This window comes from Ylistrum balloti, unplaced genomic scaffold, assembly GCF_031769215.1.
Source record: "Ylistrum balloti isolate Yb309-2 unplaced genomic scaffold, AGI_CSIRO_Ybal_v1 Utg369962, whole genome shotgun sequence".
Taxonomy (NCBI): domain Eukaryota; kingdom Metazoa; phylum Mollusca; class Bivalvia; order Pectinida; family Pectinidae; genus Ylistrum; species Ylistrum balloti.
In genome coordinates this window covers 232,438-476,230 of record NW_026782059.1, presented here as the reverse complement: position 1 = coordinate 476,230, position 243,793 = coordinate 232,438, and the positions used below count along the sequence as shown (strand labels likewise).

The following is a 243,793-nucleotide window of genomic DNA, read 5'->3' as shown; positions in this document are numbered from 1 at the left end:
ATACCCAATACTACTGAGGAACTGATAAAGAAAATCACAATTCTCAAGACAGAAATGACTGTAAATAAAAAGATGACGAGCTCTAGTCGAAGGAAGTTGATATCGGCACCTGATGATCGGGTATCGTCGAGGAATATCGGTATTCTTGGTATCTTGATGTTATGTATATCCGTGGTTGTCATCGTGCTTATGGACATGGCTCGGCTTGTCAGACATTTGACCTCCAATCCAAGGACAACGAAGAGTGATAAATATAAACAAACCAAGAAAATTTGAAACTTTGGAAAAAAATACCTGTATACCATTTGTTTAGATCTGGATTAAACGAGTGCGATTCTTTCATTTACAAAAACAAGAAAAAAGATATGCATCTTCGGTCCATTAAAACTCATTGTCATTATTGGTCGCTCAACAAAACAACCTTGCGTTTTATATGGCATATAAATGAAACTGTAGATAACGCTGGAAATAGATGAAGTGGTGTAAATATTTAAAAAAAGAACAGATATATCTGGCGAGTCGCTTAACTTAAAAAATGCGTAACTTTACGTAGCAAATTTCAGTGAATCTTTCCTTGTTTGATTTCGTCATCGGCATGCAAGGCGAATGTGTGTTTTGTAACAGTATATTCCATTTTACCTTACCCCAGCAGAGATAAAGAGGGCTTATGAAACTTCATTGATTGACAGGTTTTCCGTCTCTGTGACACCTCCCGTGTCCTGGTATCCACGTCTGGTGAAGAATGCTTCAATTGATTTGTGCAGTAATTACAGGTGATATATCAACCGAAACTGATCACGCCCACGTCCTATGTTTCATGGGCTACATCTAATCTACATTTTATGTGTTTTTTTTATCAAGTTAGTACATGTGCTTTGTGAAATTTTTACTGGTAAAATGTTGTACTGGAGTCCAGTCTAAAACGAACAAAATTTAAATGGCTGATAATTAAATGGATGCTTACATAAGTACAGACTATGCTTCAGTGGCTGGATGTGATTAACAGTGTTTTATTACAATGTCTTGTTCATCATGTGACAGATAAACGAATCTTCATTACTGTTTTAGATAGCATATCCTTGCTATAGTAACACAAAGAGCCATGCCCTTTTCACCAAATATGGACATGTTCTAGTTTATTCGCCCACAGGCATCCTCTTTCCACTTGTGTGCAGAAAATATCCTCTGACATTTTATCATTTTGGCGTGTTAACATGTAGAAAAGAGCCTATGGGAAATAAGACACGGTATAACGTTTGTGGACAATCCTAGGTACAATGTACGCACTACACATTAATAAATTATGTATTTATTCCTGTCTCATTTTACAGTGTTACCGTATAGTAGATTATTTTTAACATTTTAAATTCAAAGTAATGTGTTTTGTATATTGTGATCAGTGTAACTTTCCATTAGTTTTTGTATAAGCTAAAATGTAATCTTTTTATCGTTTAATGTCTCATTTTAAATTAGTGTGATATCATGTTACATTCCCATTTACATGAATAAATATTATTATCATCATCTGTGCGAGTTTATTTCATTGTAAACATCACCTTTAATTTCTGTATGATAATTAATGTGAAATTGTTTATAAGAGAGTATATATTTACGTGGAGTTTATATTTATCAAGCTTTGTTATGAATACTAAAATCATCGTAACATCCTGAAGAGAATGAGAATTAGGTAGGACCCTCCCTTAAGGGAATGAGGTAGGACCCTCCCTAAAAGGAATGAGGTAGGACCCTCCCTAAAAGGAATGAGGACTCTGCACATGGTAAAACCTACGACCATGGCAGTAGAGACAACACAAATGAACAGAAACAATACATCTACATATGCATGGATTCATCAAAGTGAGCCATTTCGCACGTGAAAATATGGCCTCTTTGCACGATCGGCAGTACTTGGTCGAAACTGGTCGAGGAGGCCCTTTACAGTTGTTACCAATGTCACAGTCGAGGAAAGTTTGTCCGTTCTGCGGTTAGGAGCACCGAGTTCAGTAAAAAAAAATGTGACTCTATGCCGCAAATTGTTCTACCATATTGCCGACTTGTGCTGGACATCACGGAAGTGACAAGGATTGTGCATATAGGCCCATCCTTTCATGATTTCCCAATATCGTTTTTTAGTGGTTATTTGGAGGTCTTAAGTGCCGGTGGCAAACATTGAAAATCTGTTGACTGTTGATCCTGTTTCCATCCATTAATATCAAGGAAGTTGTCTTCAACACACAGATATATTACCTTAACTTATATTTACTTGTTTACATACCAAGTTAATCGGGGCGCATTGTACATTTTTTTTCTGGATGGAATGGCAAGTGACAGCTGTATGTCGGTCTTGCTCTCGGGTTAACCGTTGACTACGCCTTATCGTAACGTAAACCGGAGATTACCGGAAGATACTAATAGCTCAGCTAGACACTTTTTGTTTGCACACGTGATGAAACGTCTTGGTGACCGAGACTATTTTTGTTCCTATGTCCGCCATGTTGCTTTCCACCCTTTGCGCAGTTTCACGTGTGAGTGATCATGGGTGACATTTTTCTTCTATAGATTACCCCTTTATAAAAAATTTAATTCAAATTTGAAAAATAACTCCTTGCTAAAATTGATATTGTCATTTTGAAGTGGACAATGTGGGGTGTCATACTTTTCAGAATAATATTTTTGCATTGTATTCGAGACTACAGGAAGTGAAATTTTCCTAGTGTTTACACATGGTCATGTTGCGTGGCGTCCCGAGTAGGAAGTTGCTGAAATGTAAGTAGTTTGTTACCTAGACAGTGTTGTTGATTTTAAGACATGTGCTCAGAAATAATTTTCTCCTATAAAGTTGTAGTGGTATGTTCTAATTAGTAGTATTTTTGCATTTTTTTGAGCTGGTAACCATGGTAATCACATGTCAGAAAGCTGATGAAATTTTTGATTTACACAAATTATATCTCTCTAATATTAATGTAATTGTTATGTAGTTTATAGATATATATACATGTAAGGATGTCTCCGATACATGATTTTCACTTAGTATAAAACATCTATTCAATATTACGTTGTTGATATTAATATGAGTAACTTATGCCGTTTCAGTCTGGTGACACTATAAAAGTGCCAGCGGCCCCGTCATTTACGGTTAATAGAAGTAAAGTACCCAACAATCGATATTATCAAAGGAGAAAGAAAAACATCCACAACAACATATATGTATTTATTAATAAATTTATTTATATTTCTTTTACAAGAAGATTTGTATAAAATATAATTTAAGTAAATGTACTACAATTCTCGTTGGTACCTGATATATACAAATATAAAGATGACAAAACGCTTTTATCCAAGATATGACATTGATAAAAACATTAACAAAAATATCTTATAATTCTAACTATCACGCAAAAAAATCGCTAAACAAAACAAAGAAAAGACGGTTTGATTTTCTAGACAATTACTTCCTTAATTTGTATACCGTGATTATACATGTGCAGTTCAGCAGAGCTCCACTATCTCAACGGTATTTACGGATAAGACTCCAAGGACAATTCCAGGATATACTAGTATGGAGATACCGAAGAGATAATTATTTCATTGTAAGTTAGGGTCGAAAGGTCGTAATAAGGGAGAGTTGAGATAAAAGGTTATGTGCGCCATTTTTTCCCCTCTCTATCCTTTAAAACATTTTAGGGACTGATAGCCAATCTATGGTGCTGACTTCTAGTTTAAGCATTTAGCAGAATTTTAAAACGGGCAACAAAATCAACAATGCTTAGTCAGCGCAGTTACCGTAGATACGCACAGCACTGATCTCTCGTGCATGGGTCATGACCTCTCACACGTATGATTAGAACATTTTTCATTGCAAAAATTACAACAGAAAAAGCAGAGCAAGATCAATTAATATTGTAAAGTTTTATCACAAATCAGAATAATTTGGCAATAAGGATGTAGTGAACAAAATACATACCATTAAAAATCAAACTTGTGTAGGACATATTTTGTCGGTTAACTTAGATCAGTTCCTGCAATTAAAACAAATATGTGCACATTTTAATGAAGCTATGTGTTTCAAGTCTTGCATGTCATCAAACCAATTCATATCTACGTTTATATTTAAGCGATTATCGACAATTTTTTAATTGAATGTGCATACAAAGTTTAAAAAAATAAAACTAACACGTTCATTTCGGCCGCTATAAGAACAGTAAAACTACCTTATCGGGCAGACTAATGCTTGAGGACGAATCTTGTTAAAACTAGAAAACTGAAACAGTTGACGTAAAATGGTGTGATATATCGCAAACGCAATACAGTTTATACAAAAAAAGTTAAAACAAAATTAAAAACAAAAATCTTACAATCAGATCAAACGAGGTAAATTTTACTAACTCTACAAAAAATATCAACACAGACGAAGGAAATCACTACTACACTAACAGTCAGTGTTCACTAGATGTCATTTGTTGTCTAAAACCTTAGATAAATGGGCAGAAGCTTTATCACTTTATCAGATTTTGGTGTGCTTCCCTAATGCCATTGTTAGAAATACACCATGTTATATTCCTTGACGGACGAAATTATAGCCTTTTATTTTTATTACAAAAATATTTTAACAACGAAACACACAGTTCAGGAAAACGGTATATTTAATATTTTAGACTATGGTCACCAGCCATGTTCAGGTCATGGCATAAACATTCACACTTTTTTTAATTTGGGATATTGATATTTCCCTTTCCATCCTCTGTCTCCCTCTCTTCTCCAACCGCCCCCCCCCCCCCCTCCTCTCTCTCTCTCTCTCGCTCTCTCTCTCTCTGTAATTTATTTTTCACTTCTGGTGTCACTCCTGACTCCTAGATCAGTTGCGATGACGTTTAATCCTGTATACGTAATTTCCAACGAATTCATTTAATCTTTCAGAAGAGTCACTCCGCTTGCGTTGGTTTATTGGGGGAAATTTCATAACGAGTTCCTAAGAGTATAAAATTATTTCAATAAATTACAGGTCATTCGAGGCTAATCTTCGTGCACGTGCTTCTAATATATCCATAACATTATGCTGCTGTTATGACACTGATAACACGATGATCTGACCCTGCGGTAGTGACTGAAAACAAGTGTCATTGCAGAAGGTAGTAAGGTAATGAGATCACGAGAAAAAAAATATAAAAAAAAAGTTCAGAGGAGTATAACAATAAATATTTCAAGTCGGTTGAACATTTCTTTTTTAGTTTGTTGGTGGAAATATATTCAAATATCTCCGAGCTACATACAGTATACGTGTATATTTTAACAAGTGATTAAGTCCAGCCAATAAAGAGTTAAAAAATACATTTACATTTTAGAAATCATTTGCGCACGTTTCTGTTGACAAGTTCGCAATGCTCGCCCACTTTAATAGTACTCTTGTTAGGATGATAAAGTTCCATCATTATCTGTCCAATTATCCTAATTGAACATGATTTAAAATCGATTTCGACAATTATTGAAAATAAAACCTCCATAGCACTCTCGATGAAAAAAATATCACAGAAAAAATTCATATGTAGAAAATATATGTAATTCTATTACTGAGGTAAGCTACTTAAAACGTTAAAAAAGAAAAGAACGAGATACCGGAAAGACTAGGTGATATATAATGAGTTGAAGTAATACAAGCTTCTATAGATAAATGCTTAAAGTAAAAGAAAACAAGTGAAAAAGTACTATACAATATGTCATAAACTGTTTTTAAAAAGTATTGAAATTGGTTAAAAAAATAGAAAATATGAAATGTATTTCTAAACAATTTTACACATGCATGAATATTAAAAGAGCTAATGTTATATATCAGAATGACTAGTACATACACCGGAAGATAAACGTCGAGGTTCAACTGAAATTGAAAAATATGTTTATGTATATACATATGTAACTGTTACAGAGACATGCTGAGGAATAATTTTAATTTCTACCTGAAGCAGAAGATTTCCATCATGCCTGCGACCATGAAACATTCTATCAACATCATATTAGCATATTGATCACGTATTTTCATGTTACTGTCAAACGAGGACAATAATACTTAAAACACCGTGTTCGTCGATATTGAGTAAATTTTTTGTTGAAACTTACAGCCAGCTCCTGTATCAAAAGAAAGAGACCAATCAGGGTTAAAAGCTAACTTTATCAAATATATTATCGGTTAATATCTGATAAAATCAGGAAAGCCATTTTATGGGACCAGGAAATGTTTAAAATTCTAACCCTAACTCTGTCACGCTAACTCTAAAAGAGATATTGTTTCTAGCGTATTTACAGCGTCCTTGAACTATACGGACTTGGGTAGATTGGTCACTGACTGTGTTATCTGTCGCCTTAACAGCTCTTCTTGTTTTTGTCCTCGAAAAATAGTACAGTAGGTTTTTTCAAGGACTTGAAACAGAGGTTGTTTACATGTACCACTTTGTGACAGGACGCGAGTAATTCAGTTTCTGCTTCAAACATGGGTTAGGTAATAAATCAAAGCTTTAATTGGACAGCGTACACCAGATATAGCTATCCTGTGACGTTCCGACATTTTAAAAACTTCGGATCTGCAAGCTGAAAGCCCTACATTTGGTTTCCGGTCATGAAATTTGTAAATAGTGATTTATTAATAGAAAGTCTAACTAATAAAAATGTCAATTTTCTATACACCTGGTTAAGTGTTAACATGAAGGAAACGACAATTAAGAATTAATCATATTGCCTTCTCGCAATAGAGGTGGTCGAACTTTCCTCGTTGTTGATCTTTCCCGATATGCTATCGAAGAACACCTACCAGACACATACATATCCAAGGCTAGTAAACACTTTAAAACCTCAATCTCTGGGAGAAAATTTTCATTGATTTTAGTTTCGAGCACAACTGTTCGTAACCAACGATATGAAATACCCGGATCAACTCGTCAATGGTTGCCAAGGGTCCTTTGAAGTCCTTCCAAAACAACATGGCGTTGTACACTCTTTCTTGTATCCTGTCTTTCCCGTGATATGTCTGTTCCAGTTCTGTGATCTTCGTATCCGGGAATCGGAACTTCTTCATCATGTATCGAATCTCATTCTTATCCAGGGAAGTCTTTATCTCCTCAAACATCTTCAACAGCAACAGTTCTGATAGGAAATCAGAAAATTGTAACATGAAAGCAATATATATATATCTAGATACTATGAATTGCACTTGTAAAAATAAAAAACAACAAAATACCAACATGGCAACATAAACATAATTCAATCTCATATTCCATAAAACTAGGGTAAAATATGAACAAAATAAAGATTTACACGGCGACTCCTGAAAAAGTACATTAAGACCATGTGTTCCGGAAGAGTAAGCGTCTTCTAGTTCATCGACGACATTATCATGTAACATGTTCAAGTCGAGAGATTTACGTAATACTTTGGCCAATATTAAAGATTTCTCAACCAAGTTCACTGTACATTGTCCACAAAATCATCACATTCAAACCCCTCGAAAATTTGGAAGGCTGAAATGACCTTAGCTGTTGATAGGATGTAAAATAAACCAAACCAAACTTGATAGGATTTTTGATCAAACATAACATACTTGTCGGCATGTGCGTTTAGAAAAGTCATGACTGTGACAACAAAGAAAATACCAACATGTTAACAGAATCTTCATTCAAACACAAATTCGATGAAACTAGAGCAAAATATGAACAACAGAAAGATTTACAAAGAGAACGTACAAGGAGAATAAAGTTTTACGGAATGGTAAGCGTCTTCCGCTTTATCAAGGACGGCTGCAATGTAAATCTTGCTCAATCTCATTCAGCATTGTAGCTAGACTTCAACGGAACCACTAGGTATACTCACGAGCATCAAACACGTCCAACTTGATACTACGAAATGGAACCTCTAGACATTATAAAGACTAACCAACAATTCTAACCTCATATCGCTCCATTTACCATTTACCATACCCGAATATCTTTGGCCGAAAACAACCAATTTGAAGGAAGGATAAAATTTCCGTGCAAACATAAAATTTGCGCTTCGTTGCACAAAGTGTAACTACATTTAGATTCAAATTGTTAATTACCCAAAGCGTCACCCACAAAGTGGAACAATCATTTTCATGTCATTTCTAAGTCAACAACAATGACGTCATAATGGCCACGGTTGGATGCTCTTCATTAATTTTTAATTGTATTTATTTCTGTTATGTATAGTCTACAGTCACATTGTCGTGCAAATGTAAATATAAATTCAGAACTAACCTTCACGCTCCATCGCTCGTCTGATGAATCGACCAATTGGCTGCATAACGCCACTAACACAAATATCCATCGGTGGCGTCTTTAGTGGGTTGTTGTAGAGGCGCAGGTCCTTTAATCCCGAAAGGTTGTCGAAATTTTCCGGAAGTGACGTCAGCGAATTATTATTCAAATGTAGCACTTTGAGATTTTTTAGTTCACAGAGAGCCTCAGGCAAAACACAAATGTCATTGTTGTCCGCTACGAAGGACTGGATGTTCTTCATGCCGTTGATGGTGTTCGGGAGTGTTCTCAGTGTGTTATTGGACACTATCAGATAGGAAAGTCCAGAAAACTCAACCTCATCCGGAAGTGAAGGAGTCGGATGTCCGTTCCTCTGGTCATATTTCAGACGTTCAAGATTTGGTATAGCAAACACTATTTTGGGAAATTGTAAGAACTGGTTATTTGAAATGTCCAAATCAGCGAGTTCATTCATTCCTTCAAATTCTTCAGGAATATCGTCAAGTAAGTTGTCAGAGAGATCCAAAACATGGAGGTTCTTGATGCCACAAAAATCAGGGTCTAGTGTGCGGATCTGATTATTGCTCAAGTTCAGAACACGCATTCGATCAAATCTCGAAACGTCTTTTGGTATAGCTTGTAGCTGATTGTGTCTCATGTCTAAAACCTCTAGACCTCTGAGTGAACACATCGATACGGGAAACTCTGTGAACGCATTTCTGCTAAGATTAATTTGTTTCATTTTACTCAAACTTCCAAAATCTTCTGGAAGTGCAGAGACTTTGTTACCATCAGAGAGAAATATTTCCATACCGTGAAGGGAACTGATAGCTGGAGGAAGAACCTCGAAAACATTGTCTGTTAGCACTAAAGAATGTAAGTGACGGAGATTCTCCAGCTCCACTGGGAGGTCGGAAATCTGGTTCTTCAGCAAGCTTAGAACTTCCAGATTCGAGCACCAGCAAAGATTCTCCGGAATTTCCTTGATGTAATTGTTCCCGACGTAAATTTCCTTGAGATTGTACAAGTTGGAGATATTATCAGGGATTTCCCGTATCTGGTTGTTTTCCAGACCCAACACCTCTATTAAATGTAGATCACATAGCTCGTCAGGAATGGCCTCGATCTGGTTATTGTTAAGTCCTAATATTGTAAGATTCTTGAGGTTGCCAATTTCCGGTTGTATCGCCTTTAATTTGTTGCCGCTCAGAGCAAGTTCCGTCAGGGTTTCCATCCAATATACCTGAATTGGAACAAACTCAAACTCATTATCGTCTAAAAGAAGTTGTTCTAGACATGCAAAGTTTTCCGTTTCTCTCGGTAAGTTTGTTATGTGGTTTCCTGATAATGCGAGTCTGCGCAGTTCCTCAATTTTACACACTTCCGCCGTGATAAAGTCGAGTATATTTCTCTCCAATGCAAGCACCTTTAGATTTTGACAGTGGCCGATCGTGTTGGGAAGTTCGGAAATCCTGTTTTCACTAAGAATTAGATACTCGAGCTGTTCCAGGTATCCAATTTGTGCTGGAATGCGCGTCAGTCTGTTTCCGCTGAATACCAGCTCGCGCATGTCAAGAAGACTTGCAATATCCGGTCGTATTTCAGTAACTTCGTTATTGGAGAAATCTAGCACACGAAGATGATATAGTAGATATATGCTATTAGAAATGACATCTATGTTATTGTTTGGCACTTCGAGAATCTCTAAATTTACTAGTCTCTCTATTTCGTCCGGGAGACTGGTTAAACCGTTGTCTCCGAGCATCAGATGTGTGAGTTTTTCGAAAGAAAATACTCCATCCGGAACGACCATCAACATCTGTTCATTCAGATCAATTGTCACGTTCTGTCCGTCATCAAATAAGTAGTCGTCTAGGTTTAGCGGTTCTGGTTCCGGTTCTTCATCAATTTCTGTCAATTCCTGCGAAGTTTCCCGAACGTCATTCGGAACATCATCGGAATTCTCCTGTGGAACGTTTTGGTCCTCTGGAGGTCCCACGGGATCCGCGGAACCGTCCATGTCTGTAAATGATTCAGAAATAACAATATAAAATGTAGTCGACACAGCATGAAATACTAAGTTCTTATTATAGTTTGTTTAGTTTCCGCTAGGTGTCACGTTGAGATACTTTCCGGCTAGAATTGGACAAAGACACAAAAATGGGCAGCACATTTCAATAGGAATTTTGAATTAAATGCAATATAGCAACATTAATATATTGAATTTACTCGTTCACATGTTTCGTCCTTCTACCACTACCAGTGATGCTATGGGCCTAAATCTAAAACGCAGTAGGCGCCTAAGGAACGCTAAAATTGACTAACAGTGTCTAACACCTGCTATTTCGAAGCTTGTACAAATGACACTCAAGTGAATATCACCTGAGAGAACTGGTCTTACGAGAGCTAAACCAATACCTTAAGAAACAACGGACCATATTTACTACTGTACTACTCAATATATCATAAATGAATTATGAAATCGATCTTTATTTAATTCATTTTCTTCCCTCATCGATTTTTCTGTCTTCAGATAAAACACCATCTTGTTTACTTCACTTATTCGCTGACACTTTTAAGTGGTAAATAATCACGTCTGACCACTGCCTAGTGTCCCTACTTAACTGCTTCCTTCGCCCGGAAACTTGTATTCAGGTAACTAGAAAATCGATACTGAAACCAATTTTAAATGTAACATACTGTTTGACGTATCTGTGATACTTGTGGTCTGTAGTTTGTATATCTGTCCCAAGATTCATCAATTCTCTTCGAAAATACCCCCAGGTCGTTATCCTAGATATACAATGCGGCAAAGTGGGCGTGTATAGAAACAGCACAACAGATCTATAGTTATAGATAAAAATTTATTTCTCTTTGAAATCTACCAATGGATAACCATCAGCTTTGGAGTATCATGGAGACAGGTGTGGTATTTGTTTACAGTTGTGAGCTAAAATTCAAATACACGTGATCTAATTGTCGTTTATTTATTTTCCCCATATGTTTCTCCTATTTTTCACCTTCAAAGTCATGAATATATCATAGCTTCTTGTATACGGTTCGTGAAACAGAACAACCCTGTTTATTTGGTCGGATATTTATATGCAGAGGTCACATATTTCTCTTCCGGTCGTCCTCCGAATTAGAGTTTATAGACAGTCTTTTTATCATTATTAAAAGCAAGACTTAATTACATAAATTATATAATATATAGTATAGATGTAAATATATCATTTATCTAAAAAAACTATACGATATACAGTTGATTTATACACAATTAATGGCTGAAAACTTTAAAGTTTTAAAAAATATTTCATTTGTTGAGCAAAGAACACAAAGACGCCTTTGCAAAGAAATACAAATTGCTTAAAAATATTGAAATGTCAGCTTTCTGAAAAGCACACAAACTTACATTATTACCACAAAAAGTGAGTGAAATAATTTGGCTTTATTTATCGTTGGTTCGCGAAGGTTAATAAGTATCAAGGGTTGTATATTTGTTGACCAAGATTTTACAAAGTGTATAGAATCCTATAACTGGTGGATGTTTAAAGGTATCAGATTATAGGATCAACGACGTAGAAGGTTAAGAAAACAGGGTCTAATAGAGTTTTCCATTACATGAGATTGTAAGCTTCGCGACAGGTTGACATGTTTTAAAGTAAAGATGAAAAGGACAAAATCAAACACAGGTAGCCATTTTGATGTACCATGTTCAATTTATGGTGTAAAGTCATTGTTGATATTATGACATCACGTTCGATTTCTGTGTGGCGCAAACAAGGAAAAGCTATCCATGGTATATAACACACCGACACACTGGATAACAGGCGGATCATGTGATATAATCTAGTATTGATTTATTCCTTTTATAAGTCAGACTGGAAATTAATTTTCGTTACATCCATCAAAAAAATCCGAAAAATAAATATATATGATATTCACAGATAATTGAAACGGTAATTTTTCAGAAACCTGTATAAGCAATGTTTTTGTGAGATAAATTCTCTGAGTTCATTATCAAAATAAGATCTCTGAAGGTGATTAATATTCATAATCTAGTCGTACAAATGTGACTGACGCTGTTACAATTTTATGTATAGAGTTAGGCAGGCTGTCAATTTATTCTATAGAAACATACACGGTCACGAGAAAGTATGCCACTGGCAGGTGACCGAGGACTCACCTTTGACATAAGACTTGAAAGCGACCTAACAGTCATTACATTCGTACATGATATTACGAACTGACATTGCTCAATTTAAATTATAATTGAAGCTGTTTGTTGCTAATTGAAATCAGTACAATTCATCATTTAAACGAAAATCACCTGTTTATTTTTTTTAAGTGTACTTCACATTAACGAGTAATTTCAATAAGACGTTTTTAATTTCCGTTATTATTTCTCGTGAGTTATTTATGACAATAAAGATGCTGCACTTTGATGCACTTGAAGTCATCAATAGTTTGAATACATATGCATGTGTATGGGCCGTGGGTTGGAAATTCGCGTCAAGTTCCTGTGGGACGGTAGTGAGCGATGGGTTATACTGCATGAAGAAACTAGAGTGTCCCGGGGAAACCCATTTAGTGGGGCATGTGACTCCGCGCGTCCGATCGAGGATTCAAACTCGATGCCTTGTTTAAAGGTGTTCCCTGTGATGTTCATTTTGTTTCCGACAACCCAAAGTATGGTCCTCATCATCAATAAATATATATATCTATAAATTTCATTTATTTTACAACAATTGCAAAAGAAATTATCAGTCTATATAAACCGCTCTTATTGACCCGGATAGAAGCGCGCTGGGGGTCTTTCTGTGGGAGGAAACCGGAGTACCCGAGGAAAACCCACGTGGTCAGGCAGGTGAACCCTATACCTTTTCACGTCGTTCTTGGAATCGAACCCAGGACCGCTAGGTGACTGAAGGCGAGTACGTTACTACTGCGCCACCCGATTACCAAATCAATCATGTAGTGTCAGAAATATTCTCGATCGTTTTTATTCCTGATATAATTTGAAATTATCAGTGATCTTCATATTTTAGTCAATTCAGTATTGATTAATTATAGTCCGGTTAAACAGTCTCGGTACAGCAGTAATGCTGGGACAGTGTTGAGGTATATATTATACCTATAATGGATCCTTCTCAGTATTTACATATTTGTTGACAATGTTAATGGCTTTCTGGCCACACAAACCACGGGCATTACATTCACAAACCATTGAAATATATATTGATCAAATCTAGATTTGTAAATGTAAACAAATTCCATAAAATATTTGCCGACATCAACAAAACTGATGTACTATTGTCTAGCGTTAAGGAACCAAGCATATTTGAAATTTAAAAACTTCATCGATATGGGTCAAGCATTCTTAGATTACATTATGATATTGTCATAATCATAATATAGAGCGTGTAAAGTTACATAAATTTGATGGGCAATTGTGTGTATTAATAAATGGCTTAGACTATATAATAGGGCGGGGGTTCACTTGTTCAAAGAATTGGTAGAAAACACACCATTCGCCACAAATATTCGTTTAACATATAGTTTAAAAATATATATAACAAAATTAAATGCTTTAGGTAGAAGGGAAAAATGAAATTTTCTTTTGAAAAAAAAAAGAAAAAAAGTAATTTTTCAAACATTGCATTTCAAATTTATATGTTATCAAGCTAACCGTTCTTTGAACAGGTGTATTATGTACGTGTCTTAGCCCAGGTGTGCTTGGGCATATCATTAATTAAACTAACTGAAAATGTTTTCATTGTATGAAATGATCAAATACCATATTTTAGACGATATCGACTTACTCAATTATATCTTTAATACAAATATAATGGCATATGTATTGACATGCTTTGTCTGTCCCTTACCTTGTATATACCATTAAGTACTTACAGAAATGAGGGGCCATGAATTTATTTGTCAAAGGGTTTAGATATTATTGTCATAGGTAAAATGGTCATGAGTGTATATAAATGAAACCCGTGTTTGAACTTATACATGTATACAAATACGTGCACTGACGGTTTAAAATATTAAAATAAAATCGAACCTGCCTTTCACTCTGAAAAAATCGCTTGCTGAATAACATATACGAGTCGGTGATTAGTATTCACATATACAACACTATAGCCGAACAAATAGATTCGTCTCCAGATTCATCCACAACCGTCTGCAAAATCTTGTACTGTGTCGTATTAACTATGCAGACAGCAATGAATAAAAATTATTTTGAATAGAGAGCTGAAAATGTTTTCAGACCTGGTAAGATTTTTACAACCCTCAGACACACTATACATCAAAAGTTTAACAACCCTCAGACACACTATACATCAATGATCTCAAGTTTGATTTATATTCGTCTAATCACATTGCATTATAATAATTTCTTGATCAAATTAGATTTTCAAAGGACCTCCTCGTTCATTTTAACAACGACAGTAAATCAAGGAAATGTGATCCGGCCTTGACCAATTGTCTATGGTTGTCTAAGTGTTAGTCTACACGTAGGAGAGAAAAGAAAATCAAAAGGACCAAAAGTACAAAAAGGTTATCAAATCTCCCTGCCAAATGTCACCATATATTTGTACCTCAGATCGTCTTTTTGACAGAGTTTGTGAAGATCTAGGTCCTTTGTTTGTCTTTTTTGTATGCTTTTTTAAATTGTGATATTTTTTATGTATCCAATGAAAACATGCTAACTTAAACATGACATATACAATAAAATGAAGTAAGTTCATTTCAATGTTTTGTCAACATACAGGTAGCGAGTTGAGGTAATATGCAGTTGTAGACCATGCCTGGATTTATAAATGCTATACATGCGTTAAAGAATCAGAGTGTTTTTTTTTTTAACAAATACATTATTTTCCACCTACAACACTATCTAACTGTTGGTTTGTTACATACAAGTACCCAGAATTCAGTCCAGACTTTGCCTTTCCTTATCTTGTCTTCTACCTTGACAACTCTGTGGCTCTGACACCATAACCGACCTATGATACCCAAATATTGTTTATTTTTTATTGCAGGTGAACATATACAGCGTGTGTTAAGCTTATATACTAAGATTGACAGACGGTATTGAATTTCATATGAAGTTAAATCACGATTTATTTTAGATTATAGATGTGTCAAGCTTAAGATTGACCAGTTAATGACAAAACAAATACGTGCCAGCGAAGCCAAGGTATTTTAACAGGATATGATTTTTATCTTTTCAGTCGATCGATATTTCATTTACATTCCATTTCAGTGTATACAAGATTTATGTGGCTACAGGAAAATTTGAGCTAATTGATGGCTTTAAATAATTCAATACTGATTTAACAACAAAATTCTTAAAAAGTTTGCATTAACGTCGGTTACTGGGGGGCAGGGGTGGGGATGCAGGTAATGTGACTGCAGTCACGGGGAATGATAGTTGAAAGCCTAGTGATGTGTATTGCACCACAAAAATTCCACTTTCGAAGGTGTAAAATGTGAATGGATCCTGGGATGAATATCTTAAGACCTGATTTCGTGCAATCGAATCGAATGGCTGTTTTCAGGAAAACGGATGCAGTGAAGCGGAGGAACAGGGGGAGTGTTGAATACTTTTTCGGCAAAGCGTGTCAAAGGATGAGGTATGGTATGAAGGAATGTGGTGATTATGTTTTCTTATAAACCGACCCAAATAAAGATATCACCGAGACGAAATGGGGGTGGGGGAAGGGAGTTTGGGGTTGGGCCAGGACGCTGCGAAGAGAGGGAGTAAGTTTTCGGTTTCCGGAGTTTGAGAGAAGGAGGAAGGGGTAAATGTTTTTCAGGAAAACTGTAATCCATATAAGATGTATATTTATACTTGGAATGTCAATCAGCCATTGTCAGTGTCGAGTAATTTTAAGCGAAATAACACTTACTGCTTATCGCAAACATGAACTTCAGTATTCAATAACAAACGATACAGCCACGTAAGTCTGTGCTTTTTTATGCGATTTTCAAATATAATCTACTATATTGATCACCGTACACAAAACAGACCCAATAAGCCAATGTTCGATGTATTAAGAATTGAAAAAAAAACATAAATATATGTATAATAAAAAGTAAATTAATAGGCCTAGTATTAGGCACCAGTTCCTCATGGTAGGCAGGTGCCCCTTTAATCTAATTAACGAAAAGTCTTATTTAGAAATATGACATTTCATATAGTAGTTCAGCATCGTGCAAATATGAAGTGATTAATCAAAATGCACTCCCTTAGCCGATGTATACGTGCCGATTATTCGTCTACCCCATGTGCACACACACACATACTATGTGTGTATAGTATGTATATATACATATTATATATATACAAATACATTTAATATACGTGTACAATGTTGACATCTGCACAAGTTCTAATAACAATTTAAACACACAAGAAAAGGGTATCAAAACCGATATTGCTACAGCAACATACCTGTCTCTTTCATTTATCTCTATTCAACACATAGATATCCAGATGAAGTTGGAATATAGCCGGCTAAGTCCTGTCTAATCACCGAGGACGCTTTGGGTTGCCAAGTGCGAATAACGAGATCGGCGATAAGTCTGCGTGAAGTAACGAGAAGTGGGAGTAATCACGCGCATGACCGGAACTGTAAAAAATATCAACATGGCAGCCACCTAGTTCGGCGAAACTGATGATGTTATGCTAAGAGACCTAGAAGAATAATGAATATTATTACTTTACACCTTAAAAGCTAATTTGCATGAAGTTGTGTTAATCAACATTGTAAGTAACCTTGAATTTTAGCCATATCACATTGGTAGTTTGGTTTGATTTCACACCGAATCAAGGAAGTGTTTGATAGTTCGATGTTCTTCAGGTCTGTTCGACCCCTCCCCCTTTGAGAGTGGTGTGATTGAATATAGCTTTGCATGACTTAAAATTCTAATATTTAGGTTTCTATGTCACTGACAGCTAAACATGTATGACCAACAAGTGTGGGTACTGCCTACGTGTCAATTTTCATGACATAGCTGTGAAAAGAAAGTATGTTTCACTTCCTAGAAAACAAACGAATTCATCTTTCAGTAAAAATAAAGACTACAAGGACACTCTGCAAAAAGAACATGTATTAAATTGAATGGAAACTATGACTCTTCTCTCAGGTAGGATTCGTCCTTTGCAGCACATTTCTGGCTTAGGCCTTAGGTCTTCTTAGACAGAGCCTGAGTACTCTTCCTGCTTTCTCTGATCAGCTTAGACGGTTCTCGGATTCATGAGACTGAATAGAGTGTCATACGACTGTATTCCGGTTAGCCTTTTGTGGCTGTAATGACAACCAATTGCAATGTAACTGTTATACACATTATGTCTTTGGTCTTAATTTATACATTGATTGTTTGAAGAGGCAACATGGATCATAATTTCATTCAAAGTTATCATTTTATTAAGATCTCCTTCTGAGGGATTTCATTGCTCCATGATGTTTATACTCTGTTATGACAAAGGTGGGTGTTTTCTTATTAATGTTATAACAACACAATCTACCTTATATTCAGATGATGCAGACACACACGTCAATATATAACAATAACAATAGTATAAGTTTATCAGATAAATATATATATATGGATATGAACAAGGAAATCCCTTGCTGGAGATATTATCACTGTAACACATGTATTATACAGCTTTATATTTTGTTTTTGTGATTTCGGTTTGTGTGACCTAGAATTGTGTTTACATATACACAAGGTTTATGTATCTATCTACTAAACATCAAATTGGTATACACAGATAAGATTATCTTGTTCTATTATAGCTGGTTGACATTTAGATGTTGAACTTTATATGTAATATTGTGGCTCTGACAGTTTTCTGGTAGATTCCTCTTTCTTTATTTCATTTATTTTTTTTTTAATTAATTATCTCCAGTAATAACCTGTAATAAGGAAACAGGATTTGTTATAGAAAATTAAATAGCATTTGTTTGAAAATCTACTAAATATAGCACTAGATATGGTACAATGAGTTTACTACCAGACAAAGATTTATTGGCATTGCTATAGGAACATAACCAAGCAATATTTTTTAACATTCTGGTCAGAATTTTGTAATATAAGTCTTAGTGCAATACTAAAAGTATTTATGAAAAGGGGAAAAGAGCCAACACCGTTATTGAATATAGGTACATTTCTTAGTTAATACAGTCACTGGAGAACGGATATCTAAAGATATGCATGGAGTCAACCAATCTTCCTGTTAACATATTAAGGATATCATAGAAGAGTGATCTCGACATTGACCAGCTTAACAAGATCTTGTTCAGCTGGTCACTGTTGAGATCACTCATCTATGATATCCTTATTACATTAAAAATATTTATGTTTCAATCAAATTTATACATTCTGAATATGTAGTGTCCAGTTTGAAGCAGTCCTGTGAAATTCGATTTTTGATGAATTGGAAATATTTTTTATGATATGTAATTAATTATGGTGTATTAATTATGTTTCAGACTTTGCCCAAGATGGGTTCCATGAAAGATAACAAGGATATAGCTTGCTATTTTATAACTAAGCACTCCTGGAAAGGGAAGTAAGTAGATCTCAGAAGACCGTTAAATCACTGTTGCTTATATTTCCTTTTTTAGCAGTGTAATAATATGTTTCTTCCTGATGATAAAATGTATATGTATATATATATATGTAACCCTGGTAAAATACTATATATATTTATGGTTTTCTTATCTCTTCACTGCAATGATGATATTAGTTTTTATCATGTTGACAAATTCCTATATTTCACAGGCAAAAATGGAGAAAAGATATATTCTGTCATATCAGTGAAATATATAAAGGATATCCAATGGGAAACGTTAAAATTTTCTTTCTATGACACATTCAAAAGAACAGCATTGTTAAAAGCCAATCCAAACATAAAGTAAAATCTGGTGTCCTAAAAAGACAGAACTGTACATTGTATGATCGCTCATGGAATTATATGTATTTCAAAGATTTTGATATCCTATATAAGCTACAGTACTTTAAGATTCCTATCATCTTTAAAAGGAGAAATTCTTTTGAATAGCACTATCATTAAATTTATGTTAAAAGAAGTCTATCATTAATAATGATCTATGACATTTTGTTTTCCAGATACAAGAGGATTTTCTCTGTTGGGACGCTTGGAATCACAACCTATAATCCCCAGACTTTGGAGGTCACAAACCAGGTCAGTCTCATTTTCAGATATGTTCTGTCTCTATATTTAAAGGTTTCTTATGCATAGACTTTTTCACATGTTCTTGTATTAAAAATAATACATTTTATTTAGTTAATGATAAATGGAAGTTTTTCCAAAGAATTTAGATGATGGAATTTGATCAAAAAGATAACAAGTCTCATCAGTTGCTAGGATTTTCGGATTGTTCTTTGTCAGAGATCTGTCCCTCCATTCTGTTATCAACTACTAACAGTTTGGCTGAAATTTCTCCAGACATCACTTGAGGGATCTTTCAGAGACACCACTGGAGGGAACTTTGTGCTTTCCACATTTTGAACTTATTTGGAAATTCAGATGTTGGTGCGAAGTTATTTTAGCTTTGGGAAGTTCAAGGTTTTTACAACTATTTGTCCTAAAGTACTGAAGAGATCTTCTTGAAATTTTTAGAAATTTCTCTATCTGTGCTTTGCCATAGTGTGTAGATTTTCATGAGAAAATATATTTTTCAGATTGTGGCAGTAATTTCAGGAACCAAATTAGTGTTTTCATCCAGAAAGATTTTCATATAACATAGTATAACTGTGGTCTTCTAGGTGCTTGAAGGGAACTTCTGTGTGTAGGATATGTTCTAGTTGTGATTGACACATTTGTTCATGTTCACATGTTCAGATTTTCAAGACTGCAGCAATAATCTATTTGAATTTTGTCGTTTGAAGTTTGAGAGACCTGCTCTGTGTATGTTCTGATTATAACTGTAGTTTGCGTGACTAAATACTGTAATCAAGATCGCCACCAGGTGTTTCTTGACATGTTAATTTCGATTGAAAGTATGCACATAATTAAGTTTACGAACCTCTATTAGCAGAACTACCTGAAACCTTCAGTAGACTAGCATTATGATGAAGTGTATTTTATAGTGGGCTTATGAGGAATTCATCAGCATTGCACCAAATGTGAGAGCTCCTACCAACAATGAGTTTATCATTACCATGAAGAAGGGTAAGAAGACAGACTCGATGAAATTTTCCACAGATCATCGACCAGATCTCCTTACTGAAGCACTGGTATGTAGATGATCTTCTTTCCTTTTCTATGTACTTTACATTGTATTCAGAACTAATTTCATCAACTCCATCTATAGAGGTTGAATGAAATGCTATGTGTGTTTTCTCTTCCCTGATCTTTTTAGAAAATTCTTCCCACCTGAAAGATGCTGTTAAAGACAATTTTTTTTAAAAAAATCATGAATTCTATCACCAATTCAGTTTATTGAAATCAGTTACATTAAGGGACTGAAAAATATTTCATTGTTATCATCTATGACGATATGTTATCAATCATTTGGTTCAAAATGTAAAAAAAAAAAGATAGATAACAAATGCCCAGGTTGTAGTACCTACCTGCAGTAAAGTTTCTGTTGTACATAAAAATTGATATTTAAAATAGTTTATTTTCATTTTATTCGCAGAAATTTAGGAACAAATTTGCAGAAGTCACAAAAACAACAAAGGTAAGCCACATATTCATGGTTATTTTGAAAATATCTTAATTATTAAATAAGATTGAATAAACAAAGAATTCATATTTTTATATTAATTTTTGGTTTAATAAAAACTGCTTTGCAGTATTCCTTTTGGTCAAAGTTTCTGAACAAGGAAAATAATATTACATTTCTATTGTATCTACATGCTAATCTAATTTTTTTTGACAGAGGTTCAATGCTTTCAAATGTCATTGGTCAGAAAACCGTGTCCCTGTGATTCTAGAGGTCAATCCAGGATCACTGGATCAAATTGACCCGTCCACCAACAAGATGCTGTGTTCTTACCTTTACAAAGACATGGAGGGTCTCACAAAGGTAACTTTCATTTCATAAGTCGTTAAAGACAATTTTCTAATGAGTATTGTTTGCAGAGATTTTTACTTTCTGATTCAGGTAATCATCAATTTTTAGCAGTTGTACATATAGAAGTGTAGCTACATTTTCTCTTAAATTTAAAGGGGCAAAAACATGTTTCAAAACATTGGATTAAAATGAACAAAGTCACTTTTGTAATTTACAATTTCAATTATTTTCGTTATTCAATTTGTTCTTTATTTATGTTAATTCTATGTGATTGATTTAAAGAAGAAATCATTGAAATGAACTAAGCTGATGATTTGAATTGAATTCTGTGTCACAGGTGACAGATTACCCAGGTGGAGTGGCAATCATTCATGGTGGATTTAGTCGGTTGGTGAGTACTCATTAGATTAGATTAATCAGTATATTTTCAAGCAAGTTTGACCAAGTCTGATACTGCAATGTTACAATTAAAATTTTACTTCAAAAAATGATGAACCTTGCCTTGTAAACTACATGTATCACTACCCCAATCCAAAAATCAAGTAAAATATTCCATGTCTGATTTATTGATTGATTGATTGATTGATTGATTCGTTTATTTTTTTTATTTATTTATTTATTGTCAATATGACTCTTAAAGAAGAAAAAATTCAATTGATGATTTTCATTCCAAACTTATAATTATTTTTAAAAAAAATATTTATGATTGGGCACATGAGCTAATAAACTACCATGACAAAAAGATAAGATATCTAGAGGCATACCTGGTTTTGAACTGCCTTTTGAAATTAGAGTTACTTCCCTTGTAGCACCTCTTTGCCCTGGAGCAGAAAGATGACCTAATTAAGCATGTGATGGAGTCAGCTGCTGCTTATGTTGGAATTGCTGTGAAACAGCGGCGAGAACCAATAACATTCCAACAATTCATCCTCAACAGGATGGGAAAACACAGGTAAGAAACAAAAACTGGTTATATAAGTATTCAGATGTTATTTATACTGTAGTATGTGCTTAGTATTGTCAGATTTCTTTTTTGTTGTGATTAGAATAAACTGGGGAGAGAAAAGATACACACTTACATGAAAATGTACGATTGAGAAAAGACATGATTTTATTTTACCTCACTACCCAGAAGTAAACTAAATTCTAATTTTCTGTCATTTACACATTCCCCTCTCATATATTTTTATGTTCCTGCCATTTGATGCCCGATTAATTGTCTGTTTGCTGGATGAAATCTACAATGTTTGCTGGATGAAATCTACAAGTATCAGCTAGATTTAAATGAATATTTATCAATTATCTTTTTGCCGAATTTTATATAAAAGTTGTTGCTTCTCAATTTCAAGCACTGATGAAGCATTGACGTCGTATGCAGAATTTATGGTGCAGAAGATTTCACCGCGTCACACTGACAATGTGAGGCGAACACTGTGTTTATCTGAGACATGTATGGTAGAGAGAGATCCAGCCACGTACAACGTGGTTACTTGTAAACCCCTCTGTGATGTAAGTACAGTCATCCCTTCACTGTCTCTGATCTTTCATAGTAATGTTGGCAAATTGTGAAATTATGATAAATGAGGGAAAAATGGTTTTCATTGATATTGTAAAATAAAAAGACATATTCTACTTTATGAAATAAATTTGATTCTTAAACATTTTTGATGGAAATTTATTGAAAGCAATACACCTTCCAACTCTAATATTGTCTATTTTTCAAAAGAAGTATTTAAAAAAAAAAGAAAAATAATATTTAAAAAACTAACCTGGTAAATACAAGCAGAAATATACCAGTAAGCCAGAGGTCCCGGGTTTGAATCCTAGCAGAGACAATGACCTCTGTTACAAAGTAGATATATCAGTTATTTGAGAGATTTTATTGTCATCTGATGAAGTGTTGAATATTTGAATATTCTACAATTTCTGTTGTGCTGAAATAGTAAGGAAAAATTTTGACCCCATGACTGATTCTGACTAACCTAACTAACCAGATAGTCAACCTTTTGTGTAGAAGTCTATCTCCTGTAGCGTGCTGGAACGGTTATCAAAACAAATATTTTGACCGCATGACTGATTCTGACTAACCTAACTGTAAACAGATAGTCAACCTTTAGTGTTGAACTGTATCTCCTGTAGGGTGCTGGAACGGTTATCAAAACAAAACTGATTCTGACTAACCTAGCTGTAAACAGATAGTCAACATTTAGTGTTGAAATGTATCTCCTTAGGGTGCTGGAACGGTTATTTTGACCGCATAACTGATTCTGACTAACCTAACTGTAAACAGATAGTCAACCTTTAGTGTTGAACTCTTTATCTCCATTAGAATGTCACAAATATTATACTGTACTCTATTTACATCGGATTACATGCTGTTCAATCATATGCTGCAATATACAACACTTAAATTTACATTTACTATTTCTTGGAAATCTCGCTCACTATAATACTTCAATCAAGATGGACTCTGTCAGATCACAGAAAGGTTAACATTGTTGACCCATACATAATATGCTGCTGACCTCTGGGTTTTACATAAAAATAGAAACAAAATCAGTCAGTGCTATAGGAGTTCATGTTTACACTTATAATCATCAAGATGAGGTGTTGATACAAAGATTTAAATGTAGGTAACAGACTTTTACTGTATACAACACTGGATTGTTTAATTGCTTTACACTATCAAAAAGTACCAACAGAAGTGTGGACAGGATATTAGGCTGCCTGTTAATTTCTCAATTTATTCAGTGTTAAGTTTTTCAAAATATTTTTCTCAAAGTCACAAATTTTTTTTGCATTTTTTTCCTCAGATTTTTGCAATAATTCGTGATAGTGAAAACCCACAAAAGTTTAGTATTGAATATGTAAAAGGTGCAATAAGGACATACCTCTCTACAGACAGGTAAGTGAAATGAGCACAGCTATCTAACTTTTAAGTCAAATGCCTGAGTCGCTAAGACAGGCACTTCATCACATTCAGACCAGATATATTTTTGGAATATAAAAAAATATATCTATATAAACACAATGGGGTTATCTGTATGCTAATTTTTATATGTTTAAAAAAGAAAAAACATTAGTTTAGTTCCTCATTTTAGCATGATTTCAGAAATCTAGGTTCAGATTTCTGATACACGTAACATACATGAAAATAATAGTTAGTGTGACACCATGTTAAAAAATGAGAAAATTTGTGGACAATATATCATTGTTATACTGTCACATGATTATCTTTATTGGCCAATCAAATGTTATGCCTTAGAAGAATTGATATTATATGTAAGAGTGATGGAATGTTGGATTCTTTAATAACAATTCAGTGTTAAATTTTCCATTCTTTTCTTTACAGAGATGCTTTGATAGCATCGTTACTGGATGGTGTGAGAGCATCCGGAAATCGTGATGTTTGCATCAAAATGAAATTCACACACAGAGGCTTTAGATTAGGTAGGTGGAATTCTGATCTACTGTTAAAGTGATACTGTAGTTGTACCTGAATTTTTTATAGTCCCTGTTCACTTAGTTTATAACTCAGCTGGTTTGAAGGACCAATGAGCTTATGTCATACCATAATGTCTGTCTTTCAACTTTTTCTACAAATTGCAACTAGTTTTGAACTACATTGCAGATTTTGAACAAATTTGGTCAGATGCATCCTTAGTGAAAGAAAAAAACTATGTTGTATATATGGTGGTTCTGAGCTCACCTGGTCCAAAGGACTGCTTAATCTGAATTGTGTTTTTTGTTTTATCCCTGTAACCATTACCATTACCAATTTCTTTTGCAGGCCCCTTTACTGTTCCTGTCGACGAAGAAGTAGAAAGTCAGCATTTGAAAATGATGATACAACCAGGTAACTATTTATATTTATGATTTTAAACAAAAGATGGGGTTGTATTATGTTATTTATTTATATTTTTAATTTCTTTTTTGCAGTTTTACTTGTACAAAAAGCCCATTTTTTCAGGTGTTCAGGCCCTGAAATATGATTTCATGATAATTTTTTGTGTTTTTTTCTCTGTATAAATTATTTATTGAATGTCAACCTGTTTAAAGATTACGATATCTCAAGTTAATTGGGAGAAATGTATCAGGAAGTTTTTTATAGTATCAATAGCAACAGCAGAAATATCAATCCAGCGGTTATATTTCTATCAGAATTGATATGTAAAATAAAAAAAAAAAAAGAATAGTCATATTTCTCTTACACACAATGTATAACTCTTTACTGTGGTAGAGGGACAACTTAATTCCACATCAGATAAAAAATGGTGATAAAATTGAAACACTTATTCTTTGGGGATACTGCTATCAGCCTAACATCTATGTACCCTATGTACCAGTGAAGTGTCTGATTTGGAACCAGAACCAGAATGAAGCAAACTTTTGAAATGAATCAGGTTTTTTTTTTTTTTGAATTTGTTTTTTAGAAAATTTTAGATTTTTAAATATTTATTTCAGTTTCTATGACATTTGATGAAGCTGTAGCCAGATTTAACAGTAATATATCCTATAGTGGACTACTTCATGCTGTTACACAAGATGTAAGTATATTAAATGTCACACCCGAGTCGAGATTTGTAATATCTATACACATAAAATTTGATAGAATTCTTAATACTTGATGGGTGGTATATTGTTGATACTCTATAGAAAATGATTTAGAAAATAATTTTGAATATTTAAATTTCAGGGCCTGTTTGCAGAGAACAAAGAAAAGCTAATTAATGGTGCCCTAGGGAGTCTGTTGGACCGAGAGGGAGATCAGAACTCAATTCCAGTAGCTTGTCTGGAAGCTCAATTCCATGCTCTTAGACGATTAGTCGCTTCAAAAGCTGGATTCCAGGCCTTCACAAACTTACCAAAGTAGGTCATAAACTTAACAAAGTAGGTCACAAACTTATCAAAATTGGTCACAAACTTACCAAAGTAGGTCACAAATTTACCAAAGTAGGTCATAAACTTACCAAAGTAGGTCACCAATTTACCAAAGTAGGTCACAAACTTACAAAAGTAGGTCACAGACTTACCAAAGTAGGTCACAAGTTTATACAAATAGGTCACAAGCTCACTGGTGCTGATAAAATAATTTACAGAAATAGTTTAAACTGCACATTTCTAAAGGCAGCTGACTTAGTCACAAATGTATATAAATAAAACATAAGTATACAGGTGTTAAAGCAAAATTCAAAGTTTACAAAAGGTATTGATTAAATTCAGTAAAGTATGATATTGTTTTAAAAGTAGGTTTCCGAGTTTTGGATATAGGTTACCGTGTGGTGTACATACACAATGATAACAAAGGTTATTTTAAGAATATGTCATAGTTTTACAAATGTCACAACAATATATGGAAAGGTACCTTTGTTAAATAGGTCTTGTTTTTGTATGAAGGGGTTAGGACTGTAACTTTGAAACAGTAAGTTTTAACACATTATGCTGTCAACTGATATCAGGGAACATGAAAGGACATTAAAAGGGTAAACGTTGCTGAAGCAGTAACCGTGTCCTGACTAAATTTGATTTGGTTTTTGTAATGGACAGGAGACATAAGAGATAATTTCACTATAACTGCGTTTTGTTGTAGAATGCGTGAGAGAGTTGGTTTGAAAGTGGTAAAAGCTTTAAAGCGGAAGGACTCCGGTGTGACACATGCAGCGGTGGACATGCTGTGTGCTCTGATGCAGGTATATAACCAACGTTTTAACCAGTATGCCATAAAAATATTGTAGCCTTCCTGTTAATCTCTGTTTTAGTAAATTGTACTTCTGAAATAAAACAGAAATGGAAAGTCAGAAAGGGAGATAACTCACTATGAGATAAAAATGATAATTATGATTTATTTTACCTGTTGTTTGTCCTTTATCTGTAATCAAAGCATTGGGTTGAAGTCATAGTTACATAGGATTTCATAGCTAATCATGTCTTCTGTGAATAGAAAGTTGATGTGAACAGTGGAACCCTTGGATTTTGAATTTTGTATTTTTTTGTAAGTGTAAATGTGATATCTTATGAAATTTCTTCAATATGTTAAACATCAATTCACCAAGAATTTGCCTTTTCCAGCCCATGCATGATGACTACGACCTACGACAAGAACAAATGAACAAGTACTCCCTTCTCTCGTCACAAAAGTTCCTGAAGACTCTGCTGGAGATGTTCAATGAAAATGTGGTATGATAAATTGTCTACATGTTTTACATCACAGATTTATTAGAGGAGTTTAGACATTTTTTATTAGGTCATCTGACTGTATGGGTCAGGTTAATCAAAAGCAATTGTGTTTCTTCTGCCGTTGTGCACTGTGCAAAAACTTTCCATTCAAATAACTTTTTCTCAATAACCAAAAGGCCATGGGTTATGGTATTGGGCCTGTAGCATGATGGGTTGAAGGGCTACCATGTTTTTAAATGTGAATGGCCTTGACCCACTTTGAAGCTCACAGGAGTCAGACATGTTGAAATCTTTAAATGACTTCTTCGTAAAAACCAAAAGGCCCATTATGCTGATATTGGGCCTGTATGAAGGACTTTCAACTTTGTCACCATGAATGACCTTGACCCATTTTCAAGGTCACAGGGGCCAAATATGGTAAAATCTTTAAACAGCTTTTTCTCAAAACCAAAAGGGCAAGGGTCTACATATTGGACCTGTAGCATGCTCTTCAAAAAGCAATATGTTTGGAGAAGTGGCAATGGTGTAGTGTATAAAGAATATGATTTCAAGTTTGCAGAAAATGTCTTTATGTACAAACCAATGTCTTCTTTGTAAGCTGTAGTGTAGATGAGCTAAAAATTTAAGGCCTATGTGGCCTCTTTCATACAAAGGTCTTTACAGTCAGATGACCCTTAAGGCTGATTGGCCTCTTGTTAAATGACCTGCAGTGAATAGGGTTGTGCATTCATAGTTTGTTGTGCCCATGGGCAAGACACTTCCTCAAATGGTTTGGAAAGTATAGGCAAGGCTTCCTGTATACTTTTAAGTGAGGTATACACCAGATGCTGAAATGATCTTTGCAGTTGATAGGGAAGTAAACCCAGCAAGCAAACTGGGTTTGCAGAAATTTTGTTTTTGCATTTTTTTTAAAAAGCAAAGGGAGGTTTTTATAAGCCAAAAATTTTGCATTGTTGTCATTCTGGTACATTTCATTAAATGTAAGAGGCAATCTGTTTTTTGACCTCAATGTTGATAACTGAATATGTCGAGCTAATGAGAGAAAGAATTATGTTCACAGATTCCAACCAAATTTCTGAATGCTTCAAAATTTTTCACATTTCATTCCTGGCACTGTACCTAAAAATTAAAAAGAAATGAAAAAGGATCAAAATTACTATTCCCTTAATTAATTATTATTATTATTATTATTAATTAACCTAATTGTGAAGTGTTTAAGCTGAACAGTTTCCTGGCCATTTCATATCAATCATTGATTACATGCTTAATCAAAAATAGATAAAACACAATTAACCTATGTAATTGTATAATTTAAAAAACATGATTTTCAGAAACAAAAGTTTAAAATGAGCTAGATCAAAATAGAGTTACTTCCTTTTGTTTTTAGGTGCACAACACTGCTGCATTGGTAATATCGGCCATGTTGGATTTCCTGACCTTTGCTCTCTGTGCACCATACAGTGAGACCACTGATGGTGGCCATTTTGATATGTTACTGGAAATGATTGCTGCAAATGGCCGCATTGTCTTCAAACTGTTCCAAGTACGATTATTTAAATGTCAAATGTAGCAAATTCCAGTCCCATTTATTCTTAAATGCTATTAGCAAATTACAATTTATGTTTCTCACAGAATGATAGGGATAGAAATATTGAATTTAAATGCAATTATAATGATTGAATAAATTGAGAATTAACATTAAATACATAAATATTTATTACAATTATTATCCATAAGTAAGCATTTGCTTAGTAATAAGTCTATCCACTCTGCTGTACATAAAAACTATTATATTGTCCAGTAATAAGACCACTTCCAGTGAAGTGATGAGTTGTCTCCCCTGGACTTAATTTGGGATATATATCATTAACAAATATCCTTATTGGTTGTGTTTTTGCAGCATCCCTCCATGGCTATTGTGAAGGGATCAGGACTTGTGATGAAAGCTATTATAGAGGTAAGAAACATCGAGTCATGTTGAATTTATGTCATACGGACTTGAAACCACAGATAAATGTTTGGTACTGGTCGAGTATGATATACTATTTGAGAAATCAGAAATCTCCAACAAGTTTTGGTGTCAATGATAGTCTATCCCAAACCACATGTAGTCAAACCTTTGTTATCTCAAACTCATATTACTCGAAGACCCCATTTAGTTTTAAGTGTTCTGCCATCCAGGTCTTTTACACAAAACATTAAAACTCATTTAAAATTGATAACTGTGATACCGTGAGGTTTTCCCATGGTCCCGATGACTTTGAGGTAATGAGGTTTAACTGTATTTACATTGTATTACAGGGCTTTGTTTATAATTCTTAAACATGTCTGCCTCAGTTTAATTCTTTATTCTAAATAGTCCTGTGTGTACTTATAGATTATTGAATTTTGTGTAAACATTACATGCACATAACACCCCCAATAGTTGTTTGTTTCAAGCTCATTACTAAAGCAAGATTATATTATTGTATTTTTGTAAACATTACATATATATCATATCCACAACAGCTGTTTGTTTCAAGTATATCAAGCAAAATATTTTCAAGAGATTGAAAATATTTCATTTTTGATGCAAAATTGAAGAAAAAACAACAAAAGAGTTACCAATTAAAGATGGCATGATATTGTTAACAGGAAGGAGATGCAGAAACGGCAGCCAAGATGCAGGAGTTAGCTTTGTCAGAGGGTGCCCTCCCTAAACACCTCCACACTGCCATGTTTACACAGAGTAATGACAGCAGAATGTTAACAAACAGGTACAGGATATTCCATTGATTATCAAAGGCACTTGAGAATCCAACTTAGATTTTTCACACTCTTTAACATTATAGAATCAATGTAGGTGAAAACATCTAAAGTCACATTCTTTACATAGGATATTTTCATTGTTTGGGTTTGTTACAAACCAGCTCTAACGGCTATTCCAGTAAATCATCTGCTTGTTCCCAGGACTCTACAACAAATCACTTTTACACGGTTCATTTCCCTGTCAATTACTACCAGAAGGCAAACTATCAGTGAAATTAAATTGGTAGGTCTTCATAATAAAGGATGAACTCGAAAAACAAATCACTTCTACACAGTTCATTTCCTTGTCAAAAATACTACCAAAAGGCAAATTATCAGTAAAATTAGATTAGTGGTACTTCTAAACAAAGTATAAAGTTCTAGGGTGGAATTGATGTTTTACTGTGATAGCCTGCTGAAAAATCAGAAAAAGATTTGATAAAATAATCAGTTAATAGATTGATAATTTTGTAATTATAAATTATTTATAAAAGTTGAAAAGAAAAACAATGGGTTGGTATACATTTTTTTTATGTTAAGAGACTTAATCGATGCACAAAATGTTGCACAATAAAACTGTGCCAATATCAAAAATACAAAAATGTAATTTTGTAGATGATCTTTGATCATTCTAATACTCATGAAGCCATATTGATTCCAAATGATCTTATCGTGAAATGAGTGTGAAAAAGGTGGTTTTGACTGCAGACTGGTAGACACAGTGTCAACACCTATTATCAATAGGTGCTTTGTTTCAAACTTGTAGATAAGAAATGAGATGGAATTCAATCTTTATCAGTCATTGGCAAAAAAAAAAGAAGAAAATTACAAACACTGAGTTAAAGGTGTAATGGAGTATTCATTTCAATATAATCTAATTTCAATCTCAATTTGTTGACAGACAGCTGAGTCGACATCTGGTAGGACTTTGGGTAACAGGTCACCCGACAGCTATGGGACTGTTGCGGCGCATCCTGGTAAGAAGTTGGGTCATATTCTGAATTATGTTCAAATTAATGCTTTTATACCAATACATTTTCATAAGTAAAATTCCAGACAAATTCAAATGGAATTTTTCAGCATTACAAAAAACCCCATAATTCAGAAGCTAAATTGTAGGATAATGGTAGGTGTTTGAGGTACAGGTATCAGTAAGAGGAGATAGTAAGAACAATGAATATCAATTTTATATTTATATGTACTGTGCAAAGAGGGAGAGTTTGTCAAATATTTAAACCAGCTCTAAATGCAAGTTGATATTTTGAAAAAAGTCTTTTACACATATTTGATTGATGACAAATGTAATGTCAGTATACTATGAATGATAGTGTTATCTCCCCTTCTCTTACGTATTATGTATGACGTCACAATGTATATATAGGTCAAGAAGGTTTGGATATTTGAGAATCTTAATTCTGAAGGTTGAAATTGTTTCAAATTCTGACTTCCAGCCCAGCGGCCTGTTGCTATTTTTAGACTCTGAAGATGAAGTACCAATGTCTGAGGAAGACAGAATCAACATCAGGGACAATGTCAAAATGGCACAGGTGAGGCATATGTGGTAACATACACAGTAACCGGTTTCTCTGTGTAGTGGTCAGTTTTTTCATCTGAAAGTTTTTCTGGTCCCCCTGCATTCAACCCTGTGACTGTATTGTGTTGAAAGACCATTGATAAATACCACAAATTAAATTATCAGCTTGTTGATCTAATGATCTAAGGCCAGAATTGTTTGTTTAGGAAATACAAAAGAAAAACAAGAAGAATCCACAGCTGCTGATGCTGGAAATGAAGATCGATGGTTTCCTTCAGCATTGGCGTTCAAGGATTGGCTTGGAAAAAACAAAACAGGTATTTTATCACAGAGCTCTCAATTTTTTTTTATAGTATCTTTGTTCATTAGAGAAAAGACAAATATTTTGTCATATCTCTGCCTGTATCAAATTTTTGAAAATGTCAATTCACTATCGAGGTTTCTCATCACTTGAGTCAATTTTTAGTTTAAACAAGACGATGTTCTGATGATTTCGTCTTTGTATCTGTCAATAATGACTAGATTTTGTTCAAGACATTGCATCAACTCCTGTTCTCATTTAATTTATGTTAAAATGTTAGCAACGAAATGAAAAAGTCATTTACATGTGTGCTTAGTATGTGCATCATTTTGTGGTTATTGAAAGCCTATTGTTGGTATAATGTTTGAAATTTCATTAATTCCAAATAATTTTATGTTGCAGCAAAATGATTTGAAGCCAGTGACCTTGAGAAAGCGTCGTCAACGCATTAAGAGCGAGGCGAACTGGGCGTTGTTTTATTATGGCTTCAACAAAGACCACGCTAAACCAAACCTCATCTGGAACTACAAGGTAAAGAAGTACCTATTGACTGTAATGGTGTCAGTGAAGTCCCACAGGCAGTAATCCTGGTCTGAAAAATTTTAATGAAAAATGTCTTAAATGTTTAGATTTTTCTAGTAAAATGAAGAAAACTATTTTCTGAAAATACAGAGAGAAAGTCTCTTGATGTTTGAGGAATCAACTTGCTGATGGAGAGGAATTTCTTTAATCTTGCAAGTTATTTTTCTATGTTTTTTTCATGTCCAGTTTTCAGCTTGGAGAAGAAATTCAAAAGTTTCCCTGTTCTTAACCTTAACTTTGTCTTTTTTTTTTATCTACATACCAAATCATGAAACTTATGTAAAACCTACCATTCAGCACTTACACAGAATTTCTTTGCTTGATCTAGACACGAGAAGAACTGAGAGAAGCCCTAGAAAACGAGATTCGTGCTTTCACAGTCGATAAGGAGCTTGGTACTAACTGTATCATTGGATGGAACCATCAAGAGTTTGAAGTATCTTATATCTGTCTGTCAGATGAAATCAAGATAGGTACAGTACATCAAAATGTGAAAGACAATACTTTTAGCTGGAAAATTATTTACACCAATCTTGTTTTGTAGATTTTCATGACAGTTTGCCATTGTACAAACTTTCTTTAAAAGATTGAGTCAGATTATACAGAGATTCACTAAGTGAATTGATGGTATGACTGTCAACAAAAAATAAAGATTTTTTTGGCTAATTAAACATTTGGAGTCAATCAAGGTCAACACCATATTTATCCTGCAATATACACAGGGGATTAGAACATTACCTCTCACTCAAACTAGGGGACAAGGTAATTTCAGGACAATAAGCCAGGGGGCCTGAACATTGCCTCTGACTCCTAGTAGGGGACAGGGTGATTACAGGACAATAAGCCAGGGGCCTGAACATTGCCTCTAACTCCTAGTAGGGGACAGGATGATTACAGGACAATAAGCCAAGGGCCTGAACATTGCCTCTAACTCCTAGTAGGGGACAGAGTGATTACAGGAGAATAAGCCAGGGGTCTGAACATTGCCTCTGACTCCTAGTAGGGGACAGGGTGATTACAGGAGAATAAGCCAGGGGCCTGAACATTGCCTCTGACTCCTAGTAGGGGACAGAGTGATTACAGGAGAATAAGCCAGGGGCCTGAACATTGCCTCTGACTCCTAGTAGGGGACAGAGTGATTACAGGACAATAAGCCAGGGGCCTGAACATTGCCTCTGACTCCTAGTAGGGGACAGAGTGATTACAGGAGAATAAGCCAGGGGCCTGAACATTGCCTCTGACTCCTAGTAGGGGACAGGGTGATTACAGGAGAATAAGCCTGGGGCCTGAACATTGCCTCTGACTCCTAGTAGGGGACAGGGTGATTACAGGACAATAAGCCAGGGGCCTGAACATTGCCTCTAACTCCTAGTAGAGGACAGGGTGATTACTGGACAATAAGCCCGGGGGCCTGAACATTGCCTCTGACTCCTAGTAGGGGACAGGGTGATTACAGGAGAATAAGCTAGGGGCCTGAACATTGCCTCTAACTCCTAGTAGGGGACAGAGTGATTACAGGAGAATAAGCCAGGGGCCTGAACATTGCCTCTGACTCAAAATAGGGGATGGGATTATCAAAATCAAGAGAAAAATTTCTTACAGGAGAAAATCCTCCAACAACCAACGTCCACTAAGGCCATGTGTATGTTGAAGTTCATCTATTAGATTCTGGAATATCTTGAGTAGATGCCCAGCTCCTGAAGCCTGGTTTTCAATCACTATACTCTTCTTTTCTCTACTGTGCTGATAACTGGTCATAAATATTGTCTTTAAAGTGAAGATTAAAGGAACTAATCTTTTATGTCCACTGAGTTTTGTTAATCACGATGTGTTGTATTGATGATACAGATAATTGTGTTTCGGTCTGAAGTTAGCGGTCAGTTTATAATGTTGTTTGTGTATCAGGTGACTACTATCTGCGACTTCTATTGGAGGAGGGAGAAGAGGAGACTGAGGAAACTAGTGCCATCAAAAAATCGTAAGTAATGACTAAAAAAAAAAGAAGTAAAAATTAAAAACACTCTTTCTCTTCCTCTCTCAAGGAGGGGAAGAGAGTTGCTGAAATTTTCTCTTTTTCTATCTGTCTCAAGGGAGGAAAAGAGCTGCTTATTTAAGATGAGCATATAATTGATTTGATTTTATTCCAGATATGAGTTCTTCAATGATCTCTACCACCGTTTCCTGTTAACACCAAAGACAGCCATGAAATGTATGTGTTTACAGGCCATGACAATCGTCTATAACAAATGTCATGAAGAAATTGGTGCTTTCAACGACACACGCTACATCGTCGGCATGCTTGAACGGGTACTTTTTCATTACACAATGTGTCTAGTTTAAAGATTTCAGGAGAAAATTATTTTAAGTTAGATGGAAAAACTTAGATACTGTAAAATATTATGATAGATGACAAATCAACTCTCACTAGTAAAGACAGAAAGATCAGGCTACGTAGAACCTGTCATTTAACACGTCACTATAGTGACTTAGGAATGTGAATGATTGGCTTGAATCATTAAGCGCTAATTTACACACATGAATGCAGTCTTGTTGTATTTATTTATGAATTAGTTGAACAGTAGGTAACCTATGCTCTGTTTCTCCATTCAGTGCACAGATAAGTTGGAAAGAGATCGTCTGATTCTGTTCCTCAACAAACTCATCTTACACCCAGTAAGTAAGAAAAATAAAATCTTGTTTACAATGGTTAAAACATCTTAAAGAAATATACAAATAGAAAACTTGTAGTTAATTATAATTACACTTTTATTTTATGTCCTGTTGATTCTAGTCTTTACTAGCATATCCTCATCACATGGTGGACTATTCAAATAATCCTACATTCATGGTCCGTCTGTAAACAATTTTTTTTTTTTGCCTATTTTCTTTTGAAGAGCTGGACGAGTCTTTCTTAAATTCATATGTAGGTTTCCATTGGTCCCTAGTTGAGAATGATAAGATTAACAAAATAGCTGATAGGTCTCTATGTAGGATTTTGGCTTTGAAAGTTTTTTAACACTATTATGTTAGAAATACTTCACAAATTTTAAATATAGGTTTTCCTTGATCCCTAGTTGTGCCAGCTTGATTTTAGGACTAATCAGGAAAAGAGAATGGCTGACAGGCAGCCATCTTAGATTTGATAAAAATTTTTCTTTTGAGTAAAATAAGTGTTTAATATACATGTAATTCTGGAAATTGAATGGCAATTCCCTCCTCCCCATGAACTGGATATGAAATATACATCCACTGTGAAACATGCACAATGAATAGTAAAATTTTGTTTAAATGAATAATTTTCTTTGTAATTATAGCGTAATGTGAAAGACATCCTGGATGCTAATGGTGTGAAGATCATGGTTGACCTGCTGACTATAGCCCATTTACATACAACACGGGCCACCGTCCCCTTACAAGTAGGTCACTGTAACCTAGTTTCATTTTCAATATGTAATGATATACACTTCCATTTAGTTGATTTAGTCTTGCTTTGAACCAATAAGGTGTGACTGTTTTAATTGATGATCACACTATTGTATTGTGTTTTTCATTGAGTTTAACTTAGTTGTTTATGAGTTTGTGATTTCTATAACAGCTGGTTATGAGTTTGTGAGTGCCATGACAGCTGTTTATGAGTTTTTTGAGTTGTATAACATCTGATAATGAGATTGTGATTTATATAACAGCTGATAATGAGTTTGTGATTTATATAACAGCTGATAATGAGTTTGTGATTTATATAACAGCTGATAATGAGTTTGTGAGTTCTGTTGTTGGGTTCTTTAGTTCCTGATAATGGGTTTTGTTTATTGTTTGGATTTGTAGACAAATGTGATAGAAGCCTCGCCTGATATGAATCGTGAAAGTGAAAAAGAGTGGTACTATGGTAACAAGGACAAGGAAAGGCTTGGACCCTACAGCTTTGAGGAGGTAAGTTTGCACAATCAGTACAAGAGAATATTTAAAAATCATTCTAACTGGGAACATCACGAAACCATTCCGACTGGGAACATCAAAACAATTCTGATTGAAAACATCTGGAAACCATTCTGATTGGGAACATCTCAAAACTGTTTTGACTTGGAACATCTCAAAACCATTCTGACTGGGAACATCTCAAGATCCATTCTGATTGGGAACTTCTCAAATTTTAAGCTTTTGAACTTGCAATTTTCTTATTTAAAGATGGACATGTTTTATTTTGCTTGAAATTATTTCTGTTTTGTAGATGAAATCATTATATGAAGAAGGTACAGTCCATGCAAAAACACGATGTTGGGCCCAAGGTATGGATGGATGGCGCCCTCTACAATCTGTTCCACAACTCAAATGGACTCTACTAGCCACTGGTCAAGCAGTGATGAATGAGAGTGACCTGGCCTGTCTCATACTCAATATGTTCATCAAGATGAGCGATTATTACCCTAGTCGGTGAGTAAACCCTCATTAACACTTTATGATGACGTAATTTTTATTCATTTCTTTTCCATGCATTTTTAAATCCTCTGAAAGATGTCAAATTTGAGGCACATTGCTGTGGCAGGTTTTGTTGTCTGAACAAGTTATGTAATGTCTTTTAACATATCAAACAGATCTTTTGAAAAATGCAAGTTAAGAATAAGTCATGATTAAGATATATTTTGATGTTTTCAGGGACCCTGAAGGTGCAATAGTACGACCACTGCCAAAAATCAAACGTATTCTATCAGATGCTGTCTGCCTCCCTCACATAGTCCAGGTACAGCTATTTCACAGATTTTGTGTGGAACATAAATTTATCCAAATGTGATATCCAAATCTTAAAATATAGAGTGGAAAAAATATTTTGAAGATATGCTATTTATCATGTGAGGTCTTGTCAGTGTGTCGGAGGAAAATAATAGTTAACAAAAGATGTAAATGTGGAAAAGGAAATGCTCTCTGATTTAACAATACTTCCTTTTGTCTGCAGTTGCTGTTGACCTTTGACCCTATCCTGGTAGAGAAGGTCGCGGTGCTACTGTACAGCATCATGCAGGACAACCCCAACATATCACGGCTCTACCTTACTGGTGTCTTCTTCTTCATTCTCATGTACACTGGCTCCAATGTCCTTCCAATAGCACGATTCATCAAATACACCCACCTCACACAGGCCTTCCGCTCCGACGAGGTAAGTATAGGTGATGTGCTCCAAGGTATTACAAGGTAGACATAATGCTCCAACAAGGTGTAACAGTGTAGACATATCTCTCCAACGAAGTATTACAGTGTAGACATATCTCTCCAACAAAGTATTACAGTGTAGACATATCTCTCCAACAAAGTATTACAGTGTAGACATAACTCTCCAACAAGGCATTACAGTGTAGACATATCTCTCCAACAAAGTATTACAGTGTAGACATAACTCTCCAACAAAGTATTACAGTGTAGACATAACTCTCCAACAAGGCATTATAGTGTAGACATATCTCTCCAACGAAGTATTACAGTGTAGACATATCTCTCCAACAAAGTATTACAGTGTAGACATATCTCTCCAACAAAGTATTACAGTGTAGATGAAATATATGCTCTCATGAGGTTAGTAAGTGTAGGTGTTATGCTATGACGAGTTGAGTAAGTGAGTAAGTGATGGTCTATAAAGAGTTGTGTAAGTGTAGGTGATATGCTTTTAACAAAGGGATAGGACCCTACTAAGACAAGAGAAGTAAAGACTTACCTTCGTCTTTGATTCTTAGATATGTGTCAAACTGTCTGATTCCCTGACATATCTTGTGAAGAAGAAAACAGTGGTTAGTCTGGTTTTAAAATTGTAGTACAGATAAGGAGAGTATGTATTACGTATGAATTTCTTTTTTTTGGTCAGGTAATCACTAGAAAAATTATAGAGTCTAATGCCTGTTTATTCTCAAGTGTGATTTCTCTTGTATTTAGTTCTCCAGTTCGGATATTATGATGCGGAGTGTGTTAGGTCACATACTGCCAGAAGCAATGGTATGCTACCTCGAAAATTATTCTCCAGAAAAATTTGCCAAAATCTTCCTAGGTGAATTTGACACCCCTGAGGCCATATGGAACAGTGAAATGAGGTATGGAGTTAATGTCAAACAACAAATCTACCCTCCTCAAATCTAATGTTTTATATATGCATCAAAAGATAAATAGATGATTTTCAAAATTTTTCACAGATTAGAAATTTCATTTTTAAACTTTGATTTTATTAAATGGATTTTGAAATCAGTATTAATTTTTTATTACAAAAGTTGGAAAAGGAAAATAAATCTAAGATTATTTCATCTAGCCTGCTTTATAATGGAAAATTGGATAAAACTGACGTATGTGTCATTTTATTGATTTTTAATTTTCAGACGACTGATGATTGAAAAGATAGCCTCCCACTTGGCGGACTTCTCACCTCGTCTCCAGAGTAACACTCGGTCACTGTATCAGTACTGCCCAATACCTCTAGTCAGCTACCCACAGTTAGAAAATGAGCTCTTCTGCAATATCTACTATCTCAAACACCTATGTGATACAGCACGCTTTCCAGACTGGCCAATCAAAGACCCTGTAAGTTTAATAGTATAAACTTAACATAACCTCCCAACCTCCTAACTTCATTGTTGGGGTATACTGGAATATATGATTGTCTTTCCATCCTTCTGTAGATGCCTTGATGCACGAAGCTACTCCTCTTAAACTGCTGAATTGATTTCAACAATACTTGCTTTCTATAATCCTGATTCATCGTAGATATGCATAATCTATATCAGGGTTAAGTTACCTCCCCTTTTTGGAAAGTTATGACATTTAGAAATGGGCAAGGTTGAGGGGTTGTGGGGTGGGTATGCATTGTCCCTTGGACAACAGTTCTAGATTAGACTGACTTGTCAAATTTGAGATCCTTCATTGACTGCTGTTTCTAAATATTCAAGGTATTGTTGTATGGCATTGCCACGGAGTAATCTTACCAAAGCCTGTTGTGTAGTACCAGCTCATGGACTGCCAGTGGTGTAGAAATATTGCAAATAATGCAGACAAATTGATGTTGCCTTTCTCTATAACAAGACATATATCAAACATAATATATATAAAGTATTGAGCTGCTTTTACTCGGCATTCAAAGGCAATAGGAACCTTTGTACTACAAAACCTTTCTAATCTGACAATCAAATATTCTGACATTTTTATTTATCCAGTATAACCTACCATCCTGTATCTAATGGATGTAAGAAATACAATACAAGTATTTTGTCACAGTTACACGTTTTACTAAAAATGTATGATTCTTGGGGTTTTTTTCTGTGACGACTTGCACTTTTTAAATTTTTTTTTCCAGCTTAAGTTTGACAGTGTTGTTGATTTTTGTTCTGTTCAACTTGATGTGGAATGACCTTGACCTTTTGTGTTTCAGGTGAAGCTGCTGAAAGACATTTTGGAGGCCTGGAAGAAGGAAGTAGAGAAGAAACCTCCCAGCATGTCACTAGATGAGGCATATGCTGTACTTAACCTCAAGAAAGGTGTAGGCGGGTAAGGGAGTCCAACATCACTGTATGTTTACATGGGCGGGTAGGGGAATATTTTCTTACATCACATTATGTTTATTTGGACAGGTAGGGAAATATTTTCCAATCTAAGTCTTTATTTATGTGAAGAGGAAACTAATTTCTTTCGCTATCCTTTGTTTAAGTGACACGGTTGAGGACTGTTCACATGTGCAGGTAGGGGGCTGATTACCCACATGACTCTGTATTTATGTGGGTAGGTAGGGAACTATTTTACTAAATCACAATATGTTTGTGTGGATGGGAAGTGGGCTACATCACTCTTTATATGTACAAGGAGGTGACTGTAATGAAGGGCTCAAAATTAACATCAAAGTATTTAAAGCTGATATTTTGTCAAACATTATGAAAAGCAGTAAGACTGCATATAAAATGTTGATAAATATTATAAATGTTCAGTAATTCTTTCATTCAAAAAGCATGATATTGTTATTCATTTCAGACATGAAGAGTCCACAATCAGGAAAGCATACTTCAAACTAGCCCAGAAATACCATCCTGACAAAAACCCAGAAGGACGGGTGAGTTAGGGTCTTTTTTGTTATTTTATCTGGTATCTGGTATATCAAGAATAGATGAAAACTAATAAGTTGTTCCATATGAAGACTGAAGATTATTTTAAGTATACAGATATCACTTATATATTTTCTCTGGTTCATGTTTCAATTTCTAATCTAGGAAATGTTCGAACAAGTGAACAAAGCGTATGAGTTCCTGTGCAGCAAGTCAAGACTGAAGGATGGCCCTGATCCCCAGAATATTGTTTTAATACTCCAGGCACAGTCCATTCTCTTTAGGAGGTATAAGGATGGTAAGTGACAGGTTAGAAGATACCATTATGTTGACAACAAAGGTTTTATATTCTTAAAAAGGAATACATTGATTAGACTATTCTGTAAATAAATACAGTGGACCCTCGATAATCATGACACATTTATTCCTGGCGTAGGAATATAAGTGAAGTCCATGGTAAAGTTAACCACGGTTCATGGTTACCATCATTATGGTGAAATGAAATAATCCCTCCCCCACTCCCTCAATGGTATAGTGGAGCAGCTTTTTGGTTTTTAATTGATGTTTCCCCCCCCCCCATGATAAAATGAAGCATTTGACTTTTTTCTTACTTATTAACTTTTTTCATCATTTTATTTCTCTAAACACCAATTTCCCCACCCAGACATATTTTTTGTTATGTGTGTATTTAGTTGAGAAATTTACAATAAAAAGTTCAAAGTTAATGTGCTGACTGGAAGAAACCTTTCAGTTTCAATGAAGAATATTAAATTTAGAAAGTGAATAATGTGATTCTTTGTTAGATCTGGAACCTTACAAGTATGCTGGATATCCGATGCTGATAAAAACCATTCGCATGGAAACAAGCGATGACTCCCTCTTCTCTAAGTCTGCCCCACTGTTGTCAGCAGCAACTGAGCTAGCATATCACACAGTTAAATGTTCAGCTCTCAACGCTGAGGAGCTTCGCAGAGAACACGGTATACAGGTATGTAATGCATTATTAGAATAGAGTGTACAAACCATTAAGAATAAAGAATATGTACAGGTACAAATAGTAAGTAGATGGAGAATACAGGTAAACAAAAGTTATTGAATAATAAACTTCAAGTACACTAAATGCTATTCTGTAGATAAATACAGTGGACCCTCATAACAAAGAATAGAATAAATAAAACAGGAGAGAACATAGGTTGTCTGCAGTTGTTGGAATTTCCTCTTCTTATACTTACAGTATGAACTGTTGGGCTAGTTTCCCTTTTCTCTTTATCATACACCTAGATTTCTTTGCCTTGAATTTCACTCTAGCCCATACAACAACCTCCTCCAATGCAGCCCGATCTTGCTTGGACACGGGTGTTAGTAGTCACTGTCTAAACATTTCTGAAAAGGAGGTATAAGGTAGCATACAACCTTAACTCAACTTTCTTTTAACAGGTGCTACAGGAGGCGTTTGCCAGATGTGTCAATGTTCTTAGTCTGTCCAGTAAACCAGAGGAGCTGGCTGTTCAAGTAAGTAATGGATATGTCAACAAGTGTCTTTATTTTTAGAAAAGATGGCATATGGAAGCTTTCTTTCAGAATATGGTAACCTCAGATTTTGGCTATAGTTAGTTACCAATAAGTTATTATGTGTATGACAAGTTTTATGCTCCTTCTAACAAATTTGGAGTAAGTTCTTAACTCTTCTCTCTGTCCATTCAATGCACACAATTGCATTACATTTCTTTGTGAGTGAGTGCACAAACTTAATTCTTAAACTCAAATAAACATGGACTTATCACTCAGTTTGTAATAAAATCATGTGTTGTTATCCCAATCATATTTACATATGATACATGCATGCTGTATTTCACTGTAAATAAGCACTCCTCTCCCCCCTTGTAAGATCATCAATGAGAAATTGAAAGGAGGTTTATATACAAACAGTCCCCAGCTTATTATTGTCTGCTATCTGTGTCTTCCTTTAGTTTGTCCTTGAATGAAAATAAGTACTATAGTGGTATTGTAATACTTGTAGGTATGTATTCATGTTGTCAAGTGCTACGCAGTAGCATCACAATTTGAAGGATGTCGGGAGAAAATCCAGGAGATTCCAGCCATTATCAAAGATATCTGTAGAATACTTTATTTTAAGGTAAGACCTATGTTAACAGAGCTAACCAAAAGATTGTTGGCTATTCCTAAGCCTATTATATTAAAATTTGACCTTTTTATATCTTTAAAACATTGCACAAACAAAGCAATTATCATAATTCAAGAATTCGTTGAAGATTATGTTTTTTGTTTTGAGTCGGTTCCAATGAGATCAAACTGTTTTGATGTTACCCTACTTTTAGAAAGTCAGTTCAGAGGTTTTCCTACATTGTTGATATTTTCTAGTTGCATCAAATCTGTTCAGTGCTTTGAAGAGTTTTCTAAATGTATATATTGAGTGTGTTTTTTTTTTGTGTGTATAGAACCTTCCTCAGCTGTGTTCTGTGATAGCACAGTGTATCAGTGCCTTTGCTGTGGACTTCTGGCTCCAAACCAACCTGTTTCAGTCAGGCATCTTATGGCATCTCCTATTGTACCTGTTCAATTATGATTACACTCTGGAGGAGGGAGGTGTAGAGAAGAGTGATGAATCCAATCAACAGGTAAGTTCTAGGGTATCTATTTCAGATTGGTAATATATATTAAATAGATATTATCTCTCAAATTGATAGAAAATCATGAGTGATGTTTCAATGTCTACACTGTCATCGTCATCAGACAAATGGCCATTTGCAGCGCATTGACACCGAGATACACAGTGTATGAGTGTATAAAATCAGAAGTCTTTTTGGATGTGGTAGTAGAGTTCCGATAGTAGTAAAAAGTCGAAAATCGCTCGACTACAACCAAAAATCAAGCGCTCAGCTAAGTCTTTGTAAGCTCGATTAATCGAGAAAAAAAATGGTTAACAACCTCCCGGTCCAGGACGGGGACGTACCAAACCAACATAGTGTATGGGGCCTAGTGTATCAGTACTAGAAGCAACCAGTATGTGGCATACGTTTTGTAGTTTTCATTCAGTATTTATAGTAAAAAAAACTGACGTGAATCTACACTAGTAAATTAAAATTTGGATTTCATTTGTTTTTAGAAAAGGAAAGTATATTCATAAATCAAGAAAACTTTAGATTTTAATTTCTAAACATAAGTATGAAAATATGGCGTAAGAGCATGTTGTCAAAATGAGCTGTACCAAAAGTAGTGAGGATAGATTCTATTCCGATTGATTGATTAATCGTTCATAGTACTCCTTCCGATAATCGATTGTAAATTTCCGTTCCGATTCCCATCACTAGGATGTGGTATAATTTTATGAACCCCAAGATGGAAAAAATGTGATGAGATAGTAAAACTTTAGTAACCAGACCAACTTTTAGGAGATAAAGTATTATTACCACGTTATATACATACAAAGGTCACCAATTTTACTTTTTTCATTACTTTATCTTTTGCTGTCATTCTTCAAACTAAATATTTTGTCACCAACTACTCTGGCCTTACATTTGATTTCTTCCTGTTTAATTGGTCTGAATAATTTACACAATCAAAAGAATCAATATGCTATACAAATATTTTCCATTGCTCTGAAATCAATTGTTGATATCCAACTCATCATGAATGACTTACCGATTAACAGGAGGTAGCTAACCAGCTTGCCCGTCTCTGTATTCGAGCTTGTTCTCGTCTCGGCGGATACCTGCCCGAGAGTACAGATCTCTCAACGCCAGAAAACGTCCCTGTCAAGAAATCACTATCTGCTCTGCTGACGCCATTTTTGGCACGCAAACTGGCCAATGAAAATCCGTCAGAGGTAAGTTTTCATTCAGTCTAACCTGTTTCTGTATTTACATTTATTTGCTCTGGTAAAGGAAACACAGAGATATTCAGTTCATACTTTTGTAAAGATTTATCATTGTCTTACAATATTTCATCCCATGTAAGTTAGGCAATAAAATAAGTGTCTGATTTGCTATGATAAAGAGAAAAAATCTACCTTTGTTTTCAGTGGTCAGTTATATAACTTTCAAATTTTTTATAAGTATTAGAAATTTAATCAATGGTCTTACTCCCTTAATTTACATGAATTATGAAATATTGAGGATTTGAGATTTAATTTCATATCTAGATGTTTTTTTATTTTGTAAAGCAAAGTACAAAACACAATTTTGACTGAAAAATTAAAAAAAAAAAAAAAGGATTTTGAAATATGCAGGTAAATAATACATTGATTTGAATGATGGATACATTGCACAGTGTGACTTAGGTACATGCTGGTTGGACAGACAAGTCAACACACAATAAAATTATAACATTATGGTGATTTTTCAGTTGTTGAAAATCCTGAACAGTAACACAGAGAATCCATATCTGATTTGGGACAATGCTACACGAGCTCAGCTGAACGAATACCTGACTGACCAGCAACAGAGAATTGTCAGAACAGTATGTACTGTGCTATTTACATTCTAATCACAACAGTAATGAAATTTTTTTTTTTTTTTTATTATTTCTACACAAATCTTCCTGAAAGATCAAATCGTTAAAGGTAACACTATTCAGGTCTCATTCGTAATTGAAAAATATTTGAAGTGGAAACTCCAGTCTTTTAATAGTTTGGAAAAAATGTTTGGGGAATACTTCGAGTGAGTTGTCAGCAAATAAAGAATGATTAATACATATATTTAGTTAATAGAGTGATACATTTGAGGTCAATATATATATTTAGTTAATAGAGTGATATGTTTGAGGTCAATATATATATTTAGTTAACAGAGTGATACGTTTGAGGTCAATATATATATTTAGTTAACAGAGTGACACGTTTGAGGTCAATATATATATTTAGTTAATAGAGTGACACGTTTGAGGTCAATATATATATTTAGTTAACAGAGTGACACGTTTGAGGTCAATATATATATTTAGTTAATAGAGTGACACGTTTGAGGTCAATATATATATTTAGTTAATAGAGTGACACATTTGAGGTCAGTATATATATATTTAGTTAATAGAGTGACACGTTTGAGGTTTTTATTTTACAGGGAGAAATTGATCCAGATTATGGATCTACTTTCGTTTTCGATATCCATGCCAAAGAATTAATTGTCGGAGAAATATTTGTGCGAATCTACAATGAGCAGCCAACCTTCCAGTTAGATGTAAGTTAGATAACTGTTCTTTACCATCGCTGTGACTTTCATCTGATGGTATAAAGTGTGTTAAACATTGGAATCCTATGGAGAGTTAATTAACACTGTCAGAGAAATTTTGAGATTCATTTGTGTGTAATTTTTCCCCCTATTACAATATAGGTATTAAATCTCAATGCATTCTTTCTGTTTTTGTCATTCTGACTATGTTAAAGAAGAAAAAAAAAATCTGTAAAGAAATTTGATTTTCTAAAAAAAAAACCAAGTGAACTTATTAAGTTTGAATGTAAGTAAAACTTTGCCCTGAAAATATGATTATTTCATTATCAAACTTTTGTTGTTGGTTTCAGAATCCAAAAGGGTTTACGATCGACCTTTTAGACTTTTTAGGATCCCAAGCACAGGTAAATAAAAAAATTGTAATGTTTTATTTCTTAATGTTAACATAATGTTTCTTACAATTACTGTGTTTATCAATACATACAATTACTGTATTTATCTTTATGTACAATAAATGTATTTATCTATACATACAATAACAATTTTTATCCATACATATAATTAATGTATTTATGTATATATATAATTAATGTATTTATATATATATATAATTAATGTATTGAATCTGTTGCAGTACTTACATTCCCTCATGATGCTCCAACAACAGAGCCAAAACTCTAGTCAGAACAAACAGAATGATCGCCTGTCACATGTAGAGATGGCATTAGAAGGTCTTCGTAACGTCATCAAAAATAATCCAGGTAGGTCATCAAAAATAATGTAGGTAGGTCATCAGAAATTATTTAGGTAGGTCATCAAAAATTATCTAGGTAGGTCATCAAAAATTATCTAGGTAAGACATTAAAAATAATCCAGGTGGGTCATCAAAAATTATCCAGGTAAGACATTAAAAATTTGAGTTTGTCATTACAAAAGTTAAGGTAGGCCTATAGTATGAAAAAGTTCATCTAGGTTAAAAAAACCTTTAAGGTTTGACATCCGGAATACTAAAGGAATGGTAAAAAAAAGTGATCAATGATTGTCATTGAAAGTTAATATTTGTCATAAAAAATACTTAAGGCATGATATTAAAAAATAATCCAAGTACCATGTCAAAAGTCTCTTGGTATATGTTTTAAATAAGTATTGTTGATTTCTCTTTCTTTTATGACAAATGATTCAGGTATCTGGAGGAAAGCCACATTGTTCTCAGACAATATGTTCTGTTATGCTATTATATGTAATATTTGGTTCTCTTGTTTGTACAGGTGTAGAAATCCAGTGTATAGGACATTTTAAACTCCTCTTTTGTCTCCTAAGACTTGATGATTGTGCCAAACTTCAACAGTTTGCTCTCGAGGTAAGTAAGAATAATAACTATTGGGTCATTAGTATGAAAATGAGGTACCTTTATGTTAGATAGTAACTTATCTTCTCTCCTGATGAAAACGAGGTATCGATTTTGTTAAATATAGGGTATCAAAGTTTAAACTGGGCCCTGATTTTACATATCAAAATCTTTTCTCCTGATGATAACTAGGTATAAGATGGATCTTGATAAACAGAAGTGCAGTGTACAAGAACCATAATTTTTTTTTGCATAATTTAGGAGTTATTGAAACTTTGTATATACTTTTGTCATATGAAGAGGATGTACGGTTTACAAAATTCAGGGTCTGCAACTTCTTAATTACAGAATTATTGACATTTGATGAAATTTTGTGTCCAATAAAGTCATTTTGGGGGAGCATTCATCAGTTTCTCTGATACTCATTTTTTCGTTGATTTAATGCAATGTGGAACAAATATTTTTCATAGGTTGTCAGCTGTGTGACTTCGAACCAAGAATGTGTCAATGATATCGCTGCCTCAGAAGTACTGTCCTATCTACTGCTGGCTATCCAGAGTCTACCCACATGTAAGTCTCCTGTGTTTGGTTGTTGTGACAGCTCTGGTCCAGGGTCGGAGTAGTTGTAAGGTCAAATGTCATCTGGTATGTCAAATAGCGTGTATTACATTGTTGAAATGAATGTCACAAGGGTTATGACTGCCTATTAATGTCACATTTACCTGATAAGGGAAGAAAGGAAGAGGGAGAGATGATAAATGTTTATGGGTGTCCATCTTTGTGGATGAAATACTAGATATTTATAAAGCTTAAGGTGAATCTTAGATCACATAGCTAGGGTAAATGTTAGACATTTTTTGTTTATCATGATAGGTCGACTACTGACACTGGAAAGTCTGTTTGCTCTAATGTCCAGTACAAAGATCGTTAAAGAAGCTCTAGGCAAGGGTAAGTATTAAATATGTGAGATTTAATAAATCACTTCCAGCAATGGTTCAACGTATGAAATGTTTGCTGCTATGATAACTCCTCTGTCAAACAAATGTAATTTGTTAAGAACTTATTAAAACAGATATCATTACTCAGTACTTCTCTTTGATTGAAGAAAAAAAAATCACATTTTTAACAACATGTGCCACTCACATCTCTCACACACCATATAATCAGCAAAGTTGATGATAGCGATGAAATAACACTAGTATGCCTGTTATAATGATTTTATCAGTAAAACTTCAGTTGCTTGAAGATTTCTTGTTATATATTTTCTACTGACGTTGACTTAATTTTTTATGTCTGAAATATATTTAAACCAAAGTTCAAGTCATGTTTACATATGTGTGTATATTCCATTATATCACAAAGCAACTTAGTAAAACAAATGAATATATTTTGGAATATGTTTAGCATAGAACTCTTTCGAATGAAAATGCGTAAATGAAAGCTGTATCATATATCCTTAAAATCCTTGAATAAAATTTGATAAAAATGATATGACTTACAGGTATACCAGTATACCTATTGGACCTGTTCTGTAATGCCACCAACCCAAACGTGCGAGAAAAGACCGCAGAGTTGATCGCTAAAATGCTGTCAGACAAATTAGTAGGACCAAAACTTCGGATCACCCTCGCCAAGTTCCTCCCTCCAATATTCATGGATGCCATGCGAGATTCACCAGAAGCAAGTGTGCATATGTTTGAAGGTAAACTTGTAAGACTCGTCATCTAATGTGGTCATGAAATTACTGTATTTTTACTCTGCGGCTGTTTGATGTGGGGCATATAGATTCTCAAATTTTTACCTCATTGTGTACCAACTAACTCCAAGTCATTACTCTTAGTCACTTCGTTTCTGTAGGGTTTTTTAGCCCACCATCTATTCAAATAGATGGTGGGTTATTCAAATCGCCCTGCGTCCGTGGTCCATCGTCCGTCCGTCCATAAACAATTCTTGTTACCGCTATTTCTGGAAAAGTACTGGATGGATCTTTCTCAAATTTCATATGCAGGTTCCCCTTGGTCCCTAGTTGTGCACTGTACCTTTTTTGGACTGATTCGAATACAAGATGGCTGACAGGTGGCCATCTTGGATTTTGGATGTAAAATATTGTTACATTTCTTGGAAAGTACTGGATGGATCTTTCCAAATTTCATATGCAGGTTCCCCTTGGTCCCTAGTTGTGCATTGTACCTTTTTTGGACTGATTTGAAATCAAGGTGGCCCACAGGCAGCCATCTTGGATGTCGACAGTAATACAGCACAAGCATATTGTCCATTATCCACCTGTAACTGACTGCTATCTAATAATACTTTGGGATCTTTTTCAAATGATATTTGCTAATAGGTGCTTAATAAAAATATCATGTGCCATCATTGAGTACATTCAATGAAGACCAGTTCATGAACATTTACAACACCTGTAACACACAAAAAAAAATAAACAAATCATCAAGAACTTACAACAGATCCTCAAATGGTGGGCGCCAAGATCCCTCTGGGATCTCTTGTTTTTTTTTTTACAGCAATACATTGGATGACTTCGCATTTTTGGGTTCTCAGGAAAAAATTACTTAGTAACTCTATACAGAAATTTGCAGACATTGATACTAACTTGAAGTTAGCAGGGCAATTAATGTCTTATGTATACTGTTTTGTTTGATCTTTTCCCTGAGAACTATAGTTATACACATATACATGACATTGATGGTAGGTTTAAAGTAATAAGACTGTGATCTGCCAGTAAGCCTGTGGCTTGTGATAAACCAACCCACATCTGAAGTTTGTAATTGTCTAATAATAATCTCATCTCCTTCTTTGAGTTTGAGACAATATCAGCCCCGCCCCTTTGAAACTTACAGGATACATATTATTTATTACGTCATTGTGTTAATAATTCTGATCCTTTTTTCTAGGTACACATGAGAATCCAGAGTTAATTTGGAATGATGATTCACGAGAGAAAGTGTCAGATGTAGTCCGGAAACTGAAGGACAGGTAATTTGTTACAATAAATGTTTTCTAGTAGAGAAATTTGTTCTGAAAGGTTTATTTAACTTTTACAACTTGGCATCATGAGTGATTTGACTAGTTTGTTGACAAGATAATATATAAGTGCTATTTGGAGATGTGTGGTCCATACAAAGTTTCCAAGCAAAAGTTTTTTTTTTAAAGAAACTGTCAAGAAATATTCAGTTATGATCAGGTTTGAGCAGTCCATTTGAAAATTGCGGTCTGTTTTGTTTACTAGCCATTACAAGGCACAGCGGGACAACCCTGACACCAGATGGAGTTTGAGAGAAGACTTTGCTGTCGTGTACACTGATGTAGAAGGGGAGTTAACTGTTGGAGGTGTGTTCCTTCGGATATTCATTTCCAATCCTGGCTGGGTCCTTCGGAAACCTAAAGAGTTCCTAACAGAGCTGATGGAGAAATGGACACAACTTGTCAACATGCAGGCTCCGGATGTAAGTACATGCACATGTTTCCACTACATGTAGCCAAAGTGTTACACATCCTTCTTTTTTGTTGACCTAAGTTAATGTTGACACTTTTAACTAATTCAGATGTGTGAATACAGTTTGTTTTAATAATTCAGAATTCTCTGGTTAAGGTCACAATTTAGCTGGAAATCATTTATTGTTGTTGATAATTAAGATAATATAAAAAAAATCTATTAAGATCACTTACACAGAGTTACTGTTTTTTAGAAAATGATTAACAAATTAGTGTCATCTCTCTGGATACATCATTTCATAATTCAGTCTGATCATACCTTATACAAAGGTTTAGTATGAGAAAAGCTTGTACCAGTTGTATATAAGACTGTTGATGGATAAGGGGCCAGGTGGTATGGTGGTAACACTCATTTCACCGAGGTGGTCAGGGTTCATTTGTCTGATCAGATGTGAGTAGGAGCATATGGTCACCTTCAGTTTCTTGACAAAGTAAGAATCCATGTCACAGTTTCACCGCGGACCTCCTTTATTGATTAATGTTGTTGATGTAGTTTGTTTAGCTGGATGTGCTATGTCTCACTTGTCTTGTTTGTAAAATTGAAAGCAGCTGGTGAAATAACTGACTAATTTATTGTAAATCTGTCATTACCTTTGTGTTTTTCCCAGGGCGAGGTACTAGAGACTGTAACGACAGCTGTGGTGTGTCTCTTCTCCTCTCAATCCTCACTGCTAGACCAGGTACCACAGCTTGGCTATATCCCAAAGGTGTTCCAGGCCATGTCTCACCGCAACAACGCCATACCAAAGGCCGCCATTCAAGTGGCACACCAACTAGCCAACAATGAGGTCAGTTTTTGCCCTTTGAACTACAGGGTTTGATTTGCCATGGCAAAGGTGTAGGCAGTCAAAAGTTTTGTTTTTTTTTGTTGTTGTCAGCATCAGCATCACACTCAACATTAATAGATTGCTTTCAGATAAGTTTTTTGAAAGTATTATAGCATGGGGGTAGGGGTGGGGAAAAGAAATTAGGGATGGATATTGAATAGAACATCAAAAATATCTATATTTGGTAAATATTGACATGAAATTTTATAAATAAATGAAGTTATATTTAACTTGTGAAACAGACTTTTTTCTCATTCAGGAAGATTACATTCAAGGAACTATTTGTGATTTTGTACACTATATCAGCCATCTTATAGGTCAATGTGAGGTCAGTTAGACATGGAATACTGCTGAATTCTTGTTAGGTTGATAATGATGTTAAAATATTATAATGAAACCTACATGGATCTTTCACAGCATTATTTAGTGATAAAAGTCTCTCTTTTACCCGGTAGATATGTATACGCAGCATGGCTCAGACGGAATGTATCGGCCCTATTAAGGTAGCTATGAAGGCACGTCGTGATCAGATCGCACTGGCAGCAGAAACTCTGGCTAAGTTGTTTGATAAAGGGGAGGAAGAACTTGTCTCGCAGGTAAAGATTAATTAAAAGTTAATTTGAAGTATTGATTATCAGCTCAGCTTTTTATTTTGGCTTTAGCTTTTGTTAAACATTTGCAACGTTATTAACTTCTAAATAAGTGTTATTTATAAGCTTATTCATGTCTAGCCTCCTTTTCATAGGTCCTGATTTTCAACCAAAATCATTTACAATGGACAATGTTATTTGTTAATTGTTATTTTACAGGATGTCAAGATAAACATATTTATTTATTTACAGGCTGTAAAAGCTGATATTGTCCCATTCCTTCTAAGATATATATGTATTTATTTATTTACAGGCTGTAAAAGCTGATTTTTGTCCCATTCCTTCTAAGATATATATATATGTATTTATTTATTTACAGGCTGTAAAAGCTGATTTTTGTCCCATTCCTTCTAAGATATATATATATGTATTTATTTATTTACAGGCTGTAAAAGCTGATTTTGTCCCATTCCTTCTAAGATATATATATGTATTTATTTATTTACAGGCAGTAAAAGCTGATTTTGTTCCTTTCCTTCTAAGATATATATGTATTTATTTATTTACAGGCTGTAAAAGCTGATATTGTCCCATTCCTTCTGAAGTTATTGGACGCTGGTCTAGAACTGCTAGATAATCCATCATCAACAAAGGCTCAGATTGTCAAAGCCCTCAAGGCCATGCAACGTAGTCTCATCTACGGGGAACAGGTAAGGTCATAACGATACCATATGTCAAGGTCATGCCAGAGATCAAGGTCATGTAAATGCCAAGATCACAGGACTGTTAGGAACTTAGTTGTCTGTTGAACATCTCTGGTGGTAAAAAATAGAATCCAATCAAAAATAAACTTTAAAAGAGTTCATTTAGGAATAGGTAGAGTTATGGCCCTTTGTTGAATTTTTGATGTTACAGTTTGTTGTGAGATCTTGCCTTGTCTCAGTTGTATCCACTGATTTGTTGATTATAAACTTAATTGTAGCCTTGAAAATATGGTGTGATATAGTATGCTATAATTATCTGTTTATAGATAACAGGGATTTTGGATAAGTCACCCATCTGGAAAGAATATCGGGACCAGAAACACGATCTCTTTATATCAGACACTCCAATCGCTGGCTACTTAACGGGTAAGTTGAGGTTTACATTTGCAGATGTAATCAGTGCTTTCCCCAATCAACAAAAAAGCAGGTGATGTGTTTGCTCTGTGTTTTATGTTTCATAGAAACAAAGAAGTGACCCATAATGTTGAGGCTTTTCCCCACTTACTACCACAATTTAGAGAAATTCCAAAATGTATACAGGAATTATTGGATAAAAAATCAACTTGTTCATCCTTCATTTCAATGCAGTGACTGGAAAGCACTGCTCTGATTGGTCGAAACTATGAAAGTTATATGATGATATGATGATAAAGACTGGCAAAAATGTTATATAGAATTTATCTAATAATGTAATTTTTCCACTAAGAAACAATTAGTGCTAGTCTAGAACTACAAGAGAGAGCTGTGGATTCCACTCTCTCAATTTCCATCTGTCATCAGTGAGTGTGTGTGTAACTCTTCAATGTGAAACTAAGTTGCCATTTATGATTAGTAAATGTTGCTTGCTGGTCCTTCTTAAGTGGCCAGAGTGCTGTATATATATATATAAAAATAAGGTCTGATTTACAGAGTTATTGCCCTTTGCTAATTGAAAATCACTGTGACTGTGGAATGTCTTGGTATTCTGTTTGACTTACATATGGGATATCAAAAACTAAGGCTCATATTTGTTCATAGTAAACTTACACCAACACTTTTTTCTCCAAGTTCTCAAAACATTCACCAACTCTGTGGCATTGTATGATATTAAGAGTTGACAGAACAAACGTCAGTGTTACAGAAGATTTTTTACATTAGTATTTAGTATATAAGTACTCAACATAGCATGCTTTACCCTTATCCCTAAAGTCTGAATTATATGTACAAGTACTCAACAGTTCAATATTCAATATCATCGTATGATATTCTGTTTGACCTCGATATGTAAACATCTCTCGAGATATAATCTAAACATAAAAATGCATGATCATAAGGGTGTCTTGCTGGAAATGATATCCATACTAAACAAAGTCTCTTTATTTCTCTTTTTCTTGTCAGAAATCACTAACACCAAAAAAGCATTTATGATGGAATTAAAATGAAAAAATTTAAATGAAACTTAACCACAGATTGTATTTTAAAATTATTTGATCAGTAATTAATTGATATTTTTGGATGATTTTATTTCTCGTAGATAAGGCCTCAGGTAAATAGCTATATTGCCTGCCATATTTGGGCCTAGTGTCTTGTCATCTGCATGTGAATGACCATATATGTATAACAGTATTAACCAGAATCAGACCCTGTCTTACCTTTTGACTCACTAACAGTTGACGTTTCATGTCAAGTTAATACTCTCTAACTATTAATGAATGTGTTGTGAATGCTTTTTATTACACCTTGTTACTTCCTGCTCAGTAAGTTAGGAAACATTTGGCAGATGGGATTATCATTTCTGTAAAAATATTTTCACTGTTAAGGAAAATTTTGGAGGATGGGATTATCTTTCTTGTTAAATATTTTTTACTGTTATAGAAAACTTTAGAGAATGAATTATCATTTCTGCCAAAACATTTCACTGCTACGGAAAACTTTTGAAAATGGAATTATCATTTCTGTAAGATATTTCTTTGTTATTCCCTATATATAAACACTACCTTTGTAAGTGCATTTATGTGGCAATAAATGCCATTTTGATACGTCTCATTCCACATCACAAGACTATTCATTGTAAGATTCACATGAGATGCCAACAGGAAAATGTTGACACTAACAATACAAATACTTCAACACCATACATACCTGTAATATAGCAGACAAAGTAATATACATAGCTGTAATATAGCAGACAAAGTAATATACATACCTGTAATATAGCAAAGTAATATACATACCTGTAATATAGCAGACCAAGTAATATACATACCTGTAATATAGCAGACAAAGTAATATACATACCTGTAATATAGCAGACAAAGTAATATACATACCTGTAATATAGCAAAGTAATATACATACCTGTAATATAGCAGACAAAGTAATATACATACCTGTAATATAGCAGACAAAGTAATATACATACCTGTAATATAGCAGACAAAGTAATATACATACCTGTAATATAGCAGACAAAGTAATATACATACCTGTAATATAGCAGACAAAGTAATATACATACCTGTAATATAGCAGACAAAGTAATATACATACCTGTAATATAGCAGACAAAGTAATATACATACCTGTAATATAGCAGACAAAGTAATATACATACCTGTAATATAGCAGACAAAGTAATATACATACCTGTAATATAGCAGACAAAGTAATATACATACCTGTAATATAGCAGACAAAGTAATATACATACCTGTAATATAGCAGACAAAGTAATATACATACCTGTAATATAGCAGACAAAGTAATATACATACCTGTAATATAGCAGACAAAGTAATATACATACCTGTAATATAGGAAACTAAGGTTTCTATTACTTTGAGTGTTTCTTTCTTAGGAGATCAAATTTAGTAAGGATATTACACTATAGTCACTAGTTTAAACAGATGTTCTCACCTCCTACTTTTGGTTTCTTTCCTGGGAGATCAAATTTAGTAAGGATATTACACTATAGTCACTAGTTATACAGATGTTCTCACCTCCTACTTTTGGTTGTTTTCTGTGTATTTTGGTACAAGTCTTTTCCATTGATTCACAGTATTTTGTCTAAAGACTAAATTATTAATTTTCACCAATCTGACTTCATAATTTTACAGCTTTGCTTTCAATGATATTATCATCTTCAAAAGATTAAAATTATTTTTAGTGCTTCCTTTTTTTTGACAACATTTTGTTCAATTTTCATCGTAATCTTGAAAATCTCATCTAATCTTTGAATGTATGTCTGATGAATCAGAATATGATTCAGGTTGAGGTCGTTTAATAATCTGGAATTCTGACTTGTAGTGCAAACAGTTCAATTCATTCAAGGAAGATATGTGTATAAATTATCATTCATTAAACAATAGGCAGGGAGTGTGTCATTTCTTATTGGATGTATTGCCCTCTGAGCAGCCAGGGCCATTTTGATGGAGGATTTCATTATAGTAGCTGGAGATTGTCTCATTGAAGGCTATGCTGAAGGCACATCATATTCAATCAAATGCATTTGGGTAAAGTGTTTTACCATGGGTTAGCACACAATTGTTGGTGATCTCAGTTTCCTGAGAATTACAAACAACTACAGTAGGGATCAGACCACACACCTCAGATCTTTACCTAAAAAACACAAATGTCCCCAGGTAGGGATCAAATCACACACCTCAGATCTTTTCCTGAGAAATACAAACTGCCCTAGGGAGGGATCAAAGCACCCATTTCAGATCTTCACCTAAGAAATACAAACTGCCCTAGGGAGGGATCAAAGCATACACAAAATTTTATACTCTTTCTCTGAAACTGAGAGTATGTAATATTTCATGGTTGGAAACTTAATTTTGCAGCGTTTTTGTTTCTTTCTTTAACACTAGGTGATATGTTATGTTAAACAACTGATACCTTTTGAGTTGATGTCAATGGTTTTATTACTTTCTTTGTGTCCTTAGGTCTGTAAATATAACAATCATTCTACCTCTGAGGCAAATGGTTCCTAGTTTCTGAATCAAACCTCCTAATACAGAGGAGTGAGTCACTATTCCTTGATACCTGACTGGACAGTGTCACTACCCGTTGCCAGGAAGCTTTGTTGGTCAAGTTGTCTACTTATTGGTGTAATTCTCTGACAAAAGATAGATAGAATCAAACCTCCTGATACAGAAGAGCGAGCCACTATTCCTCAATACCTGGCTAGACACTGTCACTACCCGTTGCCAGGAAGCTTTGTTGGTCAAGTTGTCTACTTATTGGTGTAATTCTCTGACAAAAGATAGATAGAATCAAACCTCCTGATACAGAAGAGCGAGCCACTATTCCTCAATACCTGGCTAGACACTGTCACTACCCGTTGCCAGGAAGCTTTGTTGGTCAAGTTGTCTACTTATTGGTGTAATTCTCTGACAAAAGATAGATAGAATCAAACCTCCTGATACAGAAGAGCGAGCCACTATTCCTCAATACCTGGCTAGACACTGTCACTACCCGTTGTCAGGAAGCTGAATTGTGTATAAACCTGTGATAAATCTACATACATGTCGCAAGTCCTGTACTCACAGAATATTGATGGGACTCCTAGAATTTCTAGAAATACTTAAATTCGACATTAGGGTACCCATTGTTTTATTGATAAAGTTGGGAAGGACATGAAAACAAATTGTAGTTTTATTGTTGTATCAATTTGTGTATATATCTATTGAAAAGTAGGTAGAAAGATTCTTATTATTAAATCTGTCATTATTACCTTTTTCTAAAGGGGATATAGTATCTACATTGGTTGTTATTTTATAAAAGATTTTGATCAAACTTGATGCAAAAAAATTTCAACACAATGCCAATGAGAGATTCAGGGTGTCAAGGTTACTTTTGCTTTTCATAAAAATCATGAAGCAATTCAGTGACAAATGACCTTGATTCTAAAGGGACTTCGATAAAAATTCATGCTTATGTCAAAAATGAGAATACCCTAGATGAGTTTGTTTTCCTAATATACATGATAAAATAGCAGAGGCATTCATGTCCTAGATATTTTCTTGTCTTTTTTTTCAAACTCAAATTGAATATTGAATTGTCTTTCTATTACATGAATCAATATAAAAGATATCATGTAGTTTGTTTGTCTATCAATGACCCAGGTTAGACAATTAAAACATAAATTTGAAAATTAATTCAAAATTATAGAATTGATTGTGATTTGATTTATATAAGTGCACTGGCTATGTGATCACACTTGGCTGTTGGTGATGTGCATGGATTTAGTTATATTCAGCATAAACAGTGGTGATGGTTACATTCTGTTTGCTGATGTCTTCTTTAAAATTCATTTGTGAATCCTCCCGGTGCCTGGGAACCTGTACAAGCATGCTGGCGGATTGCTACTTTAGATGCCAATATCAACCAGATGAAAATTTTGTAATTGTGCTTTGTACAGAAGCTAGTTATATGTTTCAGAACTATTCTGAAGTGAAATTATTATAGTACAAAAATTTAAATAAACATTTTCTCTATGCCTTTGAATTTTAATGTTGGTGTATATATTACCAATATCTACCCTTTACTCACTGTTGTGCCGTCATATCCCGTTACAAAACAGTTTCATATTTAACAAACCTCTCAACAAATTTGGTTCAGATTTACCCTGTAGTATCATTACGTCAAATTCTTTTCCTGATCAAATTAAGGTGGTCATCGGTCAAGGTCAAAGGTCACAGGTCACATTGGACACCGGCAAATCCATTGCATAATACAAAGCATAAAATAATGATGTTTATATTTCTTACAAACACCTCCTGACTAAGTGTTCTCTACTGGTTTTTTGGCTTAAATAAACTATCTGACTTTGATTAGAGATTGTCTCTAGAATTGATTTCTAAGTAAACGACTTATGTACAACAATGATACTGTCTTACTTTGTTGAAGGTCTTTACAGTTACAATTCCTTGAGTAAAATTGATCTTAGGAAAAAAATAGTCTTTAGCTTCCAATTTTTGCAGCTGATTGTGGTAATGTTCTGACTTAAATTAAATTTCTTGATATGAATAAAGACTACTATGAGTCTTTCATTCTAAATCTCTTCAAATGTAAATGTCAAGGTCACATAATATAATGAGAAAACTAGCTTCCAAAAATATAATATTATTTTTCTCTCTAGCCATCAAAACTTGAACAGAGTTTTCTTGCTTTTGAGTGCTTGCTTGGCATAGCTTTTACATTAATTATAATGAAACCATTAATCATAGGAAAATGGTTTTCACACCAAAGACTTGTATCAGGCTTTTTACCGAGAGCTTACTTACCAGAAGATTCTTGAGATACCCAGCAGAGATATCATTTTAGCTTGATCTAAAGGTATTTTTTATAATCACTGTAGGGCATGCAAGAAATATTCACTTGTTGAATACTTCAATAAAAGTCTAAGGCAAAAGCTTACTTTAAAATCATGTATTTAAACTTGTCCTGATGACGACCATCTAGTCGTCAAAACATATAGACAATTCCTTGTCTACAATTAAAACATGCTAGATGTTTAGGAGTCTTTATCGTTAGGTTTGTGATTGGATTGTATAATTTTCACATTTTTTTTCTGTCCAGATAATCCATGAATTATGAATTCATTATTATATTCCCCCCCACCCTTTAAAAAAAAAAAGTAGATTAACACATTGTTGCATTTCAGAATTTTGACACTGAAATGATTTTATTTATGCAATACATTCGACAAAATGTTTGATCAAAATAATAAAGAAGTGTGATTTTGCTTATTGCACTATTAGTTATAGCCATTTTCTATATAAGATTAAAAGTTATTTAATCCACACTATAAAATTCAAGAAAACCTTCTCTATAGTCTATTTTCTCTGTAAAATTTAGAGTTATTCAATCCACACTATAGAATTTAGGAAATATTTATATCTTTCTCTATAGTCTATTTTCTCTGTAAAATTTAGAGTTATTCAATCCACACTATAGAATTTAGGAAATATTTATATCTTTCTCTATAGTCTATTTTCTCTGTAAGATTTAGAGTTATTCAATCCACACTATAGAATTTAGGAAATATTTATATCTTTCTCTATAGTCTATTTTCTCTGTAAAATTTAGAGTTATTCAATCCACACTATAGAATTTAGGAAATATTTATATCTTTCTCTATAGTCAATTTTCTCTGTAAAATTTAGAGTTATTCAATCCACACTATAGAATTTAGGAAATATTTATATCTTTCTCTATAGTCAATTTTCTCTGTAAGATTTAGAGTTATTCAATCCACACTGTAGAATTTAGGAAATATTTATATCCTTCCTTTTATCCATCTCTGTTTTCTATAGTGTATATATACTATAAGTTGGGATCTTGTTCTTAAGCTTATTAGTATAGCTGTTCTTCTGAATGTTAATTATATGTAAGAAAGTGATATGTTTATCCCAGATATAGATTGGTTGATGTAGAATACTTCATGTCATCAATCTAGGTTTTAGGAATAAAGATTTGTTTATTCATCGTTTTGAAAAATGTTTGTTGTGAAACCATTTATATTAGATTAAATCTAGCTTTTATTGGCCTAAATGGAAGCAAACAAGTTATCTTTTTCTGGAAAGAAACAGAGTATCTGGACAAATATCCACATGGCCAGAGAGGTGACCCATGATGATTTTTCACATCAGATCAGAGAACTGAACCCCTGTTGACTCGCTGAAGGGGTCCATGCACCAACCTACATGATGGAATTGATTAAGATCGTAAATGGAAAATAATTTGGTATACTTGGAAATGGACGTTGATGCTGGTCTATCGCTAGTGTACATTGTTTTAAATTCAGTAATTATCGGTTTTATGGTTTGATAAGCTTTTCAAATTTTTTGCAAAATATGAAAAGAATTCTTTCAACATAAGCACAGTTAATGAACTTTGAAACTTATTCTGATGTTTATTTTCAGGTCCAGCTGGCCCAAATGTTGCTGGATACCTCACAGCAGGAACAAGAACCAACATGCCTGATGCCCCGCCTCCTTTAGAAGTACCAGATGATCATTGATTTTTTTCATCTGAAACAGATATTTCCATTGGCCATACTAGATCATGTGATACATTTTTCATCTCATTCAAATATCTGCAATATTTTGTGATAAGAACAATAATGTGAAAAAAAATCGTTATATATTTCACGAACTGTTAAGTTCATTTAGCAACATATTTATAATTTGACTCAAATGGTTATTATTTTATGAATATTCATGAATTAGTTTATTTTGGATGTAATGAATATTCATTATATTATCTGAAATGCAATGAATATTTATTAGTTTGTTAACCTTCTGAATAAGGAATTTTATTCATTGCCGAATTTTCTGAGATATCATGAATATTCATTACTAGTAATAACAATGTCTCCGTTGAAATATATTGATTTGTTAACTTTAGAGATCAAAAATGAATATTCATAATTTCAAAGTTTTAATCTCTTCAAAGTCATGTTTCAAATTAAATTGAAATATTGACTGTTCTCGTTAAAAGCAGTTATCCTGAAATAAGATTTTCACAGAACTTCATTCCTTTTTAAGGATGTTTTCTGATTTCTGTTTAATGTCACATATTTATATTACTTTGTATCACTTATTGTTTAACAGAGACAAAACATGATATTAACCAAAAAATGACATTAAGAGAAGTGGTATTAAGTGAAATATGTTACATTCTATTATTAGTGTGTGTATTTTATGTGATGTGATATTTCTGAAAACCAAACCACACAGGACTAGTCTAACAGTTCAGAGGTTTTGTTATTGAAGATGTGTTAAAATAAACGGTTAAGTTATAGGTTATTTGTTATGTTTAAAGTGAGCATTAGATTCGCAAATATAACATATGAAATGAAAGGGCAATACTGAAATTGCAAAAATTGACCAAAGTTGGTGATAGCATTGTAGTGTGTTTATCCACCAATAAGCCAATTTAGAGTTGGCATCAGTCAGACATTGATCTAACTCAAAGTCAGGAGATGGGCTAAATATAGGACATTGAAATAGTATTGGTTGAATATGCTACTGGAGAGCAAAACAAAGTGGTGGGCTTATTACCAGACATGGGCTTATTAGCGGATAAATATTGGTATGAGTATAAAAGTTGATAATATATGAGGTAGACAAAGTTAATTGTGTTAAATGTTATGGATGCAAATTTAGGTAAGTATGATTTTAATTCATTGAAATATTTTAAGTTTTTTGCTTGTTGTATGAATAGGTGTCTACTTAAAGCATTATGATCTTGTTTCTTCAGTAAGTTTGTACCATGTCATGAAAAAGAGCAACTGAAATCTCACCTTATTATATAACAATGACAATTCTTGTCAGGTTATTTGTTTGGTATTTGCTCAGCCGTTCTTTTTTTTTTTGTCATTTGTCTTCAGGGCTGTATTTAATGTGTGAAATAAATTTCATTTAATTGACAAATGGCCAAATACTCATCTGTCTGAACGAGTCGCCATCAAGGCATAGCTGTCCTTCTGCAATATATTTATTGAAACCTGCATCATTCTCAGAGTTCTGCTTTACCTTTTTTTGCATTTTCCTTTCTTTTTCATCATTAGTATACTAGTTTTAATTACTAAAACTTTCCTTGACTTAAATACAGTATAGGGAAGACATAGGGTTTTTGCCATCACATAAAATTGTTCATTCTCGCCCAAATTTTATCAAAAACATTTTTCCACTTTAAATTCAAACATAACCCACATTTTGTTTCACATTTTACCCCATTAACAAAATCATTTCCCTTGTGTAGAGTTGACTCTCACAATTATTGAATTAATGTGTCACACTTTTAACAGTGCTTCATTTCCTGTAAACTAGAAGCGGATGAGTGTTCATTTGACTGTGTGATTAAATTAATTATTTATTTTAATCGATTTCAGGTAAAATGCGTCATTTCATCGTTCATTTAAAATTTTAAAATCTGCTTGTTTGTATACCAATGAAAGGTATCTGCTTGTTTGTATACCTGTAATTCATTTCATAGTTTATGCAAATTTTGGGTTTGCATATGGCCTGTCGGTACAGACTTCATTAGCCTTCTCGTCCTACAACGTGCTATGAACATGATCTCTCAAACAATAGCAGGATATTATACGGTCGTAGAAATTCTATATGTCTGAATTTTTATGAAAATAGAAATATATATTCAGGAAGTTCTAATTTAATGGTAACAATGATATACTTGTACGATATTCTGGTAAATACAAAGGAAGGACAAGGCACATATATCTTGTTTGTCTATCATTTGTCTATATGGAAGGGTGGGGGGGGGATAAAATTCAGAATATAAGGATGGATCATCAGCTTAACAATCAATTTCTATCATTAATGTGATTATGGTCCCTATGTTATGATGATGTAGTGTACGTTCTGTACATCCTGTTTGTTAGATTTTCACTTTGAAACTTGTGAAGGTATCATACATTTTAAGGAGGTAAGGCACCTTCATAATATCCTCAATTTTTTAATTTGGGAATGCTGGGTTAAAGTTAGAATTAAATTTTCTATTATTTCTGTAATGCTTATAAAGCATTGTGATATATAGATATATTATGTACAATATATAAAATATTGTAGAAGATTTGTAAACAAAGTTATCTTTTCCTTAATTTTTGTTAGTGCTATTAGTCTACTGAATTCACTGGTCAGGACAGGTGCTATAACCAACAAAATGACCTCTGAGATAATTATTAAATCAACTTAAAAACCAACGTTTGTTCATGAACAAAAATCTAGATAATTCTTGTATGTCACTAGGGTATTTTCTGCAGAGTTGTACAGAGAATGTAAACAGAATATTTCCTCGAAAACCAGTAGTGAAGTGTGGATTTCATCGCATAGCTCATTAAATCGTAAACACTTGATGTTTATGTGTTTGTTACAATGTCTTATTATTGGTGTGATTGTTTACTTTATTGCTTGTTATGATAACCGTTGTTTACTGTGTTATGGAGGGAAACATTAACGTTTTGTCCTTTAAGTAGGACAGTGTGGAAGTGCTCCGTTTGCCAGTCTCGTTATCTTGTTAAATGGCAGTGTTGTATTTCTTCTTTCTCATTTTCGCGCCAGTTTTTTCAAATGTATTGAAAAAATTCAAGTGCTATTTCATCTCACTATTCTCATTTTCAATCACACATCACATTAACATATTCTACATCTCATAATATTCAAAAACATTATCATAGTACATAGCTAAACATTCATTAACATATCACATATCTCATTTACATATTGTACATCTCATAAGTATTCACAAACATGATCAAGTACATAGCTCAACATTCATAAACATCATTAACATATCACACATCTCATTAATATTCAGAAACCTCATTAACATGCACACATCTCATATCTAATTAACATATCACATTTCCCATTATTATTTACAAACCTCATCAACATATACATCTCATTAAGGTATAACTGGCCAGGTTAATTGGTGCAAATGGTGAAGATTGAATCATTTCGTTTTGCAATTTTGCTTATTTCCCTTAAAAATGAACAGATGTATTTACGTGAGAGTTGTCACTTGGTAAGAATTTTTATTGCCATTCAAATTAAAGACAAATTCTTTCAGAAATCAAATGTAAGACTTAAGAAATTATTAAGTAAAATATAAATGTATTTATCAAACATTGATTTTCTGAAGATGACTATGAATATGGAAAAAAAAATTTCCAATTGATATTGTTTGCATTGAAACCTGAAATACCTTTTTTATATTAGAGATTGGAATTATATCTACATAAATAAGAAACTATGCTACTTGGTATATAATACCTGTGTATTCAAATTTTCCAAGAGATATTTGGATTAACACTGTTTTACATTGGTTAAGTGTCAATGTGAATTTGAATATGTAACAAAAAGGACACAATTTTCATTAAGTCAACTTGAACTTGGTGTGAAATTCTTCTGTAAAAGAGATTACATAATTAGGTTGCCATACACTCTTAATCCACTAAGCTGTAAGATATTTGCTTTGTTGTACATTTTTTTCATGATATAGATATACCAACCAAATCATTATAATGAAAGTAATGCTTGATTTAAATTGAGAGGAGAGTACTTCTTACAATGTCCCGTAATTAATACTTGATTTAAATTGAGAAGAGAATACTTGTAACAGTGCTGAGTAAGTAATGCAGGATTTAAATTGAGACAAGAGTGCTTGTAATAATGTGGAGTAAAAGCTAAGTCTTCCTTATAAATAGACATCACTTGTTTATTTACATAAGAGAATTTTTGTTGTTTTAACAAACGATTGTTTATGAAATATGATAGGAATTTATCCTAATTTGTCTTTCTGTTCATTTCTCACTATTTAATGATGAAATTTGTTCACTAAGTATACATAACTTTTTAAGTACCAATGCTCTTTTTTTATTCAGATTTTTTCTGAATGGATAAATGACTGTATTTATCAGGATTTACGGAAGTCATGTGACTTTGTTTGTAAAAATGTGTTATTCTAGACGACTTTTATGCTGAAATTTATCTAAACCATTCTGAAAGTAACTTTATTAGTCTATAAATTCTAACATGATGCTTTACTGTTATTTATAAAGAAAACTGCCCAATATAACCTGTGTATTTAGACATTCTCTCTATACTGACCAATATGTTGCTTCTCACAGGTATGGATGAATCAAATTTCACAGAATAGATGATTCATAAGAATTTTCACATTAAATGGCTTCATTGATGATGATTTTCTGATCAAAAGTTTACCCAGTTAGGTTTTATTTCAGCTGCAATAAACATGTTCTTCCATCACTCTCTTTTAGGGCTATCAGTCGAGACTGGTGCATTGTGGGATTGGTACGTGTCGGTCATTTGTTTTTGCCATATTTCTTTATATATAAACATATTCTGTTGTATATATGTACAGAGAGGATATGATCAAAAGCTTAAAATGTCCAAATAAAATCACCAACAAGTGACTCGTTTGTTGACTTCATTGTTGATCTTCAATCCTTGTATTGATATAGCTGTTTATGTTGAACAGAAGTATATAAACAAGAGGGCTATGGGCCTTAACTGTCATCTGACATAAAATACAAGATTTCAAATTTTGAACTTGAGAAGAAGTCGGAAATGTGTTTTCAAGATGGCGGCCATGTTGGATTTCGGACCAACCCGAAATTAACAAACTTTGGTCAGGATCATGTCACGATCATTTTAGGTAAGTTTCAGCTCACTGAGACATGTAGAACTTGAGAAGAAGTTGAAAATGTTTACGAAGGACCAAGGACGACGCCGGACAAAAGGCGATAGCATTAGATCATGAGACCCTTCGGTCAAATGACCTAAAAAAAAGTAGTCCTGTGATGGTGAAACAAGGGAGGAGAAGGGATGGGGGGGGGGGGGGGGGGAGGTTTATAGTTTTCCTGTCCTACGTCTGTGGAAGGTTGTCAGCCTCTTTAGAGGCTTAATTCCAGGAAGGATTCTCATTAAACTTCATACAGGTATGATGCATAAACATCAAAATGCCTTTGGACATGTTGGGAGTTTTATGGTATTTGGGTCAAGGTCACTTACAGTGTTTAGGAAATCAATGTTGGCGCCCTAGTGCCTTCATTCCTAACATTCATTACATTGTAATGGTTTGTGGGGGCCGGTAAGGGATATACATTGCTTCAGCAATACATAACATTGTTTTCCAATAGCCCACCATCATCAGATATTAGGTTATTCAAATCGCTCTGCATCAGTGGTCCTTGGTCCATTTCCATCTGTCCATCATCAAATTTTGTTACCGCTATTTGTTGAGAATTATTGGGTGGATCTTTCTCAAATTGCATATGTAGGGTTCCCTTGGTCCCTAATTGTGCCCATGTGATTTTGGGACTGATCAGAAAAACAAACTGGCGGAAAGGTGGCCATCTTGGATTTTGACTTTGAAAGTTTGTTATCACTATTTCTTGAGAAGCACCGGGTGGATTTTTCTTAAATTTCATATGTTAGTTCCCCTTGGTCTCTAGTTGTGCCAATTTGATTTTGGGACCGATCTGAAAAACAAACTGGCCGACAGACGGACATCTAAGATTTTGACTTTGAAAGTTTATTGTGACTTTTTCTTGAGAACTACAGCACAGCTTTTCCTCAGTTTCTTAATTGTATGCTTTGCTTGATCCCTACTTGTGCCTGTTTGATTTTGGTACTGATCAGAAGAAACAAAATTACCTATAAGCGGCCATCTTGGATTTTGCCTTGTAAAGATTGTTATTGCTATTTCATAAGAAGTACGAAAAGAATATCTTTTAAATTTCATGTGTATGTTCCCTTTGATCTCCCTTTGTGACAGAAGAAACAATATGGCTTCCAGGCGTTCATTTTGGATTTGGCAGGTAAAGATTATCGCTAATTCTGCAAAGGAATGTTCAAATGTCTTATCATTAAGAGCAAAAATAGAGAAGAGAAATGAAAGGTTAAGATCCAACATTCAAAGAGCATATAAAGATTAAGCAATGGTGGGCACCAAGATCCCTCTGGTATCTCTTGTGTATTATATACAGTGCTAACATGTATCCGTAATTGATTTACTGAAGTCGAAGATGGTTCTCCACACAAATGATGACGAGAAATGTTGGAAAAACGTCATGTAACGTATTACCATTCTTCTTTGCTTGTCCTGCGTTAAGGTTTGATGTTTTCAGTATTAATGCTTATTTTGAAATCTGCTACACTCCATGTGACATTTTAGTCCGCCGTCGTTTAGGTCCGTCTGTCATCAGTATGTCGTCTAGGTCCATCTGTCGTCGTCAGTTTGTCGTCTAGGTCCGTCTGTCTTTGTCAGTTTGTCGTCTAGGTCCGTCTGTCGTCTAGGTCTGTTTATTGTCATCAGTCTGTCATTCAAAAATTCTTGTTGAAGCTATTAACTGAGAACCTGATTCTATAATTCCTGACTGTTTTTAGGAATATTCTATTCTGGGATTGATTCGAAAAACCAAAATGACCGACGGTTGACCATTGTGGATTTTGAAAGTTGATGTTTGTTATCCGATTTTTTTTTAAATACAACTCAATATATAATGTATAACTATTAAACTTCTTTTGAATGGTCCATTTGGTCAAGTAAGATGTTCAATTTTGGGACTGATCCGTAAAATAAAATGACCGCAGGCAACCATCTTGGATTATGACAGTTGAAGTTTCTTTTTCATGACAAATGTCATATGTAGACTATCGTAGTTGTTCATGCTCAATTTTGTGTCTGATCAGAAAAACAAAGTGGTCAGTAGATGATCGTTTAGGATTTGTTAACACGCATCTTTCTTGTGTTGAGAGTTTTCATTATCAGTCAGCTGTCGACATCTTACACAGAAATCTGTTTAATGGGAACAAGTCGCTGAATATCCGATCAATTATCTCATGTTCAGATCGTAATTTTGGGAAGCAGACATTTTGTTTTCAAGAAATGATAAGTATGGAATAAGACCATATGTTCCGGAACGGTAAGCACCTTCTCCTTCATCCATGTCATCCATCATGTAAATATTTGTCAATCCAATAATGTCACGATTTCAAATGAGAAAAGGTAAACAGGGACGACACCACCATTCCCTGATGAGGTCATATTGACAACCATCAAACTCACCGTCTTGTTTAACCTGTGCCCCTCGAGATGGAGGTAGCTAGCTGGTGTATGTTATATGTGCCTGGTTTCAAGATCAGGACAGTGTGGTCAGTATATTCTTTGCTATTTTAAGATATCGATTTGTTCGTACATGTGTCCTGATAGGTACTTCTCTCAGTCATAAGGGAAAAAAAACAACCCCAAACCCCCAACGAAAAAAAAAACAAACAAAAAACGAAGGGAAAATGAGACGAACATTTAATTAGGTAGATTTGCAACAAATGTAACAAAACTATTGTTTACAAGCCATCGTCACACTGAACAAGGAATAATCAACTAGTTTTGTAAAGGTGGTCGATGGTCAGTGTTTGTTACAAGGGTAATTTTATTTATAACGCTAGGACTTCTAACCTACAGTTTTAAGATATATTGGCCGAACTGAAGAGAAATTCTCCTTTTCGGGATACCGAACTGTACAAATAAACCATTCTTTTTGTAATAACACTTTACATTGTAGACTTCAGAAGACGGTCGCACTCAATAATGATTTATGCACTGTCAGATATAAACTTTGATCCAAAATCTATTTCTGTCTTGCTTTTTAACAAATTTTGTTGCTTGAAAAAACTATAAAGAACACACTGAATCTTAATTCAATGTTACAAAAGAAAGATTTACACGGAGACTCATGAGTGCAATGATAATAAGACCAGATGTTCCGGAAGAGTAAGCGTCTTATGCTTCATCAAGGATTCAACGAGGATTAAATTTTTGTCATATGTGCCGGAGAAATCCGGAATACTTACTAAGGTAACGATAAATAAAAACAGGAGGGGAGAGGAAGAACCGATTAAGAGTGGAAGATCCGACGTTTTCCTAGGCGGCCTTTGCAGAGCCGACTCCCAGGACGATTATAAACACAGCTGTCGTTAATACGTTCAACACGGCGTACAAATAAAAGAAAAAACGATCAATGATTTCTGCCACATCCTTATTGTTGTACGGAAAGTCATCACATTCGACTGAGTTTTCCTCGTCAGTCTCCTTCGCTGTGTCCTCGTCGGGTGTCCAAGCTGATGTTGTCGTCTTTCTTTTCAGTTTTTCTTTCATGATCTTTTTTATATTTGTTTCCTTTTTAGCTTCTTCGTTTTCTCGATTTTCTCCAGTCTGTAGCTCTACAACATCGTCCTTTTTGTAACAAATGATTTTAACTAGGCATCCTTTACAGACCTTCTCTAGCCACCTTGGTACCTTGGTGCCTTCTGGCTTTACCTGTAGACGTAGTGTGAGGACTGTGATCACGATGGCGATCATAGCGTATCCAAGGGTTACTGATAAGTACACACCTGTTAAAGAAACAAAGGTGCATTGTTTTTTTTTTCAACATTTTTCAGGCAACAACATTATGGTCGTTTTGAATTGGTTTTGCGTCTTTTTACGTTTTGCAACAACGTGTTTACTTAGTGTTTAATTTGTTTTTTCGCTTTTTTAAATTAAGTACTTGTATATTGAAATTTGTGAAAATTTGATATTTTACTTTGTAATACAGTTTATCGCAGATTTTTAAAAACAATTTAGAAACAACAAGCTTTGAGAGGTATTGAATCGAACATATTCAGACCATACTTTGTGGCAATACATAGTATATTCAAACAGTAGCGACAAAGCAAGGTTAAACAGAACACCTGTTGGGAGATAGACCTCGTCGCAATAACATAGTGAATTGTGGGTTAAAGCCGGTGAGATTAAAGAATTACTATTATGCAAAATAAAAGCTGCGTGGTGCCATTTCATTTCATGAATATATGATATATCTTCCTTATCTGTGTCGTTGGTCTGGATAACGGCAATAGAAAATATCTGTATTTTTAATTTGACGTTTGATTTTAACTGAACATTAAGACAATGTCTGGTATATAAAAATACAATATATTTCTGGTTATTATAGGCGCTGTATCTGTTGGTGTTCTTACTTACCCAAGACAGAGGTATTGAGTGACGTCGTCGGCATGGCGTCGGCTATAATAGTAAGGAGAACCGCCAAGGCCAGCAGGATGGTAAGGATGTAGGAAATCTTCTCTCCCGAGTCGGCTGGTAACAAGAACGTTACCGTCGTCAACACGGCTATCAGTAATATCGGGAATATAACATTTAAGATATAATACCCGTTTCTACGCTGGATCTCCAACGAGAACAACAGCTGAGAGAATGTCTCTCCTTCTTCGTAAAGTATACTAGTAGAGAGTCCCGTATTCAGCAGATTCCATTCGCCGTTAGGTTCATAATCCTCTAAATTTACGTACGTCACATTGTGTTCTAGAGTCACGTGATCTGATATATAGCCCCAGCTGGTGAGTTCGATGCTACACTTCTGTTTGTCAAATGGGTACCACGTGATGTCTATTTCGCACTGGGTTTCGTACACTCCGGGTGGGTCCCATTTAACCTCTCCGGTATACTTCACCCGAAACAGCAGGTCTGAGGACCCCAAAACTTCGATCTCACTCACCCTAAAAAGTCAAAAATTACATATGCATTTACACTGAAGACAACTTGAGCAGGAAACAAGGCAGTTTATTAAGTCAGGTCATTTGAAGCTGTCCACAGGTGATTGGACCACTAATGGACACTGGTACAGTCGACATACTGAATTGTTATATTCTGGACACGACACCACACTCGGTAACATTAAAATGATGACGGGCTAACCAATCAGTGTGTATTATATGTATTGTTGATCGACAAGGATTTATAACAAAATTTACTGAATTTAGTTTTGGTGAAGGAACCCATACACTTCCTTATTTGGGCGGACACTTATCATACAAACGCTTTTAATGACCGTCAGATGAGCTCAATATGTACATTTATTATGCCATACCTAGCCGCAGAACATAGTGATATAAAAGATGAAGAAAATCAAACAAATATATAAAGTTTTGAACCCAAATCCACAGATCTATATGTCACCGGAAATGCACCCAAACCGTCTTTGCTTCAATCCTCTCTTACAATTCTACAATATAAATGTATGTACAAGGGATACAAGAACCAATTAAAACATAAACCTGTATATTTAACTGAAGACTGGGATATTTTATTGAGGTAAGCACAACTGTGTGTTTGAGTTTCTAAAATCTGGCTATGGCATAGTGGCCACTCAACTCGTGTTTCCTGAAAACAATGTAAAACATTACTAGCAATTGTTTGAACTGTCAGAAACGACTATATACGTTCTCTACTCATTTCAATTATATATTCTTTCAACTCCTTGCTATTTCGGAATGTCTCATCTGAAAATAGCCCGTCTTTATCTTACTTATGAATATTTGCCAAACACCGAAATCTGAACAAGCAAGTAAGGCTACTGATTATGTCCATAGACTACAATACAGAGCCTAGAAAATGGCGCTTTCAACACATCATTTAGCGTTCAGTTGAAAAAGAGTCCGGGAAATGGATCGGTGTGTCCGTTCTTAGTAGGATGTCATGTTACCGTGTCATGGTTACGATGGCACTATACTATAAAGTGTCTCTGTAGTCTGTATGGTGAGACGCGGCAGGGTCCCATGTTGTCGTGTCGATGTTAAGACAGTTCAGTGTGATGGCACTATAAAGTGTCCATGTAGTCAGTATGTGTGACGCGGCAGGATGTCATGTTGTCGTGTCGATGTTAAGACAGTTCACTGTGATGGCACTATAAAGTGCCCTTGTAGTCAGTATGTGTGACGCGGTAGGATGTCATGTTGTCGTGTCGATGTTAAGACAGTTCACTGTGATGGCACTATAAAGTGCCCTTGTAGTCAGTATGTGTGACGCGGTAGGATGTCATGTTGTCGTGTCGATGTTAAGACAGTTCACTGTGATGGCACTATAAAGTGTCCCTATAGTCAGTATGTGTGACGCGGCATTATTTCATGTTGTCGTGTAGATGAAGACTGCATGCAGACCCCAAGGACACTTGATTATTATACCGTACGCTAGTCCGTTCCAGCGACCTGGTCTTAACCTGACATTTTAAGCACCAGTACTGGAAGAGTTACACCAGTGAACGGTAAAGGCGGTGATTACACGCGAATTTCAGTCAAGTCAACAACGCTACAGCGTCTTAAGATACTGGATGAATGGACAGATGCTCTCTAGATCAAGGTATATCTACAGATTGAGTTTAACGTGATGAACTTTCAAACAATATGGTTCCACATAAAACATGAACAAATAAAATGCCACCGGGGTTGTTCGTTGTTCAAGTTTCATTTCAAAAAGAGGACAAACACTTTCGCTAAAAGGGGAAAGTTGGTATACAATAACGTCAGGAGTGCCTCAAGGATCCGTCATTAGACTCATTCTATTAGTACTCTATATCAATGATATTCCAGATAATATCAACTCTATCGGCTACTTTTTTCTGATGATATCAAAACTGACAAAGTAAAACGTGGAACTGAAGGTTTAAGGGATGTCCACGTGGATATATAAATACTGTAAATGGATCGACAGATAGCTTCTGAAACTGGTAAAAATAAATCTATGCACATCGGTCGTGCGTCTATAATGACTAGGAAATTTTAAACGTCATATGATCTTAATGTCTAGTTTAGTTTTCCATATAATGACAAGAAAATCTTAAAACTCATGTGATCGTTATATTGAACTCACGTGTTATCTATGACGAGTTCGGGCTTCCATATGCTGGTTGAATCTAGATATATGTATTCTATGTCTCCGTAGGTGCTTGGTGTCCAGGCCAGCCGACTGTCTGTCCAATACTGTTAACATAGAGACATACATGTAGATCGAGAGAGTCCTTCGTTGATAGTTGGTGAAAATAAACAACATATTTCCCCTCAGTCCCTTGCATGGTTTCAGACCTACATTCTCAATGACGAGTCATCAAAGGACGAGTGTTGTCGCTGTGAGCTGGGGGAATTATAATATCGGTGGTGAAATGGTACAGCCTGCCACAAACAACCCATCAGCCACGTTTTCTTCCATCAACTAACTTTATTAACCTCAATAGAAAAGAGTTCCAAAATTGGAGTTGCGTCCCCTGGACCCGTGGGTCATGCCAACTTACCTACCCAACACCCCAATACACAACATGCCCCCCCCCCCCCCCCCCCACCCCCCCCCCCTCAAAAATAAAAATTGGCACAATTTTTACATGGGTAGGAAGTGACATGAATCTTTTCTATTGAGGTTAATAAAGTTAGTTGATGGAAGAAAACGTGGCTGATGGGTTGTTTGTGGCAGGCTGTACCCGGATTCTCCACCATGTTGTCGCTGTGAGCTGGGGGAATTATAATATCGGTGGTGAAATGGTACAGCCTGCCACAAACAACCCATCAGCCACGTTTTCTTCCATCAACTAACTTTATTAACCTCAATAGAAAAGAGTTCCAAAATTGGAGTTGCGTCCCCTGGACCCGTGGGTCATGCCAACTTACTTACCCAACACCCCAATACACAACACGAGACAGCTGTATGACGAGATCTACTTTGTTAAATTGCATTAAATCCCGAGTTTCTATTGAAACGTGTCATTAGAATTGTGTCTTTTGTACAATTCTGTATGGATATTTATTTTCCAGTGTTGTACCATACAATCACATACGCCTGTCATTATTTGTTCAACTCCCTTCTAACAGAGGATTTGTAAGATACTTGAGGAACCAATTAAGATGTGGAGATGGTTGACGGATACGATGTACGAATCTATTTACAGTTTAATGCAGATAGGCACAATAAATGTAGATTTTGATTTTACGAAATATTATTTGAAATAATGAACTATGTAGTACATGAAGATTTTCTTTTTCAAGCTTATCATTGCAAAACAATTCAAAATATCAAAATATTGAATAATATCCCGGTACAGTATACTTAAAAATGAATTATCTATTGATTTGTGCTCAACAAGATGTAGGTAGTGATATTGTAACGTAAAAAAACACAACCAACCAAACAATCCCCCCCCCCAAAAAAAAAATTCCAATGATAATAATAAACAGACGATGAACTTGTAATCGTATTGTCGTACATTTTTATGTGAAAATGATTTCATTGAATAAAAGAAATAATTATTTCCGCCATTTACAATGTGTTATAAGATACATACAAAAGATAGCCAGCCCGACGAAGACATCATCTGAGCTCGAATGTCCTGAAAAATAGCAAAACACTGATATAGCATGCTTTAAAGATGTGATGCCATACTTTTCCATTTTTTTTTCATTGACAATCTTTATCATAGCCGCACTTCATGTGTACATGTTTCGTCTAAAAAGAAAACAAACAGTACTCGCTTATTACTTAAGTGTTATAAAAAGTCATAGTAAATATGAGTAGGAATTAAGTGTGAGATAATTCTTGCCCAGAACTATATTAATACAGGGAAATCACAATTAAGGAAGAGACGAAATGCGAAAATAAATCAGGGGTGATTGAAGTTTGTTTTGCTAAAAGTCACATTACGTATTTTTCCGGATTTCAAGTCTCATATATACTTCAGCGTCAGATGATAATTTACAAAGGTTTATTTTGAAAAGTTCGTCTTAAAAATCAAAGCTGTCTGCTGCTTTATACCTTTAAATAGTAAGTACACTTTTGTTTGAACTTTATAGTTGTGAATCTCTCATTAGTTGTTTTGATGCTTGACATATCGCCCCTTGAACAGCTAGGAACATTGTAAGTCTGAATACCCTTATAATAACTGATGGACATACCAATGAACAGCATACAGGAGGTCCGTCGCCACGGGGCACTTAAACCACCTGTCGTAAACCGTTACCTGTACCTACCACATCGTTGATGGTCAGCACGCTCAGTTCCGCTCGGACGGTGACCGTGGCAGATGGACGGACTAATTTCTTGTAGCCAGTTAGTACCGCTGTGTGGATGTTATTGGCGTGTGTTGTTGTAAACACGGCTCTCGCGTAGCCTAAAGGAAATAGAAAAGACATATCTTTAAAATTCAATAACTAACACCATCGATTAACGAAAGTAATCAAGTGTTCTTACATGTTTTAATAATTCAGTTTTAATATCAGAAAAAAACAACGACGGCGCTAACATTAACTTGTATGATAAGTATGAACTATTAGAATTAACTTGTATGATAAATACGAACTATTAGTATCAGCTTGTATGAAGTCAAAGAGATATTTACTCCCGTCTTTTAACACGTATTGTTAAATTTTTGAGTGAAACTACATTGAAAATGCTTCTCCGATAGTCAAACATGTATCTAGCTCTCGTTGATCAGTTCAGATTTTCATTTAGACTGAATTTTGACTAGTTTAATTATTCGTTTACAGGTTTCCCCACCACCGATCTCATGCTGGTGCCAAATAGTGTCTAGGTCCTCAAGGCTACTTATCAATACACAATGTATCCCAATATAAGCTACAGGTTCAATATTTGATTGAATCTTTAAGAACAATTCTATGTCCACTTAGTATTATACATTATAACAACGCTGTTAACATAGGATTACTTTGGATATCATTACTAGTGCCAAATTTACACGTGATTTTCTAGATCCATTATATAAAACAAATTTCACTCATGTTAAAATTTCGTAATTTCTTTGAAATAGGGTTTTAACTGGTTAGTAATGTGTATTTTTCGTGTTTTTTTGTTTGTTTGTTTGTTTTTTTTTGTTCGTCTTAAAATCATATCCAAATGACAACTGTTTTTTGTGTTTTTTTTATTTTGTTTTTGTTTTTGTTTTTGTTTTTTTTTTTGTTCGTCTTAAAATCATATCCAAATGACAACTGTTGGTTGCAGCGGACGGTTAGAAAAACACGATAACCTTTATATATTTCTACAATTTAGTATAACTATCAATATTGTACATGGTAAGTATAATATGATGGATTCCTAAAAAGAGGTTGTGGCTTTATAAGATGTAGATGTATATGTAGATATGTCATAAATATTAGTGTTTCTTCTATGTTGTCTGTTTCAAAAACAATAGTTTCTGTATTTATTAAACCTGTACATTATTGATGATGTCGGGGCAAATCTCTTGTTTACATTTTGTAGCCATTTTATCGATTTAAGTTAGAAATAAGATTTTACTAAAACTAGATTTTTATTTTTAGCTTGCTTCTACAACATGGAAATCTTCGTTTACCCTATCTCCGTATGTCTCAGGTACTGTGTAGCTGTTCAGAGCTCTTTCAAGGTTATATCGAGCTTTCATTTATTGAAGATCAACCACTGTGATTTGCTGGATATCTTGATGTGTGTAGAGTCATGTTAAGCATTTTGTAGGAAACATTCAATATTGTACTACCGGCAATGTTGTGTAATATACAATGGCGTGCAAAAATAATTATGTTCCGATCCCTGTAATGTCGTAAAAGTGGGGGTTATATAGTAAACACTGATAAAAATGGTCTGCAAAGAACAAACAATGTTATATCTATCGTTTATTGATATATTTGATGTAACAGAAAAATCCTAATCGTCAACTTTACCAGATAGCCTTCTCTAAACATTTTTACAAAACATGTATAACTGTAGGGATACATAGATGTATTTACATTACTTATATCTATTTGAACCACTTGAATCTTTACTGTTTTTGAGTCACGTGAAGTGGTTTGTATTCAGTGTTAACACAAGTGGTCATTGTCGTTATGTAACTTTCCTTACTATTTGACAACATAGTATTTGAACATCAAAACATTCTCATAATAATTTTTTAACAGATATCCCGTTTTTTATCATTAGAATTCGACATACCTATTTTCGGCCTAGATTGACTTCTTAATATAGTACTTGTTTATGGTGAAACAAATCATGACTATATTAAAAATAATTAATATGAAATTTTTATCTCAAAGTACGTAAGATTTTTTTTTTGTATCGGCGAAAACGTCGAAAATATGAAAACAAATGAATACGTTTAAATCAAAATTTCACGTTTTGCTGACTATGCTCTGTGAAATATCTAATTAACTCTTATTTCACAAGATATACATTTTCAGTTTCAAAATGTAAAGTGAGAACATGTACTTGAACTTTTCGTTGTATGGGGTGTATATTCAGTATTGGATAAGTGTCCCCTCCCTTGACGTCTACTTGGTGTTCGCTGATTACTTTCAATATTTACTTTACATCTGTGAAAATGTGCACTACAGAGTGTGTTTTGAGATTGACAATACAGATACACATAATTAAGTTGGTAGTATGTCACGCGGGAACACAATTAACCACTGCCTCGACCCAATTTTGTAAAATATAAATGACGTGCGTAGTTTTAAATTGGAATTTTCAATATTATAATAGTTTCAACATGTCTCACAGAAACACTAAAAAGACAAAATCGGCAATTCGACAGAATCTTAATTCAAACTCAAAGTCGATTAATTGAGACGAGAAGTTTTGGATCGAAATGTTGCTTTATTTATTAATTTGATTTTGGAGATGTCTATTATTTTCGTGCATGTATTCAATCCTCGAAAAATAGCAATAAACAGACAGGGTCGTTTTGAAGCGAGGTCTTCCTGTAGTATTTTGTGGAATACATCTGCCGCTTAACTCGATGCTGCCAGGAGGGCTTTCAATAGATTATCTGCGATAAACGGGATTATTTCAATTTTCCTGGTGTAAATTTTTCCATTTCTAGATATCAGCATCCGAGTTTCCGCAACCTGTGATATCCAAAATTGTTTTTATTATCGTGACTTTCCTGTAAGATGTTGACAACTGACAGATGTCTCAGCACATGGATTCGAGAGATACAGGTTGATGAAAGTTATTGAGGTTTCTAATCATGGTAATGCTCTCATTGGGAACTATTCTAGTTATTTGGGCAATATGAAGTTGGAAGTGTTTGATGCTCGTTAGTATACATGGTGGTTCCGTTGTTCTTTTGTTCCTAACCTTGTTCTTATTTCTGAACCTGACATTACATACATTGATTGACAAAGATATACATGGCGGCTGGGGTTGATGAAGCAGAAAATGCCTACCCTTCTGGAACTTCTGGTCTTAATTCACGTGCTATATCAGGAGTCTCTGTGTAACAGTGCCGTCCTGCCGCTAAGTTACAATAATAAGGAGACGATATCACAATTACGTTATGTTTGTCGAATCCTCTTTGTTCATCTATGTACTATTTTGCCACTGTCGCATGGTGTATTGAATATAGAAAGACGAATATATCTCAGCGTCATGTTCCGCTCTTCGAATTGGACAAGATAGCTAATTAATTCTTATTACACTAGATAAATAGTCTCAGCTTGAGCAGACGAAGTGAGAATATTAAAAGAGCCTATTCATTGTATAGGCGTTCAACGGTGGATAAGTGTCCTTCTCGTCAGCTAGTTGACGCTCGCTACTTACTGTCAATATTTACTTTCATCTTTGAAATTATGCATTGTATAGATGTGTTTAATATCACCTTAGTAGATAAATGTAATTTAAGTGGCAGGTACCTGTACTATGTCATGCTTGGTTAACGACCATATATATTCTGAAACATAATTTAACCCCTAGTTTTTAAGGTGAGCTTGGAAAATGACCCCAGCTTGCAGGGTGTATTTGGAAATTGTAAAATATAACACGGACAGAGAATTAATTGCACAAAAAACACAAAAGTGACAGGAATCTTCCAATATAATATATAAAATTGGATACATCGATTTAGTAAATCCAAATTAATTAAACTGTATTATAAGGTGACTTCGTGATAAATTATGTTGTCACTCTTACAACTATTGGTATCTTGCTAAATCAGCACTGGTCAAAACGAGTGTCATAATACAGATAATAAAATATACACATTTCAATTTAAATAATACATTTAGTCACAAGGTAAGATCTGAAGAAATATGAAATTTCATTACCATTGTAGTTCAATGTCACTTTTCTGTTCTATCCTTTTTGAAAATTCATGTTGATTTAAATTTTACTTCCGAAATTTCTTGATTTTTCTATCAGTTAAGAGTTTAAAAGGGACAAGAACATGAGAAAAACAACCACTATGTACATCTAGTTCAAGCTGAGCAATCTCACGTGTTCAATGAGAACAAGGTGCATGTATATAGCAATGTGAACATCTCGCATTCTGACGAGCATCAAACGCATCTAACGCTGACCCTTCCGAAACACGAGGTCTTCATCATTTTACATTTTCACATTTTCACAGATATCCGTGGTAATCTTTAGCCGAATTTGTGTTTGAAAACAACAAGAAAATGCCAATATGTCAACATAAACATGATACAAATTTAAATTCAATAAAGCTAGGGCAAAATATGAACAAAAGATAAATTTATACGGTGTCTTATGAAAACGTACAAGGAGAATAAGACCAGGTGTTCCAGAAGAGTGTCATCGACGACAGACGCCATGTAAATCTTTGTCAGTTCAAGTAAGCAATGGCAGGTTCTCAAATTAGAACAAGGTATACAACAGCTGAACCAACAGGCAAATTAACGATCATCAAATACGTCCAGCTTTATGTCTCATAAAGAAAGTGAATATTTCTCTATGAGATCACTATGACGACCGTGAAATCTACCCCGTATTACTCATCAACCTGCATCTTTTGAAACCCTTTGTTACGAGTTTTTTTCCGTCAGTTGACAGTTTCTTGTACGAAAATCACGAAATGGGAACATGCCCTTGAATATCGAATCAACTGCTACATGTAAACACAGTAGGTTGGGATGCAGGAATGTTGCTATCCAGAAATGGAAAATTCACAATATTGAAATTGAAATCAACACGCTTATCATACAACTTGGTAAAAGACTGTCCATGTTGGTTTTGTTGTCGGAAAATTCGAGATAAGCGGCTGATGTTAAAAAAAAAAACGTCCATGATTTCCAGTTCTGGTGGATATATAGATAAATGGTAAGATTCTGTGATATGTCGATATTTTTTCTACATTGGTGTTTTTTAAAAGAACAATGAAAAATTTTGAATGTGTTGTTTACTTTATTAGACAAATGCAAAATATTTAACTATATTTAACTATTCATGTTTAAAGTTTTTTTTTTACTTTATTGTATGTTATATGAAAAATATATTGAAGCTCGTCTGTAATGTATTTATTTTTTAAAGAAACTATTTAATATTTACGTTAATATGTATGTACGAGTATATATGTCACTTAAGTCTAATTTCATTTAATGTTCAAAAATCATGTTTATCTTTTCTGATTTTAAAAGCTTTGGTCACGATTTGTTCTTTAAACTTTAAATGTCAACGTCGTGTTTTTCAGTTTCAGAACTGAAGGTCGTAATATGTGTTAAAATGATACTTATCATTGCTTTTAAGTTTGTTTCGTTGTTTCCCCAGAACTTTATATCGATTCTGTTTTTGCTAACTATAAATAACACATGTTTTATTTCGTTGGCTGGTCGAAAACCGTATTAAGTCAATAAACTAATTTTAAAAGTCCATAATTTTTTTTCTTTTGAAATATAAACGTCAATTTCGTGTCTATTTCTAATTTCAAACTGAAGGTCATCTGTGTGTATATACAATTAAATATTGAATAGAAACTAGCAAATTATCGACGTTTTAAAGAATCATTAAACACGTTTGGTAGCACAGTTTCGGTCTAAAGTATGTCTAAATTGCAATTTAGATTAAACTTTTGCTTACGAAGTGTTTGAAACATTTAAACACCAGTGCTATGGCATTTAAGTACATTTCTCTATCACCGATATTTATTGCAACACTCTGAATACAAAATTAGGAACTTACTACAACCGAAAAACTTATATAAAATGCATATTATTATTTGAAATCAATCTAAAATTATTTCAGATATCAAATGTTTGTTACTTAGAATCCAATAAACAGTAACGGAGGAATTTTCACATCTATTTCTACTTTCGCTTTACCTACATCTAAGCAGTATTTGTTGCTTTTTATATCATATGGTTCCTATATCTGTGTATAAACATCACGTGCCTGAAACAAAGGGCATTACCTAATTTACTGTATCAGCTGTTAGCAATATAACAGAGACATAAAATGCGTACTCCTTTATAAGCCTTGGTGTATTTGACTGTCGTTTTTACGATTTCGAGTAAGGCTTGTGATTTTTTTAACATGTCAATATTATCTTTTTTTCTGACCCGGAGCAAAAGAATGAAAAAATAACACTGACTGTAACTACTAGTATCTTTATAATAAAGATGTACTCGTTTATCGCGTGTAAAACCTGTGTTTACTATTAACCATCATATTGTAGCTGTAATATGATCTTAGTACTTCTCGCGCACGTGAGAATATTGCACTAAAATGTGTCCGCGCTATTTATAGTTTCTGTATGTTATTTATATAGTATTAATTGTGAATAAACAAATTGGTAATTGTGATAATTTGCCAAAAAGTGATAATCCGCTGTAATTTGATTACTCCAAATTAAGTAGACTTCCAATATCGTAAGGTCTGTTCGCTGTTCATCAATCATTTATGATACTCATATTTGATCGTGTGTTTTGTAAAGTAAAATTATCATTCACTTTGAATTTTTAATGTACATTAAAACAATTCTTTAATGTGATGCGTGTATAAACAGTTACCATAAAATATCATTGTATTTTACTCGTCAAGCTCTACGCAAGTTCGTATCATGACACTTGTTATCTAACTGGAAATGCCTGACTTGAAATCACGAAATGATATGCGATGTTTGATCAAATTAATGTTTGAAAGAGTGTGGCATTTTAGTTTATTGTCGCTGATTGCGGATTCAACATTAGATTTGTGGTGAATGGACGGTTTAACAATCCGATCTGTGGCGGTGGAATTAATCCAGTGTATATAATTATAGTTTGTAATTAAAGATCAACATTATCATAGCAAACTGGAGATTTCAAACACCAAAATAAGTATGTTTATGATTTTACCCAGACAAGTAAACAACAGTTTGGGTATATATATTTATATAAATGTGTGTGTGAATGTATTTTGTGATAGATGCCGGTCACAAACAGTTTATCTATGCCATTTATACCCGTTTGATACTTGTGATATATTTAAACAAAACAAAACAAAAAAAAAGAAAGATTTTTCAGACAATGAGTGTTGAAGTGGTATTTGATGTATATTATTGTAAAATCACTGTATCGTTTGTGAAAGTCAGCAAATTGAAAAAAAAAATCTTCAGTAAACATTGCGGTAACTTGTTCGAACGATTAAAATGTGTACAAATCACGGTTCCTGATGTACATTATAGAATGTCGTATATATGTGTCTTGTGTCAAGATCAGTTATCTGCGTGCAAATGTCATTACTTTCACTTAATTAAAAACTCTGAGATTTGTTCTGAAACTAGACCCATTGCTTTTGAAAGCCATGATAGACACTGATTGAGATCGACATTTAATTGGAAACGTGCTCTGTTCTACGTCTAGTTGTTGACAATCTCTGTTCTATTCAGCGGCAGTTTTAAAGGGTGCGCCTTTTATGAACAGAAATTCTCACGGAGAATTGATAACTTGTTCTAGCTATCGTGTTACTCATCACACAAACCTTTTGTCAGGAATATCGTTATATATACTTTTGAATATTATGTATTGTATGTCACAACATCATCATATTACAACCGTGTATTTAGATAAATAGGTATTTACTACAATAGCTGGGCTATATTTCATTTTTGGTTCGACAACAAACGTAACACCCCACAACTCGATTGTTTTGGCGAACCGTTTCTATGACAACCAAACATATACAGTTGAACCCCATTATCTCGAAAACTTCGAGCTATCTGAGTATTCGATTTAAATGAGTTCGAATGTTTGGCAAGGAATGACGGAATACGTCAAATTAAACGGGGTCTTCGAGTTACATGAGTTCGAGATAACGAGATTTAACTGTGTTTTTATTACGGAACACTTACGTGTAAACGCTACAATAAAAGATGAGATCAAAGATTTGATATAACATAGTTTGTGAATAAAATTTTATCCAGTCAGTGAGCGCTTAACAAGGATTTGAAAACAAACAGAGTACAGATATATTGGCATTGTTTATAATGCGTTTTATATTAATTGTCTTTTAAAATATTCAACTTATCTTCAATTATTGGACTCATTAAATTGATCGGCCATATCACTTATCTCTAATAGGGAAGTTAGGTAAATGTCGATGTTGTACAGCTATACAGAGTTCTTTGGTCCGGCTTTGTGTGGTGTTTTGTCTGGGTAATTATGTTTCAACAGTAAACATCTTTATCGTTATAAATGGAAAAGCCGACAACAAAATCAAAATTCGATATTTGATATTTTTCATTCCGAACCGGTGTAAATACGTGACCTCGTTTTAATTTCTGTGTTCTTTAAACACCAAACAATCGTTACCTAGACAATGACATACAAAAGGTGATATCAAACCTGTGGTTATCTCTGGATGTGGTTACCATATGGTACAATCATCACATTGTCTACATCGTATATAATATACATTCGTCTGACTTGCTTCACAAGATAAAACTATGACGGTGCTCACGGATGCTTGTGAAATGTCTGGCAATTATTAGAATAATTCAAATAAATAAAGTCGAATTTTGTATAATGAACGGTATGTTCAATAGTTTCATGAATTCTCAATCAATGTTCTAACTAAGGATTGTTTGTTCTCAAAATCAATATTGATTGAATTTATACGTACAATTTATTTACCGTTAACTGGTTATGAGCTTACATTAACTATCAAAATAATCATTTGTGTATACAATGATCTTTTTTTTCTTAAAAATAAACATAACACGTTTTAGAAAACTGGTCGAGGTCACATTTTTATCAATTAATATGGTGGTGTTTGTTTATTTATTTCCTTTGGAAAGATCTTGGTCACGTCCCTCAAAACAATCTTCAAATTTTAAGATTCTTAAAAGAAACCCCGTTATATCAAGGAGGGTTCTTAAAATGAAAATCTGTTTTGTCGTAAAACGATCTGAAAAAATCCTCTTTTTTCATAAGGTGGTGTAAAACGTGAGCCATTATTATGTAAGGGTAGCACTGGCGGATTTAGAGGTGAAATTTTAAGTTAAAAAATACGAGCGCTTCTCTATCCCGAAATTCTGAATCCGCCCCTGGGTAGTGTGATCTCGATAGAATTTATACATGTTAGTGTAATTTATACATTAAATTACCCGATGTTAGTTGTTATTTTGTAAAAACAAGAACACGTGTCAACAGCACCACTATATATAAACCCAACAGCGTGGAGTATAGATAAGTTATATTGTTACACTACACGCGAAACTCATTTCACAGCATGTACGGACTTAACGGAATAATAATGATAAACTTCTGTTCAGTCGTCAAGTGTCTTCAGCAATAAGCAAGACTCAATCGCTAAAGCTGAAAATCGAATCTTTGTCATTATTTGATAAAATTATTAAAATATAAAACTTGAAAATATGAAAAATGTACAATTCAGTCCTGAGTGTCACGTGTAAAGATGAATCATAAAATTTTTGATTTTGATAGATTTTTTTTCATTTTGTGACAGAGCAATTAAATGTAAAGAAGATTAGAAAATACAAAAAGTGAGAAAAAATTGAACTTACCCACATAATTCAGCAACAAAATAATTCCCAAAAGCTGCATGCTTTCAAATCCAAAACAATAATCTACACTATTATGTAAACATGTTTTACATAAAACATTGTGATACTGTTCCTAACTGCTACACGACTGTCTAGCATTAGTATGTTTCAAAAGATCTACCCGGTGGTTTTTAGTTTTCTGTATGTCTGTGTTGATTTAAATACATCCCAGTATATATCATTATATACACGAAATAGCGTGTCTGTCAATTAGGTATATATACGTACCAACAAAGAATTGGGTCAAAGGACTCTTTATTTTCACTGTCCATGAATGCCTTCCTTTTAAAGAAACTATTTATTGGATCTGTCCGTCGTATTTCTGTTCAAAAACATGCTTATCTTTAAAACAAATATAATAAGATCATTAAACGGGATAAGTCTTGTTCTCACGCGGACATTGGTCAAGGTTCACCAGGACCTCAATAGGAAAGAAATTTAATTCTAAGTACCCCAACATAAATTATTTTAGAAAAGTGATCGTGGTCATATTTTACCAATTGATATCGTGAGTTTTGTCTTTTTTCTTTCCTTTTGCAAAAATCTTGGCCATGTCCTGCAAAACAATCTTCAAATTTTCGTTAAGCACCTGAAAGAGAAAAATGTCATTTCGAGTTAAACTTAATATCGTTCTGTACGTATGATTTGTCCATATCTACAGTGACACTTCAGACAAACAATGACGACACCAAGGGAATGTTACTTGACTCGAATTCTCAAGTGACACAGATTTTCGTTCATCCATTGCCACGATGCTGTATACTTTATATGAATAGTACTCACACATACAAAAAATGTATTTTTCAGTTCACATGACATCTTGAATACAGTTTCTTTGTGAAAAGATCATATTTATTGTAACATAAATGACGAAACTCCGATAAAAATCCTTCAACGCAATTTCTAGATATTTTGGTCTTAACTAACCCGTCTATTGGCAATTTGCCATGAAACGACTTTGACTGCTCCAGTCAATCTGGCTGTTTCATTCCGTGTATATTTTATCATAGAACTTCACATAATTCAAAGAATTCCGTGGACAAATGAATTCGTGGATTTAGAGTCCACATTTGATCAACAAAAATGGAACCCCACGATAAGTAATGATTCAACAGTTTATAAAACACATTATAGCATAGTAAACTATAGAATATTGTAATCGTGACATGTAGTTTTGCAGTTAAAATCTCACTAGTCTTTTGTTCTTATGAACTGGAGGGTAGATTCGAACCAACATTCTATTGACATTGTTACCAGACACGGCATTAGGTATCTCAGTCATTCATTCCGAGTCATCATCCCCCTTTTTGAAAGCAATTCAAAATATGAAAACAAATGAAATATAAAAATGCAAGAGAAAATGCAAAATTGAATTTTCGAATTTAGACATTTATTTATGTTGACACTTAAGTTCGCACTAAGCTCAAACAATCGTTGCAAAAAGCCTGTATTTACTGGTTCTGATGTTAAGACCATATCTAAAAATTTGCATAACGAGTACGTTGATGTGTCGGCCGATAATGCAACTGATAACTATTGTTGTCTGAAAACACATCGTTATTTACTGTATGCTAAATGAGCTACGCTTGCATGATAGCCAAACACACCCTATATACACATTACCAGACTAGATGTCAACTAACTTTTTTTTCCCTTTCGGAATATCGGTAATGATAAAAATACGGACCTCCCTCGTTTATACTAGATTGCTGAACTGTCAGAGAATCCTTATTGTAAACATTAATTCATAAGCAATGAATTTCAAGGTAGTTTTGGCCTTATCTTGCTTAGCTGATTTGTGAGGAATGTATGTTGTAAGTAAGTTGATGGTAGTAAAAGTGGAGTGCGTTGTGAAGTAGTTTCGAGACCTGTAACAATTTCCCGATGTTTCGTTTTCCACATGGCATTCGTTTCATTACCAAGCCGTTTGCCTGAAGAGCAAGTACTAGAGTCTATGCTGTGGTATATGGCGTCGATCGTCTGTCCGTTAGACGCCAAATTTCAATTAGCAAAAGTTACATAGAGTGGTAATATCAATAAGGATATAGTCCTTATTTCAAGACCATACTGTTTAAAACTTCTTTTAAACAATCAAGTAGTATAAAATCTAGATACCCGACTAGTTATATGATGTTTTTTCAAGATAATGCCTTTCACTGCTAAGCCTGTGAATTTCAGCTTTGAAGTTTACCTGCATGAGGTAAGTTACACAGATAAGTTTGAATTAAGATTCTGCCGATCAGTATTTAAACAAGCGAGGAAAGGAATTGGAATAAGATAAAGTACCTACTTTAATATACATATGAAATGTTTCAATCTTCGAAATCCATTTGACCATTCGTTATATCAAACTCCACGCTATCCTATATTGTAGTGATATATTTACAGCAGATTCACGTCATGTAAACTTTAACGCTAGAATTCATCCCAAAGGTGAATGTCTATATATTAAAAGCGTCAAGCAACATTTATATATATAATTGATTAAAAACTACTCTATTATTGAAAACAATGGTATTGAAAGTGAAAATGTCTAAATATCATAGTTCATAACTGCGTCATAACCTTATTACTGTAAGTCTCTTACCTTGGCATCGGTATTCGAACGCACCCTACAAATTTCACCGCCGCCATATTGGTTCACGGAGAAACCTACCTGGAAATGTACGAAAAACACTTTAAGGTATACTAAGAGTTCTGTTGACCCATGTGTATTTTAATTGGTTTAAGTGTATGGATTATATTTCCATGTTACATACTGCGTGTCGAAACTCATGGAAATACCGTATTTATAGGATAAAGAGATACCTTATTTAATTTGATGCGTGACAAATTATTGAACTTTATTCACATCCATTTCTTCCGCGTGATCATTTCTAAGGTAGCTTGAACAGGTCCATAAACACACATTTAAGTATATAAACTGTTAGTCGATTGTTGGCCAAACGTTGTTGCCATGTTCAGGTAATCGAACAAAACCAGAGTTATTATCTTGACGCGTGCTTTCTTTTTAGGCTGACTAGAGACAAATTGATCTAGTGTGTGTTTGTGAGACGTCAAAACGGCCCCGCCCCCATAATATATTTGCCAATGTCTTAAATTTAGCGAATGCTTGTATGTACAGTTGTGTTGTTTTTGCAACGGGGGTTGTTGATCAATTATGGGCGCTGCAAATATCCTTGCAGTTGATATTGAGGTGCGGTTTTCTGCCGAAAGGGGGGCAACTCTATTTCAGTTCAGATACATATGCAACTCACTGTACAAAGGTACTATTCTCGCCTGCCAATACAATCGACGAGGCTGGTACATGTGAACTGTATGACACATTAGCCATAGATCATAGGCAAATAAATTGTGACTGGTTCGTTCGTGTGTGTTTATCATTATATACTTCAGTAAGTATTAAAGGAACAACTGAGTCAATCATTTTTTTTACAACAATAGAAAAATATACATATCCAGAAAAAAAATGCTACGTAGACAATGTATGGTGTGGTCAGTTTAAATTTGGGGGGAAGTCGGTGCCAGATATAGCAAGAAATGGCATATATAGCACGAAATAATGCGCTCTCTGTCGGGAACAAAGTTGATTGTAAACTTGACTAACTTGTTCTTTTAAAATGTAGAAGTTAGGAGTACAGCTCAAGTCTCAGCTAGTGGGATTTTCCCTTTAGTCAAGTGGTGGAGTGTCCGGTTAGAGACTGAAAAGTTGATAATTTGAACCCCAGGGATAGCAGTGTTTTTTTCATTACTTTTTTCCTAATACAGATTAGGTACCATTGACAACTCTAAGGGTTCTCCTATAACATAAGAGGGTGCTGGTCAGCTGTGTGATTATCTGCAACGCCTGTCATAATATCTCGACATGTAAAACCTCTTAACATTGTTGGAGTAACTCTAAGGATAGAAGCTAAAGGAGACTGAGATGCTTCCTTGGAGATATTTAACCTGACTTGTTGTTGCTGTGGCGGCAAAGACTTTGTGAAGGAGGGAATAATGTAGAAGTTGAGTGTACAGATTGCCTTACTGGCCTCGGTTAGTGGAGATTTTCCTTTTTCCCAGTCTGGCTTTACACCTAAAGATTCAACTGTATATCAACTGTTATCTATTTATAATTACCAGGATCAAAGTAAAGGTATCAGATTTATATTCTGTGACACAAGCAAGGCTTTTGATAGATAAGAATCATATGGTGTTTTAAAGGTAATCTTTTAAACTGGTTTCAATTTTTTTTATCTTTTAGAAACAAAGAGTTCAAACTGAAGATTATTCTTCAACCTTTGACTCTGTTGAGACAGGAGTTCTACAAGGTTCTTTTCTTGGTCCATTATTGTTTTAGTATAAATGATACTGTTGAATGTGTTTCCATTTAAATCAAATTATTTGCAGATGACGCCTCGCTCTCCTGTATATGTAATAATAATCCTTTTGAATTGACAGAAAGGGTTGCTAGTCTGAATCTTTGTGATAGCAGCATTTTTCATTACTCGTTTCTGTTACAAAAGGATGATAGATAAGGCAAGTAAGTTAGTTAACATTCAAATTCTGGTAATAGAACAAGGTAAAACACATTCCTGCCAATACAGGAATTGATCCTGGGACTCCGGTAAGATAACCTTCATCTCTATTACCATGGTTTGTTGGCTGAGTGATGGCCACACTGATCTGGCTTAATTCACACTGATCTCTCTGATCTTCTTGAGATTAAGAAGATTCTCTAAATAGCAACCAGTTGGATTATGTTTGATGTTAATACAGAAAACAAGGATAAACACATTCCTGCTGACTTCCCTGACAGGAATCGAACCTTGGTCTCTTGTGTGATAATCCACTGCTTTGCCAGCTGACCCAAAGAAGTATGCATGATCCATTAGTCAGCTGAGTTACAGGCATCATTCAAATAGTATGTTCAAATAAATAATGATAATCATGTCACTGGGATAGAATTTCAGAAAAAGTTAAAACATCATAAAATAGCTTTTAAGTTCTACAACATTAGATGACACAAATATAAGGTTGGCATCTGCTGTACAAATATGGAATTAATAATGAGCTTGTAGCTGAATTCAATAAAGAGCATAGTTTTACTTAAATAAGGTGAACATGCAGCTAAGGTCACGGATGTGAAATATGTTTACAAACAGCGATGACTGATCGCAGACCTCTAGGTCTGTTTGACCTGCCAGGGACTTTACTAGATGTTACATGATATTAATACACTTTCTCATCTTATTACAGGATAGATGTTGATGCCAAGATAACAGTAAGATGGATGTCTCTGGTATAAATACAGATCTCCACTCAATAGATGTACCAGACTCCAGCATCAGCACCGACATATGGACAAGTTTGGTGGGTATTTTAAACTGTAAATGACATATGGACAAGTTTGGTGGGTATTTTAAACTGTATTTAAAAATATTTAAGAAACTGAAACTTTTCTTTTCATCAAATCAATTCCATATAATTCAGCATAGATGTTCAATGAGACTCTACTTTGTGTAAAGGGAAAGTCAAGCTGTTGATCTCTCCCTACCTTTTTGGTCAGAGATGTAACTTCTTGATACATATCAAAAAATAAAAAACTGAATTCATTCTGAATCTTCAGGTTCTATTGCCTCCAGCCAAACTGGGAGTAAAAGGGAAGGAGAAATTACGGAGAATAGAAGATTAGAAAAACTTGAAATTCTTTTTAGTTGGGTTCAAAGGCTTCTGCCATACATAAAGAGATTTTCATCAAAAGTCATTATTTTGTATAAGAGGACATTCCATTATTGAACACAGAATAATGGTGCTAGATAAGGGAAATTGAGGTCAATGAATGAAGAGATTTTGAGCATATTTAGAGAAGCATTGATATCTTTGAAGAGAAATAGTTTTGTGCAAATGGACCATGATACCGGTAGTCTAGCTCTCCTAGGGGGCTAATTTGTGAGACCCAGTAGAGGAAATTATTGTTCCATGCTCAATGGTATAAGGCATCAAACAGTCATCTGTGAAAGAGATTAAAGGTTCTGAGAGATGAATCCCAACCCAAGTGAGGGAAAATGTTGACATGTTTTACATTTTTATCCTGGCAAAACATGTTTGTAGGGGGTATTAATTTGGGTTCTGCCTGTGCATGCCTCAGAGGGTTTTTCTTGGCTATAACTTCAAAACCATTCAACTCAACTTCACAAAACTTGCTGTACGTATTCATTTAGTGCCCTAGTTATGCCTTTTACTGTAGATGACATTTTATTCTTTTAACATTTTTTTTCTGTTACCATGGAAACATAGCCAAAAAAATACAAAATTAGTGCTACAACTTCACACCATTTCACTCAACTCCACAAAACTTTCTCTATATATCAGTTTAGTGCCCTTGTTAATTTTGTTTTCTGTTACCATGGAAACACATAACCCTCATAACAAATATCAGATTTTCTGGACCAACTCTCTGAAACCATTCATGATAATCTGTCAAAACTTTTTACACTTATTAAATTAGTAGTATCGTTTGCTATGGGGAAAGTCCCCATTTAAATACTTTTTTCTGTTACCATAGAAACAGTTATGCCAAATAAAAATATAAATACTTTGTATGGAATAATTAAAAATTTTAAATGGAAATAAAACTTGTTGTTATATTTAGATATATATATGATTGTGGGTCTTTCTTTTAAACAGTGGGGTGCGGGGGATAATGACACGGGGATAATGTCATGCTTTGTGTTAAATTGTTTGTTAGGATAATGATTTTGGGTTTAACATAATTCCCTGAAATTCCATTGTTTAATAAGAATATCATATTGCTATTGATATTTCTGACATAGTTTTGACATTTATATCATAGAAATAGATATTGGGAATTTGACAGTGGTTACCTATTCATCTTAACAGATGGAGATGTTAGCTGCAACTGGGAAGGAGTTTGTGGTGCTCACAGCCGAGAAGAAGTGCAGAGAAGGCGCCACATTTGGCTCCACCCTGGGTACTATGTTCCTTGATGGAAACTCAGAGATATTAACAAATTTTATTGATTTCTGTGCTGGTAAGTATGATGGCAATTTGCATGTTTTGTCAATTTTCACATTGAATAACAAATTTCCCTGTCTGAAAATAAATAAGATATTGTTAAAAATATAGTAATAACTGGGGAACAAATTTACAAATGTTAATCAAATTTTTTTAGAAGGGTACAGAACAAAAATGGAATTAATTAAACAAAACTATATCTGTTGACATCAGACTTAATACATATGTGGTTCTCTCTAACAGACAATGATACTGATATCAATGTCATTGAATTATGGACTCAGTTTGATCTTGTCATATCGTTTTTCCCCAGAAAACTATAACCTGGCTGATAGAGTTAAAGTTTCTGATGATACCTACAACACTGAGAATAAATATCTTGATAAAGTTGATAATGAAGATCACTATCACAACTCGGACCCTGTAGTCAAGCATCTCAATGACAAGGATTTCAAACCTGGAGATGACAATGATCTTGACAAAACAAGTGAAGAACTTCCAACAGGCAGAATACCAGATAACAAAACAGAAATTGCTGGTGATGTTGTGGTCAGTCTTAATTTGAATAATTCTCCTGTTGGGGATGTGAAAGTCGGCAGTAAGAGTGACGAAGAAAATCAGTTAGATGAAAAAGGAAAACAGAATATAAATACAACTAAAGACAACAAAAGGAAATCAGAGAGTGAGAAGCCATCTAAAGTAAAATCCAACAAAGTGCAAAATGGTAGAAGGACGGAAAAGCAGAAGGAAGCCTGTGATAAAACAAAGAAAGTAGACAATGGAGACGAAACGGGGAATAATATCAGAAGATCAAGACGAATTGCTGGAGCCAAGAACCCTAAGGTTGGTAATAGGACGAGACATGCCGGTAGACATAGTAGGAAAAGGGTTGTCCCTGATAGATCTTGTCTAGACATTGACAGTGTCGAGGATGGAGAGAATATCAAGGATGGAGACGATACATGCATTGAGTGTCCTGCTTGTGGTAATTTCTCCACAAACCAGGACAGTTTTGTTAAACATGTTTTATCTGATCATCAGCTTGAAAACAAAAGCAGAAGTAACTCAAAGAAAATTTCTTGGACAATGGATAGCAAAAAATGTCCAGTCTGTGGTCAGTTTGCAGAGTCTGAAGGTGTGAATTCTCATATTTTTGTTCATTGCTTTGATGTGCTGAAGTATCCTTGCAATAGATGTCCGCTAGTGTTTTTAAAAATGAATAAACTTATTGAACACCAAAAGAAAAACCACAAGAGTGTTGGCATGGACGCAACAGAATCAAATAGTGACAACAAAGAGGAAACTATGTCTGATCAGTTTAACAGTCAGGATGGTGACTTAAAGTTCACCTCTCAAGTACAACTTCAGAAAGGTAAGCTCACTCATGGCAACAACAAATCAGGAAAACTAGACTTGGAATGTCAGGTGTGTTTTTTGCATTTCAAAACACAGGTGTCATATCAACGGCATATGAAGAGTCACATGGATGTAGATGGTAACATTAGCAAGTGTACTGTCTGTGAAGTGACGTTTAGTAAGACAGAAGATCTACAAAAACACATGTTGTCTCACCAAGCAGATGACAATAAACAATACAAGTGTGAAATTTGTGAAAAGTTGTTTAAATCCCGCAGTGGCAGAAGAATGCACAAAATATTTTCACATGGGGACAAAGGACTGAGTAAGTACGGGAAGAATAAATTTGAGTGTAGGTTCTGTGGGGGAGTCTTGGGTACTTATCACACATTAATGCGACATGAAGCAAGACATGAACAGGACAATGAAAGTCAGATACAGAAAATGGGAAGTCTCATGGAGATGGCTACATGTAAGTCAGTATCAGTCGAAGAATTACGTGTAAAGGAAACAAGTTCCCTAACTGAAACAGATAAAGATGATGTTTTTAAAATAGCTAGCTCAGAAACAGATACAGGTAGTAAAGTAGAGTCTGTATCAGAACCCAACAATGGCAGCAATGAGAATTCATTTAATGCAAAAAATATTGAAGAGGAAACCAGCTCTGAATTAAGCAATCGAAATTGTGAGGACACAGTTGCTGCAGATGACGAAGAAACAGACCAGGTGAACTCAGATGAAAAGAAAAAACGCAAATTTGAGTGTAAAGTATGCAAATTAGATTTTAAATCTCAACAGTTTTTGAAAGAGCACAAGAAGATTCATGCCATTTCTGGAAAGTCTCCTTATGCCTGTGACTTGTGTGGAAAAATATTCCTGAGATCCTTGTCTCTTTACAAGCACCGACAGCTTCATGACACATCAGGTAAATTCACATGCAAAACTTGCTTGAAGCAGTTCAACTCTATAGAAAGTTTACGCAGGCATGCAAAGAACCACCTTGATGTGAAACCGTATATCTGTACCGTTTGTGGTAAAGGATGTACAGAGAAACGGAATCTTGATACTCATATGTTAGTTCATACTCAGAGAAAAGAATTCATTTGTGAAGTTTGTGGCAAGGCATACCGTACACAACAGCAACTGAAGGAACACCGTTACATCCACACCGGTGAGCGACCACATAAATGTAAGGTCTGCGAGATGGCTTTCCGTAGCCAGGATGTACTTAGGAATCACATGGCTCTTCATAGTGAATTTAAGAAGTTTATGTGCCACACATGTGGTAAAACATTCCGTCAACAATCATGTCTTATAACTCACCAGCACACACATTCCAGTGAACCGACACATGTGTGCAACGTGTGTGGACAAGGTTGTAAGTCCTCTGGTGCCCTTAATTCTCACTACGTGTCATTCCACCTTAAACCTGAGGATGTTGCATCCTACAAATGGTCGGTGCATGTGTGTGAGGTGTGTAATAAGATGTTCGGGGAGAAACAGGACCACGAACGACACATGCGTACTCATACTGGGGAGAAACCATATAGTTGTGAAATTTGTGAGAAAACTTTCGCAGATAAGAGCAATCTGCGTTCACACATCAGAAATCACAATGGAGACCGGTCTAAAAAATGTCAAATTTGTGGCAAGGGTTTCATGTTTAACAGAGACTTGAAGAAGCACATGGTGTCACACAATAACAAGGCACGAGTACCTATGTTAGATAATGTAACGGTACAGACAGCACTACAAGACTCTATTGTGCCTGCAGTTGACAACATTGTAACAGTCATCACTCAAACAGACACTCTGCCTCCTGTCACACACAACCAGCTGGTCCCTCCAGTATCAGAATCATATGAGATGGTGACCACATCACTACCACTTGACAGTAACCTAACAGCTAACTTACCACCCATGAATACAGAGAACATCAGTGCTGTATCTCTAATGCAGGAAGCTACCATGGTTCATATGGGAGTTTATAGTAACACTGGGGACCTGACATGGCACTCCCTGTAGTTTTATGTACCAAGGTGGTATGAAATGACAGGAGACCTGACATGGCACTCCCTGTAGTTTTATGTAACAAGGTAGTATGTAGTGACACAGGAGACCTGACATGGCACTCCCTGTAGTTTTATGTACCAAGGTGGTATGTAGTGACACAGGAGACCTGACATGGCACTCCCTGTAGTTTTATGTAACAAGGTGGTATGTAGTGACAGGAGACCTGACATGGCACTCCCTGTAGTTTTATGTACCAAGGTGGTATGTAGTGACACAGGAGACCTGACATGGCACTCCCTGTAGTTTTATGTACCAAGGTGGTATGTAGTGACACAGGAGACCTGACATGGCACTCCCTGTAGTTTTATGTACCAAGGTGGTATGTAGTGACAGGAGACCTGACATGGCACTCCCTGTAGTTTTATGTAACAAGGTGGTATGTAGTGACACAGGAGACCTGACATGGCACTCCCTGCAGTTTTATGTACCTAGACAGGATAATGTAACACAGGAGATCTGACATGGCACTCCCTTAAGTTTTATATATCAGTTTGGTATATAGTAATACTGGAGATCTGACATGGCACTCCCTGAAGTTTTATATATCAGTGTGGTATATAGAAATACTGGTGATCTGACATGGCCCTCCCTGTAATTTCATATGCCAGGGTGGTATATAGTAGTACTGGAGATATGACATGGCACTCCCTGTAATTTCATATGCCAGGGTGGTATATAGTAATACTGGAGATATGACATGGCACTCCCTGTAATTTCATATGCCAGGGTGGTATATAGTAATACTGGATGTAGCAAGTTGTTATATTTTGTTATATTTATCAGTTCTATGTAAAGAACTTGAACATTTGCTAGAAATCCATGATTAGGTATTGATTTATTGATTATAAACAGAAGGTTTTTTCAATATATATCTTTATGTTTAATCAGCTGAGTGATGTTTCAGGATTTTATATAAAGGAATTATCGTCTTTGTTACAAACATTTTTGTTTATTCAGAATATTTCTGATTACTCGGAATTAAACCAAAATGATTAAGCTAGATTTTGCATATAGGAATGTATTCCCAAATGACATTTTATTTTAGATTTACAATGTAACAATATCATACAGATTTCATTCCTTACTTTTGCTAAAATTTGAAATTATCAGTTATATCGGATTGTCCCATGTACATATATGTATTAATTTTTGTCAAAGTTGAAGGAGTCGTTAGATTTCTGCTGTGGACTCATCATCTGCTACTTTTTCTCCTCTCCTAACTGTTCTCTGAATAGAACAAAATCCATCTTTATTTTAGACACTTTTTAGAAAGAAAGTATCTTTTATGACAATCAAGCCCTTTGTGATTATTTCATAGATATGTCAGGCCCCTGTGATTGTGTGAATGTGTATTGTAAATTACATACTACTAATTGCTCAAAACAGTATTTATAGCGTTTGATCGGTATTAATTGAAAATAATCTTGTTTGTTGTCAATCTTTATTGATGGGGTAAATTAGAAAAGGCCTTTTTCTAGAAATGTCTACTTCTGTTGGCAGGTGGCCATTGTTATTTTGTCATGTAACTTGTAAAGTGACCAATTCTACTATGAAAAATCCATGAAACTGGTTCTAAATTTGTAAATCACCTTGTTTAAACTATTATGCTGCTAATCTGTCATCTGTGTCATACTTTTTGCATATGAACTCACATGATATTATCTACTGTGAAATTATCAATTTTTGTTGGGCTCTATTTTCATGGTTTGAAAAAAATACTATTTCATGGACAATTGATTTTGTGGGTAAATATAGTTCAATATATCTACTTATACTAATTTCAGGACTTTGTGAACATAAAATTTGAGCATTTGGGATAGCCATGAAATCAAGGAAAATAAAAATACCACAAAAATTAATAATTTCACAGCATTGTTGTCACATGTTATAGAATGATAAAGAAATGACATCAGATCTTTGTAGCTCATACTCGGATGTACAGTGTAACCATGGAGACAATGGATATAGACCATGAAGAATTCCAATAGGACATGCAACATTTTCTACAAAATTTGAAAAGATATTTACATGTTATTGGGAGATATGAGAGTTATTAAACTCATCACAATATGACTCAGAATCTTTCTGATTTTGATACAAAATTTAATTCATAATTTCACAAAACTGAGTAAATGGAATTGTTTTGTAATATTCAATATGACAAATACAAGAGATGTAATTGCCATGCATCTCTCACCTGAATGTCAATGTTTTTTTACATAATTTATTTGAATGTTTTTCTAGATTTAACAAACTTTTAAACAATGTTGCCAAACTTTATCACTTTCTTATGTAAGTTATCTAGATTATTTAACTAATTAAAAAAGAGATTTCCACTGACTTTGTATATGGTTCAATGTTATGTGATTTCGCAAACATTGCATCATTCAATGCTGATAAGCCACAGACAACAAATATTAATCTATGCTTTTAGGTTTATAAGAAGATGCTGTTGGATTTTGTTAATAAATTTAACCTTGACCTCGAATATAGATTGTTATTTCCTTTTTTTCCTACTCAGGTTAGACTTGTAGTCAGGAACATTTACAGAGCAGTTGTCCTTAACTACAACTCACCAATCAGGATTTCCATTAATGAGAGGAAGTTCTTTGAAAGCATGTTTGCAATATTGGCCTCATAGGCATGACCTTGAACATGAGAACAAGGTCATTTCAATTTGCAGTTTCAGATGTTTTAATTAATCAGAAGACCCAATTTTCTCATTGAACTTAATAGGGATCTAGGTAATTTTTTGCAACCTTACATATATTTCAAACTTAATTGCAAAACAATATGATTAGATAGAAACAGCCAATAGAGACACTTGTTTCAGTAAAGACTAGAATATTATAACCTGCATGTATGTCGGAGTTGGTTTCTCTGATGATTTCTGCTTTGAAAACATCAGAGAGCGCCCAGGATCTGCTGTAATCCTCTGAATAATCAAAGGACAGGGACACTGTAGAATGAGGGTTTCCTTCCCTTGATAATATTAGGCTTATTTTCCCTTGGTATTATTAGGCTTATTTACCCCTCATAGTATTAAGTATATTTCCCCTGATACTATTAGAATTATTGTACCCTTACAGTATGTGACTTATTTCTCCTGATACTATTAGAATTATTCTACCCTTACAGTATGTGACTTATTTCCCCTGATACTATTAGAATTATTCTACCCTTACAGTATGTGACTTATTTCCCCTGATACTATTAGAATTATTCTACCCTTACAGTATGTGACTTATTTCCCCTGATACTATTAGAATTATTCTACCCTTACAGTATGTGACTTATTTCCCCTGATACTATTAGAATTATTTTACCCTTACAGTATGTGACTTATTTCCCCTGATACTATTAGAATTATTCTACCCTTACAGTATGTGACTTATTTCTCTTGATACCATTAGACTTATTTTACCCTTACAGTATGTGACTTATTTCCCCTGATACTATTAGAATTATTCTACCCTTACAGTATGTGACTTATTTCTCCTGGTGATATTAGAATTATTCTACCCTTACAGTATGTGACTTATTTCCCCTGATACTATTAGAATTATTTTACCCTTACAGTATGTGACTTATTTCTCCTGGTGATATTAGACTTATTCTGCCATTACAGTATGTGACTTAGTTCCCCTGATACTGTTAGAATTATTCTACCATTACAGTATGTGACTTAGTTCCCCTGATACTATTAGAATTATTCTACCCTTACAGTATGTGACTTAGTTCCCCTGATACTATTAGAATTATTCTACCCTTACAGTATGTGACTTATTTCCCCTGATACTGTTAGAATTATTCTACCCTTACAGTATGTGACTTATTTCTCCTGATAGTATTTAGTTTGTAAATTTAAGATCACATAGACGAAGTATAGAAAAAGAAATATTGAATAAATATTTATCCATGAAGTTTCAGTCATGATATAATTTTTCAGATCTTTTTTGTTCCATGTATATTAGACAAACTAACCCTTCTTCCTGCTGAAAGTTTTTGTAGTCAGATGACCTTTATAATCTTGTTTATTATCAAAGTTGTGAGGAATGTTGAGGTTGTCTTTATAGTCCTTCACTCTCGTCGTCTCCAGGCTGATTTACTTGTAGGTATGCTTCATATATGAAGTTAGGTCTGCTCTTCCTTTACTTATGACGTAAACAAGACACAAGGGAAAAAGAAGAAAAATAGACGTTGTCATGGTTACTTGTGTATGGTTTATTTGATAAGGCTACAAGGAATATTCGAAACAGGTGATGCTACCATTCCGTGTGAAACAAGATGAAGAAAATAACTAGACAGTGATGGAATGGTCTTAAAAATTCGTCTAGAATATCTGAAATACAAAGAAAACGAATTGTAAGAAATTCCGTGAAAATTAGATTTTTTCTTTACAAATAGATTAGACGTAGTCTGTAAGAAATACCAATATGTTGTTTGATGCGAAATGTATCGTTCTATTCTCTGATATGAATAATTCAAATTTGCGTTATTGTTGTATCTGTAATTAAAATCAAAATCTCGTTCAGGACGTTTTTTTACGTGACTAAAGAAATTCAGGGGTAGCAAAGTAATGTTAAACGTGTTTTTGAAAGGTTCTACTTCCGTGATCCTCGAAACCATTCAAGTCCGTCTGCACGAAAATGAGTTATTTAATAGAAAACGTATGAAACACTTACCTGAATTTTATTGCGGTTTTTGACAATATCCACAATATTTAGCACAGTTCTTTCGTGCCCAGCCGTCAAATCTCATACAGATAGCTGGTCCCATACTCTCACAGTCTTCCAAGTCCTCACAAACAACTGAAATGATAACAAATAATTTTTTACTATCTCACTCACTACAGTCCCTCCATTTCACGCTGGTAGGCTTACAGTGTTATTAAGGTCCGTCATTCCATTCTTTCATCACAATTTCATTTCTTCATACAGTCAAACTTCGTTATCTCGACATTTAAACTTTTTCGTCGGGCCCAGCCTAACTTTACACAAAATATCCAAACTCACTTAAATATCCGATTATCTTGAAGTTTTCCCATGTCCCCGCTGAATTCGAGATAACGAGGTTCGGTTGTATTTATACGAATACATTTACATGTATATTTGGTATGTAGTTAATGATAATAATGCGCAGTGAAAATTTTCATATTTTTTCCGTTATTTGGATTCTGACCATTTAACTTCAGAATTTAATTGAATTTAATTAATTCAAAACGGCAAGACTAATATTCAAGGGCCTTGCCAAATCCCCGTGTTAATTATAAAACTAAAATTTGCACAACATGAATAGTGATGAATACACCTATTAACGAGCCAATAACACTGAACAGTTGTCAAATTCACCCTGGTTACCTCTTGGAGCATGCTTGCTGCTCTGATATATGTAGTCCCCTATGAACATTCTCACGTAGATACATGATTTGAAATATCAGATCATTTTGTGTAAAATGAAAATCTTTCTCAAAACCTGTTAAGACTAGAAAAAAATATTAACGAAAGTAAGACTGACACGGGGATCTATGAGTTTAGAGATTAACAACATGTGTTAATAGATACGGAAAACTATGTATTTCCACAGAATATACAACAATAACAGTGCTTTCATTATTGCTATGCCTGTGCGGTTATCGTCTTTTCTGTAAATCCTGTACGAACGAGTTGGAACCATTACATACCTGCGTCAACACAAGCAGACTTCTCAACCTCGATTTGGATTTCCTTCAGGGCGTTAAAATCTGCAACAGTGTAAGCCAGTTTAGGATCGGAAGCGATTGCGTTAATTTCGGAAGCGTCGACTCCAGCCCCGATTCCAATGGAGATGACCTTGGTGCTGGTGTTGTGGAGAGCCGCAGCCTCGGCTATAGTCTCATTCTCGTCCGTGGACTGACCATCGGTCAATACAACAAGGACATTGCCAACATCAGGTCGATCTCCAGCCTCAGGTGTGAAACTCTCCTCACGTACAAATTTAAGTGCTGCCTCTGTGATAGTATTTCCAGGAGTAAACGGAACCTATGTAATGGATGAAATATTCTAGACATTACTTTTTTTCTTCGTGGAATTATCTTACGGAAGAGTTACGAACGATATAAGATTTTATTTTTTGAAAAAAAAAAAAAAAATCTGTTCGAGATTTGATTATTATAGCGTTACGTCCTATTAACAGCCAGGGTCATTTAAGGACGTGCCAGTTTTAGGTGGTAGAGGAAGGTCGGATTCCCGAGTTCCCGGACTGACCACTACCTGGCGACTATCTCACGTAGGTCTCGAACCCGCGACCCAGAGATGGAGGGCTATTAATAGAGACTATCAGACACCGCGGCCCCATTTTTAAATACAAGAACATAGTGCAAAAAATGTGTAAGGATACTGTCTGCAATATAGTGTTTCATTAAAGCTATGCTTTTACTCCAATAAATTTTATCATCATATTATCAATTTTGTGATGTAAGTGCTGTTTTGTCAATTGTTATGTGTGATGTTGTACATTGTACACGTGCTTTACAAGGCTCTATTCTGAACTAGAAGAAAATCCAAACATGTTACACAATCTTCATAAATGAAATTGGGGTTTTAATTTTTCCTGTCACCTAAATCCGCCAGTCCACCAAAAAATGAGATTGACAAAAAATGACATGAATTTCAGGACATGTGGATTTCTTAATCCACGGAAAAGTCAAAAGAGAACAATGTTTTAAAGAAGAAGAAAAGATAGGATTTTACTGTGTATATTGTTCACTAATATTGTTTTACGTTATTTTTGTTATTGATCATTAATCATCTCGCTGCGGACGCATGAACTCTGTTTGTTGCTTAAGAAAGTGACAATCAGTGTCATATATTTTATGATCAAAAGATTTTTTTATATAACGCACTTAACAAGCTATTTAATGAAAAGTGTAATGATTGGGAAAATATTTGTTTTAAGAAAGGCTCCTTTCTCTTTATCAACTGTTGACCTACCTTAGAGATAGCCTCTAGGACCTCAGCTCTATTGTCATAGGTGGAGAGATTGAACTGGTTGAAAACATTAGAAGCAAACGTAACAAGACCGACTCGGACCATATCCTGTCCAATATCGAAGTTCTGTGCTACATTGTAAACAAAGTTCTTCTGGATGGCAAAGTTGGTGGGACCTTCACTGTTTGATGTATCGAGCAGGAACATTATATCGACTTTCTTGTAAGCACAATCTGAAAACAAGTATTAATCATACTATAGCATTATCATTATTACATTTTCTAATATATATATATACATGTATATATAATATTGTAATTTAACGAGTTTTTCTTGCCATTTGTCGTATGTTTCTTTTAAAAATGGAGCCTTTTAAGTCAGAATGGTTAACGTAAATTTGAAATTCGAAATTCGTTTTAGTGTAGATCAAAACAATAAAAACAAATTATTTCTGTAGTAAAGGGAGTGTTGACATTACAGTATACCGAAGCAGAAAACTAAGACATGTTTTTAACCTTTTCTATAAAACAGTTGAAATGATCTGGAATGTTTGGGACGTTATACAGTATATAGCAAATATACACACATTTGTTATTGGTATTTTACGCTTACACTTCTATTGATGTATAAAAACATGTATTAAAACAAAAGAGAACATCATTGTTGATGAGACGACGACAAACGAATGCTTAACGAATGCAACGTCGAACAGATTCAATATGTTATCTACATACGGCAATGCATACATCCTTCATATTGTCTGCCTTAAAACACAGCCTCCTATTCTGGTTGATAACGATAAACAATTAAGCTAAATCTTATGATTACACCCGAACCAGTAAAATCCGAATATTAGGTATACTTACGGATTGGTAGACTTGGAACAGTGGGCGCTGTGATCGGGGCAGTTGCTGAATAGCAAGAGAAGACAGTGTTTTATTAACGAAAATATTTTGAAATGGTTACCTAGAAACATGTAGTGTAAATTTCCATGGAACTTTGACCAATGCTGGGTTTTCATTTTACTCGATAAATGTTAAAAATTATATATGGAAAAAAATCCTTTTTGTGACCATGAATGGAACAGATATAATACGGAAAACTGTACAGATAATCACTTTATGTTGAATGGTATGCTAGGATAAGAAATTGGATGAAATTAAATTAATTGGAACATTCTCAACCCGCCTTCTACGCTGTGAGATGGCAATATTGGTACATTATATATATTAGTTTTAACGTCACAAACATCAACCAATGTTATACATACCGCCCGATGACTTCTATAAATCTACATTAGTGGATTTGTACCTATTCTCACTATATATGTACTTACTTCGTGGATTCTCAGTTGAAGTTGTTGGTGCTGTGAACAAAACAAGACGTCTTATATGAAATAATTTTTATCGAATATAACATGATACAAAATGAATTTTAAATAACCAGAACCTAAATTACTAGGATTCTTCATTGAAAAATAACGAGGAAATTTACAAATAAAACGTATGATAATGTATACAATAAATGATATGTAGGTATATATTTAGAAATGTAAACCAATTGAGGAACATAAGCAATGTTATTGAAGTTTACGTGCATTGGAGTAGAAAATAAAAAAAAAATTAAGATAAAAAAAGGATATAACCTAAAAATGAACTTCCTAAAACAGGTCAAATTTTTGTAACATTTTAAACTAGGATGCATTCAATATATTCATATAATTTCTTAAAGAAAAATACACCAATTTAAAAAGTTCTTCAAAGAAATGGTTACTTCTCCTTAAAAATTCAAGAAGTATGTTTAGTATCGCAATAGTAGATTTATAGAACATAGAAGCATGCTGTCTGCGACTACCCGCAACAATTTAGTGAAGGTTTCAATAGAACCAAGCAAATGTCAATACATATACATGTTAACGTGTTTAAAGGTAAATGGACACTATTGTATTGCGAACGCATATCAAGCATATACATACAAAACGGTATATCAGAACACTTGGTCTTTTTTCTTATGACTTCAAAAGTTCTGCTGTTAAATCTTTTTGCCACCAAACTTTGCATTGTTTTATCGACTTTGTTTTCCAATCGCTATTCATTATTTATGCAATAGGTTAGCACCGAAACAATCGATACTTTATTTTCTAGTAATGAAAAAAAAAGCAAGAAAATACCAACATAATCATAATTCAAACTCAAATTCCATAAAACTAGGGTAAAATATGAACAAAAGAAAGATTTACACGGAAACTCGTGAAAAAGTACAGATAGAATAAGACCAGGTGTTCCGGAAGAGTGAGCGTCTTTTGCTTCATCGACGACACTCGCCAAGTAAACCTTGGTCAATCCAAGTAGGTAATGTCACGTTCTCAAATGAGAACAAAGTATACAACAACGGAACCAACAGGCAAACTAACGTATTAATACGCCGAGTTTCATGTCTCTCAAAGAAATAGGATATTACATATTAGGAAAAAATGAAAACAATAAATATGTACAAAAAACAAAAAATGTACACGGTAAGATTTGATAAAGTATACACCAAATTCAAGTTACTTAAAACCTGTAGATAAACTCTTATCCACATTGCTCTCATGAAATATTAGTTTTTGTCGATTGTCGGCGCATTTCTTATTATATCTATTGCACACCAGAGTGAAAATCCTTAAAGCGAGATAAGTGCATGAAACAAACTTGCCCGCTACGATAAGCTTGTTTCAAATGTATCAATTAGTTGTGTAGCTTTAGTTTTTGAAGTTTGTTTAATTAACCAATGTCTGAGTTTGCATGAAAGAATATTCATTTTGATATTGCTATCTCGCAAGAAAAGAAGACATTATATCACATTATTGATTGAAGTGACGTGATGTTAAAAACTTAACACAGTACCGATATGTCTGCACAATCAAAATACAGTATTACGAATCGATAAAACCAGAGCAACATAAAAATAAAAAAGATTCTTCACGCTGATTTTGCAAAAGACCAAGTGTTCCAAAAGTACAAGTATCTTCTGCTTCATATTCTAGGCCAATCCAATAAAACAACATGTTAACTTGAACATCGACCGAATGTGATTATGAAGCTTAGTAAAACAAAACATATTGCTTCACAAATTGACTTCTCATATTTTATGAGATAAATCAAAATTGAAAATAATCCTCTTTTGATAGAACTCACGATGAATCATTTTTCGAAAAACCAACTGAGAAGACGGCAAATTTCGAGATAAATAGACTGTATTTTGAATTTTCAAGAAGTATCCAAGTACATGAATTAAACTAATTTTCGATAGCTTTCTGTGTAGGAAAATTACACTGCAAAAGGAAAAGGAATTTAAAGATGACAAAAAGCTTCAGCTTAAATAGGAAAGCATATAAAACATTCAACATTTAAATGATCAGATACAAGGCAAAAACAACACTTGCCTGGCTCAAGCGTTGTGGTCGTTGCTGTAAAATATATTAGAAAATACAGCAGTGTAAGAATTAAAGAGTTAAGAAAAAATATTACAAGATAGCATAAAGAGTAAAATAGTTGTTTTCTTGTTTTCATAATTTAATGTTTTAACTGTTATATTTTGAATGATATGAATAGAATTACAAAAACATAAACGAGTTTAACATTTGTGATATAAGGACCATGGCATAATGGGTTAATTTTGGATTGATAAATGCTACTTTTAATACAAAAATTTTAGCAAGGGACAATAAAGGTTTCTAACAAGCGAAGAAAGAAGAGAAGATTTGTATTTAAATTACAATTACATGCTCACTAAAATAAAAGTTTTGTTTCAAGCGAATTTACGAAATTAGCAATACTATCCATAAACGTACAACAATGGTATCTCAAATCACATGACAAATCCCTGAAATGAATAAACACTATTTGAACGCAAAAAATAATCAACTAGAAAGAATTCTTAATCGAAAAGAAAGAGAAAAAACAAAGTTCTGCTTCACAATTAAAGAATATCATTTTTTGGACAATTCAGAAATATTATACAGCAATAATAGACTTATTTATAGATGTCGGAGTTGTGATCCGCCAGTCTCAGAGAAATATATTACCTACCATTACAGAAATGGTTTCCTAACGCTTGAAGTAGATAATTAAGACCAGAAAAATCGTCCACATAAAATGAAGTATCATTATCTGTGGCTATCATCTCTAGCTCAGTCGTGTCAACGCTTTGCCCGATTCCAACGGTGTAAACAGTTATGTTGTCGGGTGAATTGTGGACAAGTTCTGCTTCATAGAACGTTGAGTTAGGATCCGTAGATTCACCATCAGTGAGAAGTATGATAACATTTTCGACATCCGGTCGCCCACCGTTTGAAGACAGGAAGCTGGTTTCTCTGGCTAGTTTTAAAGCCGTATCCGTAAATGTATTTCCAGGAATGAATGGCGTGCTCATAACTGCCTGCTGTAAAGCATACTTGTTGGTGTAATTGTTCAGGTAGAACTGAGTAGTTGGGTTTGATGAGAACGTTATTACGCTCACAAGGACGTGAAAAACATCGATGTTGAACTCGTTTATGAATAAATTTACAAAATCAAGTTCTTTCTGGAAATTGTACGGTCCTTCAGTAGTTGATGAGTCAAGTAAGAAGACGACATCTGCTTGTCTGCTATCGCAGGCTAAAGTAAACAATAGCATTCCATTATCAATGTGTTATTAAACGTTCCATTACCATGAAACATTTACATCGAACAGAAAATTGCAGTGAAGAGATGCTTCTTTAAGAACCTTTTTGTCATTTACTAAATAACAACTAGCAATGCATGATCCAATTGTCTTTTCCAAGTTAGATATTTTGAGGCAACATGTTTCCAAGTATCTTTGCGTTTGCAATCAGAATCAGCAAAACCTTAGATCACCCGTCCGTATTTGGTATATACAAAATCATATAAGCAGTTGCGTTTTGCAGATAAGCAATCTTCTGATATTATACACCAGCAGCATCAAACAGCAATCACTCAGTATTCACGATAGGGATGGTAATTTAAGGGTTGTTCCTTCATCTCAAATATAAGTATAAACGGTGTTGTGAAACCATAGGTAAAGTGATGATATGATAAAACACGTCTTCTTCCCGATAAAGTGTTTTAAAAACACATCCTTACGTAAAATAGATTCACTCACACAAGCATTTGCATTTTGCAAAGCATGTCAAAGCAATTAATAATATTATTGTTATCATTATACACTCTTAGTGATTAGTGAAGTTGTAAATTAACATTCACAAAACGAATTGTCTTTTGATCCATGATGTGCTAGTTTCCTGTTACAAACCTTTCTACAGTGATGATAAAGGATTTGAATAACCGATATTGCGTTGTCGACGAATCCAAATTTTACTGTCCGCAAATTATACGAAAAACGCACCAGGTAAGTCAACATCCCAATCGAATTCGTAATTCTCATAAATATTCTGTCAACCAGTTCATGAAATCCATGAAATCACAGTTTAAGTTAAGCCTAAATCATGAGTAGTATAAGTCGTTTCTAAAACATTACTCCTTTGAGCAATTGCATTTTAAGCGACTGCAAACTTCCCACGTGAAATGTGATATATTGCCAAGCAAAATTTAAGAATACATGAAGCAGAAAAAAAAAAGAAAAAAAAAAAAAAAAAAAAATAGATTGCAGGTGTCGCAGTTTGGTTGCTTTGTGGTTGAGGATAAAATCCCACTCCTCCATCCCAGTCAGTAAAATCATGTAACACTCAGTGGCACAAATGATATGCTGCATTTTTAAAAGCATATGGTGGAGATGTACTGCGAAGTTCATAGAAAGATGTGTTTTGTTACGTCACACTGATATATCATCAATTCATTTTATGGTTACGTTAGAGGTTTCATTTCAACTGCCGCCCATTTAAAGCTGAACATGAAGCAGAAAGTAAGTAACATTCAATATACTTTTCTCATGAAATAAAAGTAAATGCATTTGTGGTATGCAAAAGCAGAGCAATGCATTTGCAAATGAAACATATCGTAATAAAAAAATGTTAGTCTTTGAAAATAGTAAAATGAAGCAATTGCATGTTTTTTCCAACGCAAAGCAGCGATTTGCAAATACGTACCGGACCCTGTAGTCGCAGCTATAACATAACATTTCAGTCGTTATACATTGATACTCATAAATAAGATTTCTTCTATTTCTTTGAATCGTGTATGGGGTATCATTTTGTCAGATTCCATTTTCCTTTCTTGATTAATATCCCAATATCGTGTATCTGCTAATTCATTTAAGCATATTAATTTGTACAATATACATAATGCATAGTTGTCATAAGACAATAACAACTGACATACGTGGAAGACAGGTGCTGTTTCCAAGCAGGGGCAGTATTTCAGAGATAAACTGGAAGTTTGGCGCTTGATAAACATTGTTGCTGTCAGTGGCGATGGCTGCCAATTCTGCACTATCAACAGACGCTCCAATTCCTATTGCGATGACTTCGATATCTGGATGAGAGGATTTCAGCAAAGCAGCTTCCTCGAGTGTTTCATTTACGTCCGTTGATTGACCATCAGTCATCACGATGACCAAGTCATTTGCATCAGGTCGGTCTCCAGCAGCGGCAGTGAGGCTATGATTGTTTACAAGCGCTAATGCCTTACCAATAAAGGTATTGCCGGGCTTATAAGTAATACTTTCAATAGCATTTATCAAGTCTTTGGAATTGAGGTGTTCATTCAAATCGAATTCATTATGTTCCTCAGATTCAAATGTTACTATTCCTACTTGAACATGGTTTGGACCAATTTTTACCAGTTCAACAAAGTTTTTAACAAAATCGAGCTGGAGTTTGAAATTTGAAAGTCCCTCACTGTTCGAAGAATCAAGTACAAAAATGATGTCTGCTTTCCGTTGATCGCAATCTGCCATTAACATTAAAAACAGTATCAAACAAAAGTCGAGATACAATGTAAAACATTCTTAAAAGATAAAACTTCAGAATTTGTTAAACCCAAAGCATTGCAGGGGTGATATAAGTTGTTCCCAATCTTCACATGCAATGATAATAGCGGACATAAGCATAATATTTCACTGTATAACACAAGTGTATCGTATTGGATATGATGGAATGCGAGATAGAGTTACACATGGGTTCGATATGCTGGTTCTTGAAGATAATTTAAGCATTCATAAAGCAAGTTTTTGTGCCAAGCACACATCCTTTTCTGAATTATGGCTTTACTTGTCCGAAACATATTTCAAGCCATACGCAGGGTAGAGACTCCCACCAAAGCACATAATCGATATTCAGATTAATTCTTGAAGCAGTTATCGAAGTGCTGAATGCCACTCAACTGTTCACCGCAGGTACAGTGCTTGTGTATGATAAGAACTGGAAAAGAACACTTATATCATTTCTGATAGCCATACAGTGATGAAGTGTTCAGGATCTACTTTCATCCTGATAAGTTTTCATCAGGTTTTTATCCGATTGTGATGCCAGTCTTCCATTCTAAAGCAAGAAGCAAAATAGACACTTTGCGAAAAATCGATACAATATTTAGTTGCACCTCGCCCTCTCCCTTGTTGTCAAGCAGGTGTTAACTAGCTAAACATTTCCTTCTGGTACACACACGTGCATACGTGTATGAAGCATATAAGAAAAGAGGAAAGAAATGAGGGCAATTTCTGATACTTGCGGATGATTTTTGAACTGTTCCTTCTTTCTTGATTTCATGTGAAGTCACATAACAAGAGCACATTTGATTAATATCAAAGGTAAAGATTTTCAACAGAAACGATCCTCATGCCATTTCCGTTACTTGCCTGGAAACGTTGTGGTTGAGGGCGTAGTCGTTGGAGTTGTTGTGGCTGGTGGCAGTGTCGTGGCTGAAATGCATACGTGTCCTTACTTTCATACACACCATCGAATAAATGTAGGTTTAACATTTTAACACATGTGATATTTAACTGATATAAGTTAGAAGTATGTAATAATTAGTCAAATACAAAACACAATTCAAAATTACTTCAATATGTACTAGTTAAGATAGGATTAACGTAAGTTATCCTCTACAGCTCCACCTGTTAAGATATATGAAAGAATGCATGCATTATAATTCACGTTTATGATCGGAGAACACTTACAATTACAATCAACTTTTGTGAGTTCAATTTCAGATTTAAGGGAAGGAAGTGCGAAGAAATCCGGAGTCTGGAAAACATGATTTTTGTCTGTAGCAATAGATTCCAATTCAGATATTCCATCATCTTTTAGACCAATTCCAATAGCGAATATCTTCACGCTGTCGTTTTTCAATAAAGCTGCTTGTTCAAGGGTCTCCTGGGAATCACTGGATTTTCCATCGGTAAGAATGACCAGTATGTTATTCGCATTAGGACGATCGCCGACATCTTCCACAAACACGACATCACGCACGAATTGCAAAGCTTTTCCCGTCATTGTGTTTCCGGTGTGAAACGAAATGTTTCTAACGGCCTCTATTGCATCGTTTTTGTTTTCATGTTCGTTTAAGTAAAACTGAAGCGCAGGGTTTGATTCAAATGTCACGACACTGACTTGCATATTATTTGGTCCTATATTCAGATCATCGATGAGATTTTTCACAAACTCCTTTTCTAAGTCCCAATTGGCTGGCCCAAGACTGTTTGATGAGTCCATCAAAAATACTATATCCGCTTCTGGCGCAAAGCAGGCTGTAAGTGTGAGATATAATTAGTGATATTCCACGTACATATTTTGTTTTATATCTTGACTTCAAGCAAAGCAATGCTCATCGCAGTTAGGCGTACTTACGTGATTTCATACACAAGACGTTTGAAGAAGTTATTGATATATTTTAATTAAAATAACGTCATTTCAAATGTAGCTGTACATTTAGTTTCGTATAGAGCGTCTTAGATTGGATATCCTATTATTGAAATTCAATGCATTAAATTTCAAATTTTTAAATGCGGGCATTTAAATTTTTGTTCTTGTTTTAATGTGCTCACACTTAAACGATTTTATGCATTTGAGAGAAATACATATATATCTGAATGTAAGCACGTAAGGCAAATCATTACATCTTATTCAGGCACTTCCTGCAGTTGCTGTAATTATTTTTGTTGTCCATTTATGAAAAGTTTTCAAGCAAGCATCATTCCTGCCCAGCGATAAACCAATATACTCACACTAATCGTCAATAACTATAGAAATATATCTGGGATCATCATTTCAAGATTAGATTGATGACTGTAAAGATCAGTATGAACACCAGTGAAACATACATGGTTGTCCAGATACAGACAATCAAAGGGATTATTCTGATAACGTAAAAGGTATACCTATTTGTAGCATCATGAAAATAACTTTTTTTAAAAGATCTTGCTAAAATATTATAAATATTTGTTTAATGAAGTAACTTGTATATATTTACTTCAAAGCACTTGAAAATCATTTCAAAGTCTTCAAGCGTGCAACCACCCTAACAATAAGTGTTAGCAAAGAACAAGTCAGTACTTACAACCGAAAATCATAATATAATGAATTTGGTATGGAGTGATTTTGTTAAAGACAATCAATAACAATGCATATTTGCACCAAAGCACGTTAAAATCAAGCATCCATATCATTGCAAAGTATTTATTAAAGATACTTGCGGAGAACGGTAGGAGCTGAAACAGCACGGATTGATCATTGGAACATTTTGTTTTCTTTAAAATAGAGTATAGCTTCGTAGTTTTGAATCATTGTCCGATAATTACTTTAAAACGGTTTTGAAACGAATTGATATTTTTCTTTTTTCAGCAAAATAAACAATGGTTTCGTCAAGATAAGAATATATTATTATGTTATTTATATTTGACGTTATGTTTTTGACGTACCGGGCGTGGGACAGGTTAGTCCAGTAATAACGTCAACTAATCCATTGACTGTGGAAATGAGCCCTTCAAATGACGTATTTACGGCATATGATGGTGACGCAATTTCCTGCAACTCAGTCAAGCCCTGCGCATTTGAGGCATCAGAAATGGCAAATGTTACTATAGTTACATTCTTATCTTTGATATGATCGGCTGCTGTTGCGGTTTGTTCTGGGAATGTTGATTGGCCATCACTCATTAGAATGATTATATCCGTAACATTTTCCCTGTCTCCATTTTCCGGTATGAAAACATTGTCTAGAGCATATTGCAGAGCGAGATTGGTATATGTATTTCCGGGTGTGTAATTAGTAGCAAAGACAGCCTCAAGAACATCAGCTGAGTTGTTATAAGTATTGAATCCGAATTGGGGATGCACAAAGGTTTCAAATGTCAGATATGCGATCTGAACGTCATCGGGGCCGATATTAAATTGTTTGATTACTTGGGCTGTGAAATTCTTCTCGGTCTCAAACCTTGTGCCATTGACACTGTTTGACGAATCCACGAGGAACAGGACATCAGCCACAGTTTTATTGCAAACTGTAAACACGATCACATTGTTTATGAAGTCTGCATGCTTATAAAATACGTGATATACGAGTAAGTTATTGGAATATCGTACTTATTGAATGATGTTGACAATATTTGATATTCATTTAACTTTTTCATGTGCTTGAAGTCAAACCATCATTCTTGTAAATTATGCATACATATAATTAAATACCATGCACAGAACGGCGGTCGACAGGAAAGAAATAGCAGTATAATTCGAAATTGTTTTGAAAAAAGTAAAAAAAACTCTTGGAAAATAATAGGAACTACTTGCCGGGAAGAACCGTCGTTGTTGGGACGGTCGTAGTTGTAGGGGTTGTCGCTATCGTAGTTGGAATAGTTGTAGGGGTTGTCGCTACAGTCGTTGTTGGAACAAAGGTAATATGAATTCATATTGAACACAAAGATGCCAAACGACTGATAACTGGTATTGACTATTTCCTTTGTTTAAAATATCGTATTTCAAATTGTAACGAAATACTGAACAACACTTAATATTTCAGCGATATATGATTTTTCTATCTTATAATCATTCTAAAATTCCCATAATAACTCATTCAATGCATGATATGCAAGAACCCTAGTATATATTAATGATATAGGATTTTGTTTCCAAACGTTGCTGCGTTTGTTTAATTGGACGCTCATCAATTATGACATACCAGGTGAAGTGGGACAGGGAATTAATCCAGAAAATTGATCAATCATTCCTTTAATTGAAGAAGACAGACCAGATGTTTCATTCTGAAGTGTAGTTAAATTGCCCAAAGCAAGTGTGATTACGGTAATATTCCTATCCTGGAGACGCTGGACTTCCTTGTCAATGTTTGAAGAATCTGCGGATTCTCCGGTGCCAATCAAAACCACAATATCAGTTGCGTTAGGCCGATCACCGTTTTCAGGCAAGAAAACTGATTCGGAAAAGGTAAGTGCCAAGCTTGGAATCGAGTCTCCAGATGAATGGTCCGTTTTCATAATCTCCTCAACGATATTACTGACGTTGTACCATTTGTTTAGGAAGAAACTGTTATGGACTTCATATGAAAATGTAGCAAACGCTACCTGCACGTCTTCCAAACCGATGTTAAACTGTTCCACTATCTCAGAAATAAAAGATTTTTCCTGTTGGAAATGTTCAAGACTAACGTGTGACGAAGAATCCACAAGGAATAACACATCGGCAACTGTTCTGTTACAATCTGTCGATAAATTGCGATAAACAAATTGTATCAGATATCGTAAAAAAAACATTACTCTTAGATTAATGTGTCGTATTCAACTTCGAAAAAGGTCGATTACATAAGTATATAACGTAACAATTTTTGGTTTTTCTTTAGCTCTATGCTATGAAACACACCAAAGATATGGTATTCAATACTCCTGTAGAATATCATGTACATATGTATATCGGGTGGTAAAAACCAATTTGTGTTGCTTTTAATTAAAGTTGATACATAAGAGAACACTTGCCGAGATCAAAAGGAGCTGCAGATGTCAGAGCCGTTGCAGTCGCTTCCGTTGAAGTCGTCGATGGCAGGGTGACTTTGGTAAGATGCACAGAAACAATATTTGAATATTATCAACATTGATTGATAATTATTTCGATACTGAAGAGTCAGCAAATTTAGGGAATCATATTTTTAAAAACTCCATGCTACACGACGTATATATACAGAAGAGATTTTATCATTGAAACTTTGAAAAATGAAAACATTACTAACTTTTATTCTCAAATAATAATTGTTAGACCATATGAAATCAGGGGAATATCAAAGAAAAAAGAACTACTTTACATCAATGTAATAAATCTTTTTCATTTTTGAAAGATTGAAATAAGAACTTTATCTATCTGAACTAAAATTTCATTCTTGTTGTTGAGAAAGTGAGAGAAAATGAAATAAAAGAAAAATGAAGAATTAAAATGAAAAAGAAAAAAGAATTTGATTTCTTATTAAACAAATTACCGGTTTCGATTAGAATAAATTGCTTTGAATAGCAATCTTATATTGAGATGCTATCAATATTTTAGATGATACCAAAGAAACATACTAATGCATCCAGTGGTCTGAAGGCCAATATCTGCCAGGATAGTATTTAGTTTCGAATAGTCGTCAACCGACAATGCATACAGTGGATCGGAAGCTATCGCCTGTAATTCGTTAGTGTCGATTTTATTGCCGACGCCAATGGTTATGACATCAATGTTGGTCGACGTGTGAATGTCCATGGCCTGTACCATCGTCTCGTTGTGGTCAGAAGATTGGCCATCAGTCATTAATATAAGAACATTTCGAACAGTCGGTCGGTCTCCATTTGCTGTTTGGAACATCACCTCTCTGGCATATTTCAGTGCTTTGTCTGTATATGTATTTCCAGGTGAAAACTGAATATTTTGAATCGCGTTGATCATGTCACTTTTGTTTGGATATTCATTCAGCTGAAACACGTTTTGTATAACTGTTTGAAATGTAGTAATAGCAACTTGAGTGTCATCTGGACCGATGTCCAAAGCGTTGACCACATCTTCAACGAACTGCTTCTGGCGGTCGAAGTTGACCGCTCCAAGACTATTTGAAGTGTCCAGAAGGAACACTATGTCGGCCTTTGTGACATTACAGGCTGTGGTTAAAAATATAACCGTATTTGAGAATAAAATGAATGATAATCATATAATTGTATCAAAATATACGCAAATGTCTCTTTTCAGCAGTTTTTCTTTTACTTTTAAAGGCAAACATATAGCGGAAATCACAGGCTGATAATGTTGATAGGCGTCGATAAAGCGAAGCATTTTGTCACAGCATGATGCACCCAATTGTATTGCCTTCAATCTATAAACACTTACCTTTCCTTAAGCCCATTAAGTATCTCTGTATCAACTTCAATTAAAAGCAACTTGGAGTATTTTAATGTTTTAAATAAAGGCAATGACATCGTCATTTATTGCGTTTTGGCATATAATACAACTCGTAAAGCAAATATAGATAATCCATCAATTGTCTTGGACTAAGCACTGATGAAAGCGAAAAAATAATTAATGTTTGTTCATTTAAGCAAGCGCTCAAATGTGTAAACCTGCAAGGAAACATACAAAAAGCGTACATGCAAAGCAAGTGGTATCAAAATACATCGAGTATAAAACAAAAACTAACTGTCAATATGATCTGGTGACTTCACTCTTCAAATCGACCCAAAATATCGCGTTTCGTTTCCGGAAAAGGTATCGTCTTTAGTACACAGATAAATAAAAAAGTACCCAAAGCCATTTCATTTGAAGGAGAGCCAAGGCTCACCAACGTTTATTTAGGTTCATCGGTACTAGCTGCTTTTCAGCTTGATATTAAAGTAGAAATTAACAAGCAATGCAAGTACGTATCCTTGTTTGTGACTGATAACAAATATAAACATATACGTCAGATTTTTTAGTACAAGGAATCAACTGTCATATGTTTTTTCCATTGTGGTTCGTGATTTCAAAATAAAATTCAATGGCCCAATAAACATAAGACAACTACTCAATTGTAAAAATTCTTTATTTTTCAAATCGTATTGTGGCAAATACATAATTGTTAAAAATATTGTTAAAAATTTGGAAGATTAGTGGGAAAAGATAAAATATGTTTGCAAACTATTATACAGTGAACTTTCACTGTATAATGATTCCATGGTTTTCACCATCATGAAATAATAATTCCAACGTTAAGAGAAACCAATCTTATATTGAATGCATCCAAGATATATCCTGCTACATCATATTATGGAACAACTAATGTGTTTACATCGGTTTTCCTTGTTTCAAAGTACAAGTACGAGCTATCATTCAAATACGTGACCAATGCCGCATTCGAAAAGATCGCTCTTTCCATTGTTCATAATGTGAAAATGTTACCTGACTCCCTGGCATTAAACATAGTCAAAATATCATACGGTCCTAAATTATTACCACCTTTAACCTATCGTAATAAAAGGGGCGGGGATACGTAGGCATTAAGGGGAGATAATCTTGTTTGATATTAAAGGTGAACTTACCCATCGTCGTGGTCGTAGTTGTAGTTGTAGTTGTTGTCGTGGTGGTGGTGGTTGTAGTTGTTGTTGTGGTCGGTGCTTCAAATGATAGAAAATTCCGTTAAAATAACAGCAACATGGTCACTTATAGAGTAATTTCGTTTGTCTAATTGCAAACATTTATTAGATTAAAAAAACAATAACTTTGAACTCTTTGTTCCGTTAGTATAGCAGAGGTGTAATTTGTTTCAAAGCGACTTGTATTTACTAGGGTAACATAAGATTATTTTGTGTTCTTATTAGATTGACTGTCAGACGTGAAAGTTTGATGCCATATTCTACTTCTTGAGAAAATAATTGAATAGTACGTCTGGTACATGACTAACATGTAATGTTTGCAACTCATGTGACCATTTTTTCGCCTTTAAATTATTGCATTGATTTAAGGATAATATATAAACAAACTACTTAGAAAAAAACCGACATGCTTACGGCAATAAGATACAAATTTTAAGAAACTGGGGTAAAATATTGACAAAAGAATAATTACACGGACACTCATAAAAACATGGAATATCAGATCAGATGCTTCGGCAGGGCCAGCGTCGTCTTCTTCATCGACAACACTCGCCATGTAAATTTTGGTCCAATCAAAATAATGAGTGATACATTCACAAATGAGAACAAGACGAACAACAACGGAACCACCATGTGAGCTTTATCGCACAAAGAAACTGGACATTTCTCAAAGAGATCATTATGACTAAGTTGCCAGTGTGTCGTAAATGGTGGTCATCATCGTAATCATTTCACCGATGAAAACGAGCAGATTTCATCAGTAATAATGTTATGACCATCTTAAACAATTCTTCAGAAATCTGCTCAAGATTCACGAATGATATACAAATGAAAAAAAACCATTTCAATACAAATTTAAAATAAGAGACAGCATGGCCAAATTTTGTATCAAATCATAAAAAAAAAACACATAAGGACAAATACCAAATGTTCAACACCATTTTATATTAAACATCTTTTTAAACTACAACAACAACAACAACTTCGAAACGGCCATCATGGAATATCCGTACCTAAGATTTCTATTAAGGATGTCAAATTATTTCCGTGGGCTCATAGCTACATAGGCGGCAAGGATTTTGAACTTATATCAACCAATTCCTGTGTGACATAATGCACAATGTATTCTAGATAATAGTTTGTACAAAACCCAGGAATTAGACGTCAATGCATTATCAATTTTGAAATGGGTAACTACTTGGATATCAAAGACTAACAACTGTAAAACGATGAATATTTTATATTTTACCACAATAGGACATATGAAACGTCGGAACTCATCATATGACTTGTAATACATAGTACAAAACTGTCTTCAGAACAATCAATAAGGCGATGACAATGAATTATCATCACTTACGTTTTGTGGCACATGCTGAACGTCCAATTTGAGATTCAATAGTGCTGAGAGCATTGAAATCAGGAACAGTAAAGACAAGGTCAGGTTGTGATGCAATTTCGTTTAGTTCTGTATCATCTACACCGGCTCCAATTCCTATGGTAATGACTTTTGTATCTGTATTGTGAAGGGCGTTTGCCTCAGCTTCAGTCTGGTTTCTGTCCGTAGATTGGCCGTCAGTTAAAACCACGAGAATGTTGTTTGCTTCTGGTCGATCGCCGGATGTATTCGTGAAACTATGTTCTCTGACAAATTTCAGTGCGTTCTCGGTCAGGGTATTGCCGGGAGTAAATGTAATGTTTTGAATTGCATCTAAAATGTCAGTGGCGTTCTCATACTCATTTAGATCAAAGGCGTTATGGATATTAGACTCGAAGGACACTAAGCTGATCTGAACACCGTCCACGCCGAGTTTTGGCACAAATTTTGTAACGAAATTTCTCACAAAATTCTTTTGCAATTCAAAATTTTGCGCCCCCTCACTGTTAGAGGAATCCAGTAAAAATACAATGTCGGCCACACGGTTGAAGCAGGCTGATAAATAAAAACCAAAGCATTCGACCATAAATGCAAAACAGGCCAAACAAATACACAGACAAATGACATCTTGCGCTGTTGGGCAATGACAAGACCACCAAGAAAGGCGAAAAAAGCAAAAAGACTCAACAACATGACAAACTAATGGTAGACTTGGACAAATACGGGATAAACATGCAAACACCAGGAACTACATTGAATCACGCTCAGAAAGCAACAAACGATCATATGCGGCCCACTCGAAACAAAAGCAGCAAATCTTAAGGAGGTTAAAATGAAAAGTAACTTGATAAACTTTTAGTAAGTGTGATGTTCACAACAAGAGGGTACAATGAAAGCAACATCATTAATGCATAACACACACTGATACATTCATAATTGTTTACATATCCTTTAGGAATCTTTTTACGTTATATTAAGTATCTTATAACAATGTAAACAATTCATGAGGAAACAGCAATTTTTCTTGGAAAATAAGATAAGTATACACATTGAAATGAACATAATTATGTAATATTTCAAATTATATACCGAAACATCAATGAAAAAAGCATCACGTAATTTAATTGCATGTCAAAATTAACAAAAACATTTGAGCATACTAGGAAGGTGAAGTTGAAATGAAATTCCATTAGCAAACCAGGTTAGGTCAAAAGGTGAGATATCGCTACTTCCGTGTTTATTATAACAGCAATACAGTTTCTGCATGTTTTATATAGCAATTAATTTGGTAACATTTATTATCACGCTAATTTGACAAAAGATGTAATACTCTAAAATCTTATTGCGTTGAAATTGAGCATGTATACGGTATAAGGTTCAAGGAGTAAACTTTCAACATGGAAACAAGTCAGTATACGATTTTATGATTTTTATGAAAGTTACGTCCCTTTATTGCTTATAACAGAATGAAGATAGGATTTAGCACCATTGCAAAATGTTTTAGAATAATAATGTTTCCTGTTTCCTTCGTAGAAATAATTACAGCGAAAAGTTTTCCAAACTTATCGATCCGATTGCAAACGGTATGGAAATATAAGTATATCAGAGAGCTTGTCCTAATAGACCAGGTTTCAATATAATTTCAATAATGGAAAATGTATTAAAATATTTTTAAACACTCACGTGGTTCAGTAGTAGTAGGTGTGGTGGGTTCTGGTGTGGTTGGTATAACTGTGGAAAAACAAAATTCAATCATTAGCTACAAAAATTGTGATTACAATTCAGATATATTTCTATAATTGAATTTCAAAAGAGAGAAGAAGAAAAGAAGATTGCCCCAATAACCCCAATGGCAACCCCCCTAAACATATATCGAGTATGTTGGGTTTAAGATGAGTCGGTCATTTTTTTTTCTGATAAAATGACATTTCATAGGCAAGTAACATGAAGACGTCTAATAACAGTATCATTGCCTCTCTATTGTGAATTGTAGTTCTTTTCAATTACGATTTCGACCATCAAACTTCCTCTTTAAATTTAAATTATCTCGTTAATAAAGCATATAACATGAAACACAGATGCCCATTTTGATAATGAATTCACCAAATCAAGTGCATTATTACATGTCTGGTTATTGTCTTTTGCTAACCCATCCATTTAACTTTGATCTTCGAATGCTGCTTGTTATAAGGTTTATAAAGCAACGCAAAATAATAAAAAAAAAGCTAGAAAATGTCTGTAAGACATGAATACCTCCGCTTTTCTGCATGTAATGTTTTAAGTCTGATAACTTTTTATTTTATAAAGTAACGATGTCCTTAACATTGGATCCCTTCAACACGAGTTCATATTAGCCTGGGTTTTATTCAGAGAAGGGAAGTGATATGATAAGATTAGAGAGTCGTCCCCTATCACCACCTAGCCGCCGTAAAATTTATGATAAATAAATAAAAACACTAACCTGTAATGACACAGGCTTGAGCAGATATGGAGTTCTGGATACCGGCAAGAGCATCGAAATCAGGCACAGTAAAAGCATTGGATGAATCAGAGGCAATAGCATTTAATTCTGAGACGTCGATGTCGGCTCCGATTCCGATTGTGATGACTTTGGTCGACGTGTTGCGGAGCATTTCGGCCTCGTCCATAGTGCTGTTTCTGTCCGTGGAACGACCATCAGTCAAAACGACCAGAATATTGTCCACATTCTCTCGATCGCCAGAGGAGTTTGAGAAGCTGACAGTTCGAACATAGTTAAGGGCTTTGTCTGTCAGTGTATTACCAGCTTGGAAGGAAATGTTCCTAATAGCATCTACGAGGTCAGTTTTATTTTCATAGGTGTCAAGGTTAAACTGATTATGGACGTCAGATTCGAATGTGACTACACTTATCTGTATATCATCGGGGCCAATGACAAGTGAATTAGCGAACGTCGAGACGAAATCTTTCTGTTTTTCAAAATTGGCAGCTCCCTCGCTGTTTGAAGAATCTAACAGGAAAACGATATCTGCTTGACGGATATAGCATCCTATAACAGAGGAAAATGAAAACCACTGATAACAATAAAATAATGACTAAAAACATGTGAGTCATGAAGGATTAATCATGATGTAAATATATGTTTATCTCGAGAATAGAACATTAAATATGAAAATGTGGGTCTAGAAAATAAGCAAATTAAAGTATCATGTTTTAAATAAGAAGCAGACTATCTTAACATGTCAGTTTTATCAGAGTCAGATAAAACGTTTTCACTCACAGTATGGAAGTTGCTATCGTGTCATTGTCATGTCATTGCAGTGTGATAACACTATAAATAATTCATAACACTTAACACTTATTTACTTATACTCAAAAATGTATGTTGATATTCATGGCAGGCAGAGATGCTTAATGACCACTTTAGAAAACTGTTGTTTCGTTGGTGTAAATCCTCTTGTTAACAAAATTGAAATAAAACTGTTAAATGTGCAAAAAAATAACTGCCGTCCATATGCTAATGATTAGAACCAGCCTTGAATTATTTTGATTAAACTTAATTTTAAGCAAAATTATGCACGAAACTATGAACTTAAATCCCTCCCCATTATAGGTAATGTCAGACCCTAGTGTCATGAAAGTCGTATATTTTCGCAAAATGTTTTTAAGGAAATTAAACAAATGGTGCTCATAATGTCATTTTCTGAAAATAAACAATATCACCCAAACATCAATATATACCCGAAGGGGAAATGACAATTTTGGGGTCCTGAAATTCACAACTTTCATAAGTCATCTGTTGATTATCGATGAAATGTGTTCGTTCCTTCATATCAATGTTTTGAAAGAAGACATTTGAAATTTCATTTGATTTGATTCTGCCCCTCAAGGGAGATAAGGACTATGTTATTCAAAATTATGTTTCACGGTGGGTAATGGGAGGTTTGCAAAATTTCATCCATAGAGGTATTTGATAAAATGAAAATATCAATGGTTTAAGATTTTAAAGTTGACAAAATTGATTCAAAGTTGATTTCAATAGGTCACTTGAGACCTTATCTCTGGTGGCCTGAAATGGATCGGTTGCATATTAATCTGACAGCATTGCTTTCAGCTTTTATTGGTTTACCCCAAACTTTTCAATAAATTGTTCTTTATGTTCAGTGATCTATGATTTTCTGTATAACTATGTAAAGCAGAAGATCGTTTTTCAGCATATAACTTGATAAGTCGGAAGTTCAATTGGTAGTTAAGCCGGTAAAAGTGACCTATGAACGTCATATAAATGTATCAAAGAAATACTGGAAAGTTTTTATTGTGTTTTGATGTTAATATTTTGTACAAATTAAAATTGAAAATGAAAGAACATGTATAAACTAAAATGCCTGAGTGAGAACTGCTAGTCTAAAATCTATCACTTTATGAATGATGGTTTAGATAACACAAACTCATAGAATTGTGGAATATATATTGTCAATGTGCAGATAGACACAGTCTCGGTTATCATAAAAAATCAAGAACATTCCACATGGCAACATAATCATAATTCAAACTCCAATTCCATAAAACTAGAGCAAAATATGAACAAAAGAAAGATATACACTGAGACTCATGAAAAAGTATAAGGAAAATAAGATCCGATGTTCCGGAAGAGTGAGCGTCTCTAGCTTCATCGATGACACCCGCCGTGTTAAACTATGTACCTAATGTTTTTTTTTTTTAATTTTTTTAATAATTAATATTCCTTGAGGCTACGTAACGAACGAACTCTGGACAGATTGTACATTTGTGACATCATCACTGTTTATTGTGAATATCGAAATATAAGTTTCTTCCATAGTAATACAAATATAAGTTTATAGCATCTTAAGTTCAAATTTAGATCAGATACAATAGTTTGTACAAAAGCCAAAAAAGTGAATAGCACCTTTTCATGATTTAGAATGAGATACAGTAGAGAATTAGACTGCATCATAAAGCTGTTTCGACCTTCTAGGACTCATCAGTGATGCTAAGTTCCTAAATTTTGAAGTCTAGGAGGCGACTACTATTCAAAGTTACCAAAACAAAAGTCAAAATCAAGACAGGGAGGTGCAGCAGCCCCATAATGAAATGAATTTCACAATTTCCATACATCAGATAATCTTAAAATAGCGTCAAGTACATGTGTATATTCTGAACCTTGCCACTATTCAAGTGAATTACAATGCAACATGCAGCCGTGAAATATGATGATAATTCATTTACTTATGGTAAATTAAGAAATGAATTTCTGGTTTTTTAATATCTTGGTTATGGATATAACAAAAAAAATTTCTAATGTACCTTTACCGATAAAGAGAACTGTGGCTGAGGGCTTGAGAACTAATTTGCATTGACCATATGTCAGAGCGACATAACTGATAACGTGACCAGTGAATGTCACTACGTTTTCGTGTCAAGGTAGACAAGTAGTCTGGTTTTATGGGGAGATAGCTTTTTCTAGGTCAGATTCCCTCAGATAATGTCCAATAGGGAGCACAAGCTGACCTTCAGTGAAAGGAAATTCAGCCTGCATTGCTTGATGTACGGGTAGTTTTGTTATAATGCAATATTAGTTAAGAATTAATGTACGTAAATTTAATTCAGTTTCATTCACGATGTGTAGGTAGAAGTTAAGCTGATATAGTTCATTGCAACCTTCTGTTAGAAATTGCATAAGACACACGTGTATATAATACATTTCAATGCAATAAAGCGGAACTTTGAATTAAACTGCATAAAAAAAAATACCAATGTTGCAACATAATTATAATCCAAACCCAAATTCCTTAAGATTAGGCAAAATGTGAACAAAAGTAATATTTACACGGAGACTCCTGAAAAAGTACAAGGATAATAATTTCAGATGTTCCGGAAAAGTAAGCGTCTTCTGCTTCAAATAAGACATCCGACAAACTGTATGTAAGTGTAATGATTTCGACTTCTTTATTGTATATTTTCTTTTTCTGGATAGCAATATCTCTGCATTCCAAATTAATGAACCTCATCCCATTATCACGACTTTCATGCATGAAGTTGTCAGCTGACGAACAAACTTGTAAAACGGGGTATCAAAATATGCCGGTTGATTAAAATCGTGAGGACTTTTTGGTCGCTGAAGTAATCTCATTGAGAAATATTCTATGAAGCCGACGTGTTTGATGCTCATTAATTTGCTTATTGGTTCCGGTGTTATATACCTTGTTCTCATTTCAGAATGTGACATTCCTTACTTTAGTTGACCAAAACTTTTATGGCGGGTGTTGTTGAGGAAGCAAAGGATGCTTACTTTTCCGGAACACCTGGTCTTATTCTCCTTGTACTTTGTTCAGAGGTCTCTGTGTAAATCTTCCTTTAGTTCATATTTTGCTCTAGTTTTAATGAATTTGAGTTTGGATCAAGATTATATCGAATGCTGAAAATTTCTTGTTCTCCCTCTGATACTCTTCACTGATGCTAATTGTCTCTATACTGAAATCCAGTAAGTGACCGAGGATCATCAGTGACGATCGAGAGAAATGCCAAAATTAGAAAATTTGAATCATCGTTCCGCGATTCAATGATAGCTTAACATTTGTACTAACAGTGCAACTTATTTGATTTTAATTTTAGGCGTGTTTATTTGTCTAACGTCCCATTAACAGTGAGGGCTATTTTAAGATGGCGTTTTATCGTTGTTATAAGAGACTACGTAACTAGATATCACGTGGACTGCCAGCTACAGGCTATCCACAGCAATAGGGGGCAAAGTGTCAAGCACGCAGAAACGAATGAATAACACTGTCCGGAATCTTATTCTCCTGAGGAACACGAACCAGTCACGTCAGGACTGAAACACATGTCTATAATTTTCTCAGAAGGTTGTATTGTGGATTAAGGTTTTAATATACAATATCAAATACTTAAACCGATATTTCCTTTTGTTTTGCATGCAGATTATTTCCAGTTAATATAGAACTATGAACTATAGACTCGTTATTTAAACCATCATTGATAACGAACGAATTTTTTAACGTCTTATCATTATACAATATATTTCATCCACTATACAACGCCAATGTTTGTTGCATATGTTATCAAAATCCGTGGCCGTTTTGCTTTAATGAAAAAGATGCCGAAATATGTCTGTGTCCTTAACATTGCTGATATTTTCATAATTTGTTATTCGAAATGTTTCCTGTACAATTGTTTGACCCATATGACATTTTGACTGAGTTTATGTGCAGTTTTCGACAAAAATATAATTTCGCATTTACAAAAGAAATAATCAATGTTCTTATGAAATTATTCCCTTTATAAAATGATAAAACCAACCTGATTTTATACACTTTCTGCAAAAGTCTTCAGATTAAAATTGCCCATGTAATACATCAGTTATATTCAAACCAAACGGGTATCTACAGCTTTAAACTTTCAACTTTCTGTCGAGTTCTCGTCTTTGTTTCAAAGTAAAATATGTATTTCTTTTTCCAGCTATATATCCTAAGACATTTGTTTCTATATATATAAATGAATATTTATGAAATGCTCCGTTTTTATGTTAACATCCTTTCAGCAGTTTGTATTCACATAGTCAGTGTCAACAGATACCCCTAGGGCTTCTAATATTGTCATCACATTTTCCGACAAACTCTCGAAATTTTAGCACTCAATCACACTAAATTATTTGACGGATGTTAAACGTGATGTAGGCAACATGTTGAAATACATCTTCCTTGTAATAATTATTGAATGTATTTTTCTCAATTGAATACTTGTTAAATGTTACCTGGAACAACTGTTGTTTCTTGGGCTGCAGTAAGGCAAATCACTAGTAAACACACTATAGACCGGAGAAGGGCCATGGCGACCAAGCGAGACAGGACTGGCACAAATTCTGGTACGTAACTGTAGGAATCCCTTGGTTTTCTACTAGAAGGTCGTGTGACATTTATCCGGAGCTTATCTTGTATTCGAGTCTTTATCGCATGGGTCAGGTGGTGTAGATAAGTCACATACGTCAGTGTAAGTCGGTGGAATCTTGGACAACTTGGTGCAATAACGCAAAATGTGGTTTAGCACGGTGTCGTGTGAACCAGTGTCATATATCTACGGTCACATTGAAATAACATACACGTGTAATTACATGAATAGACAGACTTATAATATTTTGTTTCATTCCACGAAAAAGCTAGAATTAATGTCCGGAAACAAAAATTTAGTATTTCAAAATGTAAATTAACCATTTTCACACAATAACATATGTGGAAGAGTTGGTAAGGAATTGAAGGGGACATTTATTGCTGTTAAAAGCTACAGGCACTGAAAAAAAAAACACAGAAAAAAACTCCAAAAACCTGAAAAAAACCTAGTAGTAGTACCTCACAGGAATACATAGTATACACCCTTACATAACCCTTATACTGTATTGTAGTTGTGTTACGATTTATTTGTTGTCTGTATAATGTGTCTCGTTTAATGCATTCAACAATAACATTCAATACGTGATGTCTATTTGTTCGTCATACATAGACGGGTTTCCATGACACAAAACTCTTATTTTTCAGAGTAAATTTCTCTCAACAACACTGATTGTAATGGTCTATTTGTGTTATTTTAATGTCTATTATTGCCTTTCGTTAGGTGTAATTTTGATTTTTATACGAAACGATATATTGCATAAACTTGAAATAGTTTCGCACATTTTCGTTTCCATACAAAATAACATAATTACTACAGGATAACATGAACCTGTTTACCTAATTTTGTGGTCAATGCCAGTAAGAAGTCGGCCAAATGCGGTGAACAGTTAATCATGACCAGAGGTACACAAACAACGTCATATTATCACGTGATGAACATTCTTGTGTTGTTTTATATATCACGTTTTATATAAACTTGAAACACTGGCGGAGTTTTACATGACGCCGTCTCCTGTTTCACTTTTGGTAACTTTCATCTTAAGAATTTTTTTAAGTCTACGTATTTTATATCGCGTTTTATAAAATAACAAATTTGTTCTACTGAGTAAATGTGAACTAACAAAAGCACGGAACAGTATACAGCCGATCTTTACCAAAACAGACTTACGTCACTCCAAATATGGATATGAAACAATAAATACATTTGTGAGTGAACAAATGAAATAATAAAAATGAAATCAATTTAAAACTGAGGGATGGGGGTCTCCAGACAAGATTGAAATAAAACTGAAATGTAAAAAGGACAATGATGCTTCCACAATTTGTCCAAACATGGGTGAAGCAGTGATATATGTCCCAATGATTAACAAACTAAACAGAGTTTCAAATACAGTGCCTGTAAATTGAAGAAAAAAATCTCTGGAAAAGATTAACACCGTGAAAAATATTACTATTACTATATTGTAGATCGTTAGTACGGTCAGGAAATAGTGGACAAAAATGTCGAAATGAAATCACATTAAAGGAAAGAAAAATGTTAAAAAGATCTGCCTAAAAATTTATAAATTAACGATATGGTTATTGTAAGTTATCATTTGTTATACAAACAAGAGGTTTAAGTTTTTTTAAATGTTTTTTTCTTTCGTTAAGTATTTTAAAAAGAATTTTGAATTTATTTACAATTTCAAATTTTTTTTAGATAAATGTTATTATAAAGCATATCTCGCGTAGTCTGCAGGTCAACGCAGTCTATATATATAGATATATTTTATTCCAAATGGATCATTGCATGTACTTAATAGCGCTGAACATAACTGGTCTTATTCTCAATGTACTTATTCCAGAAGCCTCAGGGTAAATCGTACTTTCAGATTACTTCCTTGTGTTAACGAAACTGAGTTTCGATTCTGTTATCATGTAGTTTTGTTGTGTTGTTTTAAATTTTGACAGCGTACCAGACACTGCATTTTCGTTTGGAATTTCACGTCTTCGCAACAGTCGTTAATGTATTCCGTGTGCTGTCTCAACAATGTGTCAATATACATCACACAATGGACAATTAGTTCAATACCTATATTGGTGTATGCAAAATATGATATTTTATTTAACCTAGTTTTCATTACAATAGATAAATAATGTTCCACTCCAGATTTGAACGGTATCATGTTTAATAAAGTTATCCTGACAGAAATATGAACGTCATGGCACTTAAAGTAAAGTTATCCTGATATCTGCCCTTTACAATTTACTTGCAAATTTTGTGAAAGCAAAGTGTAAAGTGTAAAGAGAGGCAAGTGTGCTGAGGGGTGGAACAATAAACGCCTAACCAGTGCCAAAAAACAATTCATGACTTACTGTATCGCACTCTACTATTAATAAAAATTCCAAGCGAAAAAGGGAACTTTATGTCAAGAGAATAAATGAAAGTATACCAAGTTTTAAAGCGATTTGTCGAGAACTGAGGGAATATACCAATGGTAAACAAACAAGATTATGAAGCAGAAATGAAATAAATCTTGATTAATTCTCTTTGCCATTTTGTCCGAGATTCTTACACAATCGGTTCCTTATAGTCCTTGTTTTATAAATATGAACAGTTCGTTGATATATAACACAATCTCGTTTTACAACATTGCGACTCTTGCCATGGAAAATACTAACATTTCCAAATACTAGTTAGTTGTCGGCATTATAAAACATGCTTGTATGCTACAACCTATTTCAGTAAAATTCCTCTTTAGATAGCAATAAAGTACACTTGTTTGTTGTCATTCAATTTTTGAGAAGGATAGTGCTAATTTTAGCAATGATTGAAAATAGCAACACTCGGGTCTGAAACTACAACAAACGCTACACATGTGCAGTCACCGACAAGGCTGTACAAAGAAGGTCAAAATAGACTTTAAAAATCGCGACAGAAGTTACTTAAGTGTTTTAAAACAGACGCATCATTTGAATCGGTTGTGTCAATCAATTTCCTAGGAAAGTGTAATTTTATTTAATAACAGGAATGATACGTGAACGTCCGTATCTTGTTTCCACTTTAATAAGTTATAAGCTAATGTTTTATAAGCGTCTTTTTGGTTGATTTTCTTGTCTTCAATGGACTAACAAGGATAAAGAGTTATCAGGCCAATCAGTAGTAATAATTGTACACTTACACTGGAACACCTAGATGAAACAAATGAAAATCCGATATACAAATATCGTATTAGATGTAAATATATAAATAGGGCATCATAGGAAAGCAAATCGCAAAAAAAAAAAAAAAAAAAAACCAACACACATTTGTAACAAAAATGGTCAACTTTAGCCATTAATTAATCTGAGATGTTTAATCTATGTGTTTAACTCTAGATATGTATTTATACAAATACTATATATTGGTTGCATTGACAATGTCAGATATAAGTAATATGTCGGAACTTATGTCATGGGTCAGTCGATAAGTATGCTTCACGGTTACATATTTATCAAATCAATGGCATAAGGGGTGTTCTTGTGGAAGTCAGCATGTAAGTGTGATATAAGGAGGGGAGATAACGATTACCGATCTCTGCTCCTAGTTGATTGGGAGTTTTACAGTGTATGCCATCAAACTGTTTTGGTTGCCGTTGATATTTTGTCACGGGTCATACAAAATATCATCAACACATTTTAAGCCAAATTTAAAATTAGATACAGTAAAGCTAATTAATGAGTTAGAGTGCCTTAAACAGCTGTTTTGTCCTTTCAGTTGTCTCTGTTAATGCCAAGTACAACAGTTTTAATATCAGAATAAGGTGTTCGTGATCTGTCTGCAGATTAGGCCTTGGCATTGTTGTCAACTATTTCGTATCTACGAAAACCACGCATTATATTATTAGAGTATAGTATTTTTAATGGAGCTGATATCAAGGACAAACTTGCTTAAATGACTGTTTTTGGGTTTGATTCTTCGGAATAAAAATAATAAATCTTGACATATTGTTCTTTCTATGCAATGGTGTCCGATGTGTTTCAATTATGTTTGGTTTTATATTGTTAAATGTCCGTTCAACAACTATGGTCATTTAAGGAAGGCCTCTCTAGGTATTCGAGATGAGTACGTATCTTGAGTGTGCATTTGCTGGAGGTTGCGATATAGTCGTGTAAGCCTTCGTTTGATATTGCGGTGTTTTTCCCCGGATTTGTAGTACTATCACGTTGAAGTACAATACATACACTAACACATTTTATGAAAGTTCGGTTTTGATAACCTTTCTTCTCTCAGTCAAACTGAGCTTTTTATTACACCATTATCTAGAACTGATGACTAATTTCCCCTCAAATGTGCCTCACAATTAAAACCAGTAGTGATCATCCTAATGTTCTCTCTATATCATAGTATTAACACTCACTTTGTTCAGTCAGTATTGTTTCTAATAGTGATTCAAATTTAGTTTTGAAAACAGCGGGTAACAGAAAAGGAAAAATTATACTATGTCAAGTTCTTAATTCCTGTAGTGATTTATATCCTTACCAACAATTCTGCTTGTTTCTGATCTCCTGAACATAACTTTTTAAAATGCCCCGTATTTAATGGTCAACAAACCACATTGTTTATTTATCTTAACAGTTATGCAATCGAATCACATTATTATAGAGATTCTTCTTCAAGGCTGTCCTGATTATGATTGTCCTACAAATAAATTCTAAAGGATATGCATTAATTTATTTGAACATCTTGTCGATTTAATTTATGTAACACTTAAGAAGCGTGGCTGTACCAACCCAACAAGAGCATTGATTCTAAACAAGATAATTTAGTCTATTATATGTAATTATCTTTTACATAGTTATATTAGTACATATATTTGATTTAATAAATTTAGTTTATTAAACTTTTGTTGGTAGAAGTTACATATATGATATATGTAGATGGACGTTTGGTGTAAAACTGTCACTGTCTATCACAGTGGATAATGTTGTTGATATTAATATACATGTACTTTATGTCTATGTACAGAGTGTATGTTACATATCTTCATCAAGAGTTAATTTCCCTTAGATTTTTTAAAATTTAATCTAATCTAATTCTTTTTTAATTTTCAGTTCACAATTGTGTAAAGATACTTCAAACGTATTGATTATCTATTACACTTTTTGTTTATTCCACTTTAGCCATTTAACTGAGAGAATTAAAGAAGGATTTGCCCGTTATTTGATCTAATTCTCTATGCAGTTTTGTTGATAAAATTTGTTGAAATAAAGGCATTGTTTCTTAGGTAACATCGCAAGCCATATGTAGAAAATGTCCGCGGAATATAATCGTATCAGACTGCAAATTAATCTAAAGCTAGAAATCAGAGTAGCAAGTTACAAACGTTTACCTAGTTAGTCTTTATCATAAGAACATAATTCATAGCATCCTCGCAAAAATGAAAACTGAGGCCAACATCGAGGTATTGAAAGCTGTTAGGAATAGTTACCGTCAAGACTAAGAGAAGAAATCAAGAGCAGAAAGTAAATCGTCGAACATCATGGATGAAATGTGAACAGCAGGAAATGTTTTTCTCCACAGGAATAAAAACATGCGAACATTTAATCAGTTGCCTTAAAGTTAATGATAATTGTTTTTATAAGAATTAAGTTTTACTACTGATAAGTAATTACAACTGTTATCAGTTTACGAAAAAAACCTAAAAAAAAAAAAACAAAAACAAAAACAAAAACAAAAACAAACCAAAAACAAAAGCAAAACAAAAACAAAAGCAAAACAAAGGAGCAAAAACAAATCTATAAACATTCCACTTTGTCACTTTAATACAAAATCATCACATTTTAGCAGTTGTATTTAGACAGATCCTCATCCAATGATTCCTATTTCGGTAGGTTCAACATCAGGAAACGGGAAACTGGAAACAGAATTTTAGAATTATAAAAGATCATTATTTTCGATATTGTATAGTTTCAAAAGAACGTTAAGTACATGAACAGTTGAAATGCTTTACACCTGGAAGCTGATTTCTACAAATGGTAGTAAGCAATTTTACATAATACAACAAACACAAGCAGATTGGTTCAGCCGCTAATACAGTATAAAAATACAGTCTACCAAAGACATTGTTGTATGGTACTCGTTGGTTTGCCTGTTCATTCCGTTGTTATAGACGTTGTTCTGAGTAAGTAATGTAACAACGAAACCAACACACATAATTTCATTCGGGAAAGGAACACGGTAAATGTAATTTTTCTATAATACGTTCGATTTATGAATTTGCATTTCAACTCGAAATGAAAATTACCACTCCACAGGATTGTCAGCAGCATGTGGCCAAAGTTATCTGCGTAGCGTTATAGATGCCACTATGGCAAAGGAACTTATTATAGTATGTAACATCGATAATTTCAACGCCAAAAGAGGCAATCGTGAGGTTTCCTTGTCACGCTCTGCAATCGTGAGGTTTCCTTGTCACGCTCTGCAATCGTGAGGTTTTCTTGTCACGTTCTGTAATCGTGAGGTTTTCTTCACATGCTTGGTTACTTAGGTATATGTATAAATATATATATATTATCATTCTAAACATGATTTCTCATCAGGAAAGTTTACTGATAGAAACGGTAAGGAACAATAATTTAGTTATCAATCAAGAGAGATTGTAAATATATTTGTCGGGAATCTCGGCTTCTCTTCGTTGTTATTCATTTAACTGATTCACCTCGCATACATACAAAGACTATAATTAAATGACATGTATTAGATAGACGTTAGGAGAGAGAGAAAACAACTATATCTTTAGTTCACTAACTAGCTACAGTACTGCCGATGTGACATCACACAACATTACACTATGGACGCACGATAGGATAACTAGACGAAATTTGATACCGCTTATTTGTGCACACGACGTGCGATTTTTTGTGGTTCACATTAGTTAAAATATGGTTTATTTATTTTCGTGATATCTAACAGTGCAATTAAGCATATTATCTAAATTACCATATGTTTATAGGTCCAATGTAGATCTATCAGGTTTATAGCATAAATAGGGATATCCACACGTGATTAAGAGTTTTGTTTTTAAAGTGCCACACTAGACCAGTCCTATCTAATTTTCATTTGACTTCGTTTCATTATTGAAATTTCTTCCGTATTACTGTTATTTTCCTATCATTTCGGTAACAAAAGATATTTATCTATATATACATATTCACGTAGATTTTAAGGTGTTGTGTTTATTACACCGGAGACCTAGACGGGACGGACCAGTCATGTGCATACCCGTATCCCGGTATTTTTGTTACCCGGTTCACACCACTTACCATTCTCTGAGATGGGAAACTATACGATAGAGAGACTAATTAATGCAGGGTGCGTTGGTATTTCTATGACTGTAAATTAAAAAAAAAACTTTATAATCACTGATCAAAATCTAATACGCCTAGGATCGCAACTTAGTCATAAAAACACGAGTTTTCCGTTTGATTTTCAAGCCGTTATATGATCAAATATTTTTAACCAAACCGCACAAAACGGAGTTTTCTATTGCAAAATGTGCGTTAGTCCCTGTATCGTGCGTGTTTGCTGACGATGTACGCCGATATATGCACGGTGTCCGTACGATTGATTTTGTGCGTTGTACGATACTACAACCATAATGACAGACATTGCGGTATGTTACATTAGGTACCAGTTTTAGACCACATTACGTACTCCTTGTCATGTCTTTCACAGATAAAGAAATGTTTTGCTTCACAATTTCCGTCATCCCAGCCGAATCCACAGAATCTTGCTAGCCTAAGACAATCTTCAACGGAGTTGTAGTTATCGGGTTGGTTTGGACACCAGTTTGTGTAACCAATGATTGGTTCCTCGGAGTATGCCCAGGTCCACTCAGTCTCTGTGGCAATATCTGTCCCGTCCAGCCAATATCTCACTGAAGCTGTTGAGTCATGAGCTGTAAAGAGTAAATAAGGATAGAAAAATTGTAGATATTAAAAAGCATAGTTATGGTTGCACAACGATTCACTGTAAAACGAATTATCTAGTGAATGTCTCAGTACTAATATACCATGTATATAAATTAAATATGTACCCTAGAAATTCTTGAAGCCTTTAATGAATGTTTAATACTAAATTGTGTAAATAATAAGGCTATTACCTAAATGAACTAGAAGTAAATGTGAATATGAATGAACATTACATGCATCAGTCACGTGTCTATTATGACAAAATTTTGACCCTGGCAACCGTGCATTCAACTAAAACGGCTTGAAGGGATTTGCTAGTCATGATTTCCTTGAAAAAATGTGTTATTTAAATCACAATGAAATGAAATTAATAGTTACCATGCAGAATAAGCAAGTGGTTCCTGATGAAATTATCTTCCCTTTCTGTTTCAATGGCTGCTAGCTGGGCATCGAATGCCTCGCAATGTGACTGCAATAACAGACGGGAATATAGTATGTACTGAAGTGTACAGCTGTACAAAATCTTTGCTTCCATTTTAGAGAGTTTAAAAAATTATAACATAAAATTCACTTTCTTAAAATCTTTAAATTAGTGCTGAATCATTTCATTGCTTATTACTGGTGTGCAGCTACCATTTAAATGGGTTGACAAAACGCTGTTAAATAGGTAAATTTCGATATCGATTACAATAATTTTATAAGCTTTCTTTCGTGTAAAATCGAACAATTATCTTGCAAAGAGAAACGGTATAAGGGGCCCAAAGGTCTGTACCATTTACGTGGATAGTTGCCACAAAATTGCTATTCACAATTATAAAGAGATGTGGAATTTAAGAGCTTAAAAACAATTATTTAATTCTAACATTATCCCAAAAGGAGAAGATTTAAAAGTTATTCCTCCATAAAACCAATTTGCCCTCACCTGTAGAGTTTACACAAAATTTGGTCCCTACTTCTGACCAGTTATTACCATCATCCTATCAGAAGAACAGCAATTCTATTTCAAACACTTTCTGCTATATCTTTATTGGCCACCGTTCTACTCCCATCAAATATGTTCCACATCAAATTTGATCACAATCCCTCGAGATGTTCATTGCTACAGGCAAGTTTTAGACAAAACTAGATGAACAACGAACATGGGGAGCCAATAAAACAAAACAAATACATTACAGATGCGTCTTGCCATGCTTCTTGTATATCCACAAAGAAGTAGCAGGATGTTTCATATCTCGTCCATCCGTTTGGGCAGGACTCGCCAGACACTAACCAGACATTCCAATGAAACACAAAAAAAGTATTTCTCATTATTATACATGTTACTGCTAAAATACTGGGAGGGGGGGAAATGAAGGCCTGAAAATTCAGTCCGTTTTTTCTTCTTCAAATTCTGCTGGAAAATATTATAATTCTACGAATAGAATAAATATAATTAAGTTTAAAGGACAAATGTAAAGTGAGCATAACATTAAAAAAACTTGCATTAAGATATGGAAACAGTATTCAAGAAACTATGACATTAACAATTTAATACGACAGGTATATTGAACGTACATTCAAGGTATTCAAGTCATTCATTGACCCTGTCTGATCAGGGCTACACATGTAATTATAATAGTGAAAAGTATCTCAAAATAGATTATACGATAAACTGTGTCTGACATATAATAAAATAAATAACAAAAAAGTTTGTATGAAGTCTCAGTCTAGATATTGTACATGTTAATGACACTATCGTGATTGGTTGATAACTTATTCGTTACGGCCTATCAACACATGATATTTCATTAAGGCCAACTCAAGGTGTATATGATTTAAAAAAAAAACAGCAAACAGATGAAACAATATCAAATCTCAATGGAAGATACACCAAAAAGACATCATATTTATATATCACATAGTAAGAAGAAAAGATGGTCAGGAATAAATCACTCGTTATTAACAAAATGCATGTCTTAAAGATATACCACCTGTGGTTGTGTATAGAAGAACAATCAGCAGACCATCGGATAATACTTGCAGCATCTCTCTATTGAGGATGACTAGACTTTCCCGTAATTTCAATAATAAGAGACTCCGAGTCTCCAATGATAAGTCGAAGTTTCTAAATCCATGAGAATTTGAACAGCTGGGTCATTTGCGATAGTTCAATTATTGGTGTTGACCAGGTATTTACAAGTGTTCTTCTTATAGCCGGCTGTGTATAACGAATCTGATAGATTTTCCATATGTGAAAGCGTGTAATTATCTAAAACTAAATCAACAATAGTCAGACTATAAAGTTATTTTGCCTTGTTTTTACCAACATTCGTTCGAACAAATATCGTTCAAATATCAGATAGCTTACACTATTGCCATACCTAAGTCAAGCAACTGTGCCTCTCTTTTGGCAAATTTTGTTTTTGTTTTTTTCATACGAGGCTGAAACAGGTCACAAAGATCTTGCAAAGTCATATAATTTCACTTTCAGATGTATTGATGATGTCGTGTCTCTGAATAACAAGGGATTTATTGACCACAAGTATCATATATACTCACCAGGATTGGAGCTCGAAGACATGACAGACTCTTCTACATTTCCACATATCTCGATCTTTTCCTACAAGAAACCAATAATGACAGCTTTCATCCAAGCCGTATGATAAGCGTGATTATTTCAGTTGTGAGTTTTTCCATTTCTGGATAGTAACATCTATACATTCCCAACCTAAGGTGTAAACAGATTGCAGGTAATGCAATAATTAAGGACCTCTTTACAATATCTCGAGTTGCATGCAAGAAGTCGAGAACTTATGGGAAAAAAATTGATGAAAATTATGAGGAAGTGTTACGGTTTTAATAGTGTTCTTTTAAGAAAAATTCTCAAACATTCTCAATTAAGAGAAGCTGAATGTGCTTGATGTTCACTAGTTTGTCTATTGGTTCCATTTGTGTATGTATTGTTCTTATTTCAGAGGGTGACATTACTTACCTGGATTAACGAAGATGTACTTTTTCAGGAGTCTCAGTTTAAAAAATTATCTTTTTTATATTTTGCCTTAGTTTGATTGAATTTGAGTGAAAACAATGCTCAATGTTGTATTGATACAGTTATTAGTCCAAAGATGCTTGTGAGACCATGTTCTAAGTATAATTTGACAAGTTGTTGCGTCACACTACAGAGGTCCTCTAATGACACTTCGGTGTAAAATACGTCTGTGAGTAGTATGCGTCATATTCCTGTTGTGATGACGTTAACACTTAACAAAGATAAAATAAATAATGAAATTTCTTTGGTCCTCGTCATACACCGTTCTTGTGGCACGCATGTTGGTGTTACTGAACGTCATTTGGATTTAACAAAGTTTGTAAGATTAAGAGTTTTTTGAAAATATTTGTTTGAAGATTCTAATTTTGTTCGGAGAAAAAGTAGGATGTACAATCAATCTTCCTGTCTTTTCTTTTATTTGGCATCAAAATAATTGTGTAATTGACTATTCATAATTGTTATTTACATGTGAATAAAAGTCCGTGTTTTTGGTGTCGTTCGATGCAATACAATAAACAAGTACAGCATAGGTGTTATATATATATATTACTTTATGTAATTTCCAATTTGATTTTGACGTGAAGACTTTGACCTATGGTCGGGTGACTCTTCATTTGATTTCAGTCAGTTATGTACCATTGTGTCAGTAAATGATCTAAGTCTAGTCGCCTAGTAGGAGCATGCAATGACGGCAGCATATACCATTCATATAATTCAGAGCGACTGAAAAAGATAAGAAAAAATGGTCAAATAGAGAGATACACCAGCACAAAATCACACCAATGATCTTGTACCACATATTGGACGAAAGCACGAAAAGAAATAAACAGGACTGATGTCCTAGGTTAGGTGACCATCAATATTCGAATTTTATGTTGCTTGGATAACAAGCGAAAACGTTAGTGAAAAGAAATACCTTTCACTCGTTTATCTCGATTTCATAATTATTTTAAAATTGATTTAACATTATTCATACCATTTTTTATGAAAAAAGTGGGCAGCTAATGCCAAGTAGCTAAGGCGTCTTACCATTTTTATCATTAACCCTCCGCCTCTGGGTCTTGGGTTTGAGGTCTACATGTGCAGTTGCCAGGCATTGGCCGCAGGTCGTTGTTTTTTCTCCGGGAACTCATACTTATCTCTACCTACCATCCAAACCTTGAACGTCCTTAAATGACTGGCTTTTATGGGGCGTATGGTATAAATAGAAATTGTTTATAGATAATTGCAATTCAAGCAAATGACACCAATATTACCATGATAGGACCTAAAACGTTAAATTACCAAATTAAAAACTTTTCTTTGTGGGATGTGAAACTGGACGAGTGTTTGGATAATGATTATGTTGACATATTCGTATTTTTTTTTTCATCTATTTTGCACATACCATAACGAACACATTGCACCCTCAAAAGTAACACTCTAGATCTAGCCCCATAATTCAGTACATATAGTTTTGATGTTAAAAGAAATGAAGGATTTCTCGTAACCAGTGATTTATGTTATCAGTCACAAATAACATGAAGTCAGATTGGTTTATGTTGAATTTGCTTTCATCAGTTGACATCCATGAAGTCCATTATTGCCAACCACAAATTGTTAGATACGTATAACTATCACTTTGATTACCCATCTTGTTATAAAGGGAGTCAACTTCAAACAATTTACATCATTTTCAAAATCCCTATTCCACTGGGAATATCCGTAGTATCAATTCCGTACAATGGTTTAAAAAGCGAACTGATTGTTCCAAATAAATATTTCATACATCAATAGATAATGCCATGATCAAATCTTCTAAATGTTGTGTTATAAGGACGCTTATTCTGTTAACATTACTAACCCCGAGAAAACAATTTTCAAAATGACATTTGCTTGATGTTTATATTCTTCACATGCAACAACATTAGCATTAGTCATTTAAAAACTTGATATACTGTAAAACATATTGAGGAGCTAAATATGCCTGGGTTTTTGGGAAAAAGAAAAAGAAAAAACTAACAAACAAAGCAAAAAATACTCGCGTACACCTGTTTTCGTGGAAAAGAACTCGTGGATTCTTTGTACACATAATGAAACTAATTTCCAAAAAATAATGATTATACAGTACATTCTATTCCATCGTATGATTTTGTAATAGCCTTGAATTTATTTTGAACTGTAAATAGATGTAAAATTGATGTTGTATTTTTTCTATATATGTTGTAAATACTGTATAGTTAACTTTGACTCTTTGTGAAAAGAACATTGCACTCAAAACGTACATTTTGAATTTTAAATACAGATATGTTAAACCAGCCTAAACAATGAATCGTGAATTGTCTGGTATTCGACAATTTGCATGAGAACAAATATGATATACATAATGTCATTTATTTTCGATTGCTGGGCCAAGCTGATTTTGGTAAGAGTAAAATGGGTCCTCCAAATGATTTTAATATCGCAGATAATTTGATAATACGTTCACAATAACAACTTTGCCGAAAAGGTCGATGCTATGATGGTAGAGTATGAGACGTATACACAATGGAGTCATATAATTATGCTAAGGGTAGTGTCTTTAAAACAGATGTGAACATACCTGGTATGTTATACTGATAGTAAGTGGGTATGTAAATATATTTTGAATGATAAATATCATTTATCATGATCTAATTTACTTTCTCCGGAGACACTGCCTAATTGTCGACCTTTCATAACTCATTGCCAGTGTGAGGAAAGCTTTGGATTCCCAGGTCGAGATATGCAAAGCTTCAAAATGGGTTGTTTTTACTGCAAGAATAAAGCATTTTAAGGAGGAAAACATAGTTAATTGCAATTGACAAGAGTTGTCTTTCTTGTTGCACAATATTCGGAAAGGTGCTTAAATTATTTCAGGTTCAAAATTAACTTGAATCGACATAGCCAGTGATTCATATCATTCAAGAATAAAAAAAAACCAGGAGAATATCGACATATTAGAAGTGTTAATCAATGCCACTATGTTTAAGTTTGAAAAGAAGAAATATTTACACGGAGACCATTGAAAAAGTACAAGGAGAATAAGACCAGGTTTTCCGCCTTAAATAGATATTGGACAAAACCGTTTCCTTCTCAAAGTAAATTGAAACAACTTGGAAATCGATATAATCAATTATTACAATTCATTTAATGAGTTATTGCACATTCATATTTAGTGTTCCAATACCCATAAAAAAATAAACATTACGTAAGATATGAACTACTGCAGAATGCTTGTCATATAAGGCAAACCAGACACCTGATACAACATTCATTTTCAAATAAAATAACATAATTTATCATACTTAAAAAACAGATATTTCCGCGACGTCATTATACTTATATCAAAATGAATGAGTTTTTTCGTCTAAAAGGAACATGTTTTAATAAATTTTATTCCCCTTAACGATCTCTTCACAATTTTCTTCTCAAATGATCTTAATGATAAAAGGACGTCATGACTATTTCATGAAAAGAAGAAAAAAGGAAAAAGACTAATTATATTCTTAACGAAGTCAAATATGATGGAAAGAAAGATTCACACGGATACTCCTGAGCACCTACAAGGAGAATAAGACCAGATATTCCGGACGAGTAAGAGAGTTCTGCTTTATCAAAATAAACTGTTATATTGTGAGGGAATTCCAAGCGGTTTGTTGTTCGTATGAAGGAGAAGTACTTTTTTAAAGAAGAAGTCCTTTTTGAAGGCGAATTCCTTTTTGTTTTTGTTGCTTTGGTGATTTTATAAAAGGCACACACGTGAATAGCTCCTTTTAATACAAATTGCTACGAGTTTTATGACAATGAATTAACTACTTCCACCCTTCTAGGACTCGTCAGTGATTGTGCAGACCTATACTGTAAGGCCCGAGAGACGACTTAGGAAAATCCAAAGTGATCGATAGAAAAGTCAAAAGCTGGAAGAGGAGGCATACTGCTATTTGACAATTTTAGAACGTCAAGTGCACGTTATGTGACCTCAGTTAATTATATGTCGAATGTCCTTCAAACAGTACAGTACCAAAGCAACGTTACATACTATAGCCCATTTCTGTGCAAGTGTTATTGATACAGTGGCTTGCATCACACACCAATTTGCCTGTAATATGATAGTTACCAACATATCGTAACTTGACACCCAAACCAGTCGTAATGTACACGATCAAAGGAAAGTTTGGAGACTGGAAATTTAGAATAAATGATCCTGGAAAAAGAACAAGAAATCTCGAAATGAGTACAATTCTTTTATTGTACCGTTCATTTTACATACTAATTTGAAATGTGTAACAAGTCGTATAGCATTCCTAAAACAAAGATGAATGATGATCTAAAACCAACATGAATGCACCCACATCTCACCATTTCCCTTCCCGTCCGAAATACAACCAGCAGCATACATCACACTGAACATTACCACTTTTGAGGAAAACAAATGTTGACAAGTTCTATTATTTCTAGTTTATCAAAACATGTTCTCGTTTGGATTACCAATATCTATTGTAAGATTAAGAATTATTTTTCCGTTGAACCAGCACAATGTATTCTACTAGTCTGCTAGATATCTAAAATAGGTAAAGTGCATTTGGGCTTCGATATGGTATATTAATAATGCATTTATGTTTGATTTGAATTATATTGAATTCTTTATATTTCTAATTGCATCACGGACTATTACATATAAAATTTTGGTTTTGTTACTTTATACTACAGTGCTAGATTGATAAGATTATCTTTGTCAGTAATATTGTTCCCTAAACCCTGACATTTTATAAGCGTATTAAGTACGCGATTGGGCAAATGGGTCATTGTATTACAAAATAACATATTTATCTTCTATGAACCCTTGTATTCATTCCCTCAGGTAAAAATAATAATTTTGTAACTTATACAAATTTAACTGCACACGTGAAGATGATAATACCTTAATCAAAATGTTGTGGATTTGAATAACACAGATGCTGTATAAGTAAGGAACGATTTTAATATTATCTTTATGCAGGTGTGAAATTTATACAAATTTCAGTTATTTAAACAGTAATAACACTATAATAATCAAAGGGATTTTTTTTATTTGGTGTCGAACTCCACACATTAAACAAGAAAGGTAAGTTAAATAACAAATTTCAATTATAAATACATAATTTCCAAATCAAATCTTGAAAAATTAGTGACTGCATCAAGTTAAGTGGTCAAACATTTTTTGAGATGTGCAGGCGATAAAAGCTAAAGTGACTTTGTTTATGGTATATAGCATAGAACTGCTCTTTTGTTCCTACGGTATATTTGATATCGACACGATGTTAAGCCAATCAAAATACTATTTAATCAAACGGGTTAAGTAAATTCAAAGTAATTCCATACAGTTTATTTAACATCAGGATGGAGGCATGTTCTTGTTGTAAAATAGCCTTTTATAAAATATACTGTAAAAATCGTTCTAATAATGAAATACTTTCATAAATTCATTAATTTGATTTGCATACTTTGGAAAATATAATGTATTAGCATATCAAAGCTTAAGGATGGTACGGAAATAACAAAATTCAATTATAATAGCTTATGACTTACATTCATTCAATGAAAGTGTATCCAACTTTTGTAAAGCCTTCATCTAAAACGATATATTTAACATTATGAAAAAAATGATTTCACATTAAAAACATTTATAAAACAATCGATAACATACTACACACATTACTAAATTGACATATTACTTATCAAGTTCGAAAATAAAGAACGGAACATTTCATTGATATGATAATACAATTGATAGAAGTTGCGAAAGCTTTATTGCTGTCTTATTGTACGCAGAAAATGGCGCAAGTTATGTATTTCATTTACCGCTCTTATTTTGTTCAAGAATTGTTGACAAACGCGAGATTTCCAAGACTTAGTTTTAATTTCATAAAATGACCTTTTTAATCAAATTTGCTGTCGACCTTTTAGATATTTGAAAAAAAAACATCAAAATAAATTCCAACTATTTTCTGAAACAACCACGAACTGTTTTTCTTTTTGTTTGTTTTTGTTTTCCATAACATCTTATCTACACATAGACACTTCAACGCAAGGTAAATTCAATAAATGTGCGTGTCTTAATTATACACTTTAATATGACAAACATGAGAAAAGACCGTATTTCATGAAATATCTATATACAAACTTCAATATGGAAACTGAAAATAAAACAATATTGATCAATATACACGTTTTAAACGATAACTGTTTGACATCCCAAGTCAATAGTTTACTGACAATTTTTATGTAGACTGTATTTATCTCAATTTGTAACATATTATACAACCTGTGTAATATGCAAACGTATTCAGTTACACATAAATGCGTTTCCTTTCTGATTTGAATGTTAATTTCATTTGTTTTTTTAATTTGCTTAATCAGTTCACCTGGTTCAAATGTTTCATATTTCAAAACGTTTAAAATGCGTGATTTTCTTTCTTTTTTTAAAATCAAATATCCAGTTAGCAAATGTTTGACTAAGCAGGCAGGTGATTAGTTGTCTAACTGTCTAGCTGTTTAGAGGAATGGTATGACATGAACAAACAATACACACATTTAAAATAACTTGAATACTATCATGGTCAATCATTTCGTTGAATTAACTATCTTTGTATGTCAGATGCTTGGGGTAAACGTCATTCGCATGCTCACACCAGTAACTCAATTTTCTGTGCATGTTTAGAGTATTTTAGTGTCCACTGATGTGTTTAATTTGTAGGACAAAACAAAATGGTATTTTTTCCTCGAGAAAAAGCTAGTGCAAATGACACACACGTGTATAGCACCTTAACTGTTACGTCTCTCTAGGACGTTTTACTGATGGCTACCAAAAACCATTTTGGTACGAACAACTTGGCACCACCTTGATTTTCTCAATTGTCATATTTTTCAAGGACAAATTTACAGATGTAAAGCTCAATCCTGATTTTTAATGAAAATCCTATTAAAACATGAACAATATGAAATTTCTACCATTGCCTATTTAAAAATGTGATAAGAACAAATTTTGCCGAGGCCTGCTTCTCAGTATTAAAAGCGAAAATGTAATTTCCGTTGATTCCCAACTCTGACCCGAAAGTTCAAACATAAATAATATCCATATAAATCTACAGAGAATATGCAAAAATGACAAAAATTATATGGACTTGATATTCTCCGGAATGCAGATTATATATATATTTAGAGATGCAGTTCTAATTTCCTCTATTTCATGATGTAATATATATTAACACCATATCATCATGTCTTCAACTCACTATTTAGTCCATTAACAATTACGATATAATTAATGTAATTTTCAAAGTAGATATAATGGAGAAAAATAGATAATCTCCTGCAGAGGTAGGAGAAATGAATCATCTTTAAACAATAAAAACAAGACAATGCAGTTTAATATATCAATCTAATAACAACTTACTGATAAAGAACATCATGCCATTAAAATGTATCAAATTGAAAAATAAAAACTATAAAATAATTCAGCTCTGACAATAATATTACTGCTCAATTCACACCAAAACTACAATACAACAGGGAATGGTATCATTCTACTATATACATGAAAGTTGCTCTTGTAATAAGGATTTGCCTCTCGTCCATATCGCACTAAATATCCTTTCACATAGGATAATACAACTGACCAACTGGAAATTGTATGCTTATAATTAAACGTAGAGGCAATGCACAGTGTATTACGTTAACGTTTGAAATTACATACGTATTAGTGAGGCCTACACAATGCAATCTTGTGTTCAGTTGTTTCAAACGTCAGTATCAATTATATTTCATTGTCTCTTTTATATTAGAAGTATTAAGTGATTTGATTTTTTTTGAAAAGTGTATAATTATCGAAGCCTGGAATCTTGTTAAACCCTAATAAATAAAGACAATCGCATTAAACAGCATATGTATAACATCCCTTTTATATTACAGGAAGTGCTTAATAATGCAACAACTTCTGACAAAATGTACACTTATTAATGTCCAGATTTTGGTTATTGGTTAAAAAAGGACAAAAAATACTTTTTAAAGCGATTGCAACAAATCTAAATCTTATACATACCAAAACATACAAAAATGTCAATATTGACAAGTGTGCTATATTGGACACGTTGACTGCCAACATGGAGATATATCTTTTAAAACATTTAATATCAAATCTAAGAGAAAGTTGTTTATCACAGGCACAATACAGAGGTATCCTCTTCAAAACCAATCCAAGCTTTTACTCGGCATCAAAATCGTCACCTTCGTCATCAAACTGTATGCGATTTCCATTAACAAAGAGGGTCTGATTCTGGTCGTCAGGCATTTCTGTTAAACAAGACCTTATCTCGCATTTGAATCCATCAGTGTCGAAGTTGATCTTAAGGACCTTTCCGCCATGCAGCTCCTTCTACAACAAATAAGCATTTTTATGAAAATGATGTTTTGTGATGTAGCTATAGATTTTGTAGTTGATCTGAAACGTAACTTTTAGACATAATCATACCGTCACTTGCACTCACTGACATGATGACTAGTTCAGACGAGCATTTTCTGATATTTGGTTGCATGTGGTAAAAGCTTGTCCTTTTCTGGGCCTTTTGAATAGTGTTAAGGGGATGGCTATAGTCTAAATACAATTGTAAAATGTTACTCAAATCGTCTTACATCAGTGGTCTGTCATCCGTCGTCCGTCAGTAGGAAATCCTCGTTATCGGTATTTCTTGAAAAGCATATTTTTTTTCAAATTTAATACATAGGCTCCCACTTAGGCCTTTTGAACTTGAAAATGATGTATAAATTGAAACGGCTGACACGCGACCATCTTGGATTCTGATAATGAAAGTTGTAATTTCCATGTTTCTAGAGATACAGAAAGCATATCCCTTAAATAGCATGTATTAGTGCCCTTGTGATTTTGAAACTGACAAAAAACAAGAATGGCTGACAAGGGCATCTCGGATTTGGCTTTGAAAGTTTATGATATTGTTAATTTGTTGAAATGCCGGATTGATTGTTCTCAAATTTCATATGCTGGTTTCTTTTGGTGCCATCCTGTATCCTTAACATTTTGGGACTGAGAATCTCTGGATGAATCTTTCTCACACTTCATATGAAGGTTTCCCCTGGTACTAAGTTGTATTCTTTTGATCCTGGAACTGATCAAGAAAGAGAATGGCCGGGATTGGGCCATCTTTGACATGAGTGAGCGTCAAAGTGAGGAGCATTTTCAAACTTTTCAAACAAACGCCAAGACCCCTCTTGGATATCTTATTAGTAAAGATTTTACAAGTTTTAATATCGGGTATTCTCAAACATATATATTTTGATTAAGAGCTTTAAAACGTTTGGATCCTATTATTTGGCATCTTACAAGGAGAGGAAAAGAATCTGGTTTCTTTCTGTATAGATATACCCGAACATTGGGTTTATAAGACCTGTGACGGAACAAGTCCAAAACATATGGTATGTCGTCTCTGGTTTTGCGTAATCTGAAAATTCTATTTTCGAAAAATACTTTTTAATTTCTTTTGAAAACTTCAATTTTCCTCATTAATACCGATGAAATGTTGCAGAAACATTCCATGGCCACATGTGAAAAAAGGCTTTCTAAGTGAAATTATAGAACAATCTTTGAAGGGGTTTCTGAACTTGATCGTGCTGACTTGTAAGGACTATGATAACATGTGCAATGACTGGAAATCACACATAGTTTACCTTTAATTCCGAGATTCCTACTTGACACTGTTTTATCATCACTAATAATGTCTTATTACATTGCCTATAGACGACGCTGCTCTCTCATTATCAACATTTAGAAATGTCTGAATTTTTCTTAATATGATTTCCATTTTCCTAGCTTGGTGTAAATTTTATGATTCCTTGGAGTTCACATATTGACTGATCCTTAAATCGTTGGTGAACAAGAATGAAGAATAAAATCACTGATTAGAGGTTAATTTGACCAGAACAGGATTAATGTAACTAGGTCATTAACCTGTCAAGAATCGTTGCTCATATACTCTTAAAGCATTCAGACGTTTCTCAGCTTTGGTATTACCTTGTTACAGTTGATTCGGTATTCCCATTACTGCGTGTAAGAAGTCGTCAACTGACGGAAAAACTCGTAACACATGAGTTCAATGATGCAGGTTGAAGAAAATTATGGGGAAGATTTAAGGCCGCATTGATGATCTTATTGCGAAATGTTCTATTTCTTTGTGTGATATGAAGTTGAACGTGTTTGAGGCTCAGTACTTTGCCTGTTGGTTCCGTTGTTGTAAATCTTGTTTTCATTTGAGAACGTGACATAACTCACTTGGATTGACCAAGATTTGCAAAGATGGTGTCGTTTATGAAGTAGAAAACGAATTCTCTATCGGAGTACATGGTCTTTGTACATTTTCAAAAGTCTCCGTGTAAATCTCTTTTTTTCATTTTTTTGCCCTAGTTTTGAGGAATTTTTTATTTGGAATATGATTATATTGCCATGTTTGTATTTCCTTCAATGAGCCATTTATGAAGTTATATTGTTCAAAGGTAAGGTTATTTATCAATAGGCTGATATTATTGAGGAAAGTTGATCGGCGTGTTACTATGAAAATACTTTTGTTCTTTATTGTAAAAATTCAAATTAAAACGCGATTGCTTTTTCAATATTTCTTGAGTGTTTTTTGTTTCATTTACTGTTATTCGTTGTGGAGTCGTCTTGTTGTGTTGCACTTTTCTAAGTTACATACTTAGTTATGTTGCTCCATCAACTTTCTATCTTAATTTATCTCCAGTTTTAACACCCTATATTTGCTATACCTTCGGTGTCTGCTGTTTTCGTCTTTGATGTCATCACCTATACAAGGCCTTTATTTTATCAGACGAATCTTATTTTCTTAAATGTTGCGTAACAGACTGAATTATTCCTTATCATCAGTTTTTGTTTCTCTTCGTTGTTTATCATCAATTTTCTGTTACATCAATTCCATATCATCATGATCGTCTATCCAATATTGAAATTATATTTAAGTCCATGTCAGCCATTCGAACGAATATTTTTATGCTTTATGAATCAGATAAATAGTTTTTTCCATGAAGAGAACACAATGGACATTTACATGTTTTTTTCAGTGAACCCTACAGTTACAGACACTCAATCTAGCTTCTGAATGAATTAAATTATAGCTATTTCGATAGTTAATTGTGTCAAAACAACCTTCCAATTTCCTGTGATTAGCATTATGTCATTTCCAATAGATTCAGTTCTATAGTGCATAATAATAAAAGAAATTTGGAGCGTTGCCATTACGGCCGTTGACACCACAGGATGTTTATTGCATATCCTGTATTCTAATATCTGCGATGAATCATTGCCATCATTATTTTCCTCGACGGCTGTAAAAATTATATTCTGTAGGTTTTTTTTAAAAAATCACTATACCTTCCCTTTAAGAAGCGAATTACATCAATCTTTTCTCCACACGTATTCAGTTCTCAAATTACTCTGTGTGTTCGTCAGTATAGACATGCCATATTAAGATTAACATTGATGGACAAAAGGACGCTTGATAAATTCCAACAATTGAATCATGGTGGCGAAAAAAAAACAGAAAAATAAAAAATCATAAGCAAACTTTCCATTTCAAACATGCAGAACTCCTCAAACAACATGGACAAACAAAGATGTAGTAATATACTGAGGTACCTCTGGTTACAATGACGATGGGCTGTTTCGGTATATGGTTTTTCCGTTGATATGTCAGACATTTCAATGTGCGATAGACAAGACAAAGAAGAAACTCATGCAGGTGAACCAACATATCATGACATGTTTTACACGCGTACAAACTAACATAGGATATAATAGTACGGCAACATACAAGAAAACCAATCTCTATCTTGTTAAACAGTTACATACACGGTAACTATTACGTATATCATATTTCAGTTTCAAATAAGGTAAAATAGTCTCTGTATTATATAATGGTTATACACGAAATGAAATAGTCTCGATCCTATCTTAAGGTTATACACGAAATAAAATGGTATCGGGCTTATTTACGTTTATTCACGAGATAAAAAGTTCTCTATATTGTTTCACGATAATACACGAGATAAAACAATCTCGATATCATTTTACGGTTATACACCAGATAATATAGTCTCGAGTTTATTCTACAGTTATACACAAGATAAGATAGTCCCTGTATTATTTGACGGTTATACAAAAAATAGTACAGCCTCTATATGATATTACAGTATAGGTTATACATAAGATAGGACAATCTCTATATTATAGTATGCATACAAACGATTATACTTAATATGATTAAGAATGCCTACAATAAGTAATAGGACGGAATATCATAAGAAAGTCAGATAAAGTTATTTACATTAACAAGCAACCTGTGAAAAGAAAAAAACTTACGCGAAGAGGTTAGTGTGTTAACTGTGAGAATGAGTAAGTGAAGATCAACTTAACAATATTGATTTGTATTTCACAATTTTGGAACAAGGCCAATATTTATGGTTATGTCATATAAGATTATCTAATTACATCATGACTCAATCAAATTTCCTGGAATGACAGTTTGAGTGGTTTTAGTTTTTGTTTAGGTGACAACAATCAAATAACGTAGAAACATGTCGCTAGGAGGAGCATATGAGGACGATTGAAGAGCGGGGCATCAACAGTCAGGATCATAAGTGTTTCTAGGCTGGAAGGACATGAACTACCCGGACCATACATGGGAGTTGTCATCTTGACATCATGCTCGTATCGTTTAAATATATAATTCATGGATAGATAATCACAAAGAACATCAAGTAATATGCACACTATCCGACTTTCCAAGGAATTCAGACACTGCATGCATAGTCAATCGGATGACTTGATAACAACAGTAATATGGCCGTTTTCCAGCCACTAAGCAAACCTCCAGATGCATGAAATGTAGCTTTCCACAGTATCAAACCGCAAGTGTTGTCCTTTTTCATTCGCATGGATTTATAAACATCAAAGGTCTACTTATGGTTATTAATCTCAATCCGGAGTTAGAAATAGAATTATGACGTCATTCACACTTCCTGAGATGATAAAGTCAATGGATTTGCTTTCAAATCGATAAGTTCAAACAGGATAGAATATTTTTGTAATCCTCTGAATGAATATTGCGATCAGAATTTATTTTTCATATGGGTGGTGTATATGTCAACAATGATCCATATCTACATTTATATTCCTTATAGTTGCAAATCATGAAAAACTGCCTGCTTCAGCACAATCAATATATTTAAAGTTATCTTGGCACAAAGCCAAAGGAGACAGAACGATATGCCATATACCTAGCATGGTTTATTTAATATATGCCATCAATAATATATTCAGTTGGGTTTCAAAGAGAGAATATTGCACAGGCACGCGTATCAACATATAAGGGTAGAAAAATCCATAGCTCATCAGGAAATCAATAACTATCGCCTAGTGGCACAAATAACATTAATCTGCAAACCATTCTACGTAAATGATAAATGTCTGAACCGCAGATCGATTCAAGTACTTTTACTATTTTGTCTGTTTTAAATACTCATTTCAGGTCGAATACATAAGTTTTTGTTGAAAAAAAATCTAAACAAATTTTAGGCTAATGGAATTCAGTAAATAATTCCTTTACTGTTTGCTGTCGGAGATATTCAGAGTGAATTCTACTATTGTGTTTTTGTTTATATCTATCGTTATGTTAGTGTTACTTTTTAAAAACATAACAGCATTGAAGCCAAATTTCCAATAAAAACGTTGCACGCATATACGGAAGCGTTTTCAAAAGTTTCAAAATAGTAACTCGAAATTTTGAGATAGTTACGCAAATTTGATAGAGTAACGAGAGATTTTGAGAGAGCAATTCGAAATTGTGAGTCGAAATATGGGGGAAGTTTTATTTATAGAAAGCAAGTTTCGTCATTTAAACCTTGAGAGCGGAAAATTCCATGCGTGTTCTCCATCAATACATTAAAACACATATTAAAACATTAAAATCTCTAATTTTGAATGATATGTAATCTTACTGTGTTTAACTGTTGCAACGTGTTGTCTAATACACCGTCAATGCCATGAAAGAGGAATAGTGAATAGTGTGGACATATTTGAAGTGTTAAACTGAACAATTTTAATGGCGTTATATGCCTTTCAATGGGCGCCATGTTCCAAGAAATGATGTCTTATTAAAGCATAAGTGTCAATTATCGAAATATGTAAAAACGGAATAATAAATATCCGTTTTCGCTGCCGTAATTGTAGCGATTATGTTACCCAAGAACGTCTTTTGAAATCAAACCATTTTTAATCTTTTGGAATAGACATAATTAATATAATGCGTTTATCTTTCCTTTTCAGACAAGGGGCATGGACATTCTACTATTACTATTTATTATTACTACTAAAACATTAACATCCAGTAAATATTTAAACTCAGTTATTTGTTAATGATTATATTTGTTAATATTCTTGTAATTCACTGTGTTAGCATTGTATGGACACACATACATGTTTAGCAAGGGCTATTCTTTCAACGTTTCAGGTTACGCTCTCAAACTTTTTGGATTTACTATCTCCAATTTCCGAGTTACGCTTTCCTTTCGGAATATCGAGTAATTATCTCCAAATTTCGAATTACTAATTCAAAATTTCGAGTTAACAAAAATCTTATGTGGCCGAAATATGCTTATATACAATTTCAACGAAAATCGAAGTAAGGGATCATTATATATGCAAAACGGTTAAAAGAAATCAATACAGTTACTGACTTAAAAGCGGCTAGACAGCATCATGCGGACCAAAGTTCACTGACGTTACTGTTTTTTACGACTATCCACGAACACCAAAGTTCAACCTTGATAAACAATTATTAGTTTCAGTTTAATAACGCTGTGTTTGAAGTTCTTTGAACACTTTATTCACAACTGAGTGTCGATCGACTTAAACCATTGGTCTGGACTTAACCCTTGTGGGCTAATTCTATGCCGCTATGTGTTTTGTTGATTTGTCTTGAAAACAAAAGGCTGGGAGTTCAATAGGAAGCGGGGGCATGATGATTCTACATTACTCTTTCTTTTCACAAATGGATACTTAATTTTATGGCCGGTGAAATTATATAAAAAGAATGATAGGTCTACACATGAGTGCAGAAATGTACTCAAATTGAATGTCATCATTGGGAGAATTACTCTCGATACAGATCACATGCATTGGATATTAAGCTAATTAGACTTGACAGTCAACTTATCTTTAAAACAAAATGTTAAAGTAAATGGTAGTGAGAATCACGTATTAGATCAGGAGAAATGACCCTTCAACGCATCGTTATTCACTCAAGCCGAGATGAGACAGAATCCTCATTGTAATACTGCTTACTCAAGAATGGAATTAATAGTATGTCGATTCAACAGAGCTTTTGATCAGTCTTCAACAACATCTTCTAAAATGCATTTCATCTATAGGAAACATCATTTTATCACATTCTAAACTGAACGAACGTATTCGTTCTCTTGTTATCAGAGTTTTCTTTTCCATGAAAGGTGAATAGCGGTACAACCCTATGGTTGTGAATTTTAATGGAAACGTATTACGTAAAAAAATACATAAAGATTGAAGAACAAACATGCAAAAAGGACGAAATAGAGACATCCCTGCATACCGATTGTATGGTGTGCACATGTTGCAATGGATTCAATATGCCAGGGTCTGTTCCCATTCACGATTTTTATGCAAGAAGTCGTCAACTGGCGGACAAACTCGTGACCCAGGGTTACAAAAGATAGTATTTTCTTGTTGTTTTTTTTCAAGATTTTAACACTACTTTCTCCAAATCTACAGAAAATGTGAAAGAATAACCAAATCAAAGCACTTATCTTTGAAGAAGCAGACCTCGAGGTACAGCTGTTGTTATATTGATTGCAAGTTCGGTTGGTGTTTTTCCATAATATATGTATCAACTCGAAAAATGGTAATTGCAAATTCTAGACACCACTTCATCCTAATGAAATCCATGAAGCATTTAAGAAGGAGTAGGAGAACTAACATTAGGAACGCGGTAAATTAGTGGTTACTCTATTGCTCGAAATGAAAGCAGATAAACTTTTTTATGGTTATAGTACAGGTTGATTTCGTAAAGCAATATTAATCAATGAAATCAGGTGCATATGGAAATGTATATTTTTATACAACGTAAGCCTTGTGAAACGGTATGATTTTGCAGTGTAACAGATTTGGTGATTGGCTTGTCATTGAAATCATACATTTCAGCTAGCAATCAATCGAAGCTATGGACAACTTTTCGAATGCAGTGATTAGTTAATTAATTTTTGATTGTGCGATTTAAGTCACTCATGGAAAATTGTAATTTAGATCAATCATTAATTGAGCAGAGGAAATACATTTCTTATCGAACCATGAGGTAATCTGGCGATTCATTCACTTTTAGGATGTTGCAATTTTTCTTATTAGAAAGGTAATCGTAGTGAAGTGCTGTTTGCCACGATTCGTCGATAGACCGTATAGCATAACATTAGCTAACTCTGTTACTATAATTACAACTTCTTCTCAAGATGCTAACAAAATATTGTGCCACGAGGTAATTTAATCAACAATAACATACTCACCAGAGTGTATTGATCTTCTGACATCGGCTGACCGTTCAGATACAGAATCCTTTCCGATCGATCTAAAAAAAATAAAGAAAAAGGTATTCAAAATATTATTACATTTTTAAGCGAAAACTTAAGTAAACTGACTTTATCATTTAAAAAAGCTGAAGTGATGGAGCTAAATATGCCGACTTAATATTAAGGACTCCTCCGTGATTGTGTTGACCTGAATTGTTAAAACCTGGAATACGACAGGGTTAATCAGAATTGACCAACATAATGGTTGGGAGGTGAAGGTATCCGCAAAATACAAGACAGGGAAAAGTAGCCACGTTGATATCATGTCATAATAAACTCAATCTACAATGTCAAAGATTTGTAGAAAAAAACTGGTCTGGTTATACAAAGCGAATATTCAAGGAGAAAGGCTATGAAATGTTATACACTATATAAGTAGCTAAATTGTTTGTAATTTCACGTCCTCGTAAGTTGGCAAAGGGAAGCGTCGTATAATGACTGTATCCGTTGAGGATGGGGCAGCGGACGAACACTTTTATAGTGTCATATAACGAAGATGAGATAACTGTGGACACGGTTGAATATCAGCCCATTGCTTACATTGAAATGACATGAGGGTATAGGGCAAGATGCACATTGATTCACTCTTCAATTTACCTTATTAATTTCAAGAGGTTTCCAGATAAAACAAAAAAGGACGAGTATTGTATTTTGAGATATAATTTTACCACAAAAAACATCAATATATTTTAAATTGGTTTTCAATTTAGTGTTTTAATAATCAAATACTGAATCGATAATAGAGTTACGAACAATAATTGTATCAATATATTTTGTTATACTTGGTAACAAAATCAATTGACTATTACCATATCGTGTGTTGGTATACAATGGACATGTATGTACTACATGGTTGCATTATTTAGCATATGGCATACCTATTGCTGAATTAATGTTCCCATGCTCTCCATACTTATATATGTCTAGAGCTTTGTCTATTATCGATATTTGAATATCATTATTTTTTGTCGCGTCCTATTTGACATCCTAACAAACAGGTAATGAGTCTGGAAAAATCAAGGTCATTTTGTTACTTAGATATGACTGGAAAACATGTCAGACACGTCAGTGATGCTAAGGGCCTAAATTTTGAAGCGTAGGAGACGGCTAAGGAAAAGACAAAACGATTTTAAAAAAATCAAAATTTAGACGGGGAAGTGCAACAGCCCGATAATCAAATAAATTTCGTCATTTTCATACATCAGATAATTTTAGAACAGCGTCAAGTATATGTGTATTTTCCTAACTGTGACTATTCGAATGAATTAAAATGTGGCAAGCAGGATACGACACCTCGGGGACTTAAAGGTCACCAACAATAGTAACACCTGTTATCTTAAAGATTGTACAAAAGGCAGATAAATGAAGATCAATTGATGTTGTTAAGTTATTAAGTGATAAAGTTATAAAATCGCATGTTTTCACGAAAGGAAAAGATACTGGTTTTAGCTACCTTCAAGAATATAAAGTGAATAAAAAATGTCCCAACAACACGTCGAGACTTGTCCGATAAACAAAGATATCATGAAAAAAATTGATTAATAATATTTTATCATTGTTCAATATTTGCTTATACATCATTTAAAAGAAACCAGCAACAATATCAACACTTGTCTCACAACACAGAGTTGAAATAGTCCCCATTAGGTACATGTCCGGTGCTTCTGTTTATTCGCTCATTTATACTTTGTTTGCATGAAGTATTCACTGTTCTTCCTATACTAATAAAGTTTATGCATAGTTATGGATATGATCAATACATCATCTTTCACATATTTCATGAAATGTGTAAGATATTGATTGCACACCTTTCACTCACTGATAATGTAATCTATTCTTCCTAGAATTCTATAGAATCTATGTTGATGTAATCGACAGTCGGTTAATGAGTCAAACAATATCAAATGGAAGACGAGGAGCAATTCTTAAGATTAAATTCTTGATCCGCAATGGAATTATATTTTGATTTACTTTTTTTAATGGAATAGGGGGTGGTGGTTGGGTAGAGGGAGTGTGCAGGTATGATAACATTGTTAAATATCACTCAAAATTCGATTTCAGGCATTTTGCAGTTGACAATTCTACCAAAAGATTCATGACAGTACATGCAATATCCTGATAACAACTCTTGTCTCCGATAGATAGCTCCGAACGTATCTTACACTTCATAATGCCGACCATTTCGAGAAATTATTAAAAAAAATAATTGTGTTGTGTTTTTCATGTAAGCAGTCTAGCCTGACCATGTTGTCATGCGATTTAGTTACCATGTGGTCATATACATCCTGATCATTTAATGTGTCAGTTCTTGTTTATTCTGGACAAATAATTTTTATTGGAATACTTCCGCAAGTACTACGCAGCGTTCAATGACAAAACAGAACTGATTCAAACATTTTATATTATTATTATAGCATTGCTTTCTATTCTCATTTGTAAGAACAATTTGAATTGATAGGAATACTCATTATTATTAATTTTTGTTATATAAAAACAATTTTTTAAAAATTTCGTGCTGCATTCTGTTGTTCCAAATACAAGAGAAGATTTTCCCTGGTTGTCCTACTAATGAAACATCCACACCGATATAAAATTTTCGTATGAGATTCATAAAATTTTTGGCTTTTGGATTATCAAAAATCTAAATACAAGTATTTAAACAGTCATTTTCCTGAAACATGGTAGAAGTTTGCAGACAAATTGTCATCACGCATTGATGTAGTTTAATTTGCCTTCCGGTGATCATAAATCGGAACAAATAACGGTTATGAATTTGTTGTACTTTTGTATAGTATGTGCCAACTACATCTCATTCACATATGGTTTTTGGAATGTGCTATTGTTTTGTTGCTTGCTATTTATTTATTGCTTGCTATGTTTTGCTGCCTGATACTGGTTTGTTGCTAGTTAGCCATTGGTTGCTTGCTATCGGTTTGTTGCTTGTTATATGTTTGTTTCTAAATTGATTCTTTGTGCATGTTGATGATTACGTGAATATGTGAATTTATAAAGACTGAAATAGCAACTACTAGTTTGAGTGAATGCATGGTATACCTGCTGTGTATAGTTCCTTTCAGTCACAATACATTGCCTTTACATCAAATCACATATTTAATAATTGATGCTTTAATAATTAGGATTCAAACACACTTATATCCGTCAGATCCAACTGCACTTTACGACACCATCAAGTTATTCAAAATAGAATTACATTGAGTTAACACCATAACCTTTTTTTTTTAATCTGTAACGAATGATGAATGGCCGGGTGGTTTTAAACGATTGCACGCTCGTGGCAAAACAGTCATTACATTGTATCATAACATCGGAATTAGCACATGTCCACATTGGGTTGATGCAGATTACGGGGGTGTTTTATGGTAGTCACAAGGATATGATTGAAAAAAATTCTAATTCCTTGTTCGATATGTTGTTGGGCGTGTATAGCGTGTATACTATTAGATATAAGCTTTTTGTGGTGGATGTTTTATGTGAAGTAGAAGACGCTTAAACATCAGCAACACTTGGTCATATTATATTTGTATCTTTCGAAGATTTGTTTTGTAAGAGTAATTCCTTTGTTCATCGAATTCGAATTATGATTACATTGAGATGTCGGGAGTTTCCTTTTGTAACTATATCATGTTGACTGATATTTAGATATTCGTTAAACAATACGATACAGGACAATAAGCAGTATTTGCAGTATTTGCCCTCCATGAATGTACTTTCTTCGTTGTTTTCCACGTACAAGACCATCGTGTTGAGTATATGTATATCATCAAATGCTCTCTAACCACTTAAGGTTTGTATTTTCAAATCCTCCCAACAAAAAGACTGCTATAATGACGATGACGAAAGAGAGGGTCATCGGCAGATGTTTCTAAAGTGGCATCATACAGATATGTAACAATATTGACACCCCAACCGATCATCTTATAATGAAAACGAAATAGCTAAACATTGTGACATTTATCTGACCTTTAATTATGCAACAACAGAAACTCGAAGTTGATGAAACGGGGTAAATAATTGATTACTAAATAAAAATAGAAATTTAGTGTTTCCTACTTCATTCGCAAACGAAGCTCTTTATATAAATCTATGCCAATTTTGGAACAAAGGAAGAAGAAATCTGGCATGTAGCAGTGAGAAATCTTTAATAGTTCTTTAGTAACAATTTTTCAATTTTGTTACCGTCATCTTCTTGTATTCTCAAAGCAAACTGTTGCTCTTTAGATATTATTTTACCCTGTAGTAATCACTGTACTGAAGTTGGAACAAGGTTGCTGATCACAACGTAGGTTGGAACAACTCTACTGACAAAAGGCAAAGGTAAAAGATTCAAGGTCACTGGGTCTACGGTCTATTTCAAATTTTGTACCTTTATACAGTACTGATATTTAAAAAAAAAATAATATTATCTGTTATAACTAGCCATAATTACCCGAAACAAAGGTATTCAGAATTAAACAATATAGCAGAGAAAATATCAATTTTACTGCCATTCACCTTATTGTCATGGAAATTGATTCATTGCTATTATCGATGCATTATGTACATAATCGATAGAATTTCAATCCAAATACTAAAAGGATTAGTGTTATATGTATTATGGTTACCTAAATATATCTGTTTCTGGAAATTGACGTCACCTGTGACGTAAGTAAATATACAAAATAGATAAATTGATTTTATCGGGGGCTTTTACAAGAGACTTCAAAATGCCTATTTAGCCGAATCACTTGTAACAAAGACCATATCATTAAATGTCTTCCTTTATCGTCCCTGTGTTAGGTGTCAGACTAGCATATGCAGTCAAACTATTTCAGTCTGATGACTCAAAAAAAAGAACCGTATTTCATGAACAAGGTCTTCACAAGACCTTTGTTATAGCGAGGAGCAAAGGTCCCAAACACAAAAATATATGGTATCTATTGTATAAGCATCTGTCCATGGCCAATGTTTAGTGACATATCGAATTACTTATTTCCATGAATAATATTTTTTTTTTTTTTTTTTTTTTTGTGATTTTAAATTTATTATCAGAAAAACTATTTATTATAATTGTAAAGTTATCGTCAAAAAATATATTTATTGTGATTGTAAAAGCATCACTGGAAAAAGAAAAGTGAACTCAATGTCACAAAAGGCGATATGGTGAGATGTCAAGCAACCTAGTTCAGGTTAGGTTATTTCCTAGATAATGGCACATAACTGGTTTGAGTCAGAATTATTATTAAACACAGTTTAAAGTTTGAAAAAACGTTTATTTAACTGAACATCAACGTATCGATAACCCTTCAGGAAGAACTGGTATTCTCAGCTGGTGATACATTATTATTCACATAAAATAGAGGTCGTGTTTATCTCGCCATCGAGTTTAAACAATGACATGTAAATTATGAAACTGTGACAATAAATCAATAATCAAACAAGTTATATCGCGTCAACATCGGGTGTATACAACAAAGCTCTACAGAACATGAATGTTAGTACAACGCATCACTCTCCAGCCAAAAAAGGATGTTTCCATATAAAAACGTTGTCTTGTTGCCCACATGGCAAGATAATCCTGGCAGATACACTCATACTTTCAGTTATTATTCATACACATTGTTACTAATTAATAGAACGTTTTATCATATAGGTGCCATTGCGTACACCATATATGTTTTTCAGTTACTATGACACAGTATACTCAACTGTGTTAATGAAAAGGTCAGAAATGTGACAGGATGGTGCATAAACTAATCGACAAGTTCCGATACCCAAAAACACATTTAAAAACGAATTGAAAGCTCAAAGACAGGGAAACTAGTTTGTTGAAAACAACAACAAGAAAATACCATTATTTCATCACAATCATAATCCAAACTATGATCAAAAAGAAAGACTTACATGGAGTTTCCTGAATAAAGGACAAGGAGAATAGGACCAGGTGTTCCGGAAGAATAAGCGTCTTTGTCTTTGTGTGAAAGGTAAGGTCATCGGAAAAGCGGTGTCCATAGCTGACAATGTCACTGTCTCATTTATATATATCTATAGTTCTATCACTTTGAAAAGTCGTAACCCAAAGCGAAAAAATAACACTCGACCAATGAAATTTTAGTGAGAGCACAGTTACTAGTCTTTATGCCTCCAGTTTAGTGTTGGGCAAAAGACAGAGAGTCCGCGAAGGGAGAGAACCTGTAGCATCCTTCACATGAGCGGAAGCTCACCTCGAACGCCAGAATTGTGGTAGTATCAAAAACACATTGAGAAGAAAAAAGATGTTTAGGACGAAACTAAAACAAATCAGTTCCTACATATATGGAACAAGAATTTTTCCCACTCGACCCATTTAATGAATGGTTACAAAGTGTCTGAATTTTCTATCCTTGTCTCCTTTCTAAGAAGGATTTTGTTTTACTTTTATTGCCTCACATAGCTGATCCTTTTTTTGTTCTTTGTATGGAACGGCCACCTAAGCGGGGCATGCTATGAGTTTTGTTTACTGACGGAGACAAACAAAAATCTATTAGACTGTTACCTAGCAGATCTCTGATTTTGCATTCCACCTCAAAATGATTAACTGTAGATATTTTGACTGGTTTAGGTTTCGAATTATCGAGCCTGAGTGAATAATTTCAGTATGGCAACACGTTGACAACATTCCTTCGGGACACCATATTGTGTAAATGTTCTATAGATTAGAATTTGAGTTTGGGATGTAAATCAACCCTTTTTTGTTTTATTTCCTGCTAGATTTTTATCAGGCCGAAATAATAATACCTACTCTGAAAGATTGATGACAAACCAGAATATCCTGTGATAGATATGGCATATAATCACCTATTTCAAACTTGTTACAGAAATGATTTTCAGCTCCAGTGTTTTGGCTTCTATCGCGAATGTGACCCGTGCCGATATTACAACATCGAGTGTTATGCTATTATCAGAGTTTTTTTAAAGTCAAATTTCTACGTAAACTGTGTAACAGTGATACACGACCACGGATACATTTATTTCTCGTTTTTAAAATTTGCATCGATTTGATTGCCTAGCTAGGGATACATGGCGGATGTCATCGATGAAACAGAATAGTGTAAATATTTGTCTTTGTTTTGGCCATTATTTATCCCTTTTGAGTTTGAATCTTGATTTACATATGATTGTCGGGTTAGGATTGGTAACATTCTGTGGTATTAAAAAAATGTCAATTGGTAACACTTTAGACATTAATATTTTTGCCATTTCTAATTTAATGGCTTTCCACTGGTTCGATTTGATCCATTTACAGACTGGTAATTGTTAATATGTCGCTAAACATGAGCAGCTAGTAACTAACAAATCTTGTATTAACATTAGCTTTATTGTAATGTTTTGTGAACGTCTTTTCTTTGTGTTGTTTGACGTGGACAAACGAGATTATTTCATTGTCGATTTGTTGTAAAACAAGACAAAACTCAATCCTGTTAACAGTTAACCTGTTCATGTATGTGATGTGAGCATTGTTTATATGATATAGTGTACGATATTTTTTCCAAAAGACCACTTAAATAACATTAGTATTATTGTGTCATGTACTTATCTCATACAAACAAAAAAATGAACTACATATCAATTAAAAAATCGGTGACTACATGAAGCCAAGTATAGTTTGATTCAATTTTGAGCACTGCTTGGAACATTTGTTCCAAGTTAAAACAGTGTGTGCACCTACACCATTATTAATTTCATTAGTATTGATTTATTTATCATGTTTGAATTTCCATATTTTTCCGTGACCTCTGCAAAAAATTTCTTTCATAAACTTTGTACACAACACACAGTGAATAGCAACAAATTAAAAGAAGATATATTAGAGAATAGCTGGTTCGTCCTTCTAGGATTCGTCAGTGATGCTAAGTGTTTAAATTCTTGAATCAAGGGACGACTGATGAAAATCCAATATGATCGGGGGAAAATGACGAAATCGCGAATCTCAATTGTAAACAGTACATTTTCAAAAGAATTTTTGATGTAGGATATCTCAAAACTCTTAGTAAAAGTATGTATATTAACCTTGTTACTATTCATAAGAATTTGTGCCACACGGGATTACATAATAAACATGTTTGTACTATAGAGGACTATTTGACGATTAGTTTAGAACAGTTCATAAGATGTACTTACACAGTCTGATGACATACAGTTTTCCTGTGTTGTCTGGTAGGCCGTACATGAATTTCCATTCCGAAAACTCTGAATCGAATACTACTTCACGAGAATCTGGTGAGTCATCAAATGCGTCCTCTTCCCGAATAGGTGTACAGTACTGTTGTTGGGCTCCACTATAGCTTTCAAGTGGGTAATGGTAATTTTGTTCTGCCTGTAATTGTTTTGCCTTCATCTCTTTTCTGATCTCCCGCTGTTTTTTCTTTATCTTTAAATTCTCCGCCCTAAAAAAACAAAAAGAACGTCCATTTCTATCAACAGGAATACCAGCAAAAAACTTACTTCTCATCAAACACATGGCATTGCATAATGGTGGTAACATATATGGCCTTTGACTTTAGAACATAATAGTAATAACATATAGAGCCTTTGTCTATAGAGCATAATAGTGGTAACATATAGAGCCTTTGTCTGTAGAGCATAATAGTGGTAACATATAGAGCCTTTGTCTGTAGAGCATAATAGTGGTAACATATAGAGCCTTTGTCTGTTGAGCATAATAGTGGTAACATATAGAGCCTTTGTCTGTAGAGCATAATAGTGGTAACATATAGAGCCTTTGTCTGTAGAGCATAATAGTGGTAACATATAGAGCCTTTGTCTGTAGAGCATAATAGTGGTAACATATAGAGCCTTTGTCTGTAGAGCGTAATAGTGGTAACATATAGAGCCTTTGTCTGTAGAGCATAATAGTGGTAACATATAGAGCCTTTGTCTGTAGAGCATAATAGCGGTAACATATTTAGCATCAGTATAGTATTTTTTAATAACTAGAGTATTTCTTTACAGACAAATATGGAGACAAATAAAACCTAGATGATAAATTGTGGGAAGATCACCCTACGAAAATGTATTTTCTTTTGGTTGCGATATACAAAATGTATAAGTGTAAGTCTTGTTTGGGTAGTGTTGTTGTGAAATCGACTTTATGTTACTACCACACGAAGTATTACTGCTAAAGGTCCCCAGCAGGACATCCCATCCGGTCACATTATACTGGCAAACAAGTTATTACGCTACCATCTTGCTGAGCAGCTTTAATCTTTTAATTTTAATTTCTAAAAAGAAACTACGATAGTTAGCTTTATAAAATGTTTTCGGAAAAAATGATACAATACCTGAAATATTTCATCAAATTATTCATGAGACAGAATATATAAGATACAATTCAAAACTATGAATAGCTGATAGAAAACATAATATCTGAACGGAGACAACGAACCACACTTTAACTTATTTGCAGTAACACTTCAATACCCTTCAAAGGTTACGGATGTTGAAAAATTGTACGACAAACAAGTTAAGAGCACTTTCAACAGAAACTGAGAGTAAGATAAACTGATTAATTAATGAATGAAACTGCATCATACATCTGTTTTGTCCTTTTGAGTCAGTGATCCAAAGGCCAAAATATCAATAATTGGCCAATGCGAGATGACTGAGGAAAGTCTGGATTGGTCAAACTTTATTTCAAACACTACATCGTATTTTTCAATTGTGAATTTATAGCATAAGAATGTTAAGAACGTGTATATTCAGATTCATGAAACATACCATTCAACTTTTGTATATATTACTGAATTGATTGCAACATATAACATGGGCATTTGAAATCTAAACCAAATTAATACTTAGCACGAAGCCAATTAAATCAATATATCTAGACGTGTATGTCTCGGGTAGGGAGAGGAGTAACTATTGGCTCTGAGACACATACAGAATACCAGGCCTACATACCTGCAGGACCAAAAATCAATAGGGTATAATAAGTCAAGCATACAAATAATTGGAAAGGCTAGAAATAACACTGACGCGTTCTGTTGAATATTGGAAGTAGACTTGTCCGTTACAAAATCAGCTAGATATTAATGACAAAGCTGATAGGGACGCTGAAAGTGGGATCTCTTTTTTGTTTCTTCTACTGCCCCGAACACCTTTATCTTTCTGTATACCATTGTTTGTATACCTTTATGTTACTTTCTTCCAACAATAGCAGATGTTGTCAAATATATATATAAATAAATAAAAAAGCCATGTCCAAAACAGATTAGGATAAAACGACTTGATTGACGTAAGGTGTCCAAGGACAATCTTTTTTCTATTTTTTGTTTGTTTGTTTGTTTGTTTTTGGTTTTTTAATTTTTGTTTTGTTTTTGTTTTTGTTTTGTTTTTTTTTTTGTTTTTTTTTATTTGATTTTTGTTTTTGTTTTTTGGTTTAGTTTTTTTTTGTTTTTTGTTTTGTTATTGTTTTTTGTTTTGTAATTAATGAATGTAATTATTTGGCTTGAATGTCTGCTTTGGCATTAATGTTTACACAGTTAATTTTCATCTTATTCATCATTATGCCTCACCATCCTAAGTTTCAATTTAGTCTTCTCTGGGGGTTTAATTTACAATATACATGGCTGTTTTCAAATGTCATTCATTTGCACAATAAACATTGAACACGGCAGAATTAACCGCACAGAATCGGAGATTAGATTTGCCATTTGAAACATAGCTATCGTCTTTCCATTAATTTATTTCATATAGAATACTCATGTGTTTATGTAAATATCATTCCATTAATGACCATTGCCAATAACATGTGATCGGTCAAGTGGGAATTGTGACGTAGAATTGATACGCAGGCAACAAATAATTCGTGTTGATATGTCCAGTCTTAGTCCAATTTCATTGCTTCAGAGTTAGAAATTTCAAAATCACAAGACCTTTCAAAATGATGCCAGGGATATATTTTTGCGACCGTGATCAGGTATTACTAGAGAAATATTTATAAAAAGGTTAACTAGTCTATATTAATTAATATTGCTAATGTGTACCACAAGTCTCATCTTTTCTTACACATTTTGCGTTTGTTAGAAATTGGTGCAATACCAGAATCTGGCTGAATATCACGTTGCGTTTACTAAAGCCGAAAACAAAACCAGTTGTTTTGTATGATGAACCTGAACATAGAACCTTTGGTAGGAAATAGTTCTACTTCAGTCCTTCACGATACATTATATACAACAATACACATTTCAGTGTACTCGTGTAAAACAATGCTTTCAAAAGATGATTTAATTTGTCCTGGTCATTTACTATTCTGAAGGGAATTATTAGATACTATAAACACTTTAAACGAGTCATAATTTGTATTTTCGAAACAGAAAATGCTAGAATACAGACTTGTTCCATTCAGTGTTAGTTAAAATTAAGAAATAAGAAAAATAAGATCTTTTGTTTCCAAGATAACAGAGTTCGTAAGAAATTATAACACATTTAAGGACTGCAGTAGTGTATTTAACTCTCTATATATCCACTTCAATATTACCAGTTAAACCATTTTCCTTCTAATTGTTGTCCTAAGAGCAAAAATATTGAACGACTTAAGTCTTATTAGAAGTATATCAGTAATTGCTTTCCATAACATTTATACAAAAATTTGGATAGAAAAAATATTCACTGTACACCTGCAAGATATTTTTTGACTATTAACTAATTATGGCACTGCGTAAAATAACATGTCATGTCATCTTTTCCCCTAGATTAACCTAATTGTATTTATTATGGTACGTTGCTTACACTGATAAATTAATCATACAGGGCCCGTCTGTTTCATGTCTCATTATGCTGGTACAAAAACAATACGACGTATTTATGAGATTTCTAAGGCTTTTTTTGGAGTAGAAATTTTCAAGCAACCTTTAGAGCCGGGCAACGTTGGAAAGCAACGAAAGCAAAGATTTCTAAGGCTTTTTTTGGAGTAGAAATTTTCAAGCAACCTTTAGAGCCGGGCAACGTTGGAAAGCAATCAACAGGAAACCACTTCATTATTAACATGTTACATAACGTGTAACAACAGAAAATATGGAATAGTGGCAATTTTACAAGAGAAAAAGATATATGGACTTTGAAAAACGAAAAAAAAGGAGCTGAGAAACATAGACCAGAGAAAAATAAATATGCAGCTGGGGACACATTGACAAGAGAAACAGAAGTATGAAGCTGGGACAGTTCATCAAGGTGAAAGATATAGTTCAAAAGATTTGGTGAGGACAGAAGCAGTATCAAGCGTCAAGCCATAGGTAGCATTACTTACAAAACGAAATTGCAAAATAATTAGAAATAGGACACCAGTGCATGCTTGGCTGTCACATACAATGTAGACTACCACGGGTAACTGAAGGTTAACTGCAGCGGTCATGATTTAAATGATAACGTGCTTCAACAAGATTTCAAGATTGTCAATACAGTGGTACATTATTTAAAACATATTTGACATTAATCTTGAAATATGATATGCTACTTACTTCCTCTTCTGAGAGAGTTTGAAAGATCCCAGTATAGCTGACATGTTGACAGAAATCGGATGGTCTTCCTATCGTTTACAGTCTCCGATCAGGTAATGATCACCTCGGCCTTTCCACCAGGTGGAGCTTCAGACGCTGTCGCCGCATGGTCGCGTGGCAACCACATATGGCAGGGGACAATCAATATACACGCTGAGCTCTGTGTCAGTTTCAATAGACTGAACAACTATACTACAAAAATTGATTCTTATATAATCGATGTAGGCAAAGTTTTCCTTGATTATGTGCAAGTATGTGTATATTAACAGTGCATAAAGTTACGCTATATAAATATTCATCTATTTGAATGAATGACTGCAATAATGGTTTTGCCTTGCAAAATATGATATGTGCTTTTCGCAAAACAAACACTAGTAGGATCTAAAATTTTTTGAAATCGCAAACATTTGCAATACCGAAAACGATACAGTAGATTCACATGAGAAATGTTTTTAAGAATTGTAGCAAATTGTGAATTTTATTACTTATCTGAACAGGTTACAATACAAAACCGTAGTGTGATTAGTAAATGGCTATAAGAACTGAAATGTGTTTACATCGCATATATGGTCAGAATTTACTATGAAATTATCTAACAGACAAGGAAGTGTAGCATTATGTGAAAAATGTGTACTGATACGTGTGAATAATTTATTAGCATAAAAGGATTTTATTGTGTGTTAAAATTGATGGTATATGTATTTTTTTAACATTGAATCATGTTGCATCATATTATGCAACGACTGTACCATTGTGTTAAGTTCAAAAATAATGTTCAGAGACTGACTTTTCATGGTATACTTAACTTCGTGATACATCAATTCAATTTACAATATTTTCAATCAGACGGAATCACTAAGATTCATTTCCACAAAAAAGGTCAACCGGTACCACGTGTTATTTTGACTCTGTAGGAAATAGTATGGTGCTTGATTTTTTTAATTTTTGTTTTTGTTTTGTTTTGTTTGTTTGTTTGTTTGTTTGTTTTTTTTTGAAGGGGGGGGGGGATGTTTGTTATCCATGTTAAGTCTTCCGTTTGTAAGAATTGGGACTATTCACAACAGTTTAAGAAGCCTGCGATGGCAAGGGAAATACCCCCAAACCTTACACCATATCATGCAAATTATATTGAATAAACACTGCAAGGTATCGAATGCAAATAACATTCAGTTGTATATGCAACACAGGAAATTGAATATACATCACTTAATTTATAATGTGAAGAACAACATTAAAAGCACAATACACCAGGATTGGGAATATGAAATACAAAGAATACAGTATTTCAACCAGAAAGCCGAATGAAACTTTAATGTTACTCTTTCAGAAATCGCATTCTCATCAGGTCACATGCGCGTTCTGTTTCACAGCATGACTCGACATTCCTACCACGTGTGGTGATTTCAAATACAGAAAAGCTTTGTATTGAATTAATTTGAATTTATCTGCTTTCTGATTTTGCAATTTTGAAACATTTTCACGCCTGTTCCGGGAATCGAACCCCGGACGGCCAGGTGAAAGGTGAGTACATTACTACTGTGCTACCCGACCACCAAAATAGACAATTCAATATACCATGACCTTTCTTTCAATCCAGGATAACATTAGCACAAGGTAAAATAGGGAAAATGCTTAATTAAGTATTACTCTAAAACAAAAAATATATCTAAAAAACTCTTGTGAATAGCACAATTTAATATGTGTTTCAAATCGCATGGCCAAACAACAAATTATACTACATCAAATAGCTGTTTCGTCTTTTTGGATACATCAACCGTAACGGTACCAAGTGCCTAAAAAACAACATATGAGCGGTATCATAATGTAAAACATGAACAAAAGAAAGATTCATACGGTGGTTTCTAAAACAGTACAAGGAAAATAGGACCAGGTATTCCGAAAAAATAAGCGTCTACTGCTTCATCGGTGACACCCGACATGTAAATCCAAGAAGATAATTGTCACGTTTTGAATTGAGAATGCATACAACAACATGAAAAGCAAACAAACAAATGAGCGTCTAGCTTCATACCGTACAAAAACATTTCTTCATGAGATCATTATAACGACCGTAATTTTCATTTAACTGCATTTCTCGTGTTAAGATTTTGTCAGCTGACGACATCTAGCACGGAAACTGTGATACTGGACAGATACCTTGAATATCGAATAAACTTTTGCAAACATCCTAGGTTTGGAATGCAAGGATTTTACTATTCAGAAATGGAAAGTTCACAAAATAGAGAAAATTGATTCATCACTCTTATACTGCTTGGTGGCGAGCTGTCCATGTTGGTTCCGTTGTAGGAAATGATCTAGATAAGCTACTGATGTAGAAAAGTCTGTCGTGTACGTGATTTTCAATTCTGGTGGGTATACACTATGTACGTGGTCAGTAAATTTCTTGTTATTTATAAACATGACATCATCAGTATATCTGATCATTGTTCTATTGATGCGCCGATAATGTCATTGTTGTCTTTATGACGAACAGTTTAAATTTTTTATTCTCTAAGTTTGAATTTTTTAGAGCTTTTACCTTCTATTGTTTGTTCTTTTCGTTTTTAATTATTTTTAAGAATGGTGTTTTTATTTGATTAAATTCCTTAAATTAATTTATTAATTGGGAGATAATACCCTGACAGCAATTAAGAATGATTACTGTTAAAAAAGATAGTAGTGTTGGTATTGCAAACAATAGGAACGAGAGCCGGTATTTTATGACATTATATTCACTATTAAAGATTCCTTGATCAAACGGAGAAATTCTGCTTTGGGAATGTGTACAGACGTTCAGAGAAAATATCGAAGTGTTTGCTTTGTTATGCTTAACTCCTTAACGGACCTTTTTGCACTGAACGATCATGAACTATGAACAAACATCCCAAAGAATATGTTTTGACTTGATGAAGCCAATAACATTTGCTTTCGTAATTGATTAATGATAGAGTATTAGAGCTTAATTGTATCTAAGAGGAATGTAATGCATAAATATGGTAATAAGGTCCTTTATTTTATATATTGACTTCGGGCTTTGAAATTAATTGTATCAATTAAAGTTGTGTAAATTTTGTGTAAAGAAAATGAAATTGTATTGCCAGTGGTCATTATGAAGACCTTCCTTCCACGTTTTCCTTACAGACATATTATTTCTGCATGGCTTCGACTGACTAATATGCTTGAGAGACAACGTCGTGTAAATTTTGTGTAAAGAAAATGAAATTGTATTGCCAGTGGTCATTATGAAGACCTTCTTTCCACGTTTTCCTTACAGACATATTATTTCTGCATGGCTTCGACTGACTAATATGCTTGAGAGACAACGTCGTGTAAATTTTGTGTAAAGAAAATGAAATTGTATTGCCAGTGGTCATTATGAAGACCTTCCTTCCACGTTTTCCTTACAGACATATTATTTCTGCATGGCTTCGACTGACTAATATGCTTGAGAGACAACGTCGTGTAAATTTTGTGTAAAGAAAATGAAATTGTATTGCCAGTGGTCATTATGAAGACCTTCCTTCCACGTTTTCCTTACAGACATATTATTTCTGCATGGCTTCGACTGACTAATATGCTTGAGAGACAACGTCCCAGAATGCAACATAATTTTGCTTCTCATTTGATTTGAAGAAACCGTTGTTGTGATGAGCGACATAGAGCCTAGAGATATCAAAAGAGTCCTTTTCAAATTACAAATGCTATAAACCTGTTGAATTCCGCGTAACAAAATATTAGCATCTATCCAAAACACCATACTTGTCATACAAACAACATGCAGAAACTATAGTTGGAGCATTCATATTTTACCGAAATCCATCCAACACAAATAAAGCTTAAATTGGGTTACCGCTAAAATAATATGTACGATTACAGTAACTGATATCAGGGCAAAATAGAACCACGTAAAAGATTTACATGGAGTTTCTTGAAAACTACAAAGGGTACAAGCCAGGTGTTCCAGAAAGATGTGTTTCTGTTGCTTGATCGACGGCCTCCGCCATGTACATATTGGCAAATCCAAGACAATAACGTTCCAAAATGAGAAAAATGTTAAAATGGTTTTATCGAAATTGTGTTTTAAAATTAGATTCTGTTGACATGCTTTGATGCTTCCATCAGCAACGAAACTACCAAATATACTAACACGCTAGTTTCAATAACGTATCGCAAATGCTGCGTTGTCAGTCTATCGGTTGGCTGCCGATGTCTTGCAAGGGAATCGTAATTTTGGGGACAATCCCTTAAATGTTGATTCAACAGTAAAATCGGGGGTTGCGGGAAGAGGGTTGTTATTAGGGTGCAATAAAAATATCATGATAAGGAGCTCTCTATCTCCATGCCTGTCATAAACTGTTCTTGTCTGTGCAGTTGCAGGAAAGCCATAACTAAGTGACCAGTGCACAACAGTCTTCTTTCAGATCACGACCCCGCGAAAGTTATTTCTTATCTAAATTTAGCAAAACGTGTTTTTATCATTCAACTGTAGATCTATTACGTCCCAAATACTAACTCCTCATCACTGAGTTTAACGGGCAGTTTTGACGTTATGGGGAGATGGCAGCGAAACCAAAAATGTATGTAGCCTAGATATATTGCACAACCCAATGCTATATTTTTCTGTCTCATCTGGTCTGGCTGGTGCATTCACGCGATATTTGGCACAAAGTCAAATCATGATTTAACAAGAGATGTGATATAATCGGTTGGATTTTTGGTGACAGGTTTTCCGACATCGCTACTCCTCCCGTTGCACCTAGTAATGCCTTATCCTAACACGAGCGGGTAATACAATAGTAATCAAAGTACTGAAAGTACTGAAAGGCTAAACGTATTGAAAAATGTTCACAAATAACCGCAAAGCTATATTACTTTCCCCATACTCCTACACTTTGGAATGCAAAAATTACTAAAATAAGAGAACCAGAGGCTATTTTTCTTAACTTTAAGCGATTTTATATCTTCTTTAATTCTTATTTCAAATTTGACGATAATAATGTGAATAAATCAAAATAAGTAAAAACATTTATCGCCAACAAGCCAAATGATTAATGACTCTATGATGAAGTTGACTAAATAAATCTTTGAAATACCCAAGATGTTGCAATTACTATCCTATCAATATGAGATTTAGACAAATCAAAAGGACTTTATACCTACTTCTTTATTTTGAATGTATTGCAAAGTAATAGTCCTTACTTATTGTAATTATATCTGTAGTTGAGGAAAGTAGATAAGGTGTACCCATCATTTCAGATAGATTAAAGTGTAAGTAATTACATTAAATGTATTTACATGCCTATCTTCCTAGAAGTATAATGGTTAGACTTTTCTTGCAGTAATTATGTCTATAAAGACATAGTTCTTTGAGATTAAACCAGACTTCCATATATATACAAAATTTACAATATTTTCACTATAGCTACTACTATTTCTGATCTCCAATGCATTAGATAATGTCACCATGACACGCTAAATGAATAAATATGTTATGGAAATATTTCGTTCTAGTCAATTGATAATTATAATCATGAATATTTTGGGTTTTTTTATACGCGCTTTGTTTGAAGAAATATTTTCAATTCAAGGAACTTTGATACACATTAACAAATCTTGAGAAATCAGCACAATCAACCTTCATCAAATAAAACTAAAAGACAAAAAATATAAGTTATGACAGAGTCAACATCATGATCAGTACAGTATTGAAAATATATTATTCATAAATCATGAACACCAAATGTACCTTGCCTACGAAGCGCAAATTTTTTATCTTCAAAAACTTGAAAAAGTGTCATGGCGGTGGGTGTGAAAAACCTGAAAAAAGTGTCAAATCGGCGGGTGTGCGCGTGGGACGAACAGTCCAATTCGGTGACGTCTACTGAGGTAAAGTGATATTATATATTAAGACGACCTTGCCACAACGACAAGGATTAAAACAAAACTGATGTTCTGTTTGTAAGTTTTGTTTGTTTATAAGTGCTGTTAGTTGATAATTCAAACCAAGCCCCCAGACTAGCTTCTTATCAACTCGCACGTACAGTGTTCTGTACGCTTACGTCATGTCGAGAATTCCGTAAAATATATTGTTCAAAATTTATCAATAGTTCAACCACACTGTGCTTCTTTTTTGAAATATATAGTAAACGTATTGTTATTTAAAAAAATAAACTAATTTTGGCTGCTTTTAAAATAGCGATTTGAAAGATCGCGGCATTATTTACGCAGAAAATTGCCGTTAGAGGGCTCTAACTCTTTTCGATATTTCAGCCAATGAGAAGGCCAGGATCGGTGAATTTTGTCTGAAAGGCCGAAGCAATAGGCTATGCGTACTGAGTACGTTTAGCCTAAAAAGGAGTGTATTATGATAAACAAGGGAGGTAATCTAATCGATAAAAGGAAACGCACACTTTTCCTATATGATAACTTTTTTTATGATATTTTGACAAATTATATACGGGAAAGAGATTCTGTTACCTGTATTTTGTCGATAACAGAATCTGACAGTCACCTCTCGAATGAGATACAGAATATCAACTCTTGACTGAGATCAATTGAACACACACGGATAACAGTTTCAATTTGTCCTACTATCAGAATTGAAACAATTGGACGTTTAAGTCCTCGTATTGCCTTTACTACATCCTGATATATGACATCGTTCGGCATGACTCCGATACATGTGATACCTCATTTCTACACAACTCTCGATTAACACAATACAATCTGGTTTTGATATGAAATACTGATTAATACAGTTACATTGAAAAGTGATGATGTTCGTTAAAAAAGTAACGTAATGCTGACATATCAATGTAAATAAAATCAAAACTCAAATTCAATGAACTAAGTCAAAATATTAACAAAAGTAGCTTTCTCAAAAAGTACCAGGAGAGTAAGACCAGTTGTTCCGGAAGAGTAAGCGTCTACAATTTCATCGATGACAAGCCATATAAATCTTGTTCAATCAAAGTAAATAGTGTCACGTTCCCAAATGAGGACAATGTAAACAACAGCTGAACCAACGGCTATACTAATAAGCATCAAAAACTTCCAGCTTCATATCGTAAAAGGTAACAGAATATTTCCTGATGAGATCATTTTGACGACCATAAACCTTCTCCATCATTTCTTATCACATCAAACCTGATATTTCACTAGGTTGGTCGGATGACGCGCGTGGTAACGCTCTCACATGTTATCAAGGTGTAGGGAATTGGCACACGATGTCTCCGCATGAGTTACACATCCACTTACGTGAGAAAAGCTACCGAATCTGACCCCAAGTCGTGGCTTACCAAAATAACATTCTGATATTTCTTATTTATGCTTATCACTCTACATTAAAGGATGCACGCGGGCAGATCATTATGTTATTATCAAAAGGTAATCGGGAAGGTTGCCATTGCCACCGTGTCCGTGGTCTGACAGTACTGTGCGGATTTTGCATTATGACAACCCCCCCCCCCTCTCTTGACAGTACTGTGCGGATTTTGCATTATGACAACCCCCCCTCCCCTCCACTGACAGTACTGTGCGGATTTTGCATTATGACAACCCCCCCTCCCCTCCCCTGACAGTACTGTGCGGATTTTGCATTATGACAACCCCCCCCCCCTTCAAATTAGCCTTTGTTTGATGATGGGGCGTTGGAGTTATTTTTAGATATGTCGTCTGACCGTTACCTACGAAACTACAGAAACTTGGTTACTTGTGAAAAGATGACATGGTTATGAAGCATATTTCTATGTTCATGTTATTGAGTTTGCACTATAGCATTGACCTTGCGAATGTGTATCCAAAGTGTTATTTAACACGTGGACCTAACTGTGGAGAGGATGAACTTTATTTCATATTGACCGTAAACCTGTCTATTCACACCTGTGTGATGGTTATTTACACCAACACGATTAAAGGATCTTACTTGGGAATAAAAAATGTCTTTGAATCTTCGAATCTCTTTCCTATTGTTTCTATGTCACGATGTGAGAGTATATTTGCTTGGTCGTTAAGTTAACTGGGTTCAAAATGTTCAGTATCTTGACTAGGATAAGTGTTATTCTCTGAACTCTGTTTGACATTATGTTTGGAATGGTCAATAAACGAGAATGACATGTCCCGTGATATTGAGATAAAGCTGTGCCAGTACTAAGGACTGGTTAAGCTATTGTGTGTATTCTGTGACAGAGAGTGGATTATCATGCTACCTAATGCAAAAGCATTTCAGCGTGATGTCAGTGCACAAGTTATATTGCTCATGAAAACCGTCACCACATGAAAAAATGCAATAGGTAATGAAACATACCAGGCGTATATGAAAAAACACGAATTAGTTGTCCAAGCAAAATCAATATTTGAACCTCCCAAGACAAAAAAAAATTTTAAAAAAAAATCCTTTACAGCATCATTACAGGAATATTTTTTTTTGTCCAAGAGAATGCAATATTTGTTAAAACAAACATAAAACAAACAAATATATGATCGACGGAAATACCTGATTTCCATGTACCATAACCAGAAGCTACATTGGAACCGTTCGCTATTACTTTAGCAAGCTATTAGAGGAAACCGCACAGTAGCGGAGCCGGTGTGTTAATAGGGTGACTATGCGGGCAAGGAAATTGTCTAAAAACATAGCGAATAAGATTGTACAAAATACACACAAGAGAAAAACACCTCCCAATACTTAGATTTTTCGTCCTTCTAGGATTCGTCAAAGATGTAAATTGTCTAAATTTGAAACATACGAGGCGATTGAGGAAAATCAAAATTATTGGAAAAAATGTCAAAATTCAGACGGGAGGTGCACTAGCCACGTTATTGCATCTGAATACATTGAGATATTACACAGAACGCTTTGACAGGATTGTGAAAAAGAAACGGGAGTGAATAGTACAGATTTAGAATTAAATTCGGAACAGTCAACCAATGAATCACAAAATACATTAAAAGTTTAATATTACAATATCTGATATGATCAGTGCGTTTTGTTGATTCCAATGGTTGCTTTGATAGCAGTGATGCTAGACCTAGACAGAGGGCAGCACTCGTGTGCTGCATGTTTGTAAGTCGCCTGTCACAAATAGTCATTATTTACTTTTACTTCTCAATATATACAATTATCTTAAAAGTATTATTTGAAATTCGAGGTGTCATGTTTGTTTAAACCGCAGTAATGCATCAATCAATATGAGTTAAAACGCGAAAGAAATATTCTTTGGAACAAAAATCGATTTAGAAATTGTCTTGAATATTCTATCGATTTTTTTGTATAATAGTTTAATGTATTGTAATTATCCAAGACATTATACAGTGTGTGAATTTTGCGTACATAAATAAATTAACGGAAACAGATCATTTTGATAAGGACCTGAAACTGCTAGTCTCTTTGCTAGCATGCAAGCTTGTGGTTCTATCGGCAAATGACAACATGCGACTTTTTATTTGCCCAGACACGCATCAGAAAGAGACGAAACTCGACTCATTAACTTATATTTTCATATATGTTTCTAAACCGCGGCGGTTGTCATTGACGAAGCAAAAGGCGCTTACTCTTACTGAACACCTGGTCTTACTCTCCTTTCACATTTTAGAGAGTGCCGGTGTAAATCTTTCTTCAGGTCAATTTTTTGCCACTATGTACGTGACATCTTTAAGACGTATCAGATATATCAACAATTCCGACATTTATGGACCTTATCACCTTGATTTTGACATTTTCCTATTAGTATGGATTTTACTCAATTGTCACCTAGGTTTCAAAATTGAGAGCCGAAGCATCACTGACGAGTCCGAAAAGGATTTAACTGCAACGAGATGATATTCACTTAGTACTTTTGTACTGTCTCCTCCTTGATTTCGAGTTTAAATTGATTAATTAAGATTTTTAAACACATTGATAAGTTCTTGTGGTTTTCATAACATCAATCTGCCTTAATTGAATTTTGAATTTCTCGTGCTAAATTGAAATCAGTTGTAATTATTGCCTGTTTATGATTTAGATATAATATCAGATTACAGACAGATTTCCAAGCGTTTAAATGTTGCATTATATTCTAACACAAGTTTCTAATCAACAGTACTTTTGGTATCTGTGTTAGTGCACAGTTAATGTGCCCAACTTGAACGCCTTTCTTTGTTTTTGTTTTTTCAGTTTCTAACATCGAAAAGACATTAATGCTGCCACTGTCATTGTAACAGTTGTGATCAATTTGTCTGTTCTCCCTAGTCTTAATTCTTCGGTGCCTTTTCCTCTCCCTAGACATTCATCCCTACAAGACCCTGGCTGCTGTCCCTAAACACTCATTCTCAAATGCCATTGGTTGCTGCTGCTGTCCCTAGACACTCACTCTCAAATACCATTGCTTGCTGCTGCGTCCCTAGGCACTCATTATCAAATGCCATTGGTTGCTGCTGCTGTCCCTAGACACTCATTCTCAAATGCCATTGGTTGCTGCTGCGTCCCTAGATATCCATCCGCATACGAACTTGATTGATAGTGAATCCCTTGACACCCGCCTTACATGATCTTGGTTATTGTTTTTTCGTAGACGTGAATCCCTTGACATGATTTGTTCCTTACATGATCTTGATTATGGTGTGTTTTTTGACAAATCTTCATATGCCCCTGGTTAATAGTGTGTTCCTTGATTCTCCATCATATGACTCTGGTTAATAGTGTGTTCCTTGACAAATCGTCCTCATATGTCCCTGGTTAATAGTGTGTTCCTTGATTCTCGTCATCATATGACTCTGGTTAATAGTGTGTTCCTTGAATATCGTCCTCATATGACTCTGGTTAATAGTGTGTTCCTTGATTCTCGTCATCATATGACTCTGGTTAATAGTGTGTTCCTTGTTTCTCGTCATCATATGACTCTGGTTAATAGTGTGTTCCTTGACACTCGTCCTCATATGTCCCTGGTTGCTAGTGTGTTCCTTGACTCTTGTCCTTATATGACTCTTGTTAATAGTGTGTTCCTTGACTATCGTCCTCATATGACCCTGATTGATAGTGTGTTCCTTGACTCTCGTCCTCATATGAGTGTGGTTAATAGTGTGTTCCTTGACTCTCGTCCTCATATGACTCTGGTAAATAGTGTGTTACTTGAATATCGTCCTCATATGACTCTGGTTTGATAGTGTGTTCCTTGATTCTCGTCCTCATATGACTCTGGTTAATAGTGTGTTCCTTAACTCTCGTCCTCATATGTCCCTGGTTGCCAGTGTGTTCCTTGACTCTCGTCCTCATATGACTCTGTTTAATAGTGTGTTTCTTGACTCTCGTCCTCATATGAGTCTGGTTAATAGTGTGTTCCTTGACTCTCGTCCTCATATGACTCTGGTAGATAGTGTGTTCCTTGAATATCGTCCTCATATGACTCTGGTTAATAGTGTGTTCCTTGATTCTCGTCATCATATGACTCTGGTTAATAGTGTGTTCCTTAACTCTCGTCCTCATATGTCCCTGGTTGCTAGTGTGTTCCTTGACTCTCGTCCTCATATGAGTCTGGTTAATAGTGTGTTCCTTGACTCTCGTCCTCATATGACTCTGGTAAATAGTGTGTTACTTGAATATCGTCCTCATATGACTCTGGTTTGATAGTGTGTTCCTTGATTCTCGTCCTCATATGACTCTGGTTAATAGTGTGTTCCTTAACTCTCGTCCTCATATGTCCCTGGTTGCCAGTGTGTTCCTTGACTCTCGTCCTCATATGACTCTGTTTAATAGTGTGTTTCTTGACTCTCGTCCTCATATGAGTCTGGTTAATAGTGTGTTTCTTGACTCTCGTCCTCATATGACTCTGGTAGATAGTGTGTTCCTTGAATATCGTCCTCATATGACTCTGGTTAATAGTGTGTTCCTTGATTCTCGTCATCATATGACTCTGGTTAATAGTGTGTTCCTTAACTCTCGTCCTCATATGACCCTGATTGATAGTGTGTTCCATGACTCTCGTCCTCATATGACTCTGGTTGATAATGTGTTCCATGACTCTCGTCCTCATATGACTCTGGTTAATAGTGTGTTCCTTAACTCTCGTCCTCATATGACTCTGTTTAATAGTGTGTTCCTTGACTCTCGTCCTCATATGACTCTGTTTAATAGTGTGTTCCTTCACTATCGTCCTCATATGACCCTGATTGATAGTGTGTTCCATGACTCTCGTCCTCATATGACTCTGGTTGATAGTGTGTTCCATGACTCTCGTCCTCATATGACTCTGGTTAATAGTGTGTTCCTTGACTCTCGTCCTCATATGACTCTGTTTAATAGTGTGTTCCTTGATTCTCGTCCTCATATGACTCTTTTTAATAGTGTGTTCCTTTATTCTTGTCCTCATATGACCCTTGTTAACAGTGTGTTCCTTGACTATCGTCCTCATGTGTCCCTGGTTAATAGTGTGTTCCTTGACTCTCGTCCTCATATGACTCTTGTTAATAGTGTGTTCCTTGATTCTTGTCCTCACATGTCCCTGTTTAATAGTGTGTTCCTTGACTATCGTCCTCATATGTCCCTGTTTAATAGTGTGTTCCTAGACTCTCGTCCTCATACCTCCCTGATTGATAGTGTGTTCCTTGACTCTCGTCCTCATATGACTCTGGTTAATAGTGTGTTCCTTGATTTTTGTCATCATATGACCCTGGTTGATAGCGCGTTCATTGACTCTCGTCATCATATGACCCTGGTTAATAGTGTGTTCCTTGAATATCGTCCTCATATGACTCTTGTTAATAGTGTGTTCCTTGATTCTTGTCCTCACATGTCCCTGTTTAATAGTGTGTTCCTTGACTATCGTCCTCATATGTCCCTGTTTAATAGTGTGTTCCTAGACTCTCGTCCTCATACCTCCCTGATTGATAGTGTGTTCCTTGACTCTCGTCCTCATATGACTCTGGTTAATAGTGTGTTCCTTGATTCTTGTCATCATATGACCCTGGTTGATAGCGCGTTCATTGACTCTCGTCATCATATGACCCTGGTTAATAGTGTGTTCCTTGAATATCGTCCTCACATGTACCTGTTCGATAGTGTGTTCCTTGACTCTCGTCCTCATATGTCCCTGGTTAATAGTGTATTCCTTGAATATCGGCCTCATATGTCCTTGGTTAACAGTGTGCTCCTTGACTCTCGGCCTCATATGACCCTGGTCGATAGTATGTTCCTTGACTCTCGGCCTCATATGTCCCTGGTTAACCCTCATATCTTTCTTGGTGTTACATAAAAAATCTTAAATATTTAAGCATTGTCAGAATCTGCTTGTCTTAGAAACTCCAGCAGAAGATTTGTGTCTTTAGTCCTTTTCTTTTATTTTGACGTTGTTTATCTTTTTTCTTAAAACTTGAGAAAATGTGTTAACGGGTCCTGTTTCATACTATGACAAAGTCATTAGAACTTGTATTTGATGTTCCGAATATGACATTGGCCGAGATAATTCAGTGTCAGAGCGTTGGTCTAGGTAAACTTATGTAAAGATCTGATGTGTTGCTCGAAGTTCCAGTGGCGGTCCTTTGTGTTTCTATGGAGGTGGAGAAGTGGACCAGTCTGTGCTCAATTTGTTGTGGCAATGGGCAAGGTACTTCACATTTATTTTTACTTGATGACATGCGACTTGCCTCCTGTATGTTGTTCAGTGAAATTGACACCAGCTAATACATGGAGGCAACCTGGCTGTGCATGGGTGATAAAATCCAGCAAACCATGCTTGATGTTCAGCACTGACTAAGACGCGTATGGGAACATAATATGTTAATAAAACATCACAGACTAGACATTTTCTACAATTGTCTGTGACATAATATCAAAGTGAAAATTTAACACAGCATTAACAATATTCGGATTAAATCCGTCCAGCAAATGGCTTAAAGAGCAGTTAAACACTTTAACCATTAAATCTACAGCAAGACAGATACCTAAATGTTTCCAGGTGTGAAATTGGAAGTGCTAATGTATAATCTAAATTGGATCAATCTGGAATTTAGTTCGTTTATAAATGTGATGAAGCCATGTACATTGTCAATATCATCTTACATTTAGCTGTATTTTTTTCCACATTAATAACAAACCTACCGCAGCAGTCTACGGTCGTCGATAAAATGACTGGGCCAGACCATGAATGCAAAATAGAGATTCTATATGTGCTAGACAGTCGGGAACGTTTGTATGGATAATGTGTTATCTGTTTCCAAACTAGGCCTTGTCATACCGATTGAAAAATCCTTAAAAACCAATTATCTATAAACCCAATCGGTACTTATAAATAATCTAACATAACCAATCATATTGAAATAGTTTTACCATTTCCACAATTATTGAAATAAGGTGTTTTCTTCATGAATATTTTCAATCAATCTTTATACATATATGTATGCTTTGAATTTCCTTAACTCTTATGAACCCCCATTGAGCGTGTTTGTATGGCGTGGTTGGTCGCTTTTACTGCATTTTACCTGAATAAAATAACACGGTCTGTTGAACGTCTTGTTAACATGGGAATTTGTATGCATTATCGTCAAATTAGGATAAGAGCACTCAAACGGAAGAGAGAACATACTTTTCATCAATAAGTTGTCCTGTCTAGTCGAATATTTCCAACTTGCACTGTTAAAGCGTTTGTAATTTATCAATTTGATCTTTGATAATGCATGGACGTAAATATAGAATTGTACATTATGTATTGATCTTCCTGGATTTGGCAATATCTAAACTTAATTTGAGTTTCAACGAAATTGAGGAATGCTCCTCGGAAATAACTTTAGCTTTAACAAAGGACAAGGATTATGTAATCTTGTGGTTTCAAACATTGAATTTTGTACACTGTATATTACCCTAGTATTAAAAATAGATACACACAGTTTCATTATCCTTGTTTGAATGAAGGCAAAGTTACGCACAGGACGCAGAAAGTTGAACAAAGGGCAATAGATCTGTAACTTAGGAGTTGTCAGCCTTACCTCACATCATCTAAGTATGGACAATGTATATACCAAGTTTCTTAATATAAGTGAACACAAAATTTTACCAAAGGACAATAACTCTGTTATTAAGGGGTCGTAGGTCATGATTTTGATAAAGTGCATATTGTCTTCATATCCTAATTTTAACACAAACAATTAAAAGCTGTGCTCTGGACACTGAATGTTAACAAAGGGCAATAACTCTGTAATTAAGTGGTTTGCAAGCCCTGAATTTGGCATACTTCAGATTGCCTTAATATACGAATGTACACACCAAGTGTCATGATCATTGCTTAACTGTGGGCAAAGTTATGCTCGGGACACTAAAGGACGAACAGAAAGACAGACGATCGGATGGACAAACGCAACTGATGCAAATCTTCATGTCTTAATTAAAAAAAAAAGATGGTCAAGTGTGTGAAGTTGATCGAAATTCGCTTAAAGAATTAAATGAATGCCGACAAAGATTTTCTGAAAAAAAGTATCGCTGACTTTGACCTTGACCCTACAACCCTGGAACTCGTCGGTGATTGATGTCCTTTATGTGAATATGAAGTTGGGTCGAAATAACTGCAGGAATGAAGTCGCTAGCTTCTGAAACTCACACCTGTTAGTGTAATATTTGTTTTGATATGAGAGTTGAAAGTTTTTAGAAAATAGCTTAAGAATTGAAGCGACAAGCATATTCTAGAAGGAGTAACTTAAGCCTTGACCTTGACCCTAGAGATTCCTCCGAGATGTAACAGTCTGTTATCATTGTGGTAAGTAACCCCTTTAAAAAGTAGCTTAAGGTAACTCTCTGTTACACGTACGGGGGCATTCGTATATCCTCTCCTTGCAATAGTGCGGAACTGATGTCTCTTTTTGATAGTTCGGAACTGATGTCTCCTTTTGATAGTGTGGAACTGATGTCTCATTGTGATAGTGTGGAACTGATGTCTCCTTTTGATAGTGTGGAACTGATGTCTCCTTTTGATTGTGTGAAACTGATGCCTCATTGTGATAGTGTGAAACTGATGTCTCCTTTTGATAGTGTGGAACTGATGTCTCCTTTTGATAGTGTGAAACTGATGTCTCCTTTTGATAGTGTGGAACTGATGTCTCCTTTTGATAGTGTGAAACTGATGCCTCATTGTGATAGTGTGGAGCTGATGTCTCCTTTTGATAGTGTGAAACTGATGTCTCCTGTTGATAGTGTGAAACTGATGTCTCCTTTTGATAGTATGGAACTGATGTCTCCTTGTGATAGTGTGGAACTGATGTCTCCTTTTGATAGTGTGGAACTGATGTCTCCTTGTGATAGTGTGAAACTGATGTCTCCTTTTGATTGTGTGGAACTGATGTCTCCTTGTGATAGTGTGAAACTGATGTCTCCTTGTGATAGTGTGGAACTGATGTCTCCTTTTGATAGTGTGAAACTGATGCCTCCTTGTGATTGTGTGGAACTGATATCTCCTTTTGATAGTGTAAAACTGATGCCTCATTGTGATAGTGTGAAACTGATGCCTCATTGTGATAATGTGAAACTGATGCCTCATTGTGATAGTGTGGAACTGATGTCTCCTTGTGATAGTGTGAAACTGAAGTCTCCTTTTGATAGTGTGGAACTGATGTCTCCTTTTGATTGTGTGGAACTGATGTTTCCTTTTGATAGTGTGGAACTGATGTCTCCTTGTGATAGTGTGAAACTGAAGTCTCCTTTTGATAGTGTGAAACTGATGTCTCCTTGTGATAGTGTGGAACTGATATCTCCTTTTGATAGTGTGGAACTGATGTCTCCTTGTGATAGTGTGAAACTGATGTCTCCTTTTGATAGTGTGAAACTGATGTCTCGTTTTGATAGTGTGGAACTGATGTCTCCTTGTGATAGTGTGAAACTGATGTCTCGTTGTGATACTGCGAAAATGATGCCTCCTTGTGACAATACGGAACTGATGCCTCCTTGTGACAATACGGAACTGATGCCTCCTTGTGACAATACGGCACTGATAGCCGACTTTATAGGCCGGACTAGTGTGTAGTTACCTTTGCTTGTAGACTTTTGACTTGGAAGTTTGTCTAAATTATGAACCCTTTACGTTTCATTCTGTGGACTAAATATTAATTGTACAACGCAGTTAACGAATTACGTTGTTAGTGCACCACTCTCTTTATATATATCTTTATATTTATTATAATATTTTTTATTTCTCTTACTTGAAATCAGGATTTCCATACTTAAAGCCCTAGCATCACTGAGGAGTCCTACAAAGCCCTACCTTGAGAACAGGTCTTTTTGTTTTGTGCTTTTCCAAGAGTCTCCGTGTTAATCTTTTCTCTTGTATCAAATTTGACTCTCACGTCATCGTTTTTCAGTTTGAATTTTAATATGTATATATGTCCTTTGTATCCTTATAAAAAGTATTCGCCATTTATGGAAAATCTTGTTCATCGAAAACTCAGGTTTCACATTTCCCGTAATGTACATTAAAATATCGTGGTTTTACGTAACTATCACACTTGATGGCAACCTTGTTCAGATAAATTTTAATGTTTAATGATAATTCTGTCCCTCGTCTTTCGTTTTTTATTCTGGTGTAATAGGCAAATGGGGAATTAGGCATCGACTCAGAATGTAAAATATTTGTTTGAACAAAAACGATATATCTAAAAAGAAAGTTAATCGATATATATACAACATATAGTAATTTTAAATAGCGTTTTATTATAATGAGTTTTTAGTAGATACGATAACAAGGTAACGGGTGTGGGTCACGTGGGCCATGTATAGACTGAATCGTGTATCGATCTCGTCTGTACAGGTAGGTGGGGTCTTTGGTCGATACGTGGCTTTCTCGCAGGGCCACTCCACACAACAGTGAGTACCAACCATTTCTATACGTATTTAAAATGTCATGGGACAAAATCTATATCGTCAGAGGGCACCACAGCAGGCCATGGTCGGTATTTACAATACAATTACAACAAATGTTGACATACCAGACCTGCGTGTATTTGCTTATCTCTCTTGTCGAGTCGCCACCTGACTACCAAACGACAGGACGGAAAACACAAACCGTTACACGCCATTCAAAATGCATTACAAAGACAACTTGCTATTCTTTAGGATCGAGTTAAAATATTGATGTTGACTCGCATCGCTGTGACATATGTATATATATCAATGGACGCCTGAGAGAAAGTAAAGGGTTACTTCCTGAACAATTCAAAATAATGGTCTTTACATGAAGGATGTTTTATCATAGTGAAAATGCAGAGTAATCCCCGTTGTTGAACGTATACAATACAAGATATACACGTGTGCTGATAAATAATGTATATAACTTCCAAACTGCTTAAATACATATTTATAGTAGATATGGTTTTAACACGTCATTTCCGGGGATGTTGATTATCACACCTGTCCTGCATGGATTTTATCTTTAGACAAGCCTGTACAATTGTATGTTTGTTGAGTCTATCTCTCTTTGTCTCTTGTAACTAGTGTCTACCTCACTGAACGTCATACGAGAGGACCAACCCATGTTATGAAGATAAAATTAGAAATAACTGACAGGTAAAAATGATTTGTATCGATGCAGAAGTCTTATACATGTAATAGTGTTCATGTTTCTGTCGAAATTTTCTATATATCCAATCCGTGACAAGGGTCATGAAAGCCCAATAATTTAGTTTTCTGGTTGATCTTAGTCATATTGACATACGTGTAGCTATCAAGATAATGACGTCAATTCTGTCTTGCTTCCTGTTATACTTATCAATGATGTATAGATGCACATTTAGGATTCCCATGAGTTTCCATTTCTCGTGTCACCGTTTTCAATCATAAGACGCGTTTTATAAAGCATGGTATGAAATGGAATAAATTTGGGGAATATTTAGAAAACGTACAATACAACGTCACACAAGTAGGATTCTTTTTGACGCAATAAGGTTATTATGACGTCAAGACGTATTCCGCGAATACGTGACGTCATTTCGTTATCAAATTGTCAAAAATAATTATACTAATATGTAAATATACCATATAATGTGGATGTAAGTCTTCTGCCATTGGATAAATCCCTTGCACGTGACTTTTGTTAAATTGTGATATCAATTGCATATTCCCAGTTCAACCATTTCATATTATAAAACCGGTAAAGATCAGGCGCGTCATCATTAATCTATCTTAACTTTTTATTTGTATAATATTCACCGAACAAAAAGACAATCAGGGGAAAAAATAAGACGTCTTCACTGATTATCGGCAAACCACCATGCTAGTACTACACTGAAACTGCTCAATATGACGTAACCTTAAATTTATACTTTCGTACCAGAAGAAATAGAAAATGAAACCATTAATATTTCCGGTGTGTATTCACTATTCAGGCGTACTAATAAAGCTGATGTTTATACTTCGGCATCTGTCTGGTCGGACGCCCTTTGCTGCCAAAATAGAATCAGCTATTTTGCTATTCCATTAGTTATCGGGCTGTTCCGTCTGTATGTGTAACGTCCAATGGATGACGATTATCATTTTTAAAGAAGTATAAATATAAGATATATTTTACATATATTTCAACATAACACGCTTCATTTAAAATTTCTGAAAAAAAAGTTTCCACACCAGTAAACAACAACGAAGAGACATTCAATACGTTGCTTTTTTATGAATAGATGTATAAGATATGAAATATTTATCATCACACATTAATCACTTGACTGTATGCTGGCATGGAAGACAACAAATCTACCGGAGCGTGAGGTAAATCAACCGATCCAAACTTTATGACACCCTATTGTAAAAATAGATATTCACTGTTCCATGTATAGATTGTATACTGGTTACATTACTGTATTGTAGGACAGAAAAACAATGTATGTTAATGAATGTCTCATATCGAGACCAGCTAAAAGCTGGTATAAATGCGATGTGTTTTCTACATGACCGAACAGGAGGTGAAGGGCGACCTCGCCTTGGTGCCTTTCTCCATAACAAATAATATAGATTTTCTGTTTAATTGAAGGTAATAATTTTGATTACCTGACCAATCCAGTTACATTCTGACATTTAAATATAACAAATTTGGTTGTTTAACAGTTTAGAATATTGTGGAAGCTGGATACCCGTACTATGGCCAATGTAGCGGCGCGATATTTCAGTGGAAGGGATTCTACCATGAAATTCTCCTTTGCGTTTTAAATGCTAAATGTTAAAGATAATTATTCATGACTATTTTTGTTCTCAAACTGTATACCTTTGGTTTTCCTATCATTAACATCCCGTGGTCCAAATGACTATTTTTGTAGACGATAGGCTGTAAGCCATTCTACCCCGCCCATTTCAAACGGCATCATCATAACAGCATGTCACGAGAATGTTGGAGCTTAATGATTGATGCAAAAGTTTCCTCGATAAAATCGCATTCGTAGTCTTCAGGAAAATATTTTCTCCTATCTGATCTTCAGCAGCCATATTTGATCCAGCTCATAATACTTATGATTAACTTTTAATTCTGAGTTCCCCAAAAGTACGTGTAACCGCCTGATTTGACCTAAATGCAACCAAGAATAGATTTAAAAAAGGAATGTTCCTTTTCGATGAATTCGGAAAGGTAATCTAACTGAGATATATCCAAATACCAGAAAAATATCCTGGCTTGAATGAATCAAACTTAACCTGATACACTCTTGCCCGAACCAGCCTTAACCTGACACAGACTCGTGAGTGAGCCAATCTTAACCTGACACAGACACTAGAGTGACCCAATCTTAACCTGACAGACGCCTGTCCGAGCCAATCTTAACCTGACATAGACACTAAAGTGAGCCAATCTTAATTTGACACAAATGCCCGCCTTAGTCAATCTTAACCTAACATACACTCTTGAATGACCAATCTTAACCTGACACAGACTCGTGAGTGAGCCAATCTTAACATGATAAACTCCTGCCCGAGCCAATCTGATGCAGACATCTGACACAGATTTAAGGTCGAGCAAATGTCAACCTGACACAGATGCCTGGTCGAGCAAATGTTAACCTGACACAGATGCCTTGCCGAGCCAAACTTAACCTGACATAGACACTAAAGTGAGCCAATCTTAATTTGACACAAATGCCCGCCTTAGTCAATCTTAACCTAACATACACTCTTGAATGACCAATCTTAACCTGACACAGACTCGTGAGTGAGCCAATCTTAACATGATAAACTCCTGCCCGAGCCAATCTGATGCAGACATCTGACACAGATGCCTGGTCGAGCAAATGTCAACCTGACACGGATGCTTGGCCAAGCCAATGTTAACCTCACACAGGTGCCTTGCCGAGCCAAAAGTAAACTGACAATGATGCATTCATTTTTACAAAAGTTGGGTATTTGAAATAAAACTCTCTAAACATCACTTTGTAAATTGAAACGGCATACAGGATAGAAAAAGCTTGAGCTAAACCAGCTCTAAAATACGCAAACACATAGGAAGACTTCAACTGTTTATTTGTCAAACAGCAGAGCTTAAAGTTCATAGATTTAAATATTTTCAATGAGATAACATTACCAGTATACGTGACGACTTTGACACAAAAGCATATATATTTTCTGGCATGCATTACACTAAGTAAACTTGCATACTTATTCAAACAACTCTGACATTCACTCAAATATTTTGACAGAGCTAACTGGATCAAGCTAAGACTTATTTGTGACCTGAAACTCAAACATTGATGATCAGGTTTTCTCTTTTGAGGAGAAAAATATGTCCAATTACCTTACACATAAAGGCCGACAATAGGTTTTTTTTCACTTGAGGAGAAAAATATATCTAATGATTATAAAAAAAAGAAATTTCATTGCATTTCCATAAAATTTTACCAAATTTTATAAAGAATGTAAAATTTTACCAATTTTTTTTTAAAGAATATAAAATTTTACCAAAGTGTTACCCTGTCAATATATCACTCGATCACTGTTCCAGGTTCAAGTTTTATCAAAATAGACCCAGAATGAAATAATAAAAATACAATCAGTCTTGTTACTTTAATTGTTAAAGCATCCTGATTAATAACACACTCACAAAAATAGTGCACATTGTTCACACCAGTGATCTTGTGTCATCATAATAAATAACTTTTTTTAAAAATAAGTGTTTCATGATAAATCATGTACTGGCTTAAGTATATAATATGCTCTAACACCATACAAACTTGTGTTTTCTTTTCATAAATCTAAGTTGTAAAATACTGCTAAAGTTTGAGAGTTCCACTCTTTCTTATCTCTAAGGATGTGTAAAGAAACCAAAACCAAAACAGTTTGAAAATAACATTCACAAAAGACCTTAGTTTAATTCATGATTTCCATAAATGGAAAATACATTCCTTTTCATCAATGGAAGCTTTTGATAAAACATCAAAATTTGAACAAGGAGAGAACACATTATCTGTTACAGTATTTACCCAATAAGCACTACATCCTTTAATTAAAATGCGTAGATTAACAAACCTCCCAAACATTAATTATATCATATTCGTTCTAAAAATCACACATTCCAGACTCTATGGATCAAAATAGTTGCACGACTCCTAATGTGATAACATAAAAAACCAATTGAATTTGAAAAAACTGTGAGGCTGTATAAAATAGCTGTCAATGATACTGCATCTTAAATCTCAGTAACAAGTAAATATTGAAGGGTAATTTTATGAAATAATATACAGGTGTAATACGTACAAATAGAGTTTTATTAGTCACAATAAAGAATATACATTAATCAGTGATTTTTGGGACTCTGATATTTAAGTCCTGGTCACTTGCTCTTCCTGTGTCTATCACCCAGACTATGAGAACCCACAATATCTCTTAGTAATAGGACTCACCAAAATTATGGACGTTGTGTTCTAAACAAGCTTTGAAAAAATCTTACAGAAGTCACTGATAAATAAATAATTTCAACCACTTTGTATTCTATCTAAACACTTATACATAAACACCAGCAATTGATAGTATGGACCCCAAGTCATTTTAACCTCAATGATAGAAATTCATTGAAATAATCTTAATCTTATTGTAACTCATCATATATATTTCACATGTGATGTACATTTCTGCAAACTTGTCCATGAATTGTAGCGACAAATGATCCATTAAGATCAACAGTTTCACTTTAATTTTTCATCTGTGCAGTTTAACCTAATCTGAAATTTAAAGCGATTTTTTAATAATTGTTGTGAAAAGTCTCCGACATTTTAAAGTGGCAAAACAAACATCAACTAACAAGTGTTTGAATGTTCCAATCTTTCACCACTGTAATCTATACAAAATAGAAAGAGGAAATCAAGGCGACTAAAAAAGGCGAAGAGTATTTAAAAAATAAAATTTCACTTGGGACAAGAGAACAACTCTGATATAAGGCATGATCAATATTTCAAATTATCATCACAAGATCAGTTATGATCATGTAAAATCATTTAAAGAAATGGGGTTGCCTTGTAATATGCAGACCAAACTGATAACACAAAGTGTGGCATCACTTCCTGTTACAGTCTACATCACTACTTATTGAAATCTTTACTTTTACCTACACGGAGCAGCTATGACTACTATACTGTATCAAATGAAATATTTGTCGTGTAGAAAATTTTGTTGGTTTTGTGGCAAAAGGAAAACCACACAAATGCATTAAATAAACTTTATTTATTTTGCAATTATTGGGAAACAAGTTTTTCCAACTGTTAAGAATCACTCTTGTTTGCTGAAATGGAAGCATTCAAGGGATCTCACAGTGGTAGTACCCAGGGTAGGCCCACATTGTCAGGCAGGTGATTCCAAACCTTTTCAAGTCTGTTACTGGAATCAAACTAAGAATGTCTAGGTGAAAGGAGAGTGTGTTACCACTGCGCCACCCGACCACCCTAAAAATCCACAAAAATAAAAGGAATACTAAGACTATATGTCAAAGGATGATGCATCTGTTAATATGAATATTTTACCTGTGAAAGGTATGGATTAGGCTTAAACCACAAAAAGGAGGTACCCACAAGCATTTCATGTTATCAAGTATGTAACAGGCAATACTTTACCATCTATAGTCGAAGAATGATTAAACAGTTTCAGATTACTTTGATAACTGGGGATACTGTATCTAATGACAAAATCTAATTTAAATCTTACTGATATTCTTTGTTGCATGAGGTACAAAGTGAAATGATAGATTTGATTGTAAAGCAATTACTAATAATAAATTTGATTTGAAAATTGCTATTAATGTGTGTCGTTTCTACCATCTACTGTAAAAGTAATTGAGGGAACAGTTCACTTGACAAGTATTCGCTTGTGCTTGGTGTTAAGGCATTGGCCTGGAGAGTGAGAAGTTGTTGGTTTGAGTTTCAACAAATACATATTTTCATTATCACCTCTTAACACACCGGTACATATGTTTGCTGTTTATTTACGTCATTTAACATGACCATTTGTACACAATAACAAAAACGTAAAGAAAACATATCACATTACCATTTAATAGCATCTAAAAAAAATATAAGTAAGCACAATTTCATAACCTGTTTCACCTGTCTTACATAATAAATTACATGATTCACAAGTCAAACTTCTATAATATTATTACATGATTAGCTACTCTGTTTACATAATTCATGATGGAAATCCAAGTAATACTGATATCCAGTGACTTGATGATACAGTACTTGATAAAGCGACTCCCTGTGATTTGTTTATTTTTATCAGAATCTCATCTTTAAATGTTTATCTATTGATGGTACTGCTGGTAAAACTTAATTGTGCTGTTAAGACTGACTAGCTTATGAGTATTTCATGTTCAATATCTTGTTACATTTTATAAAACTTTACTATAATATACAAACCACTTCAAACTATTTAAGCTGCATCAGAGTTATCTCCCTTCTACAAGCAATCGGTCTATTTATTGACTTTATTTCTAAACGATGTTTCAATTGAATATCCAATTTTGGAAATCTTCTGGAAATGAAGTTATCTGATATATACATCCAATAGTTTTACGTAGTTATCATACCATAGCAGGTTACAAAAATTTATAGCGATAAGATTAAATTTACCGCATCAAGTTGAAATAACGAGTGCTGAAAAATCATCCTGGTAAAATGTTATGGTTGACTGAACCTGGAATGATGATGAGATTATTGGTACATGTATGTATAGTAAACATACCTACAGCAATATACATGTTGTATATAGATCACAACGGCATATGAACATGATGAAAATAACAATGAGTCAAATAAAAAAGTAACCATATGAATATGTGTTTAATTTCACCAAAAACATTTACTAAGCATTAACCATAGGAATCAACTGTGTGTTTAGGTTATACTTCACATCAAAAGATGAAAATTAAATTTAAGCTGCTAGATAGAAATTAAATACTTTCCCAGCGAAAGTAAATTAAATTTACTGAAATGTATATAAATCAATATTCTATTTCATATATCACATTCACAGGAGAATGTAACTAGTATAAATAATGAAGTAGTATCAGGAAAGATAAGTGAATCATAATTGTTATTTCTGAATTATGAATCTATTGTGTAGACATACAGAAAAAATTTCACATGGTTCTGGCAAAATAAAGTATGAAACAATGTGAATCATCAATTTATTTCATGAAATACATATAATTAATATCAAAAGTTAAAAAAAATTGCACAATGGAAAATATAACAACAAAATCCTATTATTACATACAAAAAATCTGTGATAGAAAAGGAAGAAATTAGACCATTTTAACAGGTGCATGTATAGACTTACTTAGGTGTCTTTCTATTGCAGAGAAAATAATACAGGTACAATACTCTGGAAAGGCTGCATCAAATTACCAATTGAAATTGCATTTGTATACAGTAAAGATATCTTTGTATCAACAATTTTTCCACTGTTGAAGTGATTGCAAAGTGAAACAGTGGGATTGCGTTTTCATGGACATTTGACGTTTGAAGTTGAAAGAAAACCTACTTTGACACTAAAATTCTAGTGCACATTACCTATTAACAACAAAGTCACAAATGTAATAAAAGTATGTGATATATAATCTATTAAGAGGTACTATTTTCATGTCCTTTCAATGATCGTCTTGCTGAGGTATGTTCTAAAAGAAAAACGATTTTCATAAAATATCTTTTCATGAAATCTTTTTTTAAATGAAATCAACAATAAAGAATTTTTTTTATATGTACTGTACAATATATATATTTAGAACATAAATTCATATTAGGATGCATACTAAAGTACAGGTTTTTTGTAAAGGGTTTTTATCTCTGAAAATCTTAAGAGTAAATCTACTATAATATAATACGTACAGCAGCAATACTGAAAATTCAACAATGAGAAGTCTTATCTTCTCAAGTTCACGTAATAATATACATACAAACATCCTCATGCATAAGGAGAAGTTTACACTTACTGCATGAGAAATACATTTAACATGTAGCCTTACTGATACTGGTCACATGATATATTTTAGGACATTTAACAGTTCGTCACAATAATTGATTTTTAACGATAGTATTTCAGCACTTACAATTATAGTTGCCACAAGAAATGGAACTCCCTAAAACACCAGCCAAATTTTGTGATTGTTTATCATCTAGATATTAAATTGCTTCCATTTCATATGATATAAATAATGAAACAAATCTAACTGACAAATGCTTATATATCTGATGGCCAAGCTTACTAGTTACAAACATTGCAAAATGCTTAAGTACTATACCTGCAAAGTATAAGGGGACTTAGAATTGTATATAGACTTTCACAACACTAAATTCTGCATTGTAAACATCACCTAAAAAAAAAAGGGGGGGGCAAAAAAGAAAAAAAAAAATTTAAAGCTGCTTTTCATACCCCATAAACATAAAAATGTGTTTTGATACAAAAAGAGTTTGTCCAAAATATGATAAAGCTCAAAGCCTTTCAAACGGTTTCGCTGGAACTCTAAATGTCTTGGGATGGGATGCCGATTCTGATGCTGAGGAAAACAGCACTGACTAACAGTTACTCATAAATGAGGAGCAGAAAAAGACAAGCTTTCTCTTTCATAAATCACATATGAAATGGAAACAATCCAAGATCCATTTTATCACATGATTCAATGCTTTTTACAAATTCTGGTTGTATTTCATAGGATACATTTTCAATGTTGGTTTTGATATGATCCTGGTTCTAGAACATTGTTTCATTCTAATGTGTAGTGATTTACAATCAATGTCCTGACATCACAATCGGTTATATAACATAGTTCAATTAGCAAATCATGTGATCAAATAGGAATCTGTGAAGTCAATATCATGTTGCATCAGTAATAATTCCTTTCTCAAAGTTCATGAAATTAAATCATTTCAAGAAACACTCACAAGGTATTTTGAAATTTAATATATTATAGGATATATCTTCACTTTATGTATAACATCTGCAGCTTTAAATATTTTTTCTTTTATTTTTGTAAAAATTGTAACAACTTTGTGTTTATTGGGCCATCAAATTCTGTAATGATTTGGGCTATTCAAGGAATGAATCTATTTGATCCAAGACTCCAAAATCAATCACTTATGTCGTATGTTCAGTTTCTTTCCTCTCACCTCTCAGTAAATTACCAATGAAATTCTATGGATGGCTTACCTAAACAAAAATGTTTACCTAAACAAAAATCTTTAAGTCCTGGGGTGGGATGGATCATTAACTGAAACAGCCTTCAACAAATCCTGGAAGTCCCAGGGTGGCATAGATGTTTTACTGGTATAATCCTTAACAAAACCTGAAACCCTGGGGTAGCATAGATGTTTTACTGGACAGTCCTAAACAAAATCTGGAGTCCTAGGGTGGACTGGATTAGCCCAGAGTATTCAGTCTTCTGTAGTCTACACTTACATATTATGTAATTGAACAATTCTAATTTCTGACGACAATCAATTCAGAAAAACAAAAAATCCAACACATATCGGTATGAATATGAAACAGCAATCCACTGGCCAGAAATAAATGCATTAATCCACTACTGCTTCATTTTTTAAGAAATGTTCACTGGTGAAAGCTTCCTCACAAAAGTTATCTTACTGGTGAAAGACTCTTCACAAAAGTTATCTTACTGGTGAAAGACTCCTCACAAGAGTTTTTTACCTGGTGAAAGACTACTCACAAGAGTTTTTTACCTGGTGAAAGACTCCTCACAAGAGTTTTTTACCTGGTGAAAGACTCCTCACAAGAGTTTTCTTAGTGGTGAAAGACTCCTCACAAGAGTTTTCTTAGTGGTGAAAGACTCCTCACAAGAGTTTTTTACCTGGTGAAAGACTCCTCACAAGAGTTTTCTTACTGGTGAAAGACTCCTCACAAGAGTTTTCTTAGTGGTGAAAGACTCCTCACAAGAGTTTTCTTAATGGTGAAAGCTTCCTAACAATAGTTTTCTTAATGTTCTTTTCTGGGATGAGATATCTCTTCTCAGAAGCCATCCGATTCCCAGGGGTAATATGATGTTATTCAGCAAATCTTTAAAATTTCTTGGTCACATTTAAGAAAACATTGCTGAAGGCTGACTGAGTATGAGGTAGTGCTGTCCCACTAAATGTTCACTGAAACAAAAACAAAAGATATTCAATATTGTATTACATTTGCCCATTACCCTCCCTTTACAACAGTACTAGATGGCAAATGCAATCAGTCAACATGTATACTTGTAACTGGTCCCTCTGTATTAAACAACTAAATATGAGAGCTATTCTGATTTCATTACCAATCATTACAAAACAATTTGATACAAAATGTTACAAACAACATTTTTCTGGAGATATGTCATGCCGTTATTAGATAAAGGCAATTTGCTCTTGTCTCTTAAAGTCATTGATAGTAACACACACAGGATATTATCTGCACCAGCCAGATCTCCACTTTTCTGACAAATCACAAGAATTATTGGTAGGGGAACTAAACTCACTCTGGACTATGCATTAGCCAAATACCTGCCTCTAAAATGTTATTGTTTACAATTAGGGCCATTTCCCGTTGCTGAGTGTTTTGGTGTGGGAACAATTACAATATTTTGGGAGAAGGATGACAAATACTTACCCTGTATATGGAACTTTTCCTCCAGGTCATCTACCAAATCCTGTCTACCAGCTGTTTGCAATGCAGTTAGCAAGTCACTGAGAACGGCATCCTCTGTCGTGTTGTGGCGTCGATCCCGCCAACGAACCAGTGCAGTGGTGATCTGTTTGACTGTCTGGTAGGGATTGTCCAGCTGAATCTGTTCTATTTCTGGCTGGGTAAGTCCCAATGCTAAGGCCATCAACGACCATTCAGCACCACAACGGGCTGCGATGTAGCTAAGGCCGAGGTTTGACAGTAACCCTGTAAATATGATCAATATTGAAAACTCTGCAGCTTGAGTAAGCTAAACACACATAACACTGTCAGTACACTTTTGCAAAGTATGATTTGAGAGAACTCGATAGAAGTTTTAGAAATCTGATCAGCAGAACATGATCACAATGAAATATATACTAATGTCACTGCAAATAAATATGAATGCTTACTTTGTATGTAGTTGCCTCCTCCATCAACAGTATCATAGGTAGAGAGTAGAAACTCTTTCACCACCTTGATGTGCTCCGCAATGTCTTCTTGATACTCTGAAAAAATCAGATCTCACTTGGTAATTTCGTATGAATATACCAATTTCTATCAATCACACATAATGTAGGAAAGACACTTCACAAAAAATACGCAGTCCTCAAGATCCCCAGCCCATGTTTATTTGTAAAATATATACATAAACATATACATTAAAAAATCAGCCAATCAGGTCATAGCAGCCTCATTAAATATGCGCAGAATTTGACGATAATCAAACTTGGACAAGGGATTAAGGTAACAAGTGTACCAACCAAGTTTCATAAAAATTCTGCCAGTCCTTCAAAAGATATCATGTGGAAAGCAGCATCCGGCACAGACTGACGGAAGGACAGAAAGACGGACAGAACCCATTTAAATATCTCCCAACAACTTTGTTGGGCGGGGGATAACATGTAAATGATATGATAAGTATTTCTGCTCTAAAGTGCTGTAGAGCATGACTTCTATGCCAAGACTGCTAGAAGCAAAGAAATGATATTCCTTTGCAATATGTATTTCTTGCATGTTATACATATGTAATTTTATTTAATAAACAGTTTAACACACACTTCAACATGAAGGTTTGAGATCTTTTTGAATATCAGTTAGTTATAAACATTCCACAAATATGACAGAAAACTAATATTCGAGTCCAGCATGCAGAGTAATAAACATGGATATTCTGACACATATAAAATATATCCTTTACAAAGGGAAAACATTTACACAGCTATCTTCCTTCATTCATCAATGATATGGCATCTATTAAACCCATCAGACTATGTTTTAGACATTAATTAATGAATTTTGACTTATGTATTTGATTGGACATGTCTTTTTCACATATACATTCTGACCCTTTGAGTTTTTAATTTGACTTCTGATATTGCCAACTGTCAAGGTTAAGGGTCAACTGAATGTCATGATCAATAGATGCAATGTTTATTATTTTCAATGTAGAACTAGATTTAGAAAAATACCATGTCATTTATTCCATACACATCAATTTGTATACAAAACTTACCAGGATCAAGTGGAAACAGGAAACAGGCAGGAATAGGTACGTCTTTGGCCTTTCTACAAGATGTTAACTGATAGTGGCCACGAGGACATAAAGTCTGAAGCACCTCGCCAGGGTAGAGGAATGGCTCATCATCACCCATGATCAGGCAGTGTGAACACAATAGCCACTGCTCGTACCGAGTGAAGGGCCATTCTTGCAGCAACGTGATCATGTCACCATAGGTACCAAGCATGACTAACCACAGCTCCTGTAGGTCACTTCCGCGTACAGACACTGACACATCCACACGACCACCAGACGACACATCCACAGCCTCCCTGGTAACAAGCAATTTTGTGCGGTTTCGTTTGGCTAACACACCATTTTTCCAGTCATGTCGAGTCATGATGTGAGTCTGAAGACGAGCGGAGAATTTCTCAAATAAATTTGGTGGAAGTCTCTTCTTAAACTGGAGACGATAACAGAGTTGAATTATGTCCGACGGAATTGCTAATGGCCACTGCGTAGTGAAATTAGTTGGCACTTCACTCTTGAGGAACCATGGGAAACGGAGGATCCTGCTGGATGCAAAGGTCATAGGTGCTCCAGCAAGTTTTGGTACCTCATAACACAGGTCAAACTTGAGCATCAAGTCGATGAACATGTCACGTGCATCTGTGGTAAGCTGGAAGTGTAACAAGCAGTAGTGTAATAGTTCCACTGTCATCAGACCTTGTTCCAAAAAGTCTACCTTCATTTCTTCAAACTTGTGTAGACTTAAGTTTGCTAATCGCCCATAAGTATCATTAAATTGGACGACCTTCTCAAAGTCATGCCGGAATATTGCCCTCAACATTTCCACTAGAGTTTCTGGTCGATGAAAGATAATACTACGTAAACGAGGATTATCGTGGTACCAGACAATTTCGCCAGTTGAATGGAGGTATCGCAATACCATATCTAAACTGGACTCTGCTGAGCCCTCTAAGGAGATCATTGACTGGTTCATAGTGTCCATGATATCCTTAAATATACTCAAAGCCTGCTGCCAGTGCAGGATTTTTTGCTTTTTCTTTTGAATACCAAGCAGGTATTTGTACCAGGACTTCGGGAGGGGTTTCTCATCCGTCTCTTTGAGTTTCTGTTGCAGCAATGCACGCAGATTATCCACGCCATCAAGTGTGTCAGCACAACTGACGACCTCCACTCTACTGGCTAAGGTCACACGCATATTTAATACACGCTGCAGACCACTGACTTTGTCCCGCTTCCTCTGAGCATCGATATCCTCAAATTTAGTGTTGCTTTCCTTGCCAGTCAGATTCATAAGTTCTGTTTTAGCTTTCTCTAGAGACAACTTGAGATCATCAATTTTTGCCTTCTCATCAGCGCTCATCTTCTGTATAATGTGATTAATTCGTGATTTCACCTCTTCATTGGCACAAAGATCTGCATGTGTACCCACCACCATGATGTGGGCCCCTGGGGCACGATCAGCGATTGCATCAATCCAATCACCTACCATGGTATCATATTTGTCCTCCTCATACTTAGCTAGGTCAAACACCACCAGATGCAGGGCTTCTGGAGTCAAAAACATGTGATGAGCAGCAGAATATATGTGATGACCGCCAAAGTCCAAGATCTGTACACGCAGACTAGGTTCAGGCTCCCACAGATGGCGTTCTAAAACCCAGGTCCTTTCATGCTCAGCAGCAAGTTTGGAGTGACCTAGCATCAACGCATTTCTCAGACTTGTCTTTCCAGCCTTTGCTGCTCCAATCAGAATCATTTTACGACGGTGTTTTGCCTCACTGATTCTCATCTCCTTCAAAAAGCGGAAAAGGGAGACAACTCCTTGATTGCAAATCTCTTGTGGTGGTTTTGAAAGATAATTGTCATAAACACTAAGACGTCCTGATTTTTCCAGGAGAGCTAGTTTATCCAACAACATTGGTAGTTCCTTCAATTGGTTGTGATCTAAACTCAACTCTTGTAATTTTAAAAGCCTGCATATGGAATCTGGCACACTAGTTAATTCGTTACATGCTAAAGACAAATGGACTAGACTGAAACATCTGCCAAGTTCATCTGGTAAACCAGTCAGTTTGTTCCCTTGTAAATCAATATAACGAATGTTTTTCAAATTTTGAACAGCTGGGGGGATTTCATATAAATAGTTGTCACTGAGTTCAAGAGTTTCTAAGAATTCCAGATCAAAAATAGAATCAGGGAGTCGTAGTAATGCATTTCTTCTCATCACAAATTTTTCCAGCTTTTTCAGGCCAGCCACTTCCTTAGGTAGTTCAGTGAAGTAGTTCCCACTTAAATTAAGCACTTTAAGTTCAGAGAGCATAAGGATCTGCTCGGGAATCACAGAATTGAGTTTCATAGCTCCAGATAAATCTAACACTTGTAGGCGAACACATTGTGTGATGTTTTCCGATACATTTTTTAAGAAGTTACCTTTCAAGTTAAGATATTGCAGCTTGGTGAGAGAGCCCACATTATCTGGGATGGTATGAATTTGGTGCCAACTGACATCAAGCTGTCGTAATTCTGGCAGGCTGCAAGCTGCACTTGGTAGCTCTGTCATTCCACCATCCCGAGGGTACCATTTTCTGGAGAGATTAACATTCTCCAAGGCTTTGCATTTAGACAACTCATCAGGTACTCCTGACAGCATATTCCCACTAAGGTTCAAAGCCTTCAGATTCTTCATTTGGCCGACATCAGATGATAACTCTGTAAGTTCATTGTTACTAACATCCAACTCCGTCAAATTTTCTAGCTTGAAAACAGATGGAGACAGACGGTTGAAGTAATTAAAACTCAGGTTTAATGTTTTTAAATCTTTACAGTTCCCAAATGCTGATGGAAGCTTGAACAGATAATTTCCTACAGCTTCAAACACTTTCATTTTAGTTAAAGTTCCAAGAGAAGTCCCACCTACAGGAAAGGACTGAAGTCGGAGAAAAGGAAGATAGACTTCATCCAAATCTAGACTGTAGATGCTTCGGGGAACCCAGCCTTTGTATTTGCCCTCAGGAACCACCAGAATCTGCTTGTCCTTTAGGTCCCGCTGAACATACTGTTTCAGAGCCTCGGACACCTGGCTCTGCCCCTGAGAGGTTGCCATGATGTCTACCATTCGGTCACACTGAAAAATAAATGTTTATGTAACAAAACTTGTATTTAAATTACATGTTCACAGGAAGATACTTTAGCTGAAAATATAGGTAGATATTGGTTTTTCACTAGAACATACTTTTCACTATTTTCACTGTAAGATTGCCTAGTAAATATCAAACTGGCCAATTTCTTTATTGACACAGCTCCAATTCGTATTCTACTGCCTGTATCGTTACAAACAGATGATAGGCCATTACTACTTACCTTATTTAGATCCACATACACACAGTATCATCCTGTCCTGGTGTGGACAAATTGGGGATAGCAATTGAGTCATAGCCACTGTATCTGAAACAACATCAAAACAATAGTAATGGCTGCCAGTTTTATTTTCATTTGGTTGAAAAATTATCCTAATTCCATAACTTCTGTTGATATCAAGATCCCATATATTTCTGATTTATTAAACTTAAAAGTCTTCTCTATATCTACAAAGAAGGCTGGTGGATACAAATATTGTATACATTATATAAATAAAGCTTCAGTTTCATATAAAAAAAATGACCAAGTCATCGGTTACATGTGGTGATTTTGCTATAAGCATGATTGACCACTTTGAATGCATGTGCTTTTTATTCAAATAGCATAAATCACAGTGAAGCATCTGTCTTCATACTATATCTTTGGATTCACTCAATAAAGTCATCAACATATAAAGTACCAAGTTCCCTGTTGATATTTATAAAAAAGATTGAGTGAGGGAGATTTAGATTAAAAAAATAAAAATTATTGTACACATTTTTATAGAAGACTTAGTAAAGTTGGACATGGGTTGGCCAGATAAAATTATTGTGTAAACATTTTTGATTATAATGTCAAATCTATGTAGAATTCTCAGTTATGCTCTTCAAATGAGCACGTCACTAGACCCTTCAAACATTGACATACATATAGTTCTATTCAGGGTCAGAATTATATCAAATTTATCAAAATCTTTCAATAAGAAACATGAAAAGAAATTACTAAATAGTTAACCAGCATGGGAAATATGTTGATTTCCCTCTCACTATGCTAACTAATGGATTGTGTGTAGGGTGATAAAGTTTGTGTTTCATTTTCATACCTGTTGCCAGAATAAGATAATTTAAACTAATTTCACTACCAGAAAATGGTAGCATTCCCCAAGTGACATGTTTTCCCCTCTGAATATAAACAAATTACCCATCAAGAAAATTTACTGAAAACATGTGTAAATTTATTTCTCCCATAACAGAGCTTATTACTATATTTTACATAGAGTAAGTGTATGTCATTTTGCACAATACATAAATTCGCATACTTGGTGATCTGTTTCAATCAACTATTCATAGATTATGCTTTTTTTTGTTTATTTACATCGGGTTATTAAATACCTAATCAATAATAATCCCAGAGACCGATTTGATTACGCATTTCCATATATCAAGAGAAAATATTGTTTTATGAGATTATAATTAAAATTATTTTAAAATCGATTAAATACAGCTTATAACAGCAAGGCCCCACAACTTGTCACCTCATTTACATTTACTTTGGCAGGTATCAGTTATTATTGATGAATATGGGTCAATAAGCTTTCAACTTTACTAAATGCTAAAATAAGACAAGTATATATATTAAATGAATTTTCAATTCAGTATTAGGAGGTACATTGGAGGTAATTTGTCATTTATCAATTCCATGAAATATATCAACTTTTGAACATCTTTAAAAGCATTCTTTCGGGCTTTATCTAAGTTAGGATTTATTTTATATACAAGACATTTGAAAACCACGCTTTACTACAAAAATAAGGAGGCCAGGTGAGTGTGCGAAATTACATTTCCGCTCGTATTCAAACCAGGAAGAAAGCACTAGTTAATAACCCATGCACAGTAGTGTGCATGCACATACCAGTTTACGTACTTACATATTATGGAGGATTTCTACATCTAACCATGTAAGACAATCCGTCTCATTTTAAAACAGATATATTAGAAACGAATTTAAATACCAACCAAAAGTGTGCAAAATTTTGTACCTTCACTCTAGTTTATTTTTAAATCATGCCATCATGAAAAAGAAATATTGTCCTAACCTCAACAATGTTCCATTTCATTCATGTAATCTGCAAGTATGTCATATACTTTGATCATAGCTCTCTTTTGAATCAAGACCAAAATTATGGTCCGATATTTTCCATTTCTGAACATAGGCCAAAGATTCCTCTTTTCCTTGATGGATAGTATTCCCAAAATTCTAGATTGACCCATGGTAGTACATGTGCATTAGTTTGAACTGATCAGCCACACGCTGAATGCTCAATGACAATGAAATTAAAGAATCTGTTTTTTTTCTAGATGTCCTTCATCGGGCCATCGACATCTCATGAAAATAAAGCTAAATAATAGCATTCGAATGTTTCAACCAACTAGAATACACATACCTATGCGTCACATACAAACATTTTGTAACAAATGAAATTGTCAACTTCACTGTATAGCATTTAACATTTCACTTGATGTTGGTTCAGTCTATGCTAAAAAGCACGATGCCAGCGAAACCGAAGGTTACCTTTCATTTCAATTTCTGTGTGTCTGTTGTGACAGCAGTATAATGTTACACCATATTTTAAACAGGAGAAACATTTATGTGTGTGTTGTATACTTTTTAAATGGGTGCTATATATAGAAGATGATGTTACAGCTCAATCTCCGGTATGAAGTCAGCAGTCACCTTTCGCCCGCTGAAAAACAAGTATGGCGTTAAAGCCGCTTCCGGTTTACATATAATGTTTGAAGAATATTTAGTGTCATTTTAAAAGCATACTCCAATTTCAGTAGTCACATGTCTCTGAGATTTTTGCTTCACTTTTTAAAGAAATTTTAGTGATGCTACCGCTTACGATACCATGCACATCGTTATTATAGACTCACTGTTGTGTTCAATCGACATAATAACTGCTCCCTGGAGCAGTCGTTAGTGATCGATTTACGATCGATTCTAAATTAAAACACATTTGGAGCGATACAAATACACACTAGCATATGCAAAGACAAATATATCAACATACAATACTGATGACAACACGAACAATGTTAACGCAACTAAGAAGGTTTCTATTATAAGAAGCAAAAAACCCTTGGAACACAGTATTAAGGGAAACAACTCTTACAAAACAACAAAGAACATTCAGAAATCAATAAAACTGTAACAAATCAGAACATGCGGAAATTATTGAAAAAAGTAGAAAGAGAATAAAAAAAAACGTTTTGTGAACATATTACAAATGTCTTCAGCTTCATCGACGGCATCCGCCACCTTGTAAGGAATGTCATGTTCATAAATGAGAACAAGGTCTACAACGGAGCAACGAAGCATTCTAACAAACGTCGTTCACGTCCAACTCAAATACTTCCCTGTGAGATTCGCCAACTCGATTCAATCGAAACGATGTGTGTTGTAATTGTATACTGTTTTACTGCGACAGGCAATTAAGGAGTGTCTTTAGGACATATCAACAAGGCATAGAAGTTGAGAGCACACATCGCATTACTGCCTTTGGTTAGTGGGAATTTCACTTTACTCGAGCGGTAGAATGTCCGGCTAGAGACCGCTAGTCCCTAGTCCGAACCCAATCGGGTTGCTTTATTACTTTTTCCTATTACAAAGGTATCATGCTCCAGATATGTGCCGTAATCTGTATATGGAAAGTTATAAACGGAAACAGCATTGTTTGGCTTTTGAAAGAAAAAGAAAAGTCAAAGAGTCGTTTAAATGTACATGCACGACATCTCTTCCAGTCGAGACTAAGACATGTGACTGTACGATTAGTCAATACTGAATTAAATAAATCGAGGATCAAACTTATTGGGACTTTGGTACGTCAAGGTATAAAAACGAACCTTATCACTCCTGTGAAATGCAGAACGATCAACGGAACGGTTTAAGAACAAGATTAAAATGATTACAAGCAGTTGTAAACACTCCTCGCGATCGCGATTCGAGCGACAGTGACTGCCGGTACACAGTGTTGCCCTACTGCTTATTGACAGGAACCACTCGAGAGGAGGCTTAGCATCAGACAAAATCAAGGCACGCATCATTAAGTGAGACTTGAGAAACAAACATAAACTTCACAAGTTGCTAGGAGTGTTGCAGATTCGGTTTGGTCACTACGACGGTCTTTTCAAACTACAAGGACCTCAAATGAGAACCAAAACCAGACGACATCCAAACGGAAACTCAAGTATACATATAACATAATGTCTTAAAAGATAATAGAATGCACCGACCAACAAGATGCTGATTGTGATCAACCAGGGGATTCTACCAAGTTATCTTGTAAGCACACGCACTGGGTAGCAACAGTTGTGATGTAAATGTGACAGGTTTCTAGGTAACACGCTGCGTTGCCAAAGCTATGGCAGTGTAATATTATATATGTATCACTTTCAGTATATGCATGTTTACTTTCCGATGAATATTTTTTTATAGTTTTTTTTATGTAAATCTATAAAAATATTCATCGGAGAGTAAACATTTCATATACAGCATATTCATGTAACAGTGCAATACTGCTGAACAATCCGTAAATCAGATACACATACACAATATATCATCTTAACTGACGACTTAAATAAATTTATCTACCTTCAAGCGAACGTAAACAAACTAAGACATCTCACTGAACATCGTTACTATGTAAACTTATAATATTAAAATCGATATGATATGTACTAATTAAATAACACCTACTAATGTGAGTGACATATGGTGAAGTAAGAGGAGCGAAACAGCCATTTAAAGGGTGGTATATAACACGTATGTCGTTCATTAGTAACAGTGTGACAGCCTCTGAACCCAAAGGTACGTTTATACTCGATAATATTACAGACTGAGAAAATTGTAATATATAGTTATATTTCTGGGATGCAAGCTTTGCATTCCTTAACACTATACAGTGTATGCCGGTATTCGTTCTCTTGGAATCTTCCGAAATAGGTGATAATGCATGTTATTGAATCAAGGGACTCGCACAATTCCCTATGAAGATTTTGACAACCTATTTTGAGTTATTTTTCTGTTGATTTTTTGTATCAACAATTTCGGCTTTTATTATTACTAGCTCGCCCTAGCAGAAGGAAACATTCAGAGTTAAGTTTATTAGTAGCCACTTCTATACCGTATTATAAATAGCGTAGGAAGGTGTTAATATTGTGTCTGTTGCACAACCCTTTAATGCTTTGATGTAAGTTTTTTTTGGTCATAGATATTTGATTATTTAATGTACCATATCTTTGCATATTTTCAGCAGCTCCTACATATTTTATTCAATAAACCTGATTTTTTCCCATCTTTTCCAGCTAAATTTTAAAATTTATACGAAGACTTTTAGCTTACATTTAGATTTCAATCTTTATTAGCGTTTGTTTTACGGTACAGATAAGATGTATAATCATGATACGCGGATGTAAGCAAACTTTCTATTCTGTTTTTAATTAAATAGTTATAAGTGCTGGTACCGTCTAAGCGATCTGATCGAAATAATCACCAGTTCGATACAACAGATACATGTTTACAAACCACTTTGTTTAAGTTTCCTATATAAGCGATTAAAAAGTAATCAAATCTCAATTTAAAGACTACTTTTATATGAAAGCAACTGTTCTCTATTGTATTAATTGTGTTATCACTGTATAAAATTGTGTTATCACTGTATAAAATTGTGTTATCACTGTATTAATTGTGTTATCACTGTATAAAATTGTGTTATCACTGTATAAATTGTGTTATCACTGTATAAAATTGTGTTATCACTGTATAAAATTGTGTTATCACTGTATTAATTGTGTTATCACTGTATAAAATTGTGTTATCACTGTATAAATTGTGTTATCACTGTATAAAATTGTGTTATCACTGTATTAATTGTATAAAATTGTGTTATCACTGTATCACTGTATAAATTGTGTTATCACTGTATAAAATTGTGTTATCACTGTATAAATTGTGTTATCACTGTATACTGTAAATTGTGTTATCACTGTATAAAATTGTGTTATCACTGTATTAATTGTGTTATCACTGTATAAAATTGTGTTATCACTGTATAAATTGTGTTATCACTGTATAAAATTGTGTTATCACTGTATTAATTGTGTTATCACTGTATAAAATTGTGTTATCACTGTATAAATTGTGTTATCACTGTATAAAATTGTGTTATCACTGTATAAAATTGTGTTATCACTGTATTAATTGTGTTATCACTGTATAAAATTGTGTTATCACTGTATAAAATTGTATTATGTCTGTATACAAAAATTGTGTTATTCTGTGAAATGTGATATCATTGTACACACTATGTAAGGTTTGTATTCAAATTACTGTTATTTTTTGTACAAATACATGCAGATCATGAAAGAACATAACTTTTCACTCTGAACGAAGATAACAAGATAATTGTACTTTCAGGAGTTTACAGGGGAGGGGTTATATGGTGTGATAGTGTTACCCCTGTCCGTCCGTCCGTTCAATGTCAATAAAACGTGTCTCCAGAACCTCTCCAAATATACATATTGTATGCAAGGGAGTGGGGATGTTGAAGTTGCATGTCTTACGAACATTTTCTAGTTAAAGGAAATGTTATAAAGTCTTTCGTGATCAGCTGTGTATATTGAACTGAACTTATAGGAAAACACGCAGTCATGCGAGTTAAATGTAATGGAGACAGATGCGATAAGTACTAATTTAATATGTATCAGCACCATATGACTCTTGGTAAAGTGTTTAACGTGAGAGTCAATGCCTCTAAAACACAGTTCTGGCTTATTTTATTAGACTTTAGTCATTATAATACAGCTCTGTCGCATTTCTGTAGTCTTTGACTATTACAATAAGCTCTGTTGAATTCCATTACTTCAACATTTAACAAAAACAGGTTGATAAGAAAGACAAGGCATTTCTGTTTATATCTTAACGAAAGGAGTTTTTATTTTAAAAATATAATCGTTATTAAGAATGTTTACCCGCCATGAAATTAACTCTGTCCTCTACTCTACTTAATCCTCCAATTACCACTAATTCGTAGGTTGAGTTACATCGCCGGAAGAGGGCTTGCACGTTAGTTAGGAACGCTTTTTGCCACCTGTTGAACAATCTAGTCAACAGGCATACAGCCGAAATGAAGTACATTATTGCGATGTGCTTAATTGCTTTTGTGGGTAAGTGTTGTATTCAAGCATCACCTTGGTCGTTGTCGTACAACAATTTTCTTATGCAAGTCTTCTTAAAACAGCCTAGCCGCAATTCTGATTTAATTTTACATGTTTGATTATTGAGAAAAACAACCTTATTGTGTATTTCTTACATATGCGAAATCACACAACCTATCGGTTGGATCACAAAGCATGTGATGAAAGTTAAGTAGCATTGGCACGTGTCTCTACTGAGAAACCGTGTCAGCGAATCTTAGGCTTCATTATGTGTGGCTTGGAATGGACCACATCTAATGTATAGATAAATGAAATTAGAGATAAAATGATTATCTGTAGAATTTCTGAAGTCTTCAATTTCTGCTTTATAATCGAGCTGGATACCAATTTTGATCTTAATGTGAGCGTTTAAGGAAGTTGGAAAGAACAGTTTAAGTAAATTGTAGAAATACAAAATGTTAGATAAAATGTTGAAAGTAATTACTGTGTCATTTAATGAACGAATGAATTGATTGATTAATTAAATAATTTAAATGAATAATCACTACTGTCTGTATATATTTAATTTATACCTGATAGTGACTAGATTTCGATATTACAATTGTAACAATTATAAAAAAAGCCTTCAAATTAATTTTGCAGCTTGTGACAAGTATCCAACTTTTGGCCATCGAAGTCAACACTTGATTAAGAACAAGATGGTAAATTGCATTTTTTCGTAGATATCGATAAAGTTAAAATTGTTTTGGAAATCTTTTATAAGGACTAGAAACTACGTATCTTATGACGTTTTCCAACACAAATATTTTATCTAGTACTTATTGATTGTTGTTTTGTTCAGATCGGCAAACAGTTGTAGCATAATGAGTCCCTTGACACATTTTCTATAGATATTTTATTTCCAAGTTCTTTAAAACTAAATCTTTAACTTGGATATTATTCATTTAATATCATGTTATGACTATTTAATTTTCAATAAATTTTGAATATGATATACAGAAACTTTTATGTTAATTTCATTCAGAAAATTTCACAAATTATTTTTTTTACGAAATCCTACACTGTAATTTCATGCAAACATTGAAAGAAAATGTTATTTTTGGTGCATTTTGAATTCATGTTGGGAATAGGTCTCTTCTATGGCACTTACCGTTATATTTGAAGGATTAGAAAAGTCCTTCCAATTCTCTTAGACGAATAAATTTTCTTCAAGAAAGAGTAACGTTTTCAAAAATATAAAACTACATGTAAATCAGATTGGAACACAGTGTGTTAATATTGTTATCTATATGAAAATGGTGGGTTCGTAATTTTTTAAGTATCTTTCATGATGTAGACGGTAGAAATTGCTAGTGAACTTAAAGTCACTGGGGTTTGCCGTAAACTGCTTGCCACGTTTTCATTCATTCGAATAGTGGCACGGTTAAGTGTAAAATTATCGTATACATGAAAATTATGAAGGTTATTGAAATATAGGGCAAGAACATATCCCTGACTAGATTTTGACTTTTCTTTCAATCGCAATCAGTTGCCTTCTAGACTAGCATCACTGACGAGTACTAGAAGGACGAAACAGCTGTATGACGCAGTTTAAACCACCGTTTATCTTTACTATCTAGCTATAAAGTTGTATTAAAATGTGCTTAACACTTGTGTGTCTTGTATATCATTCATGTCCTTATAAGTTGATTAATTTATGGCTATTCTTTTAAGTCTATGGCGAAAAGGAAGAGTTCAAGAATCATCAACGGAGAAGATGCGGACATCAGTGAATTTCCTTGGCAAGCGTCACTTCGGATTTTCTCTCATCATGTATGTGGCGCAGCCGTTATTGCGACAAGAACAGCAGTCACTGCCGCTCATTGTGTTAAAGGCAGATCACGGTAAAACATTTTTCACTGTTTTTTTTTATTTGATAATTATATATACAAAGAGTATCACCTCATGAACATATAGAGGACAATTAATCATTGGTAAAACGGCATCTTTTTAAACGTTGGTTGACACCATGGATATACAAAGTTTTGCGAGATATATGTGATACTTCATCGCATCAGCAAAAACGCATTAAGCAAATCTGGCTTATCTTGTGATCGCCCGCGGTTTAAAAACAATAGAATACCAACATGTCAACTGAATCATAATCCAAAACGTTAATTCAATAAAACTAGGGCAAAACAAAAGGAATATCTACACGGAGCTCTTGAAAAAAGTACAAGGAGAATAAACCTGTGCTTGGTTGTTCAAAATCTGGCTTAAGATTGTCAGTGGTTAGTGAAATTTTTCAAACACGATTTAATCCAAATTTGAATCATTAAATCATTTTATAGCTGTAGACGTGTTGTGGCATGTTTGGATTTTTTTTTCGATTTTAATTCCGCATTTAACGAATTGACTTTTAAATAGAAATTATTTCAGTTTTACTAACCACTGGTAAACAAGAGTGAGCGTTTTTTTCGACGACACCCACCATGTAAATATTGGTCAATCCATGTCAGCTTATCAAAAGAGGGGGGAAATATACAGCAACGGACTCAACGGGCAAAACTTTGAAAACAATGAACTCTGATTTAAACAATATGTTCAATTAATTTCTAGATACACCTTATATGTTGTAACCCTTCAGTCTCATCGATGATTACTTGCATTGGTCGTTTGGTATTTTTAATATACGTATTATGGACCTATTACCATATATATAACAACCTCTTGTTTGATTGTTTGTTTTCAGGTTAGATTTGTTTTTCTCGGTCTGATCCAATATTTATGAAATCAACATATTCCGATTTTGAAGGCGGCTTATTCTTCAATGCTTAAATGAAGCATGCCTAGAAATCGGATAATAATTTCATATTATTTTTCACAAATGTCATACCATGTCATGCATACTGACAGTACGGAGTCTGTTTTCCTGTATTGTTATCGAAATGGGTCAACTGCATTGAAGTGAAATAAAGTGCTTAATGTCAAGTAAAGTACCAACTTAAATAAAAATTGATACAGGACGTTCGTCCTAATTGATCAACAAAACGGTTGACAATAAACACAAAGGTCGTAGACTTCAATTCGTGCTAAATCTATTTTACATTTAAGCTTTAACAAATTAGTCCCCCAAACATCCAAGCAGAAATTCAGAATGACTGAAATATGGAGCGTAAATCAGTCTTTCATTGCTTGAAGTCATAAATATTGATTCCGTTCAGATATAATGTACATTTGTTGTTCATTTCAATATATGCATTCGGTTTAATTTTCACTTTTATTGTCATCAGTGTTGCGTACTTATTCCTATAAAATTATTTTTAGGTCATTTACTCTCAAAGTTGGTTCAACAAAGCTTTCAGGACATAAGGGGACTGTTGTTGCAGTAAGAAAGATCATTACCGTAAGTATAGTCATTACATTTCACAACATATTTAAATGCCGCATGTTGAACAACAGACAAGAGAGGCAGGCGCAAAGTTTGTTCCTATGAGAACGTAGCTGATTTAATGGAAGCATTTGATACAAAAACAGTTAATCTTTTCTTACCTTCAGACAAACAAATTTAGGCCCTTAGCATCACTGACGAGCAATAAGATGCAGTTTAATTCATTGTTTGACTCTACTGTATCTCACTCTAATTATGAAAAGGTGTCATTCACTTGTGTGTCTTTTATACAATCTTTGTTTTATTTACATTTCAATAATGCAAAGTGATATCAATTATACATTAAGATAGAAAAAAGGAAACAAGAAAAGGTGACACTTGTGTAAACTGTATGAGAAGAGTTATTCAGCTATCACGACCTCTTGTTGAAAAAGATGACACAGGAAAAAATGCAGACATGCTAACGAAAGCGTAGTTCCTACTGGATTGTACAGGAGCTTTTCTGATTCATAGTGAAAGAGAAGTTGCTATACTTAGCACCACTCCCCTTCCCACACTACATTTTATTTATCACTGCTGCAATGGCGATATCATCCTCGTTAATCCAGGGGCATTTTCGATACTCCAGGGGCTTCTTCTATAATTCAAGGGTTATGATCATTTTCGCTTTCTACATCCCTGGGACATTTCCTGGCAAAATTGAAGGCACAAGCGAATTATTTGATTGGTTATCTAAACTGGGTTTCAGTAAGAATAAACTGACCAATCACAGACTGATATTTATCTATTGAAGATTGCAAAGGTGCGACACTCTACTTCAAAGGCAATACATGACGTGCCGTTATGCCACCCCGAGATTTGTTTGATGTACAATAAAGGACCAGAATAGTCTTCTCATCCTATCCACAAGGTGTCGAACATGTAATGTACAGTTTTGTAATGAAATGTTCCAGGGATGCAGAGAAATTACCAACAAGTCCACATAATCATAATTCAACTCCAACTCAATAAACTAGGGCAATATATTAACAAAAGAAAGATTTTCTCTTATGGTCATAAAAATGCACAAGATGAATGAGACCAGGTGTTCCAGAACAGAAAGCGTAAGCGTCGTCTGCTTCATCCAAGGCACCAGCCATGTAAATCATGGTCAATCCAAGTAAATAATGGCACATTTCCAAACGAGAAAAAGGTATACAACAACGGAATCAATAAGCAACCTAACGAGCCCCAAACACATTCGTATCGCACACTGAAATAGAATATTTCTCAACCTTTCATCAACCTGTGGAAAAGTCAACTTTATAAGAAGTGTTTTAGAGGAGGTTGTTGAAAATTGGCCGTAACCTGGGAAGAATCGAGTACATGGCTTAATTCAAGTCAGGGTGAGAAATAGAAAGTCATGGGAGAAACGTTACAATATCACCTAAAAACTAATATTCACATTGCTGAAAGTAAAATATTTCATACATGATCGGAAATCAGTCCGATATCATTTCTATCGCTCAATGCCTTTATGTGTTGTACCTTGTATTGACAATGCGATAAAACCGAAAATGAAACCACAACACTATGAGGAAAACTACTTGAGATATTTTCCATTCCTGACCAATACTTCTGACATCATTGTATTAAAGTAATCCAACCCTGTATTAGAGGGCTACCTTGTAACTTGGCACGTGGTTAATATGGAAGTTGGTCGCTATAACATCAGCCAGTGGACTGGTGGTCTTTAATACAGTGAAAATCTATTACATAAGGATCAAATAGTATCTGGCACAGAAACCTTCCGACTGGATCAAATATTATTTAGCACAGAAACTTTCCAAAATTATCAAATAGTATCTGCCACAGAAACCTTCGGAGATGTCAAGTAATCACGGAAACAAGCACGATCATACTCTAATCCGTTCCTCATGTTTTTGACCGTCGGTAGACATGTGTAAGGAGGAATTCAGATTAAACAACTAATTCAAATAGGTTCGAGAAAACTACATAGTTTGTTTGCGATGTTTAACGCCCCGTGAAAGGCCAGGGTCATTTTGAGTCTTCTTGTAGGTACGCCATATGTCGTCCAGAACAATTAGACAGACCATTCCCTTTCTAAACTTCTTAAGGTAAAGAACCCGTTATTGGTAGGGAGTGTCGAAATGCGCACCTCGGATATTCACCTTAGATTGGAAAGGCCAACATTCTAGCATACCAACTTCTTCAGTCGCCTATCAGAATTCAAAATGTAGGCTGTTAGCATCACTGATGAGTCCTTTAAGGACGAAACAAAAGTGGGATGAGGTCTAATTCATTCTTTAACCCTATTGTAAATTTGTGTCTAAATCTGCATTAAAAGGTGCTACAGTTGTTTTTTTTTTATTCTTTCAACTGTTTGTATGGTTGACAGCATCCACATTTCAAGAAATTTCGCAACGACATAGCGATCCTTAAGTTTGATAGAGATATAGCAGGACCATCACATCGCCTGGCCAAAACAATTGCAATTCCCAAGAGCGACGACGACTTTGCTGGAGCAAAATGTATCATTACAGGATGGGGGAGGATCTTAGACGTTAATGGTTGTAAGTACAGAAACATTTTCTCAAGAACTTTCACGAATCCATGTTCATGCTTACTAAAATGATGATTAATCTTAAATATGTATTTGAAAAATGAAAACCAATAAGGAAATTGATATATAGTTATTTAATAAATCGTAATTATTGTCCTGATCATACGACAACTATGGGTACATAAACGACTATATTTTGGAGGGTTTTTATTTATTGTCTACTGTGTTCTCATTTGGGAATGTGACATAATCTACTTGGATTGACCAGAATTTAAATAGTAGCATGGTCGATGAAGCAGATGGTCTTTTTCTTTTGAACTTTTTAAGGAGTAAATATTTCTTTTCTTATTAGCTCATCTGGTTCGAAGGACATACCGCCAAGTCCGTCGTCCGTTTCCGTCTACCGTCTTCTGTCAACATTTTCCATACAAAACGTTTCTTGTCATAAACCATACCAAATTTGTGTCAGAAGCATCATTTAGGAAAAGGAAACACAAGTTGTGTAAATATTGGGTCTCGGCCCCCAGGAACACGAGGGATGGGCCCAAAAGGAGACATTTTTTCAATCCTTGGATTTTGCACAAATTTAGTCTGAAGCATCGCTTGGTCTCGGCTTCATTATGCGGGTGGGGCGGTGCCCTAAAGGGAAATAGTGATAGGATTTTGTCTTTATTTTGTTTGAAGCCTTGTTGGGTTAAGGGAAAATCAATTTTGTATAAGTGGTGTGTCTCGGCCCACTAAGAAGGGGTATGGCCCATTAAAAACATAAAGCAAATTCGATAGCAATACGAGATATTGGATTTTACACTTAGTTGGCCTTAAGTATTGTTTGGTAAGGTAAATCAATGTTGTATAACATGCGGGTCATACCCGTCCAGAGGAGGAGTGGCGGGGCCCAAAACCAGAAATGTTCCTCAACTGTAGGAGTGTTTGAATTCTGCCCAAATTTGGTCTGAAGTATCCTTGAGTGAAGAGAAATAAATGTTATGTAAACGATCGGCCATCACGACCCCCTGTCGCAGGAAGGGCGGGACCCAATGGCAGCAATAGAGCATATTCTTCAAGTCCTTATTCTCTTGTAGGAGTGAAGTTGGACTTGCATTGTTTGCTGAAGGGAAATCAATGGTAAAGTGTGTCACGGCACCCTAAGCCCATTTGTTGTTGGGGGGAGTTGGGGGGAGTGGGGGTGGAGGAGTGAGTCTAGTATACTAAATGAGCAAATATTTGAAAATCCTTCTACTTGTGTAGGAATGTAAGGATTATGTTCAAATTTGCAAGCATTTTTGGGACAAGAGGAATTAATTAGGAAATAAGAGGAACAGTGGGTCTCGGCCCCCTGGGGAGGGTGGAGTGAGTTACAGCAGGGAAAATACAGCCAGTGTTCTTGTTCGTTAAGAATTATTGAATTTTGCCTCAATTTTGGTCTGAAGCTTGCAAGGGTAAAAGGAACTTACTTTTGTATAAACAGTACATCTGATCCCCATCGGACTAAGGGGCGGGGCCTAAACACTTTCCATTAAGTTTTGATGAAGCAATTTCAGCGAGCTAAAGTAAGAGCGAGCCATATATACATGGGCCTCTTGTTCTTAAATGATAATACGCTGTTGAAAATAAATATATTCATTTCAGCATTAATTCGTACCAACAAACTGCAGAAGGCACGGACCAAAGTACTCACTGTGTCAGACTGTAAGAAGAGGGCGGGTAAAAGCTTTATCAAGAAAAGTCATGTGTGTGTGTACACCGGATATAATGGAGCTTGCTTTGTAAGTCCTACGTAACTGAAACATTCTGACACTTTTCATGCCTAAGTTAGAATACTACGATCGCATGTTTGTTCGAGTTCCTTGGTCCTAAAGGTTCTACCCGTGATTTGTTTTCTGTCCTCACAATGCCGTGGTGGATGGCAGACATCCTCCCAATATCAAAACACGACATTTTAGCGACGGCATTCAGACAATGTTTTAAATAATTCAAAACCGTGTGAAAGTTTTAACTGATACATCAACAGGGACAAACTTATTTTAACCTACCTACATATTCAAAAGCCATTTAATATAACTAGCTTAATATATGCATCCATTTTCTTAGACCGCCACTGTACAATTCCAAGCACATGTTCGAAAATAGCCATCATTACAAGACTTTTCAATATAGGTCTCGTCAGATTTCGATAACTAAACGTGAAATAACGATTGTTAGTAAATGTTAAAATGAACCTAGGTACATATATGTATGATTCTGAACATTTTTATAATCTGCTAGATAAACCATGTAGGTGTGTTGATCACGGTAAAATTGCACGTACATGTTCTAACTAAATAGCAACCGAGCGTACAGGTGATATACCGTAACCGTGGAAAGTTGTAGTTGCAATGACGTAGCAAGTTTAGAGTAATTTCTCCATGTTTCCAATGTAGATGATAATTGTAAGGCGTGCGTTTGCTATATTTTATAAGCACAGAAAGGTTGCTTATGTGTGCGCCTTTCAGAATTAGACGCCTGTGTGTCTCTTTGTGGTTTTTTTGTTATTGAGAATCAACATTGCAGAAATTGGAATAGTTTGTTGCCATCATTTAAACTCTTTCTTTTTGTTCTATCATGCCTTGCCTCCTTAAACTAATGTTACTAATCGTCCTTCACCTCTGCTAGTGTTACCGTTCTTCACCTTCTGCTAGTGTTACCGTCCTTCACCTTCTGCTAGCTTTACCGTCCTTCGCCTTCTGCTAGCGTTACCGTCCTTCACCTTCTGCTAGCTCCTTACCGTCCTTCACCTTCTGCTAGCGTTACCGTCCTTCACCTTCTGCTAGCTTTACCGTCCTTCACCTTCTGCTAGCGTTACCGTCCTTCACCTTCTGCTAGCTTTACCGTCCTTCACCTTCTGCTAGCGTTACCGTCCTTCACCTTCTGCTAGCTTTACCTCCTTCACCTTCTGCTAGCTTTACCGTCCTTCACCTTCTGCTAGCTTTACCGTCCTTCACCTTCTGCTAGCGTTACCGTCCTTCATCTTCTGCTAGCTTTACCGTCCTTCGCCTTCTGCTAGCGTTACCGTCCTTCACCTTCTGCTAGCTTTACCGTCCTTCACCTTCTGCTAGCGTTACCGTCCTTCACCTTCTGCTAGCGTTACCGTCCTTCACCTTCTGCTAGCTTTACCGTCCTTCACCTTCTGCTAGCGTTACCGTCCTTCACCTTCTGCTAGCTTTACCGTCCTTCACCTTCTGCTAGCGTTACCGTCCTTCACCTTCTGCTAGCTTTACCGTCCTTCACCTTCTGCTAGCGTTACCGTCCTTCACCTTCTGCTAGCGTTACCGTCCTTCACCTTCTGCTAGCTTTACCGTCCTTCACCTTCTGCTAAGGTAACTGTTAAAATTCGTAATGATTTGATTTATAGTATATACGATGTATTTCCGTTCTCATTTTTGTAGGGTGACAGCGGTGGAGCACTCAGCTGTGGGAAAGTGCTTGTTGGCGTTACGTCATTTGGTCATTTTGGCTGTGCCGTCAATCATCCTAGTGTCTATACTAGAATAAGCTGCTACAGGGATTGGATCCAAAAACACATCAGATAGACCTCCGATAACCGGATATACATGACATGGGTTATTTTGTTTTGAATTAAACGACACGACACCTTTCTTTTGTTTTTGATTCTTTTCTTGATTTATTTAATCACTGTTATTTTATTTATTGTTATATGCTATAAATAACCCCATTCTATCTAATTATTGAAAGGAATTTCAATCTGAAGGAGATTGATTGGCCAAAACAATCAACCGCAACCGTGAGAAATCATCCATTTTTGACTAAATACTTGAAAACACTTCCAAGGGATTTTATTGAATATACTCAAGCGAGTAGTACCTTAAACAGATTAGAATAGGAAACAGTATGGCCTAACGATAGATTATACAGCATCATACAGCTTCACCTATTACACTTCAGTCTTACTAACAGGGAAAATGTTATTTACAACATGGGTCACAAACCAGTCTCCAGCGATGAAGTGAGAAATGGAGCATGATGGATAAGGACACGAGTGTAGACAAATAATGGTCCAAACTCTTTGATTAACATCTATTTAAATATCTATTAGTCAACAAATCTAGAAACGTTTGAAAGATGTAAAATACTAGACTACAATAGACACCAACGTCGACAGCAATCTCTTAAGAACGATGAAAATGCAAGAAAATAAAATAATTCTTGTCATACTACAGTCAGTAAGATAAAACGGCAGACGAAGTTAAATCCGTCAATAAATCTGGTTTTACGTACGTTACAAAACACGGTGGGTAAGTCAGATAGAGGAGACTGATGATCGCACTGAACAATTCAGGAAAGTGTAGAAATAAGAATGAAATTTTTACAGCACAACATACACACAAAATCTACTTTACACGTCACAACATCAATGGTCATTGATTACGTGACGTCATCAAAGGCAATCGCTGATAGTTTTTTTGTCATGTCACATCACATAGCAGACCAATATGTCTTCTTATTACGCCACGTCATCATACTACTTATGCAGTTAGTTAGTGTCACCAATACGAATGTAAGTCATATCTAGAAAGGCAGTCAGATAGGTTCATAAGTATTTTTATGTCACGCCAACAGAAAAAAAAGTTTCATCGATAAATCTACTTATTGAGTCCATGGTAATATATCTCGATGTGGGGCCCTAATAAGGAATCACCATTTTTAATGGTTATTAAGCCTACCGAGTGTCAGTGAAATTGGTGTAAAACGAAGGACGGGGATCTCCATACATTGAAATGTTTAAAAACCAATGACCAATAACTACTTCAAAAACTGCTGTGTAGGAAACACAACTTCAAGATGGACAAGATGAATATTGTTATTTAAAAAGGTCGGAAACTCTTCCAAATACAGTCGAGTCCAGAAATACCAATTATAAAAAATAAAATACAACTTCCTGTCATGGTCATTTAACCTACTAAGTTTGAAAAAGAAACTGTAAGAAATCTACGGACAAATGTTAGTTTATGACACACGGACAACAGGTGTGCAAATGGACAGACAGCGAGATACTGACAGAGGGCCAAACAGACGGACATCAAGTTTACTATAGGGCACCAGCACTTTCTACTTCCTTTATTGGGTCATCACAGACAGGTTGAACAAATAGTCTATTTCATGAAATAATGTGTTTCTTAAGAAAAAGATAATTAAATATGCTGTGAGTTTTTCTACAAGTAGTTTTATTTGTAGATGACATTGTTACATAAATTACATATAAGATTCCGGATGGAATTGGCCAAAAATCATTATGCATAATACCAAGTGTATAGTACAAACATGCTGATGCTGTGGCAGCGCACTTCTTAATACACTTTCATATGATAATATCACAAAACAGTGAAATGTATGTGTTCCTGGATAAGGCATGATTTAGCTAATAACAGAATAACTATAATCTTCAGTTTATAATTTCAAAATTTTGGCAGATGATGAAAACAATTTTAAAGCGATTATTTTAAAACTGAATGAAAATAGTATGTAATTGTTTTATTAAGCACATATCTACAGTAAATGTGGTGATTGGGATATTTCAACTACGAACATGTAGATGTGACAAACGTGTTACCAACCTAAAGGATGATACCACTGTTCATGTCATTTTGCCCCTCAAATCTTCAGTTTCCTAGGAAATAAACTATTTATTGTTTATATTGAAATAAAAGACAAATAAAAAAATTGTTGTGATCACACACAATGAGGCAGATAATTCTCCTACATTACTCCTTTCAACCACCCCCTCCTCCCTCACCTCCAGTACATATATCTAAATACTTGTTTAAGCACAATATTTAATAGATTTATAACTCACCAACAATTTATTATTAATTATTTTGAAATGAAAAATCAGTTCAGTATTGTTATATTAAAACTTTCAGCAAACAAAAATGTTGAGCAGTGAAGAATTTGGAATTTGAGGAAGACAACAAAACACATCATAGTATAATTGTATTTATTATTATCACTTTTTTATATACATGTACTGCTAAATATGTTTTTAAAACCAATTTGAATATTTTTTTATGTTTTATGTTTTGAGAACATGGCATATTAGATTTAAATATCAAACTTTTGGAAAAGTTGGCATTACACAGCTGTATTAGAACAATGGTTACACATTGCACATATTTTCCTTCCGTTTTACATTCTATTACACTTTCCATCTATCATCTGTTACAGATTAACTGGAATACAGTGAAATATGAATAAGTTTTCACTGTAAAAATTTCAATATTCCACATTACAAACATACAAATGCATTGACATATTTAAATTAAGAATTACCAGGTCAAAATGACTTGAAATATGTGTAGCATGACATGGTCATGATATTAGACACAAATTTAAAATACCAATTTGATGTGATTTCAAATAAAAAGTAAATTTATAATTTAGTGTTTTACAAAGAGTTATAAAAATATATAATACTCATTACCTTAGCACTTAAAAAAGAAAAAAAAAATCAAACCAATCGCTGTGACATGATGATTAAGATCTTGATGACATCTGTCTTTAGATCTTATAAAAAGGAAACAAATTTTGATATTTTAAGCGACTGAAATCTCACTGATACATGTACATATATAACAATATTCCCTTACAACAGTATCAGGTTTTTATCTGTACATCATTAACATATCGATGAAAAAAAAAAAACAATATCAGGAAATTAAAATATTAATCATATTCATACATCTAGTTTGCTTACAAATGAGACAACACAGAATGATCTCATCTATATTGCACTGGTTCTGTATGTAAACTATTTTAATAGAATATTTCAACTGTCTCTTAAGAAATCAAAGTTATATTATTATTTGACCAGGAAAATCCATTCCTCTTTATAGATCACTTTCAGTAAACAGCCCCTGAAGTCACTGAACAATACTTTGAATTTGTCAATGCTTAATATATTGCCCTCATATTTTAAGTTTAGAGACAAAACTAATGAGCAGCCACCACAGGAACCTCAGCCTTCACAGCATTATGAGAGTCTACCTTGGATGGAATGTTTTTGAACCTAAAAGGAAGATAAAAAACACAATAGATATCTTCAGATTTTTGTAAACAGGTCAGATATGTACCGTCCTTCTAGAAATTGATGCGATTATTTCTTATTAAATTTTTAAAGAGAAAAGATCAGGAAAAAAGCTGGTCAAAACATAAATTAAACTGATGTTCAAAAAGGAATTATTAGAAGCCTCTTTTGTTGACGTCAGATAGTTTGACGTTACCCCATACAACAGGATGAAGCCATTTTGAATCGGCTACTTTACATTGTATTTTGTGGTTTTATGCTGTCCTGTGGTAAGAATCACTAACAAAACAGCTTTTACATTGGTAAACCAAATTCCAAAAAACCAGAAAGATAAACGGTAATCTCATAGAAAGCCAAATTATTCAATCTATGCCTCATTTGCACCCAAACAGGAAAATCACAGACAGGTTCACCAAATAGTAAAAATAATGTGTTTCTTGAGAAAATGGTACTTAAATCTGTCGAGACAATAAAATAGGGATACAAAAGTATGATTTAGTCATTCTGTATCAATCTTCAGGAAATTACTTTTACTACAAAAAACAAATTCACAATTATCAAATGATAAGGTTGAAGGAATATCAAAAAGATCAAATAAAGAAATTGAAAAAAAGAATTAAATAAAGAAAGATTATGGAACAGTTTTTTACCTGGATAACTTGAACAGTTCTTTTTCTTTCTGGGACATTGCCTTTTTACCGTCATCATTATTTTGCTGTTCTGGATTGGACTGTGTGGAATAACATGGCTCATTCTGTTTTTTTCCTTTCCTGAAATCGACAAACATGGGCCAAATAATGAAAAACATTATCTCCATACTGTTAACTACATATATTATAATGCAGTAGTAGAAGTAGAAATGAAAAGATCTTTATATAATCATTGATTACTTTTAAGAGCTATTAATTTGTCATTTCACGTGTTAAAAGGTTATCACATTTAAATATCTGTTAAGAATTGTGTACTTTCTATTAATTATAATATTTTAAAGTTTGCATAACCATTTTATCAACAACGTCAAAAAATTGAAATCAAATAGGAGCGACCCAACACTAATACTAATACTGTACATATCATTTTCATTCATAGAGTGTAAACAATGTCTTTGGGCATGCAATTTTAGATTCAGATTAATTCAAATTCATTTATTTTGCTTTGTCACACGTATAGTATGAAACAAGAGGTCATTTTACAAAGTCAGAATTGAAACATGGCTGGCTAATTAAGATTTGGCTAATTACACATATTAAGAAATCATATCAAAACGGCATGTTAAAACAAGGCTCGCAAAAGTCAGGTGATGAACATTGACAATGATAATGAATTTTATGCAGTAATTATCTTATAATACAGCAATTGACAGAAGCAATTAGACAAAAATTGTGCAATTGGTCAGAAACTGATTTCAGTGTGAATTGGTGGAAAGGAGTTAATAAATAGAGCAAAATTCAAATTTAGTATTTTTTCTGGACTATAATGGGGCATTCATGTCTCCCAGTGTGTAATATCTGTGTACATACTCTGATCTTCTATAGGAACTTCCGATCTGTTTTCCAATGGTCGTTCTGTACTCGGTGTTGATTGGTTCCTTGTCTATTTGAGTGTCTGCTGCTAGCATGGCGCGGTGCTTATCCCGAACTTTGTCCTGTTGTGCCTGCCATTTTGTGATGCGGTCCTGCCACTCTCGATCATATGCAAAGGACAATATCTTGGTCATCTTTGCCTTGTCCTTTTCTTCTTCAGGCCTATTAAAATGTTTACCAGAAAAAATGGTTATTGCACCTTATTTTAACTGACAATAACGGATGTTGTAAAAAATATCTATTCATACTCATTTCCTGAAATTTTATTCATGAGAAAGAATATATACGCATAGTCTTTTAACAGATTTTTTTATTTGCTGTTGTTATTCATGAACATGTTGATGGTATGATGTAGATAATGTGATATAGAAATTATCGAAATACTGTCTGATTTTTGCAATATTTCTTAAAATAATGAAGGAAAATCTAATTCAAGTAGCTTAAATTATGTGAAAATTGAGGTGACAAGGATTTTCATGTTTCCTGCTGTTACCTCTTATGTAGTGTTAGTGTAATGCTCTGGACAAAATTATGATGGACAGACAAAGGGAGGGACAGACAAAGCGGTGACTATATGCGCTCTCTTTGGGGAGCATAATGACTTGTTTCAAAATTTTGAAAAAAACAGACAAATCAAATACGATGAAAACTTTACATGCATGAGTGAAACACCCGATGTTTCTGTGGAACGATTCAGGTTTCAAATTTATTTTCATTTAATCATATGGAAGTTTACTATTTTCAATTTACTTCAATCTGATTTCTCAAAAAATTTGAAAGTCAAAATATACAAATATGAAACCAAGGTTTTCCTTGTTTCTAAATGAATAAAAATTAATATCTGTGTATCCAGCCATAAAACTTAAATTACAAGTATTGATTGACATCTAAATCATATAGCTAGTAGTTAATAAAGAGTATACATACAGCGGAAGATATTTCAGATGTGGTCTTTCTCGCTCCAGTTGTGATATTTTGGCAGCATCTGAAGGTTTTGTGCGTTCCTGTGGATGTGACTTTACTCTAGGAGGTTTGGCAATCCTCACGCCATACCCTGACCTCTTGACCTCAGGAAGTTTAAGTGTCTTATTCTTCACATTTTTGCCCTCTCTGTCATATGCAGAGAGCTTGTCATATGCGTATGGCGTGCGACCTGCTTTTAGGTAGTTTTCATCTGTAGAGGGCTGGTGAACATCATGGAACATATACTCAGGGACACGAAACTCATATTTTCTGACAAAAGAATTTAAAAAATAAAAACTCACATTAAAAAGAAATGTAAAACAAAAGTGTGAATCATATTTTCTTGTTTTTTTTTTATCAAATTACTTTGATTTATATTTTCTGTAACAGAGATAGATACAAAGTCCATGTTTAATAAAAAGAATATTTACAAATCTTGTCAAATTTGTAAGTTCAAAACAAGGTCATATACTTATGTTTAACAACCATAAACAGCAACGTTTCACATAAGCTATAGTTTTTCTTAATGATGAATTGTTTTCTGATAAATTGTGCAGACTACAGGTATTGTTTTTTCTTGGAACATGGCAAAATGACTACAGATATCATAACCCAAGGGACCTTTATTAATTGTGTATTCTCTAAAAGCAGTTTATACATTATGTATACATAATATTGTACAACAAATAGTAGCCTTTTTATTCCATTGAAAATTTCTACTTTTTTTTTGTCCTGGTTTTTTCTATTATTTTATGATAGATGATATTTAGTATCATTTTTAATTTTACTCTTGAATTTTTAATTTGAATCAATTCTTAAACACATTCTGGGTATATTCCATGATAATCATCGATCAATACTCACCCTGTGTCTGGTTCTGAAGCAGCATCCTCTATAGCATTGTCCTCTAGATAAAACCATTCTGATCGCGGGTAACCAACACAAGGTCTCTCTGACATCTTTGGATTTTCTTTGAATTGAAGCAAATCTGACAGGAAAAAATAGAAAATAATAAATATATTATGGTGTACTTAACCTGATTGATTCACATTACCCACTATCACTGATATTGTATTCAAAGGCTGTTGGTTGGAAATACAAGTAGGACCAAATAAAATGTAGGATTCATGGAATATTTATAATTAAACTCAACAAAGTGAGTTTAAGAACACATGCATTATAATACTCTAAAAACTTAAAAACAAAACAAAAACAAACTAAAAAACTTCAGAAATAAGCCTATCCTGAAAACAAGTCTGTAGTTTCTTATATCAATATACCTGTATTTGCTTACATTGTTAAAGAAAATAAGCCACATGTTACTTTTTCAAGTTTTTAGGGTATATTGATAATTGTCTTTCTACCTACATCAATACTTACTCTGTCTACCTCCCTGTTTAGCAAGTCGTATATATTTTGTGTCTGTGTCACGATACAGAGGTCTGACTGGATCACCAATCATTTCACCCTCCACAGGATCGTTGAGGCCCGGTATCTGGGAAGCAGGTGGGACAAGCACAGGCTCCACATTCTTCCTCCTGGCTGGGGCATGGTAGAACCAGCCTAAAGCAAAACAATAAATCAATGTATATCACAAAACAGTTTCTACAAGTTAGTGACTGACATCATTTCATATCAATTAGTATAAATGAACCTATCTGTACAACATAAACCGATACATACAATATGTAGATATAATGTAGTTTGTGTGTGATGTATTTTTGGATAAGGCATACATTTTACACTTTGATTTGTATATATCCATACAGGTTCATGTATATATGTTGTATGTCCTTTCAATGATTTTACTGTTTGTCTGCATGGTACTGTAAGTACATAAATTATTTATTATCTCATTTTTATGTCTAGAAGTTCAACGTCTGGTGTTCAGGTCTGAGGAAATAGTAATTCAAAATTATTTTAATTTATTAAACATATTCTATCAAGTTACATCATTAAAAGACATGGTTATAGTGACCAACTGAAGAAACTAAAGATGCCAACACTGAAATATAGACATCTAAGGCGTGATATGATAGGAATGTTTAAGATCATGAATGGTTCATATGACAAAATGTATCTATTGGATTCTTTGCCAAAACAAAAAGTACATCCACAAGGGAACAAAGTCTTAAAGTACATAAACAGTGCTGCAACACAAATGTGAGAAAGGTCAGCTTCACTTAAAGAACAGTGGATAATTGTAACAATTTACCAGAATCTGTGATGCAAGCAAAAACTGTTAAATATTTTGAAGCAAAAATGGATAATTTTTTGAAAAACTAGGATGTAAAATACAACCACAACTCGGACATAGACAACGCCGGAAGATGTCACGTAAAAGTAAAAATGACGAAACTGATCAATTAGATGCGGACATATATAGTGGTCGAATAGACCAGCGTCCAAAGAAGATCCTGTTATGTTCCTACAACTACAATACATTAGCAATCCGCCAAGATTTAACAATAAAAATAATTAGGGAGAGGGATTGTGATATGACCAACACACATTCATGGTAAAGAAATGGTCAGTGTCTTAACATATAAGCTGTATTTTTGCGAGGCTAAAGAAAGACGCAAGTAGCGAACCTTTGGAGTTTGTGAATATCTTACAGCAAAAATACAAGCGGCAGTTGTATTTCGACAATGGCAGTGTTAGTTGCAAGATGAATACCCCGTATTTCGGTAGATCCGACTATAGTAGAGGTATGACAACATAATAATCCATGTATTTACCTAATAAAGACGGCCATTGCCTATTCTGCTATCAGACGGATTGACACATTGTTATCCATACAGACATGGGGCAACGAAAAGTAAATAATTCACCGCTACTTAAGATTGATATAAAAAAAAACTGAACTTACCAGCCTCCTTTATTTTCTTTGAAGACGTTGTCGCCATACTGTTTGATTACAATGAGGACTGCAGGCCGACGGCAATAATAAACAAGCTGTAGACGTATGGACTCGTGTACATGCTACCATGGAAACAACGTCAAATTTGTGGCTGTAGTTTCGTATCACTGTTAACATTTCAATAATCAAAATAGCTGTTTTCAACATTATTATTGAATTACTTTTTTATTTATGATAATGAATGATAATATTATTAAATACATTATCATAATGGACTTCTTAGAGATATCTATAATTTTAAATACGGAACTAAACACCCGAACAAACTTCCGGTTAAATCTACTTTCATTTTCACAATCGACCACATGATTACTAACGGAGACGTTTCAAAATGCTTTTTACTTATTTTCCTTCAAGTGACAAACGCTCTAATAGATAACGAAAGTTGTGAAAAAGATAAGTGTCATTCCGAGGAAAAAGATATGACATCTCAAGCATTGGTATTATATGACGAGAGCCTGGTATCGCCGTTCCACAAAACTAGCAGAACCTTTTCATTTGCCGGCAAGGAACTGGTCATCAAACAGGAATGGAAAACATTGGGGATAGCAGCTGTTGTTTGGGACGCTGTAAGTCCCTCATGTTTTGAATTCAATTATGTACGAATAATGTAGGTCATTCTGTTAGCTAATTAGCGCTGCACACTAGCCATCGGGTACAAATATAGTTCACAGGTTAGGAATGCATACGAAATGGTCCTGGATTTGAGTTTGAGTAACCATTTTTCAGTAATCAGTTTGTTACTATGTTATTTATAATTGCATTTATGAAGTCGCCCTTTATGAATATCACTTTATACAATGTGGTCTTGGGTCCCCTCGAGGTATATATGCTGAAGTTGAGAGCAGAGGTTGCCTTTCAAGCCATTACTCTTGGGAATTTCCCTTTAGTGGAGCTGTAGAGTGTCTGGGTAGAAACCAAAAGGTCACTAGTTGGAACCCCATCAGTGGCAGGGTGTTCTTCATTACTCCTTCCTTTTACAATTTTGTTGCTGTTGACTACTCCAAGGGTAGAAGCTTCAGGAAATTGAGGTGTTTCCTTGAAGATAACAAACCTGGGTTGTTGTTCTCCAAGTCAAAGACTTTGTAAAGGAGGAGGTAATGTAGAAGCTGAGAAAAAATACAGGTCCCTTACTAGCCTTGGATTTCCCTGTTGTCATGCGATGGAGCGTCTGGTTAGTGTTGCTAATTCGAACCCCAGTGGCGGCAAAGTGTTTTTCATTACTTCTTCTTATTACACATGTATTTTACCTGTTTAATGAATATCCATAACTCCAGCTATTGTGCATTACTTTTAAAACTTAATTCAAATGCCACTGATTGTGTTTTACGGCTCAAGTGGACTTACATGTATTAACATCTGCAGTGTCAAAAATGGACAAATGCTTTTCCATTGTTTTATGAGCTTAAAATTGGAGTTGTGTTTGGCAAGGTCTATTCTCTACAGTTTTTTTTAGCGTCATACAGATTTCTTGAAACATGGAGATTACTAACCTTCATTAATTGCTGAGCTCAGTTTTTCAAAAGAAGTTCTGCTTTGCAGAGGTTCAAGACTTTTTCCTCCTGCTCTCAATGAGGATATCCCAGGCCTACTGCTAGCTATATTCTGAAGGAAATTCATTTCCAACATTACACTGGCTAGTAAGGTGACCAGACATGTATAGGCCTAGTTTCTTTACTATCAGAAATTTTGATGATTCGATTTTGTCTTTGTCATGACAACAGTTTTGTAAGAAATTTAATCTATCAACTTGAGGATGTATTTAAATTTTAGAAATTAGTTTAGAAAACTTCAATTTCTGTATAGTTTTGTCACAAGAACTGACACATTGGAGTTGCCCAAAAATATATACACATGCACACTAGCACTCTTTACATATACATATGCATAGGAGTAACAAAAATATATAAAAATTTTAAAAAATTTGCTCGACTGGATGACCTTATGAGAATCACTGTTTGAGGAAATATCAACAATATCAAACAACAAGGATGGTAACTTTGATTTGTTGATGATAATATACAACAGAACACTAGTACAATTATGTTCCTTGAACTGAATTTATGTGCCCTTCTATAGACTTTTCAAATTATTCAAAAAGCAAGAATGAATGTCCTGATTGATTGAAAAAAAAATGAAATAGATCATACATGTGTATGGTTGCTGTGGAACTCTACTTGCCTATATGCTGTAGGTTAAATTTTACAAACTGTTTGTAATGTTTCAGTATGCAATACTGACAATATCTGTTTCCTGTATTGGCAGGCTATTGTATTGTGTGAATACCTGGAAAAGAATGTGGAGCTTGTAAATGGTAAAAAAGTCATAGAGCTTGGAGCAGGGTCCGGAATTGTTGGTATTGTTGCAGCGTTATTAGGTATGTGGCCTTGAATTTAGGTAAAAGTGGTGTTGTAGAAAACTTTTAGTCTTTGTTATGTATGAAGTTGACTTATAAATGTGATCTGGCACCATCCTTCTCTAGAACCATATCACCCTACATCTAAAGTTATTTGATTACTTACTTACATTCAAGGACATAAGTAATAGCATAAAGGATGATGTAGAACAACACACATGTAACAAATATGTAAGGTTTACTGCACATCATATCCAGGTCTAGGATGGGATATCACAAACACTTTTATAAGTTATTTATAGAAAATTGCTCGAAATTCATTAATTTTAGGAGTAGAAAATTTTGTGAATTTGTCCTGATTAAGCCCACTTAAGTGGGGAAACCCACTGACAAATACCAATTATATAATGAGGAGACCTACTCTGAGGCAGTTGTAATGGTTAACCCTGACTCTACTCTACAATCTAACCACCCTGTAAACCTTTGGGTATCCAGCTGAAGAGTAAAGGATACTTGTATCCACCTATGTACAAATGAAAGATGTTGGTTCTACTGCCTGTATCTTGGTGTTTTTGCAATATACATATGTTCAGTACATGTACATTTTCTTCTTAAATAAATCTTTTTCGTTCTATTTTCCTTATATCGCAAACAAAATATTATTTAACAATTTCCTTAGGAAAAATTCTTACTTATTTTTAAGTAAGGAGAATTTTTTTGAAGTTTGAAATCAAAACTTGCTGCATGTTATAATTGCTTCAAGTGCAGGTGTTACTATTTCTAAAGAGAAGCAAGTTTTCCTGAAAAAAAAACCACAACAAACAAACAAATAAAATTAGAATTAACTCACAAAAATAGAGCCTTCAGTATTACAGTTCTGTAGTAATAAGTCCACCTCCCAACTTTGAGGGCAGTGATAGTTCAGTCAGTAGAGACATAGCCAACATGACCTAAGACGAAGATCCAAGGTGCTTGTTTTGAAAACCCCTACCTGCGGAAATTTGCTTTTCTCAGGAAGCTGAAAAATGGACCAGTTTGTTCTGTTGTGGTTGTGTTTTTGAGCAAGACATGTTTCCCTAATTGTTGTGGATGGTACTTTACAGGCCTCCCATATGTTGTTCAGCAAGGTAGTTACCAGCTACCATAAGAAGACTAGTAAAATTACACTAGCCATTCTCAAGCAATAAACCCATTGTTAACCACTGTAAGTGTTGACAGCCTTAGCATAATAGGATAATAATCTGTATTCCATCTAAACACCATCTCCAACATAAACCAGTTCTATTGGCAAATGCACTGAACACGATAAACATGCTTGCTGTTTTACTTGCATTAAGCCCATGTCTGGCTGTAAGTCAACCTACATGTATTGCAAGGTTTGAAGAAATACCAGCAAATACATTATCATTTTCCTGTAATACTTCCACCCACATCTCATGGAATTTCTGTGGAAATTCCAATCAATACTACATAATTGTCCTGTGTTAAGCCCATGCCTATCTAATGCAATTTCAGTGAAAATGCCAACAAATGCTATACAGTTGTCCTGTAAAAAGCCCACTCACATGTCATAGAATTTCAGAAGTGCCAACAAATGCTATGCAGTTGTCCTGTAAAAAGCCCACTCACATGTCATAGAATTTCAGAAGTGCCAACAAATGCTATGCAGTTGTCCTGCCCACTCACATGTCATACAAACAAATGCTATATATTCACATGTCATAGAATTTCAGAAGTAAAAAGCCCACCCACATGTCATAGACTTTCAGAAGTGCCAACAAATGCTATACAGTTGTCCTGTAATCAGCCCAACTCTCTACTTCAAGTTAATAGTTATATAATGGCAACCAGAGCTTACAAGCAAACAAAGAGAGTTTTTAAAAAAAATAGGAAAGATATTAGTTCACAGTTTTCTTCTATACAGGTGGAAAAGTGACAATTACAGATCTTGATGTAGCCCTAGAGTACATCAACGAGGTTGTAGAAGAAAACCTGAGGGACAAGCCTGGTTTGGACGTTCAAGTTAAAGGTCTTGATTGGACAAAAGACTGGTCCAAATTTTCTGCGGACTATGATATTGTATTAGGAGCCGACATTATCTATATTGAGGAATTGTTTGATGATTTATTGAAAACATTTTTACAAATCTGTCATGAAAATACTGTGGTGGTGTTATCATGGCGCTACAGATATGACAGAGACAATCAATACCTGGATCTGATGAGAAAACATTTCACGTTAAAGAAGATATTTTATGACTCTTCTCGTGATGTAAAGATATACCTTGGGAAACTCATTCAGAAAAATAAAGTTGATGTCAAATAATATGACTAGAATTTTATAGTTTATTTTGCAATTTTCAAATGCTCTATGTCCATGGTACATCTGTCATTTGCCTTTGAAAAAAATTCGTAATTTCTTTACATGTATTATCAGGATATTTAAGCTTCATAGGTTAATTCCCTATGGTCACTATTTGTGCCCAACCAATTTTGTGTTTGTTCATTGAAACCAAACTCTCCACGGACTGTCATCTTGAATTTTTGTTTTTATTTTTTTTGAGAAACACTGAATGAATATGTCACAAACTTCTTTTGCAGGTTTTCCATGGTCCCTAGTTATGCCCATTAAATTTTGAGTCTGATCAATTTGACTCGGTGAAAACAATTTTCTAAACAGTTGTCAGTGTGAAACTTTGTTGTAGGCTTTGAATTTTGTTTTGTTCACATGTACATCTGTTTCACCTTCTCCAGATATTTACAGGTAATGACTATTATTTGGTACTTAAGTCATTGTGATTTAAAAATGAATAATTTATAAACTTCCTTCCCTGTCAATATACTTGGCCTTCTGATGGGGAAATTGTTCAAAACTTTGAGTCTCAGAAAAGCCTTTTTATTGACCTTTTGCTGATAAAAGAATGGTATATTTCCTACACACCTTACCAAGGCTCTGCAATTCGAAGTGCTCTAGCACTGTAGTGGCATTGCAATCCCTACCGCTCCTGCTTGGAGATCCTATTAATAAAAGTTTACTTGCAACTCTCTGCTTAACCTTTGACTTTAATTAAGGTAGAATTGGTTAGGACTTTGTAATCCTCCTTCATTTTCCAGTGAATGTTGCTGAACTGTTTTATTTTTATTTTTTATTTTTGAAAATATTTCATTAGAAAATTTATGAAATTTTCAGAAGACAACATAGAAAATTCAGCTGAATTGAACTAATACTTTGTATCAGTTGTTTTCTGGATGATTCAGTAAGGCTGTCTTTATTTGTTGGATTCCAGCATTGATTCATGTTACTGCCAGCATTGTGAAGAAACATTACTCAGTTAATATTAACATAATTTATATCAGTTAGAGTCTGGTTTAGATAATCAGGCGAAAGATTGTTTAAAAAATCTGAGCAATCTCCAAAATGTATTCTGTTTAAGGTTTGATAATAAAATTTAATGTTTTGATAAGCATGCTCGTTGAAGCAGATGACGCTCGTTTTTCAGTAACACCTGGTCTTCTTCTCGCCGTAAGGTGTCTCAATGTAAATTTTTGTTTTGCATATTTTACCCTAGATTTATTTAATTCGAGTTTGAATGTATGGTTCTTTGGACATATTTTTATTTATTTGTTTTTGAACGGACATATTTTCCTGTTTTGTTTTTTAAATAATTGAAAGTCGAATTTATTGCTATTTGCAGTGAAAATAGAAACACTTATATGCGTCTCTGAAGAAATCGAAAAACATTGGCAACTTGGTTCAGAAATAAAAAAAAAACGATAATCGTCTGCTCCCCCTCCCTCCCGTATTCGCCACCGACGTCCATGTGAGACGTCGTGACGTCAAGACTGAGCTATTTGGCATGTGCAGCATGTATGTGACTGAATGTTAAAAGGAAAAGCGTAAAGATGTTGAATCATGATTTTATTTAGACAGGGGAGATACAGTTTAACATTATATTTCGAAGGAATTAAAGTTGGTCAATAAACGCCGATATGTCGACATGGGCTCCGACACCATAGGGTTCCGACCATAGGTTGTCGAGTATTGCGAAGATCTTGGCGTCTGTAGATGACGTTCCCACACAACTGTCTGGAAGAGGCGGAGTTTCTTTGTCCACGATGCAGCGAATGGTGTCAGTCCGTGTTCTAAAGGGAAAAGAAATTGATAACATTACGAACCGTTTTAGATTTTAAAGAGCGAATCCTAAACAAAATGCTTCTATATTCAGATCACTCAATATAGTGGGCCTTTTAAGTTCTCATTAACTTGAGATTGATAACAAGTTTCTTTATGAAAATAAAACGCATGTAAAATTTTGTTTAAAACATAAATTTTGCAATATTCGTAAAAATAGAATTTTTGTTTAAAATGTTGAACATTTTTATTCAATCTTATCATGTTATCATGTATAAGTTGTCTAAAATTCATTTCAGTTGTTTATTCCTTATTCTATAAAGTAAAGTACAGCAAAGCATTCTTTTGCCAGATAGAAGTACAGGATACACGGCGGGTATTTTCCGGGAAGTGTTATATGTAATGAATTCCCATCTCTACCTTGTCCACCAAGCTATACCCTGGGCGATGTTCAATGAAGGATCTGGTCTATCCGGTATCTCGCTGTTTCCACGTGGATAGCACGAAGCAAATAAATTTCCCCAGAATTCCGCACAATCTCCCATGATCGCAGCCTGTGTGTATCTCTGCACATCTGTGAATAAGAATTACAAATGATTGTTAAACTGTATCAGATTTTCTTATACTGAAATTAAAATGTTTTTGTGGGACTTCAATTGGTTCGATTTCAGATTTCGTGGGTTAGTACAAACGTACGTATTTTAGAGGTAATGTAGTAAGCACTGTTCACGGACTTGTGGAATCACATGGCCTACCATGTACGATGTAATATTGTATGGCTGGCTGTTCCGTTGTTGTTAACCTTCGACAATGTGACATTGCTTTCTTGAATGATCGAGATTGACATGTCGGGTACGTTTTCAGGTTGTAAATGTTTTCTTTTTTTCACACTTTCATTGAATTTGTGATTTTCCTCGTTTTTAGGCCGAGTTTTACAGACTTCCATAGATTTTCCGTCCGTTAATCTAGAATTACTTAACAAATATGTTTTGCAGTTTTATTAATTATTAAGGAATTGACTATGGTATGATATGCTCTGGTGGTGGAGTTGTCTCCCTTCCTGTCCTTATATATAGATAATTAATATGTTTAGGTTGATCGTGATGTTTCTAGTGGTCCTCTTGGGTTTGCAACTCTCAGAAAAAAACCAGAAGATTTCTAGAAGAATGCAGCTGCCTCATTATTTCACGTATAAAGCATCTATTATTCAGTTCACATTTAAATATATCATTCACCCGTATATATGTTGCACACATAGCTCTGTTTGTTACTATTGTCGATTACGAGATATCTGGTCGATAGAATGTCAATTCTAAACGTTTATCTTTGTCATGTCCCTCTTATTGTTTCTGGTTGAAATAAGTTATGCTAGTAGATTTGATCTACTGTCGATGTGACTTCTTATCTTCGTTTTCCTTTTCGTATGCCCCGTACTGTAACGAGGATGTGGTACCCCAATATATTGACTTCTAGATATCTCTGATTAAAATTGAATTTGACACAAGAATAGCTCTATAGAGGTAATATTTACTGTTCATAACTTGTCATAATAAATACTATATATCATGAATGTGAATACAGATCTAAAGGTCTAATGATAACAGCAAGATGGCGATTCGGCGATTCCATGCATTTTTGAAATCAAAACTACCGATTTATGAAAATATGCTTGATTTGAAGGTCATTTACTTGAACAAACCTGTAGCGATACACGGAAACCATAGCTTCCTGGTTACTGGGCAATTGTTTCATGCGCAAAGTTGGCGACGGACGGTTATACTTACACGGCTGCACCTGCGGATCGACTGAACCATCGGCTGTACACAGTCCTCCGTTCTCTAGACTCAGTTGCTGCAGCTCTTCCACGTTCGTACATTGCTTGGTGTTGGTCGAAATGCAGTGCCTGTATTGCAGCAGTGAGCTGGAAATTGAATTATAACTTTAGTTGTAGAAATTTATTGAATTAATGAGCTTGTGCCCCTCCCAAGCTAGACTTGACTTTGATCACTTTTACTTGTCCGCGGTCGCCTCCTAGGGTTCAAAATTAAGGCCTTTAGCACCACGGACGAGTCCTAGAAGGTTGAAACAACTATATGGTGTAGTTTAATTACTTTTTTATTCTAATGATCTAAATATGTATGTATTTGTATGTATTACAAATAAACTATTAAACAAAATTAACGATTCGCCATTAAATAAAAAAAAAACACATTTCTAATGATAAATGAAAACCTAACCCATCTTTTAATTTCACGTTATTGACGAGACGGTGACATCTAAATGACAGCAAAAGTGTCGCTGTATAGAGAAATCTACATTTTGTTAAAATTCGAGGATACAACCTGAACTTTGCAATAGCTACTGCTGTCAAAACTACTGCAGATTTTGTGGTTAATGCATTTGTCACTCCTAGATCTAACTTCAGTCAAAATGTAGCTGCGGTCAAAACGCCGACGTAGTATAAATTTTATTTTGTTCATGTAAACAATACAGAGATGATTTGGGTTTATGTTACGGTACTTTATCTTTTTAAGTACACTACAGGTCTTACGTTATCAAGAACATAAATATGTAAGCAGCTGATAACGTTAGCTGATTCTGAAACAGATGTTGAGCAGTTCTAAAGAGATAACGAGTTTTACTGGTGAGGAATCAAAAGCTAACTAAATGATTCAAGTTCCAATTAACAATCTAAGGATGAAAGCTGGTCGAATAATAATAATTATAAAAACTGATAAAGACATCAGCATTTTGTCATTGTGCTGAAAAAACCTGATACTTGTATCAGCGGTCTGTCACAGCGCTGAGAAACTATGAGGTGCACCAGCATTTTGTCACAGTGCTGAAATAAAACTTATCCGGGTCTCATAAGTTTGTCTCGGTGCGGAAAAAAAAAAATTATCCGTGTATCACAGCATAGGAGAAACGGAGAAGGGTACATCATTTTTTCACTATGTTAAAAAAAATCAGCATTCGTCACAGCATAAATTTCGTATCTTTTATTTTGTCATATCAAAACTGCCACTTCTATTCGCCCCTGTGAAAGTATCGGATGTACGTGCAGAGGGGATGGTGATTCGTGGTGTATCTTAATTATTCAGTGAAAAAAAACCTGACATTTTGTCAAGATTAGTTTACTGTGTTACATCATCAATTCGAAATGCTTAGCCAAGCGTGAACAATTAAGTGGTTGCACCAAGTTCACGCCATTAACTTACAAACGGTTTTGACGCAACAAGCATAGGCTAAGTATAGATGTACATTAGGCTGTCTTGCTTGACTGTTTAAATGTACTCGATTCAACATAATCCATCATATGAGCTTGGAAGTTTACCTTTTCACATAAATGTATTTAAAAAATGAAAGTTTAGAATGAATTATTACATATTAACATATCCAATGACACAACTATCAGAATATGAATGACTGAACTTACCTACACCAGACGTGAAGAAGCATTTCCACTCCATCTCTAGTGAAATATTCACCGTTAAACGCTTGTGAAAGTTCTTCTTCAGTTGGGCCCCTCATTCCTAGACACTGGAGCTGTTGTATGGCTCCGTAGGAATCACAAACCGTTTCCGCGGATCCTGGTCCAACTAAGTAATACAGAAACCATGTTATTTGTTACAGCTGACTGAAGCACGGAGGGCTAATTTAATGTAAATGATAATTATTCAAATAATTTCTATTTTAGAAGTTCAACTGACAACCATACTCGCAAACGACGTGCTTTTTTTTCCAGAAAATCTTACATTTGAAAAAGTAGTAAAAATCGAGGTTTGTACTATAGATAGAGTAGTACTTGAATAATTGTCAATTACATGGAATTAACCCCCTGTGTCTTCAATTATGTTCTAAATATGTTGCATGTATTTATATATTCATGTATATCTCGCATATAGTAAGTAATATCGATTAACATACCCATTTAAGATTTTTAACATTTGTCTTTTACCTTTTGGTTTGTTTAATGTTATTTCCGTTAAGAATGTAATAATAATAAAGTAATATCGACGGTATGGTCCAATATGAGTACTGGGTCATAACAAACAAATGTTTGTTGTATACAGATTTAGCGTATTATAATATCTGTAATAATTGTATAAAGATATATGATAAACAATCTATAATCGTGATAAACCCTTTAATAACACTAAAATAGTGATAAACTCTCCATAAACATTGCAATCGTGGTGATCCCTTCATTGATATCATAATCGTGGTAAACTCTTTATTGATATTATAATCGTGGTAAACTCTTTATTGATATCATAATCATTATAAATTCTTCATAGTATTACTTATCTATTATGAATTTTATGTCGATAAAAATACTCACCATTCAATATAAGTAAATAACAGACGGTAGCGAAGACATGTATCAGCATACTGTCCTGTCAGTGTGATGTCTATTCCCTGTTGACGATAAATGTCCTCCTCTACACTGCTCCGACCAAGTACAAACAGACAGTCTATGTAACACTGCGGATGCTGTTGTTTATATATGATGAGGTGTTATAAAACGCCACTAAAGGTCATGGAATGGTCACCTCATATATATATATTATATACTTTTGTATCGTTTAGAGTGACGTCAGTTCCTGTTGACGGTAAGTGATCTCTTTTACACTGCTCCAACCGAGTACAAAGAAATAAATATATATAAAACTGTGATGCTAAATATATATATAATGATATGTAATGATATTTAAGCACAACGAAAGGTCATTGTATGGTCAACTCTTTTATATACTTAACACCACTTAGATTTCGCGAATTTTTTTTTTCGCGAACTAACCTCTTCATACATATTCGCGAATACATGATTTCGCGAACTGTGATCTAGAAATAACTTTAAATTCGCAAATTTAATGGTTTTAGATGTATATCGGTAACCGAATCAGCATGTTTGATTAATTAAGGGGTATTTTCGTACAAATTTCAAGAATAAATCATAATACATTTTTTCACATGAGCCAACACTAACAAATCCGGAATTTGATATTGGTTTCCGTTTGTTTCTAATTGTGTCGATGGATTTTAATAGAATGAATCCCAATTTAAAACAAGCTCCGCGTTGTAGAACAAATGTATATTGTCACAACCTCACTGTTACGGTAATTTGAACATGGAGGTGTTTGTGTAACTACTTCCATGCAAGCCTAGTCTTTTGACATTTAGACATATCCCTCTCCTATTGTGCAGTCGTGATGTTCGTTTCAGATTTAAATATATATATATAAAATTGACATATGTGTTATTGTGATTAAACGTTATTTTACCCAATTATACAGCAATGTGTTTACGCTCTTTTCATCTTTTGATAACGCAATTAAGAAATTCAATACAGTAGACACATAGCCTGACCGCCATAGACACTGAGTGGCTTTTAAATGTCATGTCATCATTTCCTTTTACGAAGCAGACAGGAATTGAAACTTTTTGATTGGCAAATAAGTTAATTGTTGTAATATATGCGAAAGACTAGGAGTAGAGCAAATGATGCTCCCGATACGCTCTCTGAGCGTGAAGGAGGATATTTACATCTTAAGTGAACTCTCCTTGTGTGTTTGTCTCTGATAGGTCACCGGATGCTCCCGATAAGCTCTCTGGGCGTGAAGGAGGATACTTACATCTTAAGTGAACTCTCCTTGTGTGCTAGTTTCTGATAGGTCAACGGGTGTTCCCGGTACGCCCTCTGGGCGTGAAGGATGATACTAAAGTTTGAAGTTGATTCCCTTTTGTGTGCTAGATTCTGATAGGTCAAAGAATGCTCCCGATACACTCTCTGGGCGTGAAGGAGGATACTAAAGTTTGAAGTTGATTCCCTTTTGTGTGCTTGTCTCTGATAGGTCAAAGAATGCTCCCGATACACTCTCTGGACATGAAGGAGAATACTTAGGTTTAAGTGCACTTTCCTTGTGTACTGGTCTCTGATAGGTCAATAGAACAACAGTATTGAGTCGAAGTTTATAGAAGGAAATCTGTTACTGAAGTATGTAATTCGTAATTAAGATATATATCGGAAATATTTGATTCACTGTTTACTAATGTACTCTATGTTGTACACGTGTGTTAATAAATATGACATGCAATGTATATTTGATGACTAAAAGATGGGTTACTTACATGAACAGTCATATCCCCGACCACATTATTCATCACTTGTAACACACTTGGTTTATTAGGTAACAATTACGTCATCAATATACACATATTGGTATATATAATTAACGATATTACTGACATTGCTGTATATATATTCATTTGTAGACAAAACTATTAAGAATTGGAAAAGATATCAGTTGAAAGCAAACTCATTCAGTATAACAGTAACAGCATCCAACGTGCTGTGGACGGATGGACAGACTATCCAATCGTAGAGATAAACGCTTTGTTCAGCAACATTTCAAACAAATAAGATTTTATGTCTCTCATATGATTGGCATTTAATTGAGTGTCAACAGTAAGTACCGGTTATTATTGATCATGTGAGTAGTGATCGTTTAGCCCGGTGAAGGTCAGGTTAAATGACCAAATATGGTCATATCAACAAGGTGTGTCATCGATGTAATAACGAACAAAAAGAGTTGCGAGATAGTATTGGGAGAGCATCCGGCAACATCCCAGACCACTCCCCTCATTGCTCACATTCTGCCACTGGAATCAAAACTGTTAGTACTTCCAAACTAGAAGAGTAATGTTGCTAATCTGTTATCGTTGGTGGAAGGGCCTTGTGAGGCCAGGAAATCCCTTTGAAGACATGCCTAGTGTACAATAAATATTAAACGTGAAACCTTTATTTTTCACTGGTGGGAAAAGCCTATATGTATAGTTCAGTTAGATGAGAACATAGTGTATCGTTAGCGATAATCGAGTTTATATGCCTTGTTGGCCTTTTATGTTTGCACACACACACACACACGCACACGCACGCACACGCACACGCACACGCACACACACACACACAAACACACACACACACACACACACACAAACACACACACACACACACACACACACACACACACACACACACACACACACACACACAACAGATTTAACACACACACACACACACACACACACACACACACACACACACACACACACACATATGAATTAATGCCAACAATAATTTAGTGATATAAGGATGATAAGAATTCATCAATGTCCAATTACTGACTTGACACTTTAATTTTACAAATATACAGTAATAACAAAATGAAAATTGATATTCAACCCGCCTTCCAACCTGAGAATGTTGGATTGGAAACTTCTGTTGATATTGCACCGCTTGCGATATTTCCTATTCGAATAAATACATGGTCTCCCTGCGTAAGTGTCAGGACCATGGTAGCTGATGTTTGGTGTAAATCTCCAACTTCATCGGCGTCTGTCCACGAGTTCCCTAGTGCCTCTCCATTCACAATAAGTTCTGTTTGAAACGAGGCGTGTCTATCGGCCACAAGTGACCACGTGATCACATAAGTACCGGACTCTGGAACACTGTGTAAAAATTTCACGTCCGTGAATATGATAACAGATGATTATGATTTCATATCTTGTTGGAAATAAATAGAAGTTGAAAAAATATAACTTCAAAGTAATATTTGCATTCGTCAGTTAAGATATAAAAAAAACAAAATTGGTAAACTGTATATCAACAATATCATGTAAATATAGAACCTTAATACCGTAGATGTTAAATTGTCATAGTGTTCCAGGATTAGTGTACAAACTGGTTGTGTTAATATAACAGGTCGGTTTTATCACTCGCATTAACAAGATATCATTTTTTGTAAATTTTCTTAAATGTATAAAGTTTAGTTATTTTACAAAAAATGTAAAGAAGGCTTTAATCTTTTATTTCGCGAGCGTGCGACATATGATATGTGAATGGTTACTGTTATTTATTGCTGGTATGAAATCGAAAATCCATTCAATCCTTATAAGGAGTACTGGATACCATCTCATGATATCGTGGTTAAAATCTGTTAGTTTGATTAGATTAAAGGTTATCAATGTACTACTTTGTATACAAAAACCGTCATAAAATTATCAAACAATAGACGCAATTGGTTTCACACCTGTATATGCCATCGAGTGGATTGTATCCGGCTCCTTGGTCAAGTACTTCCTTGTCAAATATTACTGTGGTGTGGGGACTTACTGTCACAGAACGTGTGAGAGATGAGTGGAAGGCAATTGTCTGCACTGCTGCTACTCCTGAAACCAAAGAAAAGCATAACTCAAATTCTGTAAACCTTTTTCTTCAATAATTTTTTAGATGATCTTTAACCACTAACAATGCTTCAAGAAAACGATATTTCACCAAGCGTCTCTATCATTTTTAAACTGAGTATATGTTGATTGAATAATATGCTGCCTCTTTTAACAGTACACGGATGGACACTGCGATTGTTTTGTTAGTCATTGTCGAAAGTTTGCAGTGTAAATACATTGCAGTAATTGTCATCAACGGAAACATATTGTCATAACAATGACCATGCGATAACGACGACATTTTTGCAGAAATTGATATGCAAAGTATGTTTGGTGTTAACGAAACACTGAAGTAACATCTTAAAGCAAAGTTTACAATACACTCATAATGCGAACATCTTATAAGTGACATGGTAATCTAAGGTTGACCGACGTGAATAAGGAAGTCAAAAGAATTATTAGTCGACATCATTGTAAGCACACTATCGACTGTGTAAATATCCTGATAAGATACTGACATCAATCAGTTTCAGAGGAAGTATAACAAAATCTTACTTTTTTGTTTGGACTCACGATTCTTATTCATCCTTGCGTCTTTAAAACTCGCAGGTTGATAAGGATATTTCCTTGGTACACCGTTTGAATCATGGTAAGAAAGATTGTCATCACCTGGAATAGAGCCTCTGACATCAGCTCTAGATTCAGCACCAGGTTGTACTTTGTGTGTTTGTATGGTATTACGGACACCGTTACGCTGATGTTCCTCATCTGTATCAATAGCAATCTTGTAATTTTTTGTCCAATTTTCACTTTCATTTGAAGCAGAGAGAGGACGAAGATTTATGCCTTCCGAACCTCTGAACACACCTGAGTTCAAATCTGAATTTTGAGTCCTTTGAACATGAATTACCTGTTGAAGTGATTTAACGTCCTCTTTCAACCGCATAATCTCATTGTTCTGATTCCGTAATTTATTCTCCAACTCACCTACCTGTTTATCTTTAACATTAATCAGCCGTTCCAAATAACCGACTTTTTCATTGATAAATGTAACGAGTTCCTGCCATTGGTGTGGTTGATGTACATGATATGGCACCTCGATCTGTACTTGTCCAAATGCAGTTGATAAATGTAATATGAATACTAGTAGTGGATACATACTGGTAAACCATTGACACCTGTTCAGTTGTAGATTTTGTTAACTTCGTCACAGTATGTCTTATCTGTTGTACACCACCACGACGGATCAACAGATAACATTTTGTAGTTCTAAATTTGTATTAAAGATAGTGAAGATCCTAGGTAAGATAGCATAAAAAGGATTTGATGTAGTGATGCAATTATCTCGTTCCCGCTTCTCTGATTCAACTGGTGAAGCAAACTGGTATATGTATTGTTATAATAACTATAAAACAATATTGAATTATCTCCAAATTATATTTATCAGAATAATAATAAAAAAATAAATAAAATGCTCATGTACAAATTCAAATGCCCGTCTTGAACTGAAGCTAAGAACTTCACAAAACATGAGAAATGTTTTTTTATCGCACTATCAACCTGCTACATTGTGAAATTACCATGTTTAAAATGTTGTATATGTCAGTTGTGTAATAAAGCGTTGAACGTTTTTTTATTGTCTGTAGAAATCCATTTCTGATTCGAAAAATTCGACTTTAAATCTGCTTCGATGTAACGCTTGTGAGACATAGAATAAAAAAAGTATCATATAAGAAATTTTCGGTTTCGACATTTGTAACCCGTGCCTCTTCTGGTCCCAGGCTTCGTGACAACGGTCCGTGTAATACGCTGTCTATGACCGAAGTGAGTGGCGATTTTGTCCCCTCATTTTTATAACAAATGCTTACGTGACTGCCGAATTTGATGGATGACCGTGGTTGACCAAGGCTGTCAAACTATTACTAATGAAACCCAGACATTCTGGAGCCAAAACACTCTAATCAAAATACAAAGCCTACAATTCGGCTATAGGTGATGACGTATGCCAAGGTCCAGTCTTCCAGTGTAAACAAAAGACTTTCGTAAAATTCCGTCACATAAACATTTGTCAGCATTTTAGGTATTAACTATCTCGCAATTACTGCACCTTAATATCTGCACCTTACATATCAGTAACAGTATTATCAAAACATGCATCGGTATCATGTATACTCTGTAACCTCCTACATACACCTATACACAACAAATTACATTAAATTAAATTATATTTACCATATATACTATATATTACCTAACGGTACATATATGAAATATATATAATTATTTCATCAAAAACTTTAGGTTTTATATACAAGGGCAAATAACCCAGTATGATAATCAAGGCAGATAACTCTGCATTTCCCTTAAACAAGGGCAGATAACCCTTGCATAGGGTTACACATTTTAATTTTTGCTAACCACGATTCACAAAATAAAGTTTGTTAAACAATCTAATGGTCGCTTCATAAAATTTCATATAAAATTTTAAAAAAATAACTTAATGTCCTATATATGTTCTTTATTTTCCCTTATACAATGATAAAAAAAATAACAAGAGATTTACGAAGGTAGCAATATGGAAAGTAAGGTAATTCCACATTTATTACCTGTCCTATCACTAGATTCTTCCTCTACTGGCTATTGGCAACATGGCAGTAAGTTATGCCACGGGAATTGGGTTTGCGTTGTCAACAGACTTCTTATTTTCATATTACAGCAATTCAATATTATGCCAGTCCAAAGCGTAAAGTTTCGCGTATACAGCTTATTGACATATTTTGTCACATTTAACGTTTAGAGATGGCTGTAATTACTTGATTGATCAGGTGTCCCGCTAAGGTAAGCGTCCTCTACTCCATAGAGGCTACCCATCATGTAAATCTTGGCCAAGCAATATTCCCAAATGACAGAAGGTACACGGAGAACGATAAAGTAAGTTTCAAATGAAATGAAAACAGAAAAATAACAATTCGTCCAAGAGAGATGCATTGTTATTTCCCACGTCAATATTATATTGGAAGATCTTACCACCCCCCCCCC

General features: G+C 34.5%; 14 protein-coding genes across 14 annotated transcripts; 5 read left to right on the top strand and 9 right to left on the bottom strand.

Moving 5' to 3' along the window:
* Positions 1 to 6,832: 6,832 nt before the first annotated feature.
* On the bottom strand, positions 6,833 to 16,732 carry LOC132547581 (leucine-rich repeat and death domain-containing protein 1-like). Its single transcript, XM_060211358.1, has 3 exons — positions 16,720 to 16,732; positions 8,259 to 10,280; positions 6,833 to 7,131 (listed from the first exon to the last, which is right to left on the bottom strand). Exons 1-3 carry the CDS (start codon positions 16,730 to 16,732, stop codon positions 6,833 to 6,835), a joined length of 2,334 nt encoding a protein of 777 aa, XP_060067341.1.
* A 2,046-nt stretch (positions 16,733 to 18,778) lies between these two features.
* LOC132547577 (dnaJ homolog subfamily C member 13-like) lies at positions 18,779 to 61,148 on the top strand. The gene is made up of 57 exons (XM_060211355.1): positions 18,779 to 18,846; positions 19,407 to 19,482; positions 20,391 to 20,537; positions 20,942 to 20,983; positions 21,185 to 21,331; positions 21,657 to 21,710; positions 22,129 to 22,271; positions 22,669 to 22,828; positions 24,133 to 24,224; positions 24,672 to 24,769; positions 25,110 to 25,175; positions 25,784 to 25,866; positions 26,016 to 26,188; positions 26,910 to 27,009; positions 27,389 to 27,496; positions 28,884 to 29,039; positions 29,397 to 29,453; positions 30,131 to 30,252; positions 31,185 to 31,260; positions 31,735 to 31,830; positions 32,024 to 32,134; positions 32,521 to 32,649; positions 33,029 to 33,173; positions 34,606 to 34,678; positions 34,848 to 35,007; positions 35,311 to 35,373; positions 36,015 to 36,116; positions 36,526 to 36,630; positions 36,929 to 37,131; positions 37,354 to 37,438; positions 37,652 to 37,852; positions 38,620 to 38,774; positions 39,054 to 39,255; positions 40,100 to 40,215; positions 40,693 to 40,771; positions 40,929 to 41,061; positions 41,567 to 41,751; positions 42,201 to 42,275; positions 42,784 to 42,900; positions 43,223 to 43,402; positions 44,437 to 44,610; positions 45,129 to 45,242; positions 45,845 to 45,961; positions 46,303 to 46,356; positions 46,587 to 46,713; positions 47,221 to 47,312; positions 47,771 to 47,870; positions 48,174 to 48,248; positions 48,802 to 49,002; positions 50,213 to 50,294; positions 50,548 to 50,764; positions 51,422 to 51,601; positions 52,096 to 52,236; positions 52,800 to 52,940; positions 53,261 to 53,360; positions 54,508 to 54,519; positions 60,902 to 61,148. The coding sequence occupies exons 1-57, from the start codon at positions 18,779 to 18,781 to the stop codon at positions 60,997 to 60,999; spliced, it is 6,708 nt and encodes a 2,235-aa protein (XP_060067338.1). The 3' UTR covers positions 61,000 to 61,148.
* Positions 61,149 to 69,452: 8,304 nt separating this feature from the next.
* Positions 69,453 to 90,038, bottom strand: LOC132547570 (acetylcholine receptor non-alpha chain-like). Its single transcript, XM_060211344.1, has 10 exons — positions 89,975 to 90,038; positions 89,121 to 89,242; positions 87,755 to 87,823; positions 85,665 to 85,756; positions 85,129 to 85,196; positions 75,377 to 75,516; positions 74,695 to 74,739; positions 73,236 to 73,345; positions 70,554 to 71,086; positions 69,453 to 69,922 (listed from the first exon to the last, which is right to left on the bottom strand). The coding sequence occupies exons 1-10, from the start codon at positions 90,036 to 90,038 to the stop codon at positions 69,453 to 69,455; spliced, it is 1,713 nt and encodes a 570-aa protein (XP_060067327.1).
* A 397-nt stretch (positions 90,039 to 90,435) lies between these two features.
* On the top strand, positions 90,436 to 96,500 carry LOC132547569 (zinc finger protein 91-like). The gene is made up of 3 exons (XM_060211343.1): positions 90,436 to 90,519; positions 92,050 to 92,200; positions 92,498 to 96,500. The coding sequence occupies exons 1-3, from the start codon at positions 90,436 to 90,438 to the stop codon at positions 95,563 to 95,565; spliced, it is 3,303 nt and encodes a 1,100-aa protein (XP_060067326.1). The 3' UTR covers positions 95,566 to 96,500.
* A 13,864-nt stretch (positions 96,501 to 110,364) lies between these two features.
* Positions 110,365 to 122,748, bottom strand: LOC132547568 (collagen alpha-4(VI) chain-like). Its single transcript, XM_060211342.1, has 9 exons — positions 122,604 to 122,748; positions 120,950 to 121,495; positions 120,172 to 120,219; positions 118,471 to 119,043; positions 115,077 to 115,646; positions 113,690 to 114,226; positions 112,434 to 113,015; positions 110,694 to 111,263; positions 110,365 to 110,435 (listed from the first exon to the last, which is right to left on the bottom strand). The coding sequence occupies exons 1-9, from the start codon at positions 122,746 to 122,748 to the stop codon at positions 110,365 to 110,367; spliced, it is 3,642 nt and encodes a 1,213-aa protein (XP_060067325.1).
* A 9,468-nt stretch (positions 122,749 to 132,216) lies between these two features.
* LOC132547582 (perlucin-like) lies at positions 132,217 to 136,346 on the bottom strand. The gene is made up of 5 exons (XM_060211359.1): positions 136,292 to 136,346; positions 135,495 to 135,586; positions 134,700 to 134,790; positions 134,065 to 134,308; positions 132,217 to 132,265 (listed from the first exon to the last, which is right to left on the bottom strand). Exons 1-5 carry the CDS (start codon positions 136,344 to 136,346, stop codon positions 132,217 to 132,219), a joined length of 531 nt encoding a protein of 176 aa, XP_060067342.1.
* A 9,245-nt stretch (positions 136,347 to 145,591) lies between these two features.
* On the bottom strand, positions 145,592 to 166,600 carry LOC132547572 (uncharacterized). Its single transcript, XM_060211346.1, has 4 exons — positions 166,557 to 166,600; positions 162,220 to 162,485; positions 154,000 to 154,061; positions 145,592 to 145,762 (listed from the first exon to the last, which is right to left on the bottom strand). Exons 1-4 carry the CDS (start codon positions 166,598 to 166,600, stop codon positions 145,592 to 145,594), a joined length of 543 nt encoding a protein of 180 aa, XP_060067329.1.
* A 15,807-nt stretch (positions 166,601 to 182,407) lies between these two features.
* On the top strand, positions 182,408 to 183,574 carry LOC132547567 (histone-lysine N-methyltransferase 2D-like). Its single transcript, XM_060211340.1, has one exon. The coding sequence runs from the start codon at positions 182,408 to 182,410 to the stop codon at positions 183,572 to 183,574; it is 1,167 nt and encodes a 388-aa protein (XP_060067323.1).
* A 9,192-nt stretch (positions 183,575 to 192,766) lies between these two features.
* On the bottom strand, positions 192,767 to 202,992 carry LOC132547575 (malignant fibrous histiocytoma-amplified sequence 1 homolog). The gene is made up of 6 exons (XM_060211353.1): positions 202,919 to 202,992; positions 200,591 to 200,674; positions 197,216 to 200,354; positions 196,113 to 196,208; positions 195,646 to 195,927; positions 192,767 to 195,152 (listed from the first exon to the last, which is right to left on the bottom strand). Exons 3-6 carry the CDS (start codon positions 200,343 to 200,345, stop codon positions 195,142 to 195,144), a joined length of 3,519 nt encoding a protein of 1,172 aa, XP_060067336.1. The 5' UTR covers positions 200,346 to 200,354; positions 200,591 to 200,674; positions 202,919 to 202,992; the 3' UTR covers positions 192,767 to 195,141.
* Positions 202,993 to 207,530: 4,538 nt separating this feature from the next.
* On the top strand, positions 207,531 to 217,063 carry LOC132547566 (transmembrane protease serine 9-like). The gene is made up of 7 exons (XM_060211339.1): positions 207,531 to 207,570; positions 208,204 to 208,262; positions 209,275 to 209,444; positions 210,868 to 210,955; positions 213,330 to 213,504; positions 215,124 to 215,260; positions 216,920 to 217,063. Exons 1-7 carry the CDS (start codon positions 207,531 to 207,533, stop codon positions 217,061 to 217,063), a joined length of 813 nt encoding a protein of 270 aa, XP_060067322.1.
* Positions 217,064 to 220,478: 3,415 nt separating this feature from the next.
* LOC132547585 (uncharacterized protein C7orf57 homolog) lies at positions 220,479 to 226,024 on the bottom strand. The gene is made up of 7 exons (XM_060211363.1): positions 225,988 to 226,024; positions 224,499 to 224,681; positions 223,983 to 224,106; positions 223,083 to 223,388; positions 222,093 to 222,317; positions 221,223 to 221,342; positions 220,479 to 220,554 (listed from the first exon to the last, which is right to left on the bottom strand). The coding sequence occupies exons 1-7, from the start codon at positions 226,022 to 226,024 to the stop codon at positions 220,479 to 220,481; spliced, it is 1,071 nt and encodes a 356-aa protein (XP_060067346.1).
* Positions 226,025 to 226,343: 319 nt separating this feature from the next.
* On the top strand, positions 226,344 to 230,719 carry LOC132547580 (protein N-lysine methyltransferase METTL21A-like). The gene is made up of 3 exons (XM_060211357.1): positions 226,344 to 226,607; positions 228,304 to 228,415; positions 230,319 to 230,719. Exons 1-3 carry the CDS (start codon positions 226,344 to 226,346, stop codon positions 230,717 to 230,719), a joined length of 777 nt encoding a protein of 258 aa, XP_060067340.1.
* Positions 230,720 to 232,295: 1,576 nt separating this feature from the next.
* LOC132547583 (uncharacterized) lies at positions 232,296 to 236,950 on the bottom strand. The gene is made up of 5 exons (XM_060211361.1): positions 236,868 to 236,950; positions 235,962 to 236,124; positions 234,310 to 234,446; positions 232,946 to 233,099; positions 232,296 to 232,536 (listed from the first exon to the last, which is right to left on the bottom strand). Exons 1-5 carry the CDS (start codon positions 236,914 to 236,916, stop codon positions 232,359 to 232,361), a joined length of 681 nt encoding a protein of 226 aa, XP_060067344.1. The 5' UTR covers positions 236,917 to 236,950; the 3' UTR covers positions 232,296 to 232,358.
* A 2,816-nt stretch (positions 236,951 to 239,766) lies between these two features.
* LOC132547565 (uncharacterized) lies at positions 239,767 to 241,913 on the bottom strand. The gene is made up of 3 exons (XM_060211338.1): positions 241,310 to 241,913; positions 240,619 to 240,757; positions 239,767 to 240,037 (listed from the first exon to the last, which is right to left on the bottom strand). The coding sequence occupies exons 1-3, from the start codon at positions 241,911 to 241,913 to the stop codon at positions 239,767 to 239,769; spliced, it is 1,014 nt and encodes a 337-aa protein (XP_060067321.1).
* Positions 241,914 to 243,793: the final 1,880 nt, after the last annotated feature.

Bases quoted from the DNA above. Each gene is read 5' to 3' on its own strand.
- LOC132547565 (XM_060211338.1), bottom strand. From the start codon at position 241,913: ATGTATCCACTACTAGTATTCATATTACATTTATCAACTGCATTTGGA. The intron at 240,758-241,309 runs GTAAGATTTTGT...CTTTGGTTTCAG, and splicing joins TCGTGAGTCCAAACAAAAAA to GAGTAGCAGCAGTGCAGACA. The intron at 240,038-240,618 runs GTGTGAAACCAA...ATTTTTACACAG, and splicing joins CCACTCGATGGCATATACAG to TGTTCCAGAGTCCGGTACTT.
- LOC132547569 (XM_060211343.1), top strand. From the start codon at position 90,436: ATGGATGTCTCTGGTATAAATACAGATCTCCACTCAATAGATGTACCA. The intron at 90,520-92,049 runs GTGGGTATTTTA...TCATCTTAACAG, and splicing joins CCGACATATGGACAAGTTTG to ATGGAGATGTTAGCTGCAAC. The intron at 92,201-92,497 runs GTAAGTATGATG...GTTTTTCCCCAG, and splicing joins TTTTATTGATTTCTGTGCTG to AAAACTATAACCTGGCTGAT.
- LOC132547575 (XM_060211353.1), bottom strand. From the start codon at position 200,345: ATGGTAGACATCATGGCAACCTCTCAGGGGCAGAGCCAGGTGTCCGAG. The intron at 196,209-197,215 runs GTAAGTTTTGTA...TGATTTTTTCAG, and splicing joins CCTGTTTCCACTTGATCCTG to AGTATCAAGAAGACATTGCG. The intron at 195,928-196,112 runs GTAAGCATTCAT...TCATATTTACAG, and splicing joins AGGAGGCAACTACATACAAA to GGTTACTGTCAAACCTCGGC.
- LOC132547585 (XM_060211363.1), bottom strand. From the start codon at position 226,024: ATGGCGACAACGTCTTCAAAGAAAATAAAGGAGGCTG. The intron at 224,682-225,987 runs GTAAGTTCAGTT...GTTTTGCTTTAG, and splicing joins AAAGAAAATAAAGGAGGCTG to GCTGGTTCTACCATGCCCCA. The intron at 221,343-222,092 runs GTATGTACACAG...TGTCGATTTCAG, and splicing joins AGTTCCTATAGAAGATCAGA to GAAAGGAAAAAAACAGAATG.
- LOC132547566 (XM_060211339.1), top strand. From the start codon at position 207,531: ATGAAGTACATTATTGCGATGTGCTTAATTGCTTTTGTGG. The intron at 207,571-208,203 runs GTAAGTGTTGTA...TTAATTTTGCAG, and splicing joins GTGCTTAATTGCTTTTGTGG to CTTGTGACAAGTATCCAACT. The intron at 210,956-213,329 runs GTCATTACATTT...TATGGTTGACAG, and splicing joins AGATCATTACCGTAAGTATA to CATCCACATTTCAAGAAATT.
- LOC132547577 (XM_060211355.1), top strand. From the start codon at position 18,779: ATGGGTTCCATGAAAGATAACAAGGATATAGCTTGCTATTTTATAACT. The intron at 30,253-31,184 runs GTACAGGATATT...ATTTGTTGACAG, and splicing joins AGCAGAATGTTAACAAACAG to ACAGCTGAGTCGACATCTGG. The intron at 42,901-43,222 runs GTAAGACCTATG...TTGTGTGTATAG, and splicing joins GTAGAATACTTTATTTTAAG to AACCTTCCTCAGCTGTGTTC.
- LOC132547570 (XM_060211344.1), bottom strand. From the start codon at position 90,038: ATGGATCATGCATACTTCTTTGGGTCAGCTGGCAAAGCAGTGGATTAT. The intron at 71,087-73,235 runs GTGAGTTCAATA...TTGACTTTTTAG, and splicing joins GAACTCGTCATAGATAACAC to GGTGAGTGAGATCGAAGTTT. The intron at 69,923-70,553 runs GTAAGTAAGAAC...TTTCTTTAACAG, and splicing joins ACTCAATACCTCTGTCTTGG to GTGTGTACTTATCAGTAACC.
- LOC132547581 (XM_060211358.1), bottom strand. The intron at 7,132-8,258 runs GTTAGTTCTGAA...ATTTCCTATCAG, and splicing joins ACGAGCGATGGAGCGTGAAG to AACTGTTGCTGTTGAAGATG.
- LOC132547582 (XM_060211359.1), bottom strand. From the start codon at position 136,346: ATGCTGCAAGTATTATCCGATGGTCTGCTGATTGTTCTTCTATACACA. The intron at 134,309-134,699 runs GTAACTATTAAT...TACTCTTTACAG, and splicing joins CCACTTGCTTATTCTGCATG to CTCATGACTCAACAGCTTCA. The intron at 132,266-134,064 runs GTACGTAATGTG...TTCTGTTTCCAG, and splicing joins TGTGAAAGACATGACAAGGA to TTTCCCGTTTCCTGATGTTG.
- LOC132547583 (XM_060211361.1), bottom strand. From the start codon at position 236,916: ATGCTGATACATGTCTTCGCTACCGTCTGTTATTTACTTATATTGAAT. The intron at 234,447-235,961 runs GTAAGTTCAGTC...TTCAATTTCCAG, and splicing joins CTTCTTCACGTCTGGTGTAG to CTCACTGCTGCAATACAGGC. The intron at 232,537-232,945 runs GTAGAGATGGGA...TTTTCCCTTTAG, and splicing joins GGTATAGCTTGGTGGACAAG to AACACGGACTGACACCATTC.
- LOC132547572 (XM_060211346.1), bottom strand. From the start codon at position 166,600: ATGTCAGCTATACTGGGATCTTTCAAACTCTCTCAGAAGAGGAA. The intron at 162,486-166,556 runs GTAAGTAGCATA...TTGTTTTTTTAG, and splicing joins AAACTCTCTCAGAAGAGGAA to GGCGGAGAATTTAAAGATAA. The intron at 154,062-162,219 runs GTAAGTACATCT...TATTTTTTTTAG, and splicing joins ACTGTATGTCATCAGACTGT to ATCGATCGGAAAGGATTCTG.
- LOC132547567 (XM_060211340.1), top strand. From the start codon at position 182,408: ATGTCTCTTTTTGATAGTTCGGAACTGATGTCTCCTTTTGATAGTGTG.
- LOC132547580 (XM_060211357.1), top strand. From the start codon at position 226,344: ATGATTACTAACGGAGACGTTTCAAAATGCTTTTTACTTATTTTCCTT. The intron at 226,608-228,303 runs GTAAGTCCCTCA...CTGTATTGGCAG, and splicing joins CAGCTGTTGTTTGGGACGCT to GCTATTGTATTGTGTGAATA. The intron at 228,416-230,318 runs GTATGTGGCCTT...TCTTCTATACAG, and splicing joins TATTGTTGCAGCGTTATTAG to GTGGAAAAGTGACAATTACA.
- LOC132547568 (XM_060211342.1), bottom strand. From the start codon at position 122,748: ATGACGTTCATAGGTCACTTTTACCGGCTTAACTACCAATTGAACTTC. The intron at 121,496-122,603 runs GTTTGGGGTAAA...TCCGTCAAGCAG, and splicing joins AAAGAACAATTTATTGAAAA to ATATCGTTTTCCTGTTAGAT. The intron at 120,220-120,949 runs GTTAGTGTTTTT...GTTTTTCCACAG, and splicing joins TCAAGCCTGTGTCATTACAG to TTATACCAACCACACCAGAA.